Genomic DNA, 288,358 nt, shown 5'->3' on the forward strand with positions numbered 1-288,358 from the left:
TGTCTGCCACCCATCTTAGCAGAAGCACTTATATATGTGTGTGTATTTTGTGTATATTTTTCTTTGGCTTTCTTCACACAACTTTTTTGGTAAGTACTTTGTCTTTTAGAATTTTTACAAAGGAATGTATTTGTGAATGCACTTTTCTCTTCAATCACTGAAATGGACAGAGACCCAAAGCCCATCGGAGTGTCTCTGCTTTTTAGAAATTAGTTCCTTTCCAGGCAGAGTGCATGATGTACTCATTCTGCCAAACATATAAAGCAGCAATAATGCTATGGTGTTAACAGAAAATGGCTTTTCAGTATATACTTGTAGTCACTAATACATGCTTTGCATGAATTGACTTCTCTGTGACATTAGTAGCTTTTAAGATACACTCAGCCACTAGCTTTAATAATAATGTAAGTGCAAATAAGACACCGGCACCATCAACCATGCCTGATGATAGAATGACAACCTGTATTTCAAATTATGACAACATGTATTTAGGGAAACACAGCACATCATAGATCACAAAGAGTTCTTAGCCCTTGGCACTCCTACAGAAGAGTGCTTATGTTGTACTCTCCAACGTACAAAGTTTCCTTACTTTGAATTTTCCCCTCCCTCCCCTCTGGTTTTTTTATCCCTATTTTACACATAAGAGATATAATAGAATAGAATGGAATGGAGCGGAGCAGAGGAGGGTGGAACAGAACAGAATAGAATAGAATGACACAGTTGGAAGGGACCTTGGAGATCTTCTAGTCCAACCCCCTGCCTAGGCAGCAAACCCCACATCACTTCAGACAAATGGATATCCAACATCTTCTTAAAAACTTCCAGTGGTGGAGCATTCTCAACTTCCGGTGGCAAGCTGTTCCACTGATTAATTATTCTGACTGCCAGGAAATTTCTCCTTAGTTCTAGGTTGCTTCTCCCCTTGATTAATTTCCATCCATTGCTGCTGCTTCTTTTTCAAATTTTTTTAAATGTGTTTGAATATTAAATACATGAACAGTGTGGCTTACGGGTATTGGTTTTGATACCCAACAATAATAATAAAATTAACAATTGTAATCACTTACATTAATCATGCTCACGTCTAAACCCATTATATAAAATACAATCATCTTTCAACTTCTTTTCCTTTCATCTACCTGCTGATTTTAACATATTATGTAACAACATTCATCGTAATATTTACCTCAAATTTCTACCATTATAACAGTATACGTATACAATTAAAATGGTTGACCTTATATTTACTTCACCTTGTGCATAATCCCTCATCAGTTGGTTATTCAATATTACTTTATCTTATTCAATGTTAATAGCCAAAATAACCTTAATAATATTATTTGGGGATTTAAAATATACAGATGTCTTTCAGCTTCTGATCCTTCCATTTACATATTAACTTTGAAACATTATATAGAAGTATACATAACAATATTTTCCTTCTTTTTAATTCCTATCTCAAAGGGACACGGTGGCTCAGTGGCTAAGATGCTGAACTTATCAATCAGAAAAGGATTGCTGTTGGTTCAGAGGTGGGTTCCTACCAGTTCGCACCTATTCGGTAGAACCGGTTCATCAAATCTACCGAACCGGTTAGGAGAGGTTCCACCAGTGGACCCGGAAAGCAGGCCACACCTACAGAAGAGGTTCCAAAAATTTTTGAAACCCACCACTGGTCCTTGGATATGATTATTCTACACTATCATGCTCCTATTTATAAAACTCAGTGCCTCTGTGAAAGGTAAGGATGACTACTGCGTTTGTGGTGCAATCAGAACATTGCGTGTGTTGAAGTTGTTTTAACACAAACCAAAGATGCCTTTTAAAAAACAAGTTTACATCATATTCTTATGCATGCCAGTGCTGTGTATGAGGTAATTTAAGGTGGTTCTGACAAGTGTCGTCAGCATCTTCATATCTGGTCACATGGGCGGCAAGCCACTCCCATCTGATCACATGGGCAGCAAGCCACTCCCACAAAGGAGGCCACACCCACAGAGTAGGTTCGAACAATGTTTGAAACCCACCACTGGTACAGTGGTTCATTTGGCCCACCCACCCACCCACCCGCGTTCCATAGCTGTTTATAACGTGACCAGCCAATTACACAGGTGTGCACTGCGTGCAGTGCCTGCATGACCTCCATCGAGCAGCTGGATGCCACAGGGCGGTGCCTAACTAGGACGCCTGGCCCCGTGCGCAGCATACCGATTGTGACGGGATCCGGACCCCACCACTGCACCAGGGGTCCGTCAGGGCCTTCTCCAATCCTAACTGGGTATGCAGTTAGGTTTAAGGAGCAGAGTGGGAGCCCGATGAGTCTTGGAGGAATCGTGTTCCAGAAAGCCAGGAAGAGAAGGCCCATTTCCTGGATACGCCAGATGTCAAAAACCACAATTTAATGTAGTCACATGAGTTTGGGACATGGCAAATGGCTCCATAGGTGGTAATGTACCCCCGGCAAGGGGGAGGGGGCAACAGAACAAGAGTTAAGTATCCCCAGAAAGGTCTCCCATAACTTTGGATGGTTGCTAAGCGACCGATTGTGGGTTGAGGATTACCTGTTGTGTACTTGCCATTGTGCAATTTCTTTCGGAAAAGCCATTCTACAGTAGAAGCAGGCAGGAGAGCACCTAAAGGGTTTTTGCGAGGAAAAAAGCTTTAAAGGAGATGGTTTGAAACATGGAGTACAGTTCGAGAAATAATTCATTGTACAGAAACAGGGCAATGAATTATTTCAGAAAAAGTAACCCCAGTAGGGTGCATCTGATAGCTGAATTCCTAATCCACTATTTTAAAATAATAATTATTCAAAATTTAACGTTATTTTAAAAACAGTCTATAAAGACACTCTCATTTCCATCAGAGATTTACTCCTGAAAGTTACATTTTCTTGCAGATTTTTTTTTTTACCGATTAACAGAGTTGGAAGGGACCTCATAGGTCATCTAGTCCAACCTCCCTCCCAAGCAAGAGACCCTACACCATTTCTGACAAATGGCAGTCCAATCTCTCCTTGAAAGCCTCCAGTGATGAAGCTCCCACAACTTCTGAAGGCAACTCTTGTTCCATCGGTTGATTGCTCTCACTGTCAGAAAACTACGCCTTATTTCTAGGTTGAATCTCTCCTTGATCAGTTTCCATCCACTATTCCTTGTCTAATGGATGCAACTATGTTGTTTTGGCAACCATGCTTTGCCATTGCTTTCTTTCCCTTCCAGCATTTCCTTGTGATATCCAACCAAAGCTGGACTTTGCTTCATTTTCCAAGTGCCGCCCACTTGGGCATAATTTGTAATATTTTGATTCTATCTTACCCTAGGAAATGGGAGGCCGATTGAACAGAATGGTTAAAAGACATCAAATTCATTCCTACAGCAAGTAAGGATTGCTGTTGGTTCAGAGGTGGGTTCCTACCAGTTCACACCTATTCAGTAGAACCGGTTCGTCAAATCTACCAAACCGGTTAGAAGAGGTTCCACCAGTGGACCCGGAAAGCAGGCCACACCTACAGAAAAGGTTCCAAATTTTTTTGAAACCCACCACTGGTCCTTGGATATGATTATTCTACACTATCATGCTCATAGTTATAAAACTCAGTGCCTCTGTGAAAGGGAAGGATGACTACTGCGTTTGTGGTGCAATCGAACATTCCGTGTGTTGAAGTTGTTTTAACGCAAACCAAAGATGCCTTTTAAAAAACAAGTTTACATCATATTCTTATGCATGCCAGTGCTGTGTGTGAGTGAGGTAATTTAAGGTGGTTCTGACAAGTGTCGTCGGCATCTTCATATCCGGTCACATGGGCTGCAAGCCACTCCCATCTGGTCACATGGGCGCCAAGCCACTCCCACAAAAGAGGCCACACCCACAGAGTAGGTTCGAACAATTTTTGAAACCCACCACTGTGTTGGTTCCAATGCTTCCTTTTTAAAGATGGAAGGTCAAACACCCCTTCCTGCTTTCTAGACAGGTGTTAGATGTTTGTGAATGGGTTTGCAGGACAAAAGGCATGAGCGAAAGTCCTGAAGGTTGAATAGAGCCTTCATCTTCAGTGGTTGGAGAGAATGACCGGATGAGGATTACCAAATCTGGATGGTCATTAGATGCACCAAATACACAGTGACTCGGCTGGTCATCCAGATTTTTGGCACGTGGTTCAGTTAACTGTCAGGGTCCCAAGTAATAGATCCATCATAAGCGAAGATTCCTCAAAGAATATCATATTGCCATATATTTGGTGAAAACCAACTCTGAGGAGCTCCTTGGTTTTCACCTAATTAAAAGCAGGAGTTTTCCTCTTAACCCCAAACAATCAGTTACGTGGCCCTATCAAGACAGCGTCCGCTGGTCTGGGGACACCACTCCTCCTTCCGCCGGCCAGATGTGAGAACGATCTTGGTTCCCAAGAGAAAGCATTTTATTTTGACTACACAACCACAGCTATTTCTAACCCCCCCTCCCTATCCCTCGCACCAGTGTGGCACCACTGAACCCTCAATTTGGCTTCGGCCAGATCAGTGTCAGGGTTGACATTAAAACTAATCTCTAAACACAATGATTAAGCCATGGAAAAGAGGGACAGTTATTGTAAGAAATCTCCATCCATACCCATCTCTTTGTGTGAGGTTACCTGTGTGAGCCCCGAGGTTACTTGGGCTCATCCTTCCCCCAGGAGTGGGGAGGGAATGGGGATTTTGCAATATCCTTCCACTGGAGTGGGGAGGGAATGGGGATTTTGCAATATCCTTCCCCTGGAGTGGGGAGGGAATGGAGATTTTGCAGTATCCTTCCCCTGGAGTGGGGAGGGAATGGGGATTTTGCAATATCCTTCCCCTGGAGTGGGGAGGGAATGGAGATTTTGCAATATCCTTCCCCTGGAGTGGGGAGGGAATGGAGATTTTGCAGTATCCTTCCCCTGGAGTGGGGAGGGAATGGAGATTTTGCAGTATCCTTCCCCTGGAGTGGGGAGGGAATGGAGATTTTGCAATATCCTTCCCCTGGAATGGGGAGGGAATGGGGATTTTGCAATATCCTTCCACTGGAGTGGGGAGGGAATGGGGATTTTGCAGTATCCTTCCCCCGGAGTGGGGAGGGAATGGAGATTTTGCAGTATCCTTCCCCTGGAGTGGGGAGGGAATGGGGATTTTGCAGTCTCCTTCCCCTGCCCTGCCCACAGAACTGGTAGTAAAAAAAATTGAATTTCACCACTGCCCATATTCCTCCCTAACCTCCTCAGGGTCTGACTCTGCTGGCAGCTCTGCTGGCTGCTGGCGGGCCACAATACTTATCTGACTGACCCTTGCCTTGGTTGTGCTTCTGTCCTTCAAGGCCATTCCCTCTGCCCTCTACACGTCTTCTTTCAGTCTGTTCCCAGTACTTCCTGAGAGCCTGACACTTATATCTACTGCCTCTGCACTGGCAACTAGATACAGACAATTAATTCTAAATTGCTATCTCTGACATTCTTGTGGGTTTGCTGTGAGAACAAGTACGGCAGTTAATGATGCTGAATTCGGACGTCCTCGGTGACCTTTCTAGAAAAGATCCATCAGAAGATGAGACGGATGCTCTGCTTTGTTCAATGGCCTGGCAGCACCAGATTTTTGCCCTGGTGGGCCTTCGTTTCAGTACTGGCCCTTGTTGGCTCCTATTCACTGCTTCCCTGCCTTTTCATAGAGAGGAAGAAGAATCTGCAGGCCCCCTTTGCTAGTCTTTCTATTGTTCCGCAGCCCATTTGATTTGCTTTTTTAAGACTTGACAATGTTGAAATATGAAAGTAAGCATCCCAAATTGAAAGCACATTTCACTGATTGACAGATTCAGATCTCACTTTGCAGAGGGCACTGAACTGTTTCAGACACGAGGAATGAGATGGCTTTCATCCTGGGTAGCCTGTCTTTCCTGCAGTCCCTCTCCCTCCCCACCACTGATAGATATTTATAAAGCAATTTTTTTACCCTCTCTGGTCCCTCCCCTACTTGTATTTCTCCAGTACCAGATCAGGACTGCAACAACCATAATAACCACCAGTGGGCGCCAAAGTGAAAAACTAATGCATTGCTGCCATCTAGTGGCTGTTCATATTTTGGCACCTCAGAACCAGTACTCCGAGCAGTGAATAATTCTATTATCTTGGGAAAGGGAATTGTGGGTAAAAGCTGGGGCCCAGAAAGCTAAATAACACCCTTTGTGGAGTGTCCAATGGCATGGAATTTTTAAAAGCATTACTTACAAGGTCTTATGCATCTCTAGGACTATAATAAAATGTATGTGATTTACAAGCCCTCTTCCTTCATTTCTCTTCTCTTTCATTCTTCAAAAATGGGTTTGGAGGGAAGAAATAGCACCAATCCTTCAATCCCTTGGACTTTTGTTGAGTGGTCTACCTTTCCATGATCAGGGAATTGCTGCACTCAAATGTCTTAATTTGAAATAAGTCTATATTTGCACACAAGAATGGAGGTGGGTTTGTTAATTCACCACCAGAAGAAACTTAGATGTACCGGAGGATGAAATCTATAAATGGAGATGGAGATACGTGAGCTATTTTGCTGTAGCCCATTGTTTTCCAGCAGAAGACTGATCTGGCATGATTCAAACTGGTATTTTCTTCTAGTCCTGTAGACCTGGCAATGAGATATGCTTCATGACTGCCATCTTATCTTTTTTGTATTGTGGAAACCTATGGAGTATATTGTCTTTTCTTCACAGTTCCTTGTCATGCCACAGAGCAGTGATGGCGAAACTTTTTCTTATGGCGTGCCAAAATTGTCCGCATGTGCCCTATTGTACGTGCATACGTGCCAGTGGTGGGTTTCAAAATTTTTTAGAACCTCTTCTATAGGTGTGGCCTACTTTGTGGGAGTGGCTTGCTGGCCATGTGACCGGGTGGGAGTGGCTTGCCAGCCATGTGACTGGGTGGGCGTGACCAACCTGTAAAATGTGGTGAAACTCACTTAACAACGCTCTTGCTTAGCAACCAAAATGTTGGCTCAGGAACTCTGGCATTTGAAGCACGCAAGTCTTAAAGCTGTCAAGTTACAACACCTTTGCATCCCTAACCCTTTAGAAACAAAAACCCCAGGGGTGTTCGAAATTGACAACTTTAAGACTTTGGACTTCAACTCCCAGAATTCCTCCTCTCGCTCTTCATCTTGATGATGTGTGGGGGGAGGAAGCTGGAACTGGTTCTAAACGGTACTGTAGATTTGTGGAACTTCTTCTATAGAAGAGGTTAGAACTGGCAGAAACTCACCCCTGATGCGTGCCCACACTAATTCAATCCACCCCACCTATCTGCGCATGCACGCGCAACCTGCTCCTCCCGTGCATGTGTGCACAACCCTTCCCCAGGCTCTGGAGGCTTTCCTGAAGCCTGGGGAGGACCAAAACAGCTTCCCTCAGTCCCCCACAGAGGCTCTCTGGAAGCCAGAAATGGATCGTTTCCGAACTTCCACTTGGTCCTCTTTTTCGGCCTCCCCAACCTCCGGAGGTTTTCCTGAAGTCTGGGGAAGGCTAAAATGGCATCCCTGGCCCTTTGGAAGGCCAAGAATCAGCTGGCTGGCATGCACATGCCAGAGCTGATGGCCAGCAAATATGGCTCCAGGTGCCACCTGTGGCACTCGTGCTATAGGTTCGCCATCATGGCAATAGAGGTTCCTTTATGACAGGGGTGTCAAACTCGATTTCATTGAGGGCCACATCAGGGTTCGGTTTGACCTGGGGGAGCCAGGGGGGCATGGTCAACTCAGCATCACTTGTGTCAGGGGCCCAAGCACTCTGCCAGCGAAAACAGACTCCTGAGCTCCCACTTCTGGCTGCGATGGGTTCTTCAACCCTCTGCCAGGGAAAATGGAGCCCAGGATGGCCGCACACATCCCTCATGAACTCTATTTTCGGCTGCGATGGCCTCCTGCAACCCTCTACCAGGGAAAATGGAGCTTGGGAAAGCTGCACGTGGCCCTCATGAGCTCTATTTTCCCTGGCAGAGGCACTGTTAGGTAAGCTCCCCGTTGGGAGAGCGAGTGCGTTCAGAGAAGCGTTGTGAGAGTTGTGTTGGAGAACGCACAAACCAGCATACAGAGACACTGCAGTTTAAATAGGCTTTTACTTTCGTGGAAATAGAGGTATCAGAGTCCATCAAACAGTCCAAGTCATACACAGATAAGACAGTCAGTCATCAACGTCTCTCAGTAAAAGGATAATCCAAATAACATAGTCCAATAACATATAATCAGTTCAGAACTCAAAGTTTGCTAGTAGTTGCAAAACTTACAATAGCTCACGGCACTCAGATCAGCCCAGCATCTAAGGAACAGAGAGAGCTAACAGTCGTTCTGGCTCCCTCTTATGGCCGATTGAGGAAAACAGCAACCAATCACATTTTACAGTATGATTTAAAGAAACAAGTATAACATTGCTATATGATTTATATATTGCCATCCCAACCGTTAGATTATATTCCTAACAGGCACCATGAACCGGTCCTTTGCTGTTTCCTGGGTGGCCCCGAAGCCCAGATTTAAGCACCCCATGGGCCAGATCTGGCCCCCAGGCCTTGAGCTTGACACCCTTGTTTTATGACACCACATATTCAATAGGCACAGCATTCCCTATTTTTCTTGGTTTTTTTTTTCCAAGTATCATCTCAGGGACTTTTGTTTTAGAAGTGTTCAGTGATATTGGGCAACACAGCATGATTGTGAGGTTACTGTAGAATGAGTGTACTGTAGAATGTTTTCTCCTTTCTAAAAGGAGAAAACACCAAGGGCTTCAAATCCTTTGAATGCACAGTGAACAATTATTTTTTTCTGCTGATATTTCATTACCTCATCTTTCTTTGTTCTTGTTTACCATATTTTCCTTTTTAAAACCTTTCTGTCTCATCTTCCCCATTGTCTTTGGTGAAAAGAGTATAGTAAGCAGGAATCAGGTCCTTGTTGATATCAGCCCAAAGCAGAAGATTAGTTAAGTCAGTGAAATTCATTAACCTGTGGATGTCTTGGAAAATCGTGTCTGTGGAATCAAAATGTAGACATTTTCTTGGATGGTAAATAAATCACTTGCCTGGACACCATCTGTTTAAAATTTCTGTTAGATTTATTTTGCAGCCGTCTCGGAAGGTTCTTAGTATTAAATTGTGAGGCACAGGATGATTGAATAATGACATTATCATAACATTCATCCAGCATAACCATGACAATGAGGCATTATTTAAACACCGATTGAGAATATTTATTGGAAATGCATCTGATTTTTTAAAAAGCAGCAATTATTCAGTATTTTATTCAAATAGCGAATGTCACGATTCCTCAAAAAAATGTAGCAATAGGCATGTAATCCTAACTCATATTCTACTAGTTTGGGGCATCCCTTGCTGGCATTTATTAGAATTCCTAAGATGCCACACGCTCTTTGAAATCGCCAGACAATGATGCCAACATCACACAATGATGTCATGACTCAAATGATATTCCTTCCCCTCCTTTGGTCTTCACCTCTCATGGCTTATAGCAACTGCTGTCTTCTAACAAATACACTCAATATGGGCTACATCTCCTATACACAGTAACCATTATTTAATGCCATTGTCATACCAAGGACCATCTATGCCAGTGAGAACTGGAAATCTACAAGAATTGTTCATAAGATCAATGTCTTCCAACAATGTTGGGTCTATCCTGATGACCCAACATTGTTGGAAGACGTTGATCTTATGAACCCATGTTCTTATGAACCCAGGCCCATGTCACAAATGAGGAAATTCTACAAAGAAGTAATTCCCCCAAACTCTCTGAGATAGTGACAGAATGTAGATAGTGACAGAATGTAGAATGTGCTTTGCTGGACATGTATGCACATGAATGAACCAGCAAAGACCACAACCAATTAGATGGCACCAGATGGTCAGAGAAAAAGAATAAGGCCAAAGAAATCCTGGCACCAAACATTTAACAGAATAACAGAGTTGGAAGGGACCTTGGAGGTCTTCTAGTCCAAACTCCTGCTCAGGCAGAAAACCCTACACCATTTCAGGCAAATTGTTGTCCAATCTCTTCTTTAAAACCTCCAGTGTTGGAGCATCTGCAAATTTCTGGAGGTTGTTCCATTGATTGATTTTTCTAATTGTCACGGAATTTCTCTTTAGCTCTAGGTTGCTTCTCTCCTTCATTATTTTCCATCCATTGCTTCTCGTCCTGCCTTTAAGTGCTTTGGAGAATAGCTTGACCCCCTCTTCTTTCTGGCAGCACCTGAAATACTGGAATACTGCTATCATGTCACTCCTAATCCTTTTTTCCCTCTACTCTAGCCATAGCCAATCCCTGCAATCGTTCTTCATGTTTTAGCCTTCAATCCCCCAATCATCTTTGTTGCTCCTCTCTGCACTCTTTCTCCCAGAAGGCCTCCGGAAGAGGCGGTTTTTGCCCACCATGGCCACGCCCACCCAGCAACTGGGCAGAGAACCCGTTGCAGAAATTTTTGAAGCCCACCCCTGGTCACAATCTACCAGTGGTGGTTGCAATATTGTGATTGGAGCCACACACCCTCTTTTCACAACACAGATGTCATACCTGCCATTGTGCCCAACTGGAGTCCCTGCGGGCACTGGTGGTTGGACTTGCCTGGATATTTTATTGCTTCTACCTTTATTAAGTTTTACATGTCCTCCTCCTTACTCTCAAAAACGTTGACTTTTAAATGTCAAGGTGGATGGCTTAGTTTTCATCTCCTCCAAAGGAGGCAGCTGTTGTTTTCTGTCCACAAGCCTCAAAATTACTAGAACCAAAGAGTGTGCTGGAGAGCTGTGTTTGTTTATAGCGGGGGGGGGGGGGCTGCTGGGGGTTCATGAGAGTCTCCAGCTAAGATTCTGTGCTGTTCGGAGACCCACAAATCCTACTCTGGCTGGCCCTGCCCACCCTGCCCCTCCCTCCCTTCTCAGGAGTTCACATACAGCCTGTTTTGGATGCAGGTAAGTGCAGGGAGGCTGAAAACGGGCCTACTGGAAGTTTGGGAAGGGCCTCCGGAGCCTGGGAGACACAGTTTTCGCCCTCCCAGAGGCACAAGGAAAACCTCCAGAGCAGTGGTGGGTTCCTACTGGCTCGAACTGGTTCGGCTGAACCAGTAATGGCTTGGCGGCCTGGATTGCTGGGACCAGCAGCAATTCAGGCCTGCCTCGCCCCCAAACCAGTTGTCCTTGCACCATCATAGGCGCCGGCATCTTGTTTTTTTGCTTCTGCACATGTGCAGAGCAATTTTTATTGTATTATGCATGTGTGCACAGCACGACCACGAGCGAAGCAGCAGTAGTGACTACCAGAACTCACCCCTGCTCCAGAGCTGGGAGAGGGCAAAAATGCTCTGCCATGGTGCAGGAGGTTGATTAGGCCGTGCCCACCATGGCCACACCCACCCAGCAATCTGGCAGACAACCCATTGCTAAAAATTTTGAAGCCCACCTTTGATTTATAATAGCAAAAAAAAAAAAAATCTATAGCATTGAATTCTCCTTCTTCCTTCTCCATAATTAGGATGGTTTACTGATTAAAAACCAAACAGGTGAAGGAGGAGGAGCTAAGAGAAGGAGGAGGGGCCAAAGGAAGGAAGAGAGGCCAAGGGAATGCAATGTATCATAAAACCAGAAACTGCCTGAAGAACATGGGTGGGAGAGAAGCTAGTTGGAAGGTTTGCAGTGGTGAAAACTTTATTCTGATCTGCCCCTCTAAAGCACACATATGTAAGGTACAGGTTCCCCTCATACATATATGCTGGTTGTTCCTGACTCTAGGGGGCGCTGCTCATCTCTGTTTCAAAGCCGAAGAGCCAGCGCTATCCAAAGACATCTCCGTGGTCATGTGGCCGGCATGACTAAACGCCAAAGGCACACGGAACGCTGTTACCTTCTTACCAAAGGTGGTTCCTATTTTTCTACTTGCATTTTTACATGCTTTTGAACTGCTAGGTTGGCAGAAGATGGGACAAGTAACGGGATTCGAACTGCCGAACTGCCGACCTTTCGGATCCACAAGCTCAGCATCTTAGCCGCTGAGGCACCGCATAGGTGCCTGCACCTATTTGCACACACAAAAGAACAGGGGGTTTAAAGAAAAACACATGCCACGCACAAGAGCTGTGTTACTGTTTGAAACGTGCATCAGATGTGAAAAATCATATTCATAATATGCTCCACAACCGTTTTAGCTTTGCCATGCTAGTTTAATGCCAGTTTAGTTGTGTTAATTAGAGGTCTAAATGAGGGGAAAAAAATACAATTGTTTGATAAGTGCTAGGGGGTTAAATAAAGGCTGATAAATCTTGAAAAAAAAGTGTTTTTTTGGAGTATTTCTTCTGATGTCAGATGATCATCTCAAGAAATCAGCATTTGTGTATAGAAGTGCTTGGTCACTGATTAAAATTATTCTCAATCAAATGCTAAGTACTAGATTACTGGCAAAATATTTCAAGTACAGAAAGAAATCGTGCATGGATCAAATCCATATAGCTCACAACTTTGTGAAATCCTTTTTATTCCCTTAAAAAAAAAACCTGAAAGCATTTTAGCTTATCCTTTAAGCCAACTGTGCTCCCCCCCCCTCTTCCAGTATAGCTTATGGAGGTTAACAATAATACTAAGAAAATCCACTTTTGATTCGAGTAGTAGGTCACGATAAAATATAAAATGTCAAAAGTATAATTACTGAATGCCGGCTCTACTGCTAATTAATGTCTTTTGCTCCTCTGTTTTCCTGAGTCTTGATGCTTGGAGAGCTCACCCAGTCACTTTTAATTTATCTATTGTTATTTTATTGCTGCCATTTTCTCCTGGAATAACAATCTTGAAAGTCCTTTAAAAAAAAAAAATATGACTGATGTACAGCATGACAGCTCTTGGCATAGAACGGCAGTGATCTGATCCCACAGAGGTCAGTACGATAGTAGGGAGAAGCCCACCTACTATGAGCAACGAGAAACAGGATTTTCTGAAAATAGCCCAGCTAGAACCAAAGGCGGCTTTTCTAGCGTGTACCTATATTCCTGGAAAACCCATCACAATATTGCTATTTGCCAGCTTTTCAGTTGATTTAGCTGAGTTTTTGGCAAAGACTTTCGGTTTTTTTTTTTGAATCTGTAGAGATTTTACCCCTTGCGTGAAGCACGAATTGGACATTTCGTTTTGTGTTTAGCGAAAGAACCGATAAACCTCACTCCTCAAGAATTTTATGGGTTTTTCTTTTCCCCTTTTAGGTCAGTTTAAAAAGCGAACAGTATTTCTTTTTTTAAAAAAAAGAACATATGGCCAGGGCCGGATTTAGATGAAAAGAGGCCCTAGGCTATTCCACTTATGAGGCCCTTTCACCTCCTATTTTTAAGTTTGTAAATTGCATGAGAGACAATAAAATACATCATTACTGTGATATATATCAATATATATCAATATATATAGCTGGCCTCCCGACGGAGGGCGGCTCTGCTCTGCGGCAAAGGCAACGAGGCCAGCCGCCTCCCCTGCTGCGCTCAGCTGCCCGGCTCGGTCCCCTCGCCCTCACCTGCCTGGCCGCTGGTGGGCTCCGTGTCAACGGGGCAGCTACTGGGAGCGGCTGCGCCTCTTGCCCGACCGCCGGTGCCAGGAACGTGGGCGGGCTCCCCAACTGCCGCGGCGCTGGAACGATCTTAACCAATACATTTTTATGTTTGTTTATTAATCATATGCGTAGAATTTCTCCTTATTTTCGGTTCAGTGTTTTAGTGTTCACTGTTTTTAGAATAGTGTAATTTTAATTTTGCTAACAATTTGAATGTAGGCCCCCCTTGATCTTGAGGCCCTAGGCTGAAGCCTAGTTAGCTTATAGGAAAATCCGGCTCTGCACATGGCTAAGAAAGAGGACAGTTTGGCCAAATTCTGTTGGGAGAATTGAGACCGGGAAATTGAGATTCTCTGCAGACCAGTGGTGGGATTCCAAACCTTTTCCTACCAGTTCTATGAGAGAGGGCTTTGTGCGCATGTGCAGCACTGAAAGACTGCCCTCAGTGTCAGCGCTGGTGAGCTGAGCTGTTTTTTTTAGCTCATCTGAGGTGCGGCAATCCACTTTGTTGCGTGAATCAGCTGAGCTAAAAAAACAAGGAAATATAGGACAGGGAACGATGGGAGGGCGGGGCCAACCAGAGGTGGTATTTGCCGGTTCTCCGAATTATTCAAAATTTCTGCTACCGGTTTGCTCGAACTGGTCCAAACCAGCTGAATACCACCTCTGCTAAAGACCCTTTTCTTTCTTTCTTTTGTAAATAAAGATTTTTATTAACAAACATGTAAAATACACACAAACAAAAGTTAGACGTACAGCACATTTATACAATACAGTACGAACAGGAAGTTCCTGTTTTTTATAATAACAATCATCAATCGATACCGCTCACCTTATATTATTTCCCTTTCTATTGTATTTCATTTGGATTTCACCAATCTTAACCCTCTTATTTTACTCATAACTATTATTTTTGAGTTTTGTTATATTCTTTCATTGATTTTTGTTTCTTTTCTCCATGCACCTATACCATTTATCCCATATCTGGTAAAATTCTGATTCTTCCTTTGCCTGGATTTCTTTAATTAGTTTATCCATTTCGGCACAATCCATAATCTTTCTTATTATTTCATCTTCGCTTGGGATTAATTTGTTTTTCCATTTCTGGGCAAAGACAATCCTTGCCGCCGTAATTATATGTAGTATTAAATACTGGATTTCTTTTTTGTATTTCACAGACATAATTCCTAATAAAAAAACTTCAGGTTTCCATTCTACAGACCCTTTTCAATAACATCAAATGAACATAATTATGGAAAGGTGGCTGCTTAGATTCCAGCTTCCTTAAGAGTGTTTTGCTCTTGTAGTGCAGAAACGTCTGCCAATCTGTTTGTAGCAAAATGCCGGGTTTGGGGCGCACAAATCCAAGACCTTTCACTCCAGCTCTATGCGCACAGCATTGGTGAGTATATATAGGATTCAGGATTCAAACACTTGATCATGCTTGCCTGTTTGCATCAGGGGTGGGATTCACTTACTGCCTTCTGCCCATGCGCAGTGCTCGCACATTATATCAGTGCCAGCTACCGGTTTGTCCGAACAGGAGAGAACTGGCTTAATACCACCTCTAGTTTGCATGTAAATGCTTGGAATTTCCCCTCCCCCCCCATTGGAATTGCCCAAGAAGTATTCATTATATTCTGTTGTTGCAAGAATTGTCCATTCATTTCTGCTTCTGTAATAAGAAATTAGCAACCTATAAAAGGACGATTGCATTAAGCAGGGTGTCGGAGTTCATATTATATCATATCGGCCAGAGCCGAGGTGGCGCAGTGGTTAAATGCAGCACTGCAGGCTACTTCAGCTGACTGCAGTTCAGCAGTTCGGCTGTTCAAATCTCACCGGCTCAGGTTGACTCAGCCTTCCATCCTTCCGAGGTGGGTAAAATGAGGACCCGGATTGTTGGGGGCGATATGCTGACTCTGTAAACCGCTTAGAGAGGGCTGAAAGCCCTATGAAGTGGTATATAAGTCTAACTGCTATTGCTATTGCTATAGGAACAGTCTTTGCAGAATACTTTCTCTTGGTTCCCATAAGGGTCCAGGGTGGTGAAGACAGTCATTTCCAGCATGGCCCAAGAGATTTTCTAAAGCTGTTTCTTGTCGACCTGTTTTTCTCCAAGCTTCGTAATTCATAGTTCGTGTCCCTGGCAGCAAACTGTCCTTATGATTAACAGGTAGGGGGATATTTCTGTGATATTTCGGGTTGGAAATTCATCCCTGTGTTTGATGAGGGGTGAATCATGGTTTTTTCTTGGAGTATACCTTATGATTAAGTGAAATAAACCTGAGGTAGATTCTAAGAAAACACATTTTTATTGTAAAATAAATAACAAACAAACTTACTGGCTAATAACTACATTCTGGTAAAGTTCCTAGCCTACCTCCTCGTGGCAGGCAAAACAGAAACAGAAAAAAGAAAGAAGAACGGACATGCTCAGTAGGGTTACAGAGAAGAGTCAGCCTACCGTATGTCTTAGAATATAAGCACAACTGGCAAAACAAATAAAAACATAGTACAATTTCTGTGAAGCTTTTCATTTTGCTGTGCATGGATAACTCTTGTTTCTTTGCTGGGGTCTGTTGCTGCTATATTGAATGGGCTTCCTAATATTTCTTGAGTTTGTAAGATCCAAGCATATTCTGCCTGACTTCTACAATTTCACTTTTCTCCCACTTTCATAGGGATGGTGGCAGTGGTGGGGGCCTACCAGTTTAACAACTGGTTTGGTGATCGCGTGGGTTTCTGCACACGGATGTGCAGTTTTGAGAAGACTTACCTTCCACATTACTGCTGGAGAGGAAAACAGCTGAGGTGTGGCAATCCACTCAGCCCCGTGACTCAGAGGATATAGGTCAGTAAAATGCAAGGGCGGGTGGGCAGGCCCAGCTGATTGTCGTAGCGAACCGGTTCGCCCAAACCAGTATGAACCGGTAGAATCCCACCGCTGGATGGTGGTGGAATAATTTGAAAAGGCACTTCCAAACTTAATAATAAATTGTGGAAGAGAGGAGATTCATGTCACAGAGGAATCTGCTGAAGAATGGAAGAATATTCTTCATTTTAGGGAAAATGGAGACGATGGAAGTCTGAACTTTGATATTTATATAGAAAACATTTTGATGTATAGTATAGTCTTTAATTTCATCTGGCTGGCTGCCCAGTAATAATCTCATCTTATCCTCCACTTAATTCATTTCTTGCGAAGGCAGAGGGAATACCCCATACTCCTGTTGGAGACATGTTTAGCACTAAGGATGTGCAAACATTTTTATTCCGACACTTTCAACATTGTTGAAAGTGCAAGAGAGCTGTTTTGAATGAAATAGGCTGTTTTAAACATTCTGGAAGGGTTTCAAGGAAAATTACTGAAGCAACCTGCTCAAGTCTTTCAATCTTGCAACACAGGGTGCTCTGAATTCAGAATAGTTTCAAGTTGGAATATTTTGCATATCCTTCTTTGGCCCATACAGGTGATAGGACTGTCTGTTTCTAAAATCTTCCACCAAATGTAGGTCATATGTCAGGAATGCCTGCTGCAAACAAAGTTTTGCAGCTTTGTGATTTTTCTAGGAATTAATAGACTTGTACATATTACAAAAAAATAGAAGAGACGAATCCAGAGATAATCCTGTAAATCGTGTGTATTTTCTTAGGATTATTTAGTATGCATTTAAACCATTCCACATTCTCTCAGTGCTTCCATTTCATATATAAAGTGCTTATTACAAACCAGGTTTTAAAATCTTGGCAGACTAGAATAGAAAGTTCAGACACAATGAGTTCTATTTTTCAGAATTACTCCTTGGAAAAAATCCAACTGTTGTCTGAGATGGAGATGTGTGTCTGTGAACTTAAACACTTTGCTTAAAGAAAGGTTTGTATAATAAGCCCAATTTAGAAGGGCACCACTGGAGGACCGTGTGAAATCAGGCAATTCCTATTTGGTAAAATAAATGATCAAATCTCTGCATTCCTAATAACCACAAATGCTGTTTAACATTTGTGTTGCTCTTATTTATGCAGGAATGTAGCTCAATATTGACATTCTGTTTCTACTCTTCAATATTTTTTCAAGTGAAAATGATTATTTAAAATTTATTTCTGACACCCGAAAACTTTGTTTCTTAAAATCAATGTTCAGGAAAATGAGCTTACATCCTAAGACCGTGATGACAAACCTATGGTACGCGTGCCAGAGGTGGCACACAGAGCCCTCTCTGTGGGAATGAACACCTGGTCTTCTGGTCTTCATATGCGCTGGAGCACCAGAAACCCAAAGACTAGGGCTTCGGTGTGCACAAAGATCAGCTGGACGGCACGCATGGGTGCATTGGAAACTCGTAGAGCAGGTGACCAGCGTGTGCATGTGCACTGACCAGCTAGTCTTCAGGTTTCCGGCACTCTAACACGTGCATGTTCCAGTTTGGGCGCTTGATGCCAAAAAGGTTCGCGATCACTGCCCTATGTCCAGGACTCACCCATAAACAGCTTAAACAATGATAACTCCAACTGTGTTGGGTCATATGTTTGGAGGTCTTAGGACAGTGGTGGGTTGCAGATCCCGTTCCAACCAGTATGGTTGGAATGGGCCCGGTGGTGTCCACATGGACACATGCAGCACGCGCATGCATCTTACCGCCTGCACGAGCCTCCGTGACGCTTCAGCTGCTCAGCGGAGCATCGCACAGGCACTGTACGTGCCATGCGTGTGCATGGAAGCATGGAAGCCTTAAAAGACAGGCAAGGAGCTTGTGTGGGTGGGGGGGGGTGGGCCCCCCTGGAGCACCATACCAGAACGGTATCCAGTGCTCCGGGCAGGCTCTGGTACGCCCGTACCGGGACGTACCGCCTGCCACCCACCATTGTCTTAGGAGTACCCATTTCAAGCTAGGTTAAACCTCTCTCTTATTTTAAAGAACTCCAGAATATGTTATGCATACTAAAAGAGAGTCATCCAAGGAAAAAATAGGCAAAAACACTCTTTTCTTTCCGAAGTTGATTTCAAACTGAAATGTACAGGAAATAAATAATCTGTATCAGCTACATCAGGGGTGTCAAACTCAAGGCCTGGGTGGTACTTAGTAGTACCAGCCTGCGTGATACTTAGTTCTGGCCCATGGGGCCGCCCTGGAAACAGCAAAGGACTGGCCCTTGGAGCCTCTGCCAGCAGAAACGGAGCTCGTGGGGGACACGGGCGGCCCTCCTGAACTCTATTTTTGCTGGCAGAGGGTTGTAGGAGGCCATCACTGGTGAAAATGGAGCTCAGGAGCCTATTTTCACTGGCAGAGCTATCGAGCCACCACAGGTGCCCCTGACATGAGTGAGGTTGATCTGGCCATGCCCCCCCACCTCCCACGGCCCCATGAGGTCAAACACAACCCTGATGAGGCCATCAGTTTGATTCCCCTGAGCTACAGAGTTGGATTTGGGAAAGTATTTGCAGGCCAGGGGAGCTGTGGGACCACAGCTTCACCTCATCTTATTCCAGCTGATGATGGTAGCTTTGTCTCCCAGATTTGTTTGGTTTTTTTGAAGTGGCTGGTTTGGTGTACCAGATGGTCTCATCTTCTGGGATCAGAATTTTTTTTAAAAAAATTGGAGAGATCTTTCTTAAGACAGCCACAAGAAAATAAAAATTAAGAGCTGGAAGAGACACCTACAACAATAGAAAAAGAAAGGAAGAGGAGGAGATGAGAGGAAGAGGAGGGAAGAAGATAGAGGTGAGGAGAGGAAGATGGAAGGGAGAAGGAGGGAAGGAGAGAGGGTAGGAAGGGGAAGAGGAAGAGAGGAGTAGAGAAGAGGTAAGGGAAGAAAGAAGGGAAAGGTGAGAGGAAGGAAGAAAGTAGAGAAGGCAGGGAGGGAGAAAAGAAAGGGAAAAGAAGGTGGTGTCAAAACAGGTGAAGGATTGTAAACAAAGCAACCCAAACGGTGTGTTATAACCCTGTAAATGGAATGACAAATGTATAACTATGTGAATGTATACCTATAATTGTATATAGAGAACAAAAAATAAAAAAACTAAAAAAAAAAAAGACTGCCACAAGAGGTGGCATCGCCGAGCTAGTCCTTGGGGCAAGAATGGAGAAGTCCTACTGAACTCCCAAGGCGTTGCTAGTAGTGGTGGGTTATGACGGGGTGTACCGGTAATTGCCTGGAGCACTGGTTACCATTCCAGTACAGTGCTCCGGAGGGCCCACCTGCCCACCCGCTGTCCTTACCTGTATTTGAGCTCTTCAGGGCTTCCGCGAAAGCAGCGTACGGCGCCTGTGCGATGCTCCGTCGAGCAGCTGGAGCGTTGAGGAGGCATCATGGAGCACCGTGGATGGTAAGTGTTAGGAATATAATTCTAACGGTTGGATTGGCAATATATAAATCATATAACAATGCTGTAACTGTGTCTTTAAATCATACTGTAAAATGTGATTGGTTGCTGTTTTTCCTCAGTCAGCCATAAGAGGGAGCCAGCATGACTGTTAGCTCTCTCTGTTTGTTAGATGCTGGGCTGAACTGATCTGAGCGCCGTGAGCTATTGTAAGTTTTGCAACTGTTAGCAAACCTTGATTGCTGGACTGATTATATGTTACTGGATTGTTATTTGGATTATCCCTTTACTGAGAGACGTTGATGACTGACTGTCTTATCCGTGTATGACTTGGACTGTTTGATGGACTCTGATACCTCTATTTCCACGAAAGTAAAAGCCTATTTAAACTGCAGTGTCTCTGTGTGCTGGTTTGTGTGTTCTCCAACACAACTCTCACAACGCTTCTCTGAACGCACTCGCTCTCCCAACAGGGAACTTACCTAACAGTAAGTATGCACACACGTGCTGAGCATGTTCATGTGGTGGACACTGGGCCCCATTGCACCGTACTGGTTGCAACGGGATGCGGAACCCACCATTGGTTGCTAGCCTCAGAAAACTGGTGCCTCCAATGAGGTAGGTAGAGGAGAGTGCGCCTTGTAAAAGTTTTAAGGACAATTGTTACTTTCCTCTTCATTCCCCGGTACGTGTGCTGCAATGGAACAGCAGAAAATGAGTAATTAAAAAGGTCAATTGCTGTGGCTGTTTAATGATGACTCTGAGATAATTATTTGGTAATGTTAAGACTGGCTTTTTGACATCATTAATTTGCAAACGGGTGGCAATAACCGTTTCCAGCTGAACGCTCTGACTTCCCCAGCTCTTGGTGTCCCCTTCATAATTTATCCCAGTCTTGCACTGGGCCTTCTTAACTTAAAATCAGGGGCTCCTTGGGTTTTCGATCAGGAGGCACAAAGGGAAGGAGAGAGACACTGCTCTTTTATGCTGGTTTCTGTTTTTCAGATCGGAAGTCACCCGTAGCAAAAGAAAGAAGCTTTTCTTCGTTGTGTTTGAAAATGCCTTAATTGTTGTTGTGGCTGCGTGCGCTGTATTTCTTACTCGTGCCAACTTAAGAGAGCCTGCTTTTTGTTTGTCTCCATTTGTGGGTGTGATTCCTCTGCCAAATGCTCCATTTTGTTTGGACTCTGCTAATTCTGTTTTACAGATGCTGTGTTGTTAAACCTTTGGATCTCTGGAAAACATAAAATAGATCTCTTTGGTTTTTATATTCCAGCTTTCTGTGCAAATGGCAATCTCTTTTTACTGGTTATTCCCCCCACCCACCCACCCCTGCTCAAAGTGGGGAAGGGGGCAAGAGCTCACAGACTTCCCAGTTTTATTTATTTTTATTTTATTTATTTTGTCAAGCATGTATAAGATATAAGTCTAAACATGAGTATGAATACAGGAAATAGCATAGCAATAGCAGTTAGACTTATATACTGTTTCATAGGGCTTTCAGCCCTCTCTAAGCGGTTTACAGAGTCAGCATATTGGCCCCCAACAACAATCCGGGTCCTCATTTTACCCACCTCAGAAGGATGGAAGGCTGAGTCAACCTTGAGCCGGTGAGATTTGAACAGCCGAACTGCACAACTGCAGTCAGCTGAAGTAGCCTGCAGTGCTGCATTTAACCACTGCGCCACCTCGGCTCTGAATGGATACGAATAAGTAGGGTCAGTAGGAAAGAGATGGTAGACACGCTGGGGCACTTATGCAGGCCCCTTACAGACCTCTTAGGAATGGGGTGAGGTCGACAATGGACAGTCTTAAGGTTAAAGTTATGGGGCTTTGGGGATGAAACCACAGTGTCGAGTAGCGCATTCCAGGCATTGACCACTCTGTTCCTGAAGTTGTATTTTCTGCAGTCGAGTTTGGAGCGGTTTACCTTAAGTTTGTATCTATTGTGTCCTCATGTATTGTCGCGGTTGAAGCTGAAGTGGTCATTGACAGGTAGGTTCTGCTAGTTTTTTTTAATTATTTGACATTTCTGTTGACCAGGTCTCATCAATGCTATGGATGGAAGCTTATCCAGGTTACACAGGACCTGTTTCTGATCAGCAAATCCTACCCCGCCCCCCACAATCTATACTAGATTAGATTCGTCACTTATAAAGCCCTTCATGGTATTGGACCTGGGTACTTGAGAGACCGCCTGCTGCCAATTACCTCCACTAAACCGATTAGATCCCACAGATTAGGCCTCCTCCGAATTCCATCCGCCGGCCAGTGTCGACTGGCGACTACCCGGAGGAGAGCCTTCTCTGTGGCTGCTCCGACCCTCTGGAACGAACTCCCCGTGGAGATTCGAACCCTCACCACCCTCCAGGCCTCCCGCAAAGCCCTTAAAACCTGGCTGTTCAGACAGGCCTGGGGCTGAAGAACTATTGCCCCCGTCTCGAATTGGTATGACTGTTGTGTATTTTAAATTATGTATTGTTTTTGTGTTGTTTTAATTTTCTGTTTGTATCCCCCTTCCCTGGTTGAGTTGTGAGCCGCCCTGAGTCCCCTTCGGGGGAAAAGGGCAGCATATAAATAAAATCAACATTCAACATTCAACATCTTAATCTAGTATAGAGTACTGCTAAATTGTGCAGCAATTTGTAAAATTTGATGGAAATAGACTGCTGATAGAAGATATATAGATCCAATGAAAGCTACACTTATTTAGCTATACTATGGTGTTTCTATATAATCTGTATTTCTGTTTCATTTTGTTTATGTCTTGTTGTTATTGCCTATTAGCGCAGTATAATGTTTTATTATAGCAATAGCACTTGGATTTATATACCGCTTCACAGTGCTTTACAGCCTTCTCTAAGCAGTTTACAGAGTCAGCCTATTGCCCCCAACAATCTGGGTCCTCATTTTACTGGCCTCAGAAGGATGAAGGCTGCCTCAATGGAGAGAATCAAACTGCTGGCAGTCGGCAGAATTAGCCTGCAATACTTCATTCTAACCACTATGTCACAACAGTTCTATATTATATTTATAAAAAGCTTATTCACCCAATTTTTATATTTATGATAACATGCTTTAGCTTTTTATATATTCATCTATATAGTTTTAATACTGATGTCAATCACATTCGATTTGGTAGCTTTTAAAATAGATTTTAATTTTAAAGGATATTAGAATTTGGTATTATAAATGTAATCTCTTTATTATCTTACTGACCTTTTTCGTATGGAGATGGTAATGTTTGGGAGGATTTCCAGTGCTTGAAATAAAATACAGGTAGTCCTCAGCTTATGACTACAACTGAGCCCATAATTTACATTGCTAAGTGAGAAATTTGTTAAGTGAGTTTTGCCCCATTATGACTTTTCTTGCCACATTTGTTAAGTGAATCACTGCAGTTATTAAATTAGTAAATTAGAATCCATCCAGCTTCGGCATTGATTTTGCTTGTCAGAAGGAACCGTCATAAATGTGACTCAGTTGTCAAACATCTGAATGTAAATCACATGACCATGGGGATGGTGCAATAGTCATAAGTGTAAAAAATGGTCATAAGTCATTTTTTTCAGAGCTGTTGTATTTTCGAACTGTCACTAAGTGAATCGTTGTAAGTCGAGGACTACCTGTAAATCTGAATTTGGGAAACTGCATGGGTTAACATTTTCCCAAATATGTAAAATAAACAAACATCGAAATATCATTTTGAAAGGCACCGTGGGAAGTAACGAAAAATGATAAAATGATATTATTCTCTCATCTCTATCATGGTTTGAGTTTTAGCAGTGTGTGTGTTTGCGTGTGTGTGTGTGTGTGTGTGTGTGTGCATGGGGGGCGGGGGAATTGGGCCAATGTTTCTCAACCTTGGCAGCTTTTAAGATGCATGAAGAATATAGCTCATAAATCATCTCCTGTTTGGGAGCTGGGTAATTGCAGGTGTTAAAGTGAAGTGACTAAAGCTTGCAATGCATTTTAGAAGAGAAGTGCTTCAACACAGTCTGGTGAAAGATTTCAGTTTTGAGAAGTTAATCACGATGCCCATCTATTTACTATTTTAGACAGAGGTGGTATTTAGCCAGTTCTGACAGGTTCTGGAGAACCGGTAGTGGAAATTTTGAGTAGTTTGGAGAACTGGCAAATACCATCTGTGGCTGGCCCCGTCCCCAGTCTATTCACTTCCTCTCGAGTCCTGGCTGGATCGTCTTTTGTTACCCTGCATAGGAGAACGGAGCTGGAAAGCAAGTTGGTGGGCTGGGGGGGGGGGAATGGGGACATTGCAGTATCCTTCCCGCAGGAGTGGAGCGAGGATGGAGATTTTCCAGTATCCTTCCCACAGGAGTGGGGAGGGAATGGGGATTTTGCAGTATCCTTCCCCCAGGAGTGGAGTGAGGATGGAGATTTTGCAGTATCCTTCCCCCAGGAGTGGGGAGGGAATGGGGATTTTGCAGTATCCTTCCCCCAGGAGTGGAGAGGGAATGGGGATTTTGCAGTATCCTTCCCCCAGGAGTGGAGTGAGGATGGAGATTTTGCAGTATCCTTCCCCCAGGAGTGGGGAGGGAATGGGGATTTTGCAGTATCCTTCCCCCAGGAGTGGAGAGGGAATGGGGATTTTGCAGTATCCTTCCCCCAGGAGTGGGGAGGGAATGGAGATTTTGCAATATCCTTCCCCTGGAGTGGGGAGGGAATGGAGATTTTGCAGTATCCTTCCCCCAGGAGTGGGGAGGGAATGGAGATTTTACAGTATCCTTCCCCTGGAGTGGGGAGGGAATGGGGATTTTACAGTATCCGTCCCCCAGGAGTGGGGAAGGAATGGGGATTTTGCAGTATCCCTCCCCTGCCATGCTCACCAAGCCACGCCATGCCCACCAAGCCACGCCCACAGAACCAGTAGTAAATAAAAATTTAATCCCAACACTGATTTTAGAACATATCCTCTTGAAGCTTAATGTTCACCACTGCCCTGCAATTGGAAAACTTCCAACAAATGTATGTAAAAGTCCTTGAACTTTGGAGTCTGATTCTGACCTTCTGGTGGTGCTTTTGATGGCTTGGTTGATGATTATACTTGCCAAAAATAGGACAGCAAATGATGTGGGATGAAAATCCATGTTTGAAATGCAACACTAAACTTAAGGCCAGCTTCCAGCTTATAAAGAGCAAATTAATTTTATTTTATTATCACCATAAGTAAACTGTTCTAATACAGTATGGGTTTTATTAACATATGCAAATATTGTAGGCAATATGAAAAATTTAGACAGTTATTATCTATCAAATATCAATCTATTCCTTGCAGAGAGTCAAAAAACAACAACACATCAGTTACGACATACACAAACTAGAAGCATAAAACTGCTCATTAAAAACACACAATTCCCAAAGGGAAATAAACCCTTACGAAGTACAGTGAGTCATACAAACCATGATCTAATACAAATTCCTTCATAAACACAAGCTTTTCACAAATGTCTCGGACAATGTTCACAATTAAAGTAGATTTGTTGGTTTATTTTAAACCTATAGTTTCTAAAGTGTTAAATCTGGAAGAAAACCCAGTGGATATGTACAGAAAACAACGTGTTTCTATGAACATTTGCTAGATAAGTTTTATTTGCTGAAACTGTTACTTAAGATTGAATTGCAATATTGTATTGCCCCACAGATCTGTCTCTGTAACATGATTAAACGTAACGGTCAGGTCTCTTATTCCTCACACTACAATAAATCAAAATATATTCCAGGCAATTTCAATTCTGTGATTTGCACAATTTAAACAAAACTCTTTCATTGGTTATTATTGTTTTACCCAATTTACGCTGATATTCCTGGTTGTTATGTCTATGACCTACATTCTATGCATTCCTCTAAAACAGGTCTCTTGATGTCATGGGCACCATTGGACATGATATAACTCGTGTCATTTGTGTGATATTGTCATAACATGCCCAGCCCTCGCAATGCCTAGGAGTTGTACTATTTCAGCAGTGGCACTCAAACTACTAATTTCTCACATTCTGAAATTTCTGCCTCCTGCAAAAACTGAAATAGGAGGAAACGTCCTATTTATGCCGCTGAATGGGAGAAAGGAGTTGCAAGATTTGGCACACGGTATTCAGGCAGTTCCCCTTCATAGATCACCGCCTTGTTGCGATGAAGGGGATTGTGCAGCTGAAAGATGTGAGTTAAGTTGTGCAGGCTCACCCAAGGCAGACAAGTCATAGTGGAGAGTTCTTCCCAAACCTTGTCCACTGGAGACTCCAGAATCCCTTACCAAGAAACCCCATGGACAGTAGCAAAAAGGCTAAAAGATGCTGGAAGATGCGTCTCTCAGGTTGGAAGTTATCCAATACGCTAGTGGGGAAGAGTGGAGGGCAGGGGTGAAATCCAGCAGGTTCTGACAGGTTCTGGAGAACCGGTACCCTGTTTCCCTGAAAGTAAGACCTCCCCGGATGATAAGCCCAATTGGGATTTTGACCGCATGTGCTAAAATAAGCCCTCCCCAAAAATATTGCAACACAACAGCAGCCATGAGGGGACTAGGCTCGCTGCCACCTCAAAAAAAATAAGACCTTCCTGAAAATAAGGCCAAGTGCTTATTTCAGGGGTCAAAAGAAAATAAGACCCTGTCTTACTTTCGGGGAAACACGGTAGTGGAAATTTTGAGTAGTTCAGAGAACCAGCAAATGCCACCTTTGGCTGGCCCCAGAGTGGGATGGGAATGGAGATTTTGCAGTATCCTTTTCCTGCCATGCCCACCAAGCCACACCACAGCCACAGAACCGGTAGTTTAAAAAAATGAATTTTACTACTGGTGGAGAGCAATTGCAAATAACTGCAAAAAGAGTGAAGCAGCTGGGCCAACGCCGAAAGGACGTTCATCTGTGGATATGTATGGTGATGAAAGAGAAGTCCGATGCTGTAAAGAACAATATTGTATAGGAACCTGGAACGTAAGATCTATCAATCAAGGTAAGTTGAGTGTGGTTAAACATGAGGTGGCCAAGATTGAACCTCAACAACTTGGGAATCAGTGAACTAAACTGGACAAGAATGGGCACATTTAATTCAGGTGACCATTATATCTACTACTGTGGGCAAGGCACCCTTAGAAGAAATGGGAGCAACTCTCGTAGTAAAAGAGTTGGAAAAGCAGTATTGCAATACAATCTCAACAAAATTGATGGAATGCTTTTGATTCGAATCCAAGGCAAACCATTCAATATCACCGCAATCCAAATCTGTGCCCCAAGCACCGATGCTGAAGAGGTGAAGTTGACCTGTTTTATGATGACCTATACCCTCTAAAATTTACACACACCCATAACCCTAACCCTGACTTCTCTTCAAGGGACACATACTGAAGCTGAAGCTCAAATACTTTGGCCACCAAATGAGAAGAGAGAGCTCACTGTAAAAGATCCTGATGATGGGGAAGGATTGAAGGCCAAAGGAGAAGTGGACAGCGGAGAATGAGATGATTAGATACAGAGATGGGTTTCACATAATTTTACCATTGGTTTGCCGCACACTGAAAATGTGAGCATGCGCATGTGTGCGGCCTTCCGCGCATGTGCTTTGCTTGCACACGGGCTTGCACGCATGTGCGTGGCTTAGAAAACGTGGCTAAATAGGATGGCATAGCATCGAGGCAGGCGGGTGGGCCAACCTGCAGGTTGCCACTACCGATTCACCCAAACCGGTCCAAACCAGTTGAATTCCACCACTGGTTAGATAGTGTCATTGACACCATGAACATGAACTTGGGAAAACTCCAGGAGACGGTGGAGGACAGGGAGGCCTGGCGTGCTGTGGTCCATGGGGTTGTGAAGAGTCAGACATGACTTGGGGACTGAACAACGGCAACAACATTTTAGGCTGTCAACTATGAAGTGCAGGAGTTGGTGGTCTTTGTTCTTATATATCTCAGTTGCTTAACCTTTAACACCAAGTCAAATGATGGGAAATATTTGCAACTCCAAGCAAGTTGCTTAAGGTGATTTGCATCACCTAAATTAATTCAACATGTACAAAGTTCAATCTATTTGAATAATAAAGAAATATTAAGGGATCAATTCTAGTAACACAGTCACACGTGCGGGATCATCAAACTGCACAATCCCTCAACCATATACAAGCTGATGCCATCTCCACTTGTTAGTGGGTCTTCTTCACTTGTCTTTCCTTTTGCAGCAAATCCTTAGTTTCAGGGCATTTCTTGACACTGGTCTGAAAATGTGACCACTGCATTTCTCAGAAAACATTGGCAATCTGGTAAATAAAGCATCCAGTGGCAGAAATCATCCTAGAACCCTACCAAGCCTCCTTGTGGAGAGATGGGATAAGTAGGAACACCTCTCATGCCTCGCTGCTACAAGAGTTAGGAAATACGCAGTGCCTTGAGGACAGAAATAATTCTCATCTAGTTATTTAGGGATGACATGATAGCAGTGTTGCAATATCTCAGGGGCTGCCACAAAGAAGAAGCAGTCAAGCTATTCTCCAAAGCACCTGACGGCAGGACAAGAAGCAATGGGTGGAAATTAACCAAGGAGAGAAGCAACTTAGAACTGAGGAGAAATTTCCTGACAGTTAGAACAATTAATCAGTGGAACAGAAGTTGCCTCCAGAAATTGTGAATGCTCCAACACTGGAAGTTTTTAAGAAGCAGTTGGATAACCATTTGTCTGAAGTGGACTAGAAGACCTCTAAGGTCCCTTTCAATTCTATTATTCAATTCTATTCTATTTTATTCTATTTCAGGATCCTTGCAAGGAATGGAGAAGTAAGATAATCTGAACAGGCTGTTTCAGCAGGAAGGCAGGACTGCTGCCCGACAAGGAGCAGCATTAACATTCTGATGTTCACTTTTTAAGGAGGAATCTTGGAGTGCAAGGCAAGATTGTCTCTGTGAAAATAATTTTACATTCTTTTTACATTCTTTCTTGGAGCTACCCAAAGTATACAATGTATGTATGTGTGTAATTCTAGTTCTGTGTTCCTTTTCCATCAGCTATTCTGTGGAAAAATGGTCAGCGTTTTCAGAAAAAGGCTGATAAGGATGGAAAAAAAATATTTTCAGGGGGAAAAAAAACCCTCGCAATAATCCGCTAAACGGAACGGATTTTCCAAGAGTTGCTAAAATTGCTCTTATAGAAATGGTGGCGCCTAATGGAATTTTGTAACAACTAACCGTCAGCTATGTTCCTTCTTCAGGTGATATTCCTTGTCTTGGTCAAGTTATTTCAGAATGCACAAAGCTTGCCCCCAATCCTGAACCTTAACCAAGGAATCCCCATCGTCCTCTTTACAAGAACATCAGCAGGTTCCTGAGGGATTATTAATAAGTATTAAGATTAGCCAGGAGGCAAAAGGTTAGTTTACATGAACAAATGAGATAATGGCCTGATTGGACAGGTAGCAGCTGTTTTATTGCTTTCGCTTATTACAAGTGTTTCCATTTTTCTTCGATTTTTTTTTTCCTCCAATTGGGGCCCGTGAGAAGAGATGCTCTTCTCCCAATGCCCCATGTACACAGGTAAGAGAGGCCACTTTGGTGTGCTCAGAAACTGAAATGTGAGGTTGCTACTTTTTCACCCATTAAAACGATACTTTCCCATTTCAAATTATAGCTTTTCTCTCCTCTGTCTCCCCAAGGGGGAAAACCATGAGGACAAAGTGATTAAGACAATCCACATCTGGCCTATTGTGACAATATTCACTGGAGAACATTTTGGGAAAAAGTCACATTCTTGTTCTGATCCGTACGAGGTGGCTCAAATGAGATTTCATGAGTGGGGAAGAAAAATAAGTTGGTGTTGTAGTATATTTTCATCCTAGGTTGGATTTCCATGGTTTCCCCTCAAATTCTCTCTTCTTTCAGGACGGATGTCTTGGGCTTCCAAGATATCATTTAAGTAACATGGCCTCACCTTGATTTCTGGATACCTTCACTTGCCATAGGGGAGATTCGAATAACCCATCTCCTTCGACTCATTCTCCTCATCGTTCAACAACTTCCCATTGTGCTTTTCAGATAAAGCTGTTACTTCTGGGCTGTAATGTTACCTCTTCCATCTTGAGGCACGTCAAAATATTCTCTTTTCTGGAAAAAAAAGAAAGAAAAGAAAACACATTGTAAGTAATCGTTTGTGTCCTGGATGCTTAAAATGTCTCATTTTCCCCCTTGACCAGGGGTCAAATGCTACTGGTTTGCCTGAACTGGTAGTAAAAAAAAAGTAAAAAAAGTCCCGACAATTGCGTGGCACGGGTGATTGTCACACAGCTGATCGTCGGAACTTTTTTAAAGCATTTTTTTTTTTACTACCAATTCGCCCGACCCGGTAGTAAAAAAATGCTTTAAAAAGTGAAAAAAAGTTCCAACGATCAGCTGTGTGGCAATCACCTGTGCCGGTGATTTATATTCACTAGAAAGCAGGAAGTCCTGCCTTCTTGCGAATCGAAATCGCGCGGCACAGCTGTTCCCTCCCCTTGCTGTTCTACTTACCTTTGCAGAGTCAGAAAAGGCTTCTTAGCAACTGTGGTGCACATGCACGCAAAGTGCCTGCACAGCAAACCCGTAGCGGACTTCAGAACATTTCACCCCTGCCCTTGATTTGTGATTCCGATTTGCCACCAACAATAACAGTAACTACCGATGTGAATATTCCCTGTTTGCTCATTCCCAATAAAAATACTACAGCTGCATATTTATTTGCTTCCTTTCTTCGCTTGGGAACAAGCCCCGTTGAATTTCAATTTGTCATTCTTCTGAGTAGATTGGATAGGACGGAATTTAAGTTTGAGCTGTTCTTTTTAATCTACCTGAGCCCATTTTATCACTCTCCTAGCTTCCTAACAGTATTAAAACATTGGAAGGGAAGCTAAGAAACACAGCCCCCACCAGCTACTAGGAAGGGCCCATTGATACTCCAGGCCCCAAGGATTGTAATCTGGAAACCTTGAGAGAAAGTCTGGAAGAGATTAGACTGGAAAAATTCATCCATCCATCCATCCAATTTCCATATTATAATTTTCCAAAGCTACATAGATGTATCTTTGAAGTTACCAGAAGTCTTCACTTGATGATTAACCAACTAGTTAACTATTTTATATGTCCATCTATTTTTCTCTGGAAGGCCATCTTCAAGTAAAAATCTGCATACTGCAGAAGGATATATCTAGCCTAATGAACAGAAGGGAGAGGGGTGACAAGATAGCAGTGTTCCGATATTTGAGGAGCTTCCACAAAGAAGAGTGGGGGGGGTCAACTTATTCTCCAAAGCACCTAAAAGCAGGGCAAGAAGCAATGGGTGAAAACTAATACGGAGAGAACCAGCCTACAAATAAGGAGAAATTTCCTGACAGGACAATGGATCAGTGGAAGGGCTTGCATTCAGAAGTTGTAGGTGCTCCATCATTGGAGGTTTTAAAGAAGATATTGCACAACCGTTTGTCTGAAATGATATAAGATCTCCTCTTTGAGCTGGAGGTTGAACTAGAACAGTGTTTCTCAACCTTGGTGACTTTAAGTCCTGTGGACTTCAACTTCCAGAATTCCCCCACAAGGTTGAGAAACACTGAACTAGAAGATCTCCAAGCCCTTCCAACTGTTATTCTTTTAAGTGTCTGTTCAGCGACTAAAATTTAACCATTTTTTTGCCATAGTTGTTAAGCGAATCACTGCATTTGTTAAGTTGTACCATGCAGTCATTAAGCAAATCTCCATTGGTTTTACTTGTTGGAAGTCAGCTGGGAAGGTCGCAAATGGACATCACATGACCCCGGGATGTTGTAATCTGTCACAAATAGATGCCAGTTGCCAAGTGCCCAAATTTTAATCATGTAACTGTGAGGATGCTGTGGCAGTTGTGTGAGTGTTAGTCATAAGTACTTTTTTCAGTCTTTTGTAACCTTGCCTGGTTACTAAATGAATGGTTGTAAGTGATGCTTGTAATACTCCAAGGAATTAGAAATAACTGCTTTCCTTGAGGGCTACTTCATCTGGTAAACATGGTACCAGTGGGAAAAGGCTCTAGGGCAAGAATAGAATAGATTAGAATTCTTTATTGGCCAAGTGTGACACAGAAGGAATTTGTCTTTGGTGCAGATGCTCTCAGTGTACATAAAAGAAAAGATACATTCATCATGAATCATAAGGTACAACATTTAATGATAGTCATAGGCAGTGGTGGGTTGCAGGAGGTACACCCCTGTACGGGCGTACCGGAACCTGCCCGGAGCACCAGGTGCCATTCCGGTGCTCTGGAGGGCCCACCCACCCACACGAGCTCCTTACCTGTGCTTTTAGCCTTTGGCGTTTCTGCGCACATGCCTGGCGCGTACGGCACCTGCGCAACGCTCTGCCGAGTAGCTGGAGCATCGCGGAGGCTTGCGGAAGCGGCACAGGCAAGTACAACAGATACACGGGCTGCATGTGTGTATGCACGCACACCGTGCGCGTCCATGTGGGTGACGCCGGGGCCGTTCCAACCGTACTGGTTGGAACGGAATCCGGAACCCACCACTGGTCATAGGGTACAAATAAGCAATCAAATCATACCAGGAAACAATCAATATAAATCATAAGGCTGCAAGCAACAAAGCTACAGTCATACAGTCATAAGTGGGAGGAGATGGGTGATAGGAACAATGAGAAGATTAATAGTAGTGCAGACTTAGTAAACAGTTTGACAATGTTGAGGGAATTATTTGTTTAACAGAGTGATGGCGTTCAGGAAAAACTGTCCTTGTCTCTAGTTCTGGTGTGCAGTGCCCTATAGTGTTATTTTGAGAGTAGAAGTTGAAACAATTTATGACCAGGCTGTGAGGGGTCTGTAAATATTTTCACAACCCTCTTTTTGACTTATGCAGTATACAGATCCTCAATGGAAGGCAGGTTGGTAGTAATTGTTTTTCTCGGCAGTTCTAATTTGGCTAGACTTTTCCTAAAATGATATTAATCCTGGGTCTTGAATTTGCAGGACAAAATATATGTTCTTCCACAAAAACAGTGATATAGCCCAGAAGTATTTGTTAGATTGAGTTAGACTGAGGCTGTCATCCCTTTATGCCACCAAATTTGGCACTCTGCTTAATTAAAAAGTGCATATTACAAAATGAATAACAACTGACCTCAAATTATCTTCTCATCTGAATGCAGAAAGAAATATTGTTTTAGCATTTTTAGTAACGTTATGCCAAATATGAAGTGCACTCTGCGAAACTAATTAAAGCAGAGCATTTTTGGAAAAAAGAGCAGTGGCTTTAAGACCTAGGTTGTTTTGTGTGAAAAATGGATGGATAAGAAGAGGAGTGCTTATTAATATATCAAACTGAAGCTTAAATGTTAATCAAGAGATTTGCTTTGAAGGGAAGGCTGTGACAATTACTTCATCTATTTCCTTTCCTAACTATATGGAAAGGCAAGGTCTTTTGTGACCTGCAGCTCAATTTATTGGATACGTAGGTAGGTGATGGTGAATCTATGACATGCCATTTTTGCTGAAATGCAGGGTCTCCAAAAATGCAAGAACGCTTGCATGATTTTGGGAAGCTTCAGAGCAGGACTTTCTTACACAACATGCAGAGTATCCAGAGTCTTCTCAGAACTTTCTGAAAGTTGTTCAAGAGAATCGTGCTCTGGAGCCTCAAAAAATTGCACAAAAACACGGGGCATCTTGTGTGACTTCCATAGAATCCCAAGAAGAGAGTCTAGAGATGCCTCTTTTGTCTGATATGTGGTGTTTGTATGTGCGTGCATGTGTATGTATGAGAGAGACCAGTAGAAAAAAAGTAGGCATTTTCTGAACTTTTGACATCCAAAGCCTAGTCTTTTGACTCACCATCACTGGTCTAGATGTTCTCTGCCTATGCAAAGGCAAAGTATTTCCAAATGCATTATTTTATTTATGAGTATTTTCACAGTACTTTCAAATGCAAAGTAGGAGATGCAGGAAACATACGCATGGTCAGCCATAAAGACCTTAAATGCCAATATGATAATAATCAAAGTTTAGGGAACCAACAAGATGAATTCAAAGTATTAGTACCAGGCCAGGGGCTGCCTAGAAGGGAGTGAATCCAGTACTACTGTGTACTGAATTATTATAGGCTACTTCAGTGAAAGGTAAGAGCTCAGCTCAGTTGTGCTGGTAATTCATGTAACACTGGAGATATTGCTTTACTATGCCATTTGTACATTCACAGCCTCCATTCGTCTAGGGGTGATGTGAGGAGCTTAGGGAAGCCTGTGGATGCTCTTAGGCTCTGGGAGATGCCTAAGTTCTTCAGAAAGTTTTGCCAAAATGTCAATACAAATTGGATGCCACATTCAGAAATTATGTGCTTAAGTGCTCCGTGCAATCGATACATGTTTCACAAATATTTTTGCTAGAGTTCATGCAGTCATAATCTTGAGCCAAACCACAAAGTGGGCCTGCTTGGAGACCAGATCCGTAATAACCCAATCCTGGTATTTCCTGAGCTTTCTGGTAATTCCGCAATAAAGATCATGGAGTGGTAGGACTGGGGACAGATTGTACCAGTCCTGTAGTTTTCCCTGGACATCTTTTGGCTGAAGCACAGACTGGGCAGCTGGCCACATATGTTTCAATGTCCTTTTTCATGGGTGGCCATCAAAACTGGCATCTCACCAGGTGGAGAGTTTTAATGAACCCAAAATGCCCCATGGTCTTGGTGTCATGCCTGTGTTGTAGAACTAGGGTCCAATGGTTTACAGGCACATATAATCTATCTCTCATCCATGCCAAATCGTCTCTTAGTGAAAGTTCCTCCTTATGCGGTTGGAACCACTCACCCTTTATCAGAACCCCCTTCAGTGCTTGGACTACTTCACCAGCTATTCACCATCACCATTTAAGGCTTTTTGCTGCCTTGTGAGGGCAGCCGAGGCTATTTGTTTGGAAGGGATGGAGTTGACAATTCCTCTTTGGCACTGCTATACTGGGGCATCTTGGACAGTGCATCTGCCAGGAAATTCTCTCTCCTGGGAGGTAACAAAGGGTGAAGGTGAACCAGCTGAAGTATTGAGCCCATCTGACTAGCTTAGGGGATAACTTTTGGGGTTGTTTTAGTGTTTCCAAATTCTTATAGTTGGTCCAGACTTCAAAGGGGGCTTTGCTGCCTTCTAGGAATTGTTTCCAAGTGAGAAGAGCCCAGCGAACTGCGTATGCTTTCTTCTCCCAGATTGCCCAGCGCCCTTTCGCCTTGGAAACTTTGCACGGGGTGTATGCACAGGGTTGCAGCTTCCCTTGTGAGTTCGTTTGGAGGAGCACTGGCCCCACTGCCACATCATTGGCGTATGCCTGAATGACAAACGGTACGACACCACCAAAAGGGAAAACTGCAGACACATAGTTATAGACAAGGAGCTAGGAGCCTACAGGTTTTTCCTCATCAGCTAATCAGTTGATGTTCCTCAGGTTTTGTGGAGGACTCCCTGTGGAAAGTACAGGGCACCACAATCTGAATTTAGCTGCCTCACTGAGTGCCCCAGCAACTCCAGAATGATAAATCAACAAAAACGGATTTTTCTCCCACTGGTGTCATTCACCACTTATATCTATAGGACTGACTTTGGAAAGCACTTACTTTCACAACTTGAAGCAGTAGGAAACTTGCACCCAAAAGTGTATAAAAAATGACCAGGCTGATTTGCACGCTTCATTTGCACTTATATATTTAAATTAAGGATGGCCATCACTGGCTGCTTCCTCTTTTCATATGTAAAGTGAAAATGAAATTAACCAGTTCGGCTGCCTCTGAAGAATTTTTGAAAGGACCGAAGGACTAATGTTCTCCTTTTGAAATTCAATGGTTGTTGGGTGTCTCTGAAGATGGCTGGGCTGGTTTCCAGGATTACTATCAAATTAAAACAAAACAAAATAGAGCAAAGCAACAGCTTTTAAACAGCTCACAGATTTATTATAATTGAACATCAGATGTCTAGGTTGCCTCAAAAAATATAATGGAAATTGAGGTAACAACTACATGGTGCTGAGAGCACCTTTGAATGCCATGGAAAGGATTCTGCCCATTGGTTTGGCAGAATGGAAGATGATGTTTTAATTAGTCTTCATAAAATTTGTTATTGCCAGAGGCTGTTCCCCCCTCCCCCCCAAATGCACATTTGTGCACCAAATCTGTTGCGCCAGAGGGTTTGCAAAAGGCATTTGCTGCAAAGATAATTTTTAGATGGGAAGCTGCTGGTGTTAAAATGATTCTATTTTTTGGTATGACGGCTTTAGATTTACATGTTTAAATGAAGAGGAGTTTCTCAGTTATACAACCTGAAAACACATTAAAAGTAGTTCAGCTTTACTTCTCCAAAGAAATGCAAAGTGTCTCTAGAACAGTGTTTTTCAACCACTGTGCCGTGGCACACTAGTGTGCCGTGACATAGTGTAAGGTGTGCCGTGGGAAAAACACTTTATATATAGTCAATATAGGCACAGAGTTAAATTTTTTAAACATTTTCTAATGGTGATGTGCCTCGTGATTTTTTTCATGAAAAAAGTGTGCCTTTGCACAAAAAAAGGTTGAAAAACACTGCTCTAGAAGCTCAATTTTCTGTCCACTGCAGTCATTCAATAAAATATACCAACTATCAGTATGTGATCTGAAATGCTCCTTTCCCAACTAAGAAATGTAATTAAAAGGGATTAGCTTTTATTAAAAAGCTGCAAAAACTTATATATATTAGTGCTCTAGATGCCTCATTTTTTTATCACCATAGGTACAACTCTCCTGCAATAATTTTGACAATCTTTTAAACACACACAATCAAAGATATGTGACTTATTTATTAATTTTTTAATGTTGCCCATACAAGATGATTCTGGATTTATCCTATTCAACATCCTGAAACTCTAGTAAGATAGGTTTTTCAAGTAGGTTTCTAATTAATGTCTAATAATCCAAAAACCTCTGGATATAGACATGGTAACTCTAATCTCAGTAACCCCCCAACGTCATCATTATGAATGTTAGTCTTCTCAGATATATTTAGATATATGGGGAAGCCTTTTTAAAGCCATTTTTTGTCCTCCCCAGGCTCCAGAGGCTTTATAGGAGCCTGGGGGGTGGTGGTGGTGAAAAGAGCCCCCCATTCCCCAGAGACCCCCGGAGGCTTCAGGAGCTTCCCTGAAGCGTCAGAGAGCAAAAAACCCAGCCCTATGGACAAACTGGAAGTTTGGGAACGGATTTCCGGTTTGCTTGTAGGATCGGTTTAAGCCCTCCTGAGGTTTCAGGGACCTGAGGCCTAAAAATGACCCTATGAACAAACCGGAAGTTACTTCTGCAGCCTGTGCATCTCTCAAGTGGGTAGAAAGCAAGAAGGAAGGTGGGATTCATGTAGAGGAAGACCTCCCCCTCCCTTCTCGATGTGAACCATGGCTTTAGAGCACTAGAATGGAACCCATCCCCCCCTGATGAATTCATTTTGCAAGGGCATAAATGCTTCCCCTACAAGCAGCTCCTTGATCAAATGAGAGGAAACAGGATTATCGGGTCTGGTGATTGTTCAGCCCACGTTATGCATTCGTAAGTACCACAGGTGTTAACTTAAAAATGCAAAACTCTGCATTGAAGTAGAGCCAATTTCGGAATAGAAATTGAGACCCAAAATGGGAAATCTCAGGTTCAATATCCCATTGATGCAGAAACACTAAGTGTTTGTTCATTTCAAAATCCATAATCCTTTTGGGTGAGGACAAAATAAGTAGTCATTGATATGTTTATGCAGTGATTTTAGCAAGGCTTGGCGTGGTTCTTTTAAACGTGTTTTTCAACCACTCCTCCATAAAATAGGAAACACGATTCTTACGTGGTGAGGAGAAGGGGAAGGCTAGAGTGCTTTTGAGCAATGTCACTAGAGTAAATGAACCTCAAAAATGGATAGGAAAAAAGAATAAATTAAAACGTCTGGAAATTCTGGCAAGTGGACTTTTTTTTTTTTGAAATGTCTCAAGGTTTGTCCAAGTAGTTTCCTCAGCTCATTTCTCACCTAATCTGAATAGGTTCTTTAGATGTCATGCTGTTCTGACCCAGGCGTCCTTAGAAAGCAAGAAGCAAAATCTTGGTCCTGAAAAAGACCCCTTTATTTACATGACTGTGAATTCCTTTCATTCACAGTTAGCAAGCCTTTAGCAATCAGTTTTTCCGAGGAATGTTTATCCACACGCACCTTATCTCATTTGGAGTGCTGCCAGATAACTAGTTTCCAAATACAGGGCAAAGCAAAACTTGGCCCAGAGTCTTTTATAATCATAAACAGAACTTTCCAGACTGATTGAATGAATTGTTTTCTGCAGAAGCCCCTCCCTGTTCATTCCTCTTTTGTTTCTGGTAGGAGGGGCCAATCACCTCCAAGGTGTGGCTTTACTCCTAAGTCGACCCTGCTTTCTTAGTTGTTCTTGTCTTCTGGAAGCTCTGCGCATGCGCACACTGGGAACAGGCTCCAGCTGTTCTTTTGCCTCACTGCTATCTCTCTGCCTCTGACGCAGAACCCTTGTCTGATCTTTCCTCAACCCCCAGGACTGGCCCATGCTCCTCCCCAACTTCATTGTTGTTCGGCGAAGCTCTGCGTGGCTGGTGATGACTCCGGAGCCCATCCAGGAAGATGAGGAACGTGAGGGGGACCCCTCCTCCTGCGCATGGCTCCGGACCAGTGGAGCCTCGTCGTTCTTTTTAACCAGGCGGCTGTCAAGAGAGAAGAGAACAGCACACGCCGTGTGCAGCAGCCGAAGAATAGGAGGCGAGAATTTGGCTGCTGCACAAGCTCAAGGGCACGTGCTGTCCTCTTCTCTCCGACAGTCGCCTGGTTTGCTGAGTCTGGTGCGGCGGCGGGACTCTTGCCTTCATTGAGAGCTTCGCTGGCAGCTGCTTCTTGGCATCACCGCCATGCTGGAAAGAAGCCAGTCTTTGGAAAGAAGCTCCCCCTCCAGAGAGCCTATGCCGAGAGACAAAAGGGGGCCAGGCTGGTTTGAATGCGGATGAGTGGGCGGTTTGGGGCCAGCACCTCCTTCGCTAATGCCCTACATGGCATCGGACCTGGGTACCTGAGAGACCGCCTCCTGCCGATTACCTCTCTCAGACCAATTAGATCGCACAGGTTGGGTCTCCTCCGGATTCCATCTGCCAGCCAATGTCAGCTGGCGACTCCCCGGGGGAGAGCCTTCTCTGTTGCAGCTCCGGCCCTCTGGAACGAGCTCCCTGTTGAGATCCGGATCCTTACTACCCTCCCGGCCTTCCGCAAAGCCACCAAGTCCTGGCTGTTCCAGCAGGCTGGGGGGAGCTGAGAAGCTTCTACCTCCACAGAAATTGTGAATGTTGGTTTTGTTTTTAATATGTTGTCTTTGTCTCGTTCCCCCCTTTCCCTTGTCTTTTGTGAGCCGCCCAGAGTCCTCCGGGAGTGGGCGGCATACAAGACAAATAAATAAATAAATAAATAAATAAATAAATAAATAAATAAATAAATAAATAAATAAATAAATAAATAAATAAATAATTCGGGCAAGCAGAGAAAGAAAGGAGGCTTGTGATAAAGCACCTTCACCCTTGACTATTGAATGCCTCCTTTCTCCACCCACCCAAACTAGCTAAGAAGGCGGACCACTAAACTGCCCGCTTGCCTGCATTCAAATCAGCCCGCCTCCTCTCGGCATGGGCTCTTTGGAGGGGGATGGAAGGTCTCTCCAAAGACCTGCTTCCCTTACCTCGCAGCACAGTTCCGGGACACGTTCGGGCAATGGGGGGGGGATTTCTTGCATGCTTTTGGAGAAAGAAAGAAGGTGTGCACAAAAGCCCCCCCCCACACTGCCCGACCGTTTGAATGAAGGAGGCTGCAGGCTCCTTTGCCCTTGGCTATGCGATTTCCTTTCATTCTCTGCTGTCCGAATGAGTGAATGAGACAGACGGAGAATGAAAGGAGATCACGTCGGGCAGGGGGAATGAGCCAAGCATTCCAACCGGTTCTAAACGGCACGGTAGATTTGTGGAACCTCTTCCACTGAACTGGTTAGAACCAGCAGGAACCCACCCCTGCTCAGGAGCTCTCTAAAAGCTTCCTACAAGCTATGCATGGCCATTTTGGTGAAGGGTGCGGGGCTTCGGGAGGCAAAAAATGCTGTATTCGATGTAGAAGACACACCCAGATTTTCAGCCTCTTTTTTTGAGGGAAAAAGGTGCATTTTATACTCCGAAAAATACGGTAGTTGAGAAATGAAATCACCCTGGAGGATATATTTGTGGGGTCCCCCAACCAACCTGGCTCCGACTGAAGAAGCTACTGGGATAAGGAGTGAAACGTTTCAAACCAAACAGAAAAATCCAGTTGGCATGACTCAACTTCCAGACGACTCTGTCTGGATGACTGAGAATCTTCATTGAAATGAAGCGAAAGATTCCCATCATAGAAAACAGGGATCCATAATCAAAATCACAGAAACGCTTAGCCTAGGGTTAATAACAGGATTTTGTAATAAATTGATGTGCTGTATGGCCTCTCTTGAGCCCAACCTGGATTGTCAAAATGTTTTAGGACAGAGAAAGTCAGCTAGCAGGATGCTTTTTCATTTTCTGTGTCTTTTCAATAAGCAGGTATCCCAGCTGTGAATTCTCTTATGGTGGGAGTACAGCTATAAACGTCTCAGCAGAAAACAGACTGTCCTCTTTCTTCCAGGAATAATACAATCAGTTCCCATGATCCCAGGCTGTAAGGTTCTTTTTTCGATCCTCTGTCCGCACCAATTTTTTTTTCACTTTCCACTCTGCTGTGGCTTGGAAATAAATCACATTTATCTTCACCCACAATAGAGTACAGTCACAAATGTTTGAGCACCCATCTCCTGGATTATAAATGTTTGAAGCGGCTTCACCAGAAGGTTTAATTCACTCAGATTCCTGAAAAAGTTCCTTTCTTGCTAGGCTCCACATCTATATGGCTCAGGTTAGGTTATCCAGTAGGACAACGTTACCTAGTGAGATATAGAGGTGAAAAACTTGGGGACCCCAGTTTAGCCTCCGCTGTGGAGGTTCATTGGGTGACTGAGCCAGTCCCTCTTTCTCTGCCCAACACACATTGTTGTGGACATAAAATGTAGGAGGGGTTCACCGACAACTGTGCGCTAGTCAAATGCGCGCCGACAAAACCGTGATGTCAAAATCGTGCGCCATCAACAAACAACATACTGGGACGCGAAAACAACCTTATAACCCATCCACCCTAACCCTAACCCTAATCGCACTTTTGACGTCGCGGTTTTGTCACCGCGATTTTGTCGGCGCGCATTTGTCGGGTCACGTGTAGGAAGATCCCCATGGGAACCACCTTGAGGTCTAGGAGGAAAGGTAGGCTCAATAAAGGAATAAATAACCATTCGAGCTCTGCCAATCTTTTGAAGAGTGCTCCACTTTGAAGGTCTGAGCAAGCACATGCTCAAAGCTGCTCGCCATCTCATTTCTAAGAACAAAGCAGAGGCATCCTTTTGTTTGGCTCTGCTCCACAGCCCTGAGAACTTCTAGCCAAGCTTTGGCAAATGAGGTCTTAGAAGGTCCTGCTCTCCTCTTCCGGCCAGCCTGCCAAAAGAAGGCTGGAGAGGATGCCCTGCTCACCTTCTTCAACACATGCTTAGCTGAAACTTTGGCAAACTTTGTTTCAGAGAACCAGCTGCTCTGCCTTCTCCAGTGTGACCTTGAAGAAGAAACCTCGGCGCTGAGAGATTGCGGGATCATACAACGAGCTTTTACAAAACCAAGCATGTTCCTCTTTGCTTCAGTAAAAAATTGAGCCAGGGTGGCGCAGTGGTTAGAGTGGAGTACTGCAGGCTACTTCTTCTGGCTGCCTGCAATTTGGCAGTTCAAATCTCACTAGGCTCAAGGTTGACTCAGCCTTCCATCCTTCCGAGGTGGGTAAAATGAAGACCCAGATTGTTGGGGGCAAATTGGCTGACTCTGTAAACCGCTTAGGGCTGTAAAGCACTGTGAAGCGGTATATAAGTCCAAGTGCTATTGCTAACCTTGACATTTGGAAGAGCAAGCAATGAAAATGTGGGCTTGATGACCTTGAGAGTCCAGTAGATCGTAGCTGACTTAATTTTGGACCAGTGTTAAAGATCCGTCGCTTTTTCTTGGCTGTATCTGTATTCTATCACGGTATCAGGAATTGTAGATTTAGAGGGCACGCAAGATGGGTAAAAGCAAAGCGGAAACCTACATCTACGTTAGCAACAATGGAGTGTTGATATTATTCTCTGTCAACATATGGTTTGTTTGTTTTTTTTGAAAGGGGCAAAAAAAGACTTTTGATTAATATGGTGAAAGGTTTTGAATCTGTTATAATTGCAATATAATTTCCAGTTTTCCTGCTTTTCTCCAAGGGGCATCAAGGGTGCAACTCGGTTGGATTTGTTTAAAGATGCTGAATATTTCTCAACAAACTCTTTGTCCATCCTGTGTTCTAGTCCAGATTTGGGTAACCTTCCCCACTTTGGTGGGGAAAAAAGAAGCAAACCAAGCAGTTCTGAATGTTCTTTATTACTAAATAGCAGTCATTCAAGTTATCTTCTCTTCTTTCAGTCAGATCAATACATTCTTTTTGCTACTCTTAGCAAAAAGTCTACGTTCTATTGCTATTAATTCACTGCTATGGCACAACCTATCGGTGTGAGGACACCTCCTGTTACATTTCTTCTCCTTCAAAAGTGGCCAAGACTTTCTGCGGGGTATGGTCAAAAAAGTCAAGACAGTGGACGTGTGGGCTACACATAGCACACATCTAAAACAGAAAACACCATTGTGGCTGGCATCTGTTTTGACCATACCCTGCAAACACCGCTAAAGTCACTTTAGAAATGAAATAAAGGGCATGAAATATTCAACAATATATTGGCCACCTCTCTGTAGTCTAAGTTCTGAAATTGTTGCATCCCTTTGCAAAACCGACTTCAACCTTCAAGCCCTTCTGAAGAGATTATTTCAAGCTGGCCTCTCTACGACCTTAAACTCTTCAAAATTTGATGACGAGCAGATGCAGATGTCAATATCATGTGCTCGGATCGGCGTGTTGGAAAGCGTGAAATGTGAGTAAAGAAAGCCTGGGATGATATGGAAGCTCCTTATGGAAACTGAGGCTGTTAATTAATGAATTAGCCCTGGTTAACCAGCCATGGACTTTCATGATGGCAGCAAAGAAATAAATAAATGATGGATTACATATAGGCCAAGTAACAGAAGATGACAACTGACTGAAACCAAAAGTTTGTTTTATTGGAAAGTTAAAAAAACAGACAAAAAAGTGACATGTTATATAGAAGCAGGGCCATCCAGGCTGTGTATCAGAAAACTCAACATGGTGGCAACCATTACATCAGGGGTGTCAATCTCAAGATCCGGGGGCTGGATTTGGCCCACAGTTTGCTTAGATCTGGTCTGTGGGAGCTGCCCTGGAAACAGAGAAGGACTGGCCCTCCCAAGCTCCGGTTTTGCTGGCAGAGGATTGGAGGAGGCTGTTGCAGTTGAAAATGGAGCTTGCGATGGCTGCGAGCAGCACTCCCAACTCCATTTTCACTGGCAGAGGGTTGCAGGAGACTGTCACAGCCAAACATGGAGCTCGGGAACTGGTTTTTGCTGGAAGAGCGGTCAGGCCACCACAGATGCCCTGACACGAGTGATGTCGAGCTGGCCATGCCCACCCTGGCCACGCCTACTCCCAAGGTCAAACGCAACCCTGATGCAGCCCTTAATGAAATTGAGTTTGATACCCCTGCACTACATGATCAAAGGTCCACTGAAATTACATGCAGTGCATCTTCACTGTCTTAGAACATAAAACAATAGGTTTGGAATGGACCTTGGAGGTCTTCTAGTCCAAGTCCCTACTCATGTAGGAGACCCTTTATCATTCCAGACAAATTGGCTATCCAGTCTTGTCCTGAGACCCTCCAATGATGGAGCAGCTACAACGTTCAGAGGCAGATTTCAATGATTAATTATGTCAGAAAATTTCTCCTTAGTTCTAGGTTGGATCTCTCTAATCAGAGGTGGTATTCAGCAGGTTCTGCCCAGTTCTGGAGAACCGGTAGTGAAAAATTTGAGTAGTTTGGAGAACCAGTAAATACCACCTCTGACTGGCCCCGCCCCATCTATTCTCTGCCTCCTGAGTCCCAGCTGATCGGGAGGAAATAGAGATTTTGCAGTAACCTTCCCTTGGAGTGGGTGGGAATGGAGATTTTACAGTATCCCTCCTTTACCACGCCCACCATGCCCACAGAACCAGTAGTAAACATTTTTGAATCCCACCACTGTCTCTAATGATCTTTCACCTGTTACTTTTGGCCTGCCCTGAGGTCCTTTGGAGAATATGTAGACTGGAACCACATCAGCTCTTTTCCCAGCCCTTGGAGTTCTCTTATGCTCCATGAACTTTGAAAGATTATGTTCAGTGGTTCTGAGATCATGTCTGTCAACTCCTGCAGAACTTTGGGATGTAATCCATCTGGTCCTGGCAATGTGAACTCATCTAGAATGGATGAATGGGTGTTCTTTTACCATTTTCTTGCCTATTTTGGCTTGCATTTCCATTCTGTCTCCTATGGTGCTTCGTGTGTGTAGACAGATTAAATGAATGAAGTAGTTCTATTTTCTCCCTGCTACCCATCATCTCCTTACCATCTTCTCCCATTAACGGACCGATTGCTTCCTTGATATTTTTCTTGTTTCTTATATATTGAAAGAAACATTTAAAATTATTTTTGACATTTGTTGCAAGTCTTAGTTCATTCCGAGCCTTTGATTTCCTGACTTCGCCCTTGTAGTTTTGGGCTATTTGCTGGCATTCCGTTTTGGCTATCTGTCCCTCTTTCTATTTCTTATTTGGAGATTTTTATATGTTCCATTTTAAAATATTTTTTCTTCTCAGTTTGTCAGAGGTTTTTTTAAGCAACCATGCTGGCTTTGTCAGGGGTCCCTTGTTTTTCTTTCTCTGTGGCATTGTGTTAACTTATGCTTTTATAATCTCATTTTTAGAGTTTCCCAAACATCCTGAGTTGTTTTTCCCTTTAGGATTTTCATGCATGTAATCTTTCCTAAAACTTTCTTAGTTTGTTGAAATCAACTCTGTCAAACCTAAGAACCTACTGTTCAATTACAGTAACTTGTGCCTGTATTATGGCAAATTCCAGTGTAACATGGTCATTCTCCTCAAACTTCCCACAACTTCAACCCTTTTTATCATTTCATCTCTGTCAGTAAGAATTCAGCCCAGTGTAGCTGACCCCCTAGTTCCCTCCTCTATCTTTTGTATGACAAAGTTGTCAGCTAGATTCATCAGGAACTTGTTGGCTCTCCCATCTGCTGCAGACTTTGTCTCCCAGTTGATATCAGAATACTTAACCCCCCCTCATTACTACATGTGGTGTGTTCTGGAGATTAGCTAACTCATTAGCAAAAATCAGTTCATCTATTTCCTCTGTTTGGTTGGGTGTCCTGTCGCCTACATCTATGACAATTTCTTTTTTTCCTTTTATATTAATGCATATGCTCCTTGGCTTATGGAGAGGTATAGTAATTTCTTATATATAATGCAGCTTCACCTCAGTGGTGGGTTTCAAAATTTTTTCGAACCTACTCTGTGGGTGTGGCCTCCTTTGTGGGAGTGGCTTGCCGGCCATGTGACCTGGTGGGAGTAGCTTGCTGGCCATGTGTTTTCTCTCTCTCTCTCCCTCCTTCCTTTTGTCTCTCTGTCCCTTTTTCCTTTTTTTCTTTCATTTCTCTCTCACTTTTTCTTTCTTTTTTCTTTGTTTCTTTGTTTCTTTCTTCTTTTCTTTCTCTTTCTCTCTCTGTGTGAGTCTGTGTGTGTGTGTGTGTGTGTGTCAGTGGTGAGTTTCAAAAATTTTTCGAACCTACTCTGTGGGTGTGGCCTCCTTTGTGGGAGTGGCTTGCCGGCCATGTGACCTGGTGGGAGTAGCTTGCCAGCCATGTGTTTTCTTTCTTTCTTTCTCTCTCTCTCTCCTTCCTTTTGTCTCTCTGTCCCTTTTTCCTTTTTTCCTTTCATTTCTCTCTCACTTTTTCTTTCTTTTTTCTTTCTTCCTTCCTTCCTTCCTCTTTCTCTCTGTGTGTGAGTCTGTGTGTGTGTGTGTGTGTGTGTGTGTCAGTGGTGGGTTTCAAAATTTTTTGGAACCTCTTCTGTAGGTGTGGCCTGCTTTCTGGTGGAACCTCTTCTAACTGGTTCAGTAGATTTGACGAACCGGTTCTACCGAACTGGTGCGAACTGGTAGGAACCCACCTCTGCTTTACCTCCTCTTTTATTAGGTCTGGGTTTTTTTTTTTTTTTGAACGGTTATATCCTTCCAGGAGTACATTTCACATGAGTTCCATTCCACCAAGTTTCGGTAATGGGAACTATATCATATCAGTCCTCATATACTGGTATTTGAACTTTGTTCCTCAACTTTGAGCATTAATATATAGGCATCTGAGATCTTTATGGATGACCCTGGCTTTGCTTCCTACATCTCCTAGTTTATTTTTGACACACTCCAAAGGAGTCTCCATAAGGGAGCCCAAACTATTGCGAAAGAATGTTCTTATTCTGGCAAAAATTGTCAGCTGCGGAAAACAGACTCTGGAGGCCCATCCTAAAGGTGTATTTTGTTGATCTGCAATTTAATCGCTCCAAGTTGGCATCTGAGACTCTCTTAAAGTTCATCTTCTACCCCAGTGATTTTATCTGGATTAATGAGGCTTCTCCACAAAAGCCGATTTTCATCTTGCAATCTACAAAGAAAGCAAAAATAACCTTTCACGTGTCTTGACTGGCCAGGAGAATGTGTACAAAGCAGATGGCTACTGTAGAAATCTTTTATTTTATTTTTTTAGTGGTGGTTTTTAACCAGATTGTTTCCCTTACACAATCTATTCCGCTAGAGCTGAGATGAAAGAGGCATAAAAAAAAAATCTTCCTAAAATAGGAGACCTTGTTACCAGCCCACCTTGTCAACACTTCGTCCCCGCGTGGGAATGGACAAGTGAAGCAGTTGGTGAGATCTCCCTCACACGGGCAGAGGGTTTTAAGCCACCTAAAGAGAATATGGCTTGAAAAACCTCTTAGCAAAGAGAAAAGGCAGCCATTACCATTTTTTTCCCCCAAAAAAGAGGGAGAAAATCTGGGTACATCTTATATGAACACAGCATTTTTGGCTTCCCGAAACCCCGCACCTTCACAAAAATGGACATGCAAAGGATTTGGGAGGCCTGCAAAGTGCTCCTGGGGGCTGGGGAAGGCAGAAATGAGTGAAAAATGGCTCATTTTTTGCTCATTTTTGCCACACACACCCCCCCCCCGCATGCCGAGGAGCACTCTATAAGCCTCCTAAAGGCTATGCATGCCCTTCTTTTGGCAAAAAATGGTCCGTTTTTGTGAAAAATGGGCCGTTTTTTGCTTGTTTTTGCCCCCTCACCCCCCAGGAGCATTTTGCAGGCCTCTCAAACTCTCTGCATGCCCCATTTTTTACAAAAAATGAGGTCTGCAGAGGGTTTGGGAGGTCTACAGAGTGCATTTTTTTTTTTTTTTTTTTTAAATTACCTCTTCAGAATCTTGGTGCATTTTGTACACCGGTGCGTCTTATACTCTGAAAAATATGGTAATTCTCTTAATGATAGCCCATATCAGGGGTGGGTTCCGGCATCCACTACTGCTGGTTTGCTCATAGTCATGCAGCATGCATGAGCTTGATGCGCGCTATGTGTGCATGCACAGTACTATAAAAATGCTTCTGCGCAGGCACAGAAGCCAAAAACCAAGATGGCAGCGCGTACAGCGCTGCCGGGAGAACTGGTTTGGGGGTGTGGCAGGCTTAGGTCGCTGCCGGTTCCATTGACCCTGGCCACCAAACACTACCGCTTCCGCGGAACCAGTGTGAACCGGTAGGAACCCGCCCACCACTGGCGCACATATATCAAACACTTGTTGCCTTTGAGAGTCTCCTCATGGGAATCCTTTTTCCAAGAGAAAATTGAGGGCAAAAGTCCCATACAGAGTCCAGCTTTTCTATTACTCTAGTTCTGCCAACTCTAGAAGTTCTTTTCAGTCAATAAATGAGTTTTAAAATATCACTATGTTTTATTTATATTTCATATTTCTAAATTGTCCATTTCCCTCAGAAAGGGACTCTATATGCACCCATGGCATCTGCTAGAAGCCACCTTCCCAAAAAGGAAGGAGCCAGGATGCCCCTCCCTCAAATTAAATTAAAGTCAATTAAACTACATATAAATATTCCATTTATAAATTTAATTGATGCATCTGCCAGCACATACCAGCCATTCTCTTTTACACACATGCTGTTCTTACCAAAGAAACACCTCATGTGCCTAGTAAAAGATGACCATTAAACTCCTGGCCCGTGGGCCAGCTATGTCACGTATTGGCCACGCCCGGTTTAGCAAAGGAGGGGGGGAGTCCCAATACATCATGTGACATAGCCGTGATGACATGAGTTTGACACCCCTGTTCTAAGACGATCCCCAAATTCACAGGAAAAAAAGTAAGGATGGTTGCATTAATGCAGCGACCGTCATAAAGATTTGGCATCTATCAGTTCTGGCCTTCTTTTGTATATTACTGTCAGATCTGGAAGCTCCTGGAGAATTCACATGACATCCAGAGACCAGGCCCAAGACCTATAACAATCCACAAACACCCCCCCTCCACCAAAAAAATTCCCCGCCCCTAAACCACCCAAGCATCCACACAAGAGACCAAGTAGTGCTGTCCAACAGCTCACTGATGGTGGCCCTTTAGTTCATTGTTGAGTGCCATTGATATTTTGTCAGAAGACGCAAGACTTTCTCAACAGAAAGCTGCCCTCAGTTTTTTTCTGCGACAATTCTAGTTCATTGCCTCTCTGCTCTGCTGGTTTATTATCTACAATTGTACAAAGATTGAACTTAACTTTCAGAAACTTGCTCTCTTTATGTTTCAGCCATTGGTGGGACTTGGTGATTTCAAGATTTAGCAGATGCTTAGGAGAAATCGCCATAGAGCAGGGCATGGATGCTTTATTCGGAGACTAGAAGCTAAGTCTATTGAAATTTGATTTTATGTTGTGGAAAGGTACCTAAAAGAATCTGGTTTCAGACCACACGGCTCTCAAACTCCAGAATGGAGAGAAAGAAATGCTGCAATTAGCCTATAACTCTTATTTGCTGCTGGGATTATGCTGCAGCTCCAAAGTCAAAATTATGGTTGTTGAACTTAATTATTCTTTCTTCTTTCTCTGTAAAACTTTAGCACCAAGCAACCAAAAACACATGATACACACCGGCGTCCCCAGCTAGAATAATATTTTGATTATAGATATATTTTCCTGCAAATAAATACAATGGCCTGCTCCACCCCCCCAAAAATTCTAGCAATTCCAGACACCTTTGTTTTTGGAGCTCCTTGGAGAAGAGCAGCCCGTAATGTACTTGCAGATGAAATGAAAGGTGGAAACTATTTGCAAAACATGAATTGCAAAGGACATAGTTTCCACTATGAATCTAAAACCTACATTCACAGAAATTCAATTACATTTAGATATGTTTTTCATCTTCATTGCAATAAATGTTAACAGGCCTAGGCCAAAGGAATCTCAAAGGTAATTTTATATCTGCAAAAATAAACTCAGGCTTGCAAGTATTTAATCTGGAATAAGAAGTAATGTGTGGATAATGTACAAGTACATTATCTTGTGGCCATAGTTGACCCCAACATTTCTGCTGTTATGTGCATTTTGTCCCAAGTTCGGTTCTCCCACCATAGAGTCTCCTCCTAGTGCAGCATCCTTTTTCCTCTACCTGTCCTAACCAAAAGCCCTATCAATTGGGGAGCTGACCAACAACAGGGAGCCACAGCAGAGGAATGAAAGAGCCACATGCGGCCCAGAACCACCGGTTGCTGACCCCTGGTCTACACTAATGAAAAGGACTAGGGGTGACATGATAACAGTGTTACAATATCTAAGGGGATGCCACAAAGAAGAGAGAGTCAACCTATTTTCCAAAACAGCAAAAGTGGAGAGAAGAAACAATGAATGGAAACTAAACAAGGAGAGAAGCAACCTAGAACTAAGGAGAAAATTCCAACGGTGAGAGCAATCAATGAGTGGAATAGCTTGTCTTCAGAAGTTATGGGTGTTCCATCACTGGAGGCTTTCAATAAGAGACTGGACAACCGTTTTTCTGAAATTGTATAGGATCAGCGAGTTGGAGTAGAAGACCTCCAAGGTCCCCACTCTTACTGTATGTTCTATGATTTTTCCCATGCTTATTGTCATAAAAAAATTAGCCAATGTGTTCCAGGTTCAGGAGCATTCAAGATGAAACTAAAAAAAAAGAGCTTAAAATAGAAAAATATTTAGAGTATTGTCAAAAGCAATTTGGGATACTTTTGAAAATATTGAGAGAATGCACACATTTTACAGGCCTGCAAAGCTCATTAAACTTAGACTTCACTTAGGCATGTTTTGAAATCTTTGGGATGCTCATGCTGGCTTAGAATCCTTTTACAGTTTCAAGGCTCTTCTCATCTGGCTCTGGAAAAAGACCATTGCTATGTTGGCCACTGAATCCCCGCCTGGCAGGAAGCAGGCCGCTTGTAGAATTTGCATAGATTAGGACATTTTATTACTGTGGAGAGGAGCTAGAGCAAACGAGAATCAGAAACAACGTTATGTCATCAGAGAGTGCTGCCAATGAAAGTACATTTTACTAGCCTTTGAAATTGAGAGTATAATTTGTTTACTCAAAAAATTGGCAATATCTTGATTGAAATATGCATTTTCTGGGCTTCCAGAACATTTTGTATTTGGTTGCAGTTGGTTATGAGTGACGCATAATTAGAAGACCCCAAAACCAATCTACCTATAGGGACACAGTGTCCCTATGTTCGTAATTAAAGCAACCCCACTTCTTTCAACCTTTTACCAAGTCTGAAAAGAGATCCTGCTACTTTAAGCATTCTTTAAAACAACTTCTCAAGCACTGCTGGCTTTCTTGAGAGCAAAGCCTAGAGAGAGCCTAGAAACCATCAAGGTCACGACTGCAGGTGTTTGAGAAAGAGGTGGATTATTCCCATAACAAAAGGATGTTTCATAATTGGACAATGTGATCACCCAGGGTTGGGGAGAAAGGAAAGCTACTGTTTGACTAGGCAAGCATAGGTGTGGGAAAACCAGAGCTGGTTTTGATTCTTCAGTACCAAAATTGTGTGTTCAATGAAAATTTACTTTTGGGAATTCAAAGCTCCCAAGAGTGTTTACTTATGGTTTCATTAGTCCGACAGTCCGACTTTTCCCTTTTAGGTCTATCAATGGACATTAAAAATATGGGGGGAGGGTTTTCCATGGGCATTGCTACAATATTGATCGGTTTGACCTGAACATGGATACAAATGTTGCTATAATATGTAATATGTAATGTGTAATGTGTAATATATAATATGTAATATGTAATATAATGATTGAGTTGGAAGGGATCTTGTAGGTCATCTAGTCCAATCCTCCACCCAAGCAGGAGACCCTATCCCTGTGTGTGTGTGTGTGTGTGTGTGTGTGTGTGTGTGTGTGTGTAATTCTCGACTTACAACAGTTTATTTAGTGACGGTTCAAAGTTACTGAAAAAAGTGACTTTTGACCATTTTCCACACTTATGACCACTGCAGCATTCTCATGGTCACATGATCAAAATTCAGATGCTTGGCAACTGACTGATATTTATGATGGTTGCAGTGTCCTGGGGTCATGTGATCAGCTTTTGTGACCTTCTGACAAGCAAAGTCAATGCGAATCCAGATTCACTTAAGAACCGTGTTGCTAACTTAACAAATGTCATGTGGCAATACTTAACAACTGTGGCAACAAAAGTCATAAAATGGTGCAAACTCACTTAACAAATGTTTCACTTAGCAACATAAATTTTGGACTCAATTGTGGTCGTAACTCAAGGAATGCCTATATATGTTTGTGCATGTATGTATATGCAGTGGTAGGATTCAGCCGGTTTGCACCGGTAGCTAATTTTTCCTGGAGTTCCGTGAACTGGTTGAATAGCATCTATTTCAATCCTTCCAGCCCATGATGCCTCGAACTGGCCCGCAGGGCCTGGGCATAAGGCGGCAGCCCAGGGTCAAAGCATTGGTGGAGTGCCAAAGGGTTGGGGAGGGTGCTGAAGAGAGTGGGCATCCTGTCTGCAGTGCCCATACCAGCTGTCCTTTTCTGGCCAAAACTGGAATGCCGCTGCATTTAAGTACTGACAGATGCTGGCCTTCCCTCCGGTGGGCCTGGGCAATTGCTGGAGAGGGACGGGCCCATTTCAGGGTGTGGCAGCCAGATGCCCTTACTTCCCCCAAGCATTTCTTTGCCTACCTAATTTTGAGCTTCATCACATTTCTTCATCGTGTTTCTCGACATCATGTGCAGGGAAACAAAAAGTTTGTGGGACTAAATGTTCAACCAATCAATTCCAACTTCTTATGAAAAACCTTCCTCTCTTTCTTTTCCCTGCTCCTCCTCTCCCCTCGTGCCATCCACTCCATTTCCCATTTCTCCATTGAAGTGCAATGCCCAAGATCTACTTTGATAGAGGTATGATAATCAAAGTATAGGGGGGTAATTTAACAACCAGTTTGCCCAGGTCAGGTTAGCCATTGGTGCTGGAGGACGAGGATGGGCCAAACCTTTCACCACAGCCAACCTGACCCTGGTTGTTTAATTATTTGAATTGCACCACTGTATATGTATGTATGTATGTATGTACGTACGTACGTACGTACGTACATACATACATACATACATACATACATATATATATATATATATATATATTTGTATATTTGTGCTGATAAATAAATAAAGGGAGACTAGTATAGATCTATTTCAAGCTATTCATTTATCAGCACAAATGCAACACAAATGTAACAAGGCAACATAAAAAAATGGCTTTCTGCCTGGATGGCTCCCAGAGTGAGCCGATAGACAGAAAAGGGAAGCAGTATGCTCCCTCCCATATTGGGCATACCAGGGGTTGTGACACAATACATACATACATACGTACGTATGTATGTACGTACGTACAGTATGTATATACGTACGTACAGTATGTATGTATGTACTGTATGTATGTATGTATGTATGTAGGTAGGTAGGTAGGTAGGTAGGTAGATAGATGATAGAGAGATAGGTAGGTGTGTGTATATCTATATCTATCTATCTGTCTGTCTGTCTGTCTGTCTATCATCTATAGATAGAGGTAGAGATATAGATATAGATGGGGGGGTGGTTTAAAGGAAATATGCGTATGCAAACGTTTCTTGCACAAAAGAAGAGGAAACCTGGGGAAGGAAACCAGAGGGGTTGAGGGCCCCATCACAGATATAACTGGAAGTATATAATCTGTGTGGGTTATGCTCACCTGATCCTAACATACGTTCCTCGTTTAATGCTTCAGAAAGGAAATTAAAAACAAACAAAAAATAAAGTTAATAACATAATAGTTTGACTCATACATGGCTCTTGACCCTAACCCTAACTCAGACCTGCTGAGTTGCCCTTTTAGGCTAATCCTAACCCCAGTCGATGTCCACAGATAGTTAGTTCCAAGGTAATGCCAGAAACTGAAAAGTACTGTATATACTCAAGTATAAGCCTAGTTTTTCAGCCCACTTTTTGGGCTGAAAAAAGCCGCCTCGGCTTATACTCGAGTCAGTGAAAAATTTGCCCGAAATGGAGGAGAAAAAGGGGCGGGGCCATGCCGCTGGGTGACACTCGTGAATGGCCCGGTGCCCCTGTGAGTTTCCTCTCCCTCTGTGTCAGTTTGCCGCGCAGCGCACACCGCACCATCCCCCCTCCTCACGTTCTAATGTAATGCAGGGCTGTCTTACGATTCCCCTTCCTCCCCCTCCTGCCGCTCTGCAACGATGTCCCACCTCCTCCTTGTTATGGCAAGCAGCCACATAGCGATGTCCCACCTCCTCTGGTACAGTGATCCAATGATAGGAATCACTGTGCTGTGTGTCATAGGAGGCGGGACATCGCTCCCGCGGCTGCATGGGACATCATCATCACAGCGGGACATCAGCATCATGAGGTGAGTGAAGTATTTCATTGAATACACCGCTAGTTTACTGTTTTTCTTTGAAATAAATATTCAAAAACATTATTGGTATCTATTTTTATTTTTGAAATTTACCGGTAGCTGCTGCATTTCCCAACCTAGGCTTATACTCGAGTCAATAACTTTTCCAGTTTTTTGTGGTAAAATTAGGTGCCTCGGCTTATATTCGGGTCGGCCTATACTCGAGTATATACGGTAAACCTATATAGATTTTCTTTGCATTATTTATCTTACTCCATGATAGAAAATGGAAAACTGCATGGACATTCTGGTTTTGGCATCACCTTCTTTGACTGTGTAAAATCAGACTAGTGCGGTATTATAGTATTAAATTAAAATAACTTTCCATACAGCAACCACATTCTTTTTAAAATAATAATTCCTATTAAAGTTTAAAAATACAAAGATACAAAATTAACACAAACTATATGAAAAATATAAAAAATAAAACATGCAAATAGTAAAAAGGTAAGGGAAGGGAAAATATAAGGAAAAAGAAGTATAAAGAAATAATTTCCCTCTTGATCAAGACAACTACAGCAGTTTCAATAATTTATCACCTTATCAAATTTCTACTAAAACCTCTTTATTCCATCTCTCTCTCCTCCAATCTACACATACAGTGCATATATTAAACAAATAAATCAATTTCATATTTCTTTACAACAAAAAATCTCTTCTCCCCATAATTTATATCTATAAAGAAAAGCATCATCATTGAAACTTAATCAAAAAAATCCCTTTTAACAACTACCAGAAACAACATATTAAAAATCTTGATCTTTAATCTCTTCAAATAATGCCCCCTAAGTTGTCATTTTTCCTTCATCTCCTCTCATAAACTCCTTAGCAAATTTAACACTTTCCTTCAATTGTAACACCTTATCTTACCACTTTTTCTAAAAACAGAATAAAAAAATATCTTCCCATACCCTGTCATTATGTTTATTTCTTTGCATGCTTTATTAGGATTTTCTTCATAATATAACTCATCTATTTTGTAAGTCCAAGATAAGAAAGTTGTCCGAGCCACTCTACTAAGTTGAAACCCACATATCCAATTCACTCTTCTAACTTATTCTATTTGTATATACACCTTTGTCCAGGCCAGGGGTCAGCAACCTTAAACACTCAAAGAGCCATTTGGACCCATTTCCCACAGAACAGAAAACACCAGGAGCCACAAAACCCTTCCCATGCCTGACTATTTCCTGAACAGCCATAGAACTAGCATATGAAGTTGAATTAGACCTTCGGTTTTCTTCTGCAACTTTTCTTGGGTTTATCCATGGTTGACCAAAAGGAGGTTGAAAAGCTCAGTAAATCGTTTGCCGGCAGGTATCACACATTGGCCATTGTGACCCATATTTTGAGCGACAGAGAGCCGCAGCAGAGGGATGAAAGAGCCACATGCGGCTCCAGAGCTGGATCCCTATGAACTGGTTCATAGTCAGGTGATTAAAGCCTTTCTTTTTGTGTGTTATGACTGCCATCTTGACCTGTCCTCTTGGCTTTTCTGATTGCCATCTTGGTTTTTTTTCTAACCAGTTCTATATGTTTCCAATATGCATTGATATTTCCTCGTGCAAATATAATTCCCCTTAATCCAGGTGACTCTCTCTGCTCGGTTTCATTGCTCAACCTCTTTCAGATTTTTGCCCCCCTGGGGGATTCACATAACATCAGATTTCAATAGCTCATTACAGCAGCTCCCAATGTGAACTGGGAAAAGGTAACACCTGCTGAGTTGAGTTCAGTTCAACTTGTGGTGATTTCATGGATGCACACAGGTAGTTTTCTTGGAAGAATGGAAGAAATTTGTCATGACCTTCAACTGGGGCTGCTAAAATTGCTGAAGTTGAATCAAACTGTTGTTTGGTTTTGCTAGCTCTGCTGTGTAACTTACATTTTTGATGGCAACAGTATAGAAATATTGAGTGTGATGTGACAGCTAAGGTTGAAAAAAGGAAGAAGACCGGATTCTAGTCTACCTTTTGTCACAGAAGCTCATATGTCACTTAGGGCCTCTCTCTATCTCAGCTGAATCTTCCTCACAGTTAGTTGTGAGGGGAAATGGATCTTCTCCTGCATTTAGAAAGAATTGCACACCAGATAAAAATACTATTTACTACTGTCTTCTTAGCCTAACCATAATTAATCCTAGGTCAGGGGTCATCAAACTGCAGCTCTGGAGCCGCATGTGGCTCTTTTCATCCCTCTGCTGTGGCTCCCTGTCACTGGGTGGCTCCACAATTGATAGGGCTTTCGGTTAGGGCAGTTAGAGGAAAAAGGACACGCTACTAGCAAGAGACTCTATGGTGGAGGAACTGGATTTCCGATCAGCTCCAGAATTGAACGGGGGCTTCCGTTAGGACCCTTGAGTGTTTAAGGTTGCTGACCCCTGCCCTAGGTAAAATCTGGTTTCCCCACATATGTGTTGTGGCTTGCAAGTGGCCAGCGGATCTGGCAGCAGATTCAGACTGAGGAGTTTGGGGAGGAACATGGGCCAATCCTGGAATCTGGGGAAGGCTCTGAGGAGGGCTCTGTGTCAGAGGCAGAGAGGGGGCCAGGGTCGTCTGACAGTTATCAGCTGCCTTTGGAGTTGGATCTCAGTGGGGCAGAAGAACATCTGGAGCCTGTTCCCAGTGTGCACATGCGCAAAGCTGCCAGGAGAAGGAAACAGCTAAGGAACAAGGGTTGACTTGGGAGTAAAGCCACAGGTGGATGGTGAATGGCCCCCTCCCATAGGGAATAAAGAGGAGCGAAAGGGGAGTGGAGTTTGCAGGATACAATTAGTTCAATTCATTAGGGTGGAGATCTGTCCTAACATCTTGCCAAGTAATTGCTGCTACAGAGTGACGTTTGGAAGATATTGGTCTAGCTACTCTCCAAGCCTGATAAAGGTCTGTAGTTGTGAAATCTCAAGAAAGACTGTTTGCCGGGGCTTTGCTGGAGAGGAATTCCCTTTAACCTACATAAAAGAGGTTTTAATGGGACGAGGAGTCTGCTTCATGATCTTGGGAGGCCTAGGCCAGAACAATATGCCTACCAGCTTCTTCTGACCTTATCCCCATGAACCAATCTCTCTCTCTTCACAACTCGGTTTTTCCTCTTCTTCCTCAATCTGCCTTCTTATCACTGTGGTTCTTTCCCCGCCTGCAACCTGATTTTGGATCTGGCAAGCTCCCCTCGGGGGAAAGTTACCATCTCAACCTTTTGCAAATCAACCTTACAGCACAATGAGAATCATACTCATTAGGCATTAATAAGCTCTTTACACACTCCCTAATTTACAAGGAAAGCTGAAGAAATAAACAAGCCTGATTACAAGGATGGAAGAAAAGCAGAGGTGGCATTCAGCCAGTTTGGAAATTGCGGGTGGGCCCAGCTTCACTGCCCCGGCTCTATGCCATCCTATTTAGGCGTGTTTTTGAGGCTGGGCGCATGCACAGAAGGTGCATGTGGAAGCAAAGCACATGTATGCAGCACAGTGGTGGGTTCTGGATCCCTTTCCAGTTGGAACGGGCCCGGCAGTGTCCACATGGATGTGCGCAGTGCGCATGCACTAGCACCTCCATGACCCTCCACAATGCTCCAGCTGCTCAGCAGAGCATTACACAGGTGCTGTACGCGCCATGCACGTGCATAGAAACACCAAAGACTTAAAAGATTGGTAAGGAGCTCGGGCGGGCGGGTGGGTCCTCTGGAGCACTGTACCGGAACGGTATCCAGTGCTCCGGGCAGGCTCCGGTACGCCTGTACCGGGGTGTACCACCTGCAACCCACCACTGGTGCAGGGAACTGGTGGTAACAAAAGGTGAAACCCACCGCTGAAGTAAACATTTTGTGGATCCATTCATCTCCTTTGACAAAGAGGATGCAACCCAGCTAACAGAAACATTTGCCACTTGGCTGAGCCCATTTCATAGGAAAGGACCTTGGGGAGAAGATGCGAGAGTAGCTATGAAAAAGTAATTTTAAAAGAAGGCTGGAAAAATCAGCCGAGACCTCTGCATAACAATGATAAATAATAAGATAAAGACGAACGGAGAAGGTTAAAGAATGAACAGTAATTAAGCAAGAAAGAAGGAAAATATTGTTGCCCCATTACAGAGGTTAGTATATCACATGTAGCAAAACGAAAAAGCATTCCAAAGTGCGGTTATATTAACGGTGGGGATATTTTCAATGAACAAGGTACACAGACAGATGTACTTACCAGGATATATGTAAGGCATATACTGAAATATAAGAAGTGTGCATATATAAGGTAAAGGTTCCCCCGCAGATGCGTACTAGTCGTTTCCAGTTCTAGGGGTGCTCATCTCTGTTTCAAAGCCGAAGAGCCAGCGCTGTCTGAAGACGTATCCGTGGTCATGTGGCCGGCATGACTCATTGCTAAAGACGTACAGAACGCTGTTATCTTCCCACCAAAGGTGGCTCCTATTTTTCTACTTGCATTTTTTACGTGCTTTCGAACTGCTAGGTTGGCAGAAGCTGGGACAAGTAACGGGAGCTCACTGCGTCACGCGGCGCTAGGGATTCAAACTGCCGAACTGCTGATCTTCTGATCGACAAGCCCAGCATCTTAGCTTATATAGAAATGTGCAAATACAGGCTGGAAGGAAATGGAAGGTGGAAGTTTGAAGAGAAACAGAAATAGCTGTGCTGTAGCAGCTATGTATTTTTTTCAATACAATTCGCTAGCATGGGAAAACGCCCCTAGCACACTCACCTAAATATCATCTGTCCTCTATTTAAAAGGAAGCTTGGGAAACTTCAAAACAAGTGCCATTTATAACTTGACACTATGCACAAAATATTTGCAGGTTTTCTCCTGCAAGAATCTAGGGCATTAAGTTCGTAGGGGATGAAAAAGGAGCAGATCTTGTTTAGCTAAAAGCCATCACACACTTTTTTTTTAATCGCTTCTCCCATCACAAGGACTGTGTAGGCTGTGGGGAGACCTGAAGATGCTCCTTTTTCTACATTACCAGAGCAGGCACTTAGAATGTATGGGTCCTTTTTAATCTGGGGAACGGATGGTTGGCTACCCAAGACAAAAAGCTTTTTTCAATTATAGAGGCCGTTCAATGGCACGTGGATTAATTATTTATAAACACTGGATAGAGCGTATTGGTAAAAATGTTTTCTTCTATACCTTTATAGAGGCCAAGCTCAGCTCTTTCTGGGGAAAGCACTTCAGCATTGCAATTTTTAGGAAACTAATCATGTCATTAAGGGACGCAGTGGCTCATTGGCTAATTGAGCTTGTCAATCAGAAAGGTTGGCAGTTCGGCGGTTCGAATCCCTAGTGCCGCATAACGGAGTGAGCTCCCGTTACTTATCCCAGCTTCTGCCAACCTAGCCATTTGAAAGCATGTAAAAAAAATGCAAGTAGAAAAATAGGAGCCACCTTTGGTGGGAAGGTAACAGCGTTCTGTGTGTCTTTGGCATTGAGTCATGCTGGCCACATGACCATGGAAACGTCTTTGGACAGTGCTGGCTCTTGGGCTTTGAAACGGAGATGACCACTGCCCCCTAGAGTCGGGAAAGGCTAGCACATATGTGCGAGGGAAACCTTTACTTTTAATTATATAATCTTTACCATTGCACTTCTGATCAGTAATGGCCCTGCAGAATTCATGATAGAGCTTCAAAAGAAAAAGAAAAGGTTTGGAGCTTTAGCTAATAGTCATGTGGAAAGTAAGAGCACCCTCCCCTCCTCTAGAAGAATGAAATATTCTAGGAAATATTAAAAAGGCAGAATATCATAGCTCCCTGGATGAGAAAAGGAGAAACATGCTCTTGGGAAACAGCCCCCACCTTTGTTAATAGCGGCAGAAAGACTGGGCCATCTTATCAACAAGACAAAAGACTGGGCCATCCTATGTACAAGACAAAAGGCCTTCAGCTCCAGGGTGATGGGATTAGCCCTCACTCAAGATCCAAACCAGGACAAAGCCATTAAGCCACAATTGCCCAACACCCTTTCTGAGCACAAGCCTCTTCATTGCATCACCCAGCAAGATTCAACCAAGCCTGGGATACAGACAGCTTAGAAAGTTAGTGAAGATCCCTGCATAGCCTGCTGGGAGTCCGGCAACCAATAGGATAAATGTCTTACACAGGAACAGGATGCTCTAGGGCAAGGCCCAAAAGAAGATATAAATATATTACCTCCTTGCGACCTATTAGATCACACAGATTAGGCCTCCTCCGAGTTCCATCTGCCAGTCAGTGTCGACTGGCAACTACGCGGAGGAGAGCCTTTTCAGTAGTAGCTCCGACCCTTTGGAACGATCTCCCCGTGGAGATTCGTACCCTCACCACCCTCCAGACCTTCCGCACAGCCCTCAAGATCTGGCTATCCCGTCAGGCCTGGGGTTAAAGATTATAATCCGTCCCCTCCCGAATGATGAATGTTGCTTTCACTTTTAATTACGTACTGTTTTTATATGTCATTGTGTGTACTCCCTTCCCTATACATTGTAAGCCGCCCTGAGTCCCCTCAGGGAAAAGGGTGGCCTATAAATAAATTTATCTAAATCTAAAATCTAAATATATCTCTCTCTCCACTCCATATGTTCAGCTGCATTAGGACCATATGCTTAATGGTTCTGCTCCATTAAACCAGCTTTCCAAGCAGCCTCCATGTTTCCAATATCTTTCTCCCTACTTGGAACTGAACACAGATGGACATTTCTTCCAACTGTCATCACAGCTCTTTCCATTTGTATCTGAGGAGAACCAGTGGGAAATATGGCTCTTCGGGATGCTCTGTGTAGCAGTTTTGCAAAATTAGTTGGGTAGATACTTAACTGCCTCACTGCTATTCAAACAGATTCTGTAAAGGTTAGATTAAACCTGCCCTTGAGTATGTGTGGATATTTCCATCTTCTTGCACATTCATAATGCATGCCCTGAACATTTTTTTCTACCAAATGAAATACACACATTTGCAAGGGAGATTGAATCACTTAGCATACATTTGCTGCTTCTTTGGGATGGATACATAGACAACAGATCAAGTAACTAGAACAGTGTTTCTCAACCTTGGCAACTTGAAGATGTCTGGACCTCAACTCCCAGAATTCCCCAGCCAGCTGGCTGGGGAATTCTGGGAGTTGAAGTCCAGACATCTTCAAGTTGCCAAGGTTGAGAAACACTGAACTAGAATTCCACATTTTTCTGTGTGTCTGTCGTTCCAATGGGCTTAATTATTCATGTATCCCAAATAAAAGCAAAATATAGAGCTACAAACTATTATCTAGATTGCCAGTGCCCACATCAACTGCCCTTTCTGCTTTCTCTAATTGGCCCAAAGAAAATATTTGCATACTCGTGACTTTACACTCAATGCCAAAAATATGAATTTTTGTTTTGAAAAATAGAAAACCAGACACATTCCCATTGCTTTGTAATCTTATTAGTTTCTGAAGTCCCAGCTAGTTATCAGCATCTAGCTGACTTGGCTCTCTGACAAAAGATAATTCCTTGAGGGATGAGAGACCACAAGAAAATCCAGAGTCGTTAGGTTAAAAACCAAAGCAGGCAGTGGCAAAATGACTTCTGCAAGGGCTGCCAAAAGACTTTTACCGCTGCTGCCCGTAGTCACCTGGATTGGAACTCAAAACTAAATCAACTTGTCTCTTCAAACAAAACTGCTCCATTTGTTCACATTGTTCTCTTTGGGCAAGGATGAAAGTGGGGAGGGGGGGAATGCATTGTACCTAGGGGAATTATGCCAGAAATATTTCATGTTTTTAAAACAATGAATTTTTGAGGCTTTTTTCTTCTTCTTTTACACTGGAGAATCTGCTTTTCCAATATTGAGCAAAGCCCAATTTTGATTCCTTTCTTTCTTCTCTCATTCTCTAACTCCCCTCAAGCCCAAATCTCTTCCATCTCCTTTTTTGGTTGCAGCAGGAAAATCGAGGCCTCCAGGGGTGTCCAGAAAATCGACATGGTGGCTATGATGGTGTGAGGGGAGCTCCATTCACTTTTGATGGGCATTGTGGCTGCCATCTTACCTTTCTGAACCCTACTCTTCGGACAGCCCTGGAGGCACCCCAAACCCCAGACCCATGGATTGACCTCTTCTCCATGCAGTGAGCAAGGTTGCCACTTTTTAAAAAAGGAATACAAAGCAAGGACCCCACATTTCCTTGTATTTCTACTGTTTTCTATATAATTTTAAAATGTATCATCACCACTGTCAAGGTGGAGACTGCAAATGTTAAGGAAGTTCTGTCTCCCAAAGAGCTGCTGATACAGTTCTACATCTGTTGTTTCAAAGTTTAAGTCTGTGTATTCCAACATTATCAGCACTTCGAATAAAAAGGGAAGCGACAAAGTCTTTGTCTTTAATTACAGAGGAATTATTGAGTCTGTCATCTGCACCTCCATAACTGTCTGGTTTGGCTCTGCAACCCAACAAGACGAACACGGTCTTCAGAGGATAATTAGGACTGCAGAAAAAACAATTGCTACCAACCTGCCTTCCATTGAGGACCTGTACACTGCACAAGTCAAAAAGAGGGCTGTGAAAATATTTACAGACCCCTCACATCCTGGACATAAATAGTTTCAACTCCTACCCTCAAAATGACGCTATAGAGCACTGTACACCAGAACAACTACTAGACACAAGGATAGTTTTTCCCCGAATGCCATCACTCTGCTAAACAAATAATTCCCACAACACTGTCAAATAATGTACTAAGACTGTATTCTTCTTCTCATCCTTCCTAGTATCTATCTCTTCCCACTTACGATTATAATCATGTTGCTTGTACCTTTCAGTTTCCTAGTATGATTTCATTCCTTATTTAGTAACCTACGACTATCACTAGATATTGTATCTTTTTATTCTTGAGGAATGTTTTCTATTTTATTTTTCTTTATGTAAACTGAGAGTCTATGCACGAAAGACAAATTCCTTGTGTGTCCAATCACACTTGATTATAATCATGTTGCTTGTATCTTTCAATTTATATTGTTTTATTTGTTTCCTAGTATGATTTCATTCCTTATTTAGTAACCTACGACTATCATTAGATATTTTATCTTTTTATTCTTGAGGAATGTTTTCTATTTTATTTTTCTTTATGTACACTGAGAATCTATGCACCAAAGACAAATTCCTTGTGTGTCCAATCACACTTGGCCAATAAAGAATTCTATTCTATTATATTCTATTCTATCCTACCCTACCCTACCCTACCCTATTCAACTGAAGGAACAGAGGTGTAACCTTAGATTTCCATGGCCAGTTTATGGCTCATCCAGTTTAAGCTTCTGAGTATAATCTATGGCTCTCATTTCCCACAATTATGCCTACTAGCTTGATTTTTTTTATATACACATACATCCATTTTAATCCCAAGGACCCCATAGGGTAGAAGGCTTCGATGTCCACAGCTTCACTGATGCTGACTACTGGATGAATGTCCAAGGGCAGAGAATCTTCCTCCCAAAATCACCAGATGTGCCCCATGGGATTTTTTGGGGGGGAGGTGAATGGGGTGGTTTGGTGTCCAACTGATGCATGTCCAGAGCCTGAAGAAGAACTCAAATAAGGACTGCTGGTACTATCCTCAAGTGGCTATCTGGAGATGCTTCTGCCTAAGGATTGTGAGCCCCTTGTACCTGCATTTATCTTCTGACCAAACCATCCTTAAAAAGCAACAGCTCATGTTGGATGGGGACCCCAGAGGTAGCAGGATATTAACCCCTCATGGGCAGAGCCATGTTGGAGTAAAATATGGACTCCCCAATGATTTTGCCTCCTGACCTCTCTGCATTTTCCCTTTGGCCCACACTGACCTCTCTCTACTTTTCCCTTTGGCCCGCGCTGCTTGTTTGCTGAGAGTTTGGGGAGGTGTGGGGGGGGGTTCCCCTGAAACTGTCTCTGGCCTTTTGTCCTTGGAACAATGGTGGAGCTTGTGGGAGCCCTGGAGAGCAGACGTGCAACCCAATTTATTCTCTCATGATTCTTGAAGCCAGGTGGCTTCAAATTTCTATACTTATTCTAGTCAATCTACCAGTTCTTTGTTAAAACCTGCTTTGCTGGTTTTCTTGGAAGAAGCAGAGAACTATTACTTACTGCTTTCTTCTAGAATGTGGTTTGATTTCCCAGTCTGCCTTGCCGTCTTGATATGCCCTGTAGCTGCTCCATCCAAATATGAAGCTTATTTTCTGACACTAAGGAAGTAGGCATCGAACGGGCGTGGTCATCTCTGGAGGCTTCACTTCCAGAGAGACACCAGAACCATTGAAATAAAATCACACTGCTCTGACAAGGCATCTGATAAGAACCATCTATCACAGTGATGGCTAACCTTTTTGTCCTCGCGTGCCGAAAGCGCAAATGTGCGTGTAGCAGCGTGCCCACACCCATAATGCAATGGTTGGGTGACATCCCCATGCATCCCGCCTCCTGCGGATGCATGCGTGGCCCCCTGTGCTTCCCCTGCCCCATGTATGCACACACGAAACCCCCCTCCCCGTGTCCCATTTTGGGACTAGTAGGCCTCCCTAAAGTCTCCTGGGACCAAAAACGGGGCACAGGAGGAGCCCCCTGCACTCTCCCACCCCAATGCATGCATACACCTCTCCTGCATGTGCCCCGCCTCCCCCACATATGTGTGGCAGAGACCTGAAAATCAGCTAGCCAGCGGGAAGTGCCCACACGCATGCACGGTGGAGCTGAGCTGGGGCGACGGTTCGCGTGTCCGCAGAGGGGGCTCCGCGTGCCACCTTTGCCATAAGTTCGCCATCACAGATCTATCAGATATAAGATTGGGGTATGAAAAAAGAGAAGACACCTTGAAAAACTTACCAGGCAGTTGAGCTTGGGAAAGACATCAGTGGTGGAGTTAAAGCTTCTCCTTTTAAGGTGTGGACAGCCTGGGATGGTTGAGAGGCAGGCTGAGAATGCGTCTGAGTCTCTACTTGCCTTGAGTCCTGAGTTGGTTTAATCCACCGGCTTGTTTCCGGTTTCATCCATTTCCCCTGGATTCCCCATCTTGCCATGTAAACTTTGCAAATGTCGTAGTTCATGGAGGAGTAATATAAAAGGTCCAGAACCAGCAAGACAACAATGAAAAACCCATAGACCCAAACTCCTAACAGTGCACTGTAATTGCTGTGGAAAGAGAAGAGAAAGCTGGAGTTAGAAACTGACTGTTAACGCATTGCTTCCTGCTCCTCTAATTAGGCACTTAAAGCTTTGAAATATACAGTTATTATGATCCGTGTTTCTATCTCTGCTTCTGCTTCTTTTCTTCCCCAAAGTGAAGCCAGTGTGCTCAGACTCCTATGCAGCTTCCTGCAACATTGCACACACCTTGCCTAGCTTCAACAAGAGGATGGGACATCTGTCTATGACAGACCGTACATCTTGGTGTACTGTGTGATATGTTGTGGTGGCGCAGTGGTTAGAATGAAGTATTGCAGGCTACTTCTGCTGACTGCCGGCTGCCTGCAATTTGGCAGTTCACCGACTCAAGGTTGACTCAACCTTCTATCCTTCCGAGGTGGGTAAATTGAGGACCCAGATTGTTGGGGGCAATTACAATACTCTGTAAAACCACTGTAAATAGAGGTAATATTCAGCCGGTTTGGACCGGTTTAGGCGAACCCGCGATCCGCCCCCCCCTGCCCAGGCGTAATCTAATCTTATATTGCTATGTTTTTGACATAGCACACATGTGGGCAGATTCCCCCCTCCTTGTTTTCCTCCCCAAAAGCTAGGCTCCCGAGCTCTTATACTCCGAAAAATATGGTAACTCACTGGCATGACTGGGACAGGGGTAATTTGGACTCTGTGACACCTGGAAACCTTTGAAATGGGATGAACTAAACCAGTGTTTCTCAATGTCAGCCAGTTTAAGACTTGTGGACTGCAACCCCTAAAATTCTGCAGCCAGCGTAGGGAATTCTGGAAGTTGAAGTTCAGACATCTTCAAGATGCTGAGGTTGAGAAACACAGGAATAGATGATCTATTCTGGAGGTTTTTCTGACTGCGGCTTCTTTGAAAAGGCAAATAATTGGGAGCAGAGAGCTTCTTTTGCATCACATGGCCTAAAGAATGCAGTTTCGGAAATCCTGTGTCTCCATGCCATCCATTAAAAAGAATAATTTGGTGGGGAAAAGACTAAAGAAATTATTAGGCAAACATTAAAGGAAACTTTCTCCCTTTTCTTTATCCAATTTTCTGTTTTGAGACATTCAAGCTGTGACAGTTCAGCCTGAGAAAAAATAACTCAATATAATTTTGCCAATTGTAGAGTTTGGCCTACGAAAAACACAGGATTGCCAAGTGTCTCCCTATTTTTGCATTCCAATATGTGCTTTTTTTTAAAAAACAAAACAAAACAGAGTTCTGCTTCTAGCAATGCTTTGTAAAATGTATTACATTATGCTACTAATTAGATTCACAGCCTGCTTCATTTCTGTCCTACATTTCTTCTGTATATGCTCTCCAGAAAGTCATTTACAATCGGATAGGGATGATACCGAGGGTGGGACCGAAAGCATTTTTACATACATAGTATTGGTTCAATGAATAGAGAAATGTAGAAGCGAAAAGCTCTTGGATCAAATGGTTTTTTTTAAAAAAAATTGAGCTTTTAAGCATTTTCCTCTTTCAAATTGGATCGATTTTCTTTTCAGAAGCTGCCTTATTGCTAACTTGGTTTTAAAAACCCAACACATTTCTATTTAGAGGAATCTTTTCACTTCCACTGTAGGAGGGCTTTCTGTAAAAGTTTTATGTTGCCCAAGTACAATCAACCAAAGGGAAACATTATCCAGTTGAACTATAGTTAACTCTTCTATTGAGTTCGCCGCATGTCCTTAACGGAGATGGGAAAGCAGGAAATCCCAGTGTGATAATCTGTTATTCTGTTAAAGTACAATATTTAAGGACTGTAATAATTCTTTGTAATATATTATTATTATTACATTCCTATCCTTCAGGAGAATCTAGGGCTGAGTATTATAACAGTGATTCAAAACCACAACAATATAGACTTTGTAGTCTACAATTCATTTTTATCCAGCTCGACTACTCAATGTAAAAATTTAGATTCTGCAAAGTGATTCTTCCTTGACATAAACTACATACTGAATTTTCGGAGTATAAGACGCACCTTTTTCCCTCAAAAAAGAGGCTAAAAATCTGGGTGTGTCTTATACACCGAATACAGCATTTCTGGCCTTCTGAAACCCCACCCCCTTCACCAGAGGCTTTCAGAGTACTCCTGGGGGCTGGGGAGGGCAGAAATGAGCGAAAAACAGGCCTATTTTTGCTCATTTTTGCCCCTCCCATCCCCCAGGAGCACTTTATAAGCCTCCTAAAGGCTATGCATGCCCCCCCTTTTTTTTTTGACAAAAAACGGGCCCGTTTTAGCAAAAAAGGGCCGTTATTGGAAGGTCTGCAGAGTGCAAAACCTTTTTTTTTTAAAAAAAATCTTGGTGCATCTTATTCTCCAGTGTGTCTTATACTCCAAAAATATGGTATTTCTGCATTCAGTTGGGATCCAAGTGATTCATCTTGACTTTTGACTGGCTATTTAGATCTAGTGAAAGAGGAATCTTTGTCTACTGCAGAAGGAAGAGATGTAGCCAGACCATCCAATCCCTTCAAAATATAGGCCCTGCTTCCATGCCATTTTGGTATAGTATTTAAGATGTTGGCCTAGTGACCAGGAGATGGTGAGTTCTAGTCCTCCTTTAGGCATGAAAGCTGGCTGGATGACTTTGAGTCAGTCACTTTCTCTCAGCCCAATCCAACTGAGTAAGTTGTTGTGGGGAAAATAGGAGACAGGAAAATTAGGTGTTTGTGACACACACAAACACAAATAAATAAAATGATTAGATACCAGAAAATAGTACCATGTTTTCCCCAAAATAAGACAGGGTCTTATTTTCTTTTGACCCCAGAAATAAGTGCTTGGCCTTATTTTCAGGGAGGTCTTATTATTTTTGACGTGCAGGAGGTGGCGAGCGTGATTACCTAATGGCTGCTGCTGTGTTGCAATATTTTCAGGGACAGCTTATATTTGGGGGAGGGCTTATTTTAGTGCATGCACTCAAAAACCCAATTGGGCTTATTATCAGATAGATCTTATTTTCAGGGAAACAGGGTAGAAGACAAAGAATTAGAGAAAATGACAACGTGCCAAGATCTAAGAACTGAAATTGAAAGATTATGGCATAAACCAGTCATGGTGATCCCAATCACTATCAGCACATACAAAAAACCTTGGATGACACCTGTGCAAAAGAGCAGGAAAAAAATAACAAAGTTGTAAGGGACCTTAGCAGTCTTCTAGTCCAACCCCCTCCTCAGGCAGGAGACCCTACATTATCTCAGACAAATGGCTGTCCAATCTTGTTTTAAAAAATCTCCAGTGATGGAGCATCATGACTTCGGAAAGGCAAACTATTCCACTGATTAATTGTTCTCACTATCAGGACATTTCTCCTTAGTTATAGGTCGGATCTCTCCTTGATTAATTTCCATCCATTACTTCTTATCCTGCCTTCAGATATTTGGGGAAGAGGTTGACACGCAAAGAACAAGTGTGTGTGTGTGTGTGTGTGTGTGTGTGTGTGTGTGTGTGCGCGCCAATCTATTCTCCAAAGCAACTAAAAGTTTGAAGCAGTGTGAAAGCACTGCTTGAATCTGCACTTATACTACACTTATACATTACAACATCGTACGTTCTTGGGAAGAACTCAATTCACATAAAGACCAAAAGAACTGATAGCTATTTTCTCTAATTTTTTTTGTAAATCATCATCTTCATTACAACTGAGATTTGCATCCATTATTACTTAGTATTATATTTGCAAAAGAAAGCAAAGATAGTACCAATAACAATGGATGCCTTGAATGCAATCCCAAAACATCTGGAGCACTACGTAAACATCATCGGCATTGAAAAAATAAGCAACAGTCAATTGCAAAAGGCTGCTTTTCTTCGAACAGCTGAAATCTTGTGATATCTTTAACACAGGGGTGAAATTCAGCAGGTTTTGACAGGTTCTAAAGAACCTGTAGCAGACATTTTGAGTAGTTTGGAGAACTGGCAAATACCACCTCTGGCTGGCCCCAGTGGGGTGGGAATGGGGATTTTGCAGTATCCTTTCCTTGGAGTAGGGTGGGAATGGAGCTATTGCAATATCCTTCCCCTGAGAGGGGTGGGAATGGGGATTTTGCAGTATCCTTTCCCTGGAGTAGGGTGGGAATGGAGATATTGCAATATCCTTCCCCTGAGAGGGGTGGGAATGGGGATTTTGCAGTATCCTTTCCCTGGAGTAGGGTGGGAATGGAGATATTGCAATATCCTTCCCCTGAGAGGGGTGGGAATGGGGATTTTGCAGTATCCTTTCCCTGGAGTAGGGTGGGAATGGAGATATTGCAATATCCCTCCCCTGAGAGGGGTGGGAATGGGGATTTTGCAGTATCCTTTCGTTGGAGTAGGGTGGGAATGGAGATTTTGCAGTATCCTTCCCCAGGAGTGGGGTGGGAATCGAGATTTTGCAATATCCTTCCCCCAGGAGTGGGGTGGTAATGGGGATTTTGCAGTATCCTTTCCCTGGAGTGGGGTGGGAATGGAGATATTTCAATATCCTTCTCCTGCCACGCCTACCAAGCCATAGCCACAGAACCGGTAGTAAAATTTTTTGAATTTCACCACTGGTTTAACACCATCAAACAACATCTGCCTAACACATTTCCTTTAGAGGGACTTCTTGGTGGATAAAATCCAGTGTAAACATCTGGCTGACTGCACAGCAAACCATAACAACATATAACAAACAACAGCAACTATCATATTTTTAGTAAAAAAGAATGAAACAATATATTTGATCAGTGGTTGCAGCAAAATTTCACAAACTATGAGCCACATCATGAGTGGGTTGCCAGAATTATTCATCAGAAACTATGCTAGAGGTTTGGATCTGAATGTAGTAAAAATTACTGGGACCATCAAATGGAGGAGGTTTGGGAAACTGAGTGAGTTAAGATCTTATGGGACTTAAAGATCCAAACAGACAGGCTTCTTGTTCATAACATGCCAGATATAACAGTTATTAAAAAGAAGAAAGTCTGGTTCATTGATTTTGCTACCCCAGGAGATGCTAGGATTGAGGAAAAACAATTGGGGAAAATTATGAAATACTGGGGCTTGCGGATTGAAGTTGAGCACTTATGAAAAAAAAAATCTATTGTTATAGTGTTCATGACTGGAGCTCTTGGAGAGATACTTAAAGGTGGAATGGGACAACTGGTGGGCCAATTCACCTGTTGTGGCCCACTGGCAGCCAGCGGAGCAAGCAGCAGAGTTGGACAGTGAGGAGGTTGGGGAGGAACATGGGCCAGTCCTGGGGGCTGAGGAAAGCTCAAATGTGATGTCGGAGGCAGAGAGGGAGTTAGACAGCAGCGAGGCAGAAGAACAGCTGGAGCCTGTTCCCAGTGTGTGCATGTGCAGAGGTGCCAGAAGACAAGACCAACTAAGAAAGCAGGATTGACTTAAGACGCCTTGGAGGTGATTGGCCCCTCCCATGGGAAACAAAAGAGGAGCGAGCAGAAAGGGGCTTTTGCAGGAAACAATTCATTCCTTCAGTCATTTCACGGGTGGAAAGTTCTGCTTGTGACTATAAGAGACTCTCTGCCAAGTTTTGCCTTGTCCTATGTTTGGAACTAGTTATTTGGCAGCTCACCAATGGAGATAAGGTTCGTATTTGATAAACAACCCTCTGAAAGACGGCTTGCTAAGCCTTGCGGACTGTGAATGAAAGGAATTCACAGTCGTGTAAATAAAAGGGGTTTTGCCAGGACCAAGACTCCGCTTCATGCTTGGTAAGGAAGCCTGGGTCAGAACATCACCATAGCCAACTTACTACAGGACAACTCAGCATGGCCAAGTCACTGCAGGATAATTCGCCACAGGACAATTCAACAATTCAACTTCATTATTTAAAATGATTAAAAAATATTTTAATTTTTGTCCTTCACATTTCATTTTGTCCCTCTTTTTTATCCTTTTTAAATGATTCCATTCCACCATTTCTTCAATATTAGTGTAACTCTTCTACCACAGCAAGTTGTCCCATGGTGAGTTGGCTGTAGTAGGTTGGCTACAGCAAGTTGACTGTGGTGAGTTGTCCTAGAGCAGAGGTGTCAAATTTAAGGTCCGGGGGCCGGGATCCAGCCCATGAGATGCTTAGATCTGGCCTGCGGGGCCGCTTTGGAAACAGCAAAGGACTGGCCCACAATGCCTCTGGCAATGAAAACAGAGCTCGGGAGGGCTGCCTGTGGGCCTCCTGAGCTCCATTTTTGCTGGGAGAGGGTTGCAGGAGCCTGCCGCAACTGAAAACAGAGCTCGGGAGCCCATTTTCACCGGGAGAGACCTCTGGTCTTCACAGGTGCCCCCGACATGAGTGATATCGAGCTGGCCATACCCACGCTGGACCCCCAAGGTCAAACACAATTGTGATGTGGCCCTCAAGGAAATCGAGTTTGACACCCTGTCCTAGACTCACTTAAAGGATTTCCTCAATACCTGGAAATATTGAATTTATCAGACCTCAGCACCAGAGGTGGGTTCCTACCAGTTCGTACCTATTCGGTAGAACCGGTTCGTCAAATCTACCGAACCGGTTAGAAGAGGTTCCACCAGTGGACCCGGAAAGCAGGCTACACCTACAGAAGAGGTTCCAAAATTTTTTGAAACCCACCACTGGTCCTTGGATATGATTATTCTACACTATCATGCTCATATTTATAAAACTCAGTGCCTCTGTGAAAGGTAAGGATGACTACTGCATTTGTGGTGCAATCAGAACATTGCGTGTGTTGAAGTTGTTTTATCACAAACCAAAGATGCCTTTTAAAAAATCAGTTTACATCATATTCTTATGCATGCCAGTGCTCTGTGTGAAGTAATTTAAGGTGGTTCTGACAAGTGTCGTTGGCATCTTCATATCTGGTCACATGTGTGGCAAGCCCCTCCCATCCGGTCACATGGGCAGCAAGCCACTCCCACAAAGGAGGCCACACCCACAGAGTAGGTTCGAACAATTTTTGAAACCCACCACTGCTCAGCACGCTAATTTAGAAAATACCACTCTGCTTGGAACTGCCTATATTCTCCGGTGCTACCTTAATAATTCTTAGGTCTCTAGTCAGGACATGAATTGTTAAGTTTCCACCAGTCTTAGACTATGAATCCAACTGCAGATTATGTGATACTTTGCATCAAAATTTAGCACAAGCCAAAGCAGTGCAGTTTATGGGTCATACAATCCTGGTAAACATTGGCTGCTCTGAAGATTTAGCACTGGACACAAATATTTGCAAAACTATAGAAACAAAGATGCTTCTCGTGGAAAAAAAAAAGAAAAGAACAAAAGTCGTAAAAACAGTGCTTGCAAATGATGAAACCATTATTTCAGCTCTCTTAGAAAAGCAACTATGGGGTTCCCCCCCCCCCAAAATGAGACAGGAGGATTGTTTGTATGTGCTGTATGTTGGCTTGCAAACAATTCAGAGATGCTACAGTGAAATCTGTGAAGATACCTGACACTTATTGGTTTTCTTTCTAAAACCTTTCATGCACCAGAGAAATGTCGGTAGGTGTAGGCAGAATAGACTTTTCCAAAAGAAAACAGAGGAAAAAAGGGAGCTGCATTTTGTAGGGCTTCCTAGTATTTATTTACTTTAACCCTGGAAAGTAAAATGTCTCATGAGGTAATAAAGAATGCTTCTTCCTTCCTGCTAATTCGCAGCTGAGTCATTGAGATCCCACAGTTTAATATGGTGGGACCTCCAGCTGCTCCTCAACCATAATAATCCCCAATATCTTGTGGAGTAGGGATCTGGTTATTTTTCTTCATCTGATTTGTTCGGTGAGTTGTTCTCAATATCCAATTTTATAGAATCAGGGCAAATTGTCCATCAGTGTCACATTCGTTTTCTTGTCCATATACTCTTCTTACAAAACTTAAATTGCTGGAGATGCTTCCTCTGGAGTCTTTATCTTTAGTGGACCAGCCTGGAGAAATAGAGTCCCTGATCTTCACCTCATTCCATTTTTACTTTTTGGAAAAATAAATACTGCAGAACGGCTGTTAGCTGAATCAAAATACTTTTATATTTTTCAGAGTATAAGATGCACCAAGGTTTTGAAGAGGGAAATTAAAAAAAAAAGTTTTTGCATTCTGCAGACCTCTCAAAAACGGCCTGTTTTTCACAAAAATGGGCCCTTTTTTAAAAAAAAAAATGGCATGCATAGCCTTTAGGCAGCTTATAGAGTGGGGGGAAATTGCTCATTTCTGCCCTCGCCAGCCCCCAGGAGCTCTCTGAAAGCCTCCTAAAAGCTATGCATGGCCATTTTGGTGAAGGGGGCAGGGTTTCGGGAGGCAAAAAATGATGTATTCAGTCTATAAGACGCACCCAGATTTTCAGCCTCTTTTTTGAGGGAAAAGGGCGTGTCTTATACTCCGAAAAATATGGTAATGACAATGGGTCATATACACAAAGAATCTCTTTGGATTTTTACATGGTGGGCAGAAAAAGACTGGGGAAAATGATGAAATGCATGTGTTTGAGCATTTCAGGTGATGGAAAGAGGGCAAATAAACCACAAGAAAAGTTGGGAGTTGTTCATGAAATTACCTGTTTTCGCTTACAAGCTACTATATGACTCTGAAATACACAAAGGAATACAGTTAATCTTTGACTTATGACCATTCATTTAACAGCTGTTCAAAGTTATGACAGCAGAGGGGGGGAAAAAGACATACAAATTTGTCTGTCCATGGGCTAATGATCATCAGTGTCCCTGCAGTCATATGATAAAAATTTTGGTGCCTGGCAATAGCGTGTATTTACAATAGATGCAGTGTCCTGGGTCTCATTTGCAACCTTCTCCGTTGGCTTCCGCCAAATGAAGTCAATGGAAGAAGCCAGATTCAGTTTGTGAGCATGGCAGAATGGTTGTAAAAATGAGGCACAACTTGCTTAATGACCACCTCACTTAGACATGGAAGTTCTGATCCCAACTGGCGTCATAAAGACTACCTGTATTCACTCCTGACGTGTTAGAAGCCACTTGTCAGAACTGAATTGTCTCTGCATGCCACTTGTCCATAAAGTGCTTTCTTTGGTTCATTAAAAATTATGTACTGAAAAGTGAACACTCAATTTTAAAATAGCAATTTGTTCAATGAGGCCATTATGTGGGCTCTCCATCTGTTCCTTAAAAACAACATCTGCTTGGGTAAGTTTAAATGCAAAAATATATTTTATCTGAATTTAAACATGACACATTTTAATTTTTTTTTAAAAAAAGGATTTGATCACAAGACAAAATGCCTGCAGTTTGGATGCTGTTAACTCTTATAACGTCTGCCTTTAAATTTAATCTCTTGAACTAAGCCATTTGTGTGGTCAATATCTTGTTTTATCAGTATTAAATGGGTACTGATAAGGCACCATTCCTGTATGTATCTATCTATGTATGTATGTATTTATGTATGTATGTGTATATGTATGTGTATGTGTATGTATGTATGTATGTGTGTATGTGTGTACATACACACACATATATATACACATACACATACATATACACATACATACATACACATACATATATATATGTACATACATACATACATACATACATATATATATGTGTGTGTGTTGTATTTGTGCTGATAACTGGATAAATGGATTGGGCCGGGGGTTGTGACTCTAAATACATACATACATACATACATACACACACACACACACACACACATATCAACACAGGAGTGTATCGGGTGGGTTGCTGCCAGCATTACTGCTGGTTTGGTGGGTGTGCACTTTGCGCCCTGTGCGCATGCGCAGTTGCGGCAACTGGGGAACTGGTTTGGAGGTGTGGCCAGCCTGGGTCGCTGCCGGTTCTGTGACCCAGGCCAATATCCCACTACCAGTTCGCCCGAACTAGTGTGAACTGGTGCGAACCGGTAGCAACCCACCTCTGGAGTGTATCCTGAGAAGGGGGTACAAAAGAGTCAAGATGGCAGCTGTACCCATGTGATTGAAGCCCTGTGTCTTTTATTATTTTTGTTGCAACCAAGTTTCTTTTTTTAACTCTACCTTAAACAGGTCATTTTAGCTACCTAGTAGATTTCAGCTGCTTTTAAGCCAGGTTTACAAAGAAATGTTCTGGAATCGCTCTGTGGAATATCTGGAGATATTCCACTGACAATCATATATTCTCTTAATATCTGTGTTTCTAATTTGACTACTGTGGTGATTCACTTAACAACTATGGCAAGAAAGATCCTAAAATGGGGCAAAACTCACTGAACAAATGTCTCACTTAACAACAGAAATTTTGGGCTCAATTGTTATTATAAGTTGAGGAACTACCCATACTGAATAGATTATAACAATACATCAGAGTTTTTATTAATAAAACATTCATAATCATTGAACACCTTTGTGTTATGATTCAATATTATTAAATTTCCCTTAATATCATATAATTAAAACCTTATTTAAGAACTGTATAAGGAGAAAGATCTTAACATCCTTTCTGGGAGCAATTGTAACACCAGTTATTTGATAGATTTTTGCAAGTACCATGTATCCTCGAAAATAAGACAGGGTCTTATTTTCTTTTGACCCCCGAAATAAGCGCTTGGCCTTATTTTCGGGCAGGTCTTATTATTTTTGTGGTGCAGGAGGCGGCGAGCGTGGTCACCTCATGGCTGCTGCTGTGTTGCAATATTTTCACGGAGGGCTTATTTTCAGAGGAGGACTTATTTTAGTACATGCACTCAAAAGCCCGATTGGGCTTATTATCTGGGGAGGTCTTATTTTTGGGGAAACAGGGTAGGAGAATGGCTTAAAATATCTTAAATGTTGGCAACTTCATCATGACTCAAGGAATTCCCCCATTTACCCAAGTATACAAACCTTCTTAGGTCTTTAGAGGTTAACTAGCTCTTGCTGTATATATAAAATGTTTGTTGTAATAAAGCAAATTACTTCTGGTCCAGATCACTTTTCCCTCTAGTGTACTTTCACACCATTTAACTCTACTTATAGCATCAAAACAATGAAGTACAATGAAGTAAGAATTGGGAGGATTCTTCCACCCTATCATTAGCTCCTTCACGATCAAGCAATAGCTTAATGCAAGCAAGCTACACAATCAATCTCAGCTCTGGGGTGTGTGTGTGTGTCAATGAGTTGGAAACAGACTCAATCAGGTGAACTTCAGGTCCACTTCAGGTCCAGGAAACTGCTCTCTGGTTTCAGTTCAAACATGAAACTACTATTCCTGGCTTTGCTGATGCCCACAGAGGCGGAGAGCAGAGAAGAGGCAATAGTGGGAAAACCCAACTGCCAGAATAGAAAAAAAGCATCTTGTATTTTCCACACGGTGTGGCTTTCTTGAAGAATTTTGATCCAGATAGACCTAGCCAGAGGTGGTATTCAGCTGGTTCGGTCTGGTTTGGGCTGGTTCTTGTGTGGTTTTTTTTGGATCTCCAAACTTCTCCAAGCCATCATCTTCTTTTAATGACCCCATAATCCTTTACGGGTGGAGTCTGGGCAGCTGAATGGAGCTGAGTGTTTATTGGCTGGATGCCCTTCTTGTCACCAACGTGGAAATATTCAGCAGATACATTCTCATCGGGCCCAGAGAGAGAAATATCTGCCTCTGTCTAGGATCGAACCCACAGCCTCATGATTGATTGAGGCAAGAGCTTCACCTCTAGGCCACCGCACCACTCATCCAAGCTTCCCCAAGTAACCGAAAAAAACAAAAACGTGTGCCTGGTGCTGATGAGGAAGCTTGGGGGAAGCTACATCACATTTTATCAGCTTCAGGTCTTTAAAACCAATTTCTTTTTCTCTCCACACAGACACAGATAGAAAAAAACCCCAGGATGAATGTACAGTATTTTTCAGAGTATAAGATGCACCAGAGTATAAGACGCACCAAGGTATGGAAGAGGCAAATTAAAAAAATAGCAATAGCAATAGCAATAGCAGTTAGATTTATATACTGCTTCATAGGGCTTTCAGCCCTCTCTAAGCGGTTTACAGAGTCAGCATATTGCCCACAGTCTGGGTCCTCATTTCACCCACCTCAGAAGGATGGAAGGCTGAGTCAACCTTGAAAAAAAGTAAGTAGGTAGATAGAGGGAGAGAGAGAGAAATACAGTAGGGAGAGAGAGAGTAGGTAGGTAGCTAGGTAGGTAGATAGAGGGAGAGAGAGAGAGAAATTCAGTAGGTAGGGAGAGAGAGAGAGAATAGGTAGGTAGATGTTTCCAGGTGTATTTATCCATGTGTTGGGTTGTTTGCTCATTTGTGCCGTCCCCAGCCCCTAGGAGCTCTCTGAAAGCCTCCATAAGAGTATGCCCGGCCATTTTAGTGAAGGGGTGGGGCTTCTGGAGGCAAAAAATGCTGTATTCGATGTATAAGACGCACCCAGATTTTCAGCCTCTTTTTTGAGGGAAAAAGGTGCGTCTTATACTCCGAAAAATATAGTATGTGGATGCCCTGCTGCTTTGATGGCCAACATTGTAATAGATCATCTTTACTTATAATTGCATTAATTTCCAGTCTTGGCTACTAAACCAAGTAGGACAAAGGAGACTTGGGATGGAGACAGAGAATGGCGTCCTTTGGTTGGATTCACATGACTAACACAGACACCCAGTTAGAAGTGCTTTAAAGCACAGTGAGTCTGATGGGCACGCATGCGCACACACTCATACCCATCTTAGTGACAGGGAGGGAAGACCCGAGGGTCCAACTTTCTCTGTTTAGATCTCAGCAATTGGTAGGAGGCAAGTTGCAACAGCAATTAGTTTGATAATTAACTGCTCTGGTGCATTTAAATCACCCACCTACCAAGTGGGCACCTGCTGCTTCTCTGCCCCTCCGCGTGAGCTTACAATGGTGGGGAGCATTTTGCTAGGAGCGATTAGATTATTTACATTCTTAAATAAGACAGAGACTGGAAGAAAGCAATTCTCTGGATGTCTGTATGATTTAGGATTCTAACTTCTTTCTTGCTGGAAGTCATGCTCAGAATGGTAACTCACTCGGAGGTTTCCTAACGTGTGGATTTTAACTTTTCCTGCATAATTCTAGCAGGAGGCACAGGAGATGGCTGAATGGATAGCAGTAAATCAATTCAGAAGACTTATTTTTGCTACAATGATAAACTTGGGTACCCAAAGTAAGTACCCAAATTAACATTGTACTGCTAACTGGGGCTCACAAAACCTTTGCCAGACCAATTCTCGAATACAGCTCGTCTGCCTGGAATTCACACTGTATATCGGACATTAATACAATTGAGCGGGTGCAGAAGAATTTCACAAGAAGAGTCCTCCACTCCTCTACTCGTAATAGAATCCCTTATGCCACCAGGCTCTACATTTTGGGCTTGGACAACCTGGAACTACACCGCCTATGGTCTGACCTAAGCATAGTACATAAACTTGTCTACTACAACATCCTACTTATCAGCAACTACTTCTGGTTCAACCTCAATAATACTCGGGCAAACAATAGATACAAACTCAAGGGAAACCGCTCCAAACTTGATTGCAGAAAATACTACTTCAGCAACAGAGTGGTCAATGCCTGGAATGCTCTACCCGACTCTGTTGTTACATCCCCAAACCCCCACAGCTTCAATCTTAAATTGTCTACTGTTGGCCTCACCCGACTCCTAAGAGGTCCTTAAGGGGGCATGCATAAGTGCACCAGTGTCCTTACCGTCCCTGTCCTACTGTCCCCATTTAATTGTACTCATTTCCCTTGTTCATGTCCATGTTTATACTTATACCTGTTATCTTGTACATATTTGACAAACTAAATAAAATAAAAATAAATAAATAAAAATGACCCCAAATGAAGTGAACCATATAAAATTTCCTGCCAGCAGTTTTGTTATCTTAAGCATGCTGAGTTTTAACTTGCACTTTTGAATGTATTGTTTATTTTGCTTCTGGCTTCAAACGTTTGACTAGTGGCTGAATGCTGATTTATTTCATCTCTGTGCTGGACTCTAATTGCTTTTTCTTTTTGCTTCTTTTTGATATATGTTGTTCTGGATAACGTCTCCTTTTCCAATATAAAAGCACAGTTGGCATTGGGGTGGGGAGGTGAAGAGTCTTTTTTTTTTTTAGACTGGCACCACTGGATTTCTGTACTTTTTGAATTTGCAAAACATTTGGAGTTTATTTCTACTTCTATAGAATTTTTTTATATAACTTTGGATTGAAATATAGAAGAAAAAATATCTTCTTTGTTCTCTAATTATATTTCACGAAATAAAATGGCTGAACAGTGGTTGAAATCTAAGAAGGGGAACATGCAGCTTCTAGCTGAATATCTTTTTAGAAAGCTTGATGAGACAATACTAATTTTGCAAAAAAAAAAAAAATTGAGAATATATACAAAAGGATTCTTACCCAGATCAAAGAGATACTGTCATGGCTGAAGGATTACAGATGAGATTTCATCTGTTGTTCCAAAGTTTAAGTCTGTGTATTCCAACATTATCAGCACTTCGAATAAAAAGGGAAGCGACAAAGTCTTTGTCTTTAATTACAGAGGAATTATTGAGTCTGTCATCTGCACCTCTCTAACTATCTGGTTTAGTTCTGCAACCTAACAAGGCAGACACAGACTTCAGAGGATAATTAGAACTGCAGAAAAAACAATTGCTACCAACCTGCCTTCCATTGAGGACCTGTACACTGCACGAGTCAAAAAGAGGGCTGTGAAAATATCTATAGACCCCTCGCATCCTGGACATAAATTGTTTCAACTTCTACCCTCAAAATGACACTATAGGGCACTGCACACCAGAACAATTAGACAAAAGGATAGTTCTTTCCCGAATGCCATCACTCTGCTTAACAACTATTTCCCACAACACTGTCAAATTATTTATTAAGACTATATTACTATTATTCTTCTCTTCCTTGCTAGTATCTATCTCTTTCCACTTATCACTATAACCATGTTGCTTGTATCTTTAAAATTTATATTGTTTTATTTGTTTCCTAGTAGAATTTGATTGCTTATTAGTAACCTTCACTATACCCAAGTGTTATATCTTATGATTCTTGATGAATGTATTCTATTTTATTTTTTCTTTATGTACACTGAGAGCATAAGCACCAAAGACAAAATCCTTGTGTGTCCAATCACATTTGGCCAATAAAGAATTCTATTCTATTCTATTCTTAATCGAAGTGCTGATAATGTTGGAATATGCAGACTTAAACTTTGGAACATTATTTCTATTTCGACTTTGATCAAAATATGGGCTTATTCTGGAGATTGAATTTATTACATTTAATTAAGGAAGAAACGTGGATTATTTGATCCAGGACAAATTCTATATACTTTTTGAGATGACTTGAGACACGTAAGAGGCCGTGATATACTTTCTAGGAGTGGATTACAATAAGAGATTGTTAACAGAGAGTTTTGAAACTTTAATTTGGTTGTATTTTAGTGTTATTATTTTCCTTATATAAGATATGCAACAAGCAACAAGTTGCGAAGAGAAGTCCATACAAATCTTATTAAGGAAACAACCAGAAGACTAATCCCACAAATGGCAAAAGACATACAACTGCACTATTACTGGAAAGACACAGGTTGATATATGAAAGCTTATAATAAAAAATTAGTCAAATTCAGTCAAATTTAGAGCATTATGTATAAAATGAAGTGATAATGGATATAGTTAGATAAATAATTGATAATGATAATAATGTATCCATATGCATTGGTTTGATAAGAGGAAATATGATATAAATTGCAAATGGTGACTACGAAAGGAAGTTTAGAAATTCTGTTATGTATGAAAGTTTATAATAAAAAATTAAGTCAAATTTAGTTAAAAATAATGTATATATACAGTATGTACTGGTTTGATAAAAGGAAATTGGATATAAATTGTAAACAGTGATTAAGAAAAGAGATCTAGAAACTTTGTTATTAAATACAAGCAATTTTTTATTTAGAACATGTCATAAAGATGTAATGTTACCGGATGATAATGGAAACAGTTAACGGAATGCCATTATGTGGTTTTTCTTTAAATTTTGGAATATTTTATATAAAAGTACGTAAAAACAATTATAGTCAAATGAAGGTTGAGGTATGATGATAGTAATATATATATATATATATATATATATATATATATATATATATATATATATATATATATATATATATATATATATATATATATATGATTTAAAATATATAACTTGATATGAATTGTAGGTGATGACTGTGGAAGGGATGCACAAAAGGGTTTTGTAACCAATTGACACACTTTCTACAATTTGTAATGGAAGATGGTTTTCTGGTGTTTTTTGTGTTTTGCTTGTCTGTGTTTATTCAAAAATAAAAAAATTCTTATATAAAAAAATATTCTCTCTGTAGTCCAGATAAACCAACATCACATTGTCATATTTGATCCTAAACAGCAATTCAACCCAAAATAATCCAATTATCAGTGCAAATAAAAGAAATGACCCTTGTTTGAAAGAGGAAATGGAAGCATCCAATAAGTGTCTCCAGGGAAGAGGGTCGAAAAAGTCAAGATGGCATCCATATAGACACAATTGAAACTCCATGTATAAGGCTCTGCTAATAAGACACTGATGGGGAAGTTCCCATTATCCAACTATGAATTATCAAGATATTCTCCAAAGCAATTGAGGGCAGGACAAGAAGCAATGGGTGGAAACTACCGTATTTTTTGGAGTATAAGACACACAGGAATATAAGACGCACCAAGATTTTGAAGAGGAAATTTAAAAAAAGTTTTTGCACTCTGCAGACCTCCCAAAAATAACACATTTTTTTGTGAAAACGGGCCTGTTTTTTTGTCAAAAAAAAAGGGGGGCATGCATAGCCTTTAGGAGGCTTATAGAATACTCCTGGGGGCTGGGGGGGGAAATGAGCAAAAAATGGCCTGCTTCTTTGCTCGTTTTTGCCTGCTCCAGCCTCCAGGGGAATTTGACAAGCCTCCCAAAGCCTATGCATGTCCATTTTTGCAAAGGGGGCGGAGTTTCAGGAGGCGAAAAATGCTGTATTCAGTGTATAAGATGCACCCAGATTTTCACCCTCTTTTTTGAGGGAATAAGGTGCATTTTATACTCCGAGAAATATCAAGGAGAGAAGCAACTCAGAACTAAGGAGAAATTTCCTGGCAGTTAGAACAATTAATCAATGGAACAGCTTGCCTCCAGAAGTTGCAATGCTCCAACACTGATAGTTTTTAAGAAGAGATTGGACAACCATTTGTCTGAAGTGGTATAGGGTTTCCGGCCTAAGCAGGGGGTTGGACTAGAAGACCTTCAAGGTCCCTTCCAACTCTGTTATTCTATTCTATTCTATTCTATTCTATTCTATTCTATTCTAACTAGACTCTACTTTGCTGTTTCTACTATAGGCACTAAGAACCAAATTCGGAGTTTAGGCTGTGGTGAAAACTGCTTCATATACAAACCTGCTGTGAAATTCAATTGCTTTCTTCATCGGCTTTCAATCAGAGTTTTTAAAAGGGATTTCCAAAAATAAAAGGTAATATAAGGAAGGAGGGAAGCAATAAAAATAAAGCCCACGGGCATTTAAAAGAAAAGTATAGAAAGAAAATTTACGAAGAGGCTACGCTCCAGGGATTGTACAATCAAGTGCACCTCACTGTTTAAGCGCAAATGATTAGAAGTAATTAATATGCAAAGCCTGTACAGGTTTAAAATAGCAATTAGCCAAGTATAACACTCCTGCTCTGCAGAAAAATGGCAATTCCCTCTCCTCCTCGTTTTCCAGCGTTATTTACTTCTTTTATTTTTAGCTGCACATGCAATTAAACATATTTCTGCTATCTGCTTTTATGACTCAGTAAAACTTTGAATACGGAGGAAAAAAGTCGAAATTTGATTACAGAAGAAGAAAAAGAGGTAACTTCAGTGGATGGCATTTACTTACTTATGCATGTATCCATCCGCGCTGCCCGTTAGGTTCATCTGCATAACAGTCTGAAACTCTGTTTCATTACAGCAATATTTAAAGACGGTGTTGTTGTGGTGACAGCAAAAGATGTACGATTTGTTGTCCGACAGTCGGGGACAATGGAATCCAAAGTGGGAACGGCCTTTGTAATCGGTATATGGCTCACAGACTCGAAAATGTGCAGAGAAAGCTGTAAGGCAAGGTGTAAATCTCTCTGTAACTCATTGGCAACAGAAAAGGAGAATAATTAGCTTTTGTGCAGCACTGCCAAGCATTTCTATAAGAGTGTATATCTCATGACCTTGGGGGATGAGGGGAAGCCATCAGTGGTGGGTTTTCAAATTGCTTACTACCAGTGTTTGCTGTCTTTCTCTCTCGCGCGTGATGCTACTGCGCATACACAGAAATGTCCGGGCAGGTGGGCGGAGCCGGTTCTCCTGATTCGGGCCAAACTGGGAGCGACCCACCTCTGGAAGCCATGCTCACTAGGAAAGTACAGGTAGTCCTCAACTTGCAACAGTCCATTTCATGACCGTTCAAAGTGACAATAGCACTGGAAAAAGTGACTTCCAACCATTTTTCACACTCATGGAGGCACCTGCATGGTCACGGGATTTATAGTTGGATGCTTGACAACTGACTCACAGTTATGACCGTTGCAGTGTCCAGGATCCCCTTTTGCTACCTTCCAACAAGCAAAGTCAGTGAGGAAAATCAGATTCACTCAACAACGGTGTTACCGATTCAAGAACTGCAATGATTCGCTTAGAAATGTTGGCGAGAGAAGTCGAAAAACAGGGCAAAGCCCACTTAAGAAATGTCTCACTTGGCATCATAAATTTGGGGCTGAATTGTGGCCGTAAGTTGAAGACTACCTGCATTAGACAAAGCAGCAGGAGTTCCCAGGGTCTTTAACAGTCAGGGAAAGAAACTTTAGGGAATTTGCAGGATGGATGCCAGGGCTCCCAGGTAAACCAGACGGGAAACGCAACTAGATGAATTAATTCTACTGAATTGAATTGAACTGAACTGAACTTGGCCAAGGAATCTGTCTCCGGTACAGATGCACTCAGTGTACATGGAAATAAACAGAATAATAATAATTGTAAGATGACATTAACTGAATCTAGCAAATCTGCCAAGTATAAACTTCCCGTCACTTACTTGATCCATTATGGTGTCTGCTTCCTACGTTTTTTTCTCTGACCATTAAAAGTGATTGGGGGGGGGGGGACTTGGGTGTGTGTGTGTGTTCCTGCTGCTCTTGTCTGATGGTTCTCCAAGCAGCATCTTTTCCCCTCATTCTCCAAGATCTATTCCCTTCATCATATGCACATGGTTCACCGACAAATGTGCGATAGACATATGCGCACTGACAAAACCGCGACGGACAAATGAGCGCCGTCAAAATCGCTAATTGATTTTCGACAATAGGGTGACGACAAATGCGCGACGACAAAATCGCATCATCAACAAACTATAGACAGCCCAGTGAGTGCGCTGGGCCTTTAACATAGTGGGATGCGTATACGTACATTATAACCCTAACCCTAACCCTAACCCTAAATTTTATTTTATTTTATTGTGCTTGTCATCGCGCTTTTGTCGTTGCGATTTTATCGTCGCGAATTTGTCGGCGAGATTTTGACGTCGCGTTTTAATTGCTGCTATTTTGTCAGCGCGCATATGTCTATCATGCAATTGTCGGGTCACGTATGCACATACCCCTCTGTAATCTCAGGTAGATCTTAGGCTTTCTTAATGCCACAGCTACAGTGGTGCAATTTAGCCACTTCTACCTGGTTCGGGAGAATCAGTAGGGGTAGCAGTGGTAGACTCCGCCCGGACATCATCATGCCCTGTTTTTGACGCTCTGCGCATGCTAGGAAGGTCCTGCGCATGCACAGAGGGGGGCTCACATTTGTGAACCAGTAGCTAAGGTGATTTCACCCCAGCACAGCTATGAATTGGGGGGGGGAGATTCCCCAAACTGTTGCAATAGGATTATAGCTTAGATTAGTTTCTGTCAAAGAGTTGCCGTGTTTTTCCTTCTCATAGGAAATTTATATTGACTTATATTAACACTTTATAGCAGTGGTGTCAAACTCAAGGCCTGGGGCCCAGATTCAACCTGCGGGTGCTTAGATCTGGCCCATGGTGCCACCCTTGAAACAGCGAAGGATTACCCGTGGTGCCTCTGCCGTGGGCTGGCCCTCCCGAGCTCCATTTTCACTGGCAGAGGGTTGCAGGAGGCTATCGCAGCTGAAAATGGAGCTCGGGAGCCTGTTTTCACTGGCAGAGTGCTCAGGCCACCACAGGTGCCCCTGACATGACTGACATCAAGCTGCCCACATCCATCCTGACCACACCCACTCTAGCCCCCCCCCCCCAAGGTCAAACACAACCCTGATGCGGCCCTCGAGTCTGACACTTATAGTGCTTTACAGTATAATCCAGTGCTTTTCAACCGTGGCCACTTTAAGATGTGTGGACTTCAGTTCCCAGAATTCCCTGTCAGTAGGTTGAGTTCTATTCCACCCACTATGCTGACTGCCTACTGGGAATATTGCCGGCTAGGGAATTCCGGAGGCTGGAAAATCCACACAACTTAAAGGGACCAAGGTTGAAAAACACTGGTGGAATCCTATATCTCCCATCAGCTGGAAGCATCTTCATTTCAGGGGTCTTCAGGCTTAACGTTTTTGTTCCAACCAAAGATATGGTTTCATTCTCCCCCCACGCCCCCCAAAAAAGCTCCAGCCTTACATGTGAAATGAGATTCTCCATTTCACGGACTGATTAGGCTCTAATGGTTAAGTCCCATTGATTTTTCCGGTAAACAAAGCCCTCTAATTTCCCTGTTGAAATCAATACAACAAAGAAGTTGTCTGAGACCAAGTACCCTGCGGACTGTCTGTGGCTAATGATGCATCAAATTCATACAAAGGTGTCTGTGACATTCAAGAGAACAAAAAGATTAAAAAAAAACCCCAAACATCTATTGCAATTTGCCCTCGATCAATACAGCCTTGTGAGACACTGTTGTGGTCCGTCAGTGGCCTGAGGAGCTGGCAGCAGAGTCGGACAGTGAGGAGGTTGAGGAGGAACATGGGCCAGTCCTGGAGTCTGGGGAAGGCTTGGATGAGGGCTCTGCATCGGAGGCAGAGAGGAGGCCAGGGCCATCTGGTAGTTATGTGCTGCCTCTGGAGCCTGCCATCAGTGAAGCAGAGAAACAGGGGGAGCCTGTTCACAGTGCGCGCATGTGCAGAGCTGCCAGAGGGCAAGAACAGTTAAGATAAAAGGGACAACTTGGGAGTAAGGCTTGGAGATGATTGGCTCCTCCCACAAGAAATAAAAAAGGAGCAAATGGAGGTGAGCTTTTGCAACATTAGTTCCTTCTGGTCGGTTTAAACTCTGAAGCTCTGTGTGACTCTGTGCTCCATTTGGCCTTGCAAAACTAATTGGCAATTAGGTCTCTGGCAGCATTTCAAGGGAGATCAAGATAGCAATAGCAATAGCAGTTAGACTTATATACCGCTTCATAGGGCTTTCAGCCCTCTCTAAGCGGTTTACAGAGTCAGCATATTGCCCCCAACAATCTGGGTCCTCATTTTACCCACCTCGGAAGGATGGAAGGCTGAGTCAACCCTGAGCCGGTGAGATTTGAACAGCCGAACTGCCGAACTAGCAGTCAGCTGAAGTAGCCTGCAGTACTGCACTCTAACCACTGCGCCACCTCGGCTCTAGGTGGGTGCCTATCAGCCTTACCCTGAAAGACTGTGGCAGACTTCTGTCAGACTCTTCAAAGACTGGTTGTGAATCATTACGGGCTGTGAATGAATATAATTCACAGCCGTTTAAATTAAAAACGGGGACTAAGTGTGTGATTTTTACGGTCTCAGGAAGCCCAGGTTAAAAATGGCAGCTTCTTTTAGCTAGGGTGAGAGACACATCTAGACAATTAATAGATTATGCCTTTTTCAGAAACGGGGGAATCAGTCATTATATCCTGATGTGTCCCAACTGTAGTGTCCTTCAGAAGGAGAAACGAAATAATGGCCACATAATCCTATAGTCAAAACCCCACCTGATTTTTTTACATGTGGTAGACCAGGGGTGTCAAACTTGATCCCGTCGCGGCCTTGTCGGGATTTTTTTGCTCTTGGGGGGCCAGGGTGGATGTGGTCTGGTTGTCGCAGCTGACTTGATGGGCATGGCCAGTCCAGGGGCAGCAGGGGCCCGTCCCTCGCCATCTCCAGGATGGCCCACAGGCGAACTCCACGGCTTAGTATCAACCCACGGGTGGCATGTTTGACACCCCTGGGTTAAACAATTGCTTTCTGACCCCCCTCCCCACTGGTCCCTTAGTCCTAGTATAATCACAAGGTCCATGTCAACCTGGAAATGCCATTGTTCTTCTACACCATATTATCTGAGTTGCAGATCAATCCCTTCATAAAAACTCTTATCACTCTTTTCCTCCTGCTCTTTAAAGGTCTTCCTATTGAAGGTATACAGTGGTCTTGAAAAACCTGCCTATAGGTTATTTTTACTAAGGTAAAAGGAAAGGTTCCCCTTGCACATATGTGCTAGTCGTTCCTGACTCTAGGGGGCAGTGCTCATTTCCGTTACAAAGCTGAATAGCCAGCACTGTCCAAAGACGTCTCCATGGTAATGTGGCCGGCATGGCTAAATGCCGAAGGCACAAGGAACGCTGTTACCTTCCCACCAAAGGTGGTTCCTATTTTTCTACTTGCATTTTTTTACATGCTTTCGAACTGCTAGGTTGGCAGAAGCTGGGACAAGTAACAGGAGCTCACTCTGTTATGGGGCGCTAGGGATTCGAACTGCTGAACTGTCGACTTTTCTGATCAACAAGCTCGGTGTCTTAGCCACTGAGCCACAACGTCCCTTATTTTTATAGTGTTGCTCTATTAAACCAACGAGAAGCAGGAAATGATATGCACATACTATATGGTTGACTTGCCTTTCCCAAGACATATCAGCTCTATTGTTGATTAGAAACCAACAGCAACAAAACAACCAGATGGTGAAAGGAGCTTTTGTAAGAAAAAACAAATGTCACCTTCTTAATCTATTGTCTTTTATTAACTCTGTGCTGACCCGTGAAAAGCTCATACAAAAAAGATGTCATTTTAGTTTTCCTTAGCGATTAGAGCTCAAGCACAGCAAATATTTCAGGGATTTGAAATCAAAATAAAAGCCACCGATAAATTAAAAAGTCAGACTTACCTGCCGACCAGAGCGAACAGAATACAATAATCAGTGTATGTAAGGATTGCCGACCACAACTTGTCATTGTTTTCTTTTCATTGATCTGTTTGAGAATTACCTAATGAACCAGACAAAATTGTGAAGTTAGAAGAGGGGGAATATATTTGCACTTACAGTACACATACATTGATACAACCCAGGATGGTATTCACTTACCTTCCCTACCAGTTTGAAAATGTGATCGGGCACATGCGCTTTTGATGAAAAAAGGGCCTAAATGGGATGCCGTAGAACTGGGGAGGGTGGGTGGGGCCATCTGCAATTTTCGCTACTGGCTTGGACAAACTGGTGTGAACCAGTGTGCCAGGCAGGAGACTGGCAAAAACGCATCCACGAACACCAACTAGCCATTACGATGGTTCCACCACAAAACTGCGTTCGACTAAAGCGCGCTCGACGAAACTGCGTACCTGACGTCATCACAGCGCGACGAAAACAGCACGCTGTGAGCGCTAAACCTAAAATTAACCCCTAAACCTAAACCTAACTCCCTGAAACCTAACCCTAAACCTAACCCTAAACCTAACCCTTAACCTAACCCTAAACCTAACCCTAAACCTAACCCTTAACCTAACCCTAAACCTAACCCTTAACCTAACCCTAAACCTAACGCTAACCCTTAACCTAACCCTAAACCTAAACCTAACCCTAGCCCTAGCCCTAACCCTTAACCTAACCCTAACCCTAACCCTTACCTTAACGTGAATCGGCTTGCTTTCAAAGCGCTTTTTAAAGCGCCCTTTTTTCTCCGCGGTCGCTGTTGTCGCGCTGCTGATGACGTCAGCGACACGCTTTAATCGGGCGCGCTTTAGTGGACCGCGGTTTTGTCGTGCCACAGTTACTACATAATAGACAGATTTAGCCATAGTTTCAATTGGGAAAATGTGACCATCCTAGACCAAGCCAAGTCCTAAAACACCTGAGAGTCTGTTTCCTGCCTAAAAACAAGTTTCCCCATTTCTTATCTAGGGAAATATAATATTCTGCCTTTTCAATATTTCCCAGGATATTTCATTTTTCTAGGAGAGGGATGGGCGCTAACTCCCTACACCAGAAAGCATTAAAACAGAAGCAGTCATGTTCAAAGGCCTCTGGCTGCTATTAAGCCCAACAGGTTTTTTAAGCATTTAAGAAAATATCAAAGGGAACTTTTGACCATCTCACAAAGCTCCTAATGTAAGGCCTAACCTCATTCAGTCACCCCTAAGTCTGATCTAGTAGCTTCATTTTCTATAAACATCGAACAAGAAGTTGGTTGTCTTGGGAATTTATCCTGGAAAGCTTACTGGAAAACAGAGCTGATTCTCCTTTTCTACATACTCAGATTTTAAAATTATGGAGTAATTGCTTTCCTAATAATCCATAAAATGCACTCATACTTATGTATTTATACAAATAGAAAATAAATATAGTACTAAGCATCTATTTCTAACAATAGAAATAAGCACCCATCGTTAGCTCAATAACCCTTGCAGTGGTGCCCCATCTACAATTGCCATCCTAGTGCCAACAAAATTGGAAATCAAGCCTCTCCGAGATTACATCTTCAAACTGATGATATCTCAGTATACAATCCAACAAATAATCAAGTGCCACCTTGGTGAAGCTGTTACTTTTTGGCAGAGCTACGTGGGCAGAGGAAGATTCACAGCTCAGTCAGCCATGAAAATTCACGGGGAACTTTCAGTCAGTCCATCCTCCCCTTCGCTAGTCTCCATCATTGGAAGATTAGGAGAATAAAAGAATTATGAAAGAGACAATTGTGCAGAACCTCTTGAAAACAAGAAGCAAGAGTAGAATACAAATATAATCAGTATCACCTTGTGATTATTAGGCTGCTTAACATAGGCTGCTTAATATAAACAACCACAGTAGAAAGGACAATTTCTATATTACAGAAAATACCCCTTTCCCCTCTGTTCGCCAGCTCTATGTGCTGGCTGGGGAATTCATACATATATATGAATATATATACCCACCACCACCACCCATATATATACCCACCACCCAGGCCGTTACAACACAAAACCTCAACGGACACACAGCCAGCACCAATCAGCAATCTACCACTCATGATACAACCACACAGCCAATCAATCCACTTACTGAAACAAAGCCAGCACTCCACACACTCACCCACCAAGATTTATAGAAAGACGGCAGCCCCGACCACGCTTTACTCACACAAACATGAAGCTGAAAGGTCTTGGCGTATTCAGGTCTTTTCCCGTGTAAGATTGAGAGTATCTTGGTGACGTTTTGACTAGGTCCCACTCGCCATCTTCAGGCTGGTGCCTTCGGCTTCGTGTTTGTGCTGAAGATGGCGAGTGAGACCTCGTTGAAACGTCGTCCAGATACTTTCAATCTTACATGGGAAAAGACCCGAATACGCCAAGACCTGCATACCTGTACCCGTGAAAATCTATGAAAACACACACACACACACACACACACACACACACACACACACACAGAGTACATATAAATCTAAATACAAAAAAGAAAAAAAGAAAAAGGAAAAAACAAATATTACAGTGAGTGCACCCCTCTTTATATTTCTTCATCTACAACAGCTAAAAGATGTACGATATATTCCAATTGTGCCCTTAATCCCTCCAAAGCAACATATATTGTTGAGTAGGTTTATTCCCTTTACCTCCCTTCAAAACACCGATTTTTAAAAATTCCCCCGCCATATTTCATTAAAATTATTTGCTTTGATCACCTCTTTTTAAAATTTAATTTCCACTGTTAATTTATCATTTGTTGCCATACTCCAAATTTCATTATATCACTCATTTCTTTGACTATCCCAATTTCGTCCTCAATATTTAGCCATCACTAATCTAGCTGCCTGGCTGGGGAATTCTTTGGCATTGAAGTCCAAACTTCTTAAAAGTTGTCGAGGTTGAGATACTTTCATCTGGATACTCATCTGGATACTTTCATGCTTTTAAAGTGTGAAATACTACTGAAGTACTCCTTCCAAAGTTGGAATCTCACAATGAGAAATCAGTCTTTTGATTTGTCAGCCCTGTCAAGATTCCTTCTTCTTGCTTTGGGAAAGGACACATGTTTGGGGTTTGGGTTTCACCCTCTTTCTTTAACTCCATCTAATTCCTAATAGAGCCACAAGCCACAACTCCGAGACTTTAATTTTTTTGGAAGTTCTGAATTGACCTGCAGAATGTAGTAAACAAACAAAAAAAAGTGAAGATGCTCCAATGAGACAATCAAAGCTTTGCTTGGTTTTTGCGCACACAGATTTCGATCATGATCCAAGACCTTGAGAATGTCTATTACACTAGATTTGCAAATGGATGTCCTGCATTATTCCCTTAAGAGGTTGGCTTGCCAAGAAGAAAGAAACCAGGCCAGGCTTGGCTGCCAAGAAAGGAAATGATCAAAGGGATGAAGACTAGACATTTGTATTTAAAGATCTTGATTTTGAAAACCCTGGGAGTTACAAGATGCAAGAAGTTGCTACTTGGCAGACTTCTGAATCTTCCCCCAAAGAGGAATGATTGTCAACAAGACTAGAAAATCAAGGGCTCAGAAAGTAATGGTCCCTTTGATCTTTAAACAGAGCTCACTTTTTAACCACTGTTTAAAGAGGGTTTATTTTTAAGTGGGATAAGACACTTTTTTCAAAGGTTCAGCAAAACCTCTCTGAAGTACCTCTACTGTAAAATAGGGAGCCTGCTGAGTTGTGTTGTGCTCACCCCTGCTAGTTCTGCCTTAAAAGAAGTCCAATGGGATTTTTCAAAAAAAATTCTTGCAGTGAATCTTTCCAGGTTTGAGCTGAGAATTTGCAGCCTTATTCTCCTAACTGCATCCCATTCTGAGCACAACAGTAAAGTAACTGCAGACGTTTTAGCAGCATGACTATTGTTATGAGATACACCCACACAGAACCTTTAGACAATTAACAGTGGTTTATATATACATATATACAGACATATAATACATAGAGATAAATCCCTTACCATTCAGCTACTGATACAAGGAGAGAAATGAGATAGGAGATGAGAGGGAGAGAAACATCCCACCCACCACCCAGGCCGTTACAACACAAAACAACAATGGATCCACAGCCAGCACCAATCAGCACCAATCTACCAATCATGATACAGCCACACATCAAATCAATCCACTTACTGAAACAAAGTTAGCACCCCCACCAAGATTTATAGAAAGACGGCAGCTCCGGCCAAGCTTTAAGCCAAAAACACAAGCCTGAGGATGGTGAGTGAGACCTTGCCGAAACGTTGCCAAGACAATCTCAATCTTACATGGGAAAAGACACGAATACAACAAGACCAGCATACCTACATCCATGAAAATCTACGAACATATGTGTGTGTGTGTGTGTCTGTGTTGAAACAAGGATTCAATCTTGTTGCTTAATTGCCACTTTCAAACCCAGAACCCCTGCCTTTCAGTTGCAGATCTCACATTCAAATTGGTTGTTTTTTTTAAAGATTTTTTTTAAAAAAGTAAGGAAATATTCATATAAGAATTTCAAAACCTTATTTCCCGTCAGTCTGACTGATTTACCCATTTAAAGGCTTTCTAAAACCTTCAATCACAATTTTACTGCTTATTTCCAAATGAAACGTTTTCTTTTAAGTTTTAAACTTACGTAAAACCTCTGCACTGTGGATTGGATGAAAATCATCCAGAATAATAAAACTTGTCCTTCTGAAGGTTCTTAATATCCAAAAAGCAATTTACAAGCCATTTCCAGTAAAAGTAATTAAGAAAGGAAGTGGATCAACCCAGTGTGCCATGGTTTTGGCAAAGCTAACTCTCCTCTCTTCCAAAGCTCTGAAACTCGGCGAAAATTGCTGTTTTGCAATCTTGTCATGGGGAACATCTGTATGAAGCCCTGTGGATGATCCCAAGTCCTCTCCTTCGCCCAGAGAGAAATTGAGGTACTGATTCATTTTCTACCCTCTTTGCAGGGGTGGGCTTCAAAAATTTCAGCAACGGGTTCTCTGCCCGGTTGCTGGGTGGGCATGGCCATGGTGGGTGTGACCTGATTGGCCTCCTGCACCACTGGGGGGGGGGGCATTTTCACCTTCCTCAGGCTTTGGAGGCTTTCCCCAAGCCTCTGAGAGGGCAGAAACTGCCTTCCCTGGGCTCTGGAGGCCAGAAACGGGCTTGTTTCCTGACTTCTGGAACTTCTGGGAGACCCGTTTCCCCCCCCCCCCTCTTCGAGTCTCCGCACAGGCCCTGCACTTACCTCACATCAAAAATGGGCCGCGTGGAGACTCCTGGGAGGGGAGGGGCAGGATGGGGTGGGCGGGGCCAGCCAGAAATGGAATTTGGAGGTTCTCTGAACCAGTCATAACATTAGCTACAGGGTCTCCCGAACCCAGGCAAATCTGTAGCAGCCTCTTTGCCACAGTCAATAGCTCACCATCTCATGGAATTATCTTTCGTTCACCACTGCTCCCTTGGAAGTCGAGAAACACTGCTTTAAAGTCCTCCATGGTTAACAGTAGGTCAGATTCAGAACTGGAATCAGCCCAGGTTACATGATCTTTCCAGGGAATACTGGTTGTGACAAGGGCTAGGGTTTTTTTTTTTTTGGAACTGCTGTAATTCAGTTGGCTTTCTCCCTGTCTTCCACAAACAGCTTAAAACTGTTTGAGGTTTTGGTACTGTTTATTGTTATCTTATAATTCTATTCTTACATTTTCCATTTTTTTTTTTTGAAAAAAATATATGCTGTGGACGTTTACATTGCCATGTAACCGCTGAGAGTCCTTAATTGAATTACAGCAGGATATAAATGTAATAAGCAAATAATAAACCTCGAAGGATGAACCCACGGAATGACCAGATGTTGAGTTGTTTCAACCTTTAAAAAAAGCCAAAAACCCATATGGTTTATCCTTGGGGGGCAACCATGAGAAATGCATCAAAAAACTAAACCTAATTTGGATTTAACCTTCAAGCAGTTGTGTTTCAGTTGACATCCACCCCTGCAACTTGATTTAAATTAAACCTGTCTTGCAAATGACGGGGCCTTGATGTCCTTGGGGTATAAACTGCTATCATAATAGTTTTTGACAGAAAATAAATCGGGGTGGGGTGGGGTACAGAAATACTTGAGCTTCCCTTTTGGCTAAAGCTTTCCTGCCTGGATGGCTGCAGGCTGTGTCCATGGGAGCTGGAGCTATTGTTAAGTTACAGCCAAGAAGAAGAAAAAAAAAAAAAACAAATGTTTTAGTCTTGAAAACTGTGTAATCCTGATCTGAACATTTGAATGGGAGCGTTTCATGTTCAATACTGAACTTCCCATCATAAAATGTGCCCCATAAAGCCCAGATAAAGAGAAGCTGAGAGGCACTGAAATGGAACAACAAACTAATAAATTGCAAATGTCATGGGGAGAATCACCCTTGAACTGACAACAGCAGTTTATGTTGCAAAAAAAGGAAAAACATTCTTTAGCAATAAAGACCTTTCCCCCCCACCTCTTTATATCCTGAATCCTATTACATCCCCCCTATATTGATCTCAGATGACAGTAAGCATCTTAGGACTTGCAAATGGGAGCATGGAATGAATCACCCATCGCTCATAAAGTAAATATGACCCAGGCATGCATCTTATTCTCTTCAATTATTGTACACTGTGAATTGCTGCTTCAAAGAGAAAGAAAGCCTACTGATGGGTATATCTTTATTTTATTTTTGGGGTGCTTTCGAGTCGGTGTTGACTCATAGCAACACCGACTGTCTTGGGCAAGTCCCGACAGTTTTCGTAGCCAGATTTTTTTAGAAGTGGTCTGCCACTTTCCTCCTTTCCAAAGCTAAGAGAAAGTAACTGGCCCAAGGCCATCCAGCTGGCTTCACGCGGGACTAGAACTCACTGTCTCCCGGTTTCTATCCTGATGCCATTACACCAGGGGTGTCAAACTCAAGGCCTATGGGCCGGATGCGACCTGCGGAGTGTTTAGATCTGCAGGACCACCCTGGAAATAGTGAAGGAATGGCCATGGTGCCTCTGCCAGCGAAAACAGAGCACGAGGAGGTCGCACGCGATCCCCGAGCTTCAATGTCAGGGTTTCAAGTAATGCCCCCAACGAATGAAAACTCCAAGGCCAGCAGTTCCTAAAAGTTCCATTTTATTAGAGATGTCATATTGGCACATCTGGGAACACCCAAATTTGAAAGCTCCCAGGTTTTCCCCACCCAAAGGAAAGTATAAGTCCCTTCCCCTGCACCTAAGTCCCTTCCCCTGCACCAACAGGTCCAATCAATCCACTGTCCCAACTGGAGATGCCTCCCAGTCATGCCACTCCAGGTGCAGGCTGAACGTCCTTGACTCTCAGAGAAAAGAATGTTGTTGTGGCTAAATATTTCCACCAACTCCCTGCAACCCCGCTCCCTTCCCAGTTTCCCACCTAGTAAGTGTGGCAGCCCTGAAGATCCAAAAGGAAAGATGGCCTCCAGTTTTCACTGACAGAGGGCTGCAGGAGGCTGTCGCAGTCTAAAACAGAGCTCGGGAGCCTGTTGTCGCTGGCAGAGCACTCGGGCCACCACAGGTGCCTCCAACACAAGTTGCCTCAAGCTGGCCATGCCCACCCTGGCTATGTTTTTCCCCACCCCCCGCTGAGGTCAAACACAACCCTGATGCATCCTTCAATGAAATCGAGTTTGACACCCCTGGTGTATTGGGTGAAATGGTAATAAAAGAAAGGACATTGTGCATCAGCTTTCATATTTTCAGAAATGTAAGAGGAGACCACCAAGACTTGATTACTGTAATGCGCTCTACATGGGGCTGCCAGAATGCAGCCGTGCGAGTGATACTGGGTGTACCAAGGTACACCCACACTACACCTATCCTCCGCGAGCTGCACTGGCTTCCTATTGGTCTCCGAGCTCAATTCAAGGTGCTGGTTATTACCTTTAAAGCCCTACATGGCCTAGGACCCGGATATCTGCGAGACCGTCTTCTGCCGCACACCTCCCAATGACCAATGAGATAGCACAGGGTGGGCCTTCTCCAGGTGCCATCAGCCAGACAATGTCGGCTGGCGGCTCCCCGGGGGAGGGCCTTCTCTGTAGCTGCTCCGACCCTATGGAATGAACTACCCCCAGAGATCCGGACCCTACCCATTCTCATGGCCTTCCGAAAGGCTATCAAAACCTAGCTATTCCGGCAGGCCTGGGGCTGTTGACCTCTTGACCGAGGTCCAGCCCCGATTAGACTGGGTGCATGATGTGTTTCTTTTAATCTGTTTTTCCTGTGTTTGTTTTAACTCTTCTTTTTAAAATCTATTTTCTGTAAGCCGCCCAGAGTCCTTCGGGATTGGGCAGCCTATAAATTTAATAAATCCAATCCAATCCAAGTTTTCTATAAAGGCCTCTCTTCTCTTGTATTTTGCCAGAAATATTGAAAAAACAAACATAGCATAATGGTCAAAGTGCTGGAAAAGTATCCAATTGACTTCCAGAGTTCTCTATTTAACTTCCAGAACTTTAGGTCAGTTATACGCGCTCCCTTGCAGGATTGTTATGAGTAGAGGCATTCATACGTAATACCGTTTTTCTGAGTGTAGCAAAATATCAGTTTGGTAAATTACATTTTAAGAAGTAGCCTTGCGGAGGAAACACCCCCCCCTTTAATCTCATTAAGCTTTTAACTTCAAGCACAAATGAATTATAAAAGGCTGGGATGTTTTAGGGGGACTGAAGACGTGAGGATTAGAGAATCATTTTCTAGCCTATTTGCATCTATAGTGTGATTTATTTATACCACAAACACACCTTTGAGCAGTGAATTAGCCAGCAAAAGGTATGGCTCTTCAGTGTTGCTTTTTGTTTATCCAAATAAATTACCCTCCTCCTGGGGCATCACAGTAATGGACCCCAGACCCACATATTACACTAAAATTACCTAAAGGTTGTGAAATAAACACCCATCTCTGCAAACCAGCATAGGGTTGTTTTCTCCAGCAATGCCACTGTTTGCCACTGTCTCCTCAGCTTTCAAAAAAATCTCATTTTCCTTTCCTTTGAAAGGCAACCCTGGAATCATTATTTATACTACCCCACGTATTCTATGCTCCATCAGCCTGAGGGATATTGCCACTGTCTAGGACAGTGTTTCTCAACCTTGGCAACTTGAAGATGCTGGCTGGGGAATTCTGGGAATTGAAGTCCGGACATCTTCAAGTTACCAAGGTTGAGAAACACTGGTCTAGGAGAACCACAGCTCATATTTCCATTTAAAGGTCCATCACTCTGGAATGGTAACCCTGTGTGAATGCTTCCACCTGTGTTGATCTCCTGATGTTGCACTTGGGAAGTATACCATCTATGCCAGGGGTGTCAAACTCAAGGCCCAGGGGCCGGATCTGGCTTGTGGGGTACATAGATGTGGTGCGCGGGGCTGCCCTGAAACAGCGAAGCACTGGCCTGCGGTGCTTCTGCCAGCGAAAACAGGGTCCTGAGCTCCGTTGTCAGTTGCCATGGCCTCCTGAAACCCTCTGCCAGTGAAAATGGAGCACAGGTAAAAATGGAGCTTGCGAGTCTGTTTTCACTGGCAGAGTGCTCGGGGCGCCACAGGCGCTCCCAACAGGAGTGATGTCGAGCTGGCCACACCCACCATGGCCACACCCACCTTGGCCCACCAAAGTCAAACACAACCCTGATGCGGCCCTCAATGAAATCGAGTTTGACACCCCTGAGCTATACAAAAGAAAAGCTCAAGAAATAAAATACACAGATAAGTAAGCATTTGCCATGAAAGTTAGTTAGTTCGTTAGTTAATTCTATTTTATTTTGGTTAGAATGCAGTTTTGCAGGCTAATTCAGCTCACTGTCAGGAGTTTGATTCTCACCTGTTTGATGTTAACTCAGCCTTCCATCCTTCCGAGGTTGGTAAAATGGGGATCCAGATTGTTGGGGGCAATAAGATGACTCTGTAAACTGCTTAGAAAGGGCTGTAAAACATTGTGAAGCTATTGCCATTGCTATTATGACTGTTATGGAGGCTGGTCTTAAAGTGGATCACCCCTGTGACTGATCTGATTTTATCTTTTTTGCAGAAGTTGTTAAGGGAACACATCAATTATTAAGCAAACTCATTGTTCCTTATGGATTGTTTGTGCCAAAAACCAGAATGCCATCAAAAGAAATTTATTTTTGGGATATTCAGTCTTTAAATCTAGTGAGTTGCATTTCTGTGCCTCAATTTTTTTAAAAAAAATCATCTGTGTGAACATGGCGCAGAGCATGATATAAAAATCCCCAAAGTATTACTAAGGAGGAAACAGGATCAGTAGGGCAGGCCTTTGAAAAGCTACACCGGGGAAAAGTTATTGTTGTTGTTAGTTGCAAAGTCATGTCCGACTCATCACGACCCCATGGAGAACGTTCCTCCAGGCCTTCCTGTCCTCTACCATCCTCTGGAGTCCATTTAAGCTCACGCCTACTGCTTTGGTGACTCCATCTAGCCACCTCATTCTCTCTCGTCCCGTTCTTCTTTTGCCCTCAATCTTTCCCAGCATTAGGCTCTTCTCCATTGAGTCCTTCCTTCTCATTAGGTGACCAAAGCACTTGAGTTTCCTCTTCAGGATCTGGCCTTCTAAAGAGCAGTCAGGGTTGATCTCCTCTAGGACTGACCGGTTGGATCACCTTGCAGTCCAAGGGACTCGGAGTCCTTCTCCAGCACCATAGTTCAAAGGCCTCCATTCTTTGGCGCTCAGCCTTTCTTATGGTCCAACTTTCACAGTCATCCATTGCAACTGGGAAAACCATAGCCTTGACTAGATGCACTTTTGTTGGCAGGGTGATGCCTCTACTTTTTAGTATGCTTCTATAGATTTGTTATAGCTTTTCTCCCCAGCAGAAAGTTATGCCTTGAGTTAAATCTGCACTTTCCAATCTGGCTTATTCCCCCCCTCCCTTTCTGACTTCAGAACCAAAAGGGGAAAAAACCCCTAATTACTGCATGCCATTGGAAAAGCAGATACCATGAATTGAAACTGGTGTTTCACTGTCAAACAAGACAACCCAAAACTTCTGTATAATGACAGATGAGAAGTTTGTAAATGAACCTAAAACTATAGGTGGGGGGGGGAGGAGCATAAGTAAGAAAGAAAAAAGAAAAAAGAACATTCTGTCAAGAAGACAGGATTACTGTAGCATCACAAAGCACTGGCAAGGGATTTACAGAAAATGGAATGAGTCTTCATGAGGAGCTATCTGGGACCAGTCTCAAAATCTACAAAATGGTAGGGACAGCATTGTAAACTATCATGCCACGATCCAAAACAAAAAACCAGGATTTCTCAACCTCATCAACTTTTAAGATGTGTGGACTTCAAGCCCCAGAATTCCCCAGCCAGCATGACAATGAATCATGCCCTTCATGGATCATGAAGTTGACAGATTCTACATCAATTTAACTGATTTATTGCTAAAAAGCCTATGCGCAGGAATATTTTCAACTAAGCGCAAGGTTGAATTTGATTTAAATCAAGAGGTTTTGGGTTCAATTGTGGTCGTAAGTCGAGAACTACTTGTGGTTCTCTTCAAAAATCTGCAGGGCTGTTATGTAGAAGATAGAGCAGAATTTTTAGAGGTGTCCTAGACAACACATCAAAAAACAATGATGGCAAACCCGTGGCACACGGAGCCATATTTGCTGGCATGGCAGACCTTGGCAGCCCTCAGCTCCAGTGTGCATGTTCGCACCTGCCAGTTGATTTTTCAGACTTCAGGAAAGCCGGGGGCAGAGGGGGGTTCCTACCAGTTCGCACCTATTCGGTAGAACCGGTTCGTCAAATCTACCGAACCGGTTAGAAGAGGTTCCACCAGTGGACCCGGAAAGCAGGCCACACCTGCAGAAGAGGTTCCAAAACTTTTTGAAACCCACCACTGGTCCTTGTATATGATTATTCTACACTATCATGCTCCTATTTATAAAACTCAGTGGTGAAAGGTAAGGATGACTGCTGCAATCAGAACATTGTGTGTGTTGAAGTTGTTTTAACGCAAACCAAAGATGCCTTTTAAAAAACAAGTTTACATCATATTCTTATGCATGCCAGTGCTGTGTGTGAGGTAATTTAAGGTGGTTTTGACAAGTGTCGTCGGCATCTTAATATCCGGTCACATGGGCGGCAAGCCACTCCCATCTGATCACATGGGCGGCAAGCCACTCCCACAAAGGAGGCCACACCCACAGAGTAGGTTCAAACAATTTTTGAAACCCACCACTGGCCGGGGGAGGCCATTTTCGCCCTCCCCAAGCTTCAGGAAAGCCTCCGGAGCCTAGAGAGGGCGAAAAACAGGCCCAATGGGCCAACCGGAAGTTCGTTGCCAAACTTCCGGTTGGCCCGTTGGGCCTGTTTTTCACCCATCCAAGACTCCGGAGACTTTCCTGAAGCTTGGGGAGGGCGAAACCGGCCTCCCCTTGTCCCCCAGAAGCCACTATTTTCACCCTCCCAGGCTTCAGGAAAGCCTCCGGAGGGTGAAAATTCCCTCCCTCCCCGGTGCGGGGATCACTTGCATATGTGCTGTGGGGGAATCACTTGCGCATGCGCAGGTGGGTGGGCATGCACACATGCACGCACACGCACTGTTTTGGCACACCTTTAGAAAAAGGTTAGCCATCTCTGAGTTAGAAGAAAGCTTTACTTCTACACCTTTTACTTCCCAACATCCTCTGCAGGGTTTTAGCAATGCATTCCCTGTGTGAAAAGATGGCTTTCATATCTTATTATTTGAGGAATGCACTAAGGAGTTGTACCAAAAAAAAAAAAATCTAAGCCGTATGATTTACTTGAACATTCAACAAGCTACAATTTTAAATAAGCGTTGAATACAGTTTTGAACTAAAGTACATTTTAAAATAAAGTACATTTTAAGTGACAAAAACATATAAAGAAGATTGCCAGCAGCTCGAAGCACATATTTGACAGTGCTTGGGCTCGGCTGCGTTTCCTTGACCTTTTTAAAAGGTTACTTTCTTATTGGCAAGATTCTACAAGACAAAATGCATCTGACCAAAGAAATCTTCCTTTTGTAGTAAACAGAATTTACTAGCTTTGTAGGAAAAAGGCTTTTGCCTTATAAAATGGCTCTCTAACAGAAACAAGGACAGCTAACCTGGAGCTAAAACCAGTATAGAACATCATGTTATTAGAAATCCATGCTTACAATTAAAAGCATTTACCGTATTTTTCAGACTATAAGACACACCTTTTTCCCTTAAAAAGAGGGTGAAAATCTGGCTGCGTCTTATATACTGAATACAGCATTTTTGGCCTCCCAAAACTCTGCCCCCTTGGCAAAAATGGCCGTGCATCAGTGGTAGGATTCAGCCAGTTCACACCTATTTGGGAGAACCGGTTGGTAACTTTCTAAGCAGTTCGGAGAACTGATGGTTGGAAGAAATCTCAATTTATTTCCCCCCACTTTCCAGGGCTAATTCTGTGAGGAAGGCAGGAAGGAAACATTCCGGTGTTGTTTCTAGCCTGATCTTTGTTGCCCTGCTTAAAGAAACTGCCTCTAATGACATTGTAACAGCTAAGGCGAAGCGTCCATCGACATGACTGACATTGAGTTGGCCATGCCCACCCAGTCACATGACCACCAAGCCCACCTACCCAGCTGGTCATTAGGGCAGAGAACCGGTTGTTAAATTATTTGAATCCCACCACTGCCGTGCATAGAATTAGGAGGCTTCCAGAGTGCTGCTGGGGGCTGGGGGGGGGGCAGAAATGAGTGAAAAATGAGCTGTTTTTTGCTCATTTCCCCCCCCCCCCAAAAAAATCCCAGGAGCACTCTATAAGCCTTCTAAAGGCTATGCATGCCCTTTTTTTTTGGACAAAAAACAGGCTGCCTTTGGGAGGGCTGCAGAGTGCAAAAAACTTGTTTTTTTAAATTTGCCTCTTCAAAATCTTGGCGCGTCTTATACTCCAGTGCGTCTTATACTCCGAAAAACACAGTAGTTAAATTTAAGATATCAAAATTACTGAGACAGAATTGCAAGCCATTCTTCTAAAATACTTCGGAAATAAACAACTCCCAGTAAATAGTGTTTTTCTGCAATAGCCAAGACATATAATGGGATTAGACACAACATTGTGTTTCTTACAGAATTTAAGCTAAACAACAACATGAACACATCATATCACTATCCATAATATAGCAAATGAAGGCATGAAAATACATGCAAATTTGGAGACTTTTCCACCACAAAATTTGGATTAATGAGGAGTCTGAAAAAAGAAGCAATAGCTTGTATGCCATTATCTCTGCTGGACTCCACAAAAATAGTCTATTATGAACACAAACAGAGCAAATTATGGAATCTCCATCTCTTACATATTCTCTTACAAAAGAATCTCTAAGCAAAACTTGGTCTCATAGCCTGTTTATGGTTCATTAAATGCAACTGATGAGCTACTGCCTGTCTTTTTCAAGAAACTACCTGTATTTCAAGACTGAAATACAAGTAGTCCTTGATTTATGACCGGTTGCTTAGAGACCATTCCAAGTCACCTCCCAGAAAGATACTTAAATTTGGATTCGAAGTTCTGACAGATATCCCCCCACCAATTACTGCAGTTGATAATTGGTCTATGCTTACAGTCATTTTCAGCATCCCACAGTCATGTGACTGCGATTTATGATGGGTTTTTTTGCCGGAAACTGGTGTTTTTCCGGTTTCTGGCAAAAAAAATATATGTTATAGACAATGGGTTCACTTAACAAGTACAGCACTCACTTAACGACCATGGTGATTTATTTACCAACCACTGCAATAGAACCGTCATACAATTAGATCAGTTGTATGACCTGCTTAATAATCGGCATGACTCATAACTTATAACACCTTGGATAAAAACTGAAAACTTGGAACAACCTAATTAAAAAAAATGGCAGGAACAGGCTGGGGAGCACAAGCAAAAAACGTTGTGTATGGTGGCACAATCATTAGCATACTCTGTTGTTGAATACTTTGCACCTGTATGGGGAAGAAGTGATCATACCAGCAAGATTGACGTTCACCTTAATGGTTCCACCACAAAACCGTGCTCGACTAAACTGCGCTCGACTAAACTGCGTAGCTGATGTCATCAACAGGGCGAAAACAGCGCGGAGACAGAAGCACACTGTAAACGCTAAACCTAAAATTAACCCCTAAACCTAAACCTAACCCCCCTAAACCTAATCCTAAACCTAATCCTAAACCTAACCCTTAACCTAACCCTAACCCTAACCCTTAACCTAACCCTAAACCTAACCCTAACCCTTAACCTAACCCTAAACCTTAATCTAATCCTAAACCTAACTCTAAAGCTAACCCTAAACCTAACCCTTACCTTAAGTTGAATCGGCTTGCTTACAAAGCGCTATTTAAAGCGCCCTTCTTTCTCCGCGCTGGCTGTTGTCGCCCTGTTGATGACGTCAGCAACACGGTTTAATCGGGCGCGGCTTAGTTGAGCATGGTTTTGACGGGTCACGCACCTTAATGACACAATGATAATAGTATCTGGAATCTTAAATGCACACTGCTCTCATGATTTCATGTTCTTTCTAACATTGCCCTTCCTGATCTCAGGTGACAACAACCGACAGTCCAAAATATGCCATCAACTTCCAGAGATCTTTCAATACATAAATTCTCTCACCAGATTTAAGTCTAAGAAACGTAAATGAAATGGGATGAAATAGCTCTAACATGTAGACTTATGTACTTGCTTCATAGCATTTGTCAGACTTCTCTAAGCGGTTTACGGAGTCAGCCTATTGCCCGTAACAATCTGGGTCCTCATTTTACCCACCTCGGAAGGATGGAAGGCTGAGTCAACCTTGAGTCGGTCACGATCGAACTGCTGACAGTTGGCAATACTGCATTCTAACCCACTGCGACAGACCTTATGATTTAGATGAAGAATGGCAATTAAAATGGGCAACTTTTAATAACCACAGCCAAACCGATCAGGCAGATCCAACAAAGCCACTTCCAGGGATGCAGTTGCCCTGAAAAAAATATGGATTTTGAACCTGAATAAAATCAGGACAAGGCATGCCAGAACTAAGGCAAAGCTCTTTAAGCAGGGAATGGCTGAGAGTCCACAATGTGACTGTGGTGCTCCGGAACCAAACTATAACATATATAATTCAAAAATGTCTAAAGAAATTTCAAGGCACCTGGGATGATCTAAGCTTCTTTAGATATTGAGTTATAACATCTATCCCATTGCAGTTCTATGGCTTGATATTATCGTGATTATATTATGGTTTCACCTATAATGTAGATGGATGGATGGATGAATAAATATAGGTAGGTAGGCAGATGGGTAGGTGGGTGGATGGATGGATGAATAGATGGATGAATAGATGGATGGATGGATGGTGGATGGATAGATGGATGGATGAATAGATGGATCAATGGATGGATGGATGAATAGATGGATGGATGGATGAATAGGTGGATGAATGGATGGATGGATGGATGGATGATGGATGATGGATGGATGAATAGATGGATGGATGAATAGATGGATGGATGGATAGATGGATCGATGGATAGATAGAAAAAGAAAGATGATAGATAGATAGATAGATAGATAGATAGATAGATAGATAGATAGATAGATAGATAGATCTAACATCAGTGATTGCATAACCTCTGTAGATGAACTATAATTTCAGGTTCAATTATAGTTATAAATTGAGGGCTCTCTTTACTGATTGAAATAGTGCCTATGCACCCATGTGCGCATATAGGCAGAGTGGCTGGGTGATGAGAAGTACCAAATACTTCTCCAATATGGGAATAAAACTTATTTGCCATAGATCTACTGCACATTGTGTTACAAATCTTTTTTTTTGGGGGGGGGGGTGTACTGGAATGTAGATGATAGAGAACCAGAGAAATTATGGAGTGACCTTAAAGGGGTCATTAAAGATAAATATGAAAAGAAAGAGAATCCATTGACCATTGTAACTGTATGTCATGTTCCAGATTCCCAGGCATAGCTTGGTTGGAACCTTGACTGATTTTTATTTTGTTGCGTGTCACACTTCTGTGGGCGTTCCATCAGTCCCTGTAGCCTGCCAGCTTGACGATGACCTCAATACTGATGAAACCTCATTGTCTACTCCTAGAGACTTTTATAAGTAAAAAAATATCTTCTAAAGGTATCTTGGATGTTGACATCTCTACTGTATAGTATTTCAATATACTCCTTCCATCTTCCTTAGATCTCTTTTGAATTTTTATAATTGCCCATTGACGTCCTTTGACATGAACATTCAAGGTTGGAACCTCATTTTGAGTTTAGAGATCTTTTGAAAGAATTCCCATGTTTTTTCATGTCTGTTTCCATCCTTGATTTCTTTACAGACGTTGTAGTACTGCTTCTTGTCTCTTCTAACAGTTCTCTGTTAGTTCTCTGTTAAGTTCTTTTCTGAGATTTTTGTCTTTAGTCCCTTTGGCTTCTTTTAAGTTCTTGGCAATGTCCAGTGACATCCACTTTGTTTTCTTCCCTTTCTTCATTTTTGGCAGTTCCTTTCCATATTTATCCTTTTATGACCTCTTTAAGTTCATTCCACAATTTCGTTGGTTCTCTATCAGTAGGGTTTGAACAGTGGTGGGTTTCAAAAATTGTTTGAACTTACTCTGTGGGTGTGGCCTCCTTTGTGGGAGTGGCTTGCCATACATGTGACCGGATGGGAGTGGCTTGCCGCCCATGTGACCGGATATGAAGATGCCGATGTCAGAACCACCTTAAGTTACCTCACACACAGCACTGGCATGCATAAGAATATGATGTAAACATGTTTTTTACAAGGCATCTTTGGTTTGCGTTAAAACAACTTCAACACACGCAATGTTCTGATTGCACCACAAACACAGTAGTCATCCTTACCTTTCATAGAGGCACTGAGTTTCATAAATATGAGCCTGATAGTGTAGAATAATCATATCCAAGGACCAGTGGTGGGTTTCAAAAAAGTTTGGGACCTCTTCTGTAGGTGTGGCCTGCTTTCCGGGTCCACTGGTGGAACCTCTTCTAACAGGTTCCGTAGATTTGATGAACAGGTTCTACCGAATAGGTGTGAACTGGTAGGAACCCACCTCTGGGTTTGAAGCTCTCCTTAAAACAACTATGTGTTCAAGATCATAGCTGTCTGGCTTTCTTCTTCTTCTTTTGCTTAATTTGGAACTTGGATGTGAGCAGTTTTTGATCTGCTCCACAATCAGCACCATGTCTTTGATGCTGTAATTGATCCCCCCCCCATTTCATTTTAGCAATACCAATAATCCATCTGGTCATGTTCATCTGTGCAGGCAGGCTTTGGTTGTATAAGGACTGTGTTAGCTATGAAGAAATCATTGGAGTGGCAGAAACAAATCCGTCTACTGTGTCATTTTGGTTTTTTTAAGCCAGACAATCCAATTCATTTTTCTCTTTAACGTTTCTAATGGTGGCTACTGCAGCCTTCAAACACAAGCAGTACTTCGGGGACTTCTGGTTGACGTTGCGGCAAGAATGGCTGGAAAATAGCGGGCTCTGCCAAGCCCCACGAAATTCAGCCAGGAACCGCTGTCAGGAGACCCTATGGGGTCATAGCCACCTTTTAGGGGTGGTGAGGAAAGGAGAGGTGCTTTGCTGACCACAAGGAACCCACAAATTCCTCATTAGGTCCAAAGCAAGCTCTTCCAAATGGCAGCAGGGATGATGACCATTTTTGGCAACCAGGACCACAAGATTTGTGCTGGAGCAGCGCATGGACAGAGCATTGAAACTGGGTGAGATAATTACCAACTTTTACTCTAAAGAACTGATGTAAATATAAGAATTTTAAAAGAGAACTCCTAAGTCTAAAATAACGGCGACTTAACACACGGAGAGAAATAAAAAACCCAAAACTTAAGAGGTTTGCATATTCTGTCGATTTCTAATTGAAACTGATCTTCTTTTACATTAGTAGTTGCTTCTTATGTTCCTTGCTCCTACTGTAATTCTGTCTTTGCATTTTCTTTCCTGTAGGATAAACCATTCCTGTGTTTTGTTTTTATTTTTGCCAAGAAAATTCCTGGTTCTACCTTTGTACCTCATGGAATGAAATGGACACATGGACTGACAATATAGTGGTGGATGATGGGCTATTGGGGAAGAACTGAGGAGCTTTTGGAGTTCTAATGGTCTTTATGCTGTGGGTAGAATAAAGCCTTGGGGACATCAAATTGCTGATCTTGCCATACAGGCTAAGAATAGGGACTCCATAAATCCATTTCCTAAATGGGAGCACAACGATCCACAAACCATTAAAACCATACAGGTTACTTATTCACATGCTTCATTACTTGCTATCACAATGATTTATTCCTGTAATTTGGTCAGTTTGCTGAAATAAATGCTACTGGTTTTGCAAGCTAGATCGAATTCCACTTTCTGATTATCTGACCACAGCAAAATAAATAAGTCTTACCATCTATTAGTCATAAGCTTCAGACAACCTACAATATTTATCTACCATTTCTAGTCCTACAGAATCTTTTGGCTACGAATCCCTTCAGGAGGAAAATTATTTCTTTTTCATCCATAGACAGCTATGAACTAACAGTTCTTACAAATTAATTCAAATGACAAAATATATATTTTTTTTGCTGTGAATTATTTGGTTCAGGAAAGGGTATCCAAAGGATGGCATTAGCAAGTAGACATAACCTTGACTGGACTTGGAAATCTATTAAAGTCATGCCTGGCCAAAATTTGGAAGGGAGACTAGGAAATCCCATCATGGTAAGCATGGGAAACATGATAAAAGGCAGTGGTAAACTGCTTTCTAATGCAGTCAAGAAAAGTACTATATGTGTTCAATCTCATATAGTCTTGTAATAAAACTTGCAGGGGACACTGTAGAAAAATTAGTTTTAGTTTTCTCTTTATTTGTATGCCGCCCTTTTCCCTGGGGGGACTCAGGGCGGCTCACAGTTCAAAAAGGGGGGGGGGAGGACAAACAATTTTCCAACATGAAGACAATACAACATATTAAAAAGAAAACACAACAGTCACACAATTCGGGTGGGGTTAGAATCTTAACCCCAGGCCAGCCGGGACAGCCAGATCTTTAAAGCAGCGCGGAAGGACTGGAGGGTGGTGAGGGTCCGAATCTCCACGGGGAGTTCGTTCCAGAGGGTCGGAGCAGCCACCGAGAAGGCTCTCCTCCGAGTAGTTGCCAGTCTGCACTGGCTGGATGATGGAATTCGGAGGAGGCCTAATCGATGCGATCGTATCGGTCTAGTGGAGGTAATTGGCAGTAGGCGGTCTCTCAAGTACCCAGGTCCTTGAAACTTTAGAGTTAGTCTCACCTATCCTGGACAGTGACTTCAACTCCCAGAAATCCCTACCTCATGTAGCCACTGCTGAGAATTCTGGGAGTTTAAATGGACACAGCTTGGAGGGATTGAGTTGAGGAGGGCTGCTGTGAATCCACAAAAATGTTTTAAAAAGAGAAGTTGAAGATTGCTCCAGTCAGCTCAGACACTTAACAAGCATCGTGCCCTTTATTCTCTTGCAATTTTTCCCCCCATAATTCTTTTGCTTGATGGCTTCTTTCACTCTCCTTGGATATTTCAAATCTCAAATCAGTATTTTATTTTTAAATGACGGAAAAGACTTGTCAGTTTCAGCCTTTGCAGAAAAACAGCTCCACATGCAATTTGTGCATGCGGTGTGTTATTCCTTAATTATCAACCTCAGCTTCCCCACCACTGCACTATCAGAACATCATCTGACACAAAATCATTTCAGAAATATCAGCACACACTTGAAAAAACACAGAATCTCTAGAGGCTGGCTGATATTATTTTTTTTAACAAAAGAAAAAAGAACAAAGAACCCTGGAGGGTTGTTTTTTTTAAAAAAAAAATAAGACAAAAGGAAACGGTATTGTTGCGGGAAATGAACTACTTGTAGACATGAAAATTTGGGCAATTTGAATCAGATTAAAAAGGGTAGGATGTCTGATGGCGTAAGGATGAGTAGATTCAAGTGAGCCTGAAATAGAGACCAGTATCCTAGCAGTTTTAAAATTGCCGTTTGCAATCAGGGAATATTGCTGGATGAAAGAGAGATGATTTTGATTCAGAAGTTTAAAAATCTGGAGGGATGACGATCCTTCAAAACAGTCCCGTTGCGTTGTTTGACATGACACAGGTAGTCCTTGACTTACAACAGTTCACTTCGTGACCATTTGAAGTTGCAACAGCACTGAAAAAAGTAACTCATGACCATTTTTCATACTTATAACCATTACGGCATCCCCAGTGATTTATATTCAGATGCTCAACAACTGACTCATATTTATGACGGTTGCCATGTCCCGGGGTCATGGGATCACTTTTTGTGACATTCTGACAAGCAAAGTCAATGGGGAAACTAGATTCACTTAACAGCCATGTTATTAATTTAACAACTGCGGCGATTCACTTAACAAACATGGCAAGGAAAGCTGTAAAATGGGGCAAAGCTCACGTAACAAATTTCCCACTTAGCCACATAAATTTTGGGCTCAATTGTGGCTGTGTGTTTAGGATTACCTGTATGCTATTATGAAGTGACACAAGAATGATGCAGGCAGCAAATACCACACCTTTGATTTCAGGATCATTCTGATATTTTTATTCCCCTGCCAATGTTCCTGACTGCAGATCCTGACTGACCAAAGGTTCTAGTTTTGTTAGCCTGCAGATTTGATGTTTAAGCCATTCAGCATATGAATGGAATCTTTCTGGACAAGTTCTCTAGTTCAGGGGTTTCCAACCTTGGCAACTTAAGACTTGTGGACTTCAACCAGTGGTGGGTTTCAAAAATTGTTCGAACCTACTCTGTGGGTGTGGCCTCCTTTGTGGGAGTGGCTTTCTGCCCATGTGACCGGATGGGAGGGGCTTGCTGCCCATGTGACCGGATATGAAGATGCTGACGACACTTGTCAGAACCACCTTAAGATACCTCACACACAGCACTGGCATGCATAAGAATATGATGTAAACTTGTTTTTTAAAAGGCATCTTTGGTTTGCGTTAAAACAACTTCAACACACACAATGTTCTAATTGTACCACAAACGCAGTAGTCATCCTTACCTTTCACAGAGGCACTGAGTTTTATAAATATGAGCATGATAGTGTAGAATAATCATATCCAAGGACCAGTGGTGGGTTTCAAAATTTTTTGGAACTTCTTCTGTAGGTGTGGCCTGCTTTCCGGGTCCACTGATGGAACCTCTTCTAACCGGTTCGGTAGATTTGACGAACCGGTTCTACCGAATAGGTGTGAACTGGTAGGAACCCACCTCTGACTTCAACTCCCAGAAGCTTTGCTGGCTGATGCATTCTGGGAGTTGAAGTCCACAAGTCTTAAAGTTGCCAAGGTTAGAGACCCCTGCTCTAGTTGACATGTGTTTGAATATTAGTAGTCCAGGTTGGTAGTTAAACTATTGGTTCAAGCTCCGAGTTTGACAATTTGACTACATTTCATCACCATTCACGGAGACATCATCAGTGCATTTTGAGTTGTGCTTGTCGGTCAGAACACACGTCTTTTAAATACCTTTTTATGAAATGCAAATTAGACTGAATGCTGTTTGTTCAGATATTTCTGAGTCATGGTCTGATTTTGGACTGTTTGATTGGCTGGCTGTTGTGGCCAGGCTATAGTTAAGTATCATCTATGTGATGCAGGTTAGGATGAGAATTGAATCTGAGTGCTTCTGAATCATGGTCCTTGTTTGATAGTTTGAATGGCTGGCTGCTGTTACTGAGAAGGGTGCCTGTTTGTTCTTTTTAAATGCTACCTTGGGGATCTTGATGATATAGTTCTTTCATTCTAAGCAATTGATGGACTGGGTCAATATCAATGTCTCTGTTTATTGACTTATTGGTGGAAAACAAGTTGTCTAGTAACAGGATTTTCCAACCTCCTTAAACATGAACATGCTGGATTACAGCTCCCAGAATTCTAAGCCAGCAAGTGGGGAATAAAAGCAAAAGAATGGGAAGGAAAGAGAATGTCCCATTTGCTTGGCTGTCATAGCTGAGACCTGCTCTCTGAAACTGGAATTAATTCAAGTTAACTCTTAAATATTTTTATTTGTATCTCCCCAAAATTCTGAAGTGGTCATAAAGAAAACTGGAAATAGTACATCCATGAGTGTTGGGGGTTGGAGGTCTATACATATATTTCTCCTAAATATAACAAAATAACAGAGTTGGAAGGTACCTTGGAGGTCTTCTAGTCCAACCTTCCTCTCAGGCAGAAAACCCTATACTATTTCAGACAAATGGTTGTCCAATCTCTTCTTAAAAACCTCCAATGTTGGAGCATCTACAACTTCTGGAGGCAAGTTGTTCCACTGATTAATTGTCCTAACTGTCAGGAAATTTCTTCTTAATTCTAAGTTGCTTCTCTCCTTGTTTAGTTTCCATCCATTGCTTCTCGTCCTGCCTTCAGGTGCTTTTGAGAATAGCTTGACCCCCTCTTCTTTCTGGCAGCCCCTCAAATACTGGAGCACTGCTATCATGTCACCCTTAATCCATTTTTTCTCTATGCTAGCCATAGCCAATTCCTGCAAATAGTTCTTCACATGTTTTAGCCTTCAGTCCCCCAATCATCTTTGTTGCTCCTCTCTGAACTCTTTCAACATTTTTTTACATCGTGGCAACCAAAGCTGGATGCAATACTCCGAGTGTGATCTTATCAAGGCATTATAAACGATACTAACACTTCATGTGATATTGATTCCATCCCTCTATTGATGCAGCCTAGGACCGTGTTGATTTTTGGGTGGCTGCAGCACACTGCTCACTCGTATTTAAGTGATTGTCCACTAGGACTACAAGATCCCTCTTCCAGTTACTAGTGTTGAGACAGGTACAACCATTTTCACTGATCTCCAACAGGGTTGCTGGATAGGAAATGCAAAGTCCTGTAATTAAACCCTGTATTTGCTATTATGACCATAAGCAGCATGACGTTTTATGTTAAAACTTCCATATTTTACACTGTACAGTAGAAATCGTACATACATACACAGATAACTTCAATGAGTTTGCTTTCATTCTAATAGCTAACCTAAATCTCCATTAACACAGCTCTTCTTTCATACAATAGAATCCAAATGAAAGAGTCGCTAGAGAAATTAAGTCATTGAATTGAGAGGTCCTTGGTGCTCTCTAAGTGCAGTGCCTTCTTGCAGTGACTAGCATTGATGATGTTCCCTGGTTTACATAAGGAAACATCCACAAGAAAACAACCAGGTTCAGAGAGCAACAAGGAACACTCATTTCAACCCTGAGCTACAAATATTCTCCTTTTTTTGGCACTACATACTGCATGGGCTTCAAATTGAGGACTGTTTTTTTTATATTTACCGTATATACTCGAGTATAAGCCGAGTTTTTCAGCCCACTTTTTGGGCTGAAAAAAGCCGCCTCGGCTTATACTCGAGTCTACAACTGGATCCGGCAGTGCTGTTGCCTGTTGGAGGAGGAGGAGGCGAACCAGCCTGCCATCGCCAGCCACCGCTAGCCCTGCCGCTCTTCCCACCCCCTTCCAAGCCCCACAGTCCAGCGGATGGAGCAGCGAAGCCCTGGGGCTTCGCTGCTGCTCCCCGCATTTTCTGCACGGGGATCCCTTGGAGAGGGGATTCCAGCCTGCCATCGCCAGCCACCGCCACTGTTCCCTCTAAGGTGCGCGCGTGCGCGGACGCGCACATGGAAAGAAATCCCCGCGCAGAAGTTTCTAACTGCCGCGCAGAGATTTCTACCAAAGCAAACGTGGGAAGTCCTTTGCAGGCGGCTGGAACTGGCCTCCCGCAAAGGACCTCCCCAGAGGAATCTCATGTCCTGCAGCCCAAACTTTCTCCTCCCAGCAACTTGGCCTGTTGGATACAGTTGTGGCGGGGGAAGAATGGGCTGGGTGGGCTGGCTGGCTGGGGAGGAGGGAGCCCTTTAAAGCCCTGCTGCCGCGTCTTCCCAGCAAGACTTCCTTTCGGCTCGCGGTTTCCCTTGCCTGCCTTAACCAAAGCTTGGCGCCCCGCCTCTGCTTTTGCTCTCCCTCCCTCAGCTGTGCAGCAGCAGCAGCTCTCAGCCTAGGGCGTCACGCAGGCTGTGGAAGGAGGGGGAGGAGGAGGGAACCAAAGAGAGGATTTTAGGGGCCTGCGCCCCACAGCCAGGACCGTCCTTGCGCCTCAAGCCGCGTTTCTTCGTGCAAAGCCCTTCGGGCGTCAGGCGGAGCTCTCGGGTTGCCCAAACCAGTTCCTCCCAGGTTCAAAACTACGGAGGGAGGAACTGGATTGGGCAACTCGCGCTCACACACACACACATACACACATACACACAGAGAGAGATTCGGCTGCGTCCGGCTCATTTGCAAAAAGCCCAGAAAAGGAAGTCGGTCGGGGGCAGAGGAGGGGGGGGGAGACCCGTCGGAGAAACCGACGGTCCCGAGGCCGAAGGAGGGGGGTTCTTCCCCAGACAGGGCTCCCCAGGAGAGGGCGAGGCACCCCTCCCCCATCTCCCTACTGTCAATGTCGCACAGGAGGGCTGTTTCTATCTCGGTGCTTTCATGGAGAGTCAGCGAGAGATCCAAGCCATCCAGCGAAGGCAGACTGCTGTTTAGTAAGAATGTTTTAAATATTGCATTTCAGCTTATTTGTCATGGATTGGTGATCAACCTACTTGCAAATACAAATTCTTTTTCATATGGCGTGCTGGTGCTCTGCAGATTTTATTTGATTTTAGAAAAAGAAAATAAAGGCTTCTTGGTCCACCTGGACCGGAAAGTCAAAATCCAGAAAATTAACCTTGTTTAGGAAAGTTTTGCACTGATGGAAAAATAGTGTTTTCCAGTGAAAGTTTTTTCCCTACTTTTCCTTGTTTGCTTTTTTGGCCTCTATTCCTTCTCTACTCTCCTCTTTTCTTTCTTCCTTTTTTCTTCCTTTTTTCTTTCCTTCCTTCCTTCCTTCCTTCCTTCTTTCTTCCTTTCCTCTTTCTCTCTCTTTCTTTTTTCTGCCTCTTTTTCTTATCCTCCCACCCTCCTCTCCCCTTTCTTTTTCTCTTTCTCCTCTTTCCTTTTTTGTCTCTCCCTCTGTCTCTGTTTCTCTCTCCCTCTCCCTTCTTTCCTTCCTCCCTCCCTTCCTCTCCCCTCTTTGTTTGCTTCTTTAAGTGCTCCAATTGCTAATCTACATCAGTTGGTAATTTATTCATAACTTGCTAAATCACTGCAGACTATTGGATAGTAAGGGGGAAAGTATAGTCCTCAACTTACAACAGTTCACTTAATGACTAAAGCTACATCAGCACTGAAAAAAGTGAATTACAGCTGTTCTTCACACATGATCATTGCAGCATCCCCATGGTCATAGGATCAAAATTTGGATCTTTGGCAACTGCCTCATATTTATGACGGTTGCAGTGTCCTGGGGTCACCTTTTGCAACCATCTGCCAAGGAAAATCAGTAGGAAAGTCAGACTGACTTAACAACCAGGTTACTGATTCAACCGCAGTGATTCACTTAACTGTAGCAAGAAAGGTTGTAAAATGGGGCAAAACTCACTTAACAAATGTCTCATTTAGCAATAGAAACTTTGTGCTCAATTATGGTTGTAGATTGAGGATTACCTGTATAGGGAGATTTTTTTACTTAATGGATATTTACATGGTAGAATTGAGTTTCAAATAACACTAATTTCGTTGTCTTGGGTGACATCTATGAAAAAAATCCAGGTGCTCAGGTATGAAAATGTGCTGCTCAAACACTATACTTTTCCGCTCACACTGAAAAAAAATTAGAGGGAACATTGGCCACCGCTAGCCCTGCCGCTCTTCCCACCCCCTTCCAAGCCCACTGGGGCTTGGAAGGGGGTGGGAAGAGCGGCAGGGCTAGCGGTGGCTGGCGATGGCAGGCTGGAATCCCCTCTCCAAGGGATCCCCGTGCAGAAAATGTGGGGAGCAGTAGCGAAGCCCCGGGGCTTCGCTGCTCCATCCGCTGGACTGTGGGGCTTGGAAGGGGGTGGGAAGAGCGGCGGGGCTGGCAGTGGCCGGCGATGGCAGGCTGGTTCGCCTCCTCCTCCTCCAACAGCACTGCCGGATATCCGCCCAACGCCGCGGGGGCGCCAGCGGGAGCTTTGGCGGCTTCACCTCAGCCGCAGCGCTGGGCAGCAAATGTGCTGGTGCTGTTGGAGGAGGAGGAGGCGGCGGCAGCAATAGCACCTGAGGACAGGACAAGAAGCAATGGAAACTTGTCAGAAGGAGACTCAAGCTGGAAATAACGAGAAATCTGACAGTAAGAACAATTAAAATCCTAGGAAAATGTCCTTTCATGAAAAATTACTTTTTCAGTTAACTCTGCCTGACATTAGTTGGGTGAACAGAAATATTAGTTGGCCAATTCTAAAAGGGAGCACCAGAAAGAACTTAAAATATTTTTTAAGAGAGCTGGGTTTTTCATTTATATTATATGTATGAACAGAATTAACACAAATTGCAGATACCAATCAAACATAAAGAAAAAAAGGATGAAATAATGCTCATTTTAAAAAACTCAGTGAAAATAAAAACAATATACCAAGAAGGTGGCATACTGGTTGTGATTTGATCTCTTCGGGGGATCCCGGGGATCCCCTATACAAGTATTTTAATATTGCAGACTTGCAGTATTATAAGTCATACTGATATTATAGAACACTTTAATTAAGCGGGTCCCTTGAATAAACATAACTTTGAGTTTCAAATAACACTGATTTTTTATTTTTGAAATTTACCGTAGCTGCTGCATTTCCCACCCTAGGCTTATACTCGAGTCAATAACTTTTCCAGCTTTTGGGGGTAAAATTAGGTGCCTCGGCTTATATTCGGGTCGGCTTATACTCGAGTATATACGGTACCTGTTCTTATCAAGATGGTTGAACCTTTTGATTCATGGTACATGGAAAACCCACAATGCAACTTACAAACCTGTTCTGTCCCCCCTTCTCGGCTCGTTAACAAACAGCAGGCAGACAAACTTAAAAGGAACTCTCTTTATCAGTTCTCAGCTCAGACTGGCTGTGAGCCCAAAAATAACATAATTACAGTCTCTGCCTGAAGATAACGGAATAAAAAACAAATCTTTCTTACGGCAACACAAGTTGAACAAAATGAAAGCAAAGCACTTCTTCCAAATTCTCTACGAATCAGGGTTACAGAAAAACAAAGCACTTATCCAAGTGTATCTTACATAAACCACGACCGATGATCAAACCATGTTGAACGAACCAAGGAACGTTGACTCCTGCAACCAGGACATGGCACCATCCATCCTTTTATCCCCAGAACACGCCACTCCCAAGCCCCAGCTGCAGTGTTAATCTTGCATCCTGAAAAGACTCACAGAAGACATCTGCTGAGTCACAACACAAACCAAACAAAGCCAACTTTGCAAGATGGGAAACTCCTTTCTTCTTGGAGGAAGGCAATCCACATCTGGGCAATTCCTGCCAATGAATATATGTAGAATCATGGATGGCACCAGTGGTGGGTTCTGGATCCCATGCGAACCGGTACAGTTAGAATGGGCCTGGCGGCGTCCACAGCAGAGCATCGTGCAGGTGCTGTAAGTGCCGTGCGCATGCGCAGAAGTGCCGAAGACTTAAAAGACTGGTAAGGAGCTCGGGTCGATGGGTCCTCCGGAGCACCGTACCGGAACGGTATCTGGTACTCCAGGCAGGCTCTGGTATGCCCGTACCGAGGCGTACCACCTACAACCCACCACTGGATGGCGCAGTGGTTAGACTGCAGTCCTGCAGGCTACTTCTGCTGACTGCCGGCTGACTGCAATTTGGCAGATTGAATCTCACAAGGCTCAAGGTTGACTCAGCCTTCCATCCTTCCAAGGTCAGTAAAATGAAGACCCAAATTCATTTGGGGGGAAATAGGCTGTCTCTGTAAACTGCTTAGAGAGGGCTATAAAACACTGTGAAGCAGTATCTAAGTGCTGTTGCTATTACTTCTCTCTGCAGGGAGCAAGGAAAGCATAGGGACACCCTGGTGGCTGGAAGAGCTGAGCAACACCTGAGAAATAAATATGTGGGTCCTTTTTCTTCTGTTCTCCAGATCCCAGTTTTGTCTCAGACACCTTCTTCAAAACTAGACTTTGGATGATGTAAAAATCACATACACATATATCTCAAGTGGTCCAGAAATCTGCAACAGTTTTTGCCTAACGTTTGGGTAAAAACTTAGGCATGAGGAATTTCATTAAGACAGAACACCAGAAAAGCAAGACATGGTTCACAGACCCCCAATAACAGCTCTTGTCAAAGTCATTTAAATAAAGATAATTACTCTTCAGTGAGGAGAGTTTTCAACTTCCAAATGCACTGAGCACAGCTGGATTCACTTCTCAATAAATACACATAGGTTCATCTTGCAAGAAAATGTTGTACATGCCGTAGAATTGGCATAGAGCAGGGTTTCTCAACAACTCAGCAATTGTAAGATGTGTGGGCTTCAACTTCTAAAATTTCCCAGCCATTTTGGATTACAATATGTACATGTTCATAATATTATTTATTATTTAATTATTTAAGGAGGCTTGTCCTTGTTTCATTGATTATAGCAAGGCGTTTGTGTAGATCAGAGGTGTCAAACTGGATTGCTTCGAGGGCCAGATCAGCATCGTAGTTCTCCTTCGCTGGCTGCCAGGGTGGCGGGGTGTGGTGGCGGCAGTGGTAGACAGGAGGGCTGCCTCCTGTAACACCTTGCCAGCCAAAATGTTTTTGGCTGGCAGAGTGCTGCAGGAGGCCATGGAGGGTGAAAACGAGGTGTGGGTGTGGGTGTGCACACAGCCCGTTTTAGCCACCAGAGACACTGTGGGTCGGTCCTTTGATATTTCCAGGACGGCCCTGTGGGCCGTATTTAAGTCCCCCGCAGGCCTCATCCGTCCTGTAGGTCTTGAGTTTGACACCCTGGTCAGTGACGGATTAAGGCTCACTGGTGCCTTAAGCACTGACAAATCTTGGTGCCCCCCCCCATCCTTCGTACATACTGTACAAATCTTCATTGGGTGTTTTTTCTTTCTCATCTTTGTGGTGCCCTCTTGGGCCTGGTGCCCTAAGCACATGCTTAGTCTGCTTAATGGTTAATACACCACTGCCCCTGGTGTAGATCATGCTTCAATACGGCATATATTACGACTAACATTCATCCAGATCCAGCTATCATTCTTCTGGGGAATCTTTAGTATAAAACAGGTACCCCAAGAATGGAATTGGAAAAAGAGAATAAAAGAACGAGGGAGACAGGCACATGGGTGCCAGTGGTGGGAAACGACTGGTATGCCCTGGTATGGGGGTACCGGTGCTTGCTGTACAGTGCTCCGGAGGGCCCACCCACCCACCCGTCCTCCTTACCAGTATTTGAGCCAATTGAGGGTTCCGCGCACACATTGTACGGCACCTGTGCGACGCTCCGCTGAGCAGCTGGAGGGTCGCAGGCAGTAAATATGCATAAGCGCGCTGCCCGTGTGCTGCGCATGTGCATGTGGTGGACGCCCGGCCCCGTTGCACTATACCAGTTGCAACGGGATCCGGAACCCACCACTGATGGGTGCCGACTGGAAACCACAACAACATGATGTCATCATCGTAGCCCATTATATGCGGCAAATGCTGCGTTTATGGAATCTGCATAATGTTGTGATTTTACAATATCACTTGCTTCCCTCAGTCCAGAGATGCCCAAGCATGGATCTTTTTTTCCATGTTAATTTATAGCTATTGTATTGTCAGGTTTGAGGAGATGACAATGGGAACCAGAACTGGAGTTCAAAACAATTTATTTCATTATCTGAAAGTAATTCAGAATAGAAGATTTAGAAGATCTCATTATAAAAATAAAAAATGGAAAGCAAAAAAAACCCCCAGGATTAATGTTAGAAGGCAAAGGTGATGCCAATCGGCATGCTTAGTGAATTTGCAGCTGACAATGAATAAGTGGAAATAATGTTATTTTCTGGGGCTCAAGAATACATGCAGATAAAGAGCACAAGGGAGATTAATTCTAAGGAGGGAAGTACTGACAAAATGAGACCAGATCATAAGGGATAATTTTTTTTTCTGACAAAAGGATCAGGCCAGATAAAAGTAAGATTGCTTTCTAGCAATAATCTATGACAAAAAGAAGATGGGTGTACTGAAATGATGGAGTAGCACCATAAATTCAAAGAAGAAGTGATCAATCAATCCATAAGGCGCCACGAAGACTAGAAGCTCCCTGGTGGAGGTGATCAGGAAGCAGAAATGCTCATATTTCCAATAAAATGGCCTGAGATGTGATCAAATGACTCTAAATTATTCAGGATTAAGGTGAAAAGAAACCATCGGCAGGTGAAAACCTGAAAGCTTTCCCCAAAAGCAGAACCTCTTGTTTATTTCTGTTGTTCACCTTCCTCTTTAACAGTTAATTTTACCTACAGGTTGGGAGAGGCAGGAAAAAGGAAGGTAAGTTGTCAAAGGAGTTAAAAAAAAAACCCAGAAATAAACAGCTGAGCTGTCTCCAGGGAAACTTTCAAAATTCTCAATAACTCACAGTGGAGGCTCGGGATTTTCCATGCTTACAGGAGGCTAATGAGCACCAAAGGCCTAATGCCTCCAGCGCAGACAGTATCCTGTTGATCAAATGCTTAGAAGAACTAAAAGTCAGACCGGAAATTTCACCAGCTGATTGTACGGAGGTGTTTAAAAGGGAAGAGTCAAAAGGCTGATTGCAATCACACAATCACAGCCTTGGCCCTTTTTGTGATATGCACAGAACAGGGTTTGTTTGCGATTGTGGCTACCATCTTGACACTTTTTGATTCCCTGCAGGTCCTCTGTCCCTGTGTATTCACAGAGAAGGGTCAGAGGGGACAAATCTCTTTTGCAATATAGAAAAAGAAGTGTGTCTCCCAGGGCAGATGTGCTTTTCCTCCAGACACCACTGGGCAAGTCACTTCTGTTTGATTACCCTCCAAAAACCCCGCAGATGTGTCTACAGTCAAACTTAACAAATAATAATAACAAAAACAAATGTGTTATTTTACATTGCGTTGCGTTGCTATCTTAGGTTAGGTTAATGTTAGGTTAGGTCAGTGGTGGGTTTCAAAATCTTTTAAAACCTCTTCTGTAGGTGTAGCCTGCTTTGTGGGAGTGGCTTGGCAGTCATGTGGCTGAGTGGGTGTGGCCAACTTGTAAAATGTGGTGAAACTCACTTAACAACGCTCTTGCTTAGCAACCAAAATGTTGGCTCAGAAACTCTAGCATTTGAAGCACACAAGTCTTAAAGCTGTCAAGTTATAAGACCCTTGCCCCCCTAACTCTTTAGAAAAAAACCCTGGGATGTTTAAACTTGACAGCTTTAAGACTTTAAGGTTTAAATAGGACTCTTAGAGGCGGGCAGGGCAATTGGTGAGCCAGCCAATCAGTGAGCGGGGGGTGGGGCGAGTATAGTGCGGACGGGCGGGGGGAGGGAGCTGGAATCAGTTCTAAATGGCACGGTAGATTTGTGGAACCTCTTCTATAGAAGAGTTTAGAACTGGCAGGAACCCACCCCTGGGTTAGGTTAGGTTAATGGTTAGGTTAGGTCCATGATGGTGAACCTATAGCCTGTGTGCCACAGGTGGCACACAGTGCCATATCTGAGGGCACACGAGGTGTTGTCCTATGTCACCTCCAGTGGCCAGCTGATTTTCATCTTCCGGAGGGTTGGGTGAGGCTGTTTTAACCCTCCCCAGGATTCAGGAAAGCCTTCAGGAAAGTGAAGTCTGCGTGCATGTGGGGGGGAGCGCGGGGGGTTGTGTGTGCATGCGCCAGGGGAGGGCATTGCATTATGGGTGTGAGTGTGGGCTATCGCATGCACGCCCTTTTGACACCCGAGCAGAAAAACGTTCACCATCACTGGGTTAGGTTACATAAGATAGGCTAGATAGTTGGTGTGGCAGTGCTTGGAGACAGCAGAATAGACGAGAAAGAACTGGAGAAGATAACAAAATACAAAGGCCTACAAATAGAAATAGAATGACTGCGGCAAAGGCAAGCAAGGGTAGTACCAATAGTAATAGGTGCTGGAAATACTATTATTTGAGGGTGAAGGCTCATTCTCCGAGCTTGTGGGGTTGGTGTCCGAATGTTTCGTTACTAAGCTTCATAACATCTTCAGCTGAAAAAAAAATGCTGAAAAAACCAACCCACAAGCTTGGAGAACAAATCTTTACCGTCATCCTACAGATATTTGTCACTATTGCAATTGCTATCATTTACTTGGCCGAAACCTCTGAAAATCCTGGATGAGGTCAATCGATTCGAGATTTCTTTCGAAAGAATGGGAAATGCTTGTGAGAGACAGCAAAATGGCCCTGAGGCATTTTCAAGTACATTCTGTAATGTATTCTATTTGTTGCATTGGCAGTTCTGGTTCATCTGGAACAAATGGGACTATTTTTCAAAACCAACCCTGTTGGCTGTTTTCACAGCAAGATCTCAAGGTTAAAGAACACCCATCGTGAGATTTACACGTACAGTAACAGGGCATTGGAAAGTATGGCGTGTTTCATTTTTGAACTCAGTCAAAGCCTAACAATGCTCTTCCGCAACTGACACAAAGCATTGATATTGTCTGTGTGAGTATCTTTCCAACTATTTTGATGAAAAATACCAATAAATATTTGCTTGATGGGTCTCAACTCTTCTGTGTCAGTTCTAATCTGTGAACAGAAATCAGTGAAGCTGAATTTAACTTTTCTTTCGGAACTTTCAGTTCTGGAATCTGTTATCGAATATCTCTCTCTTCATAATAAATAAGTCAGACCTTTTATTTCATGGTAAGCAGAGATGGGTTTCTACTGGTTCGCACTGGTTCGAGCGAACCGGTAGTGGTAATTTGGCCTGGGTTGCAGAACTGGCAGCCACCCAGGCTGGCCACGCCCCTGAACAGGTTCCCCAGCATCCGCTGCCATCATGGTTTTTATTAGATTTTCATGGTCTTTGTGCATGCGCAGAACAATTTACAGTGAACTGTGCATGTGCGAGAAATGCACATCTAACGCGCGCATGAAATGAACCAGTACCAACGCCGGTAGGAACCCACCCCTGATTGTAAGATATAATTGTTTCTTCCCAGCACTAATTCAAAAAGTCTCTGATAGCTGGATTTTGTGACTTTGAAATGTAATTTTAAAAGGTGGTTAAATAATTATTTACTTCATTGCCTACACTAATCTGCCCATGAAGTTCAAGGAGTTACAATAAAATGAATTACTGAGGCACATTATTCATGCGACTTTCTTATTAGAAATGGCCTTGGAAGAATTAAATTTGCCTTGCTAATGGGACGATTTCCAAAAAAATGTCACCAGGGAAACATAAAATGTCACATCCCTTTAAATAACTGCATCACAAAGAGCTTTGATAAGTACCCCCTGCTCATTTACATTAAGAATTAGGGAGCATTTTATCAATAGGTTACAAGGATGACACAACTAAATATATTTGTGAAGCAAGGGCATCTGCAGAGGGTGCCTTCAGAGGGTGGCTGTCCCAGTGCAATTGTATGTGTACTATAGGAGGGTGACACACTCACACACAAGTAAATTGGAGCTTTGATTACACCTTCTTGATTTTCTTCAATATTTTTTAAACACATCCTGCAGAAACTCCTGTGAAGTATACCCTTTAAATGGAAAACCTCCCCTCCTTAGGTAAAGATAAAGGTTCCCCTCGCACATATGTGCTAGTTGTTCCCGACTTTAGGGGGCAGTGCTCATCTCTGTTTTAAAGCCAAAAAGCCAGCGCTGTCCAAAGACGTCTCCGTGGCATGACTAAATGTCAAAGTTGCATGGAACACTGTTACCTTCCCATCAAAGGTGGTTCCTATTTTTCTACTTGCATTTTTTATGTGCTTTCGAACTGCTAGGTTGGCAGAAGCTGGGACAAGTAATGGGAACTCACTCCGTTACGCGGTGCTAGGGATTCGAATTGCCAAACTGCCGATCTTTCTGTTCGACAAGCTCAGCATCTTAGCCACTGAGCCACTGCGTCCCTTCCTTAGTAATCAATATTTATTATACCATGATTCTCAGGCAATTAGGGATTGTCTGCATTCAAATGATCAGATTAGCAAAATGCACACGCTGCAGTATAAAGGCTGCAATCTTCTTGTTGCTTTTTCATTCCCTCCAGGATGCAAGCAGCCATGCAACTATGGAGACCATGATGACTAGGCCCTTGCTGGAAACCAGCTACTATAAACAAGATCCCAAGAACCTCTTTATCTTAGCTTCTATAGAGTTGCATATAAGGAGATGCTATGTTTAATTATGGTTTCTTGAAATCTTCACCCTTTCATACAAGACACTAGAGGTGTTTAACCGGAGTCTTGGAACACAACTTCCTGCACAGCCTAAAATGGAATCCCCATCACATTGAAGCGACGAACCAGTATTTTTCGTTCAAGTTGTCTGCATCTCTACATGCCCTAAGCCAGTGATGGCTAAACATTTTTGGCTCCCATGCCAAAAGCGAAGGGAGTGCAGGGGGGTCGTGCACGGGCATGTCACACACATAATGCTATGTGCACTCCCCCCCAGCGTGCATGCCTGCGCCGCCCCCCATGTGCATGCCAGTGCTCCCAGCGCTCCCCCCGCCACTTTTGGTGCACTTTTTTCGCCCTCCCCAAGCTCCAGAGGCTTTCTAGGAGCCTGGGGAGGATGAAAACCCCCACGCGGTTCTGCTTCATCATTAAACCATCTTTCCAATCAGCCTCCAGCCTCCATTTTGTCTCCAGTGCCTTTCTCCCAACTTGGAACTGAACCAGATGGCTATTTCTTCCAACACCTTCTCGGAGCTGGGGTGGGCATTGCCTGCGCATGACGCATCCAGCCCACAGGTTGTCAGTTTGACACCCCTGCTGTGTGCCCTTCATCAAGGGTAGTTAAATATGAATAAACCCACACAGTGAAGAAATCTAAGCAACATAGTAACCTTGCATCAGTGGTGGGTTTCAAAATTTTTTGGAACCTCTTCTGTAGGTGGTGGCCTGCTTTCCGAATCCAATGGTGGAATCTCTTCTAACCGGTTCGGTAGATTTGACGAATCGGTTCTACCGAATAGGTGCAAACTGGTAGGAACCCAACTCTGCCTTGTATGTGCTCTACCCAGATGTAATTCCTACCATGTCCAATGGAATCTGCTCCTAACTGCGCATGAAATTGTTCTTGAAATAACAGAAATGGAATTTGAGAAGGAGGGCTAGGAAACGATAAGCCACATGGTCAATGTGGGCTTTGTGTTATGGATGTTATGAGAGTACAGGATTGAGATTTTAGTCACCTCAAAAACAGGGCCCTCTAATTTGCTTCCTGTGCAATTAGATAAAAGCACTGTTGAACATTGAAACCCGGGGTGTCCAAACTTGGCTGGGGAATTCTGGGAGTTGAAGTCCACAAGTCTTAAAGTTCCCAGGTTTGGACACCCATGGTTGTCTTAAAGTCTTAAACATCCCCGTTTTAAACCATTTGTATGGAAGTTAGCTGCAGGAAGTTAGCACCCACCCCACTCCTAGAAAAATTAAATGTTTTAGGAAATATTAAAAGGACAGAATATTTCCCCTAAAAAGGGGGCATAAACTCAGCCCCCCCGCTTTGCCAATGGGCCATTAAGGCCTAGGCCAGTCTATTCTACATCTATCTCCTTCAGGCAGAGCCATAGGAGGAATTGCCCAAAGTCCCTTCATTACATAATCACCCAGCAAGAGTCAACCAAGCTTGGGACTCAGGACAGCCTACAGAGCTGCCCCTGCATGGCCCCATGGGAGCCTGACAACCAATCAGAATGCAAGCTCAAATTCAAAAGCCCAGAGAGAGCATAAAACCCGGGCACTCTCAGCATCTCTTCCCTTTTTGCACAGGACCTCAAACCATGTGATCCTGTCCACCATTAAACCATCTTTCCAAGCAGCCTCCATGTTTCCAGTGTCTTTCTTCCCACTTGGAACTAAACCCAGATGGACACTTCTTGCAAAACAGCTTTTTAAAAAAGCTGATTGTAAAGAAATCTTTCCACCATGACAATCTCTCTTCCTAGGAGAAAGCTGGGTTAGATGTTCCTTAGATTCCAAGAGGTGGTTTATTAGCCAGCACTCAAGACTTTTCTGCATTGAGGAGACATGCTATTTAATGAGCTAATGAAATCTCCCGGCCAGCTGACCACAGCACAGCTGGGATTGAACGCTGGTCAGGTTAGACTGGGTACAAATGAGCTTAGGTTCTGAAGGAAAGCAGTGAGAGTGGTAAGGAAGTGCAAACTGATTTTCTAAAACGCTTTTTTTTTATCTAGTCAAAAGATCCTCTCCTTGTATCTGAAAGGCAATAATCTTTTGTAATGCAAATTAACACTTTAATTGGTTTTATGTCTGAATGCAGCCATGTTCTAAAAAGTAGTTCTTTGCAAACTCATCTAATGAATTCATTAGCAAAATTTGTTCTGTTCAGAAATCTGGAATATATTCTTTCTTTAACACTGTTAGAAGTTGATGCTGGAATAACACCTCAGGATTGACTTAATTTTGACTGTTTGGGAACTGTTTGCAAGATGTCAACTAATCAGACACTGTAAGCATTGCATTTGCAGCAAAGGGGCTGTCTAAAAACATTTCTACAGAACCTCTGTAATACATGCATAAAATTTCATGAATGTTACATGATGAATAAAAAAAACTAAAGATAAACTTCTTTTCAAATTATTCATTGTAGCTGGTACAGAGCTTCAATCAGACTTGTAAATAGCTATTCAGAGCTTTTATAGATTGGGAGACAAGATGAGAAGATGCTTCAGGCCCATGATAAATCATAAAAGAAATACATGTGGGGTGAAGCTGTGAAGATGGTTACCAGCATTTGCAAATGTTGGTATTTGGCTTTACACGGACATCTGCCTTCCAATTACTTCAACTATAGGGACACAGCTAAATGCCAAAGCAGTTCTAAAATATTAGTTAATTAGCATACACTATGCAAATTATTCCGTATGCAAATAACTTCCATTTGGACAGTATATAATGGCACAGTCAATTTAGATAATCAAGACTTGCTGGTTCAATCTGTAAATTTTTTTGCTAAGATAATTTTTTTTGCTAATTTTGCAAAGCTTCTCCGGTAACATTGTAGTGCTAACTAGGGCATACAAAACCTTTGCCAGACCAATTCTCGAATACACTGTTTATTTGATATTAATTCAATTGAGCAGAGTCCAGAGGTATTTCACGAGAAGAGTCCTCCACTCCTCTACTCACAATAGAATCCCTTATGCCGCCAGGCTTGAAATTTTGGGCTTGGACAATCTGAAACTACACTGCCTATGGTCTGAACTAAGCATAGGACACAAAATTGTCTGCTACAACGTCCTACCTGTCAACTACTTCTTCGGCTTCAACCGCAATAATACACAGGAAAACAATAGATACAAACTCAAGGTAAATCTCTCCAAACTCAAATGTAGAAAATACGACTTCAGTAACAGAGTGGTCAATGCCTGGAATGCTCTGTTGTTATATCCTCAAACCCTCACAGTCTCAACCTTAAACTGTCTACCATGGACCTCACCCCATTCCTAAGAGGTCTGTAAAGGGGGCGTGCATAAGCCCACCAGCGTGCCTACTGTCCCTGTCCTACTATCCCCATTTATTTGTATTCATTTCCTTTGTTCATGTCAATGTTTAGACTTATACCTGCTATCTTGTACACGTTTGACAAACTAATAAATAAAATAAAATAAATAAAATTGAATTGTTGCATCAACCCATGTTGCTACTACTCAGCTAAGGTACAGCATGCCAATCAACAAACTGAATTGCTACTTAATAATATCGTCACCGACATTTTGATTCTTAAAATGCAAGATGAGTCTGCAACAGATACATTTTCCTCCCTGAGGTCAAAAACAAATTAGAGCTTTCCTGACAAAGAGCTGGGATGGCAAACAAAACACACACACACACACCGCTGCTGTTTAGCACCTTTTAAAATCCCAGCCACAAAAAAATTACAATGAAAAGATAAGCAGAATTTCTGCCTCCTTCAACATTTACTTGCCAAAGTGACTGATCATATTCCATAGAGTGAGGAAAAGATTATGGAGGCTAATTCTATCACAATCACAATCAGCTAAATGAATCTCCGTTCCCGGAGATTGTTGCTCTCAAACAAAGTGTATGTTTGTGTGTGTGAATGAAATATACTACTCTCACTCTTCATGCCTTACTAATAACATTCCAGATCTATCTTGCTGACTATTGAAGCGAGTCAACCTTGAACACTAAGCCTCTGCTGGACCATTAAGAACATATAATATGTAAGGTTTTTTTAATTGCTTGGGGGCTCATCCTAACAAGCACACGACAGTTTGTTATCACAGAGAAAAGGTATTTAGCCTTAGAAGCAAGTTCATAGAGAATAAAAACAGAGTTCAAAATGTTCTCCCAACCTTGAAAAAGCTAAAAGGGGTCTGACCCAAATGGGAGACCACCAGATACAGTATCTCACCCTTTCCTATAGTAGGAAGTTAAAAATAAAAATAAAAGCCCTGGTAGAAGGCAGTGACAAGCCAATTCAGTTCTGTTGCCAAGAAAACTGCACGAATGGCTCCTTTCCAACCACTAGGATAGGTGGTTGACTCAAGGGAGGACAGCTTTTGATAAGCCTTTGTCCCTCTGGTGTGGATTAATACCATCTACAAGTTTTGTTTTGCCCACTTTTATTGTCCTCTTTCCCAGTTAAAGCAGAAGCTGCTTCTTTATCATGTAGGAAGTCAGCGCACATACACACACACACATGCCTTCCTAGAAGAATGAAATATTCTGGGAAATATTAAAAAGGCAGGATATTATACTTCCCTGGATGAGAAAAGGAGAAACATGTTTTTAAAGACAAAGCAGCTTCCTACAGCTCCCTGCCTATGTCCCCCTTCAGCTCCAGGGTGATGGGATAAAGACATGGCCCCCAGGACATACAAGGATTAGCTCTCTACCCATCTCACCACATGACACCCAGCAAAGTTCAACCAAGCCTGGGACGCAGCCTACAAAGTTAGCTAAGACCCCCGCCCCCTGGGAGTCTGACAGCCAATGGGATACATTTCTTATACAGAAACAGGAAACTCTAAGGGAGAGCCCAAGAGAGTGTATATACCTATCTCTACCTCTCTCACCATGTGCTTTTTTGCCCAGGACCTCAAACCATGTGGTCCTGTCCACCATTAAACCATATTTCCAAACAACCATTCCTGTATCTTTCTCCCCACTTGGAACTGAACTGAGATGGACATTTCTTCCAACAATGAGCTAGGGCTGTGGAGTCACCTGCATTTGAAAGGCCAAATATAATGGACCACTATTGAGAACATCCTAAGGGAATGAATAACTGTTCCTGGGACCAGGTTCACCAGCTACAGGAGCCAGAAAAAGATACTGCAACTCCAAGGTTTTCCAACAGATGTTAGATGCCCCTTCAAATCCACGTGTCTGTTCAGTTTTGTTACTCTGCCTTCATCCTACAACTTCCTTTTTTGTTACTGCTCAACAGCTGCATTTGGATGTGAGGACCAACCTGCCCTGCTCACTGCAAATTGACAGAGAATCTACAAGGCAACAAAAAAGCAGGAAAAATTAAAAATCAAGTCAAGGAATGCAATTGGTGGCATTATTCTTCCGAAGCCTTTTACTAAAGCACAAGAAACCTGAACTTCCATTTTAAGCCACTCTTTCTGCACACTCATTCAACAGTTTAAAACTTGCTAGAAGTAGATTCAAAATTAAATTTCCTCTTCACAAAATGCAAAGCAATGAGAAATGAGTGAGGGACAGCACGTCAGTCCAGAGTGACACTTTGCTTCTAGTTCCATGCCTGGTTTGTATCGTACAACACAAAGCAGATGGAATGACAGAACTATATCTTGATGAAAGATCCAATTAAATACATCACATAAATTAACTTTCCCCAACATCTGTCATCCAGATGTGATCAACCCCATAACTCCCATCCTGAAAAAGCATTTACAAAAAGTTGAAATATGATTGCATATATGCTAACTATTAAGGCAGGTAACTAGTTCCTAAAAAAAATATTTTCCCCCTATTTTGTTTAACATCCAACTAAAGAAAGAGTTCTTAGAAATGTAGACAGATATTATATATAATTTAAAGCAATTACGGTAGCTATCCCTGAAAGTACACTGCCTTAAGATACTCTGAGTAAATGTACAGACTAAATTTAAATGACTTAAAACAAATATTCAGCCATGAAGTTCAAAATCACTCCAGTTCCTGTTGGAATTCTCCCTGGCTGGCATATCAATCTACCAAAAATAAAAATACAGACAGTGGTAAGCCTTGGTAAGTGTTAAGATGTATAGACTTCAATTGCCAGAAATTCCCCAGAGAGCAGAAGAAACACTAATGTAGACAATGATGAGTGGCAGATTTTTCTCGCTTTTCCATATCAGATACTGTAAAGAAATCAGAGCAAGGGAGGAAGCAAGTGCTCTTCAGCTAGATAATCATGGCACCCCCATTCATTGGTGTGACTATAAATATCAAGCCCAGACAGAATGATAACCAGAACAATCTTAGGGTCACATTGTCATGGAAACACTAATGAGCTCTCCAAGACACCAATGATTAAGAATGGCAAACATTGAGTCATAAGTCAATTGTACAGCAGAGCAGGCAAGAAGACAGGTTTCGAGGTAGCAAATAATTTTGCTAACCTTGCCTTCTGGAAGGTAGAAAATAACAGACGTAGGCTGGCTCGCTGCCATCCTTTTTCAGTTTCTGGAGCTACCTATTTTCATCTTCTTCAAGTCTGCTTGGAAGATTTTCTTAGCAGCCCAGAATCATTTCATGCGTGATGGGTGGCCGTATAAATTTACCAAATTAAAAAGAGCTCTTTAGGCTCTCGTTAAAGCTTTTTAAGATCAGGAGAAGGGAATAAAACCTTCACTAATTTCTTTCCCCGTCTTTTCCTCTTTCCACTAGAGAACAAGCTCCGCATTGCCCAATCTCTTTGTCGGAAGAACTGACCCTACGCAGGAGGTCTTTAAATGACATCTTCCAATGTTCTTTTTCTAAGACTACTTCAAAGGAAAAGGCTGGAGGTGGCTCTTGATATAACACTGGTTAGCAACACAGTTGTCAGCTGTACCTTTTCCTACAATTGCACAGATGGTTCTGCAGCTGTGGTCTAACCCTGAAGAAAGATGGGCTTGGCATCAGGAGTTGCCGACATGTTATAGGTGCATGGATTTCTCTTGACTCAAGAGCTATGATGCCTCTAAGTTTGCAGTGCGACACTGCCCTGGAGAAAGAGGAGTCAACAGTATGCTTTTCTCGTAACACAAGTCCTGAAAGCAGGGATGTGTGTGGTTTTAGGATGGGGTACTTGTAGCAAATGAAATGTTCAGAGGCTTCCTCGCATGTGATTTCGAAGATCTGCTTCAGTAGGCAAGCTCTTCTTGGCTGTCCAATGGCTACTTCTAGCTCAGGGGTCAGCAACCTGTGGCTCTGGAGCTGCATGTGGCTCTTTCATCCCTCTGCTGCAGCTCCCTGTCACCAGTCGGCACCACAATTTTGAGAGGAGCTTCCGGTTTGGGCGGGGGGAAGCAGGGCACGCCAGGAGGAGATTCTATGGCAAGGGGCAGGTTTTCCAGTCAGCTCCACAATTGATAGGGCTTTCGGTTAGAATAGGTAGAGGAAAAAGGATGCCGCACTAGGAGGAGACTCTATGGTGGGGAAACCAGACTTCTGGTCAGCTCTAGAACTGAACAGGGAGCTTCCGGTTAGGACCTTTGTGGCTCTTTGAGTGTTTAAGGTTGCCGACCCCTGTTCTAGTTGCTACTGAATCTGGGGCTTGAGCTGGACTCCTTAGTTACCAGTTTCTCATGGGAAAACTTCTGGGAGCTGCCCTCCTCTGACTGGCTTCCCTCCTCAGCTCCCTCTGAGCCTGAGTTTCAGAAAATGCGGGTTCATAAACAGCCCGTCCAAGAGGCCACACAGGAACAGGGAGATAGCCCAGGGGCCCTGTCAGCATGGGCTACTTAGAATGGCTAAGCTTGCCTTTCTAAGCATTCGGCTAAACTTGGCTTAAGGAGAGGGACTGGTATTTATTTTTGCCATGGGGAGGCAATAATTCGGTGGGAATGGAAACCATTCCCATAGCCCCCTCTCCTGCTTAAATGTTGGTGCTCCTCACAATGGCTCTAAGACGCCCTACTGGGAGGAGCAAATATTTGTGTTGGCTTGGAGCTACCAAATTCAAATCCATCTGCTTAGCTGCAGAGGTTATTGGATGCTCCATCCTTTTCCCGTTTATCTGGAAGCTCATGCAAAAGAATTCCTCTCCTAATACATGCATTTTGGAAAACAGCCTGGGTGGTCCAGATTGGCCAGACTTCTGAATTCTTAGGCTGGAGATGGATGGACTCTGATTGCAGCAACTCTCCTTCTCTCTCACTTTGAGAAAGGGCAAAACAACAACTGCAAAGACATTCCAGTAATCCACCCTCTTAACCCCACACAAGAACTGTTCTCTTCCCAAAGGGGGAGGTGGAGAATTTATATATTTGTTATGAGCCACAGTGGTGCAGTGGTTAGAATGCAGTACTGCAGGCTACTTCTGCTGCCAGCTGGCTGCCTGCAGTTTGGCAGTTCGATTCTCACTGGCTCAAGTTGGACTCAGCCTTCCATCCTTCCGAGGTGGGTAAAATGAGAACCCAGATTGTTGGGGGGCAATAGGTCGACTCTGTAAACTGCTTAGAGAGGGGCTGTAAAGCACAGTATAAGTGCTATTGCTACTTAGTGCAGGACAGTTGGAAGGGACCTTGGAGGTCTTCTAGTCCAACCCCCTGTTCAAGCAGGAGACGCATACCATTCCGGACAAACAGCTGTCTAATCTCTTCTCAAAAACCTCTATTGATGGAGAACCCACAACTTCTGAAAGCAACCCATTCCCTTGATTAATTGTCCTCACTGGTAGGAAATTTCTCATTATTTCTAGGTTGGATCTCTCCTTGATAGTTTCCATCTACCATGTTTCGCTGAAAATAAGACCAGGTCTTATATTATTTTTTGCTCCAAAAGATGTATTTTTGGGGAAATACGGGACTAATTGCATCCGTCTGCTTGATGATCTTAACTGGGGCTTATTTTGGGGGTAGGGCTTATATTACGAGCATCCTGAAAAATCACGCTAGGTTTTATTTTCCGGTTGGGTCTTATTTTCAGGGAAACGGGATATTACTTCTTGTCCTACTGAAGGTTGCTTCTCCACTTTGACAACATTGATAGGTGAACTTCAACTCCCAGAATTCCCCAGCCACATTTTGAGAGTTGAAGTCCACCAGTGGAAGTAGTCCATCTTTGAGAAAAGTGCAAGTAGTCCATCTTTGAGATAAGCATATATTAAGGAGTTGAAAACTAACTCTCCTTTGGTCAATTTGGTTTCCAAGGTTGAGGAAAGAATGATTTAAAAGAGCAATGATTTAAATAATAAATGATCCAGGGCAACTGAATAAAATGGACCCCCTAATTTCATTGAGGGCAGACTTATAGAGGTCTCCCCTATTTCTGCATCTTGCTTATGGCAAATCAAATCCAGCAACTCATGTTCTTGGCAATAGTTACACTTTTCTACTTGATTTCCCCCCTTCCCCCCAATCTTCCTACCTAGCCCAGATTTCATCTCTTAGCAAGCATGATCTTATATGGTCAAAAAAGTCAAGATGATGGCAATGCTATAGTCAAAATTCTGCCTAATGTATATAAAAAAACAGAGAGCTTCAGCTGTATAGTTATGGCCATCACGACTTTTCTCATCATACCCTGTGGATATCCATGAACCTTGCAATTTCCTAATTCAGATACTAATAAGATATGGTACCCTTTACATGCTGAGCCTAAAAATCATCAATCATTTGCTGCCTCCTCATTACTTCTCCTTTCTCCCCCAGCTCTCATCTTTCTTATATCTTTCCAACGAAAAGAACATTCCCACAGAATTATTGCTCGGGTTTTTAAATTGTATTCTCAAGACTTTTTAGATTTGTGACTAGTGAAGTAGTAAACTGAAACCCTCAGCCTGGCTGTCAGTTTACTACAGTCCTGCTGGGAAAATTTATCCTTGTTGACTCCACGGATGTTCTGGGGACACACAAGAGGGACTAAAGAAAAGTTCAAAGTAGTCCATCTTTGAGATAAACATATATTAAGGAGTTCAGAACTAACTCTCCTTTGGTCAATAAGATGGGGCCAAATTTGGTACAGGAAAGAGGTACCAAATGAATCAAGATCAAACGCAGGCTAGATCTGGCCAGGACCGCAAAGAAAAACAACTCCAGAAAAATGTAACACAAGGTTTATGCAGAATCACAAGACTTCTGCAAAATCCATTACAGTACTAGGCTGTAAGGGGCTGTAAGAAAAATAAAGGAACCAGACTCTGCATGCTTGCACTAATTTAATAGAAGTAACAGAACGACAGAATTGGAAGGGACCCTGGAGGACCTCTAGTCCTCCTGCTTGAAACTTCAGTCATCCCAGATGTAGAACAGCATGCAAACTTGTCAACCTCCAGAAAAAACCTGCTGTGTCTGTCTGTCTGTCTATCTATCTGTCTCTCTCCCCCCCTCTCTCAACACAAACACACACAAATATAGAGGGTGCTAGTTACAACTTCTCTTCCCCATTCCTGGCTGGGGAATTCTGGGAGTTTAAGTCTACCCATCTTCAAGTTGCCGCGGTTGAGAAAAGTTGGCCAGGGCGAGAAGTTAAGGGATGGAAACTTATTAAGGAAAGATCCAATCTAGAAGTAAGGAAAAATTTCCTGACTGTGATAATTAATCAGTTGGAACGTCTTGCTTCTAGAAGTTGTGAGTACTCCATCATTGGAGGTTTTCGAAAAAGAGATTGGACAGCCATTTGTCCTGAATAGGACAGGCCACCTACTTGAGCTGGAGGTTGGAGTAGAAGACCTCCAAAGTCCCTTCCAACTCTGTTATTTGGCTATAATGTTATTTCCGCGTTGACAACTTTCTAAAGGTACCTGTTGTAGAAATGCTGTATTGTGTACCGGAATCTCAGGCCATCTGGTCACACCTTTTCAGACTAAACCGCGTGAGTTTAAGTGAACTACAGGTAGCCCTTGACTTACAACACTTCATTCAGTGACCATTCGGTTACTGAAAAAAGGGAGTTATGACTGTTTTTCGCACTTGTGACCATTGCAACATCCCTATAGTCACATGATCAAAATTCAGATGCTTGGCAAGTGGTTCATATTGATGATTGTTGCAATGTCCTGGGGTCACCTAATCCTCTTCTGAAACCTTGAAAGTCAATTGAGGAATCCAGTCCCACTTAACAGCCATATTACTAATTTAATAAATGATTCACTTAACAACTGGGGCAAGAAAAGTTGTAAAAACGGAAAAACTCATTTAACGAATGTTTTACTTAGCAACATAAGTTTCAGGCTCCACTGTGGCCATATAAGCCAAGGACTACCTGTACCAAAGTCCTAATTATTTTAAGTCACCTGGAGCCACTAACTGGCCATGACATAGGTGTTTTCAACACAAACACCCATTGAAGGACAGGCAGTCCTCACCTTAAAACCACAATTGAGCCCAAAATTTATGTTAAAGCGAGAACTCTGTGAAGTGAGTTTGCTCCGTTTTACGACTTTTCTTGCCACATCCGGTACATGAATCACTGCCGTTCTTAAATTAGTAATGCGGTGGTTAAGCAAATTTGGCTCCCCCATGGACTTTGCTTGTCAGAAGGTTGCAATAGGGGATCGCATGACTCCGAGACACCGCAACCATCATAAATGCAAGTCACTTGTCAAGCATCTGAATCGGGGTGAAATTCAGCAGGTTCTGGAGAACCGGTAGCGGAAATTTTGAGTAGTTTGGAGAACGGGCAAATACCACCTCTGGCTGGCCCCAGAATGGGGATTTTGCAGCATCCTTCCCCCAGGAGTGGGGAGGGAATGGATATTTTGCAGTATCCTTTCCCAGGAGTGGGGAGGGAATGGGGATTTTGCAGCATCCTTTCCCCAGGAGTGGGGAGGGAATGGATATTTTGCAGTATCCTTTCCCAGGAGTGGGGAGGGAATGGGGATTTTGCAGCATCCTTCCCCCAGGAGTGGGAAGAGAATGGGGATTTTGCAGCATCCTTTCCCAGGAGTGGGGAGGGAATGGGGATTTTGCAGCATCCTTCCCCCAGGAGTGGGGAGAGAATGGGGATTTTGCAGCATCCTTTCCCAGGAGTGGGGAGAGAATGGGGATTTTGCAGTATCCTTCCCCTGCCACGCCCAACAAGCCACGCCCACAGAACCGGTAGTAAAAAAAATTGAATGTCACCACTGATCCAAATGGAAATCACGTGACCAGGGGGATGCTGCAACCGGTCTTGTACCAAACATGGTCCCAAGTCACTTTTTCTCAGTGCCGTTGTAACTTTGAACGGTCACTGAACGAACTGCTGTAAGTCGAGGACTACCTGTAACGACAGGGGTCGAAGCTAAGCGGCACCTATCGCCCGATTCACCTTCTAACCAGCCTCTAGTCTACTCTGGGGGGGGGGGAGATTTCCACCCCAACTTTCCCCGCAGGCAACGGGAGAGCCAGGGGAGGCTCCGCGAAACTACTTCCAACTCCTCTGTCTCTTGAGGCGCGGGGCTCCGGTTTCCACGGCGAGGTTTTGGGGGGGGGGGGAGAAGTTTCCATGCAGGCTCCGCAGCCGCCTGCCCGGGGAGCCTCTTCCCAACTGGGCGCGAGCCGCGGAATCGGGGCGGGGCAGAAGAAAAAGCAGACAGCGCCTGGGAGCCCTTGAAGAAAATCCCCCCCCCCCGTCTTCGCCTTTCCCCTCGCCCGGCGCTACCCCTCCCTCCCTAGCAGCCCCGTCCCGCCGACTCCCGAGGCGTCTGCGGGCAGCGCGAGACCTCCTCAGGTGGTGGGGGGGAAGCGCCTCTCGAGAGGGAAGAGACCAAAAAAAAGGGGGGGGGTTTCCAAGAGCGGGGAAAGAGTCCGAAGCGCAAAACCGAGGCGTTTGAAACATCCCGGCTCCTCCCTGGGGCAAATGTTGAGGGACGGTTCCAAGCGGAGACTTCGGAAGATGTTGCTCTGTTCGCGGAGGAAAGGCGCTCCTTGAGGTGTTTTGTTTTTTTTTAACCATAAGGGTTCTCTCGGGAGGGACTCCATCCCCCTCTCGCGGCGTGATTTCCCTCCCCCCTCCCTCCCTCATATACATACACGTACGCACAACACCCCTGCGAGGTAGACTGAGCCGAGAAGGGATTTAAAAAAATCAGAGAGAGAGAGAGAGAGAGAGAGAGGGAGAGGATGGCTCAGGGAAGCCGCCCTTTCCCCGCTGGTCTTTCTTCGCTCGACGGAGCGGCGGGATGTAGAGGCCCGTCTTTCCCCACCCTCGAAAGCAAGCAGCCCCAAACCACGAGATGGCGGGAGGTGGTGGGGGGCGTCCTCCCTAACAGCGCGCGCCAGAAGCCCCGCCCGGCGGAGGGAGGGAGGGAGGGAGGGGAGGAGGAAGGGGCAGCTGAGAGGCGGCGGGGAGAAGGGAGGTGGGGGGGGGAGGACCCGCGGAGGCGGCTCACCCACCTGAACGGCAACCTGGTCCCCCGGCGGGAAGCGCTGGAGCCAGCGAGCCGCGACATCCCCGCCGGCGAAGGAAGCGCGACTGACTTCGCCCGCGCCCGCCTGCTTTTTTTCAGCCCAGCTCTTTGCCGAGGGCGGATCGGGGGCGCCTCCCCGCGCGGGCAGAGCGACACCCCCTGCCCCTCCCTTCGCGCCCGAGCGAGCCGGAGGGGGTGGAGAGAAAGAGGAGGAGGAGGAGGAGCGGCGCGGCAGCCGGAGGAAGCGTGCCGCCGCCTCGAAAGCGGTTAAGCCGGCGGCGGAGAGGGGCGCTCGGTCCAGCCCCCCCTTCCTCCCCCCCCCGCCCCTCTTGCGAAGAGGACAATGGATGCAAAGTGATCAAGTGGCAGATTCAGCCTAGAAAATGAGGAGAAATTTTCCGACCTCGACCCAATGGAACGGCTTGCCTTCAGAAGTTGTGGGTGCCCCATCACCCCCTCTCCCCGAGGCTTCCCAGAAGACCCTTGGACGCCCACTTGTCAGAAATGGTGTAGGCATGAGCAGGGGGTTGGGCTAGATGACCTCTAAGGTCCCTCCCGACTCTTGTTATTCCCCTCCCGTCAGCTCTGGGGAATCGGACCTCAGCGGGACTTACTTTCCGAAGCGGCGGGCTGCGCCGGAGAGGGAAACCTTCTTGAACTCCCGAGTGGGTTGGCGGTTAGCCGGCGGGAAAGCCCTACCCGGCTTCCTCTGGGTGCCAGATGCGGTGCCAGATGTGCTCGCTCCGAAGCAAAGTGCCGCCGGCCTCTCTCTCCCCCCCCCCCCCCCCGCTGGCTCCAGGCGCGGGGGATGGATCCGCTTTAGTCTGAACGGCAGAGCAGCCCGGTCAATCCTGCGGTCGAAAAGAGACGGTTCAACGCAATGCTGGCTCCAGTCTCCGCTCCGTAGGAGGCCATGCGATTTTGCAGGGAACTCTTAATCCCCGGGATTGTGGTCTCGACTGCGGTTTTGAAAACCCACGGCATGCTTCAGACTCGGGTGCCCGGTCGGTGGCCCGTCCGAGTTTAGTTAGCGACAGTTTTGTGCAAGCTCTGTTGCAAGCTTGAGATCCGTAGGAGGGGAACATTTGGTGAGGATTAAAGGATTGGGAAAAGCCCTTGAACTCCCAATTTGCCTTTTTCTATCAGCGCGTTTCTTTTCAAGGGCTTTTAGGCTGCACCGGATTCTTCTAAATTGGTTCCACAAGTATATATACACCTGCCTGCTCTCACACAGCCCATCCAAACCTATTCTTTGCATCTATCTATCTATCTATCTATCTATCTATCTATCTATCTATCTATCTATCTATCTATCTATCTATCTATCTATCTATGCCAAATACCGTCACAAAATCTCCAGAACTGTAAAGTCTACAAACTTGAAAATTCTGCACATCTGTTTCTCTTGCCTTCTAGGTGCTCGCTAAGAAAGGATTTGTCGAAATGACCATCAGATCATTAGTAATTCTTATACAGTAATTAACACGCTATGATGCTAAGAAGTTAGACATTCTACTCCCCCTCCCCACCTGAAAAGAACTCTGTTCCAACTGCCAGTTGCCCAACATTCCATTTACCTCAGTTCAAAGTGGCAGACATTCCACTCCTTCACTCAGGAGCAGTCTGGGGCTCCTTACAGTACTACAAGTATTACAGTACATTTTGGTACCTACTTGAAGTAACTAACAGAGTTGGAAGAGACCTTGTAGGTCATCTAGTCCAACCCCCTACCCAAGCAGGAGACCCTACATCTGCCTCTACCTAGGATCGAACTCCACCTCCCGATTGTGAGACAAGAGCTCCACCTTTAGGCCACCGCAGCTGCCTCACCAAAATGTCTACGCCTTCCACCTATGGAACTGTTTCTGGACTCAAGGCGTGGGAGCGATATTCCCTTATGTGTTTCAATCACCGGCCACCACTGAGCCAAGGGATTGTGAACCAAATTTGTCCTGCATAACCCGATCACATAGTTTCATTGCGAAGCACGGGTATCCAGCTAGTATATATTAAATGCCATATTGGAGTGTGTAAAAGTATCAGTGATTACATTATGATAACATTTGACCAAGAAACAACAGCATGATACCTGCCAAAACTGGCTGGCAGCTCAAATTCTTTGATGTAAAATATTAACTTCTAAATGTAATAATAATTAAAAATAGTCGTGAGAGAGTAATTATTGTCTTCCTCCTTTGCCTTCTAAATGGTCACTGCTTGTTTTTTTCTTTTTTTAACAATTACTCTTTGGAGAATTCTAACCAGCATTCCAGCTTGACTTCCACTGGAGATCTTTAAGAAGCAATGATGCCTTATAAAAGCAAATCCCATGGAGAAATTCTTACTTGAATATCTTTCTAAACACCCAGTTCGCTGCTTTTCTTTCCATTCACTTATTACACCATGTAAGGCTCAAGGCAACCTAGAACCCTAATTGTATTTCCACAACAAACCTTTGGCTGTGTTTGTACTAAGCTGAAATCCTTAGAATTGGCCCTGTAGGTCAGTCCTCACCCTTCGGGGCAGGAAATTAAAGAATCCCCCAAAGATGTTTGTTTTTCCTTTTTGAAACGGTGGCACACTGGCACTGTGCTTACTCAGCCTGTACACTCCTTTTTACACTGGGTGTTTCTGGAGGCGGCACTGTCAAAATCTGCAAGATGGCGCATAGAGCACTGCAGTCAAAACCCCACCCCCTTTATACCTGCACATAGAGGTGGATAAGGGACGGCGGCTCAGTGGCTAAGATGCTGAGCTTGTCAATCAGAAAGGTAGGCAGTTCGGTGGTTCGAATCCCTAGTAGTGGAGTGAGCTCCCGTTACTTGTCCCAGCTTCTGCCAACCTAGCAGTTCGAAAGCATGTAAAAAATGCAAGTAGAAAAATAGGAACCATATTTGGTGGGAAGGTAACAGTGTTCCTTGTGCCTTCGGTGTTTAGTCATGCCAACCACATGACCACGGAGATTCTTCGGACAATGCTGGCTCTTCGGCTTTGAAACGGAGATGAGCACTGCCCCCTAGATTTGGGAACGACTAGCACATATGTGCGAGGGGAACCTTTACCTTTTACCTAAAGATGGATCTTTGGTCCCAACACCAAAATCCCCATCCTGCAGATTTCAACTAGAAATCCCTATCCCTGTCTTTAACAGTTCTGTGTGGAACATCTGCCATTTGCGGATCCCTACTCCAGAAATCGTAAACTGTGAAGAGTCTATCCATATTCATACATACATGGAGACATGGAGACTCTTTGACACTTAGAAGAAAAGACGAGACTTGGAGCTTATTAAAACTCTGATCCTGGTAGTAGTTACACAGCAGTGTTTACATTTCTCAAATCCCACAGCCAGCTATAGCTGATTAGACTGAAAGGATGCCAAGCTATTGATTGTCTAGTAGTGCTTGTATACTAAGGTGACCAGATTTTCAGATTGGAAAAGAGGGACGCCCTTGACCGGGGGGGGGGGGGGGTATTAAAAAATTTTTTTTTTGTCAAAAGGTCACCCCAGGACACAGAAACCAGCATAAATACGAATCTGTTGCCAAACAAAATTTTGATCACGTGACCATGAGGATGCTGCAACGGTCGCTAAGTGTGAAAAATGGTTGCAACGGTCGCTAAGTGTGAAAAATGGTCATCAGTCACTTTTTTCAATGCCATTGTATCTTCCTGATTATTAAAAGTGCAAATTCACTCAGTGTCAATCATGACTCCTGAGTCCATTTCAAAGTATTGTGCATAGAAATTTTAAAAATGGCTTGTTTCAATTTATTTTGGATAGAATCTTTTTTTAAATAGTCTAAGACAATTTAAAAAAAGAATCAACACAGAATACCACTATTTTAAAAAATCATATGCACAATAAATAACATATTATTTTAAAATACATTAAAAAAATAAAAGAAAAAACCCGGCTCACTTACCAGCAGGCAGGCAGAGTCAGCAGATCTTCGTAGCAATGGATGGAAGCACACAGGGAGCCTATATATACGCAACTGCAGTAACAATGACAATGATGAAGGATTGGATTGAGTTAAAGAATAAAAGAATTCTGATCTTAGAAGGCCATGACCTGCAGGCAGGCTGGCATAATTTCTTATGGAATGAATGACAAACATAAAACGCACAAATACTTTCAAAATCATTTAATTAGAACTTTACTGCAACAATGGCTCAAAATCAAAAACCACTATGTGAAAACCCCAAATTGGCTATCACCAACAGAAAGAACGACACACCCAATTTTTACAGATTGGAACAAAATTCTAAGATACAGAGATCTAATTGACAGACAGGGAAATTTAAAAACAATTGAAGAATTGGCAGATCAGAATATGAAAGGTGATTGGCTAACCTACCTCCAAATTAAAACTAAATACAATAAAGACACTAAAATATATGGTATTGAAACAGAACCACACGAATTGAATAAAATTATTCAAAGTCTGGACAGAAAGATGATAGGGAAAATATACAAATTCCTCTTGAAGTATCAAATGGAAGAGGAAATTGGAACTGTAAAAGAACCAATGATAAAATGGGCACAGAACTTTGGCTATAACATTGAACTAGACAAATGGGAAAAATTTTGGGGAATAAATTTAAGAATGACACTATCAATCCCATACAATGAAAACCTTGTTCTTTCAATCCTTCCAATATTTTTTCCTTCATTCCCTTGTCTGTTTCAATATTAAGTACATTTCTTCCTTTCTTCCTATAATTTTTTCCATTTTCTTCCTTATATTCTTTTCCATTTCAACATTGTCTTCCTTTTTTCCTTCCTTCCTTCCTATACGTCTTTCCATTTTCTTCCTTATATTATCTTTTCTGTTTCAACAGTCTTTGTTTCTTCCTTCCTTCCCTCCTTCCTTCCTTCCCTTCCTTCCTATACTTCTTTTTCAGTCATTATATTTTCTTTTCCATTTCAATATTAAGTGTAATTCTTTGTTCCTCCTTCCTTCTTTCAATCCTTCCAATACTTTTTCCTTCATTCTCTTTTCCTTCAATATTAAGTGCAATTCCTTCCTTCCTTCCTTCCTTCCTTCCTTCCTTCCTTCCTTCCTAAGTTATTTCCATTTTCTTCCTTATATAATATTTTCTGTTTCAACATAAAGTGCCTTCCTTCCTTCCCTCCCTCCCATCCCTTTCTTTATGTTTTCTTCATGCTTTCTTTTCTTTTTCCTCTGCTCTTTTTAAATCCCCCCCCCTTCTTCTCCTCCTCTACATTTAGGTTGGATTAGTTTGTACAACGGTCATCAAACTTCTGAAGTAAAAATAAATAAATAAATCATATTTAAGAAGAAGAAAAAGGAAGACGTTTTTAGTTAAGTCAAACGTTTTAATAAAAGTTTCATCTTTTAAGATTCGTCCAACACATCCAATTGTAACCTTAACAGTAAAGAATATCACCCCAGCTGCTAAAGGTTCAACCAGTCTGAGAACCATTGAAAAGACAACAGTGCAGCAAAATCCAAAAGACACAACTTCCTCACGACCTCACCACCATTGCTTTGGTACCAAATCTTTGAGGAAGGGGCTCCAGAAAGGAGGAGGAGGAGGAGGAGGAGGAGGAGAAGGGAACCAAAGAGACGCTCTCGGAGGCGGCGATCCCATTCACGAAAAGGCAGGAGGAGAGGTGGGGGCGCTGCACGAACGGACTCCTCGCGGCCGCTCCCATGCTCTCGGAGGCGGCGATCCCATTCACGAAGAGGCAGGAGGAGAGGTGGGGGCGCTGCACGAACGGACTCCTCGCGGCCGCTCCCACGCTCTCAGAGGCGGCGATCCCATTCACGAAGAGGCAGGAGGAGAGGTGGGTGCACTGGCAGCCGCCCCGCAGACAACTTCCAGGCGCTTCAGGGGCTTCTGCCGAGCGGCGGGAGCCCCGGAAGCGCGTGGAAGTTGTCTGCGGGCAGCTGCCGCTGCGCCCACGCTCTCGGAGGCGGCGATCCCATTCACGAAGAGGCAGGAGGAGAGGTGGGGGTGCTGCACGAACGGACTCCTCGCGGCCGCTCCCATGCTCTCGGAGGCGGCGATCCCATTCACGAAGAGGCAGGAGGAGAGGTGGGTGCACTGGCAGCCGCCCCGCAGACAACTTCCAGGCGCTTCAGGGGCTTCTGCCGAGCGGCGGGAGCCCCGGAAGCGCGTGGAAGTTGTCTGCAGGCAGCTGCCGCTGCGCCCACGCTCTCGGAGGCGGCGATCCCATTCACGAAGAAGCAGGAGGAGAGGTGGGGGCGCTGCACGAACGGACTCCTCGTGGCCGCTCCCACGCTCTCGGAGGCGGCGATCCCATTCACGAAGAGGCAGGAGGAGAGGTGGGTGCACTGGCAGCCGCCCCGCAGACAACTTCCAGGCGCTTCAGGGGCTTCTGCCGAGCGGCGGGAGCCCCGGAAGCGCATGGAAGTTGTCTGCGGGCAGCTGCTGCTGCGCCCACGCTCTCGGAGGCGGCGATCCCATTCACGAAGAGGCAGGAGGAGAGGTGGGGGCGCTGCACGAATGGACTCCTCGCGGCCGCTCCCACGCTCTCGGAGGCGGCGATCCCATTCACGAAGAGGCAGGAGGAGAGGTGGGGGCGCTGGCAGCTGCCCGCAGACAACTTCCACGCGCTTTAGGGGCTTCTGCCAGGCGGCGGGAGCCCCTGAACCGCGTGGAAGTTGTCTGCGGGCGGCAGCCCCTCCTCCTCCCTCTCCTCCTGCCACGGCGATCCCAATTCACTCAGCCGGGGCGGGCAAATTCTGCACGAACGGAGTCCTCGTGGCCGCAGGCAGGAGGAGAGGGAGGAGGAGGGGCAGCCGCCCGCAGACAACTTCCACGCGCTTCAGGGGCTTCTGCCGGGCGGTGGGACCCCCGGAAGCGAGAGGAAGCCCCGGAAGCGAGAGGCTGCCCCGGCGATCGATCCCAATCACGAACGGACGCCGTCCGCAGATAACCTCCACGCGCTTCAGGGGCTTCTGCCGGGCGGCGGGAGCCCCTGAACCGCGTGGAACTTCTCTGCCGCGGGCGGCTGCAGCTGCCCCCACCCTCTTCTCCTGCTGTGGCGAGCGGAAAATTAGATTAGAATTAGATTACTCACCAGTCAGCGCAGCTGCAACCTCTTTCATCTTTTGTTGAAAGGAAATGGAGACTCGCGCAAGCGTGCTGAAAATTTCCCATCCCAGCCAGCTCACTGATTGGCTGGAGTCCAGGCCAATCCAATCAGTGAGCGGCAGGCTGGGCTGGCTTAAATTTGTAGGTAGTAGGTAAAAGGCTAAAAGCACGCTTTTTTTGGCGCTCGCAGCTCCCGCCCATCAGCTGCTAGCTTGCTGGGCTGGCTCATCTGGTAGGATAGAGAACAGAACGATGAGCCAGCCCAGCAAGCTAGCAGCTGATGGGCGGGAGCTGCGAGCGCCAAAAAAAGCGTGCTTTTTAAAAAAGCGGGCGGGACGCGGGAAAATGCATTGGAAAGCGGGTGTGTCCCGCCAAAAGCGGGACGTCTGGTCACCTTATTGTATACCCAAGACAAACAGAATTACAAACCAGTCAACCCCACTTGAGCTTAATATTTTAGACAAATTCAGTTTGTAAATCTGATGTGAAATGAGGATGCTGCAAAGTGATATGATGGACAGTCCCAGTCTGTTGATTCAAACTCTTCTTGCTTTAGTGAAAGCATTGAAAGTACAATCAATCAATCAGAATAGAGTTGGAAGGGGGCTTGGAGCCCATCGCCCTGCTCAAGCAGGAGATCCTACATCATTTCAGACAAGTGGCTATCCAGTCTTTTCTTACAAACTTTTAGCGATGAAGCACCCACAACTTCTGAAGGCAACTTCTGTTCCACTGGTTAATTGTCCTCACTGTTAGAAAGTTTGTCCTTAATTCCAGGTTGCTGCTCTCCTTGATTAGTTTCCATGCATTGTTTCTTGTCCTGCCTTCTGGTGCTTTGGAAAATAGGCTGACCCCTTATTCTTTGTGGCAGCTCCTCAAATACTAGAATAGTGCTATCATATCATCATCCCTAGTCCTTTTCTCTAGACTACTCATACCCAATTCCTGCAACCATTTTTCATATGTTTTTGACTCCAGGCCTTTAATCATCTTAGTTGCTCTTCTCTGCACTCTTTCCAGAGTCTCAACATATTTTTTGTAACGTGGTAAACAAAACTGTACTCAGTATTCCAAGTGTAGTCCTACCATAGTTTTTATAAAGTGGTACTAACACTTCACACAATCCCAACTCTATGCCTCTACAAACCAAGTATTAGCTTTTTTTTGACTGCTGCCACACATTGCTGACTCATGTTTAAGTGATCTTCTACTAGGACGCCAAAGGTCCCTCTCTGTTTTTAAGTCAGGTTTCACCTAATCTGTACTTGTACCTTTAGTTTTTCCTGCCTAGGTATAAAACCCTGTTTTTCCTCCACATTGGATTTCATGTTGTTGGATCTATATAGTAAATTCAATAGGCTGCTTCCCATGGCTGTCTGTACATGTAAAGAAATAACTGTAGGATTCATTATGGATATAAATTGACAGTTTAATATAATGAAGAGTGCAGAAAACCCACAACTTTTGAAAGTTGTATGCACACCCTGAGGTGAGAAGAATGGGAGAAATATATAGACAGGTAGAGAAGACATCTGGAGTATTTTTAATTACTGAGTATGGAGCTTGTCCTGTGTGTTGTGGTTCTTTCATAAACCCCTGGAAAATTGGGATTTCTCAATCAAAAGGGAACACATGCATGCATGCTTCTTCTCCACTGGATTTTGATCAATTACAGGAAAAAAAGGCAGTGAGATTAGCTATTTTTTTAATTAAAGTTTTGTTATTTTTTCATTTTTATAACAAATAACCACATGTATACTGTTACATGACCAACATTTTTTGTAATATTATTAAATATTTACATCAATTCATCTTACCATCAACCCCCCAAAACAATTATTGGCTCTTCTGCTCTCCATACACCATATTTATACCCTAACCATCACTTTCTTCTCCCACCCTCTCTCCTCCTCATCCCTACCTCCTTTTTTCCCTCTGTCATCTTTCTCTTCTCTACTTCCCCTTCCCCTCTCCTTCTCTTCTCTCCCCTTTCTACTCCTTCTTTCTCTCCTTCTCTTACCTGCCCTCTCTCCTATCCCCCTCTTCTTCCCTTACCTCTCTCCTCTACTTGATGCTCTTCATCTCATTTACTTGGTGTATTTCAGCTTCTGAGCAAGCTCCATTTTATGTTGATAGTATTTATAATTTCTTTAGTTTTAACATATATCGTCCTCCTTTTTTTGAAAGAAAAAAAGTATACATATATAGCAATTGTATTAGCTATTTAGATTAGCTATTTTTAAAGTGCTATAAGTAAACCTGAAGATTTGAGTTAGCAATAGCAATAGCACTTAGACTTATATACCACTTCCCACTGCTTTTGCAGAACCAGCATTTTGACCCCAACAATCTGGGTCCTCATTTTACCCACCTCGGAAGGATGGAAGTCTGAGTCAACCTTGAGCCAGTCAGAATCAAATTGCTGAACTGCTAGTAGCTGGCAGTCAGCAGAAGTTGCCTGCAGTACTGCATTCTAACCACTGCACCATCACGGCTCATGCTAGATAGATAGCAATAGCAATAATAATAGCACTTAGACTTATAGACCGCTTCCCAGTGCTTTACAGCCCTCTCTGTGGTTTACAGAATCAGGTTATTGCCCCCTCAATAATCTGGCTCCTCATTTTACCCACCTTGGAAGGATGGAAGGCTGAGTCAACCTTGAGCCGGTGAGATTCGATCTGCCAAACTGCTGGCAGCTGATGATCAGCAGAAGTAGCCTGCAGTACTGCACTCCAACCACTGCGCCGCCGCGACAAATGTCTTCTGTTACTGTACTTTGGGTATCTTTTTAATTGTAACTTTTGGTTTAGTTTTATGTTGGTTTTTATAATATGTTTTCTGGTGTGTGTCGTTTGTAAGCCTCCCGTGTTACTTGTTTCAGATGGTAGTCATATAGATTTTCTAAACCAAGAAATTAATACGGCGCAGAGCTCGTTCAGGCAGAAAGTAATGCAAAATGGGGGAATGGAGACCACACAGCAATCACACAACTATCGGTAGAATGCTTTTAAGTCTTCACATTTAAATTGTGCTTTTGACAATACAGGTAGTCCTTGACAGGTAGTAGATTGCCAGATGGAGAAGCGCGATTCGTCACTCCAGAGAACGTATCTCCACTGCTCTAAAGTCCAGTGGTGGCGTGCTTTGCACCACTGCATCCGATGCCTTGCTTTCTCCTTGGTGATGTATGGTGTGGATGCAGCTGCTCGGCCATGGAAATCCACTCCATGAAGCTCTCTGCACACTGTTCTTGAGCTAATCTGAAGGCCTCATGGCGTTTGGAGGTCTGTAGCGATTGACTCTGCAGAAAGTTGGCGACCTCTTCGCACTATGTGCCTCAGCATCCGCAGACCCCGCTCCATCAGTTTACGTGGCCTACCATTTCGTGGCTGAGTTGCTGTCGTTCCCAAACACTTCCACGTTCTTATAATACAGCTGACAGTTGACTGTGGAATATTTAGGAGCGAGGAAATGTCACGACTGGATTTGTTGCACAGGTGGCATCCTATCACAGTTCCACGCTGGAATTCACTGAGCTCCTGAGGGCAACCCATTCTTTCACAAATGTTTGTAAAAACAGTCTGCATGCCTAGGTACTTGATTTTATAGACCTGTGGCCATGGAAGTGATTGGAACACCTGATTCTGATTATTTGGATGGGTGAGCGAACACTTTTGGCAATATAGCGTTTGTGATCCCCTCTTGCGAGGGGGAAACCAGATTCACTTAAGAATCATATTATGAATTTAGCAACTGCAGTGACTCACTTAACAAATGTGGCAAGAAAAGTCGTAAAGTGGGGTAAAACTCAGTTAACAAATTTCTCACTTAACAAAATTAATTTTGGCCTCAATTGTGGTCGCAAGTTGAGGACTACCTGTACTGTGGATTATAATTGATGCCTCTGTTATCTGCCACTGAATCGACAATGTTGCAGAGGACAATTAATGCCCAAGTAGTTAATTGGGATTTTAGTTTTACCTTTAGTTTAGCTTATGGCAAGGGTCAATAGACTGGGATAGTCTATTGAGCCTCGTCATAGGTTAAAGGTAAAGGTTCCCCTTGCACATATGTGCTAGTCGTTCCTGACTCTAGGGGGCAGTGCTCATCTCCGTTTCAAAGCCAAAGAGCCAGCACTGTCTGAAGACATCTCCGTGGTCATGTGGCTGGCATGACTAAACGCCGAAGGGTCACGGAACGCTGTTACCTTCCCACCAAAAGTGGTCCCTATTTTTCTACTTGCATTTTTACGTGGTTTTGAACTGCTAGGTTGGCAGAAGCTGGGACAAGTAAAAAGAGCTTACTCCGTTATGCGGTGCTAAGGTGGCGCAGTGGTTAAATGCAGCACTGCAGGCTACTGCTAGATCAGCAGTTCAGCGGTTCAAATCCCACCGGCTCAGGGTTGACTCAGCCTTCCATCCTTCCGAGGTGGGTAAAATGAGGACCCAGATTGTTGGGGGCAATATGCTGACTCTCTGTAAACCGCTTAGAGAGGGCTGAAAGCCCTATGAAGCGGTATATAAGTCTACTGCTATTGCTATTGCTATTGCTAGGGATTCGAACCGCTGAACTGCCAACCTTTCTGATCGACAAGCTCAGCATTTTAGCCCCTGATCCACTGCATCCCTGAGTCTCGCCATAAACAGCAGAAATAGAGAATATGCTGTATCCAGGGTTGTTTGCATTTGGATTAGAAATGGCAGGATGGGAAATCAGGCTCTTGAAAAGCTTTTGTTACTCAACTCAGTAACGGCTTCTGAAAGATTGTTAGCCTTCCTTTTAGAAGTTAGAAAAAGAACAGTTTTAATGGTAAGGGGGAACACTTTACATCAGCAACAGCATGCCTCGGCTTGTCTAAAAAAAATATCCATTTCTGATTTTTTTTTTTTTTTGTGTTACTGTATATTCAAACAGGCCTCAATTAGTGTTCTAGGCAAACCTAGCAAAGCGCAAATACAATTTGTGCTGAAAATATGTTAAAGACACTTCCTCGGAATAGCATCTCCTAGGAAAAGAATGACGCAAGCAGTTGTTTGCCGGTATCAGCACTGCCAAACAGCACCCTTGGCTTAGAAAGAGGTTAATCTAAAATGAAATGGAAGGAAATTGCAGAAAGCTTCTCTCAGGCATTGGGGATGGGTAGGGTGGGTGAGAATAGCTTTATTCTGGGGAGAGAGAGAGGGGGGAGGGAGGGAGAGGGAGAGGGAGATGGGGAGGGGCGGAGAGACAGAGATAGAGACAGAGAGAGGGGAGGGGGAGAAAGGGAGAGGGAGAGAGAGGGGTGGGAAAGAGAGAGACTGTTGTTCCATTTTAAGACAGAAAGCTATAGGGCAGATGGCAATAAATGCCAACCTTGTTTACAACTTTGGTTTGCAACGATACAAAGAGTATTTTGGAAGTAGTAAACATTCCACAGCATTATGTGGAGCTGCCACAGGTCCTGTATTCGCTGAGCTTGTCGATCAGAAAGGTCGGGGATTCGGCAGTTCAAAACCCATGTAACGGAGTGAGCTCCCGTTACTTGTCCCAGCTTCTGCCAATCTAGCAGTTCGAAAGCATGTAAAAATGCAAGTAGAAAAATAGGAATTTACTTCCCAGTTCATTTCAAGATGCTACCCTGTTTCCCTGAAAATAAGCCCTCTCCGGATAATAAGCCCAATCAGGCTTTTGAGTGCATGCGCTAAAATAAGCCCTCCCCTGTAAATATTGCAACACAGCAGTATCCATGAGGTGACCACACTTGCTGCCTCCTGCACCTTAAATATAATAAGACCGTCCTGAAAATAAGGCCAGGGGCTTATTTTGGGGATCAAAAGAAAATAAGACCGTGTCTTATTTTGGGGAAAACGTTGTCCCCTTTAAAGTCTTTCATGGCTTGGGAGCAGGTAATCTGAAGGACTGTCTCTTGTCAGTCACATCTATCCAGGGGTGGGTTTCAACCGGTCCGCGGCGGGCTGCGCGCTCCATACCGGTCTTTGAAGGCTTCTGCGCTTCCATGCAGGGGCATGGCACATGCAGGGGCATGGCACATACAGCGCCTGCGCGATTCTCCCCGAGCAGCTGGAGCATCACGCAGGCGCTAAGACGCATGCGTGAACTGCGTGCGTGCACGAGGACGCCACCAGCTCTGTTCCGTACCGTACCGGTTGGAACAGGATGAATAACCCACCACTGCATCTATCCGACCCATTAGAGCGAGGAGGCAAGGAGTGTTGCAAGTCCCATTCCTTAAGAAGTTACATCTGGCGGGACCCTGAAGAAGGGCCTTCTACACGGTGGCTCCTTCCCTGCAGAAATTAGCCTGGCCCCCACTTAGACTGGCCCTGAAGTTCTGGTTTTGTCAGCAGGCCTGGGGAACCCAGAGTGGGATGGGGCCCATTCAATGGCTGATTGGAGTGTGCATTGTCGCTGAGGGGTAGGGATGGATTATTATTTAAATATTATTTTACTATTATTTTTTATGATTTTTATTTCTTTTAAAAAAAATATTTTATCAATTTCATATATACATTCACAATTATATGATCTCATAACTGTTATTAATAATATGTATTTATAACAATTTTTCCCTACAGTTGACAATATACTTGAAGATTGCTTTCTTAACATCCCATAGCTCCATCTTATCTTACAACGGTCCTACTTCTTCTTCCTTCCCTCCCTCTTTCCTTCCATCGTTTCTTCTCTCCTACTCCCCTTCCTTCCCTCCTTCCTTTCCTCCCTCCTTCCCCTTCCCTCCTTCTCTCCTTCCCTCCTTCCTACCCTCCTTCCTTCCTTCCCTCCTTCCTTTTCTCCTTCTCTCCTTCCTTTCCCCCTTCCTTTCCTCCTTCCTTCCCCCCTTCCTTCCCTCCTACATTCCCTCCTTTCTTCTCTCCTTTCTTCTCTCCTTCTCTCCTTCCTTCCCTCCTTTCTTCTCTCCTTCTCTCCTTCCTTCCTTCCCTCCTTCCTTCCCTCCTTGCTTCCCTCCTTCCTTCCCTCCTTGCTTCCCTCCCTCCTTCCTACCCCCTTTCTTCTCTTTCTTCTCTCCTTCCTTCTTTTTATTTCTTCTATATTGTGTTTTTATTTTCTGCCATGATTGACTCAGTACGCAGTCCTGCTCTCAATCAGCAATGGGAGAGGGGAGGGAGAGCATTGGAACATAAAAAAAGGTTTGGGAGGGAACTTTGGAATGCAAGGATGCCACCTAGAAGCGCGAGAGAGACCCAAATCCCAAGGTCACAAACTGGGAACATCCAAGGCAGGAAAAGTTTTCCTATAGTGTTTGCACGTGAAAATGTCAGAACTGTTTTTTCTACTTCTGTACCCATATGGCTTTTCAGTAAAGTTATATTCTTCTTGTTTACTGCACTGGGACGGTTGACAGCTGCCTAGAGTCACCATGAGTGAGTAGGCAGCTATATAAATATTGCAAAATAAATAAATAGATTGTGAAATCCAGTTGCATTATAGTGATGGCAGTTCTATTTTCAGTTGCTTTCCTAATTGTGTGGACATTGCCTTTTCCATAGCTGCAGTTGATACAATGGGTTTTAGCCTCCAAAAGCTTCTGCCAAAAGAAGCTACTGGTTCATGTCCATTCATTGGTTTGAGTGTGTTATGGTAGCAAAAGCCCAGATTGATACTCTAGGATGCAGTATATAGCGCAGTATAATTCTTGTAATTTTCTGTGCTGAAATAAGTAAAACTAAACTAAAACTTTTAGTTACATGCCAGTGAACAGGAGAAGGCAGGACCATGAGTGATTTGCATGGGACTTTGTGAAGTACCTGTGGTTCGCTCATGAGGCCAATGTTGAGAAAAGACACGGACACGAGCCTTCTTGGGATGAGGCGACCCAGATTGGGGGTCTGGGAGCCCCTTTTATTGAGATAGGACAAAGGCAGGAGGAGCAGTCAGCATGTGATTTAAGACAGCCTGTCAAACTACAATTGCTAATCTACTGCTCAGGGAAGTTCTGTCTATATATGGTCAAATCCTGGGCGTTGTTGGGTAAGGCACATCTAGAGTGAACTATCAGGATGTTATGTTCTTTTAGGAGTTTGTTTTTTCCTGTGTGGTTCAGCGTGGCTGTGCATGCCCTGTTATGCACTGGGCCATGGGTGACCGCCACACCTACACAAGGAGTTATATGACAACAGGACTTCTCTGAAATAATAATTAGTAGACTTGCTCTACATCATGGGTGTCAAACTCGATGTCATTGAGGGCTACATCGGGGTTATGTTTAACCTTGAAGGGCCTGGGTGGGCATGGCCAGCTTGATGTCACTTGTGTGAGGGGTGCCTGTGGCGGCCGAGCATTTTTCCAGTGAAAATGGGCTATCAAGCTCCGTTTTAGGCTGTGACAGCCTCCTGCAAGTTTCATTTTCTGTTGCGACAGCCTCCTGCAACCCTCAGCCAGAGGAAACAAGCTCCATTGTCACTGGCAGAGGCACTGTCAGCCAGTCCTTCACTGTTTCCAGGGTAGCCCCGTGGGCCGGATCTAAACACCCCCGTGAGCCGGATGCGGCCCCTGAGCGTTGAATTTGACACCCGTGCTCCACATGCTGTAAATTTTGAATGCTGCAGTTTAAGCAATTACTCTGAATTTGGCAGAAGAGCTTGTCCCATCCCAGAGTAATAGGAATAAATGATCTCAGTGAGGGAATTGAAGGGGAACTCATCAAATTTGCAGACGACACTAAGGTGGCGGGGAAGAGCCAACACCCCTGAAGACAAGCTTAAGATCTTGACAGAGTTGAACGTTGGGCCCTATCTAACAAAATGAAATTCAGCATAGATAAAAGTAAAGTTTTACACTTAGGAAAGAAATGCCAACTGTGTTAGGTGAAATTTGGCTTAATGCCAGTAACTACGAGAGGGTTCTTGGAGTCCTAGTGGACAATCACTTAAATATGAGCCAATGGTGTGTGACAGCAGTTTAAAAAGCCAATGCAATCCTGAGCTGCATTAACAGGGACAGAATCAAGATCATGCACAGTTTTCGTACTGCTTTACAAAGCCTTAGGAAAACCACATTTGGAGTATTGCACCCAGTTCTGGTCACCACAATACAAAAAAAAGGTGGCGGGAAGAGCCAAAACTCCAGAAGATGTTGAGACTCTGGAAAGAGTGCAGAGAAGAGCAAGAAAAATGATTGGGTGGCTGGAGGCTAAAACATACAGAGAACGGTTACAGGAATTGGGTATGTCTAATCCAGGGATCAGCAACCTTAAACACTCCAAGAGCCATTTGGACCCATTTCCCACAGAAAAGAAAACACCAAGAGCCCCAAAACCCTTCCCGCGCCTGACTATTTCCTGAGTGGCTACAAAACTAGTATATGTAGTTGAATTAAATATTATGGTTTCTTTTGAAACTTTTCTTTTCTTGAATTTATCCATGGTTGGCCTACCGGGGGGGGGGGGGGGGTCAAAAAGCTCAATAAATCACATGTTGCACCTTGGCGGTTGTGACGCATATTTTGAATGACCGGGAGCCGCAGCAGAAGGATGAAAGAGCCACATGCAGCTCCAGAGCCATGGTTTGCTAACCCCTGGTCTAGCCTAATGAAAAGAAGGACTAGGAGGAGATATGATAGTACTGTTCCAATATTTGAGGGCTCCTACAAAGACAGGGTCAAACTATTTTCCAAATCACCAATAGGCAAGAAAAGAAACAGTGGATGGAAACTAAACAAGGAGAGGAGCAACCTAGAACAAAGGAGAAAATTCCTAACGGTGAGAAGAATTAACCAATGGAATAGCTTGTCTTTAGAAGTTGTGGGTGCTCCATCACTGGAAACTTTCAAAAAGAGACTGGGCAACCATTGGTCTGAAATGGTATAGGGTCTCCTGCTCAAGCAGGGGTTTGGACTAGAAGATCTCTGAGGTTCCAACTCTATTATTCTACATTCTGTCTTCTAATAGTGTGACTCACCATGCAGGCTCTCAGAATGTTTATAGGGTTCTTTTTTTTGCTACAAAATAAAACTAAACAAATAAGTCTAGGTGTTAATGATCATTTGTTAAAGATGTTGCTAATATGTAATAAGAGGTTTGATAAAAAAAAGAACCTGGAGTAAATTCAAGTGCCAAGTGAGATATTCTTGTCTGACATCGCTGTGGATTATTAACGATTATAAGGATGTGCGTGTTTAATCAGATTAATGTCCTATCACGATTCTTAACATTTAATCTGTAATAATTATTCATTGATTGGACTATTCCCCCCCAAAAAGCGATTCATGTCATAATAACCTTATGAGAATTTTTTGAATAGATGATATATTTGGATATAGTATGGAAGCTTCAAGTGGTATCAAGTTTCGTAAACCAATTATTATTGGCAAGAATAAAAAAAACTGCAATCATCTTATCAGTCCTAAAACAATTTCCTTGGTTAACAGCTGGTTTCCAAATTCTATTCATCTTCCTGATTTTAACAACTCCCCTGAGCTGGAATAGCTACTGCCAGCAGGACTCTTGATATCTATACCGAACAATCTTGTATATTTGCAGAGAATTGTGTTAACATCTTTAGGAAGAAAATTACTATCCACAAAGAAGTCTCTTTAAAGACTAGCCAATTTTATTACTACTATTTTTGCTGCAAGGACGCGGTGGCTCAGTGGCTAAGATGCTGAGCTTGTCGATCAGAAAGGTCGGCAGTTCGGCAGTTCGAATCCCTAGTGCCGTGTAATGGAGTGAGCTCCTGTTACTTGTCCCAGCTTCTACCAACCTAGCAGTTCGAAAGCATGTAAAAATGCAAGTAGAAAAATAGGAACCACCTTTGGTAGGAAGGTAACAGCATTCCATGTGCCTTCAGCACAGTGATAGGATTCAGCCAGTTCGCACCTATTCAGGAGAACGGGTTGGTAACTTTCTAAGCAGTTCGGAGAACCGGTTGTTGGAAGAAATCACATTTTGTTTTCTCCCCACTTTACAGGCTAATCCTGTAAGGAAAGCAGGAAGGAAATATTCTGGGTTGTTTCTAGCCTAATCTTTATTGCCCTGCTTACAGAAACTGCCTCTTTGATTAACCTTTATTATATTGTAACAACTAAGGTGAAGCACCCATTGATCTGAGTGACATTGAGTTGGCCACACCCACCTAGTCACAAGACCACCAAGCCATGCCTACCCAGCTGGTCATCAGGGAAGAGGACTGGTTGTTAAATTATTTGAATCCCACCACTGCTTCAGCATTTAGTCATACCAGCTACATGACCATGGAGACGTCTTCAGACAGCGCTGGCTCTTCAGCTTTGAAATGGAGATGAGCACTGCCCCCTAGAGTCAGGAACGACTAGCACATATGTGGAAGGGGAACCTTTATCTTTACCTTATTTTTGCTTCCCAACTTTGTATGGATCTCAGTTTGCAGTCGTGGGGGAAACACAGCGTGCGAGGGCTGTAGAGACAGCTGGTTTGGCCAGCCATGCTTAGAAAAAAATATTAGACTAAGATGGGCCTTGGTCTCATTAAAGTGTCACTGTGTTATACACAAACATGTATATTGCATCTTCGGTTGAAAAAGACTGGAGAGAAAGTTGACTGTCAAGTATTCAAATTTTACACCCAGGGTTTCAATTGTGCAATTCTTGACTTTTTTTTACCTGATCCTGCTTTCAAAACATATATTTCCAATTAAGCAAGACATACAATAGCAATAGCAGTTAGACTTATATACGACTTCATAGGGCTTTCAGCCCTCTCTAAGCGGTTTACAGAATCAGCATATTGCCCCCAACAACAATCCGGGTCCTCATTTTACCCACCTCAGAAGGATGGAAGGCTGAGTCAACCTTGAGCCGGTGAGATTTGAACAGCTGAACTGCAGCTGAAGTAGCCTGCAGTGCTGCATTTAACCACTGCGCCACCTCAGATGGCATGTTATATTATAATTTTATTATAATCACAGTCAACGGTTTTGAAGGCGGAAGAGGGCTCTATGCCCCAACGGCAGATAAAGCATCAGATCCGATTTCTAGGAGAAGGGAAACTCTGAATACAAACCTCCACTGCCTTGTGGCTACATCCACTACTGGAAAAGGCTTCAGGGGTCAACCTCGAGGCAAAATCTGGAGCTGGAGTCCCGGAAGCAGTTCGTGACTGTGTACAACCATGTTCTGGTAACTCCTGCGACACAGCTGGAACCAATCGTATCGGCTCTGCTGTTCCATTGGACTATTTCAGCGACGTGGAGAGGGGGGATCCACTGCTTGGGTAACAGTCTATCCTCCATATTAATCTACCCAGGCCTCATGCTGGAGAGGACACTCCAGTTTTATCTCTTTCCAGAGCACGATACCAGCGTCTTTTGAGACTGAAGGATGCCAATGATTATAATCACCGTCTGCACTGAATTAAGGAGCAAATGGCTGACTTTGTCTGACAGGAAGTCCAGAGACGTAGGTGAAGGTCTTCCAGAAAATTAACCAGATTTCCCAATGTCCAGGAAATGACTCCAAGACGCAGCCTTGTCCTGGGAAAACCAGACTACACAGATTGTTTTCAAAAAGAAACAGCTGCTTTTGCTAGATAAATATCTGAACATGGCCATTGACCCAGTCACGTTAGCAGCATCCACCGCTGCAGACCTTAGGCAAAACTGTGACTTCTGAAAAATAGGAGTTACTCGAAGCCACGGGTGGTGGTAGTGCTGGGGAGCTAAGGAAGGGGGGTTGCAGCAGAGCTCGAGCAAAGATATATTTCAGCACAGTGAAATCGGAGGAGTGAAAAGCTGGAGCTTTTTTTTTGGGTACGCAAAGTGTTCAGGTCAGCTGTTCTTAAGGAAACCTGCTCCATTTCTATAAGCTTTTCTCTGCTGGGAAAGACATGCATTGTTCGAAAGACAAAACAATGGTGTTTTGTTTTGTTTTAAGAGATCATGGTGCAGTAATCTGTGTTCAGTGGTGGGATTCAGCCAGTTCAGGCTGGTTCAAACGAACCAGTTGGGAAAATTCTATGGGTACACACTAGTGGTGGGTTGCAGGTGGTATGCCCCGGTACGGGCGTACCGGAGCCTGCCCAGAGCACTGGGTACCGTTCTGGTGCTCCGAAGGGCCCACCCACCCACCCAAGTTCCTTACCTGTCCTTTAAGACTTTGGCATTTCTGCGCATGCGCATGGCACGTACGGCGCCGGCGCAATGCTCCACCGAGCAGCTGGAGCATCACGGAGGCTTGTGGAGGCGTCGCAGGCAGGTATGTGTGAGCAACGCCAGACCAGAACCCACCACTGGTACACACAGACTGTGGGAGCCCCCCACCCCATCCCAGAAGAATGAAATATTTTGGATAGTATCAAAAAGGCAGAATAATATATTTGCTCAAAGGGAGAAATGGAGAGACATGTTTTAGAGGCAGAAAGCAGGACCCAAGTCTTTCTTAATAGCCCACAATATATGCCAGCACTTAAGAGATAAAGAGCTTATTGAAAGAGGAAGACAAGGCCATTTTTGCCTTCTCCAAGCTCCGGAGGCTTTCTTTGAGCCTTTGGGAGGGCGAAAACTGCCCCCTGCAAACTCCAGAGGCTGGAAACGGGCCTGGAACTTCTGGGAAGCCCATTTTTCCCCCTCTGTGCAGGCCCTGCACTTACCTCATAGCCAAAATGGGCTGTGTGGTGACTCCTGGCAGGGAAGGGGAGTGGTGGGTGGGGTCAGCCAGGGGTGGAATTTGGAGGTTCTCCTAACTGACCATAGTGCTAGCTATGGGTTCTCCCAAACCCGGGTAAACCTGTAGCAGCCTACCCCTGGTTATTGCACGAATGGTGCCAAATATGCATTTTTCACCATTAGTAGAGCATCATTATGTTCATGAAATTACTTTAGCTTCAATTCCTGTTGATGAACCTGGAACTGATGAAGTCACATTGAGCAGAATTCTAGTCTCCAGGTCAGAAAATGATCTTCTGGATATTCGACACGAATACAAGTATCGGGATTGTTCTATTCATAAACAAAGCAAATACTGCAGGCAGAAATCCATTCAAGACAGGATATTTCGAAACTCCTTGCTGTGAAGTTTGACAGTGAACAAAGGCAAGTCGGTAGGATTAGAAAGCAGCCCCCTCACCCAAGATCCAACACAGGACGAAAGCCATTAGCCACAATAGGAATTGCCCAGCACCCTTTCAGGACACAAGTCCCTTCATTGCAAGACCCCCCAGAACAGTTCAAACTCCAAAGTCATAGAAACCTATAAAGATCCACCCACTCTAAACTCCATTGGGTCAGCTGCCCCGGAACCACAAACCCTAGTGGTTCTGTTTACCAATAAATGGACTTTCTTTTCAATCAGCCTCCAGCCTTCATTTTACCTCCAGCATCTTTCTCCCGACTTGGAACTGAACCAGATGGATTTTCCTTCCAACAAAACTCACACCCACACAGTCCCCCGCAGTTGCATATTATGAAAAGCAAAGGTGTAGATGACTTTCCTTTGAGTTCAGTCCCACTCCTGGTGCCTACCTGGATATGTCAATGTTGGGGTTTTTGGAAGGGGTATGCCATGGGCCTTTTTCCAAGATATATTTTTCCCCAATTTCCCAATCTAGCCTATAATCCTTCTAGTCTCCTGTAAAAGTGCTAATCTGATTACATTCTGTTTAGCTGTAGGAAATCAGCCAAGATCCATTAGGTTACCCCTTTACCGTATTTTTCGGAGTATAAGATGCACCCTTTTCCTTCAAAAAAGAGGCTGAAAATTTGGGTGCATCTTATACACTGAACGCAGCATTTTTTGCCTCCTGAAACCCCGCCCCCTTCACCAAAATGGCCGTGCATAGCCTTTAGGAGGTTTCCAGAGTGCTCCTGGGGGCTGGGGAGGGCAGAAATGAGCAAAAAATGACCCTTTTTTGTTCAATTTTGCCCCCCACCCTACCCCAGGAGCACTCTGCAAGCCTCCTAAAGGCTATTCATGCTGTTTTTTGGGGGTGGGGAATGGGCCCGTTTTTGTGAAAAACGGGCCGTTTTGGGGAGATTTGCAGAGTGCAAAACCTTTTTTTTTATTTTGCCTCTTCAAAACCTTGGTGCATCTTATACTCCAAAAATAGAGTATGTCAGGTTGAGCTCAACCTTTGATTACATGAGTAAATCTGTTATTTTCCTGGCAATGATGGTGGGTGGGGGATTCCAACAAGCAAATCAATGGGGAGGTCAGATTCACTTAAGAACCACATTATACTAAATTAACAGCTGCATTGATTCATTTAACCAATGTGACAAGAAAAGTCGTAAAGTGGGGCAAAGCTCACTTAACAAATTTGCCACTTAGCAAAATAAATTCTGGGCTCAGTTACGGTCATAAATCAAGGACCACCTGCATACTGGAACTTTTAGCATTCAAGATGAGGGGAGGATTTTGTGACATTGATTTCACTGCCCACTGCATTTTTTTTTAACAAGTTGCCTTCTGGTGTGTTTACCAGATTAGAAAAAGAGGGGAGAAATCAAATCACTTGGGGAAATCAATCATTTGGGGAAACGCCCCCAACAATAACCTTAGTGTAGAAAAAGGGCAACACTTAGATTTCACAACATACTATGACATCCAGAAAATGACAGGAAAGAGAACCCAAAAGACACTGATTTACATTAAATTTTGCAGGTGCTAAAGTTACGTATACACAGGATCTGTATAGTTGCAATCTGGAAAATGCTGAATACCGTTAGAAAGAAGGAAAAACACTTCTCCAAATCTGAATGGGCAACTTCACATTCCTGTCATTGTTTAATGCTAAATTAGATATAAATTGAAGAGCCCTTTTCAAAGAAAGGCTTCAAAAGAGAAGACTCTCCCTCTTTGAAGTCGCATTTCCATCCTTTTGTGTGAGGGAGGATGAAGTGGATGAACATTAGAACAAGGCATCCACCTTAGAGGAACATCTGTGTGTGTGTGTGTGTGTGTGTGTGTGTGTGTGTGTGTGTATGTGTGAAAAAGTCAGGATGGTGGCTGCAAATACATGATCTCTTTTTGACATGACTTGTGATTTGACACCACCTTTGTTTCACCTTTTAGAAGACAAGGCAATTCTTATTTTGCAACATGGCTTCACAAGTGATCTTGCCTTCAACTTAAAGGTTCCCAGGAAATTTCAATGCCAATCTGACTGTTGTGGCCTTCCAGCAGATTCGGACAGTGAGGACAGTGAGTCGGGGAGGAACCTGGGCCAGTCCTGGGGTCTGGGGAGGACTCTGATGAGGGCTCTGTGTCAGAGGCAGAGAAAAGGCCAGGACTGTATGCCAGTTATCAGCTGCCTTCAGAGTCAGACATTAGTGAGGCAGACAAACAGCTGGAGCCTGTTCCCAGTGTACACATGTGCAGAGTTGCCAGACGAAGGAAATAGCTAAAGAACAGGGGTTGACTTGGAAGTAAGGCTACAGGTGGACGATGAATGGCCCCCTCAGAGGGAGGGAGGCAGAGAATAGATGGGGCGGGGCCAGTCAGAGGTGGTATTTACCGGTTCTCCGAACTACAATATTTTTCAGAGTATAAGACACACCGGACTAAAAGACACACCAAGGTTTTGTAGAGGCAATTAAAAAAAATGTTTTTGCACTCTGCAAACCTACCTAAAACTGCCCGTTTTTCACAAAAATAGGACTGTTTTTTTTTTCAAAAAAAGGGCATGAATAGCCTTTAGGAGGCTTGCAGAGTGCTCGGGGGGGGGCAAAAATGAGCAAAAAACGGCCCAATTTGGCAAAAACTGGCCTGTTTTTGTCAAAAAAAGGGCATGGATAGCTTTTAGGAGGCTTATAGAATGCTCTTGGGGGCTGGGGGGAGAAATTGAGTAAACTTTCTGCCCTCCCCAGCCCTAGGAGCTGTCTGAAAGCATCGTAAAAGCTATGTATGGCCATTTTGGTGAAGGGGGCGGGGTTTCAGGAGGCAAAAATGCTGTATTCAGTGTATAAGACTCACCCAGATTTTCAGCCTCTTTTTTGAGGGGAAAAAGGTCCGTTTTATACTCTGAAAAATACGGTAATCAAAATTTCCACTACCAGTTCTCCAGATCTGGTCAGAACCTGCTGAATACCACCTTTGAAAGGCAGATATAGAAGGCATGGCTGATGCGGAACTGCTAGAGTCCACAACGAGTGTGCATGTTTGTCAAAAAAACCAAACTACAATATGGGGGATGAAATAAAAGAGATTGATTCCCCAACCCCAACAGATGCCTTTGTGCGGAACCAAGCACCAGCTTCATTATTTTTTTTTTAAAAAGAAACATGTGGCTCTCTTCTTAATCACAAGTTTTATTTTAATGCTACTGCAAACGAGATCTTTCTTAATCCGGTGTGTAATTCATTCAAATAATCTCTTCAGATATCACTCTAATCCCTTTTATTGAGGTTGGCTGGGGGTATGTGAGGAGATGAAAGGGAAATGAGGAAGAGATGAAAGGAGAGAGTTTGAACAAATCAAAATTCTCATCCAGTTAAAATGCCACAATATTTTCCTCTGTAGATGGCTTCCTTCTAATAAAGTGAAATGTTTCTTTTCCCCTTAAAAGTTAATTGGAAGGATTCTTTGCAGCTGATGCCAGAGAAAAAAACAGCTTTTTATAGAAGAAATATGCAAAAAGAAAAGAAAAAAAAGAAGAAAACTGTCACTGAAATATTTTTCTGTGGTGGAGCAGTAAACTTTGCTAAGCCAGGTCAAATGCTTTTTGAACCATAGTTTCCAGCAAGATCAGTTGTTTCTCATCTTATTTCTGTTTCTATGAATCTCATCTACCCAAAGGAGGAGGAGGAAGAGCCAAATAAAGAGATTTCCCACAAATGTTTCATCCCCAGAGAATTTAATAGGATGTTATGCACAATAATCAAATAATGAATGTATGAGACTAATGAAACTCCCTTGTGAACACAAAAACATAAAAAAGATGGATCAGATCAGAGGCCTATCTATTTCCACCATTGTTCCCAAGAGGTCCAAGGGAAACCCACAACGAGAATATGAGTGCAAAATACTTTCCACTCACATTCCTCCTTCATGATGAGTCTTTACAGTGGAAGACATGAGTAGCCACCAAGATTCATAAGCTTTGGAAGGTATTATCTTCTATAACACTTCTTTCTCAACCTTGGCAACATTAAGATGTGTGGACTTCAATTGTCCAACTGCCCAAAACAAGGAAATACTCCCTGGAGAATTGAATCCCCTAAAGTAAAACTTTATGGGAAACACCATGTTGGTATTGAAGAAACAAAACCCTATGGAGTAAGACCATTAAACTTACAATATCTACAGCATTCAAAGAAAACATATACAAGATGGTTTATAGGTGGCACTTCCCCGCAACGAGGTTAGCCAAGATGTTCCCTGGGTTATCTCCATTGTGTTGGAAATGTGGAAGAAAGGATGGCACATTCTACCATATTTGGTGGTCCTGTGCTGAGGCCACAAAATACTGGAAAAGGATTAAAAAATGGCTAAAAGAGGTTACCGGGGCAAACATGGAATGGAGACCCGAGAACCTTCTACTAAGCATTAAACCAGAAAACATGAGCAATAGCAGTAGACTTATATACCGCTTCATAGGGCTTTCAGCCCTCTCTAAGCGGTTTACAGAGAGTCAGCATATTGCCCCCAACAATCCGGGTCCTCATTTTACCCACCTCGGAAGGATGGAAGGCTGAGTCAACCCTGAGCCGGTGAGATTTGAACCGCTGAACTGCTGATCTAGCAGTAGCCTGCAGTGCTGCATTTAACCACTGCGCCACCTCGGCTCTTTTCAGTTCAATATGGCATTTGAGCCTACATATAATTGTGGCCGCAAGAATAACTTATGCACAATTTTGGAAATCCACTACCATACCGTCGGAAGATGCTATAATTAAAAAGATCTATGAATGTGCAGAAATGGACAGAATGACGGGTTGGCTGAGGGACAAAGGAGAAATGGAACATTACCTTAGCTGGAACTTATGGTATATGTGGGCGACAAGGAGAACAGCAGGGACTTAAAATGGGGAAAGTTAAAAGTGAACATGGGTATTGTAATAGATCCCTGAACTTTGTAATGAGAAGATGTGGCTTAGAGACCTAACAATGAGGAAGGAAAGAAAAAAGTTGGGCTGTGAATGACTGTCACCGCGCGGGGGAGGGGAGGGGGGTTGTATGTTTAAAATTGTATTTGTATTTGTATGTTTTACTCTTTAAAAAATGTATAACTAATAAAGATTACTTAAAAAAAAAGAAGAAGAAACAAAACCAGCTCTGGTTTTCCTGAGCAATTGCTAGCCCAGTTAAACAATATTTTCTCCTTCTCCCCATCCCTGGATGATCACATTGTCCAATTATGAGGCATTCTTTTGTTATGGGAACAGTCCATGTCTTTCTCAAGCACCTGCAGCGGTGACCTTGATGGCTTCCATGCTCTCATAAATTCTGCATACATTCTCCATATTCCATTTCCTCTTTCCCTCTGCCCACTCCCCCACCCCCGGTTCATTGGCATGCTTGGAAAGCATTAAGGTTTGAAAGTAGCCAAGCGATTCAATCTTGACATTAAGTCTCATAATTCCTCAGCCAGCATACTGTCCACACATTTTAATGTTACAAAGGTTGAGAAACACTATTCTGTAGGTTCGCTGAATGTCCTACCCAAAGTGGCAATTCATACAGAGCTGTTAGAAGGAAGGCCATAGTTGAACAATCTGCTATATTAAGTCATATTTCCTTGGCTATTTAGCACTATTTACCTGCATTGGTTGGGCCTGGATACAAGAAATATGAGAGGCATTTTTTCCCCCAAAAGTTTTTTATTTTATTTTGGTTACATAATAAAAAAAAAATCTTTTGTGAACGAAGTGTTGTCTGGATTTCCCCTTTAACATTTCCACAAACACATAAACTACATTATATTTTCCGGTTTTGGCCATATTACTTTTCTTCTAATATTTTCCAAGTTTTCATTTTTTATTACATATATAAACAATATCATTTCCACCTTTACTTTAAAAATAAATCAAAGTTGTCATTTCTTTTCCATCTATGTTCTATAAGCAACCTGTATCTTTTATATAACAATTATATAATTATTTTATATAATATAATAAGCATTTAACATAATTATTTTGCACATTTAGCTCACACACATCCTAATGTAATACATATTATTACCCTGTTTACAATATTTCATTTCATTCTACTAGTTCATATCATTCTATTAGTCTCCTCTTTCTAAATTTTCTTTTCTCTTTTTCTTCTTTTTGTATGTCTTATATCTTTTCTTCTGAGTTTTTTCTATCATTTTTCTCGATAAGATTGTTTGGATATCTCTCCCCCAAATTTCTCTTTTCCATCTCACATTATTTCTCTCTATTTTTGGCTCATTTCTTTTTTCGGATACCAGAAATATGAGAGGCTTTTTGATGTGTCCTTTATCATGCAAGCATCCCATTTCAGCCACTGAGTTTATATTTGTTTGCAAAAAGCCATTAAGCTGGAGTGGGGGTGAGGGGAGACAAATACCAGTATATATTTTTTTTCAATAGATACTGTAAACCAAAAGAGTGATGGAGAATATGAGTGAAGGGGCTTCGGAAAGTACCAAGCTGCAAAAGGAAATAGCTAGTGATAAAAGAAATGTCCTTCTGGGTTCGGCTCCAAGTGGGGGAAAAAACACTGGAGACATGGAGGCTGCTTGGAAAGATGGTTTATTGTTGGACAGGGCCACATGGCTTGAGCCCTGAACAGAAAAGGTGATCACATGCTTCAATGTTGGTGGAGAAGAAGAGAAGGGTTGAAGGAGGGGCTTGCTAGGCTTTTTATAACCTGTTTAGTCCCACCTCTCCGTTTCCTGCTCCTGTGTAAGAAATGTATTCTGATCGGCATCAGACTCCCATAGGGCCATGCAGGGGCAACTCTCTGGGCTGTGTTTTGAATCCAGGTATGGATGAGCTCTCAGATGCCATGTGGTCAGCTGAGTTAAGGGCCAATATTATCATGCTTTCCTGCTGTAGCTGCTGGTGAAGTCTTTATTATGTAAAAGGGACTAGCTTGGCCTTCTTAATGGCCCATTAACAGTGGGGATGGGCATATATGTCATGTACCACTCCTGGAGAAATCCACAGACAACTATTCTGTCTTTTAAAACATGTTTCTTTCTTTTCATATCCAGAGAAATATTCTGCCTTTTCAATATTTCCTAGGATATTTCATTTTTCTGGGAGAGGGCTGGATGATAACTTCCCATACTAGCTTAACTGCAGAAGTAAATAATTAGAGTAAGAGGAAAGTACCCACAACTCCAAGGACCCATAGCATAACCACCCGAAGAGGCTTCAGTGTGAGGAATGGAAAGAGTTAAGCTGCAAAATAGCTGCAAGAGGAAATAGTTAGCCTAGCCCAATAAGGGCAAATCTATGGCACGTGTGCCACAAGTGACACCGAGAGCCACCTCTCCCGGCACACGAGCCAATGATTAAGATTAAGATTTAATTTATTTGTATGCCGCCCTTCTCCGGGAGGGACTCAGGGTGGTGAACAACTCAAAAGGGGAAAGGGGATACAAACACAATACACGTAATTAAAATACACAAGAGTCATACAGCCATACAAGTCGAGAGGGGAGGGGAACTCATCAACCCCAGGCCTGCCGGCACAGCCAGGTTTTGATGGCTTTCCGGAAGGCCTGGAGAGAGGTGAGGGTCCGAATCTCCGTGGGGAGTTCATTCCAAAGGGCCGGAGCTGCAACAGAGAAGGCCCTCCCCCGGGTGGTAGCCAGATGGCATTGGCTGGTAGACGGAACCCGGAGGAGGCCGACCCTGTACGATCTAACGGGTCTGTGGGAGGTAATTGGCAGCAGGCGGTCTCTCAAGTACCCAGGTCCAATACCATGAAGGGCTTTATAAGTTACGACTAGCACTTTGAAGTGTATCTGGAGACCAATCAGTAGCCAGTGCAGCTCGCGGAGGATAGGTGTAACGTGGGTGTACCGAGGTGCACCCACAATCGCTCGCACGGCTGCATTCTGGACGAGTTGTTCTGGTGTGCCAGCCAGCTGGTCTTCACGCACACGGGGACTCTGGAAACCGGAAGAGCAGCCGCCCGGTGCATATGTGCACACTGGGAAGATGATCTTCCAGTTTATGACACACACATGTGTTGTAGCCAGCTGTTCATCGTGCATGCCAGAAACCAGAAAACCAGGTGGCTGGTGCACATGTGTACACTGAAAACCAGAAGATCATTTTCCCGGCATGCGTATGCGTATTGGGCAGCTCCTCTCCTGGTTTCCGGCATGCACGCACGCGCTCCCGTTTCAGCACTTGGTGCCAAAAAGGTTCGCCAACACTAGCCTAGCCATTAAAAAGGGAAATATGAATTGTGAAAAAGCCCCTGATATTCAGAAGTAAGAGAGTCACAACAGTGAGCAAAGGGCATGCTTAATAGAATATTACATGTTAATTGACACCTCCCCTAGAGTTGGGAATGACTAGCACATATGTGCAAGGAGAACCTTTACCTTTACCTTCTCAACCGTGGCAATTTAAAGATGGGAACTTCAACTCCCAGAATTCCTGATGCTGGATGAGGAATTGTGGGAGTTGAAATCCATAAGTCTTAAAGTTACCAAGGTTGAGAAACATTGCTTTAGCTGGGGTGTGGAATCCAACTGGTTTTCTGAATTGATTCCAACAGCCCAAATCAAATGAAATCGGTTATCCAGATGGGATCATCTTAGAGAGAGTAAACTGCACACTGCGGGGATCCCCCCCCCCTTTTTTACACAATTGTGCAATTTTCGTATCTTTCCCATTTCGAAGACTTTGCAATTTGCTTCAGGTGGAAGATGAATGTTCAGAGCAACATTCTCCCAGAGTCTTTTAAAATAAAATTTACTATATGAAAATGCTAAGTTACAAGAACTTCAGCAAAGGGACAGTTTCCAATTTGTCTTCTGGTGTACAGAGATTATTTAGTTTGTTTTAATGGCTTCCCCATGAGACAGTGAAGAGACTGATTTTGGTGGATACTTTTGCAAGTAGCTGTTTAGGAAACTGCCTTTTTTGTTCTGATTACCATTAAATACCCTTTGAACTGGCTGAGGCGATAGGGCAGATAATCACACAGAGCAAAAAAATACATTTTCTTTTCAATAAACAATTATAGACGTGCACTTAAACTATTTAATTTAATTGACTTTTTAAAGAATACACTTGCACTCCAAAGCTGCTTTGGTTTATTAAGAATGAAAGGAAAATAAAGCAACACTCATAAAACCTGTCTATTCCAATGACTTCATCCACTCCTGCAATGAATCACAGCTCAAACATGATCAAGGTCTGGAGGCTAAATTGTGTGAAGATCAGCTAAGGGAACTAGGTATGTTTAGCTTAACAAAGAGAAGGTTTGTGGGGAGACGTGATAACTGTCTTCCAAATACTTGAAGAGCTGCCCCAGGGAAGAAGGCATCAATTTATTCCCACAGCACCTGAGCAATGGGTGGAAGCAATGGGTAGAAACTTGTCAAAGGGAGATCCAACTTGGAAATAAGGAGGAATTTCCTGAAAAAGAGAACTGTTAAGCAATGGGACCATTTGCTTCCTGGATTGTGGGTGTTCCATCACTTGAGGTTTTCAAGAAAAGAATGGACATCTGTTTGTCTGAGATAGTACCGTAGGAGGTGTCCTACTTTGGATAGGGGCCTAGCCTCCAAGATCCTTCTAATCCACTGATTTTATGAGTCATGTTTAGCTCTAGAGGTCATCCTCAACTTATCACCATAAGTCATAAGTCCTCACCTTATGACTGTAAATCATACATCCTTGCCTTATGATCAGATGTCTAGCAAACACTCAAACTTACAATAGACCTACCTGGAGGCTACTTACAACCTGGATTGGAAGTTCTGATGATCACAAACCCCTTTTCCCATGGCCAGGTATCCTATCTCAGATGTTTGGCCACTGCACTGTATTTATGTCTGATTGTGGCATCTTGCAGTCACATTACCATGTTTTATGATCGTTTTGCCCAAACCCAGCATTGGATTTTTAGCAAAAAAAATACACCCCTAGCAAACCGTTGCCTTGCTTAATGATTGCAGCTGTCAGACCTGCAAGCCATTTTTTCTTTTGGGCTCCAGGCCTGCCACACTTTCTATTATTCTACCATCCACTTTCTATTGTGGGAAAATGGGAGGGGGGATTATACAGAGTTGGGTGATATGTAGCCAGAACAAAATTCTTTCTAGAAAGCCAAGGTCATCCTTTGTCTCTGCACCTGACTGGAAATGGATGGGCGGAAGCTGCCAGCATGGCAGTGGAAGATTGGACCGTGTGATGGACTTGTGAGTGTGAGGGCAGGATCTTGAACTTTCAACTGGGTGGGAAAACCTGGAAGTTTTCAGATTCCGGTTTTCCCAGATGTGCCAACATGGCTCTCTTAATAAATTGGAACTTTGAGGAATCTAATCAAGGAGAGAAGCAACTTAGAATGGAGGAGCCCCAAAACGGTCAAAAACAGGTATGCATGTGCCAATCAGCTGGTCTTTGGGTTTCCAGCACTCCTGCGCATGCGCATACACACTCATACCAGTTTGGGCCCTCAGTGCCGAAAAGGTTCACCATCACTGGGTCATAGAATATTATTTTGTTGTTGGAAAACAGGGACATCATACGATCTTTACGACCATAATGGGCAGACTCCATCCAGTGGTGGGATTCAAATAATTTAACAACTGGTTCTCTGCCTTAATGACCAGCTGGGTAGGTGGGCTTGGTGGTCATGTGACTGGATGGGCGTGGGCAACTCAATGTCAGTCATGTCGATGGGTGCTTCACCTTAGTTGTTGCAATGTCATAAGGGTTAATGGGAGAGGCAGTTTCTGTAAGCAGGACAACAAAGATCAGGCTAGAAACAACACCAGGATGTTTCCTTCCTGCCTTCCTTACAGGATTAGCCCTGGAAAGTGGTGAAAAATAAATTGGGATTTCTTCCAACAACCGATTCTCTGAACTGCTTAGAAAGGTAACAACTGGTTCTCCCGAATAGGTGCAAACTGGCTGAATCCCACCACTGACTCCATCCCAGTACAAGCCACGTGTACTACTGCTTAAAAAGTGATGTACAGCATTAAAGTGATTTATCTTGCCTGAACTACAGCTTCATGGGCACTGACCCATTGCACTGGGAGTCAAAGATGAGATAAGAATTTGGAGGAGCTAACTGTTGAGCTGAAAAGTTCAGGAAGAGTTAAGTTAATAATCAGGATGTCCACCCCACAGGTAAAAAAGCAGGCAAAACTTTGATTCCAGGCATCTTGACTTTTTTCCTTTTTTATTATATATTTTTCTTAATAAATGTAAAAAAAACCCCTCAATATCTTTATGAACAGAGTGTTATCCGAGTAAAGTTAGTTTTGAACAACAAAAAGACAATAGGTATAAGGTAATCATAGTATGCATATCATTGATAATAATACATAATAATTGGCTTATCCATACTAGAAAGCTTTCCTTACATAATTAATCATTCTCTTAATCTCTTTAATTTCTAACCTCTGTTTCTGTTAAATAACCATTGGTAAAACAGGTCCCATGTTAAAAAGTATTCAGGTTCTTCCTTCTTTCTTTTTAGTGTTAATCTCTCCATCTCTGTATATTGTAAGTTTTTTTTAATAACACTTTCATCTAAAGGGATCTCTTCATTTTTCCACTGTTGTGCAAAGAGTGACTTTTGACTTTTGACCATGTATCTGACAATATGCATGCATGTTTTCTTGCATTTGTTTAAATGATGTAAAAAAGATGTTGAGACTCTAGAAAAAGTGCAGAGAAGAGCAACAAAGATGATTAGGGGTTGGAAGCTAAAACATATGAAGAACGGTTGCAGGAACTGGGTATGTCTAGTCTGATGAAAAGAAGGACTAGGGGAGACATGATAGCAGTGTTCCAATATCTCAGGGGTTGCCACAAAGAAGAGGAAGTCAGGCTATTCTCCAAAGCACCTGAGGGTAGAACAAGAAGCAATGGGTGGAAACTAATCAAGGAGAGAAGCAACTTAGAACTGAGGATAAATTTCCTGACAGTTAGAACAATTAATCAGTGGAACAACTTCCCTCCAGAAGCTGTGAATGCTCCAACACATTTTAAAGAAGATGTTGGGTAACCATTTGTCTGAAGTGATGTAGGGTTACCTTCCTAAGCAGGGTTGGACTAGAAGACCTTCAAGGTCCCTTCCAACTCTGTTATTCTAAACTTTACTTTATGATCCAGCAGTTTTTCAGAAACAAAAATAAACAACGGTTCGCTGACTGCAAAAAGACTTCCAATCGGCGTAGAATTAGAAAGTAGAATATATGGAACGAATAAAATGGCCATAAAAATGGACAGAACTCAATATTTTGTATATTTAAAAGAACATACAAAAATGGCCAGCAAAGCACACAGCCTTCCCTTCCCTACAATGAGCATCAATGTACCTTGAAACTGTAAATTTATCAACATAAGCCAGGCCATTAAAACCATCCGATGTTAATTGTGAAATTAGAAACTGATTGAGCCTCACTGGCTAAGAAGCCTTTAATGGAGAATTGGCTTAATTTAAGGAGAATAGTTACATCCATCACTATTAAAGGTTTAAAATATTTATGAAATGAGAAGGCGGCATGGAATGTTTGAACAAGAAGGGCTGTATTTCTACATAACATCTGTTGGGAAGCAACAGGAAGGCTGACTCTTTTCTTCCATGAACTCTTTCCTTAGAAGCCTCTAAGTGGGCACTGCCAAAAAGCAGAATAACGGGGCTCAATGTAATTCTTTTATCTTCTTAATAGACAATGTTTACATTTTGATCTGCATCCAATTCTGCCTTTGTTTGTGACAGCACATTCGTTTGAAAGAAATTGATATGTCACCATTTGCATTTAAACTCTGATGAGGATCTAATTGGGAGTGACAGCCCCCTTTCCTTCCCTCCCCTCCACTTCCCTGTTGTAGTAGCGCTTTGGGCTTCTAATATCTGATGGGTGACATGCAGTGGTGGGTTTCAAAAATTGTTCGAACCTACTCTGTGGGTGTGGCCTCCTTTGTGGGAGTGGCTTGCCATCCATGTGACCGGATATGAAGATGCCGATGACACTTGTCAGAAGAACCACCTTAAATTACCTCACACACAGCACTGGCATGCATAAGAATATGATGTAAACTTGTTTTTTAAAAGGCATCTTTGGTTTGCGTTAAAACAACTTCCATACGCGCAATGTTCTGATTGCACCACAAACGCAGTAGTCATCCTTACCTTTCACAGAGGCACTGAGTTTTATAAATACGAGCATGATAGTGTAGAATAATCATATCCAAGGACTAGTGGTGGGTTTCAAAAAATTTTGGAACCTCTTCTGTAGGTGTGGCCTGCTTTCCGGGTCCACTGGTGGAACCTCTTCTAACCGGTTTGGTAGATTTGATGAACCAGTTCTACCGAATAGGTGCGAACTGGTAGGAACCCACCTCTGGTGACATGGTGTTGAAGCCTTGTGGACAGCTACAACTAGATTAGTTTATTGTCACGTTTGAGCACCTTCTGAAATGGGCCATCTAGACCAACGGTTCCCAAACTTTTTTTGGACACCTAAGCATGTCTAAAATCCTGATGTCCCCCCCCCCCCGTGACATATAATTCTTACTTTACTCAAACAGTGAACTCTACTCACATGGAGGAAGCCTAAAAGGACTATTAGGAATATAATTCTAACAGTTAGGTTGGCAATATATAAATCATGTAACAATGCTGTACTTGTTTCTTTAAACCATACTGTAAAATGTGATTGGTTGCTGTTTTCCTCAATCGGCCATAAGAGGGAGCCAGAAGGACTGTTAGCTCTCTGTTCGTTAGATGCTGGGCTGATCTGAGTGCCGTGAGCTATTGTAAGTTTTGCAACTGTTAGCAAACTTTGTGTCCCAGACTGATTATATGTTACTGGACTATGTTATTTGGATTATCCCTTAACTGAAAGACATTGATGACTTTACACATCTTAACCGTGTATGACTTGGACTGTTTGATGGACTCTGATACCTCTATTTCCATGAAAGTAAAAGCCTATTTAAACTGCAGTGTCTCTGTATGCTGGTTTGTGTGTTCTCCAACACAACTCTCACAACGCTTCTCTGAACGCACTCGCTCTCCCAACGGGGAACTTACATAACAAGGACATTAACTTAGTTTAAACAAAGTTCAAATTGCCCCCATTAAAAATTAAATTGCCCTCCTGTGGGGTATGGGCTAGTGGTGGGTTGCCAATTGTTTTACTACTGGTTTGGGCGTGCGGGTGCATGACACTTCTGCATCTGGGTGGGTGGGTAGAGCCTCCCACTGTCGCTACTACCAGTTTGCCCGATCTGGGCTGAACCGTGAGTCACCCACTTCTGGCATGGGCCCCATGTTGGGAACCACTGATCTAGACGATGCGCCAAGCATTCTACATTTCTGATGTTTATCCTATTTATTTCCACTGTCTCTATTGATGATACTAACTAAGGTGATGATGGTAATTAGAGAAAACAGAGAAAGGGAGAGCGATTCTGCCAGCTCTGATCTTTGTTATTTTTGCTATCTGCTTAGCTTTCATGAAGGAAAAAAAGGAAGTATGCCCCCCCACCCCCGGTGATTCTTTTCCCCATCATTTGCACAGTAAGGTGTTTGGGTTGTGGTGAATTGTCCCATTCTGAAGGTGTTCAGTTAATTCAAGAGCATAGTATTACTGTGTCAGACACAGAATCTTCGACATTCCTTAGAAGGTCCTTTCAGAGTTTGTAGCAGTAACCAGACACAATGGTTCTTGGCTTCTTTGTTGCTTGTATCCTTACAATTGATATTGATATTGATTACTTCCTGATTGCTTATTTGTACCCTATAGCAATAGCAATAGCAATAGCAGTTAGACATATACCGCTTCATAGGGCTTTCAGCCCTCTCTAAGCGGTTTACAGAGTCAGCATATTGCCCCCAACAATCCGGGTCTTCATGATTATCATTAAGTGCTGTACCTTATGATTTTTGACTAATGTATCTTGTCTTTTATGTACACTGAGAGTATATGCACCAAAGACAAATTCTTTGTGTGTTCAATCACATTTGGCCAATAAAGAATTCTATTCTATTCTATTCTATTCTATTCTATTCTATTCTATTCTATTCTATTCTACTCTATTCTATTCTATCCTCTTTTCTGATAAAATAAATGCAAAGAATCTGTTGCTTATGACCCATTTTGACCATCTTTCAGAACCGGAAGTGCGATGTCAGAAATAATAAATGCATTGGTTCGGAAATATTTAAGCAATGTGTTATTATGACAAACGTTGGAGAAAGCTGAGAGGCTTCGATTGCCTGTTAAGGGTTTCCTCAGCTGGTTCCATCATCCTCTGACTGCTTCTTACATTGGAGCCAACATGTTAAAGCAGTGTCTTTCAAACTTGGCAATATGAAGATGAGTGGACTTCAATTCCCAGAATTCCCCAGCAAGTGTTGGCTAGGGAATTCTGACAGTAGAAGCAGGTTTGGGATAGTTCACTCGAACCAGTAGTAAAAAATGCTAAAAAGAGTAAAAAGAAGCTGATGGTCGCACAGCTGATCCTCGGAACTTTTAAAAGCATTTTTAATTACTGGTTCAGAAGCATGTTATACTTTGTCTTTCCATGCTTCTCTTCTTCATTTGGTCTTTCTTTTGGAGAGTTTGGTCTCTCCAATACTCAGTAGGCCTCACAAGTATACAGGTAACCCTTGGCTTACGACCAAGATTGAGCCCAAATTTTCCGTTGTTGTTTGTTAGGTGTGTTTTGTCCCATTTTATGACCTTTGTTGCCACAGTTGATAAGTGAATCACTGCAGTTGATAAGTTAGTAACCTGGTTGTTAAGTGAATCTGGCTTCCCCATTGACGTTGCTTGTCAGAAGGTCAGAAAAAGATGATAACATGACCTTGAGACACAGCAACGGTCATAAAAATGAGTCGGTTGCCAAGCATCTGAATTTTGACTGCATTATCATAGGCATGCTGCAAAGGTCATAACTCTGAAAAATGGTCATAAATCACATTTCCAGTGCCATTGTACCTTTGGTCACGAAATGAACTGTTGTAAGTCGAGGACTACCCTGTTTCCCTGAAAATTACAACTCCTCGGATAATAAGCCCAATTGAGCTTTTGAGCGCATGAGCTTAAAATAAGCCCTCCCCAAATATATTGCAATACAGCAGTAGCCATGAAGTGATCATGCTCGCCGCCTTCCTGCACCTCAAAAATAACAAGACCTCCCCAAAAATAAGGCCAAGCGCTTATTTCGGGGGTCAAAAGAAAACAAGACCCCGTAGTAGCTTCGGTACATCGTCTTCACTATCCTTCAGATATTCTTCCAATGCCCTTTTTTCTTCTTCAACCATCTGACATACGTGTAATATTCCACATCCATCAATTTTCTGTGGTAAGTAGAGTCTGCCAGGTTCAATGTGTGAATGAATGGCATGATTCACTGGCATAATTTTTCTGGTCTTCCTATCCAGGGCTTTTAGTTCTGCTTGAGTCCAATCAACTCTGCCAGTGGTGTATCTAATGACTAGAACTGCCCAGGTGTTAATTGCCTGGAAGATATTGCTTCCTCTGAGTTTGGAATTTAAGATTCTCTTAATGTAATTTCTAACCTTTTTCTTGACTTCAGTCTGCTTGATGCTGTCAGTTTGAAGGATGCCCGGGTATTTGTGATGATTGTCTTCATCAAGACTTTTAATGTTATTTTTATAGGGCATCTTGATTTCTTCAGTTTTCACTATTTTTCTCTCTTTGATGGTGAGCTCGGCATATTTGTCCAGCCCAACTCCATTGCAATATCATGGCTGTACAGAATATATGGACAGGTACAACGTGATAACAGCTATAGTCAAATAAATGATTAATAATGATAACAAAGCATTTATATATACTACAGTGGTGGGTTTCAAAATTTTTTCGAACCTACTCCGTGGGACCGTTGCTTCATCTCTCTCACTTTTTCTTTCTTTTTTCTTTTTTCTTTCTTTCTTTCTTCCTTTCTTTCTCTTTCTCTCTCTGGGTGAGTCTGTCTGTCTGTCTATCTGTCTGTCTGTCTGTGTCAGTGGTGGGTTTCCAAATTTTTTGGAACCTCTTCTGTAGGTGTGGCCTGCTTTCTGGGTCCACTGGTGGAACCTCTTCTAACCGGTTCGGTAGATTTGACGAACCGGTTCTACCGAACTGGTGCAAACTGGTAGGAACCCACCTCTGATATACTAGATTGATAATATGAAATCTTATACAAACTATAAGTGAGGATCATGGAGATGATGTTGAAAAGCCTTTTTATAAAAGATAAACAATTCTATATGGAATAGATTATAAAGATGTAATATCATTGGATGATTTCAGGATAATGTAATAAAATGTTATAATATGAATTTACTTCAAATTTAATATGCCTTATGTTGAAAAGATGTAATAATAGCTGGGCTTAATGGATGTGTAATAATTATAACAATTTGTATACATGTATATTAGATTGATGATAGTAATAATGGGAAAAAACCATGGAATTGGAAACTTAGAGAATGTTATCAGTGCTAAAACAATTGAATGACTTAGAATAGGAGGAAGCATAATAACAATGTATACAAAGATATCTTGATTGTCATTATGTGAATTTTGATAAAATTCAAGCGATGACTATGGAAAGGACACAGAAAGACCTTGTAACCAATCGACACACTGTATGTAGTTGAAGAGGTCATATGTGTTGTGTGTTTGTGTTTGTCTGAAAAGAAAAATTTTATTAAACAAAAAGAATATATAGACAGGGTTGAGCAGTGATTCCATTTCAGATGGTGTTTTTCCATACAGCTTCAGATTGTCCATGTAAAGGAATTTTAATCTTGTTTTTCAGTACTGCGCATGCGCAGAACAATTTTAATTGCATTGTGCATGCGTGCCCAGTGTGCATCAAGCATGCAAGCAGGCAAAACGGTAGTAGTGCCTGCCGGAATGCACCCCTGACACACACACATACACACACAAAAATAGGCTAGTTGTATCTTTCTTTCCAGCCTACTAATTAGGAAAACACATAGTAGTTTTTTTTATATGACACATAAATGCTTATATTAAACATTTTCTTTCCAATTTGTGATTACAAAGGCGACATTTGGTGGTAACATGTTGAATTTTTGCCTTCATGCAGTTTGTGGCTAAGGCTTGTTCTTGAGCTGCCAAAATAAAGCCTTGTTTCTTTTTTCAGTGCTCCTGATCTTAACCAGTTCCAAGTTAGTTTTTGGTCAGCTTTGCCTTCAATACTTTTCAAGTATTGGCTATGCATAGCTTTGTTTTTCCAATTTTCAGCTCGCTTCTCAATTACTTCTTTTTTATATTCAGCTTTTGACTGTTGTCTTTAAAAGGCCTCCTTTATTTACTTCCTTAATCATTGGTTCTTCACTTTTCTGGATGTAATCATTCAAGCTGTGTTTTTCTTCTTCCACAGTCTGTTTTACTTGTAGGAGTCAACCACCCTTTGCTCTTGGTAGAGATAATCAGTCAACATCACTTTTAGGGTGCAAAGTATGATTCATTGTTATACGCTTCCTTGTTTTTCTGTCCAAATTGTCCCACTCCATTTGGGTCCAGTCAATTATTCCTGCAGAGTATCGGATCACAGGTATAGCCCAGGTATTTATGGCTTTTATGATGTTTCCTCCATTCAATTTGGACTTTAATATCTTGCGAATTCATCGAATGTATTTGGCTTGACTTAATTCCTTGACTTTATTATGCATTAAGTCAGAGGTCTCTAAAATCCCCAAGTACTTGTAGCCTTCTTCTGGTTTTACTGCCTTTATCATTTCTTTATTCTCAAGTTCTATTCCATCATCTTCTATGACCTTCCCTGCTTTGATTGCCATTGTTGCACATTTGTCCAAACTGCATACCAATGTCTTGGCTAAATTCTTTTATGCTTTCAATTAATAAATTCAGTTCAGCTTTTGTTTTACCAAACAGCTTCAAATCATCCATGTACACCAAGTGCGAAATTTTCAGTCCTTTCTTTGCAAGTTCGTATCCATAGTTCATCTTCTTGAAAATGATTGTCAATGGTAGCATTGAGAGTATAAAAAATAGGGGTGAAAGGGAACTGCCCCTGAAAATGCCTCATTTAATTTCAACTTCACCAGTGTTTCTTCATTAGCTATAAGCTTCATTTTCCAGAGGCTCATTGAAGTTTCCATGAATTTTTGTATGTTGCTCCTGATGCCAAAGATTTTCAGGCATTTCTTGATCCAGCTATGGGGGACTGAATCAAATGCTTTCTTATAGTCTATTCAAGACATGAACAGGTTGGTTCGTCTTTTCTTTGAATTCTTTAGGATTAGCTTGTCAATCAGCAGTTGGTCCTTTGTTCCTCTTGAATTTTTGCAGCATCCTTTCTGTTCTACAGGAAGCAAGTTATTTCTTTCCAAGTATCCATAAATTTGGTTTGCAATGATACCAGTAAGGAGCTTGTATGCTGTTGGCAAACAGGTGATTGGCCTATAGTTTCCAGGGTCCTTTTCTTTTTCTTTCTCTTTTTGGATCAAAAATGTCCTTCCAGTTGTCATCCATTCATCATTTTCAGGTGTTTTTAAGATCTGGTTCATTTGGGCTGCCAATCTTTTGTGCACACTTGTAAGTGCCTTTAACCAGAAGCCATGTAACTCATCTGGTCCAGGTGCACTCCAGTTCTTCACTTTTCTTGACTGTCTTTGCACCATTTCTTTTGTTATTTTCACATCTTCCCTTTTATGTACTTTAATAGAATCCTCAATCTGTTTGATCCATTTTGCATTTCTGTTGTGGTTCTTGTTGTTTTCCCACAAATTCTTCCAGAATTTCAGAGCTTTCTCTTTATCAGGCTTTTCATTTGTTGTTACTCCATCTCCACTTTCTAAGCTTTTATATTATTATTATTATTATACAATTGTATCACAGTGGCCAGTTGTTTTGCCGGATTTGGCATTGGTTACTAGTCGGGCCTCACCCAGGGGCCTAGGACGTTGTAACGTATTTTCGTAATATGCATGCAGATCCAAGCAGTGCGGCTTTTTGCATTTGACTGATGGTGATTTTGTCAATTTTTAACTGTTTTAAATGTAATTCCAGTGCTTTTGGAATAGCACCCAGTGTGCCAATTACCACTGGAATTACCACTGCTGGTTTGTGCCATTATTATTATTATTATTATACAATTGTATCACAGCGGCCAGTTGTTTCGCTGGATTTGGCATTGGTTACTAGTCGGGCCCCACCCAGGGGCCTAGGACGTCATAACGTATTTTCGTAATATGCGTGCAGATCCAAGCAGTGCGGCTTTTTGCATTTGACTGATGGTGATTTTGTCAATTTTTAACTGTTTTAAATGTAATTCCAGTGCTTTTGGAATAGCACCCAGTGTGCCAATTACCACTGGAATTACCACTGCTGGTTTGTGCCATTATTATTATTATTATTATACAATTGTATCACAGCGGCCAGTTGTTTCGCTGGATTTGGCATTGGTTACTAGTCGGGCCCCACCCAGGGGCCTAGGACGTCATAACGTATTTTCGTAATATGCGTGCAGATCCAAGCAGTGCGGCTTTTTGCATTTGACTGATGGTGATTTTGTCAATTTTTAACTGTTTTAAATGTAATTCTAGTGCTTTTGGAATAGCACCCAGTGTGCCAATTACCACTGGAATTACCACTGCTGGTTTGTGCCATAGTCATTGAATTTCAATTTTTAAGTCCTGGTATTTTGCGATTTTTTCATGTTCCTTCTCGGCGACCCTGCTATCACCTGGTATTGCGATGTCTATGATTATGACCTTATTTTTCTCAACCAGTGTGATGTCTGGTGTATTATGCGCCAGTATTTTGTATGCGAAAATCCCACAAGATCTTGACCATCTGATTTTTGGTGACTTTTTCAGGCTGATGTTCCCACCAGTTTGTTGCTGTTTTAATATTATAATTTTTGCACAAATTCCAATGGATCATTTGTGCTACTGAATTGTGCCGCAATTTATAATCAGTCTGCATGATTTTTTTACAGCAGCTGAGTATGTGATCAACAGTTTCATCAGCTTCTTTGCAAAGTCTGCATTTGGCATCATCAGAGGATTTTTCGATTTTGGCCTTAATGGCCAAATAGCCATTAATGGCCTTAATGGCCGGATAGCTATTAGATATATAGATATTAATGGCCTTAATGGCCGGATAGCTTGTTCTTGCGCACCCAGGATTAGTGACTCTGTTTCTTTCTTTAATGTACCTGTTGTTAACCATAACCAAGTTTGTTCACTGTCCACTTTATCTTTTATTTTTTTCAGAAATTGGCCATGCAGTGCTTTGTTCTGCCAATTCTCCATTCTTGATTTTATCACATCTTTTCTGTATTCTTGTTTCGTCTGTTGGGCCTTCAGTAGATTTTTGTTCTTTACTTCGATTAATAGATGTTCTTGACTTTCTTTTAAATAATCAGCCAGTGCATGTTTTTCTTCTTCAACTGTTTGCTTCACTTGTAATAATCCTCTGCCACCTGATTTTTGGGGCAGGTAAACTGTAGTGCATTGTCATTAGTTTCCTGGTTTTTCGGTCCAAAATGTCCAAATCAGCTTGTGTCCAGTTAACTATGCCAGCTGTGTATCTTATAACTGGTATTGCCCAGGTATTTATGGCCTTGATTGTATTTCCACCATTCAATTTAGATTTCAAAATTTTCCTAACTCTGTTGGTGTACTCTCGCCTGAGAATAGTTTTTACTTCTCCATGCTTGATATTATCCAACTGCAGAATGCCTAAGTATTTGTAGGCTTCATTTTCATTGCATTTAATTAGTTGGCCATTGGGCATTTCAATTCCCTCACATGCAGTGATTTTGCCTCTTTTTATGGATACAGTGGCACATTTTTCCATGCTAAACTGCATTGAAATATTGGTGCTGAATACTCGTACTGTATTTGTCAATGATTGGATTTCTATTTCTGACTTTCCATAGAGTTTCAAATCATCCATATATAGTAAATGCGAAATTTTTTCAGTTTCTTTGGCTGTTTGGTAGCCTAATTTCATTTTTTTTAAGATTACTGATAGTGGGATCATTGCGATGATGAAGAGAAGAGGTGAAAGTGAATCACCCTGGAAAATTCCTTGCTTGATATTAACCATTCCGTAGATCTCATTCCCTACTGCCAACTCAGTTCTCCATTGTTTCATTGCCTTTTCAGTAAAGGATGTAATATTTTTGCTAATGCCAGTTGTTTCTAAGCATTTTATGATCCAACTATGTGGCAGTGAATCAAATGCCTTTTTGTAATCAATCCAGACCATATTCAAGTTCGTTTTTCTGTTCTTACAATTTTCTAATATCATTTTATCAATTAGGAGCTGATCTTTTGTGCCTCTGCTCCTTCTTTTGTTGCCTTTTTGCTCTACTGGCAAGATGTTGTTTGTTTCCAAATAATACATCATGTTATCTGCAATAATGCCTGTGAGTAATTTGAAGGTTGTTGGCAAGCATGTTATTGGTCTGTAGTTTTCAGGTGTTGTTCCTTTAGTTGCATCTTTCTGAATCAAGTATGTTTTCCAATTGTCAACCATTCATCAATTTGGCCCTTTTGTAAAATTTCATTCAGTTGCCTGGCCAATATTGCATGTAAACTGGTCAGATATTTGAGCCAGAAACCATGTAATTGGTCCTTTCCAGGTGATGTCCAATTCTTTACCTTTTTTACTCGATTTTTGACCATCTCAGTTGTTATTTCTAATACTTGCATTTGTTTGTTGCCAATGCTGTTCTTAAAGTCATGTATCCACTTTGCTTCCTTGTTGTAGTCCTTTGCATTTTCCCACAATTCTTTCCAGAATTCAACTGTGGCCTGCTTTTCTGGTTTTTCACTTTTGGTGTCACCATTCACATTAAGACTTTGATAAAAACGCCATTGGTCTGATCGAAATTGCTGATTTTGTTTATATTGGATGATTCGTGCCTCATATCCTTCAATTTTTCTAGCTGTTGCTGTTATCCGCTGTTTTACAATCTCTATAGCTTCACTGATGTTTCTTGTATCCAATCTATATCTTCTGATTAGCTGATCTATGGTTTTGTTGTTTTTAAGCCGTTGCTCATGCATGTTCTTTAAGTTACTAGCATCTGCCCTTAATTTTTTGACTTTTTGTTCTAATTGGATTTTCCACTTTGGCTTTGATGCTTTTTCTGTTGTGTGACTAGGTACTTTGATTTTAATGCCTAGTTCATTAGTGACTATTACAACTGCGCTGTACATTAACTGGTTCGTTTCCAAGATGGATCCCGATTCAATTGTTGAAAACACTGCATTAACCATTTTCATGATAGGGGCCAAAATTTTCTTAGGCACAGTTTTTAGTGATGGTAAACGTTGCCTTTCCTCATTAAGCAGAAAATGCTCCATGATCTTATCCTTCAATTCTTTTTGTTTTTGACTTAGTTCATCAGTTGGTTCAGTGATAACTGGTTCTAGTGGTGATGGTGTTATTTCCTCCCCAAGAGCTTCTTCTGGGAGTTCTATTATAATGTCTTTAGTTGTGTCTTGAATATCAGTTATTTCTGCTTGTGATATTGTTTTTTTGGTTTTGCAATTTGCCTGAATTTCCTCAAGTTCAACTTCACTAAACACTTTATTCTGTATAATAAATCGCCTTTGATCTGCTAGTCGTTGTTCACTAACATTTGAATCTGGATATTGTTCTTTCCATAATTCATACATTCGCTTTAAATAACCTCTTTTTTCTGGCTCTGAGTTGTAGTAACAGGCCATTATGGCACGGTTTTCATCTGCACTATATTTTTGTCGTTTTGTTGGCTGGTCCACTTGTAGCCCACTTGTCGATGGATGTCCAGGGACCCCAACATCCGCCGCGGCCCTTGTTAACCCACGTGATGACCGATGCGGTATAAAATTTTTATTCGTTTCTTTCACCATATTGTATGGGTTGGCGGGGTTTTTTTATGGGGCCAGTTGCCCACCTGACCCCAACCCTCCTCCTTTCTCATCCAGGCTTGGGACCGGCAATGGCGGAGTATTCTTCTTCTTCTTCTTCTTCTTCTTCTTCTTATTATTATTATTATTATTATTATTATTATTCAGCTCCTTTAACCAAACTATGTTCTTGTTATATTTTTTTGAGTTATCTCCTATCTGTCCAGCCACCACGTTCTTTGAGGGCCTGGTTTTCTTTTACTACTAATGCTTCCAAACATCATTTTTTTTCTCCAGTGAATTCCCTCACGTGATATGGACAGTGAGATGCAGTTTTGTGATTTTTTTGCCTTTGAGGGATATTTCTGGGGATATCATAATCTGCTTTCTTGATTAAATCTTGACGTGTCTTGTGTGGGATGCCTTGTCCGGGGAATCTCTCAAAAGAGATTTGCTAAATTAGCTGAGCGTATGACAAATCATTAATGCATGTTGGATGCATGAGGAGGTGTGTAAATGATAGATACAGGAGAGTCATTCATACCCAGCCAGGCAGTAGAAAATAAATCTGCCATCTGTAAATGCTGTGCAATGTTTGTGGATTGTAACGCCTTCAGACTGACAACCAATTTCATAATATCCTAAGGGGGGGGGGGAGAGGTTTTGATGGTTGTATGGATACAGAACAAAATGAGATACCCCAACCTTTCATTAGTCATCTAATGATACCTCTGAGAAAAGTGTGAGACAACTTTAGAATAATCACAGGATTCTTTTTCTGATACGATACTGAATTCTTTTCATTCTGAATGCCTTCAGAAATAGAGATGGAGAAGGAATGAGACTTGGGAGAATGTAGAAGGGAAGACTTGGGCTTTTTCGAACCCCTGAGTCCAAAAAGGCCCATTACCATTGAGACTATTTAGTATTCTTTCTTTCTCTTTTGCTATAGATTTGTAAAGGTTCCCCTCGCACATATGTGTTAGTCCTTCCCAACTCTAGGGGGCGGTGCTCATCTCTGTTTCAAAGCTGAAGACCCAGCGCTGTATGAAGATGTCTCCGTATCATGTGGCCGGCATGACTAAACGCCAAAGCTCGTGGAACGCTGTTATCTTTCCACTAAAGGTGGCTCCTATTTTTCTACTTGCATTTTTACATGCTTTCAAACTGCTAGGTTGGCAGAAGCTGGGACAAGTAACGGGAGCTCACTCCGTTATGTGGCACTGGAGATTCGAACTGCTGAACTGCCGACCTTTCTGATCGACAAGCTTAGCCTCTTAGCCACTAAGCCACCTTTTCTTTTGCTATAAATTTAGCATATTAGGCATAACAAAGGAATTGTCATTGTTCATATGACAGCAGATTTTTTTTTTCTCCTTCTTTTTCTTTTGTTTGAAAAACCCTAATGATCTCTTGCAGGTAGTCGTCAGCTGACAACAATTCACTTAGTGACCATTCAAAATTACGACATGGTGAAAAAAAGGGACTTAGGACTATTTTTCACACTTATGACCATTGCAGCACCCCACAGTGGTCATGAGATTGAAATTCAGACGCTTGGCAATTGGTTGATATTTAGGATGGTTGCAGCATCCCAGGGTCACATGGTCTCTTTTTGTGACCTTCTGTCAAGCAAAGTCAATGGGGAAACCAGAATTCACTTAACAACAGGGTTACTAACTTAACAACTGCAGTGGTTCACTTCACAATTGTGGCAATAAAGGTCGTAAAATGAAGCAAAGTTAACAAATGTTTCACTCAGCATCAGAAATTCTGGGCTCAATTGTGGACGGAAGACTACCTGTACTGACTGCTTCTTAATATATAACCATGTCGTTGTACGGATCAGGGGCTGACAGCTACCATCTTAACTATCGGTCAAAGGCTCCCTATATGTATAAGAAGTGGTTAAAACACACACACACACACATACACACACACACACACACACACCGGTAGTGGTTTGGAGCCTCCAAATTGGAGGCCTGGGTCGCTGGAACCAACAGCGACACAGGCCTGCCACACCTCTGAACTGGTTCCCCACGCAGCGCCATAGGCGCTGCCATCTTGTTTTTTAGTTTTGCGCATGCGCAGAACAATTTTAATTGCAGTGCACACCAAGTGCACACATGAGCGAACCGGCAGTAATGCCTGCCGGAAGACACCCCTGACACACACACACACACACACACACACACACACACACACACACACACACTGGATTATATCTTTCTTTCCAGCATACTAATTCGGAAAATACATAGTAGTTTTTTTTAATACGGCACATAAATGCTTATATTAAACATTTCCTTTCCAATTTGTGATCTGAATTGATACAATCCAGGTGCCAATTAATGTGCCATATGGAACTAATGGGATGCCAATTCTTCACCATCTATGAGCAGAAGGCACCTCTGCAAAAACAACCCGGTAATGGGGTTAAATGGGAAGCGTGTCATCTATTCCAGTCATTTGTAAATCAGTCATTTGGGGAAAAAAAATATTTTTCTGTCTTACAATCTTCCTTGCATGCCTCCACTCAGAAATGAGTCTGGTTGAATCTCCTTAATGGTTGCAACCCATTCCTGGATCCCATAAAGACTTCAGGACAGTTTACAATACATTAAAGGCAGCGGTGAGTTTCACTTATTTCTACCACTGGTTCGCCCCATGCGCGCATGCTTGCTTCACATGCACATTTGTCTTCCGTGTATACGCCTGGCCTCAAAGACATGACTAAATAGGACCGCATAGAGCTGGGATGGCCCCACCCACAATCTCCGCTACTGGTTCTCCTGAACCCGTCCGAACCAGCTGAATACCACCTCTGATTCAACGGCTTTGTGAAAATAAACCCACAATAAAATGCAACAGATTGAAGAATACTTCATTTGTTAGTTTTTTTAGATTATGAAGCCACCTGCCTTTAAAAAAGAATTTGAGCTGCTTTACAATTGGTAAAAGAGTTCACGATTTAAAAAGAAAAAGGAACACGATTGCCCTTAACAAAACCACATAAATGACATCCAGGGAAAAAAAATAACCATGAGCTCCACCAACATTCCAATTCCATTCCTAGGGAGAGAGCAAGGCCTTTAAGAAACACTTGAAGGGTATTTTTGGAATCCATACAGAAATGCCTGTTTTCTTTTTTTGTTTTGGTTCAAGTTCTCAATTTAGCCTGCAGACCTAAGCTTTCTTCTGATTGCCTTTCATCCAGATTTGATCCTACTGATTTTCTATCCAGCTACTGCAGGGGTGGGCTTCAAAAATTGCAGCAACGGGTTTGCTGCCCCATTGCTGGGTGGGCGTGGCCATGGTGGGCATGGCCTAGTCAGATTCCTGCACCATGGCGGGGGGAATGACAATGTACAGGATATTTTTTGCCCTCCCCAGGCTCCAGAGGCTTTCCTCGAGCCTTCAGGAGGGCAAAAACTGCTCCCTCTGGGCTCCAGAGGCCCTCAGGACGCGGGAAACATGTCCCTTACTTCCAGAACCTCCAGTAGGCCTGTTTTCCCAGCTCCCTGACCCTCTGCATTGTCCCTGCACTTACCTGGCATGATGAACTGGCCACATGGAGACTCCTGCAAGGGGTGGGGCAGGGTGGGCATGGCCAGCCAGGGGTGGCATTTGGGGATTCACCAAACTGGGCATAATCCTAGCTAGAGGATCACCCGAACCCCCAATAGCCCACCCCTGAGCTGCTGCTAATTCAAGATTATCAGGTAAGGAAGGTCTCAGCCCGCCATAAATCAGCCAGATAGATATTCAGAGTTTAGGAATTCTACAGCGAAGGAGCCATCACTGAGAAGGCTCTGCTTCTTCTTGCTGACTTGTCTTGAAGAAATCTCCCAGGTTTCATGCTACCTTTCACATATTATGGATACCGATCCCCATATTTAAAAAGCAAGTCTATAAAAATAAGCCGTGGCATTCATATACAAATCCTTGCCTCTTAGGTGGGTAGAGGAATATTCAAAATCCTATGTAGCTGCCTAATTCCCTGCTGAGGATCTGCTCACAGTCATCAAAAGCAGCTTCTAGTCAACTTCTCATTTCTTTTTCTACTTGAAGAGCTAAGAGAGAGAATATTAAAGCGGAACAATACTTTTAATACTAGATCTGCTTCAAACCATCTTTCCTTTTATGTATTAAGCATAGCATTCTCAAAACACCACCTCGGGGGGAATCTAGTTTTAACCTACTGGTTAAAAATTTCAGGGCTGAGTCAAAACAGTTTCATTTGTGCACTGAGCTTATTTTCTTTCTGATATAACTCTCATACAAAATTTTGAAAGACCAGCTGATCTCTCAGCTAACATTAACACTGCTATTTAGTATAATAATAAATCAAGTAATACAACTATAAATAAAAAGCAGAGCATAATTGCAGACAGACAGCCTCATTCATAAAGGGTAGCTTTGCAAAGCTGTTTGGGATTTTAAAATATGAAAGTGTTTTTGCAACTGAGACAACAGAACATTAATAATGTTTCAAGAAAAGGAGACACCCTCAGATACAGCAGAATTAGTGCTTTCTCGTAGATTGTTGATTGTTCTTTAATACTATCTCTTAAAAAATATTTGACAGCATTGTCAATGCTACTTTTAGAATATTGATCTGGTTCAGTGTGGGTCCTACTAGAAACTGCAATGCACAATCTCCATAAAGTATGCAAGCTGGGGGGAAAAATATTGTTGCTATGGAATTGTGTTGCTTTATTTGGTGACCATTTCTGTGACTTTTGCGAATCTGATATAAGTTTAAAAGAGTGGATTTCTCCAGATGCAGCAGTGTCTCATGCATACATTGTTGTGCCCTGCCAGCAGCCAGTGGAGCTGGCAGCAGATTCGGACAGTGAGGAGGTTGGGGAGGAACATGGGCCAGTCCTGGAGTCTTAAGAAGACTCTGATGAGGGCTCTGTGTTGGAGGCAGGGAGGGGGACAGAGCCATATGCCAGTTATCAGCTGCCTTCAGAGTCAGACATCAGTGAGGCAGAGGAACAGCTGGAGCCTGTTCCCAGTGTGCGCATGCACAGAAGGGAACAGCTAAAGAACAGGGGTCGACTTGGGAGTAAGGCCACAGGTGGACGATGAATGGCCCCTCCCAGAGGAAATAAAAGAGGAGCGAAAGGGGAGTGGAGCTTGCAGGAGACCATTAGTTCTCTTAATTGGTTCGTGACTCTCCGAAACTCCTTGCCAAGTTTGGCAGATATGAGTTCGGCAGCTCTTCAAGCCAGATAAGGTCTGTGTCTGTAAATCCTCCCTTGAAAGACTTTGTTGGATGTGAATGAGCAGACCTCACTGTAAATTACTAAAAGAGGTTTTGTTGGGACAAGGAGTTTGCTTCTCCCTGGCCTTGGGCAAGCAGGAAAGAGGGCCCTTTTCCCCATTACAAATTCTCTTTAATGCAACTGGGGAATCCACTATAAGAGAAGATAATTTGTGTGGTCACTTTCAACACCCATGAATAGTCCAAGATGGCAGCCATGATGATGCAATCAAAACGCTGCCTGAATTTTATATGCCTCACACACATCGATTCAGCTGCCATCTTGACTTTCTTACACATCCTCTGAAGACTCTGAGTAGATGGCCATAGTTCCAGATTCACTTACATAGTTCCTTGACTTACGACCATTTTTCACACTTGTGACCATTGTGGTCAGCTGATCAGAATTCAGACACTTGGCAACCGATTCATATTTATGATGGTTGTAGTGTCCTGTGATCATCTCTTGTGACCTTCTGACCAACAAAATCAATATGGAAGCCAGATTCACTTAACAGCGGCGTTACTAATTTAACAACGGCACTGATTCACTTAACAAATGGGGCAAGAAAAGTCGTACAATGGGGCAAAACTCACATAACAAATTTCTCACTTAGCAACTGGGTTCAATTGTGGTCATAAGTCGAGGGCTACCTGTATCCCCATCTTCTCCCTCTTTAAGCAGTTCCAAGAGAATGGGGAAGCAACATTGGTTTTCAGTATTCCTTTACAATAATAAAATAATACGATAGCAGAGTTGGAAGGGACCTTGGAGGTCTTCTCGTCCAACCCTGCCTAGGCAGGAAACCCTATACTGTTTCAGACAAATGGCTATCCAACATCTTCTTAAAGACTTCCGGTGTTGGGGCATTCACAACTTCTGGAGGCAAATTCTGTTCCACTAATTAATTGTTCTAACTGCCAGGAAATTTATCCTCAGTTCTAAGTTGCTTCTCTCCTTGATTAGTTTCCACCCATTGCTTCTTGTTCTGCCCTCAGGTGCCTTGGAGAATAGTTTGACTCCCTCTTCTTTGTGGCAGCCCCTGAGATATTGGAACACTGCTATCATGTCTCCCCTTGTCCTTCTTTTCATTAAACTAGACATACCCAGTTCCTGCAACCGTTCTTCATATGTTTTAGTCTCCAGTCCCCTAATCATCTTTGTTGCTCTTCTCTGCACTCTTTCTAAAGTCTCCACATCTTTGCTACATCGTGGCGACCAAAACTGAATGCAGTCTTCCAAGTATGGCCTTACTAAGGCCTTATAAAGTGGTATTAACACTTCACATGATCTTGATTCTGTCCCTCTGTTTATGTAGCCTAGAACTATGTTGGCTTTTTTGGCAGCTGCTGCACACGGCTGGCTCATATTTAAATGGTTTTCCACTAGGACTCCAAGATCCCTCTTACTACTATTGAGCAAGGTACCACCTATACTGTACCTGTGCATTTTGTTTTTCTTGCCTAAATGTAGAACCTTCCTCTTTTCACCATTGAATTTCATTTTATTAGATCGTGCCCAATGTTCAAGTTTGTCAAGATCCTTCTGTATCTTTAGCCTATCTTCTGGAATGTTGGCTATTCCTGCCAGTTTGGTGTCATCTGCAAATTTGATGAGTTCCCCATTTATTCCCTCATCCAAATCATTGATGAAGATGTTGAAGAGTACTGGGCCTAAAACAGAGCCTTGAGGGAGTCCACTGCCTACTTGCAGTTGGTTAGCCAGTTACAAATCCATCTGGTGGTGATGCTGTCTAACCCACATTCTTCTACTTTATTTAGTAGTAGGTTATGGTCTACTTTGGCCTCCTTTTTCCCAGCATTGTGACAGCCAAGCATCATGGTGCAGGTAAACATAATGGGAAGCTATTACCAGGTGAGCAATTATGCTTAGATAGTACCAGGGGGTGAGTAGGTGGCATAGCAATGGTGGTTGTGGCAAGAGTCCTGATTCATTTGAATGTTCAGATTCACTTTTTCTGGCTGTCACCAGGTTCCTTCTGCAGTTGTCACAACATGCCATTCCCCATCAGTAAATAAACAATAATAAGCCTGTGCGGGAGGCACATGTCTGCTTGTGACAGTAGCGGGGAAAGAGAGAGACAAATGAATATCTCTTTTTAAAAAAAATCTGTGCCCCAACTCGGTTGGAAGATTGTCAGCGAGCAACTGCAATTGATGGGAAACAGTCCTTTCATTAAAGTGGCCACAGCCTGCAAAGATATTGCCATTTCTGAAGCAGGATGTTCCACTGATGGATCTCCCCGAATTGTTTTTTAAAAAAAATAAACCCAAAATATATGAGACGCTCATAAAAACTAGTTCATCGATTCAACCAAAATTATTTGCTTAATTGATTCACAATTCTGGCTAATTCTGCTAGCTAACTCTGTCCACAGTCTGGAGTTCAATCCTGACAGTGATCCAGGTTGACTCAGCCTTCCATCCTTCCAAGGTCGGTAAAATAAGCCTCCAGGCTGTTGAGGGAAATATGCTGACTTTGTAAACTGCTCAGAGTGCTGTGAAGTGTGGTATATAAGTGCTGTTGCTACTTCTGAACAGCAAAAACATTGCCAACCAATTTCCAAAATTAAAAAGCCCTTCGAAAATTTGCACAATCTAATATATACCTGTGTGCAGACAGGTATGATGACATGCTATACATAGTCTGCATTCCTTAATAGCTGGAAATTTTGTGCCTCCACATTGCCTTCTTAAGTTTCAATTCATGAAGCGAGACTGTCACACCAAAGAGTATTTCCCCAAGAATGGGAGTGGTTTGGATTAAAGTTATCGCTTCTCTTCTTGTTGTTAGTTGCGAAGTCGTGTCCAATCCATCACAACCTCATGGACAATGTTCCTCCAGGTCTTCCTGTCCTCTACCATCCGTCAGAGTCCTTTTAAGCTCATGCCGACTGCTTCAGTGACTCCATCCAGCCACCTCATTCTCCGCCGTCCCCTTCTTCTTTCGCCCGCAATCTTTCCCAGCATTAGGCTCTTCTCCAGTGAGTCCTTCCTTCTCTTCTAGAGGTTTCCCATTAATAAATGGATAACAAGTGCTTTGCAATACAAGTCAAGGATTACTGAATACAGAATAACAAGGTTGGTAGGGACCTTGAAGGTTTTCTAGTGCAACCCTCTGCTCAAGGAGGAGACCTTATAGCATTCCAGACAAATCGCTGCTGGATCTCTTCTTGATTAGTTTCCATCCATTGCTTCTTATTCTGCCTTGGTGCTTTGGAGAATAGGCTGACCCCCTTTTCTTTGTGGCAGCCCCTCAAATATCAGAACACTGTCATCATGTCACCCCAGTCCTTCTTTTCATTAGACTAGACATAACCAATTACTGCAACTGTTCTTCATATGCTTTAGTCTCCTATCTCCTAATCCGTAGTGAAAATCACATTTTTTTAATTAACAGTTCTGTAGGCATGGCTTGGTGAGTGTGGTAAGGGGAAGGATACTGCAAAATCCCCATTCCCTCCCGATGAGCTGGGATGGGGCAGGGCAAGCTAGATGTGGTATTTGCCAATTCTCCAAACTACTCAAAAGTTCCACTACCTCTTCTCCAGAACCTGTCAGAACCAACTGAATTTCACCCCTGCTCCTAATCATCTTTGTTGCTCTTCTCTATACTCTTTCTAGAGCCTCAATATCTTTTTTATATTGTGGTGTTCGAAAGTGGATGCAATATTCTAAGTGTAATCTTCCCAAGGCATTATAAAGCAGGGTTCACCGACAAAAGGGCGAACGACAAAACCGCGCTCGACTAAAACAGGGTGACAAAACCCCGTGTTCTAAAGCACTCTGATGAATGAGTGCTGAATCACACCGACAACAGCGTGGCGACAGAAGCGTGCTGTAAAACTAAACCTAACCCTTAACCCTTAACCCTAAACGTAACACTAAACCTAACGCTAAACCTAACCCTAAATCTAACCCTAACCCTAAACGTAACGCTAAACGTAACCCTAAACCTAACCCTAAACCTAACCCTAAACCTAAACCTAACCCTTACCTTAAGTTAAATCGGCTTTCTCTCTCCGCACTGTTGTAAAGTGCCCTTCTATCTCCACGCTGTTGTCGCCGCACTGTTGTCGCCGCGTTGATGACGTCACGGTTTTAGCAATGCGGTTTAGTCAGGCACGGTTTTGTCGTTCGCCCTTTTGTCGGGTCACGTAAAGCAGTGCTAACACTTCATGTGATCTTGATGCTTTTCCTCAGTTGATGCAGCCTAGGACTCTCTTGGCTTTTTTTTTGCAGCTGCAGTGTCTCATACTGAATTGGCTGTACTCTATGACTCCTAGATCCCTCTCAATGTTATTGCTGTTGAGCCAGGTACCACCTATTCTATACTTGTGCATTCTATGCATTTGGTTTTTCTTGCTTAGGATTACATTTGGTTAAAAACATCTTCATGGTAGGCATGAAGATATAATTGTTGTCACTGCTGTAAAAGGAACACTAAACATTCAGATGGAAAGCAGCTGCCTCACTTTGTTCTATTTGTATGGAGATTTTTTTTGGAACCAGATAGGGATGATTGGTTTGACATTCCACATTTTTCTGTTTTGCAGGCTTAATTTGTGTAGAAAGAATCGCTTTGAAAATAATGCAAGCTACGGTTATATGCCGTACATTGTTAGTGATGAGTTTGAGTTTACATCTCCTTGAGTTATTTCAACATTGGCTCAAAGAGATTCCACAGATAAGCTTTTGGGGTAACTGGGAAAGACCCCACGTTCTTCCTTCGTATTGCCATCAGAGGTGGGTTATGTGAAACCATCATCTTCTGCGCTCTTTTATGATTCTTTTATATTATTTCATCCTCTTATTGAGGTAGGGAGATTTGCAAAGATTAGAAGTTTGTGTGTATCTATATGTCTATCTATATCAATGGTGGGATTCAAAATTTTTTAATACCAGTTCTGTGGGCATGGCTTTGTGGGCATGGCTTGGCTTTGTGAGCATGGCTTGGTGGGTGTGACAGGGGAAGGATACTGTAAACTCTCCATTCCCTCCCCACTCCAGGGGAAGGTTACTGCAAAATCCCCATTTCCTCCTGATCAGCTGGGACTCAGGAGGCAGAGAATAGATGGGGGCGGGGCCAGCCAGAGTGATATTTGCCAGTTCTCTGAACTACTCAGAATTTCCACTACCGGTTCTCCAGAACTGGTCAGAACCTGCTGAATACCACCTCTGGTCTATCTCCATCTCCATCTCCATCAACATCTGTATCTGCATCCATATCCATATCCATATCTATAGCACTTATATATCACTTCAAAATGCTTTGCAGCAGTCACTGAGTAGTTTACACAGTCATCATATTACTTCCCCATTTTACCAACCTCGGAGGGATGGAAAGCTGAGCCAACCTTGAGCCAGTGAGAATCGAACTGCTGACAGTGGATAGAGTTAGTCTGCAATACTGCATTCTAACCATTGTGCCACCATGACTTAATAAATGGACGAAAATCAAGGCCAAAAATCATCTGGCCATTGCATGCATGCGCACTGGAGCCAACAGGGCAACGCCTTGCATGCCCTCAGAAATGGCTCTGTGTGCCACCTGTGGCACAAGTGCCATAGGTTCACCATCATGGATATATAATATCAAGACTGACACACATGGAGGAGAATTGATGTCAATGTTCATCAGTGCCCACATAATAGCATGAAAAGTGGGAAAGTTGTACTTGACCCACATATTACCTCCTGCAAAATCCAAACTCTACAAAGGCACATTTTTCTGCTCAATAAAAGCACTCGTCCTTGTGAAACTCCACGATCAGGAGCTCTTCAGAAAAGCATCTGACCCTTTCTGATGGCTTTCAAACAAGGATGCTCATTTGTAATGCTGTTTCACTATAGTCAATGTTATTTAAAAAGACGTTCAGTAAGATTTTCATGGGAAGAAGAACATTAGCCCTAGTATAATATAAAGGTAAAGGTTCCCCTCGCACATATGTGCTAGCCGTTCCTGACTCTAGGGGGTGGTGCTCATCTCCGTGTCAAAGCTGAAGAGCCAGCACTGTCCGAAGACGTATCCATGGTCAGTGGCTGGCAAGACAAAACACCAAAGGTGCACGGAACGCTGTTACCTTCCCACCAAAGGTGATCCCTATTTTTCTACTTGCATTTTTACATGCTTTTGAACTGGTAGATTGAGAGAAGCTGGGACAAGTAACGGGAGCTCACTCCGTTACACAGTGTTAGGGATTCTCACCACTGAACTACCGACCTTTCTGATAGACAAGCTCAGTGCCTTAGCCACTGATCCACCTCGCCCCCTGTATAGTATAGTATATAAAGACTTAAATGGCTATTTTAACAATCAGCTTTCTGAAACATAGTCTGTATAGAACTCTGACGTCTGTTAGCGGGTGCTTGAACGAAATAGAACTGCTCAGCGTAGCCAACAAAGTACAGGACCCAAACAATGTAAAGGGACAATTTGTTTAGATTGACAATAATGAATGAATATCAATATTTTTCTTTGTTCCGTCTGCCATGTAAAGTATTTAGCTTTGGACCTCAATTTGAGGTAAGGGAGGGAGTCAATCTTATTAGATGGCACTAATTAAAACTAGCAAAGGTAGATTTCCATAGAACTCCACCCACACATTTCTTCAGCAGAGCTGTTAAGGTGGCAGGATTTCATCAGCAGAATAAATCACCATTGGTTGTAAAGGTTCCAGAGGGCAGTTCACTGTTGCTTAGCAACTCCCTGGTGCTGATTTTTTACTATTAACCCTATCATGGCTTCCCATAACCCGTTTGCTCACTCAGGATGAAAGGAGTGTGGATTAACTGCCCTGTTTCCTTGGGAGATGATTAAGCAAGATGGCTTGCTTTACCTTCTTTATCAGAGCAAATTATTTATTTGCATTACAGTATATGATGGATACTTGGTTTTAATGAACCTTGGTGGCGCAGTGGTTAGAATGCAGTATTGCAAGCGAATTCTGCTGATTGCCAATTACCAGCAGTTTGAATCTCACAAGGGCTCAAGGTTGACTCAGCCTTCTATCTTTCCGAGGTCAGCAAAATGAGGACTCATATTGTTGGGGGCAATAGGCTGACTCTGTAAACCACTTAGAGAGGGCTGTAAAGCACTGTGAAGTGGCATATGTCTAAGTGTTATTGCTAATCCTTCCTTCCTTCCTTCCTTCCTTCCTTCCTTCCTTCCTTCCTTCCATCCATCCATCCATCCATCCATCCATCCATCCATCCATCCACCCGTCCTATCTTACTTCCGAGAGTCAAGGTGGCACAGTGGTTAAATGCAGCACTGCAGGCTACTTCAGCTGACTGCAGTTCTGCAGTTCGGCTGTTCAAATCTCACCGGCTCAGGGTTGACTCAGCCTTCCATCCTTCCGAGGTGGGTAAAATGAGGACCCGGATTGTTGTTGGGGCAATATGCTGACTCTGTAAAACTGCTTAGAGAGGGCTGAAAGCCCTATGAAGCGGTATATAAGTCTAACTGCTATTGCTATTGCTTCCTTCTGCGGTGGCAGAGTAGTTAGAATTCAGGATTACAGGCTGATTCTGCTCATTGCCAGCAGTTCGATCCTGTCCGGCTCAAGGTTGACTCAGCCTTCCATCCTTCCGAGGTGGGTTAAAATGAGAACCCAGATTGTTGGGGGCAATAGGCTGACTCTGTAAACCGCTTAGAGAGGGCTCTAAAGCACTGTGAAGCAGTATATAAGTCTATGACTGTCTATGAATCTATGACTCATTCTTGGTCTATTGTTGGTGTGTAGAAAGTCAGTTTCTGGAACTGGGATTCAACTTGTGCTAGAATGGGCTTCATTTTTCTGGACGGATCACGTTCACTGCCTTGAGGTTCTCGCAATCTTTTGCTATCAGTGGACTTCTAGGCGATTGTGACAAGTAGCACATTTTCAGCATTGTGTCTGATGCACCCTTCCTGATATGGTAAAATCCAACATCATTGTATCAAATCCTGACTGATGCATTTCTGTGAGGCTTCCCTTAAAAATGTCTGGAAATGTCACCTGGTGAAAAATACAGCAGGTCAACTAACAATTCTACAGTTCTCTGGTCGTATTTCAGCTACATCAGTTGCAGATTGTTTTTCAATTCAAAATCTCAGTTCTTGAAAACTCTGTGTTGCTTAGGTTCAAGAGCCTCAAGCCACAAAGCCAGAGTCCAAAAGCAAACAATTCATCCTGAAACAAAATGAAATTCATTTTGGTGTGTGTGTGTGTGTGTGTGTGCTGTGGTTGTGTTCTAATCCAGATTCATATGATATAGTATTCTTTAGAAACCAGATCCAAGAACAAGATGATATAGCTTGGGTGGGCATAGCCGGATGGGCATGGCTAGAGGGTATGACAGGCAGCACTTGGCCTCCCGCACCCTCCTGGGAGCAAAAACAGGCCATGGGGAGGGGGGATGTGCTGTCCTGTGCCCTGTTTTGAGCCTAGGAGGCAGAGATGGGATCCAAAAATATTTAGAACCTCTTCTGTAGGTTTGGCCTGCTTTGTGGGAGTGGTTTGCCAGCCATGTGACTGGGTGGGAGTGGCCTGGCAGCCATGTGACTGAGTGGGAGTGGCTTGGCAGTCATGTGACTGGGTGGGTGTGGCCAACTTGTAAAATGTGGTGAAATTCACTTAACAACGCTCTTGCTTAGCAACCAAAATGTTGGCTCAGAAACTCTGGCATTTGAAGCACGCAAGGTCTTAAAGCTGTCAAGTTACAAGACCCTTGCACCCCTAACCCTTTAGGAAAAAACCCCAGGGATGTTCAAACTTGACAGCTTTAAGACTTTAAGGTTTAGATAGGACTCTTAGAGGCAGGTGGGGTGGTTGGTGAGCTAGCCAATCAGTGAGCAGTGGGCAGGGCAAGCATGGTGCGGACAGGCAGGGGGAGGGAGCTGGAACCGGTTCTAAACAGCACTGTAGATTTGTGGAACCTCTTCTATAGAAGAGGTTAGAACTGGCAGGAACCCATCCCTTCTAGGAGGCCTCCCTACAGCCTCCTGGGAGCAAATACAGGCTGCTAGGGGCCCCCTGTCACTCACACCCCTGTGCCCCATTTTGAGCCTAGTAGACCTCCATGCACTTACCTGGGAGCCAAAATGGAGTGTGTGGGAACTCCTGGAAAGGGCAGGGCATGGAGGGGAGGAGCCAGGCAGCAATTTAACTACTGGTTGGCTAAACTGGCTCGAACCGGCTGAATCCCACTACTGGTTATAGCTATGCCATAGGGAAGAATTAAAATTGGCTGAACAAGTTATATTCCAGTTAGTAATTACACTTGGATCTACAAAGCGAGAGACTCCAAAGAGTTGACTAGCTAGGCAATTTCTCATGTGGATTTGACTTCAGACAACTGAAGCAATCAGCAGATTTGGTGTTTTATTAATTTACTCTCAACATTTAGAACGTTGGAAATTTTCCTCCCCTAGAGATAAACAAAAGCAAAGAGGACTTTCAAAACCCAAAGAATTATTGCTGTATATAAATAGCTGTGGAATAAAGAGGATTTGCGGGATCTGTCTTGAGCAACTGGATATATCAGATGCAACTGGACTTTCTGGTTTTCTTTGAAGAAGTTTCGCTTCTCATCCAAGATGTTTCTTCAGCTTCTTCAGAGCTGAAGAAGCTTCATGGATGAGAAGCGAAACATCTTCAAAGAAAACCAGAAAGTCCAGTTGCCTCTTGAAAAAGCACCTTTGGGACAACCATGACCTGGATGACTGAGAAACTCCATAGGTAAAGGTAAAGGGACCCCTTGCACATATGTGCTAGTTGTTCCTGACTCCAGGGGGTGATGCTCATCTCTGTTTCAAAGCCAAAGAGCCAGCGCTATCCCAAGACATCTCCGTGATCATGTGGCCGGCCTGACTAAATGCTGAAGGCGCACTGAACGCTGTTACCTTCCCACCAAAGGTGGTTCCTATTTTTCTACTTGCATTTTTTTACATGCTTTCGAACTGCTAGGTTGGCAGAAGCTGGAACAAGTAACAGGAGCTCACTCCGTTACGCAGCAGTAGGGATTCAAACTGTCAAACTGCCGACTTTTCCGATCAACAAGCTCAGTGTCTTAGCCACTGAACCACCACGTCCCTTGACATGGATATCTCAGATCTTCCCATCAACCTGCATTTCATCTGGATAGCTTAAAAGTAGGACTTGGTGAATGTGTGTGGATAATGAATTCAATACTTAATAAATCAAACTGATCACTTCAAGTTTGTGACTCTGTGACAGACCATCATAGATTTGGGGGAGGTTTAAGTCCAAATTATGGCAAAGGCTGTTAGAATGGTCTCTTCCAGTCAGTGACTGAGGTTTTTCAACGGGACTTCAAGTCTGAAGGCACAAACTTCCTGCCACCAGTTTTAACCATCTGATCAATTAGGGTGATTAAGAAATTCTTAAATTTCTTCCTCTGTTGTCCATTGATAACCCCCCCCATGTTTCCTAGGTAGCATCTCTTCTCCTCTTACCCCAAAGTCATTCATACATTCCATTATAGGCAGAGGTGGTATTCAGCAGGTTCTGACCAGTTCTGGAGAACCGGTAGCGGAAAGTTTGAGTAGTTCAGAGAACCAGTAAATACCACCTGTGACTGGGCATGCCCCCATCTATTTGCCCCCTCCTGAGTCCCAGATATTTGGGAGGGAATGGGGATTTTGCAGTATCCTTCCCCTGCCACGCCCACCAAGCCATGCCATGCCCACCAAGCCATGCCCACAGAACCGATAGTACAAATTTTTGAATCCCACCACTGATTACAGGTTAGTTCTTAATCCCAGATTCTCTCTCAGCAATCAACTCTCTGATTCAGAGCCAGGCTACTCAAAACACTAATCCATTACTAGGAGATTAGCAAAGAATCAGGAACTGTTTTGTATCTGTTGTAGGAAATAACACCCACTCCTCGCCTAGAAAAATGAAATATTCTAGGAAATATTAAAAAGGCAGAATATTATATTTCCCTGGATGAGAAATGGAGAAACGTGTTTCTAAGTAGGAAACAGAACTCACTCTTAATAGCCCCGACCATCCTCAATAGCCTACGGCAGATGTCCACACGTAAGACATAAAGAGATAGCTGTGTCTATTCATAGGCAAATGCCCTCACCCAAGATCCAACAAAGATAGGATTAGCCCTCTACCCATCTCACCACATGGCACCTGGGAAGATTACATCACCCAGTGAACCTCAACCAAGCCTGCTCCTCAAGCTTTGCTCCTGCATGGACACAGATTTGCTCCTGCATGGCCCCTTGGGAGTCTGACAACCAATCAGAATACAAGCTCAAATTCAAAAGCCCACAGAGGGTATAAAAACTCAGGCACTTTTAGCATCTCTTCTGTTCTTTTTCTTCACCCAACATGTTCAAGGCATGTGATCCTGTCCACCATTAAAACCATCTTTCCAAACAGCCACCATGTTTCCAGTGTCCCTACTTGGAACTGAACCAAGAAGGACATTTTTTTCAACACTGTAAAAGCATCAGGAGTCCTTGAGCTTTTGGTTGTACCGACGTAATTCTGGACTAAATTGAATATTTCCCTATTCTCAGAAGGGCTGTAGATTTTTCATCCAGCTGCTATTCACCAAACTTTTTAATAATAATTAAAGCAGCTGAATATCCTTCCTTTCTTATGGAAAACCCAGAAATTATTCAACTTGTTCATATATTATACATAATTTTTATTAAAGATTTTAAAAAGAAAGATAAAAACCTAATGCCATCTTCCTTTAAAAAAACCTATTGAATGAAATTATATATAATAAAACAGCTGCTTCTACATAGAATGAGAAAGAGAATGAAAGAAAGAAAAATTAATTCTGTGTCTCTCAAATATAAAAAGAATACTGCTCTTTAAAATTTTTAAAAACAATAATTTCTTTCCTTCTATTGCTTTCATTACTTTATCAGTGTTTCTTAATTTTAAGTCAGGTATGCTGGCTGGGGAATTCTGGGAGTTGGGCCACACATCTTAAAAGTTGCTAAGGTTGAGAAACATTGTTTATTTAGATGATACATAATAATGTGATGCGGTGTAATATAATAATTCTATATTATTTAGATGATATATAATAATAAGGGACGCGGTGGCTCAATGGCTAAGATGCTGAGCTTGTCGATCAGAAAAGTCAGCCGTTTGGCGGTTCGAATCCCTAAGGCGTGAGTTCCTGTTACTTGTCCCAGCTTCTCTCAATCTACCAGTTCAAAAGCATGTAAAAATGCAAGTAGAAAAATAGGAACCGCCTTTGGTGGGAAGATAACAGCATTCCATGCGCCTTTGGCATTTAGTCATGCTGGCCACATGACCATGGAGACATCTTCGGACAGCGCTGGCTCTTCAGCTTTGAAATGGAGATGAGCACCGCCCCCTAGAGTTGGGAACGACTAGCACATATGTGCGAGAACCTTTAACTTTAATAACCTGACAATGGTAAGTTGCAAACCTTTTTTAGGGAGAGAACTTAATAAATCCATCATTTTTAAGTAGGATTGTGGGAATGGACAAGTTTTCATGAGTACAGTAATGGCACAGTTCTGATAGGAAGAACCTGAGCTAAGCATACTGAGATGTCCATATTCTCTTTTGGACTAAGCAGCTTTATATACAGAGCAGAAAAGAATTAGTAAGCCAAAGACGTTAAATACATACTTCTTTTTTCTTTCTAGCTTTATGCTTACTAAATTATTGAAAATCCAGGAACAATGTCAAATAGATTAGTAAGATTTAAAGAGATTCCAGGCAAGATTGATTGAAGATAGCATTTGCTATTTTCCTACTCCTGGCTGGAAGTTAGGGCAGCTATATTCAGGAGTAAACTCCTTGCTCTTGAAAAAATATACTACCTCCTTTCCAGAGGTGGGTTCCTACCAGTTCGCACCTATTCAGTAGAATCAGTTTGTCAAATCTACCAAACCGGTTAGAAGAGGTTCCACCAGTGGACCCGGAAAGCAGGCCACACCTACAGAAGAGGTTCCAAATTTTTTTGAAACCCACCACTGGTCCTTGGATATGATTATTCTACACTATCATGCTCATATTTATAAAACTCAGTGCCTCTGTGAAAGGTAAGGATGACTACTGCGTTTGTGGTGCAATCAGAACATTGTGTTGTTGAAGTTGTTTTAACGCAAACCAAAGATGCCTTTTAAAAAACAAGTTTACATCATATTCTTATGCATGCCAGTGCTGTATGTGAGGTAATTTAAGGTGGTTCTGACAAGTGTCGTCGGCATCTTCATATCCGGTCACATAGATGGCAAGCCACTCCCACAAAGGAGGCCACACCCACAGAGTAGGTTCGAACAATTTTTGAAACCCACCACTGCTCCTTTCCATGAAGCATGTTTGATGTCCTTTGTTGAAATGCCCAGCAGAGGTCCAGACTCCAAATTCTCTTGACATGCTTTTCATCAGATCATAGAGTGACTAGACTGAGATTGTTAGCCATCCCAACTTGGTCAGTTAGAAAAGAAAGGCTCTCAAATTCATTGTTAGAGAAAGCACACTTTACTAAAGCCAAGTGGTTACAGACTAGCAAAGCCGGATCTGAAGTTTCCCGCCCAAAGCATCTGATTAACTTTTCCCTTCTCCCCACCTTTTCCCTGGTTATCTCCAATTACATTCAAACAAATTGTTTTGGTAACAGTCCCTGGCTTGGTGGGCTGGATGGTGCTACATTCCATTCCATGACCTTGGAATGGCCAGTGGCTCTCACAGGATGGCACAAAGAGTAGTTTTGATTCTCCTTATCCCAGCCTCTCCTTTAAATCCCCGCAGCTCCGTTCCCCCATTGCCTATGGCAGACTGGCATCTGGCGAAGCACAGCTGTTGTAGCAGGGTAGCAGTCCTGACAGAGATAGGATATAATTTTAGTGAAGTGGTCACATGGCCCCAGGACACTGCAAATAGCAATAGCAATAGCAGTTAGACTTATATACCGCTTCATAGGGCTTTCAGCCCTCTCTAAGCGGTTTACAGAGTCAGCATATTGCCCCCAACAACAATCCGCGTCCTCATTTTACCCACCTCGGAAGGATGGAAGGTTGAGTCAACCCTGAGCCGGTGAGATTTGAACAGCCGAACTGCAGAACTGCAGTCAGCTGAAGTAGCCTGCAGTGCTGCATTTAACCACTGCGCCACCTCGGCTCATCATAAATGTCATAAATGTGAGTCAGTTATCGAACATCTGAATGTAAAGCATATGACCTTAGGAATGCAGGAAAGGTTATAAGTGTGAAAAATGGTAATGTCAATTTTTAAGTGCTATAGTAACTTCAAATGGTCACTAAGAAAACTATTGTAAGTTGAGGACTACCTGTATAGTACAAAGAAGTTACCTGAACCATCAAAGAGAGTGCAACATTTTTATTCTTCTAAATCCAACTTAGAGCAGAGAGAGTTCCATTTGTTTTGTTAACATTAGGACACATACCATATTTTTTGGAGTATAAGACCATCTTTTTTTCCTCAAAAAAGAGGGTGAAAATCTGGGTGCGTCTTATACACTGAATACAGCATTTTTGGCCTCCAGAAACCCCACCCTCTTTGCAAAAATGGCAATGCATAGTTTTTAGGAGGCTTCCAGAGTGCTCCTGGGGGCTGGGGAGGGCAAAATGAGCAAAAAATGGCCTGTTGTTTGCTCATTTTTGCCCCCCCCCAGCCTTTAGGAGCACTCTATAAACCTTCTAAAGGCTATGCATGTCCTTTTTTTTTTTGACAAAATATGGGCCCATTTTCACAAAAAACGGGCTGTTTTGGGGAGGTCTGCAGAGTGAATACCATCTCTGATCCCGGGCTTTAAATAAATATGAGACAACAAATTTTGGTGGCTAAGTCATATTTCTAGCTGTTAAAAGACCAGGCTTCAATTTCCTTGTTGGCATAGCTGGGTGGGTGGCTGGGGGAATTCCAATTATCCCACAGAACAGAAATTGACCAAGAAAAAGATCTTTATCTTTTCTGTACATCATGAAATTCAGTTTTTTCTTGAGAGAGCATTAGGAGTTTTACTTATTTTTCCTTTTTGGCATGGCCAATTTGGCCCAGACGTCTTCTTAAGATGTCTCAGTTATTTATTCTCCATGAATCAATCTGGATTCTTTATGATCAATCCAAAGCTTAGTCAAGATGACAGATTCTGAATGGAATTTGATCTCACTGGATTTCAGCAATATCAAAACTCTGTAATCCTCCCCAGCCTTAGCTTAACTGGGTTTCAGTTTGATTTCCTTGTCCCATTTCCCTCAAAATTTCTTTGAAAATATTATTCTAAATCAAACTGAAATTAGCCCAGATGTTCATTTTGTATGTAGGAGTGAGAGCTATTTCTTTGATTGCCCCTTTGTGAGAAAAGGAATGGAAAGGGAAGGTAGGAATCCCTTAACAGAAGCCTTTTATGGATACACTTCAAATATGTATTTCCAGTTTCTTGCCTGGCTGATAGAAAACAAGAGGGCAATCAATTCCCAAATAATAATGATATTTAAGAATTCATTGACTAATTCTCTCTCTCTCTCTCTCTCTCTCTCTCTCTCTCTCTCTCTATCTCTCTCTCTCTATATATATATACATACCAGGGGTGGGTTTCTCGCCCCATTCCAACCGGTTTGGTTGGAGCGGGGCCAGCGGCGTCCTCGTGCACGCGCGCAGTGCACGCATGTGTACTAGTGCCTGTGCGATGCTCCAGCTGCTCCTGGAGGATCGCGCAGGCGCTGTATGCGTTCTGCGCATGCGTGGAAGCGCAGAACTCGTCAAAACTGGGTAAGAAACGCGGGCAGGTGGGCGGATCCTTCAGCGTTCCCGGAAGTTACTTACTTCTGGGTTCGCCGACCAACCGGTTCGCAGGGACCGCCGCGAACCGCCTGAAACCCACCTCTGATACATACACACATACATACACACACACACACACACACACATGCACACACACACACACACACACACGCACACACACACACACAGAGCTGTCTTCAACACTGACCAAAAAATATCCAACATCTTAAGAAACCTCAAAGACAAAATCCAGCTAGAAAACCAGGGAGTCTACGAAATACCATGCAAAATCTGCCCTGCAACATGAATAGGACAAACAAACAGGAGAATAAATGCACGCATTGCAGAACAAAAGAACGCAGTAAGAAAAAAAGAAAAAACTTCCTCCCTTTTCCAGCACCTTAAAGCTACAGGACATGAAATTAATTTTGAAGGAACCAGGTTAATCTCCAAAGCAGAACACTTCAACAAGAGAATAATTATGGAAGCCATCGATATAGAGAAACACTCCCACAACATGAATAAACATGACAATGCCTCCACCTACCAGACATCTGGAAGCCAGCCCTAGCCATCAAACGAGCCCCACCCACCACCCAGGCCGTTACAACACGAAACAACAATAGACACACAGCCAGCACCAATCAGCACCAATCTACCAATCATGATACAACCACACAACCAATCATTTCACTTATTGAAACAAAGCCAGCACTCCACACCCCCCGAGTGTTTGATTGCTGAATGAAAGTTGTGTTTTATTATTTTTTCTTTGTGCACATATTGTTCTGTTTCTGACCTTGCACCCCCCTCCCCTGTGGTTGTAAGCCGCCCTGAGTCCCCTCAGGGAAAAGGGCGGCATATAAATCCCAATAAACCTATAAACCTATAAACCCCCACCAAGATTTCTAGAAAGGCGGCAGCTCTGATCACACTTTAAGCCCAGAACCCAGGCTGAAGATGGTGAGTGAGACCTCATTGAAACAATTGGGCTCCATCTGGTAAAGGGGAAAATCCAACATTAGAAATTATGTTTAGTCCAGACATTTCCCCCCTATAAATAAATACCCAGGCAACGCCGAGTTATCGGCTAAATTATGATAAAACACAGCTTTAGGTTAACAAGCTGGACCAAATATCATTCTTTATTTTTTGTAGGGAACAATGAAGAATAACATGAGTGGGAATACTCAAAGCCATTAATCTTTACAAAATTCTTTATGATAGCTCGTGTAAGCCTAAAACAGAAGAAGTTGCGATGAAGAGGCTGTCAAGATTATGGAACAAATCTAAAGAGAAGTCTACTTCAAGTGAACTCAATTCTTGGTGACTTTATGGACACATCCATGATTTTTCCTTGGAATAGCATTGAAGTGGTTTTGAACCTATTGAAGAATTTAGAGAATACTGCGGCAAAAATCAACACTAGGAACAACATACTCCAGAAATTACCGTATTTTTCAGAGTATAAGAAACACCTTTTTCCCTCAAAAAAGAGGCTGAAAATCTGGGTGCGTCTTATACATTTTGCCCCTTCACCAAAATGGCAATGCATAGCTTTTAGGAGGCTTTCAGAGAGCTCTTGGGGGTTTTTTTTTGCTCAATTTTGCCACCTCCAGCCCCCAGGAGTACTCTATAAGCCTCCTAAAGGCTATGCATGCTCTTTTTGTTTTTTGACAAAAAACAGGCCATTTTTGGCTCGTTTTTGCCCCACATGAGCACTCTACAAGACTCTTAAAGGCTATTCATGCCCTTTTTTTAAAAAAAAAACTAGGCTGGTTTTCGCAAAAAAACAGGGCATTTTTGGAAGGTTTGCAGAGTGTAAAAACTTTTTTTTTTTAAATTTGCCTCTTCAAAATCTTGGTGCGTCTTGACTTCCTGGGGGCGTGGCCTGTTGCCGAGGAGGGCTCCACCGAGCTCCTCAGAGATCTGGTCTGTATATCTAAATAAGATCATAGATAGCACCCCTTTTTGGCTAAAAAAGGGGCAGGGAGTAGCTCTATAGGCTAGGGTCTATTCGTAAGCCACAGCCTTTTTCTTTTTTTTGGCTGTGGATAGAGATTAGATCCAGCCGGAGCAGAGCTTTTATCTCCAGCCAGTTCTTCTCAGCTGCCTTTTTTTTTGGCAGCCCCAGACAGGCTAGCCCCCCCCAGGACAAAACAAAGTTTTTTTCAAGCTAGAATTGATATGGGCGGGTCCCACCCCTGTGAGATTTATGCTTTTATTACTATCTTAAATACCAGCCCCATTTGTCTTAGAGACTTCTTTGTCTAAATGGACTTCAAAATGGCGATTTCTCTCCGTGGATGATTGATAGTGGATGTACTTAGCCGGTTTTACCTTCCTGCAGACCGCTCCTTAACAAAATAAACTCTTCTTCTTTGGAAATAGAGGGGAGCAAAGCGCTGCTTACTTGTTTATTTATTATGGCACCCAGGTCAAAGAAGCGTCTTGCTACAAATGTGTCTAAAGAATTTAAAGAATTTTTACTGGAACCACAGCCTTTGTCTCCTATGCCCTCTACTGGAGAATTTTTAACACAGGAATATTTCTTTAAAATGTTTAATGCCTTTAAACAAGAAATTAAGGAATTTGTATTGGAACTATATGATGATTTAAAGTCTAAAGTTAATCAAATGAAGGCGAATACGTTTGCAGCCGTGTCTGCCCTGTCAGATTACTCTGCTGAAATAGAGAACAAATTGGAAAGTTTGGAGAAGGCTAATTTTAATTTGACTACCAATATTCAAATTTTACAACAAAAAATTAGAGACAATGAAGAACAGCTCATGATGATAAATTTTAATAGGAAGGCATTTGCAATAAGAGTCAGAGGATTCCGTGAAAAGGAGCAAGAGAATCTGAAACAGACCTTTGCTGAAGCCTTCAGCCATGCGGTGGGAAGCCCGGGACTTAACTTTGATTGGCAGATTCGGAAAATCTATCGCCAGAACTCATTGATAGCGGAACAGCGACAGCTCCGGAGGGACATAATTATACATTTCTCTACAAAAGAATCTAGAAATTCGATTGTGCAAAAGTTTCATAATAACAGTCTCCGAGTTGATGACCAGGACCTGATTGTCTTCAAAGATATTCCTTTCCAGATGCTGAAAGCAAGAAGGGATTACACCTTTTTAACTAAGGAGCTTAGGAGTCAACAGATTCGATACAGATGGGAGGCCCCTGCCGGCATCACGGTTACATTTGAGAATCAAAGATTTCGTCTTAACTCTGTTTCGGAGGCTCAAGATTTCTATTGCAGGATTCTGAAGGCGGGACTTCCTGACTCGCTTGGAAGAGAGGAGAGACAAGCGGAAGGAGAAGGCAAACGGCAGGCCATGTGGTTGCAAGATGGAGGGGGTAGCCCTTCCTCCCTCGGAGAAGCAGAAAAACGGAGATCGAGAATTTAGACATTTCAAAATATTCGCCAAAGTTGAGGACTGAATGGGGGTTTGAGACCTCTCTCCGGTAGAAAAAGCGGACTAATTCTTATTAGAAGGGAAAGCTGGGTGAAACTACTTTGAGCTAGATTTTAAATTAACGTTAGCATAAATTTGATAGTGGTAAACATTAGACAAGCAAGGGATGAGGGTAAAATATATGTGGAATGATTTACGTTGTTTAAGGCTTATTAGAACAGAAAGCCGGTTGGGATTATCTTAAGTTAAGTGTAAAAAGAATGCGGAATGATTTATGTTGTTTAAACTTTGTTAGAAGGGATTACTTTAAAACAGAAGGTTAACCGACTCTTGCTGAAAGTATTATTTGAATATGTGGAATGATCCATGCTATTTAACTTTTATTAGAAGGGAAAGTTGGTTGAAATTGCTTTGAGTTAGATTTTAAACAAATGCTAGTATAAATTTGATAGTGGTAAATATCAGACAAGTAAGGGATGAGGGTAAAATGCATGTGGAATGAACTACGTTATTTAAATCCTATCAGAAGAGAAAGTCGGTTGGAATTATCTTAAGATAGAAATTGATTTCTGTGTAAAGTAATATTTGATCTACGCTGCTTAATTTTACTAAGAAGGGGAAGCTTGGCTAGATTATTTTGAATTACTGTTTGAAAAGGAGGTTAAGAAAGATCATTTACGCTGTTTAAATTTTACTAGAAGGGAAAGTTTGATTACTCTTCTGTAAAGTCATATTTGAATATGTGGCATGAACCACGTTGCTTAAATCTTATCGGAAGGGATCATGAGGTTTAGGAAGAGGAACGGGAGAGTCTACAGAAGGTTGGGGTAAATAGCAAAGAAGTAAGAGACGAGAATAAAATATAGATAGAATGATTTATACTATTTAAGCATAGATAAAGATGGGGGGTTGAGATCAACACAAAGAGTGGTTTCCTTTTTTTTTCTTTTTTTTTTCTTTTCTCTTTTCTTTTCTCTCTTCTTTTTTTTTCTGTTTTTCTTTCTTTTGACATATTACTTTTATTTTTTAATCCATATGTATACAAGATATTTTAGACAGAAGGTAGTGCCAGGTGTGGGCCCTGGGAAGTCGGGAGGATTGGGGATGGGGATTTGTGGGGGTGGGGGTGGGGGGGTGTTAACATAGTCCTAATAAGAACAAGAATGTATTTATATACGGTGGTTCTTTTTTTATTTTATTATTTTTTTTTTCCCTTGGTTCATTTTACTTTTATCAGATCAAACAACACTCGAATAAAGGCATACACCAAGGAGGGAGGTAGAGGGAAAGAAGAGGGAGGAGTAAGGAAGGAGTAAGGGGAATGTAAGGAAGGTGTCTGGGGAGTAAGGGGAGAAGGAAGGTTTGAGGGGAAAGGGAAGTAGGAGGGGAGTGTTAGAGGGAGAAAGGAAAGTTGGAGGGGGTAGATGGGGTGTATGGAGGATGGAAGGGTTAGGTGGGGTTGTGAATGATGAGTTGTGTTTCCTTTTTATTTCTTTGTTTTATTCCCTTTTTCTTTTTTTCTTTTCGTATAGTAAATACCCTGTATATAAGTGATTGCAAATGGAATGTGAAAAATGAATAAAATATATTAAAAAAAAAAAAATCTTGGTGCGTCTTATACTCCGGTGTGTCTTATACTCCAAAAAATACGGTAGGTGGAACTAAATGGGGAGTTTCAATTGTCACCCTCAGATCATCAGCACTAGAGTTGGTCTATTCCACAACAGAATACTGTGCCCCTGTATGGCTTAACAGCTGCCATACTAGTAAGTTACATGCCAGAGTCAAGGACACCATAAACATGATAAAAGGATGTATTAAAATCACTTCAGCTTGCTGGCTTCCGCTTCTGAGCCATATGGCACTGCCAGCTTTATGAAGGCAAGATGCACTGAGAGAATATAGAAAACTTATGAACAACTCACTCCTACCGGTGCATGCCAACTTTCCTCATTTATCAGCAGGAAGACTCAGATCCAGGAAGCCCCCACTGGCATTGGACAACATCTGCCCATCAACTTTAACACCGATTCCCAATGGAAAGCCAAATGGGTTGCTGAATGCCCAGACACAGGAAAACATATAAATGACCCCACAGAAAAGGTGCCAGGATGTGAATTACCATGGACAAGCCTGAATATGCTTTGCACCTCACATATAGTCTGCTGGGACTCAATATAAATTGGGTTTAATATTTTTCCCTCGGTGTGACTGCAGAGTTCCAGGTCAAATTGTAGATCGCATCATGACCGCCTGTAAGTTGCGGGCATATACCGGTCCTGTATCTGATTTTTAAAAAAATATAACCAATGCTGCATTTCAAAGGTTACATGGCTTAGACATTGATATTTGAACATAGATCTTTTTAACATTTATATTTTATTAGGTTCTACTAATCTGGTTGAAATGTTAATATATGCTGCTAGTCCATGTAGGATATGCCATACGCTAAATAAATATATGAAGAATGTCTGATCAAAGAAGAATTGATGTCTTTGAACTGTAGTGTTGGTCAAGGGTGGGTTGCTACTGGCATTACTGCCGGTTCACTTCATGCATTTGCCTGTCACACATTGCTTGCACATGCACAGTTGTCTGTAAATTGTTCTGTACCTGCGCAAAATATTATAAAATGACCAAAAAGCATGCTGGCTTTAGCATGGGTGACTGGGGAACACCCAGTCGGGGGTGGGGTGGGGGGTGGCCAGGCTGCTGTCCCTACCGATTCAGCGACCCAGTCCCAATTGACACTACTGGTTCACCCAAACCGGTGTGAACTGGTAACAACCCACCTCTGGTGTTGGTGTAAATTATATCATGGACAGTCAAAACAACTGATGGAGAGGTATTGAATCATATAAAACCAGAAACATCACTAGAAGCCAAAATCACAGGACTATGTCTGATTTACTTTGGCCATGTCATGCATACAAATTCATTGGAGAAATCAACGATGCTAGGAATGGTCAATGGATCAAGAAGAAGGGGCAAGCAAAGAACTCACTGGCTTGATACCATCAAAGCTGATTCAAAGATGGGCATCCAACCACTGACAGAAGCTGTGCTTGTCAGGGTGGAATGGAGAGCACTTAGCTATAAAGTCACCAAGAGTCAGACATGACTGAAGAGTTAAAACTACCGGTATGAGCTGCTAAGCTCATATTCAATATATTCAAGGTCACAGAATCACATCAGAGGTGGTATTCATCCAATTCTGACCAGTTCTGGTGAACCGGTAGCAGAAATTTTGAGTAGTTCGGAGAAGTGGCAAATACCACCTCTGGCTGGCCCTGCCCCCATCTATTTGCTGCTTCCCTAGTCCCAGCTGATCGGCGTCGCAGCTGATCTGGGTCTTCTTCTGTTGCCCTGCACAGAAGAACAGAATGGAAAAGCAGGTTAGTGGGGTGGGAGAGGAGTGGGGATTTTACAGTATCCTTCCCCTGCCACATCCACTAAGACACGCCCACCAAACCACGCCCACAGAACCAGTAGTAAAAAAGTTTAAATCCCACCACTGAATCACACATTCAATATATTCAAGGTTATAGAATCACCAAAAGTGGCTTCCACAAAGATCCAACATGCTGTCTCCTTGCACCATGAATGAATGCAGCTATGAAAGTGGTTTCTAACCAGAAAATAACGTCAGGATGGAACGTTGTTTTGACCCATCGGTTGGAACTGTTGCTTGAACCTTCCAAAATGAAAGAGAAGTCTGATTTAAGGGGCCTGCTAGGAACGAACAACCATAGCAAAGTCTGGAGGTACTAATGAAAACCCTCTTCCCATAAAGCCACATAACAATGGCTCAAGGAGATTTCACATCTTCCTGGTTGGCATTAAAAAGTCACCTAACATGGGTTTATCTACTGAATAGTCCAAAGCAAATTAGCTGTACATATTGTTGGACTATTACATTACATTTTGTGGTGAAACTCATACGTTCTACTCATTCGTAATTTGAGTTCTCTTGTTATTGCTGATTATTCAGTGCTTTGCATCTGCTAAAATTTAATCACACCTTCTTCTCAAGAGTTCTTGTCAAGCAGAATAGGCACTGGGGCATTAGATATATTTCATACCTGCATGCGTGCACATACACACACAGACTGACAGACCACCTTGACATAACACCTGATGTTAACAATGACTTTTTTGATTGTTTTCTGCAAATGGAAGAAACGTGAAAGATTCTGCTGCCATACCAGGCTGACTGAAGATGGAATCAAAACCTGTCCAATTAAACCAGTGAAAGTCACCTTTCCTTGAGGAAAGGCATCAGATGACTGAGAATTGCCAACTAGAAGTTCTACTACACAAGCTGTCTCGGATGGCATTGATCTGAGTTGACTTTGGTGTGGGAAGGACTCTGACAAGTCAGCACTATACGGGCAACATGATTTTGCTCACCAAATGAGAAGATACTGTGGGACATCACTAACATGGATATGTCTGGAGGAAGGGAAACTCACTTCACAATACTATGAAGATCAACACAGTGTTGAAGAGCAAGAGGATGGGGACACTGTGTACAGACATATACACGCACCCTAGGTAAGGTAAAGATAAAGGTTCCCCTCGCACATATGTGCTAGTCATTCCTGACTCTAGGGGGCGGTGCTCATCTCCGTTTCAAAACCGAAGAGCCAGCACTGTCCGAAGATGTCTCTGGGGTCATGTGGGGCCATGACTAAATGCTGACGATGCATGGAACACTGTTTCCCACCAAGGTGGTTCCTATTTTTCTACTTGCATTTTTACATGCTTTCAAACTGCTAGGTTGGCAGAAGCTGGGACAAATAACGGGAGCTCACTCCATTACATGGCACTAGGGATTCAAACCACTGAACTGTCGACCTTTCTGATTGATAAGCTCAGTGTCTTAGCCACTGAGCCACCATGTCCCACATGTACCCTATGTTCTATTTATTTCAGTGAATACAGTTTGAGAATTAAGAAAAACAAAGGAATGATTAGCACTATTTGTTGACTTTTGCAACTAGCACATTGGAGATAGCTGCCATCCTTGAAGGAGTTTGGTTACTAAGAATGATCGCATGCACATATGCATACATAATGCATTTGCAATTCAGTTATAGGACTGAATTATGTGTGGGAGTGAGTATTAAAATTGTCTGGAAACTTCAGTTGGTTCAGTTTGTAACATGATTTTTTTCAAGTCAGACAAGTATGGTGCCTTACAACATAGAGATTAATTACAGAATATTTCTATGTAGTAGTTGGCCAATTTATTTCTGAGTGCCTATATATCAACTTCCATCCATTTGGGCTAGAGAAGCATATTCTGGGTGTCGGCTGTGGTGTATCATGATTGATAGGAATAAGAAAAAAATATTTTCTCTGTAGCTGGTGGTTTGGTGGATCCCTAGTTTCATGAATCAAATATATCTTAGGAATCAAATATTTTGACATCAATCCCAGGAAAAATCCTAAAAAAGATAATCAAGCAGCAGGCTTGCAAATATTTAGAAATGAACAAGAAGATTACCAGAAGGCAGAGTGTTTTCATTACAAATAGGTTGTGCCAAACAATTCTTATTCCTTTCGTTGGGAATGTGGCTAGATTAGTGGACCAAAGGTATGCTGTGAATCTAATATACTTCAGTAAGGCATTTGATAAAGTAGGGCATAACCACCTTCTTGAGATCCTTGCACAATGTGGGATTGATCACTACCAGATGTATTTGCAGTTGGCTGAACAACAGTAGCATGGTGTGGTCCTTGATGGATAAATATCCACATGGAAGGGGGTTCCGAATGGAGTATTACAAGGTTCATTACTGAGCTTCATCATAGGTGAGGAGTAGAGTAGAGTAGAGTAGAGTAGAGTAGAGTAGAGTAGAGTGTTGGCCCGTACCAAGTGAAGCCAACTCTTACCTCACTTAATTCACGTGTTGGCTCTGACCCTGTTTCCCCCTCCCCCCAAGGTGTGTTATCCATCACATTCCCCAACAAAGCAATTTTGCGGGTTGTAGTCACTCTCTCTGGGCACTGTGGATTGGAGATGGCCTTGACATTTGCCAGCTTGAATGTGATTTGTTTTGACTGAGATGCAAACTCCTGGATACAGCTGTGAGGCTCAATTCCCCATCCTGAGAGCAGGTCAGGAAGACTTCATGACTTGACAGAATAGAAGAGAACAGAACAGAATAGCAGAGTTGGAAGGGACCTTGGAGGTCTTCTAGTTCAACCCCCTGCTTAGGCAGGAAACCCTACACCACTTCAGACAAATGATCATCCAACATCTTCTTAAAAATTCCCTGTGTTGGAACATTCACAACTTCTGGAGGCAAGTTGTTCCACTGATTAATTGTTCTAACTGTCAGGAAATTTCTCCTTAGTTCTAGGTTGTTTCTCTCCTTGATTAGTTTCCACCCATTAAATTTTGCGAATGAAACAAAAGTGGGGGATTGTAACATTTCAGATGACTTGCTGAAGATGCAAAAGGATCTTTGGAACATTGAGCTCTTTCCAGTGAAACATTCTTCAACGGTGAGAAATGTAAGGTGCTAAACGTAGGCAGAAAAAAAAAGACCCCCAGATGCACAGGTACAAAACAGATGGTCTCTAGCTTGGAAGCAGAGCTTATAGGATGGATTCGGAGTCCTGGTTGACCACAGTTGACACATGAGTGTTTTGCAGCTTCCAAAAGGACCAATAAAGTTTTGGTTTCCATCAACAGAAGCATAAGTGTCAAGATCACAAGAAGTAATAGCACCACTTTCTGCTGCACTGGTCAGACCACAGCTGGAATACTGTGTCTAGTTGCAGTCACCACAATTCAAGAACAATGCTGAGGAACTGGAAGTTGTCCAGGGATGGGATTCAGCCGGTTCTCACTTATTTGGGTGAACTGGTTGGCTCAGATGATCAGATGGGCCCGCCCCCTCGCCCCTGTGCTTTACTTACCTATATCCTCTCAGCTGATTCACGTGGCAGAGTGGATTGCTGTGCCCCAGCTGTGTTACTCCCCAGAAGTAACATGGAAGATACGTTTTGTTAAAACTGTGCACGCACGGGAAGCACACTATCACCAAACCAGTTGTTAAACCAAAAGGCTCCCACCACTGAAATTGTCCACAAAAGAGTAACAAAAATTATAGGGGACTTAAAGTTTAAACTCTGAAGGAACTAGTGATGTTTGCCCCAAGAAGAAAAGGCTGGAGGGAAAGAATGATAACAATTTCCCAATACACATTATAGAATAGAAACAAAATATTTCTGATGGAAGAGGATAAGGGTTGCCTGCACTTTGCATAATCTCAGCATTTTTGTGGAGAGTGAAATTCTTTGCTTACAATACATATAATACTGGGCGAAATTTAAAATTCATGGCTTTATGCTTTTGGCTCAGTTTTTAACTAGATGTCAGGCGAACGTTCCCGCCTTATTAAAACCACCATAATTTAGAAGAATTCAAAACCATCCTTCTCCACTCTCTTTACAAGCTTTGTTATTTGTTAAGCTATTAAATATGAGACATCATCTTTCACATTTTGCTAACAGAATCCTTAGAGTAGCATTTTCCCCCCTTGTTTGGAAAGCAAGAAAATATAAGACGAAAATAGGAAGTTACAGTAAATCTTTTGGTGCAATAGAAAATACACCTTGTTTTTTTCTTTTCTAGTAGTAATAATAAAAAGAATAATAAGGAAAATTCACTGCTGCTGGGCTAGCTGGAAGCCCTTGACAATTTTAAGAGCAAAGCAGTCTGCCTGAAATTATAATGTAAATCAAACTTTGCTTCTCTGACTTCCTATGAATGTAAGCATCTTCAGCTTGGTTTTTATTTTTTAACTGGAGTGATAAATCTATATCTGAGTTGCATCATATTGGATTACAGATCAGGCACTTGTTTTTTAATGCTCTTTTCCCCCCAAAACCAAAACCAAACTTCTTCCACAGGGAAAAGTTACATGCAGAGGGAACTTCTCATACGGTTTTAAGAGACCTCCAAAAGTTGTTATAAATTGGAAATTTTAATATGATAGATCATAATTATGTGCCATCAAGTCATTTCTGACTCCTGGGGATTACACAGATAGATTTTTCTCTATGAAATGTAACAGAAGAGGATAAGAATTAAATATCTAGCAGGAGAGCTCTCATGGTAACTGTGTTTGATTTTAATTATATTTAAATATAATTCAAGTGTTCCTTTGGTTCTCACACCCTTTATTCGATTTTGTAGTTTTCCCTCTGGAAGAGATGGCAATAATTTTGTGTGTGCACGCAGCAGTGGTGGGTTTCAAAAATTTTTAGAACCTCTTCTCTAAGTGTGGCCAGCTTTGTGGGAGTGGCTTGCCGGCCATGTGACTGGGTGGGAGTGGCTTGCTGGCCATGTGACTGGGTGGGAGTGGCTTGCCAGCCATGTGACTGGGTGGGCGTGGCCAACTTATATAATGTGGTGAAACTCACTTAACAACGCCCTTGCTTAGCAACCAAAATGTTGGCTCAGAAACTCTGGCATTTGAGGCACGCAAGTCTTAAAGCTGTCAAGTTACAAGACCCGTGCACCCCTAACCCTTTAGAAAAAAATACCCAGGGGTGTTCAAACTTGTCAGCTTTAAGACTTGTGGACTTCAACTCCCAGAATTCCTCCTCCAGTCATGTTGGCTCAGGAACTCTGGCATTGAAGTGTGCAAGTCTTAAAGCTGTCAAGTTACAAGACCCTTGCACCCCCTAACCCTTTAGAAAATAAAATCTCAGGGATGTTCAAACTTGACAGCTTTAAAACTTGTGGACTTCAACTCCCAGAATTCTTCCTCTCACTCTTCTTCTTGATGATGTGCCAGTGACGTGCAGTGAGGGATACCGTTGGTGAGGCAAGAGCGCGGCAGCGACAAGAAGCAACGTCCCCGCCGCTGTGTCCGACAGGCGTCTCTCGTTTATGATGGACATAAACGCGAGATGCCTGTCGGACACAGCGGCGGGGGTGTTGCTTCTCACCGCTGCCGCGCTCTGCTGCCTCACCCCCCGCCTCCTCCGTCCCCGCTGACATTCTTGGGAGCAGGTCGGGTGGCTGGCTGGCTGGGAGGAGAAGAGCGGTGAGTCTTTGTGCTGGCTGGCTGGCCGGCCAAGCAGGAAGCAGGTTGGGTGGGGGTGAGTGGCTGGCTGGCTGGGAGAAGAGCGGTGAGTCCCTCCCCAGCCAGCCACAAGGGCTCACCGCTCTTCTCCTCCTCGTCCTCCCCGCTCGGTGCTGGGCTGGCTGCAGAAGAAATGGCGGCTGGTGAAAGAAAAACCTCTCCAGAATCACCCTTGCACTTGCGCAGTCGCTCAAGTGCAAGACATGATTCGCTGCTCCCAGATCAGGAGGCGGGAGAATCAGTGCCTCTTTTGCATATTAAATCTTTTGCTTTTTAACTCTGCCTTAACTTTTAAAAGGCGAAAAATTCCTTAAGCAAAAGAGGCCACAAGTTCTCTGGCCTCCTCCTAGTTAACACTGAGAGCAGACACCAAGCCACTGTGACTTGAAATCTGGTAGCAACTATTCTGGCTTTAATTCATTAAAAAAAATATTTAAAACTCTTTCCTTTCTCTCGGGAGACTGGGGAGGCTCCGCCTCCCTTGCCTCTAGTGACTGCACGTCCCTGTGATGTGCGGATGGGTGGGGGGAGGGAGCTGGAACCGGTTCTAAATTGCACTGTAGATTTGTGGAACCTCTTTTATAGAAGAGGTTAGAACTGGCAGGAACCCACACCTGGTGCGCCCCTTTCATTCTTCCTGATACTATATAAAGACCCTGCATCTATCTTCTTCTGCTCTGGGGACAATAAAAAGAACGCTTCCCTTTCTGAAACTTTCATCTTTCTACAATTATTCATGTTGTAGGAATGGAATCAGGGGTTTTCAACCCATTGGCTAATCAACATCTCTCTTGTTTCAGCAGTTAACAAAATCCACATGAAAACTCCCTACGGCAGCTAACCTTTTCAGGATTGAATGCCCAAAGTGCATGCACAAAATCCACATGAAAACTCCCTAGGGCAGCTAACCTTTTCAGGATTGAATGCCCAAAGTGCATATGCACATGCACATGTGAATGCGCATATGTGCCTGAACCACCAAGATGCAATGTGTGGTGCAGCACCTGTGCATGTGCCCTGCCCTCCGTGCATGCATGTGCACCCCACGAATGCTCCCACTCCCTGTGCATGCATGTATAGCCACACGCATTTGCATGTGTTCCCCTGCCCCCACCCGCCTATGCATGCATGTGTGCATGTCTCCTGCATGCACCCTTCCCCCTGCACACACCCCACCCCCATGAATGCACAGTGGACCCGAAGACCAGCTGGCTGGTGGGAGGCATGCATGCATGCATGGCAAAGCTGAACTGGGGCGATGACTTCCATGCCATTAGAGAGGGCGCTGCGTGTCACCTCTGGCACGCGTGCCATAGGTTTGCCATCACGGCCCTAGGGGAAAAGTCTGATTTGTTCTAGTTGGGCTTCAGAATACAAGATTAATAACTGGTAAACCCAGTATTAAAATAGCCCCTCAACATGCATACACACTCTGTTGTAACTTCTTCTGCTCCACCATCTCCCATTACGATGTCTGTTCTGCTATGAATATTCTACTTTCATCTGTTTCCTTTGAGAGAACTGGCCTGGGTCTCTGAAACCAGCCAAGGTTGTCACAGCAAAACTTGATAATGTATCAGCTATAAAAAGCTTTTGATGATTGGAGACCCTTAAGGAAACATTCCAAGGAAGGAAACAACTGTGCTCCCTGCTCAGAGGCAGAACATTTGGCATTGTTCCCAGGCAGTGGTGGGATTCAATTTTTTTTTTACTATGGGTTCGATGGGTATGGCTTGGTGTGTGTGGCATGGCTTGGTGGGATTGGAAGGGAAGGATACTGTAAAATCTCCATTCCCTCCCGATCAGCTGGGATTCGGGAGGCAGAGAATAGATGGGGGCAGGGCCAGCCAGAGGTGGTATTTGCCAGTTCTCTGAACTACTCAAAATTTCCTCTACTGGTACTCCGGAACTGGTCAGAACCAGCTGGGTTCATGTGGTAGAATCAACAAAAACCTGTGCTTGTATATGCACCAAAGGCTGGAGAATCAGTGGTGGGATTCAAATAATTTAAAAACCGGCTCTCTGTCCTAATGATTTCTTTTAACAACCAGTTCACCAAACTGCTCAGAAAGCTACTGGTCAGAACCTGCTGAATACCACCTCTGTTCCCAGGGAAGGAAGCAAATGAATCAAACATGGCTTCCCAGTTTGGCCAACCTGGCTATTCCCATCATATTCTCCCAGGTCCTGTTCAGAAGTTCTGGAGTCTGAAATGCCTGGAAATGCTCTTCAGTCAGGGCTGGTCAGCTTGACCATGCCTCAACCATAGGCTTTAAAAGCTCTGTCATGCTTGACTGCTATCAAGCTAAGAAGGTCAAACTTTGGCTTACGTATGAAACTTTACAGGGTCCAGAGAAGAAAAATCCCAGGATGAAAGGCCAAAGCCCACCAGGTAGGTTAATGTAGTGGGTCCAAAGAAAGGTATGTCAAAAAGTCAAAATAATGGATTTGTTCCTTCATGGAGAAAAATAATAACCTTGGAAACCCAAAGTTGGCAAAAACTGTCCTAATGCCTGTTGTACCAGCCTGTTCATGTCAATCCAAATGTTGATTGACTGAAGGGAGTATTTGAGGAACAGAGTGTGGTGTGAAGATGATGCAGTTGGAAATGTTCTTCTTGTTGTATCTTTATATCAGAGTTAGATGTTTGCATGTTTAGCTACCACCCTTGTAAACCAAGAAGCAGAAGCATTGTTAAAAAGTTAGTGACTGCTTTGTTTCCATTCGACAGAGTTCTCATTTCATTCTGAGCCTGGAGGCGGGATTCAGAATTGATTCTGAACTCACTTCTATATAGAATCATTTGTTTCGATCCTTGTCCACATCAGCAGGAGGAGGGGTACAAACAGGCATTTTGATGTAAAATAGGGGTGTCAAACCAGTGGTGGGTTCCTCTCCCCATCGCTAGCAGTATGCTCTGCATGGGGCTGGGTGTCCTGGTCGTGCACGTATGCTGCGCTTGCTCGTGCACTCCGCCGCCCCTGCGACACCCAGCTGCTTGTCGGAGGTTGCACAGGTGCCGCATACTGTGTGTGCATGCGCAATTGGCTGGTAGCTTGAAAAACAGGTATGAAACGCGGGTGGGTGGGCCAAACAAGCCACTGTACTGGTACGGTGGCCGTTGTTCCTGGCTACTACCGGTGCAACCATACCAGTCTGTACCAGCTGGAACCCACCACTGTGTCAAACGCCTTCATTGATGGACATATCAGGGTTGTGTTTGACCTCAGGGGGTCAGGATGGGCATGGCCAGGATGGGCATGGCCAGGATGGGCATGGCCAGCTTGATGTCACTTGTGTTGGGAGTGTCTGTAGTGGCCTGAGTGCTCTGCCAGCAAAAATGGGCCAGCAAAAACAGGCTCATGAACTCCTTAAATCACACCCACCCACCCCACTATCAAAGTGGATCCTGGGCACTGTGCTGCAATGGAGAAATGGGCAATGCACTGGCTTCCCATTGGTCTCTGGACACGCTTCAAGGTGCTAGTCGTTACTTTTAAAGCCCTACATGGTATCGGACCTGGTTACCTGAGAGACCGCCTCCTGCCAGTCACCTCCCAAAGACCTATTAGATCCCACAGACTAGGCCTCCTCCGGATTCCATCTGCCGGCCAATGTCGGCTGGCGACCCCCTGGGGGAGGGCCTTCTCTGTGGCTGCTCCGGCCCTATGGAACAATCTCCCTGTTGAGATCCGGACCCTTACTACCCTTCCGGACTTCCGCAAAGCAATTAAGACCTGGCTGTTCCGGCAGGCCTGGGGCTGTTGAATTATCCAGCCCCATCCAATGTTATGTCTGTCGCTGAATTTTTAATTGTTGTTTTTATTTTTGTACCCCCCTTCCCTTCTTATTGTTAGCCGCCCTGAGTCTTCCGGGAGTAGGGCAGCATACAAGCTAAATAAACTGAACTGAACTGAATGAACCTGCTGGTGCAAGGGAAGGAGAAGTCTGCTTTCCTTCTTTTTTCTCCTTGCTCCTCTGGCTGCTCCGTTTCCCATTGCTCCATTGCAGCACAGTACCCAGGATCCACTTTAATAGCAGGTGTGTGTGTGTAATTTAACAACCAGTTCTCCCAGGGTCAGGTGGCCATTGCAGGAGGCTCATTGAGCATGTGCGGTGGAGCTGGAGGATGGGGATGCGCCATGCCTCCCACGATGGCCAGCCTGAATCGGTTGTTAAATTATTTGAATGCCACCACCGATTGTATGCCAAGCAGGCAGATGTATAACTCAAACTAAGAAAATTTCTGGGGGAAAGAAGGTGTGAATCTCAACCCTGTCATTGTTTCATTCTTTATTATTCATTCATCTCAATTTATGTTTGCTAACACAAGCAAAAAAGAAAAAAAAAGATCCATCTCTGTTTTTAATGCATTTTGCATGCCTAAAAAACGCCACTATTTCATATGGAACGCTCCTTATGTATGGTTTTAATATATGCTTTCTTATGTGCCCTGTTTCCCTGAAAATAAGACCTCCCTGGATAATAAGTCCAATCAGGCTTTTGAGTGCATGCACTAAAGTAAGCCATCCCCCCAAAATAAGCCCTCCACAAAAATATTGCAACACAGCAGCAGCCATGAGGTGACCACGCTCACTGCCTTCTGCACCTCAAAAATAATAAGACCTCCCCGAAAATAAGGCCAAGTGCTTATTTCAAGGGTCAAAAGAAAATAAGATCCTATCTTATTTTTGGGGAATCACGTTACTTCGGAATAAATAGATTAATGACAAATAGAGCCAGTGTCAGGCCTGCAGTCATATTCCTTTTAGGATCTTTGGCCAGCCACACTCTCTATTATTTTACTATGCTGTTTCATTAGTGGGGTAATTGGGACGAGAATAGTAAGGAGTAGAATGTGTTGTTGTCAAAATAAAAGATTCCTTTCTAGAAGCTTTGTCTCTGCACCTGACCGGAAGTGGATGGATGGAAATGCCAGCATGGCAGTGGAAGATTGGCCCATGTGATGGACTTGTGGGTGTGGGGGCAAGATCATGAATTTTCAACGGGGTAGGGAAACCCTAGGAACCTTTCAGATTCAGGTTTCCACAGATGTGCCAACATGTCCCTCTTAATAAATTGGAAGTTTGAGGAAATGCCTGCCTTGGACTCTGATTTAATTTTGGATGATATTTGGAATGCTGACAGCCAGCACATTTGTAACTGAGAAGACCTGAGCTATCTCTGTGGGAACAAAATCCATACTGGTGGATCTTGTGTCAATCTCTCCAAAAAGAGACTGGGATGAATTTCTTTGCCTCGCACATATGCAGTTCATTGGCCGCAGAAGGTGTTGCTATTTTTGGAGAAAGAAGCCTTATCAGTCTAGACATGCCTTCCCAGCATTGTTCAATGAAACCCACTTAGCATTTCCCAAATGTGATCACGCTGCCTTTACCTCTTTTTTCACCCGCACATCTTATGCTCATCATTTCTTGGACTGGTGGGGTGCAAATTAAAAAAAAAAAGAGTGGGACGTGTCCTGCCATGTGGCAGGCAGGGTGGCTCTTAAATTAGGGAACCTGCTGACAGTCACAGTGGAACGGCCAAAAAAAGATGCTCACCGATCAAGACTTGCCAGCAGACAAGTTGTCTAAAGAGCTAATCCACCATCCGTATTCATTCTCAACAGTTCAGGTGTCAGATCTGCAATTATATTCCTTTTAGAATTTTGGCGTGCCACACTTTCTCTTATTTCATTATGCTGTTTCATTAATATAGTCAATGGGAGGGGGGAATAGACAGGAGTAGGATTGTGGAATGTATTGTTATCATTCTTTTCTAGAAGCCAAGGTCATCTTTGGTCTCCGCACTTTTACACCTGACCGGAAGCAGCTGGGTGGAGATGCCAGTGTGGAAGAAGATTGGACCATGTGATGGATTGTGGGTGTGAGGACATGATCATGAACTTTTAACTGGGTGGGATTCTGATGTCATTTCCAGAATTGGGATTAACACAGATGTGCTAAGATGTCTGCTTTATTAAATTGGAACTTTAAGGATCGTTTTGCCTTGGACTCTGATTTAATTCTACATGATACTTGGAACGCTGACATCAGGATTGAAAGATAGCCCTGTTCTAGCAACAGGTCATTTGAACATTGATTTGGTGGTGAGAATGGGGGATGAGTGAAGCTGTATCAATGATAATATTCTGAACTTTGTGGGATATCACCAGAGGTGGGCTGCACTTACGTTCATAAGCGATTCGCTGGTTGTGAGCGTGTACACCAGAGGTCACTTCCTACCTATTCAGCCCGGTTCAGCTGAATAGGTAGCAACTCCAGTGGACTCATGACCATACTGGTTCAATTCTCAGTGGCGCCATCTTGATTTTCTGTTCTGCACATGTGCAGAACAATCTTCCTTCAAAAAATGTAATTTTTATTCCTTTTTTCAAGTTGCGCACATGCGCAGATTGTTTTAAGTGCAAATGCACACGTGCACAGACAGAGCACGCATCTGGTGTACTAAGCAAGCAAGTGCACACCCAATTTTTTGGGCGCCGAACCGGTAGTAACGGCAGCTGGAACCCACCCCTGGTGCACACGCCTCTTTGGGAGTGAAATGGAGCTTTATTTTATTTTTTTATAGTATTTATTGAATTTTCCGACATTTAGAAGACAAAATACAAAACACAAATTACACTTATAACAGCTTTTCCATTTCAGTATCAATATCTTTCGTAACAATCCTATTTACGAAAATTCTATCTCCATTTCACTATCCTAAATTATATTCTTATGTTTAGGTTACAATAGCATCAATATCACACGCCCCTTTGGGAGTGAAATAGAGCTTTAAAGAAGCAGGTAATCAAGTCAGGCAGCTTCAGTGATTAAAGCAGGGGCAGCACGAAACTCAGCTGGGCAGCGAGGGTGGAGAGAACAAGCCAGGAAGTTAGTTATAAATGGATAGCCGGTGGGCCCAGCCAGCGATCAAAGCTAAGAGGCAGTGGTGGGTTTCAAAATTTTTTAGAACCTCTTCTGTGGGTGTGGCCTGCTTTGTGGGAGTGGCTTGTTGGCCATGTGACTGGGTGGGAGTGGCTTACCAGGCATGTGACCAGGTGGGAGTGGCTTGGCAGTCATGTGACTGAGTGGGCGTGGTCAACTTGCAAAATGTGGTGAAACTCACCTAATAACACTCTTGCTTAGCAACCAAAATGTTGGCTCAAAAACTGGCATTTGAAGCACGCCATTCTTAAAACTGTCAAGTTACAAGACCCTTGCACCCCTAACCCTTTAGGGGAAAAAACCCCAGGGGCGTTCAAACTTGACAGCTTTAAGACTTGTGGACTTCAACTCCCAGAATTCCTCCTCTCGCTCTTCATCTTGATGATGTGCAGATGGGCGGGGGGGGGGGGAGCTGGAACCGGTTCTAAACGGCACTGTAGATTTGTGGAACCTCTTCTATAGAAGAGGTTAGAATTGGCAGGAATCCTCACCTGAACCTGTGCGACCATGCAGCCCACCACTGGATATCTCTGATGCATTTATCATCTTGAGGTAATAATAGTTCTCTCTCTCAAAAGAGAATGTTTTTGGTTTGTTTATTTGTTTTGCAATAACTCATATCTCACCTGCTCAACAAAGTCTAGGAGGCTCACATAATAATTATATACTGTCTCAAAACCATTAATCAGTCCTATAATCACAATATTGAAAAGCACTTTAAAATGGCCTTGAAACCAGAGCCCTCCAACTGCAAGTGTTGATCAAACATATGGGGTTTCTCTAAAATGTCAATTAAGTGGTGGCCGGTTTAATCTCACGGGGTCAGTGGACTCTGTGTGCGGAACCAGAAAGAGCTGCCTATCTCGCAAGTCAGTCCTTCAAAATAGATTAGATTAGGAAACCAAAGTTAGGAATCATTCCTTAACTGGCGTTCTCTCCTTCATCCACCCCAGCCACAGGTACTTAAGGACCAGGGGTGGGGTTCAAAATTTTTAGCAAGGGGTTCTCTGCCCAGTTGCTGGGTGGGTATGGCCATGGTGGGTGTGGCCTAGTTGGCCTCCTGCACCACAGTGGTGGGGGGGCATTTTTGCCCTACCTGGGCTCCAGAGGTTTTTTTCGAGCCTCCGGGAGGGCAAAAACAGCCTCCCCAGGCTCCAGAGGCCCTCTGCAGTCCAGAAACAGGCCTGTTTACAACCGTCCCAAACTTCTGGTAAGTCCATTTTTCGCCCTTCCCATGCCTCCACATGCACCCTGCACTTACTTGCATCCAAAATAGACTGTGTGGGGACTCCTGGGAGGGGCGGGGCCAGGCAGGAGTGGGATTTAGTGGTTCTCCGAACTGCACAGAATCTTAGCTAGAGGTTCTCCTGAACCCCTGCGAACCCCCAGCAACCCACCCCTGTAGTATAGTCCATTGCATGCAGCTTTCCTACATAATGGGGGTGGGGGGGACAACCCAGACCATTGTCAGAAAACCAAACCATTTCTGCATGAATAAGGATCTCATTTGGTGAGAGTCGACTTCGACTGGGTTTGCCCCATTGAGTCCCTTCCTACCTCCAGTCATGAAACAAGGACATCCACCACATCTTCCTAGGTTAGAAATACCCTGATGCCTTTTGACTCTGAAGCAGCAGATGACTTCCCCAATGGTGACAAAGCATGGAGGAAAAGAAGGCTCAGATGCCGTTCCCCTTCCTAGTGACCAGAAAGCCCCGCTCGGAAGGACTGGAACCACTGCAATAGACTGTCCCCAACACTCATCCCCTGTAGTCCAAATGGATGCTGTGGTTGATAGTATCAAATGCCACTGAGTGTGAGAGATTATACTGGAACTGGCGAGATGGATTACAGTCAGTGGTGGGATTCATTTTTTTTTTTACTGCCAGTTCTGTGGGCATGGCTTGGTGGGCATCGTGTGGCTTGGTGGGCGGGCTTGGTGGGCATAGCAGGGGAAGGTTACTGCAAAATCCCCATTCCCTCCCAATCAGCTGGGATCAGGAGGCAGCGAATAGATGGGGCGGGGCCAGCCAGAGGTTGTATTTACTGGTTCTCTGAACTACTCAAAATTTCCACTGCCGGTTCTCCAGAACTGGTCAGAACCTGCTGAATACCACCTCTGATTACAGTGAAGCAACAGATTCTGGAGCACGTTCCTGGTGGCACAATGCTTAAAGTGTGATATTGCAGATAAATTTAACCCACAGGCTGGAGTTCAATGCTGATAGGGGTCAAGATTGACTCAGCCTTCCCTCCTTCCAAAGTCGGTAAAATGAAGACCCAGATTGTTGGGGTCAATATGCCAATAATGATCTGACATTGCAAAGTGCCCGGAGAGTACTGTAAATAGTTATGGGACAGTACATAAACCTACATACTGCTGGTATTGCTATTCCAGAAACAGGGCAAGAGAAGAGGCAGCCCGGCCTAGTGATAGAGGAAGACAGAGGAAGAGAGAAGGATAGTCACTCCCAAGAAATCTCCCAGGGTATGTCACTGGGAGCATTAGGGGTTTAGCCTGGCAAGATTCGGTCTATTGTGAGTAAGCAAATAAAGAACTGAACTCTGCCCATATTATGTTGCTCCTGGGCTTAGACTGACACTGATATGCCTAATAAAATATGCATCAGTTCAGCCTCCATAATCTTTAGCATCCCAATCCCCCCCTATATAGTATTGATATATTCCCCCTATATATATTGAAACAAAGGTATCTGTCATATCGCCAGTCACGTGAAACAGGGCCATTGATTTCTTCTTCTGTCAATGATTCAGTGGGTTGAAACAGGGCCATGGCTTCTGGTTTTTACAGCAGCTATGCAGAAGTTGTCAGAGTCACCTCAATCACGTTGCTTGCAATTTATGCTTTTGCTCCCACTTCTGTCCCAGGAACTAAAATGCATGATTGGGACAATTCCATGATGCTGTTTTTATATTGAGTATTCAAATGGCTAAAACTGTCCTTGTTAAAGCGTGATACACCCTTTTGCTCAACAACCCTAATGTTATGCACTCTTAAGCTAGTAGGGTAGCATCCTTTCAGGATTTTCAGCAAATTCTTCCACATCATTGACTCCTCAATCTTTTTTTCAGCAGGAATCGGGAGCTTAACCTGAGATCTGTTTTGTGCAAAGCATTGATTGCTGAATAACTATCATATTACTAGATTGTTTGGAAAGCTGAATGTACTCTATAATTTTTAAAAAATCTTCTCCTATGAAACAGGAGTCATTTTTTTTTATTCTGGTGGTGCACAAATGTAACAGGTGACAGAGAAAGATGGAGTTGCAGTTAAGAGACACTCTCAATCCTCCTAAAAAAAACCACACACAAACACACACATTCCTGGACTTGTAATTCAAGATTATTCATGTCAAGATGATCTGAACCTTGGAATGCTTCTCCATATCTGTTTCATCCATAGAATGCCCATCTTCCTTTAAGTTGCCACTGCGATCTTCCCTACTATGAAGGAATAAGATCCCCTTAGCCTTATTTTCTTATGGAATATTCACCCACATTCTGTATGGCCTCTATCAGCCCTGCCCCAGCTGACTCTCTGGGAATGAAAAAATGCTTGACTCCATCTGAAGGTTACAATGATATTTTTTCCTAGAGACAACTGGATGCAGCAAAAGCAAAGCCAGATCTGAAGAAAACCCACACAAATTGATACATATTTCTTGCTAATACAGATCCTTTCATTCTTCCTTAGGTAAGTCAAATCATTAATGAGAATAATATAAATTCTGGAAAGGTCAAACTAGCCTTCCAGTTTTTGTGTGATTCTTTTTTTTTTTAACAAGCATACTTTTGTCCTTCTCATTTAGTACATTTGGTTATTTACATATATTTACTGACAATTAAAGTCATAATAGAAGGCACCTTCATTTTGGGAAGGAATGACAATAAGTACTGAAAACTGAATATAAAATATATAATATTGGTGAAATCCTACGAGGCTCACACGTCCCTTCTGGATTTTGGCAACTTGGTAAGTCCATTTTATTCCCAGAGGAAAAGTGAAGTAAAACATGGCCATTTCATTCTTAATTAGGAATTCTGCTGTCAAATAAATTCTCCTCAAGGAACGTGCATTTGCGGCTGTGGGAATCTTCAGACCAAAATGCCACTGCAATTGGCAGTAGGTGAAATATAATAAAACCAAGAAATAATGGCACCTGGACCAATGCCCGGCACTTCTGATAACATACTCTGAAATTGCTAGTTCGCATCAAAAAAGTCAGATGGCTAGTTATCTAACTGGAGGAATTGAAAGGTCTTCTGGAGAGAATCATATCCAAGGGTAACTTTCTCTGCTAATGATCTTTACCTTAAAATGATCTGGGTCCATCAATGCTTTGGCTACACTTTGCTTATCAAACTATGCAGCGTTCTTGGAGGGGGGGGTGTTGTGTGAGGGAGAAATAAAATGATAGAAAGGTGGTGTTGAAAGAAATGTCCTTCTGGGTTCGGCTCCAAGTGGGGGGAAAAGACACTTGAGACATGGAGGCTGCTTCGGAAGATGGTTTTAATGGTGGACAGGACCACATGGCTTGAGTCCTGAACAGAAAAGGTGATCACATACTTCAATGTTTAGTGGAGAAGCAGAGGAGGAGGGCTGAGAGGCTGAAAGTCCCTGGTTTTATGCCCTCTCTGGCCTTTGATCTTGAGCTTGTCTTCTGGTTGGTTGTCAGACTCCCATGGGGCCATGCAGGGGCAATTCTCTAGGCTGTGTTTTGAATCCAGGTTTGGTTGAGTTCTCAGATGCCATGTGGTGAGTGAGTAAAGGCTAATCATGCTTTAATCCCATCCCCCTAGAGTTGAAGGGGATAACTATTATGTAAAAGGACTGGCTTGGGCATCTTAATGGCCCATTGACAAAGCACGATGGGCAGGAAGCTGCAGGGAGCTACTCTGTCTTTAAAATATGTTTCTTCCTTTTCATATTCAGGGAACTGTAATATTCTGCCTTTCCAATATTTCCTAGGATATTTTATTTTGGGAGAGGACTGGGTGATAACTTCCTACAGTGGGAGGAGACCAAAATCAGCAATGAACTGGTGAATTGAGTGATGCACCCTCTTTCCCTTTTGAAAACTCCAAGAGGCATGAACGTAGATCAATGTGTTTATTGTCCAATAGTAGCAAGGAACTCCTTTGCTCATTTCAAGGACTCTGCTTTCCCCAGGAGCTGACACTTCCATGGGCTCTATTGCAGGAATCCTCCTTCACACAAAGGACATCTCAATCCAGGTTGCCTCTTGCTAACTGCTCTCTGAAGCATTTTGCTGCATCCGGTAACCAATTGGACTGGATGTACAATCTGTGATGTCATCATGCACTGGTGGCTCCTCCCAGCTATTGACGAATGTTGGACTGTGGACTGATGTGAGAATTGTGAGAAAAAGACAAGAATGCATTCTCTCTCCTCCTGCACATAGCCTTGGGCAGGACCATTGCAGGGTGGGGCTGGCTGCTATCTCCACCGCACAGAGAACAATCATCTCAGGTAAGAACCAACACCCATTCTCCTGTGTTGGTGGACATAGCAGCCAGACTGGGACATACCAAAGAAGGGGCTGTCCTAAAGGGAGGGGAGATGTCCTGGTCAATGTCTGCTATGTCACATGCACCTGTTGCAGCACCCTCTAGCCAAATGCTGCATCAGCCGACGCGTACCTGTCCAATTTGTAGTGCTGGATGAATGGAGAAGGTGACGTCCATGTGGCAGCCCGATAAATTTCTTCGATGGATGCTAGCATCGCCAGGCTGCCGTGGTGGCTGCATTCCTGGTGGAGTGGGCCGTAATGTGTTGTGGGACTTTCAATGACTGAACTTCATAAGCCAGCTTGATACAGGCTCTAATCCAGTGACCGAGGCTTGACGGTGTGGCCTTGGCCTCCAAAGATACTTGCTGGAAAGACACAAAGAGGGCCTCAGATCATCAGAGACAAGCAGTTCAGAAGGAGGAGGAGGAGGAGGAGGAGGAGGAGGAAGAAGAAGAACAAAGAAGAAGAGGAACGAAGGAGGAGGAGGAAGAAGAAGAAGAAGAAGGTGGAGGAGGAGGAGGAAGAAGAAGAAGAGGAAGAAGAGGAACAAAGAAGAAGGAGGAGGAGGAAGAAGAAGAAGAAGAAGGTGGAGGAGGAGGAAGAAGAAGAGGAACGAAGAAGGAGGAGGAGAAAGAGGAAGAAGAAGAGGAACAAAGAAGAAGGAGGAGGAGGAGGAGGAGGAAGAAGAAGGTGGAGGAGAAAGAAGAAGAAGAGGAACAAAGGTGGAGGAGGAGGAGGAGGAGGAGGAGGAGGAGGAGGAGGAGGAGGAGGAGGAAGAAGAAGAAGAAGAAGAAGAAGAAGAAGAAGAAGAAGAAGAAGAAGAAGAAGAAGAAGAACAACAACAACAACAACAACAACAACAACAACAACAAATCCATCTCTAGGTTGTTATCTGGAGGCAAATCCCATAAAAATAGACTTTCACTTTATCATTAAATAAGGAATGTGTTAGAAATCAGCTTTGCAAGGTAGGCCAGAACAGGAAACCAACTCCAGAAAACTATACTTTACCGAGCTAGGCTATAATATAATTTTTAATGCCTGTCTCTTCCCTTCTTCCCTCTGATAATCTAATGCAGTAAGTCTCAACTTTTTTTTGAATCTGCAGCACAATATTGAAGATGGCATTAGTTCTGTGCCACACCAGAAAATTATTATTATTTTATTTTATTTTTATCTTTAATATAAATAGAAAGAGCAACATATTCAATATCCATATAGACAGTGTGTTGTCTGGTTACAATTCCTTTCAACAATACTCAACATCATAATAGTGGTGATGTTCTCTAGCAGTAATCTTATAGTAACAGTGCTTTCCCCTCATAATATATCATAACATATCAATTATTAATACTAATTAGAATTAGTAATAGCTTACCGTTATCAACCATAATGATAAAATTAATCTTTCTCTTGTAGTTTTAAAAGTTCTAACTTCTGTTTCTCTTATTTAATCATCGATAGAACAAATCCCATATCTCAAAATATTCTTCCTTTTCTTAATTGTACGTATGTGCATGTGTGTGTGTGTGTGTGTGTGTGTGGATTTGGAATGCAAGGGTGAGGGGAATATTCTCCAAGCATCATTGGTTCCCGGGAGATATTGCTCCCCCCTCAAGGACACCCAGAACAGATGCCACGGTGTGATCGGCTGGTTCCCATAGCAAAATCAACAGAAGTGATTGGTAGATGTAATGGACTGTGGTGGCAGATGGGGAAAGGGGGAATGAAATATGCGTGCTTTTGTGCGGGAAGCCCAGAGCTGTTTTTGCTTCTTCTGTGTCAATGTGGATTTATTTAGTAAAGTTTACAATCTTGGTCCCAGGAGTTTCTTTTTTTTTATGGATTAGCCAACTGCATAGTTGACATTAAGCTACAGCAAGATAATAATCAGTGTGCAATAACCAGGAAGGAATTGACTGGTAGGGCATATACAGAAGTTTTCTGTTGGATGTTCGTGAAAGTCACCTTGTCTTCTTGACTTCCCCATGGACACCCCTCTCTCCTCCTCACTCTCTAACTGCTACCTCCAACCCGTCAAAGAGATTGAATTAGCTTCAAAGTGAGTTTGCAAGGAAGTTGAGGGACCTCCAGCCAATCTAATCCAAGAGAGAGAAATTGCTAAGAACTGAGAATTTGACTCTTGATGTAGAGGTGTGGGAAGATTCCTGCAGGGTGTTAAATATCTGACTCATCGTATCTGAGCAGCATGCCTTTCTTTCCCTAGGCCAGGCTAAGTGTCGCTTGAGTAGAAGCCAAGCCTGATTTTCCATTTGTGCTGAAAAGAAGACCCAGTTGTAATACTGCCTACACACCACTGCCTCCGAAGAGCCAGCTTAGGAGCCAGACGCCACAGCTGTGCAAGCCTTCCCTTCTGCTGTCGGCACCAGGCAGTCAAGTTGTCACTTGGGGGAGAAAAGGGGCCGATGAAGTGCACCGCTTGGAAAAAGAGGGCCCACAAAAATGCCAGGCCTTAATTAACACTGCAGCCAGTTAAGCTTCACTTAGTCAACTTGCTGTACATCGAGGAGGGGGGGAAACAATTAAGTCTTCACACTTGGCCAAGCAATCTTTCTACTCATGGTGCTGCTAATTAAAACACCAAGGTTCTTTTGGAAGCAATATCATTATTAGACGAAATACAATTATTGGGTTCACAGCAATTCAGGCAGTGGTAAAATTCAACTTTTTTTTTTACTTCCGGTTCTGTGGGCGTGACTTGGTGGGCATGGCAGGGGAAGGATACTGCAAAATCCCCATTCCCTCCCAACTCCTGTGGGAAGGATACTGCAAAATCCCCATTCCCTCCCAACCTCTGGGGGAAGGATACTGCAAATCTCCATTCCCTCCCAACTTCTGGGGGAAGGATACTGCAAAATCACATTCCCTCCCAACTCCTGGGGGAAGGATATTGCAAAATCTCTATTCCCACCCCACTCTGGAGCCAGCCAGAGATGGTATTTGCCGATTCTCCGAACTACTCAAAATTTCCACTACTGGTTCTCCCATCTAAGCACTAAACACACATGAAGCTACTTAGCTTTTTCCCTCTAAAACCAGCCAAGGTCAACTATAAAATGAAAAAGGCATCTTTAATTCTCTATATAAATATATTTTATTGTTATAAATAATGCAAGCATTACTGACAACCAGTCCTGGTGAAACAGAATCCTTTGAGGAACAAAGACCCAGGAACAATTGAAGAACTCAAGAAAATATAAACCCCAATCCGTACTTATTATATATTAATTTTGAAGAGAGATTAATGCATAATACACATAAAAGGAAAATGACCTGGCATTCTGTTATGTTAATAAATATTTTACAGATGGTATTTGAATTGAGGCGAACAGTACAGACAACACTTATTTATCATTTTATGTAACTACAGTACAAATATTTTATTTATTCTGCTGTATTATCTTCCGTTGTATTCAAGATTTGCAATGTGAACTGCATTAAAAGTTTTAGGAAAAGGCAAATTTTAAGGGATAATTGTGTTCCAGTCTGTCTAATAGTGTTGAAAGAGTGAATTAAATATTTTTTTTAAATAAAAACAAATATTGCAGGCCAAATTAGGTTTTTTCCCATAGCCCTCACAATTTGGAAACCATTGATAAAAACCTAAACTTTTCCCCACGTAGAAATTCTTAGTGGATGTCCCTAGTTCTTTCAGTGATAATTTCTAACCATTTTAACCATGCTCTTTCCCTGTAGAATAGAATAACAGAGTTGGAAGGGACCTTGGAGGTGTTCTAGTTCAACCCCCTGCTTAGGCAGGAAACCCTACACCACTTTAGACAAATGGTTAGCCAACATCTTCTCAAAAACTTCCAGTGTTGGAGCATTCACAACTTCTGGAGGCAAAGTGTTCCACTGATTAATTGTTCTAACTGTGAGGAAATTTCTCCTTCGTTCTAAGTTGCTTCTCTCCTTGATTAGTTTCCACCCATTGCTTCTTGTCCTGGTTTGGAGAATAGGCCTGCCCCCTCTTGTTTGTGGCAACTCCTGAGATATTGAAACACTGCTATCATGTCTCCCCTAGTCCTTCTTTTCATTAAATTAGACATACCCAGTTCCTGCAACCGTTCTCCATATATTTTAGCCTCCAGTCCCCTAATCATCTTTGTTGTTCTTCTCTGCACTCTTTCTAGAGTCTCCACATCTTTTCTATATCGTGGCAACCAAAACTGAATGCAGTATTCCAGGTGTGGCCTTACCAAGGTCTTATAAAGAGGTATTAATGTAAGGTGACCAGATTTTAACATTGGTAAAGTGGGACACCATTGATGGGGGGGGGGCGTGTTTCTTGATTAAAATTTTTTTAAAAAAATCAGGACTTTTTAAAAACACCGCGGGACACGGGACAAATTGTTAAAAATCGGGACTGTCCCACCAAAAGCAGGACGTCTGGTCACCTTATATTAATGCCTTGGTAAGGGGTCCCCACTCACAGTCCATGGACTGACACTGGGCCATGCAAACACTGGGACATGGCATGCCAGAAACCGGGCCGTATAAACAAGTCCCATCTGTGGGATGCAGGCAGCACACGAAACCATGTCCCCTCCAATCCATGGAAAAAAAAACTCTTTCCATGGAACTATTTCCTTGGTCCCCAAAATGCTGGGGGCCACTGCTGTAGAGCACCCCAGATTGCCTGTTGCTTTCCATTGCTTTAGATTCCAGAATAGAAAACTGGTACAAAAACTGTGATCCAAAGGAATTTTTGGATTCTCACTAACAAATATAAACTAACTAAAAAAAAATCTCACTATCAATATAAACTAACTATTAAAACAGATGCCAGATAATGTCTACATAATTCATTCTATCAAAACACAGAACCCATTTACAAGAAAGAAAGAAAAAAAGAAAGGATCTTTTAATCTTTTTGAGTCTTCAGAAAATGAATATTGTATATTCATTATCGAGATCTGGTGGTAATAAAACACTTGCAGTTTATAATGCATAACTTCATGCTGGTTTCACTTTAAATTATAATGGAAATATAAATGTAAATTGTATTTACATTTGCCATCATCTATTTCAAACTCATTTCTCTTTTCAAACACATCCTTTACTATTCTACTCTTTTTCTTGTTGTTGTAAGCATAGTTTCAGCGTTCCAAATATCGTCCAAAATTAAATCAGAGTCCAAGGCAAAGTATTCCTCAAGGTTCCAATTTATTAATAGAGACATTTTGGCACATCTGTGGAAACCCGAATCTGAAAGCTTCCCAGGGTTTTCCTACCCAGTTGAAAGTTCAAGATCTTGCCCCCACACCCATAAGTCCATCACATGGTCCAATCTTCCACTGCCACACTGGCAGTTCCATCCATCCAGTTTCGGTCAGGCTCAGAGGTGTAGAGAACAAAAGGTGACCTTGGTTTCTAGAAAGGATCTTTTTTATTTTGACAACAACACATTCTACTCCTTACTATTCCCCTCCCAATTCCCCACTAATGAAATGCATAGTAGAAAGGAATATTAGTGTGGCAGGCCAAAGATCCTAAAAGGAAACGACTGCAGGCTTGACACGTAGATTTTAAGAATCAACTCTACAGACGCATTAAAACCTGTTAATATAATATCCATCCATATTACGATACCTCATCGTATCCTACGATACCGCAGGATAATGGTAAGATGGCTTCATCGGCTTGCCTTTCCTTTTTGGGGGGATGTTTATGTATTTATTCACATTTTATCCACCTTTTTCATTTTTTAAAATTATTTATTTAGTATTAAACATTATTTATTATAACACCCAATCTCACCAAAGGTGACTGTATTATTTTATAAATCACTCAAGGGGGCAAACATAGTAGTACCTCCTCCTATTTTTCCCACAACCACAATCTGTGGGGTGAGTTGGGCTGAAAGGGTGACTGGCCCAAAGTTGGCTGTCGTGCCTAAGACGGGATTTGAACTCACAGTCTTGCAGGTTCTAGATTAGATTAAGTCAATGTAATAGGGACACCCCAGACAAAATGAACTTCCAGGGCTCATTTGTCCTTCACTTAGATGCACGAAGGGAAAGTCCACCCAGTCTTCAAGCCCTAGAGCAGGGGTTGGCAACCTTAAACACTCAAAGAGCAACAAAGGTCCTCACCGAAAGCCCCCCCTTCAATTCTGGAGCCCACCACATGTCCTCCCACCATAGAGTCTCCTCCTAGCATGGCATCCTTTTTCCTCTACCTGTCCTAACCGAAAGCCCTATCAATTGTGAGGCAAACCAGAGACAGGGAGCCACAGCAGAGGAATGAAAGAACCACATGCGGCTCCAGAGCCGCGAGTTGCTGACCCCTGTCCTAGATGATATGAAGGTGAAGAATTGAGGGCGTTTCTGAAGTCAAGCACAAATCGCCATCAACATTCAGATCGAATTTCTAACTGGCTTGGGTATAGGCATAATGAATCCCCCAGCAAAGAGACTACTGTATTTTTCGGAATATAAGACACACCTTTTTCCCTCAAAAAAAAAAAAGGCTGAAAATCTGGGTGCATCTTATACACTGAATTCAGCATTTTTGGGCCTCCTGAAACCCCTCCCTCTTCACCAAAATAGCCGTGCATAGCCTTTAGGAGGCTTTCAGAGTGCTCCTGGGGGTTGGGGAGGGCAGAAATGAGTGAAAAACAGGCCGTTTTTTGCTCAATTTTGCCCCCCAGCCCCAAGGAGCACTCTATAAGCCTCATGAGGGCTATGCATGCTCTTTTTTGACAAAAAATGGGATGGTTTTTCTGAAAAATGGGCAGTTTTGGGGAGGTTTGCAGAGTGCAAAAACCTTTTTTTAAATTTGCCTCTTCAAAATCTTGGTGCGTCTTATACTCCGGTGCATCTTATACTCTGAAAAATACAGTAGTTGGCATAGAGAAGTTGTGTTTCAATTGTTGCTAGGACAGGGGTGTTCCCCTGGGGTGTGCTCCCCCCAAAAATCGAGATGGTGACAGCAACATGACAGAAGCTCTGCCCATTTTTACGTGGATTGCAATGCCATGTAACCTGTTTCTTTTAATCACGTCCTGCTGGCACCCTGTGTAGGCACCTCATTAACATATGTGCCACCTGCAGAGATAAAAACATCAAGGGATCTCTTTGTGCTTGCAATCAATTTATATCCGGTGTCAGTTCTTTGAAAATTTGGAAGGATTGTGCCGTTCCCCTCTTATGTGAAAAGGAATTCATTGATCTGACTCCTTGAAAGTCAGGTCATTAGCAGTGCATGAAAATCTTTCTTAGATACACCCATATACTGCAGAATAATTAGATTAAGGAAAGTAGATTAAAGTACTTTGGAAAATGATAGCAATATATGGTAATGATGGAGTTTTCAAATTGAGCCAAAGTTGGCTGTCTTCTTCATAAATTATATTACAGGCATTGAGGATGAGGTGGGTTGAGTGGAGAACACCTGCCCTCTTTCTCTAAACCCAGCATTATTCATTTAATATTAACTCTCAAATCTAGCAAGGGAGATTTATCTTCCTTTGTCAATATTGTCCTTTTGTTATCTTTACAGGGTGTTCTAGAATGGCCCCACTTCATACATCATCCTTTCCAGAAACAGCATTTGCACAGCCACTGTGTGCATCAAACAGAGTGTGACCTTTTTCAGGGTTTCATTGTTGTAATCTAGCTCCACAAATCTGTTGAATTGTTCCTTCTGTTGACATAATCCTGCATTCTGAACTACCAACTGAAAAAGATTGTATTACTGTGGATACCATCTTGACTTTCTTTTACATCAAATGTTGGAGTGTTCTTTGCAAAGGTGAAACTCTAATTACTGGGATCTTACTGGGAAGCAGCTAAAAGGTAAAGGTAAAGGTTCCCCTCAAACATATGTGCTAGTTGTTCCAGACTCTAGAGGGCGGTGCTCATCTCCGTTTCAAAACTGAAGAGCCAGCGCTGCCTGAAGACGTCTCCGTGGTCATGTGGCTGGCATGACTCAACGCCGAAGGTGCACAGAACGCTGTTACCTTCCCACCAAAGGTGTTTCCTATTTTTCTACTTGCATTTTTATATGCTTTCGAACTTCTAGGTTGGCAGCAGCTGGGACAATTAACAGGAGCTCACTCCGTTATGTGGCGCTAGGGATTTGAACCGCCGAACTGCTGACCATTCTGATCAACAAGCTCAGCGTCATAACCACTGAGCCACCGCGTCGCTGGGAAGCAGCCACCTCGCCTCAAATTCTTGCCTTATTACACTGGGGAATAATTTTTTTAAAGCTTTTTTCCTGAAAATCTTGTAGTGATTATGATAGACCCCTTTGAACCGAACACGGATAACTACAGTGAAGAATATAGCAAGTTACTTCTTTACATCATTTTTCCTTCCTTTTCTATTTTTCTTCAACTTTTTTCTTTTCTTGTAATTTTCCTCTTTCTTTGATCACATTCCATTCCTTTTTTCTTCCTCATTAGTGTTAGTTTTTTTTATCTTCTTGTTTAAAAGTTTTAATAAAAATTAAATTCATAAAAAGAAAAAGATTAACATATTTTGGTAGGTAGTTTCATAAAATCTACCAGATGGCCATTTTTTAAAAAAGTTTTACTAAGGGATATTTACTAAAGTCTTTTGCTGCCTATGCATCAGAGGTGGGTTCTGTCACGTTCTGAGCATGCTCAATAAAAGTTGTTTTAAGCGGGAATTACTCGACAGCTGATTGGCTGGTCGTTTGACAGCTCCAGTATAAAAAGGGAGCTGTCCAAACGAGCAGCGCGCTTTCCTGTCTGAAGCCGGTTCTTTTACTGTTAGCCTGTATTGTCAGGGAATAAACTTGTTAGCCTCTTTATTCCCATCTCCGCCTCAGTTCTTCTGGCTCTACCCAAGGTCCTGGTACACAATAGATTCCTACTGGTTCGGACCGGTTCGGACAAGTAGGTAGTAACTCGGCTGCTCACGCACCCGAACCGGTTCTATTGTCAGTGGTGCCATCTTTATTTTTGCTTCTGCGCATGCGCAGAACATGCTCCATTGCAGAAATGTAATTTTCCCCCTTTTCTTACATTCTGTGCATGTGCAAACCTTTGGAGCACACGTTTGGTGTGCATGCAAGTGAAGTGAGTGTGCATAGGCAAAACAATTTTGCGCACTGAACCTGCAGGAATGCCGGTAGCAACACCCCCCCCCCCCCCTGCTATGCATGCTTTCCCAAAACTGAATTGTTCTAATTTTGGCAAAGTTGAGATTGCAAAATATCCTGACAAAAACAGTATCAAAAAACAAACAGGCCACAATGCTGAGAGACCTGTCTGCCAGGCGGGAGTTTAAAAAGTTATTACGGTGTCTACAACCATGTGATCAAAGCCTCAGGTGTTATGTATTGAATATAGTTGTCAGCTGAAGCTCTCAGTCTGGTCCTCTGTTGGAGCGGGAAAATACTCTCTCCTGATTGGTTGTGGGCTGATCAGCTTCCCTATAAAAGGAGCTGTGTCAGCCAGGGAGAAATAGTTGCCTCACAGGCATTGTTGAATAAAGAGCTATTAGACGTCCCTCAGGCTGGGGCTCCATTCTTCACCCAGAACATCAACTTTTAAAGTATCTCACATAGATGGGATTTTGCAGACACCATCTTGACTCTTTTGATCTCCATGAATACCATATATATATATATATATATATATATATATATATATATATATATATATATATATATATATATATATATATATTTCTCTGCTTCGTCATTTGAGTCACAGAATTTTTAGCTTGTTATCATGTTAGGGATCAGATTATTAAAAGGGGATTATTAAAGGTCACCAGTGTGATAATTTACCATATTTTCCAGAGTATAAGATGCACTGGAGTATAAGACGCACCAAGGTTTTGAAGAGGCAAATTTAAAAAAAAGGTTTTTGCACTCTGCAGACCTCCTAAAAACGGCCCGTTTTTCATGGAAACCCCCCCTTTTTTTCAAAAAAAGAGCATGAATAGCCTTTAGGAGGCTTATAGGGTGCTCCTAGGGGTGGGGCGGGGGCTAAATGGAGCAAATGATGGCCTATGTTTTGTTCATTTACACCCTCCCCAGCCCCCAGGAGCACTCTGAAAGCCTCCTAAAAGCTATGCACGGCCATTTTGATGAAGGGAGCAGGGTTTCAGGAGGCAAAAAATGCTCTATTCAGTGTATAAGATGTACCCATATTGTCAGCCTCTCTTTTGAGGGAAAAAGGTGCATCTTATATTCCAAAAAAATACAGTAGTTCAAAATTTTGATTATCTTTTTCCAGTAGGGTCAAGGGAGTGTTTGATGTTTAGTGACATGGGCAATAAGTTTCAGTCTGGATGCAGTTGGCAGATCTATCTTGCTAGAAAAATCTTATTGGACTGATGTTTTTGTGTAGAGAAGAATAGAGTCAGGCCAATGGTTGCTATGCAACCAAAGGACATCAGGATTGGTCATTCTGAATCCTACCAAGAAAACTAATTGGTCCAGTTGTTTTCTCATCCGTCATCATGTTGGCAAGTTAAACGTAATTTTCAAGAACCACCTCTCTCCCTATGCCTGAGGAGAAAAGTTTTTGAACAGTGTGTGCTATCTGTTCTAACATATGCTGGCGAAACATGGAGACTAACCTCACAATTGATTAAAAAAACTACGAGTGGCGCAAAGAGGCATGGAAAGATACATGCTTGGCATCACAAGACAAGATAGAAAGACCTGCACATGGATTAGAAAACAAACAAAAATATACGATGCCAGCAAGAGCGTGGAAGAATTGAAATAGAAATGGGCTGATCACAGAGCAAGAAGAACTGATGGCAAGTGGACTAAGGCAGTCATAGAATGGATGCCACTTGATAAAAAAACTTACATGAAAGAGACCTAAAACAAGATGGATTGATGACATCAGCAAGTATTGGAGGCCCAATTCAGTGGTGGGATTCAATTTTTTTTTACTACCTGTTCTGTAGGCATGGCTTTGTGGGCATGGTGTGGCTTTGTGGGCGTGGCCAGGGAAAGATACTGCAAAATCCCCATTCCCTCCCCACCCCACTAACCTGCTTTCCAGCTCAAGTCTCCTCTGCAGGGCAACAAAAGGAGATCAGCTGGGAGGCAGCGGGGGTAGGGCCAGCCTATTTGCCGGTTCTCCGAACTACTCAAACTTTCCACTAGTGGTTCTCCAGAACCTGTCAGAACTGGCTGAATGCCACCTTTGGCCCAATTGGCAAAAGAAAACTCAGAACCACATTGGTTGGGGGTTGGACTAGAAGACCTCCACGATCCTGCCCAACTCTGTTATTCTGTTCTGTTTTGTTCTGCTCTGCTCTGCTCTATTCTGCCCTACTCTGCCCGGTCCTATCCTGTCTTGTCCTATCCTATCCTATCCTATCCTATTCTATTTTCACTCTCGACAGAATAATCCACTGGACCACAGATCTCTCTAGAATAGGTTTGATCTCACTATTCTAAAATGTCACATCACTTCGTAGATCTGGACTGGTTCTGCTGTTCCATCTGAGATGACAAAGGCGACAATAAAAATGGAAAAATGCTTCTTAACTGGTCCAATCTCTAGTCTGCCTGCTCTCTTAGCACATCTGCAGTGTATTAACTATAAACCCCAAAGCAAATTGTTTCTAAAATATTACAAGGCAACAACACATTATAAAGTAGCGGATTTTAAGTAGGGAGGAAACATCTGGTTTTAATGTTTTCATGCACTGCCAGTTATTATTTACATGACCTTTTTCTGTCTGGTTCACTTTATATTATGAAACACTCTTAACTTGATATGTTCTTTCCCAAACCTGGAAACTTTAAGATACGTGGAGGTGAACTCTCAGAATTCTCCAGATAAGCCAACACTCTAGTCCTTGAAACATTACCAACCTTCTGTTGTGGCCTGTCAGCAGCTTGCCCCTCAAGCAGCCGAATCAGAGGAGGCGGCGGCGTGGGAGCCAGGGTCAGCCTCAAGGCAACCTGAGAGCTCCGAGGAAGAAGAGGGAATGGAGCTGGCAAAGATAGATACAGAGGTGGAGCCTGGGCCATCCTTCAGCCCTCAGATGGAGAGTCAACAACCCCCAGGTCTGCAGGTGGCTGATGAGGAAGAGGAGGAACAACTGGATCCAGTGCCTGACGACCGGATGTGCAAAAGGCAGAGGAGAGGAGAGCAGTAGAAATCTATGGGCTGATCCTAGGGAATGAAGAGCCACCGCAGCTAACGAAGCCCCACCTTGGCTCTGGGGATAAAAGGCAGGGAGCAGAGATTAATAGATGTGCAGACAACTATTCATCTTCTGGCTGGATGGCCTTGTTAGCCTGCCTTGAGAGATCAACTTTTTGCCGGAGCTGCCGGCACTTCTAATTAAAGAAATCTTTGAGTTCATTTCAGAGGGTTTGCTGTGTTTGGGGAGCTGGGTCAGAACACCTTCCCAGTCTCTAAGTAACATTCTTGATGCTAGAATTTACAATACTTTCTCTTATGCCGCTGTACATTTCTCAGGGAGGGAGCCAAATGATTGTCATTTCATAAAAAAGTTTCGCTAAATTCAAGGTACATTTCCGTTATTCCTTGTAAATATTATGCTTAAAGAGCTGCTCTGGAATAGCTCCTGGATTAAACATTCCAATGGAATTTTTTTTCCCTGTGGCCGATTCATTTTCCTTTATTGCTTACTATGAAAGAAATCTGTAACTCATTTGCAATGGAAACAAATCCAATTCAAGTTATCTGATATGGGGACTCATGATCTTTATCCTTATTAATATTATTGTAATGCTAGACGAGCTAGTGCAATGAACTTTTAGAATGCTATTGTGAAGTTTCCAAAAGCTGACTTAATTAATTTACGAGCCTCGAGACAAAGTTAAAAAAGAAATCCAGTCATTTATTAGGATCAACATTCTGGCATGTTCTTCTGTGGAGCCGAAACTGATATCTGGTTAATAGTCTTTGCACTCCTAACTCTCCCCTCCCTCAGTCTGTGTCATAAATCATATCCACCAACGAGGTTGTAGAAATATGAGATCCGACTCTGGACGAAGGCATGCATGGAATCCTCCCTCCAATGTCAACTTGATAATAGTCATGGTAACTCTTTACAAGTTGACAGCTATAGTATTTCTTAAGGTTGTGGTGGTAGCAATGGTTGTTTCTCCTGAATTTTCTGGGGAAGAAAGGACAGGACAAAATACATTCCTTCTGAGAATGAGGGAGGGATTCCTTTCCAAGAACAAGCCAATGGTTATTATTTTCACAACTTATTTCATAAGCTTTGTTGGAGAATGTGGCAGGGCCTCAGATCATCAGGGCACCACTCATAGGGCAATTTGACTTGTTCAGTCCTTTTCAAGATCAAAATTTAGAATAGAATAGAATTGAATAGCAGAGTTGGAAGGGACCTTGGAGGTCTTCTAGTCCAACCCCCTGCTTAGGCAGGAAATGCTATGCCCATGATGGCGAACCTGTGGCACATGTGCCACAGGTGGCACGCAGAGCCCTCTCTGCAGGGACGACAGCTGTTGCCCCAGCCCAGCTCTACCATACATTTACATGCGCCTCCCACTGGCCAGTTGGTCTTTAAGTCTCTGCCATGCAAGCACAGGGAGCAGGGCTCATGCGGGAGACATGCATGCACATGTGCAGAGGCCGGGGCGCATGCATGGGGGGGCACTCATTTTGCATTTTGGGGCCTTGTGCAGCACCCCTGTGCTTCATTTTGGCTTCCTGGTTGGTGCAGAAGGCATTCCAAGCCCAAAATGGAGCGCAGGGGTGCCACACAAGCCCAAGCCCCCCCCCCCCGCCCTGTTTTGGTCCTGTAAAGCTTCCTGCACCAACCAGGAAGCCAAAAATAGATGAAGGGGTGGCGGGGAACAGGGCACAGGGGGGGGGTTGCACGTGCATTACATTATAGATGCTGGCACGTGCAGGTGCTTTCGGCACACGACAACAAAAAGGTGAGCCATCACTGCCCTATGCCATTCCAGACAAAGGGTTATCCAATCTCTTCTTTAAAACTTCCAGCGTTGGAGCATCCACAACTTCTGGAGACAAGACAAGAAATATTCCATTCAACCTTATTCTGAACTCTCAGGTCTAATAACTTTGAGGCTAAGAAATTAGCCAAGAGCCGAGGTGGCGCAATGGTTAGGGTGCAGTATTGCAGGCCACTTCAGCTGACTGTTATCTGCAGTTCAGCAGTTTTAATCTCACCGGCTCAAAGGTTGACTCAGCCTTCCATCCTTCTGAGGTGGGTGAAATGAGGACCCAGACTGTGGGGGCGATATGCTGACTCTGTAAACCGCTTAGAGAGGGCTGAAAGCCCTATGAAGCGGTATATAAGTCTAACTGCTATTGCTATTGCTATACGATTCTAGGATCTGTCATAGGGATATGAGTTCTCAATCTAGAAACATGAGTTTTTAATTTTATTTTTGTGTGTATCCCAACTTTCCTCTAAGACAGTGATGGTGTAACCTTTTTGGCACCGAAGACCCAAACCGGAATGTGCCTGCTTGAATGCCGGAAACCTGAAGCCATGCTGGCTGGCGTACGCATGCCTGTTTTTTTGGCTATTTTTCAGGCCATTTTTGGCCCGAACATTGGCTCGCAAATGGCCAGGAAAATGGACTGTTTTGGGGCCATTTTCAGGCCATTTTTGGGGCCTTTTCAGGCCATTTTGTGGCCATTTTCAGGCTGTTTTTTTTTTGGGTTGTTTTTGAGCTGTTTTTCTGGGCTGTTTTCAGGCCATTTTTGAGCATTTTCCGGTGCCTGCAAAGACAAGCTGGCAGCCGCATTGAAAACCAGAAGTGTAGCTGGAACAGTGTGTGTGCCCACAGAGAGGGCTTTGCATGCCACCTCTGGCACGTGTACCATAGGTTCACCATCACGGCTCTAAGAGTTCAAGTCCCCGTGATATGAAACCTTGTAAAATAGGCTGGGCTGAAAGGGCTGACCAAGGACACCCATGGGTTTCAATGTCTGAGGATGGACTTTGACCTCAACCCTCTCCCTATCCTGATTTTCAAATCCTTGCGATTAATAGCTACTCTTGATGCAAATACCCCAGAGAGCTGAACACGGACACCAAAGCAGTGCTGTAATAGAATACAAGACCCCTATCTTTTACCATTGATGCCAAAAATGAATATTTAAGGCAAACCTGGACATTCCCATTAGATGAAACATCAGTGGAAGCTTAGAAATGATTCTCAAGCTTCTTAATGTTTGGTGTCCGGTTCTTCTCCAGATCCCCAGACAGAATGGCAAACCTTTTGGCCACCTAAAAATACAAGGCTTCAGGGCCAAAATCATATATTCAATTTATCACCTACCACCGTCGTGCAAGGATTTGAATAAAGAATTATCTTAGCAAGTGCTTTAATTTCTTCCTGGATGAACAAATACATAAATCAAGAGCAGATCTGTTTTAAAATGGTTGCATGAGTCAGAAACTTCATCAACACACAGTGGGATCATATTAATTTGAGCCTTTCTTTCACCCACAACATGCATGAACTTTCCAATTAAGAAAAATCTTATTCTTGCCAGGGCTACTGGGGAAAATCATCCTAGGGTTTTCTGCTCTTTTGGCTACTAACCTCGTGAATTGGGTTTATCCCAGGAGAGACAGGGGGGGAGAGAGAGGAAGGGAGGGAGGGAGGGAGGGAGGGAGGGAGGGAGGGAGCGGCTGTTAATGGCATTTTGTGTCTCGTCCATCCACAAGAGTGCTTTAAGGTCAGTTGACCCAAGGGATAGGAGCTGACTTGAGGGATCCCAGCAACAAGAGGTTTGCCACCTTGAATTGGAACCACATCTCACTTGGCACCTTCAGATGGCAGTAGAGTAGAATCCGTTTGAAGGCACAACAGGCTGTATCTTAACAGAAACCCCCCCCCCCGAGGGGCATTAGGGGTGTCTTACCCCCCACAGTATTTTTCTCCAGACAGTAAATCATCTGTGTACCAAGTTTGGTTGAATTTGGAAAAATACAAATCATGAAATATGCAAGTATGCAGATATTGGAAGGGATTAAAAATAGATGGTTACCTCTGAATGGTGGAACTAGCAGACAGCCACAAAAGGAAGTTTCTTATAACGCAAAGGAATGCTCAGACTTCTCTGTTTTCACCAAATGTTTTCTTTTTCTAGAGCAGACAGTAAAAGGGTATTTGAGATACTTTTAGATAGTTCTAGTAGCCAAAACATAGCTAGCTAGAGACACCTAATTGACCTTCTTTCATCTTGCAGGACAGAACCAGATTAGTGCTGGGATTGGTGATCTGGAGTAGATTTGGCTATGATGAGGGGTGGCATTCACTTACTCTTCCTACTGGTTCGCAAAACCGGCATCCATCAGAATCAGAGAGTACCGTATTTTTCAGAGTATAAGATGCACCGGAGTATAAGGCGCACCAAGATTGTAAAGAAGCAAATTTTTTAAAAAAGTTTTTGCACTCTGCAGATCTCCCCAAAACTGGTGTTCTCCCCCCCCAAAAGGGCATTCATAGCCTTTAGGAGGCTTACGGAGTGCTCTTGGGGTGGGGGTGGGGGCAAAATTGAGCAAAAAACGCCCTGTTTTTCACTCATTTCTGCCCCCCCAGCCCCCAGGAGCACTCTGGAAGCCTCCTAAAGGCTATGCACAGCCATTTTGGTGACAAGGTCAGGGTTTCGGGAGGCCAAAAAATGCTGTATTCAGTGTATAGGATGTACCCAGATTTTCAGCCTCTTTTTTGAGGGAAAAATACTCTGAAAAATACAGTAGATGTAAATGAGGTGCCAAGCTAACCTGCCACCATGTCAGCCCAGGAAGTATTAATGTGGATCTCCTCCACGATTGGACTTCCAGGTCTCAGACACTTTTGCTTGAGGTTAAGTTGACCTCATTGCTTTGTAGGTTTTGCTGCAGGGAGATGGATTCATTTACAGACACAAAAAAAGGTTGATTAGTGTACATGTACAGTAAATGCTCTCATTTAAACTCTGAAAGCAAATCTGCTCATTGGAATGAACTTTATGTATCGCAACTAATTTTAGATAATGGCTTTATGGAGATGAAGCGTCTTGCAGGGTTCCTTTTGTCGGCTATTATATGCATATTTGCCTCTCAGATTTTTCAAGTGGAAAGTATTTAAACCTTTTGGAACACAGAGTTGTATTCTTGCCTTGTGCTAATCACGATCTTGATAGTGGACACTGCAGAATGCAGTTTGCTGAGCCACCATTTATGAAGTCGAACACACGAGGCACCTGACTAATTATCATTATTTATTTAAATTTATTGGCTGGCCAATTCCAGTGGACATTGGACAGTATACAAAACTAGAGAAAACATAAAAAGAGCTAAAAAGAGGCTAGGTCAGTGTCACTGACTTGGTCAACTAGATAAAGTATTCCCAACTTCTTGACACGTGCGCGGCCGCGCAGCCGCGCAGCTTAGAGAGAACAGTGGTCAGTGATGGCGAAACTTTTCGGCACTGAGTGCTGGAAAGGGAGCACGCATGCGCTTTGCGTCTGATCATCTGGAAAGCGACCCAGAAGAGGAGCTGCCCAATGGGCATGCGCGGGCCGGAAAATGAATTTTTGGTTTCCAACACATGCTTGCATGCCCACCAGCTAGTCTTCCGGTTAATGGCATATATGCATGCGCGATGATCAGCTGGCCGGAATGCATGCTCACACCAGAAAATGGAAGATCAGCTCTTCCAGTTTCTGGCACTGCTGTACGCACAAAGGCTGGCTGATCATCATGCACACAGGTGCACCAGAAACCCAGAAGAGGAACGGATGATGCTGCATTTGCCATGCGACATGGCTCTGTGTGCCACTTCAGATTCACCCTTTGAGCAGAAGCTGTGAGTCCAGTTGTTGGTGCACCATCTTGCATTGGGAGGTGCAATCTTATCCAAGACCAAGTACAGTAAGATCCCCAATTGGGATGTTCTAGCTACACTCACTCTATCTTGATAGGATTGAGCCAAAGTCTGTTCTATCCCATTCAGACCTGAGCAATCTCCAGGCATTGGATGAGTACATGGACAGCTTCATGAAGCATCCTTCAGTAGTTCAGGAAACCTTAGCATTGAGAGCGACAGTGATCTGAACAATTAAGAGATTACCTTCTCTCCCATCCTTGGAAAAAAAATAGGATAAGGACATATCAGCCTTGGCAACAATTGATTATATTAATTGGATTTAGAAAGCCTCATTTGTCTTATTATCTCAGTGTCTACCTTGCTCAAAATTCAATTTAAATGCCAAAAGAAATAAATTATTTTTGTTCCATACTATAATTTCTCAACATGTAATTTGGCACAGATTGTTTTGCATGCACAGTTGGACATCAATAGACAGAAATGAAGTCAGGACAAGCCCAGTTGTCGAGAATCTCCTCTCACTTACTCACCACTGATGCTTTCATTCCTGTAATGGGTTTTTCATAATAGTTGCTGCAATTCTTGCTGGGGATGTATAATTTTACTTGGACTGAACATTACCTTTTGCTGAACATTATGAAATCCACACTGAAAGTGGGTCTATGACAGCTCACCATGGTCAATTCACCATGGCCAACTCATCGCAGCCAACTTTCTGCAGCCAATTGGCCATGGCCAACTTGCCGCAGGACAAGAGTTACATTAGTATCAAAGAAATAATGGAACGGAATCATGAAAGAAAGGAAGCCAAAGGAGGGGGGGAAATGAAATGTGAATGACAAAAGTTAAAATGATATTTTCATTGTTTTAAATAATTGAATTGAATTGTTGAATTGTCCTGCAGCATGTTGTCCTGTGAAGAATTGGCCATGGCGAGTTGTCCCGTTGTGAGTTGGCTGTGGTGAGTTTTCCCATGCCGCTGATAGCAAAGCCCTCTTTATTTGTAAATCAACTTTTCCTATAGTACTTCCTTTTGTTGTAGCCCGCCAGTGGCTAGAGGAGCTGGCAGCAGATTCGGACAGTGAGGAGGTTGGGGAGAAACATGGGCCAGTCCTGGAATCTGGGGAAGGCTCTGATGAGAGCTATGTTGGAGGCAGAGAGGGGGCCAGAGCTGTATGCCAGTTATCAGCTGCCTTCAGAGTCAAACATCAATGAGGCAGATGAACAGCTGGAGCCTGTTCCCATTGTGAGCATGTGCGGAGTTGCCAGACGAAGGCAACAGCTAAAGAACAGGGGTCAACTTGGGAGTAAGGCCACAGGTGGACGATGAATGGCCCTTCCCAGAGGAAATAAAAGAGGAGCGAAAGGGGAGTGGAGTTTGCAGGAGACAATTAATTCACTTGATTGGTTTGTGACTCTCTGAGACACCTTGCCAAGTTTTGTAGATATCAGCCTGGCAGCTCTCCAAGCCAGATAAGATCTGTGACTGTAAATCCTCCCTCGAAAGACTTTGCTGGATGTGAATGAGCAGAATTCACAGTAAATTAATAAAAGGGTTTTTTGTTGGGACAAGGAGTTCGCTTCATGCTCTTGGAAAGCCTAGGTCAGAATACCTTAGCCTTCCCCAATGTGATGGGTCCTCCCAATCAGGAAGACTAATAGTACCTAATAGGAAGAGCAGAGGTTTGCTACTCCTACCCACTAACCAAACCAGACCAGACCAAATCAAATAGTTCTAGACTGGATTTCTAACCATAGGTTCCTTGGGACAAAGGCTGGTTTTTAGAATGGTTCTTGAATAAAATGCCTTTCTATCTACTTGTATTGTTTCAATAAAATAATGGCTCTGCTGTATGTCCTACAGTGGTATGTCGTAGAACATGGTATCGCACTCGTGGCCCACAGGCCAGATGCATCATGCCCTGGCCACGCCCACCCCCATTTTAGCAAAGGGGGAAAGTTGCTATATGTCACATGATGACGTGTCATTGCGGGTTTGACACCCCTGCCTTAGAAGCTGCATTATACCAAAAGCGGCTGAATTCCAGCAATAAGTCTGTCTTAATTAGCTGATAAAGCTGCATTAATGCTTCCTGAGAAGTATTAAAGTTTCACAAAGAGGCTAAAACATGCCACTCACTCAAATTTCCTTTTGTTGGCTAAAGCTTTTGTTTTTTTTAAAAAAAGACTAGAAGAAGGAAATCAACAAAAAAAGTATTTTTTTATTTTTTTCCTCCCGTCATGTAAGCCGTGGTATCTTTTTAATGCTTAAAAAGAATAGAAACCGACATAGCAATGTTGTAAATATAATTCTTATCTAAACTGCTAATTTTGTTCCAAGAAATAAAATGCTCTGAATTTGTGCATTTGTTTTATCTCTGTAATCCCTCGTTTTATTCCCATATAAGCTCTCTTAACATTTTCAAAACTCTTGTGCAATGTTGTATCTTCTGTTTTTCTTTTCTCTTTTAACTCTTGATTATTGACTGGGTTTTTTTTAATGTTTTCTTCTGTGTTTCCATGATTCTCTTTCCAACTGTTCTGGCTGCCCATAAAGTGTTTATTTTGCACGTTGGAGGAATAGCACTAGTTGAGTTTAGCTGATCTGAAAAATTAAGCAGAATATGGGCTGGTTTATGCTTGAAAAGGACACTGGCAATAAACCAGAGATCTGGATGGTAAAATCAAAAAACATCAGGGAACAAGGAAAGGACAGGCAACTTTTGGTCAAAATGATGTCTTTTCTATTAAGTCACCAAGAATTGTGGAATGTTCTGGAAGGTGCTGAAGACCTGGTTCTCCTCAGCGGGCCTGACGAACGCAGAGTGAGATGGAGCCCATTAAATGGCTCATATGATGTGTTGTCGCTGGGGCCAGGGGTGGGGGGTTATTTTATTATATTATATATGACTCTCTCTTTTATTGGTTTTATTGTTTTACACGCTGTTTTTATATTCTTGTAAGCCAACTTGAGTTGCCATGTGTGAATAGGTCGCAATGTAAATCTCCTAAATAAATCCAACCTGCGGGCTGGGAGTTTGGAGAGGATCAATGGGGCCAGCCTGAGGGAGAGAAGGGGATAGGATAGGAGAGCCTTCTGCAGGGCAAGCCTGAGGGAGAGAAGGGGAGAGGAGAGCCTTCTGCGGGGCAAGCCTGAGGGAGAGAAGAGGAGAGGAGAGCCTTCTGTGGGGCAAGTCTGAAGGAGAGAAGGGGAGAGGAGAGCCTTCTGCGGGGCAAGTCTGAAGGAGAGAAGGGGATAGGAGAGCCTTCTGCGGGGCAAGTCTGAAGGAGAGAAGGGGATAGGAGAGCCTTCTGCGGGGCACACCTGAGGGAGAGAAGGGGAGAGGAGAGCCTTCTGTGGGGCAAGCCTGAGGGAGAGAAGAGGAGGGCCACACCTGAGGGAGAGAAGGGGAGAGGAGAGCCTTCTGCAGGACACACCTGAGGGAGAGAAGGGGAGAGGAAAGCCTTCTGCGGGACACACCTGAGGGAGAGAAGGGAAGAGGAGAGCCTTCTGTGGGGCAAGCCTGAGGGAGAGAAGAGGAGAGGAGAGCCTTTGGCGGGCCACACCTGAGGGAGAGAAGGGGAGAGGAGAGCCTTCTGCGGGGCAAGTCTGAGGGAGAGAAGTTGAGAGGAGAGGCCGATTGTAACTACTCATTAATGTTCAAGCTTTAACTGTCAATTTATCAAGCCCGATCACACAGTTCCATAGTGAAGCACAGCTATCCAACCGACTAGTAGAGTAAATAAACTTGAGTTCAATCCAAAGGAGATTTGACCATTTAGTACTGAAAAAGTACAATGCTGTATTTTTTGTTTTTCCAAAGAATAAGTGACATTGCGAGGTATACTAAAAGTTTATGAAGGAAGAAATCAGTTCAACGGTTTTAAAGCTATGCTCCTTTCCCTTTTTTAAAATGTTAAATTCATTTTTGGACAGAATCTAACAGTATCTGCAGTAATAGTAGACCCTTTTTTTAGGGAACATCCATGTCAAATATCAGACGAATGAAGACACTGCCAAGAGAAAGACTGGGTAACAGTCTGGTATGTGGTTCTACCCTGAATGCTAAAAAGTAGAAATATTGCATGTTTTTTAAAAAGTTTGTATTATATTTGAATATAAACAATCCATCTTGGGTACACGTATTTTGTGCAAATAATTAAAATTTACAATCATATTCATTATTTAATCCATTCTTAGCTTAATACCAATACCTAAAGGGTCTAGTGCTATAACAATCCTTTTCATATTTCTTTAGTTCTATTAACTATTGTTACATTTTCTGTATTTTACACAACTCCTTTTACTACTAGTTCTTATATTTATTCTCTAACCATCGATAAAATGATTCCCATATAATATAATAATCAGTTTGCTCTTTCTCTTTAATTCCCAGTGTTAGTCTGTTCATTTCTGCACATTCTAATATTTTTCTAATCACATTCTCCTCTGTAGGAACCTCTTCACAAAAATACTTGGAAGACCTTGAATTTTTGCATGTTGCGGCTGAAGGAGAAACTTAGTGGTTATTCTTTTGTCTATTATCAACTCACAGATGAATGTTGTACTGTTAAAATGATGGATGGTGTCTGCAGAGTATCTGAGTTAGATATCGGCAGAGTAAAGAATAAAAATCAATCACCAAGGTAGGTCAACTTCCCAACAGAGTACGGTTCAGAAAGATTAATTACTGTGGCAGCTCACACTTTGAAAATCATTTAGGGGAAGGGCTTCAGATCTCACACCAGCCCAGTCTTTCTCTTCTCATTAAGCCACCTCATTTTCCCAGACCTCTGGTGAACATATGCTGGGTTGTAAAAATTGCATTGATTTTAATGACATGCCTTCATGAAGCAGCCATGCCTCTTGCTTTGGCTAAGAGGGGAGCTTAAACAACTGTTAGCCTTAAGAGTCTTATTTTGCTTGACTCTGCCTCAAATTAAGATACTATAGTGTTGTAAAAAGAACAAAAAAGTTGGGAATACAGTTGACCAAGATGCCAACAAATGGTCCAGCTAGGACTAGGTAGTAAAGAGCTTCAGCACGCTGGTGAGCTGAGTGAGAAGATGGCAACAAGTACATTTCTCTAAGAGTGTCTCTAAGAGTGTTAAAGTATTCATGACTGGGAGAGACATTGGAACAAGGTCAGCCAATGAAGAGGCATAGCAACTAAGTCAGCCAATGGGGTCTTAAACAGATCTGAGTCTGTGCAGAGAATTGAAACAGAAACTTAAGCAGTCTGCTGCTCTGAGAAGTAAACAAGCAGTCTGCCTGGGCTTGTCTGCTGATATGAAACTAACTGCTTGTGTTTGCCTGTAACTCTCCTGCCTTGTGTTTACTTGGAAGAACCACCTGTTGGTATTGTACATTTATTCATCTATTCGTATGTATAGAAAGAAGTTAATGAATCCAGCTGAATCAGTTCTCTGTGTGTGCTTTCTGGATTTGATTTTTCTGCAACAAACTCTGACAAAGAGGATGCTGAACGGGCAAATATCCTGTGACATGGAAGCTGCATAGATCCACCTGATGTCATTCCAGCAGGAAAGAGCCCCAGGGCAAGGATCCTTCAGCTGGTATTACTATACACCTGCAGAAGATGGGAAAATACCAAAATATCTGACTGCAACTTGATAGATACCCCTCCATTTCTTTTTTTCTGTAGGGCCCCAGAAAAACTGATTCCCATGCTGTAGACTCTTCATACCTCAACAGGATGAGAAGGATATAAACTTTTAAGCTCCTGTCCTTTCCTAACCTGGCATCAATAATTCAAACTCTAATAGCTCTCTTATTAGATTGTGACAATGAGCTGTTCCTGAGACGAATGATTGAAGATGTTTTGGAAACTTGATTGTCGGCATTGAGGCTGAAAAATGACTACCTAGGACTGACTAACAGTATATTGTCAACTACATTAGATAATGATTCCTTTCCTGTTCAAAGTCTTGAATCTGATCTTGAAAAGCTGGAATTGCCTTGGGGATAAAAAGCACATGCCTGCCTGGGTATTCTGCAGAAGTTGGCAAGTAAAATTAGGAGAGGAACTGAAACGAGATCATTGTAGTTGTGGGGCCACTTGGGGTAATTATGCTCAAGGAGGCATCCTTGGTACCTTTTAATGCTGAGCTAATTATTTTCCCCCTGGACATTTTTCATGTTTGCACGATGGATTTGTCCTCTTATACCTTAGCAAAAAAGATCTAGTGATTGGGGGTTTAATAATATTATAAATGGAAAACAACTTCCTCCCATAGGCCCATGGTATTCACTAGAAGATTTCCCAACAGCTGACAACTTGGATGGCTTTAAAAGAGGATTTGATAAATTCACGGGAAATAAAGCTATATGTCAGAAAGAGCTATCTTTACAGTACTTAGAAGTCACAAAGGAAGGTGGGGTTTCTAAGGAAAATCTTTATAAAAATTTGTATAGGTGGCATTTGCCACGGGCCAGATTGGCAAAAATGTTTAGTAATATGTCTGCCAAATGCTGGAAATGTAATCAGACCCCAGCTACTTATTATCATATGTGGTGGATTTATATGAAAGCAAGAAAATATTGGAAGAAAATACATACTTGGTTGGAAAAGATGATTAAGCAACATATAGATCTGAAACCAGAAATATTTTTGTTGGGCAAAATGCCAAAGGGTTATGATAAAGGGATTGTATATTTAGTTTTGCATGCACTGACAGCAGCAAGGATTGTATTTGCACAATATTGGAAAAACGTGAACACTCCATCAGATGACGATGTAATTCACAAAATATTAGAATGTGCAGAGATTGATAGATTGACTTTAAAAGTAAAAGACAAAGAAGACACAGAATATTACTTGACATGGAAAAGATTTTATGAGTGGTTAGAGATAAGAGGTAGAAATTAGATGAAGAAAGATTAGTGCTATGTATGAATTAAATATAAAGATGGTTTATAATTATAAATATGCCAATATAATTAAGCTAGTATAAAGAGAAAGTGAGCCAAAACTATTCTGTTATATCATTACTATTGTTACCATTATATGTGTTAATATTTCGTTTGGTTCTCTCTTTGTTTTTCTTTTGTAAATGACATACCCTGACAATACACTGTATTCAAAATGTTTATCAATTTTTTAAAAAAGGAAGGTGAGTTTTTTTTCATTTAAATTCAATAGGTATGGATCTCAGAGGCGTTTTTGTTTGACTGATTCTGGAACAGAAGATGTAACCTGATAGGCTGTTAATATACTCTTCTATTCATCTCTCTCATCCCCCTCTGCAGGAGGCTAAGGTTTCTGTTATGTGAGACAATATAAATATTCCTCTTTTCCACAGCCAGTAGATTTGTGAAATAGACAGCATGTTTTTTATGCTGAGAGAGTATTCTGTTATAAATTCAAAAAGTCATTCCTGTAGACTGGAAAAAGCAATGGCTTGAGTCCGGATAATCAGAATTGTTGGCTAGAATTGGCTTTTTCTTGTTGTTGTTGAAATGTTTGCCTTTTTCTTTCTTTATGTGCACTGTTTTTTATCAGAAGAAGAGCTGGTTGGAAGAATCTGGCTTTACATTTCCAAAGTCTCAGATGGATAGTTTTATAAAGATGGAAAATTGAAGATTTTATAAACTACTAGCTGATAACCCAACGTTGTCCAGGTATTTATAGACGTCGAAGCATTTGTCTGACAGGGAGCCATTGAGAGGGGCCTTTCAGATTAACGGGGTTGGAAGGGACCTTGCAGGTCATCTAATCCAACCCCCTGCCCAAGCAGGAGACCCTACATCTGCCTCTACCTAGGATTGAACTCACAACCTCCAGATTGTGAGGCAAGAGCTCCACCTTTCGGCTTTCCCCCTACTCCCGTGCGCATCATCCCTGCCCTCTCCCCTTCCCTTCCCATGCACTCCTCTTTCCTGCCTTGTCTACAATCCTGGCACTTTGCCCCAAATCTATCAGGCACTTTCCCATTGGTCCACTGGAGGCAAATATTACGGCTGGCTTTCTAGAGGAAGCTGCAAAGAAACTGACATCACAAACAATTGCTGCTCTAGGATGCCGCACTCACTCTCCTTAACGGCCCAGGCTCTCCCTTCTCCCTCCCATGACATCACAAACAATTGCTGCTCTAGGAAGCTGCACTTCTTAATGGGCCAGGCATTCCAGAGTTATGCTGGAACACACACACACACACAGACATGACACACACACCAGGGGTCATGTTCAAAGAAGTCCAATTTCTAGCAGACCAATACAATATGACTGCTATGCAACTTATGCATGGAAGAGTCCATCAGAATCGTTCCAAATAGGAATTGAGAACAAGGGCCGTACAGTATTAACCAGACAAATCTACTTTATCCTACTTTTCATTAACCACTCTGAAAGTGTGCATTACTTATCATATGTATATTGATTTTTCTGCCAAGAGATATGGATTGGGAACAGTAGGAACTGTCAAAGAACAGTTTATCTGCTATTATTCTCCCTTTTCTCCTTCCACATTTTAAACAGGAATATAAACCACGAAGAATAAACAATGTGAATGGAATAGAAAAGCAAAATACAATCACTTTTTCAACCTTTCATTAGTTGCTAATCAAGTCTTGAAATGTGTTAGAGCAAACGACAAACGAAAAATCGCTATTCAGCTCCAAACAGCTAATTAACACAATATAAATCACTTAAAATTACAATGTTGGTTAAAATGAATTAGATCCAAATCTGCTGTCATTTGCTTGTCAGCCTGGCTTCTTAAACATGCTCTTAGCACATTGAAGGGCAGGGAACAGCAGCTGAAAAGCAAGTTGTAGGTGAAAAAAAAATCACAATATGGTTGGAAAATTCAAAATAGCTATGAGAGACATTTGATTAAGGGAATTTTTTTTTGTCAAGTGACCTTTACTCTGTAAAGTTCCAGCAGTTCCCCCGAGCCATTGAAATGCCAAAGAAAGAGAGACTCGAGAGAGGCTTGCAAAACAAAAAATCAGCTTTTATTTATGGCCATAGCAAACGCTGGGTGACAAAACTATATCCGGAACATACAAACAGATGCACGTAAGGAATAGCCACACCCTGGAAGAGGGGCTCAGAGTATTATATACATTTTAGGCAGATACAAACAAAGTTCATTTCATTTCATTTTCATTTATTAAATTTATAGGCCGCCCAATCCCGGAGGAGTCCGGGCGGCTTACAATGAAAGAAGAAAAAAAGAAAAGCAAAATAAATAAAAAATAGTTTAAAATTCACAACACACATACGTTCTAATCGGGGCTGGACCTTAACACTAAGGCCAACAGCCCCAGGCCTGCCGGAATAGCCAGGTTTTAATGGCTTTCCTGAAGGCCATGAGAGTGGGTAAGGTCCAGATCTCTGGGGGTAGCTGATTCCACAGGATCAGAGCAGCCACAGAGAAGGCTCTCCTCCGGGGGCCCGCCAGCCGACACTGTCCGGCTGACGGTATCCGAAGGAGGCCCACCCTGTGGGATCTTATCGGCTGTTGGGAGGTGTATGGCAGTAGGCGGTCTCGCAGATTGGCTGGTCCTAAGCCATGTAGGGCTTTAAAGGTAATAACCAACACCTTGAATTGTGTCTGGAGACCAATTGGCAGCCAGTGCAGCTCGCGGAGGACAAGTGTAATATGGGTGTATCTCGGTACACCCAATATTGCTCGTGCGGCTGCATTCTGGACTAGCTGTAGTCTCCGAACGCTTTTCAAGGGTAGCCCCTTGTAGTTCAGAGACAATCAGAGACAAAGATTTGTTACCAATGTGATCTTTACAGCATTCTTTTGTTCAAACTCCTGTCTCTGTCTACCTCTTCTATGGAGAATTCCTATAGCCTTGTGTAGTGGGTGGCAGCCCCCCTTTGCCAAGTTGTTTTTCGGCAGAATGCTTTAAGGATTTATGAGCCAGGAAAACTTCCTAGTTTGGTTCCTTTATCTATCGGGCCTGATATTCCCGTGTAACAATTTCATCTATGCTTTCAAGAATGTGCCTAGCTTTGAAGCCAAGAATAGAAGGGAGACTCAGCAGTGAGATCACATTTGCAGTAATGCCATCCAGTATTAAGGTTGCAATTTGCTAGGCTAGAAAACAACTAATTTCTGACAGTATGCAGTAATATGAGCAGAAGCCAATAACAAAGCTTAATTCTTAATAAACGATTTCTAGCAGTATATCATATCAGGAGCAAACAGCAAACATTGGTTTAACCAGTAACAATTATATAGTAACATAAGCAGTTCATAATAAAAGCAAACAGCCAATATTGATTCATATTGATTCATATACTGCATCAGTTGAAATATTCAGACAGAAATCATAGAGATTTTAGGCTCCTCTGAAACAAATAAGTTCAGGTTACATATATTTTAAGCAGAACAGGGCCATATTTTCACCAACAGAAGAAAAGTACCATTAAACTAACATCTAGACTGCTGTGTGCTCAACAGTTCCTGTCCTTGTCCTGGGCAAATGTTGTTCCAAATGGATTTGCTCAGGATCCTAAACAAATTAAACCCTTGCAAGTGTTATAGAAAAGACGGGACACGCAAGCCAGCTCTTCAGGGAAGGAAATGTTTATTGCACAGGTTCAGAATGAATGGCCTGAACAATGAGTGACAGTCAGGAAATTCTTTATATAGTTTATCGCTTTCAGCTAAAGCCATCTGTTAGTTTTGGAAACACCACTCAAGATTTGCCCTTGAGTTACAGCAATATTATGTTTACAGGACAAGTCAGCCAACGGACAGACATAGCATGTATTTTGAGGACTTAACAATATGTGTCTACCAAACAGATTTACAGCCAAGCCAGCAAATAGGTTGAAATAGATGTTTTGCCTCAGCATATTTCATGTACAGATTTCCTTCTAACCCGTGTCTAACCGCACCATGTCCTAAAAGCAAACCTTGCAATTTCTATATGAACAGTTAAAGGTCAATATCATGAAACTCTAGTTTGGTTCAGGCTTGAGGCCTACTTTGGTTCAACCTGCCACCTTTCAACTAGCTGACAAATATCTCTCTGTCCAAGCAGGAATGAACTAAAGAAGCTTTGCTTTTCAGAAATGAACATCTCAGCAAACAAATCTGCTATTTTCCAAAGTTACATCAGCACAAAATGTTGGGGTTTTTTGCTTTTGTTTATGAGAATCAAGGATTATAGGAGGCAAAAGAGTTAAGCTTATTTGTTTGTCAGTATGTCTTGGAACTTGCTGTGAGGAAAATTCTTGCAATGATTTGGTAAATCAGTTCTGATAAATCCAAAAATAGAAGCTTGATGTAGTCCAGATTAATCGAGAAGATGAGTCATTATTCTTTATAGAAAGTTCTGTTCTGGGAATAGATTTTCTCTAAGATTAATACATATTTATTTCTGCCTGGTGGACAAAGTTCCCACTATATCGTTCTGGAATGAACTTGGTTTATGACTGCCATCAATTCTGTTGATGGGGCTAAAGACTTCAACCCCACTCGAATAGTATGACTGTTGTGCTTTTTAATGATGTATTGTCTTCATGTCTGTAACTTGTTTGTCCTTCCCTCCTGACTTGTGAGCCGCCCTGAGTCCCCTTAGGGAAAAGGGCGGCATACAAATAAAGTAAATTGAAATTGAAATTGAAATTGTTATTTGTGTCAGGCCTGGAAGCCATCTTTTGCATTGGGCCTTCAGACCTGCCACATTCAATGCTGTGGGAAAATGGAAGGGGGGATTATATAGAGTATGGGAGATATATACAATACAATAGCAGAGTTGGCGATCTTCTAGTCCAACCCCCTGCCTAGGCAGGAAACCCTATACCATTTCAGACAAATGGCTATCCAACATCTTCTTAAAGACTTCCAGTGTTGGGGCTTTCACAACTTCTGGAGGCAACTTCTGTTCCACTGATTAATTGTTCTCACTATCAGGAAATTTCTCCTCAGTTTAAGTTGCTTCTCTCCATGATTAGTTTCCACCCATTGCTTCTTTTTCTGCCCTCAGGTGCTTTGGAGAATAGTTTGACTCTCTCTTCTTTGTGGCAACCCCTGAGATATTGGAAGACTGCTATCATGTCTCCCCTAGTCCTTTTCATTAAACTAGACATAACCAGTTCCTGTAACTGTTCCTCATATGTTTTAGCCTCCAGTCTCCTAATCATTTTTGTTGCTCTTCTCTGCACTCTTTCTAGAGTCTCCATATCTGTTTTACATCGTGGCAACCAAAACTGAATGCAGTATTCCAAGTGTGGCCTTACCAAGGCATTATAAAGTGGTATTAACCTTGAGCTGGTAAGAATCGAACTGCTGGCAGTTGGCAGAATTAGCCTGCCATATTACATTCTAGCCACTGCGCCACCCCGGCTCTTTTACATAGTAAATATTACAATTATAATAATAAACAATAGATGACATAATGAGAAGTCTTCTCTCAATTCGCAGGTATCTGAAGTGGATCGATGAAGCACGTCATGCTCTGATTTGACTCTGCTCACCCAGTTCAAACCCATCAGCCTAACCCACCAAATTTACATGTGAAGCCTAGCATTCATTTGCAAAAGAAAATTGGAAAAGTGGATGCCTAAATTGTCTTAAAGTTGGATCACATTGATCTAAGTGCTTTGTTGAAGCAAACTGACAACAAAAGAGTAAGGAAAAGTAATACGGCTAACTTTGACAATCCTCCTAAAGCGGGGTGGGCTCCCTTTAATTCTTCCCCCTTTACTACGCACTATTCACGTAAATTGCAAAAAGTATCTAGAGACAACGCCTATGATCCAAAAGGACAGATACAATATATTAAGCAAATTATAAATGCTCCAGTGAAATGCTTTTGAGCTTCTTGTCCTGGTGATGGGGGTGGAGGGAGCAAAAGAATGAAGAAAATATCAATTATGTAACCGGGTGGTGGGCTCAGTTTCACTGCAGGTGTTCAAGCAGGGGCGAGAGAACAATTTCTCAAGTGCACTTTAATTTGGATTCTGCATTGGCACCTTCTAACTCTAATATGTTATGATCCCGTTAGAAGCAGACAGAAGAAGGGGATGTAAGAGTATCAGCTTTCAATCAGTAGACAGCAGAGAGAGGCCGGAAGACAGTGATGGTCCATAGGGCATAGCAATAGCAATAGCAGTTAGACTTATATACCGCTTCATAGGGCTTTCAGCCCTCTCTAAGCAGTTTAACAAAGTCAGCATATCACTCCCACAGTCTGGGTCCTCATTTTACCTACCCCTGAGCCGGTGAGATTTGAACCGCCGAACTGCAGATAACAGTCAGCTGAAGTGGCTGCAGTACAGCACTCTAACCACTGCACTACCTCGTCTCTTGCATGTGCAGGTCAGGGTCAAACAAGCAAGGTGACAAAAGCAATGGGCTTCCACCGATTTGCCAGCTCAGCTCCCTCCTGCAGATACGATTTAGCAGAAAAATAGGGAGGAAGTCTTCGATCAAAATAATAAAAGAGTTGACACTGGTGGAAGTGCATTTCCAATGTTTTGTTGTGGTCCACCAGACTCGGATGATGAGGAGGTTGGGGAGGAAATTGGCCAGCTCTGGAATCTGGGGAAAGCTCTGATGGATGCTGTGCATTGGATGCAGAGACAGAGCTGACATTTCCCAGCCACCTGAGAGGCAGCTGCTTTGGAGGCTGATATGAGTGAGGAGGAAGAACAGCTGGGGTCCGTTCCAGATGCACGTTCGTGCAGAGCAGTTAGGAGAGGTGAACAACGGAGGACAAGGAGTCGACTCAGGAAGCAAAGCACATGTGGACACTGAATGGCCCCTCCCTGGCTGGGGAATAAATAGAAGGAAAGGGGATTGGTTGTCGTAGGAGACAACAGTTCGTATTTCTGATGATTTTGCTCATTGTGTTTCGTACCATAAAGACTGCTTCCCAGAACTTAATTTGCAATCTTTCGGCTGGGAGCTCACAGCCTTGCAATTATCGCAAGGAACTGATAAGGTCTGTTAATGCAGTTAACTCCTTGAAGGACTATTTCCTGGACTTTTCAGTGGGTGAATGCAATTAATTCACAACAGGTAAATAAAGAGGGGTTTTTCATGACAAGGAGTCTGTTTCTTGCTTCTGCTAAGTCTAGGTCAGAACACATTTTTTTTTGGTTTTTAAAGAAGTGGATGCACATATCTTTTTTTGTGCTTAAATCTAAGCATTATTTTTTTACTCTGGAAAATGTCCAGATTCAAAACTACTTCCACTGAAAATCAGATAAATCTATTTCTAGTCTAGTCTAGTGAAGAGATGGACCAGGGGAGACATGTTAGCAGTGTTCCAATATTTAAGGGGCTGCCACAGAGAGGAAGGAGTCAAGCTATTTTCCAAGGCACCTGAAGGCCAGACAAGGAATAATGGATGGAAACTGATCAAGGAGAGATTCAACTTGGAAATGAGGAGAAATTTTCTGTTAGTGAGAACAATCAACCAATGGAACAGAGGTTGTCTTCAGAAGTTGTAGAAGCTTCATCACTGGAGGCTTTCAAGAAGAGATTGGACTGCCATTTGTCAGAAATGGTGTAGGGCAGTGATGGCGAACCTATGACACGCGTGTCAGTGCTGACACGCGTAGCCATTTGGGGTGACACGCACAGGATTTCATGCGATTCATCCTCGGCTCCTGCACGGCCGCCGAGGATGAAAGAATCTGTGCTGGAGGAACGGGGGGGCGGGACGTGTGATCTCCCCCGCCCACACTCACTTACTGTATCGCCGCCGCCCCTTTCTGAGCGCAGGGGCTGCTGGTAAGGCGTGCGTGCCGTGCGCACACACGTCATCAGCGCGGCGAGGGACGACCCGCAGGAGAGGAGCGCGGGAACAGTGCGCGCCTCTCTCCAGTCAGGCCGGCACAGAGAGTCTACTCCTGGGACTGTCGGTTACGACCGCACCACAGCAGGGAACAGCGGAGTGCCAACGGGAACTGTGAGCGCCATTAGCAGCAACTATAAATTGCGCAAAATTATGTTTTTGTCGAAGTGACACACAACGCGAGTTATGCTCGATTTTTTGCCGATTTTTGACACACCACGCCAAAAAGGTTGCCCATCACTGGTGTAGGGTCTCCTACTTGGGTGGAGGGTTGGACTAGATGACCCACAAGGTCCCATCCAACTCTGTTAATCTAATCTATTTATTTAGCATGATTTTTTTTGTAGGAGGATATAATTTCTAGCTTAAATTTATAGCACACATTCTACCAATACCTTCTATATGCCTGTTAATTTGAGAAGCAACAAGCCACAAATTTATAAACAAGATATTATAAATTTCTACAGGAAGACAATTCTAAGCAATTTTTGGAAGGCTCCCGGGGTGAGGCATTATGTTCATCCTTGCATTGATGCAATTGTTCAACTGCTACTTATATTTAGCATTAAAAATAACTCTTGTTATCACAAAATGTCAATTGGTCTTACCTGAACTGCATGTCTCGAAGGATGGCGTGGGAGCAGTCCCTGCTGGGTATTGTCACGGCCCATCTGCCCGGAGACTGAGGTAAATCTTGAGGCCACACCTCTACCTCTCCTCTGACTCTCCAGATTAACCGATGATCCAGTCAAGGCGTCTCTAGAAGGAAGGGAACAGGGTAACCCTCCCCCCCTCACTCCTCTCCTGGTCCCTGACTGATCGGTAACACTCTACTCAGGTCCACCCTGTGCGGGGCACACTATGGGCGGGAAGTGACTGCTCCTACACCATCCTTCGAGACATGCAGTTCAGGTAAGACCAACTGACAGTCTCCGAAGTGGGGCATGGGAGGACTCACAGCTGGGACCTACCAAAGCTAGGTGTCCCTGGGAAGGTCCATGGGGCCTGAGTCCCCCTGAGTATCCAGCACTTTCTGTAGTACTCTCCTCCCAAAGGACGCCACAGCGGAGGCGAAGGCGTCCAGTCTATAGTGTCTGACGAACGGAGAGGGCAAAGCCCATGCTGCCGCCCTGCAAATGTCCTCGATGGGGGCCTGGGTGGCCCAGGCCGCCGAAGTAGCTGCACTCCTGGTGGAGTGCGTGGTAATGCCCTCAGGCACCTGAAGTCCCCGTGCCTCGTAGGCCTTGGAGATGGCTAGCCTGATGCATCTACTGATGGTGGCTGGGGAGACCTTCGCTCCCCTGGTTCCTGGGTGGTAGGAGACGAAAAGGGCCTCCAACCACCTGATGGGTGACGTGCGCTTCAGATAGATGTGCGGCATCCTCCTGACATCCAGGTGATACCAGGACCTCAACCTTCCGTTGGAGGGAAGTGGGCAAAAATTCGGGAGAATGATCTCCTGAGCCCTATGAAAGGGAGAATTATTTTTTCCTTCTAGAGATGCCTTGACTGGATCATCGGTTAATCTGGAGAGTCAGAGGAGAGGTAGAGGTGTGGCCTCAAGATTTACCTCAGTCTCCGGGCCCGTGACAATACCCAGCTGTGATTCCTCCCAAGCCCCACTTTGGAGACTAACAACATTGCCCCTAGGAATATCATAGATGTTTCATTTCTTGAAATAGCTCATGCAGATGTCCTTCATAAATCTTATTTTGTCCAAGCTAGGACAAGATTTCTCGTGCTAGTTTAGATAATGGTACTTTTAATTTTTTTGCAACCAAAGATTGCATTCCTGCCCTGACATGCGATAAAATTACAGCTATCATATTGAAATTATTCTGCATCAGTCAGAACAAAGTAGAAACACTGCAGAGGGGCATATTATCTGGGTCATAAAATCTGCTTAGCACTCTGGGTAAACCAGTTGTATGGCCTGCTCTTGGCTTTAGAGGTTTCTTGTGTGAGATATGAAAATGTCATTTTGTGTTTTCAATTTTTGTTGTTGTTAGTTGCGAAGTCATGTCCAGCCCATCGCAACCCCATGGACAACATTTCTCCAGGCCTTCCTCTCCTCTACCATCCTCTTAAATCCATTAAACTCACGCCTGCTGCTTTGGTGACTCCATCCAGCCACCTCCTTCTCTGTTGTTCCCTTCTTCTTTTGCCCTCAGTCTTTCCCAGCATGAGGCTCTTCTCCAGTCCTTCCTTCTCATTAGGTGGCCAAAATATTTGAGTTTCATCTTCAGGATCTGGCCTTCTAAAGAGCAGTCAGGGTTGATCTCCTCTAGGACTGACCGGTTTGATCGCCTTTCAGTCCAAGGGACTCGCAGGAGTCTTCTCCAGCACCAGAGTTCAAAAGTCTCAATTCTTTGGCGCTCAGCCTTTCTTATGGTCCAACTTTCACAATTTTCCAATTTCAGTTAACTATATATTTAAAAACTCTTTAAAAACAGTTTTCTATAGTCCTGGCATTGAATCCAGTGGAAAACTCTTCATGAGAGAGAGAGAGAAAGTGATGAATCAACAGCATGAAATCTAATACAGCCAGTTCTCAACTGATGACTTACATGACTTATGACCGTTTTTCACAGTTACGACCTTTGCAGCATCCCCATGATCATGTGACCGCCTTTTGTGACCCTCTGACAAGCAAAGTCAGTGAGGAAACCCGTTTCACTTAATACCTGGGTTACCAACTTACAACTGCAGTGATTCACTCAGCAACTGGCAAGTGATTCACTTAGCAACTGGCAGGGGTGGGTTCTGACAGACACTATTGCCAGTTTGCTCGTGTGTGCGCTGCACATGCTTGATGCGCGCTGTCCAGGCATACACAATGCAATTAAAATTGTTCTGCCCATGCGCAGAACTGGAAAACTGGAAAACTGGTTTGGGGGCATGGCCGGCCTGGGTCGTTGCTGGTTCCAGAGACCCAGGCCGCCAAACCACTACCAGTTTGGTTGAACCGGTCTGAACCAGTAGGAACCCACCACTGAACTGTGGCAAGAAAAGTTGTAAAATGAGGCTTAACTCACTTAACAAATGCCCTACACCAGGGGTCGGCAATCTTAAACATTCAAAGAGCCATTTGGACCAGTTTCCCACAGAACAGAAAACACCAGGAGCCCCAAAACCCTTCCTGTGCCTGACTATTTCCTGAGCAGCTACAAAACTAGCATATGTAATTGAATTAAACGTTCTGTTTTCTTCTGAAACTTTTCTTTTCTTGGATTTATCCATGGTTGGCCTACCATGGTCAAAGAGCTCAACAAATCACGTTCTGGCATGTGTCGTACATTGGCAGTTGTGATGCATATTTTGAACGACAGGGAGCTGCAGCAGTGGGATGAAAGAGCCACATGCGGCTCCAGAGCCACAGTTTGCTCACCCCTGCCCCACAGCAACAGAAATTTTGGGCTCAATTGTGGTCATAAGTCAAGGACTACCTGTATAATCTGATTATAGGTTGTAGGGGGGGGGGCAGGATTTCACTCCATCCTTAAAGATGCTGCCCCTCTTTACAGCCAGCTCACTTTATAAAAACAAATAAGAATATTTCTCCCTAGCCATTGTCATCATCAGGACATCCGCTGTGCCCATTTTCTCAAGTACCAAGTCATTGTAAATCATATACCTTGATCTATGTTCATCCTTCTTTATTTTCATTTCATTTCCAATGTTACATTTAACATTGAAGAAAATGTCCAATGATCATTGTACCTGTAACATCAGTATCCAAAACTGTAATGAACATTGATAAAATATCTGCTTGTTCTTATTCTCATGGGATCAGTGGTTCTTTTCTCCACCATGAAATCACCCTTTAAATATCTTTTGTGGATGTGAACCAGTGGTGGGTTGCAGGCGGTATGCCCCGGTATGGCGTACTGGAGCATGCCTGTAGCAAAGGGTACCGTTCCAGTATGATGCTCCGGAGGGCCCACCCACCCGCCTGAGCTCCTTACCTGACCTTTAAGTCTTTGGCGCTTCCGCACAAGTGCATGGCATGTATGGCGCCTGCATGACGCTCCGCCAAGCAGCTGGAGCGTTATGGAGGCTTTGCAGAAGAACCCACCACTGATGTGGACCTTGGCCACGGACCACCAAAATATAACTCAAGATTTAATTCTTAACATTTCTTCAAGCCTTTGTGGGCCTCCTGCGATGACATCATGGACCACTAAGGATTCGTGGGCTACAGGTTGAGAACCACCATTATAGATAGCCCTTGACTTGGGACCATTCATTTAACAACAGTCCCAAATTACAATAACTTCAGTAAGAAGGCATTGTAAGAACAGGTTCAAACCACCCCATGGTCACCTCACGCAATTCAGGCATTTAGCAATCAGCTCCCATTTATGGGACATAGTGGCTCAGTGGCTAAGACACTGAGCTTGTCTATCAGAAAAGTCAGCAGTTCAAATCCCTAGTGGTGTGTAATGGAGTGAGCTCCCGTGATTTGTCCCAGCTTCTGCCAACCTAGCAGTTCGAAAGCACGTAAAAATGCAAGTAGAAAAATAGGCACTACCTTTGGTGGGAAGGTAACAGCATTCCATGTGCCTTCAGCGTTTAGGTATGCCGGCCACATGACCATGGAGATGTCTTCGGACAGCGCTGGCTCTTCGGCTTTGAAACGGAGATGAGCACCGCCGCCTAGAATCGGGAATGACTAGCATATATGTGCGAGAGGAACTTTTACCTTTACCCATTTATGACTGGTTGTAACATCCTGAAGTCTCGTGATTGCAAATTGTGAAATATATGGCCAAATTCCAGCAAAAAATATTCCCTATTGAGGAAACTGAATTCCCCTAAGGATTATATAATTCACTTAACAATCATGGTGATGGGTGGAAACTAACCAAGGAGAGAAGCAACTTAGAACTGAGGAGAAATTTCCCGATCTTTAGAACAATTAATCAGTGGAACAGCTTGCCTCCAGAAGTTGTGAATGCCCCAACACTGGAAGTCTTTAAGAAGATGTTGGATAGCCATCTGTCTGAAACGGTATAGGGTTTCCTGCCTAGGCAGGGGATTGGACTAGAAGACCTCCAAGGTCCCTTCCAACTCAGCAATTGTATTGATTCACTTAATGATAGCTATAAAAATGGTTGGAAAATTGGATCTGACTCAACATGACCTCAACAATTTGCAATGGAAATTCCAGTCTCCGTTTTGATTGTAAGTCAATATTTGGATATTCATCTATTAAGAAATTATATTATATAAATATCACTGTAATGAAATAACATACTGTGTCAAAACTGAGAGGGTGGAATCTAGCCAAGATGATCTACATGACTACATTCAGTAATACGTTAAACTATTCACCTAGTTCTATATTCACATTTTACAGGTATATTTTTAGCCTCTTCAAATGTCACTCACGGAAGGTGGTACAACTCTCCTCATCCAGATGCTTCATAGTTCTTTTTAGAGAGTCGACATTGGAAAATGTACATCAATTTCTTCCACTTTCAAGGACTTCCTGATGGGGGCCTTCCATGCATGGAGATTGAACCAAACAAAGGCAAAGGAAAGAGAAGGAGAGAAAGGGAAAGAGAAAAAGAAAAAGAAAGAAAGGGAAAGGGAGAGGCAGAAGGAGAGCGAAAGAGAAGAAATGACACATACAAAAGACCTGTGGAAGAGAAAATAGATGTAATTTGAAAGTCATGTAAAACCCACATGTTCATCATGGGTGTCTCCAAGCAGGAGCAAATAGGTGGAAGTGTGACAAAATGAGCTCCAGGATCACCGCAGATGGGGACTGCAGCCAAAAAATTAAAATCGCTTACTCCTGGGGAGGAAAGCTATGGCAAATCTAGGCAGCATATTAAAAAGCAGAGACATCACCCTGCCAACAAAAGGGCATATAGTCAAGGCCATGGTTTTCCCAGTTGCAATGTATGGCTGTGAAAGTTGGACCATAAGAAAGGCTGAGCACCAAAGAATGGAGGCCTTTGAACTATGGTGGTGGAGAAGACTCCTATGAGTCCCTTGGACTACAAGGCGATCAAACCAGTCAGTCCTTGAGGAGATCAATCCTGACTGCTCTTTAGAAGGCCAGATACTGAAGAGGAGACTCCAATAGTTTGGCCACCTAATGAGAAGGAAAGACTCACTGGAGAAGAGCCTAAGGCTGGAAAAGATTGAGGGCAAGAGAAGAAAGGGACAGCAGAGAAAGAGGTGGCTGGATGGAGTCATCGAAGCAGCAGGCGTGAGCTTAAATGGACTCCAGAGGATGGTAGAGGACAGGAAGGCCTGGAGGAACATTGTCCATGGGGTCGCGATGGGTTGGATATGACTTAGCAACTGACAACAACAACAACATGGCAAAATGAAGCTTAAACTGTGATTTCTGGGTTTTGCCCAGTCTCAAATTCCAGCTAAATGCCTTATAGGACATATACAGACCTATAGATAACCAACACCTCTTTAAATTCCCTGTTCAGGTCAAGGCTATTGAATTATTCAACAGCTCTGCAAATTATTAAAGACTTCTACTTCACTTTCTCCTATTTGGAGAGGAGGCTCATTTTTGGAGGCAGCTGCTTTCGACTTGTCTAAATCTATAGTTTTATAGGGTAATTACACACTTAAGAGATTTCCTCCCCGTTTTATGACAGGCAGACATTAACACAGCCCAAATTCGAGAGCACTCTCATTTTATTTCTGTTCGTTTTGGGATATGGAAATTGCATTTATGCCAAATAGAGGAAGCTGACCTTGAAAGGTTACTTCCTACAGAGATCTAAACTCTGAATCATCCTCCATGAAGTTTGAGGCAGTAATAAAAAAAAAAATAGGCAGAAAATGAGAATAGTAAGTCGTCTTGTCAGAGGTTCCTCTGAATTAATTCAATTTTAATGTTAATACAGTGGAATAAGGTGCTCTGCATTGAAAAGTAAAGGTCACTTTTACTGCATTTTAAAACTTAAATGGAGAAGTATTCAGCTGTCAAAGAAAAAGCCAGCTAATGAAGCAGCAAAAATAAAACATGGAACATGGATGAGCTCCATGGTTTCAGATTTTCTTCTAAGTAATGGTTTCTCAGAGGTAGTTGTACAAATATAATTTATTCTGTTAAAAGGTTAAAGTTGCGTTCAAACACTTCACCATTAAATACAGTACAGGGCAAAAATGTCAGCATGACATATGAAGAACGGTTGCAGGAACTGGGTATGTCTAGTTTAATGAAAAGAAGGTCTAGGGGAGACATGATGATAGCATACCTTATGGACTCCCACAAAGAAGAGGGAGTCCTCTGTCCTCACCACTTTCTATAGAGGGATGTCTCCACCTGTCATATTATCGTGTCACCTTTGGAAGCCTTACTTCTTCGGACATGAAGGCAGTGCAGAGGGTGGTGAGGACAGCAGAAATGATCCTTGGTAGTTCACTCCCTTCTATCCAGGACAGAGCACATAAGCAATGCTTGCCCAGGGTCCATAAGATGGTCTGGGACACCACGCATCCTCTTTATGACCTGTTTTCCTTGTTGCCTCCTGGGAGGGGGCTTCGTAGTATCCAAGGCAGAACATCCAGATGCCGTCACAGTTTTGTCCCATAGAGTATCAATTTCAGGAACTCTTTCATCTTTCTGATATGTATTCAAGATGGACAGTGATCAATATATACATATGTATGTATATGTATATGTATACATACACACACACACACACACATACACAACATATACACACATATACAAATGCATATGCATATGCACATCAGTAGTGGGTTTTGGCTCCTGTTGGAACTGGTACGCTGCAACGGAAGCATGGCGTGCACCATGGGTACATGCACTGTGCATGCATGCGCACCCACTGCCTGCAATGCTCCAGCTGCTCGGCGGAGCATCGCGCAGGCACTGTACGCTGCGCATGTGTGCACAGATAGCCCGTTTCCTTCAAATACAGGTAAGGAACGAGGGTGGGTGGGCCCTCCAAAGCACTATTCCAGAGCTGGCTTCCGGCAGGCACCGGTATGCACGTACGGGGGCGTACTGCCTCCAACCCACCATTGATGCACATGCGCACACACACACACACACACACCAGAAGTGGGTTGCTAATTTTTTTACTGCCGGTTTAAGCACACTCCTGCGTATGCTCCTGCCCGTGCGATGCTTCTGTGCATGCACAGAAGCGTCCAGACGGGTGGGTGGAGCCTCCCGCCGCTGCTACTACAGGTTCAGCTGATCTGTGTCGAACAGCAGCAATCCACATCGGACACACACACAAAGTATATGTGTAACAGAATTTCGTTTTCAATATGTGCCAGTGTGCCCACAGTAAAAAGTGATTATCTATTATCTATCTACCTGCAACTCTCTGAAAGAAAGAAAAAAAACTTTGTGTTTTCATCTGGAGATTTCAACGGCCATCTCTACCAATTAAAGAAGAAAGCGTCTATCTTTAGCAGCATTCCCAATTTTTTTAAAAGCTGGGATCCCAACCACAAAAGAAGAAGGACAATGCCTGCTCCCATCCTTTTGAAAGGGGGACTATTCTGCTTACTCTTCTTTGGTTGTACAGAAGCAGGCAGGGAGACACCCCAGCTGCTGCTCTCTCCCCTCCGCTGGTGCAGTAACAGGACATCAGGGCTTTCTAATCGCCAGGGACATTAGCTTTGCTCTAATTAATTCTTCCGTTCTTGCAGATCCAGAGGTAAGAGCCTCTGATGAGTAATTGCAAATTATGGAATCCGGAGCTGAGCTAAAACCTGTTCTTAACTGGGGAAACGGAACCCCTCCATCCCCCGCGTCCCCAGCTATGATTTGAGATTTGGAATTAGTTTCTCTTAATTTGGTTCTGTCAAACCTCTTCCTCCCATCTCCCCCTTTACACTCTCTACAGTCAGGAATGACTGGCGCTTCTGTGCAGATCTATAAAAGGCCCCTGCTGCTGTGGTCCATGCTGAAGACAAAGGCTTTTTCAAGCTGAGCTCCAATCTCAGTACAGGGAGGGGCTGGAAGCTGTATAAAAGTAGTTTGCCATTGGCTTCTCCTTTTTTTACCCCCTTTAAAAAAAGAGCTTCCTAGCCTAGCTCAGAGTCTTGAATCTCTTAGTCATCTCTCATCTAAAATATTAATTCGGTCCAGTCCAGTGGTGGGTTTCAAAAATTGTTCGAACCTACTCTGTGGGTGTGCCCTCCTTTGTGGGAGTGGCTTGCCACCCATGTGACCGGATAGGAGTGGCTTGCCGCCCATGTGACCGGATATGAAGATGCCAACGACACTTGTCAGAACCACCTTAAATTACCTCACACACGGCACTGGCCTGCATAAGAATATGATGTAAACTTGTTTTTTAAAAGGCATCTTTGGTTTGCGTTAAAACAACTTCAACACACGCAATGTTCTGATTGCACCACAAATGCAGTAGTCATCCTTCCCTTTCACAGAGGCGCTGAGTTTTATAAATATGAGCATGATAGTGTACAATAATCATATCCAAGGACCAGTGGTGGGTTTCAAAAATTTTTGGAACCTCTTCTGTAGGTGTGGCCTGCTTTCCGGGTCCACTGGTGGAACCTCTTCTAACCGGTTCAGTAGATTTGACGAATCAGTTTTACCGAATAGGTGTGAACTGGTAGGAACCCACTTCTGGTCCGGTCCTAATCAGGATCAGCCAAGACTGGTGGTGGGATATACCTGTTAAAGCTGTGTCAGGATAACTACAAGATACCAACATGTTCATTTCCCTTCATTCTGGTTCCATTTTCCTGCTGGAACTTTCCCATAAAAACAGGATGCCATTTGTTAATTAGGACAGACTGATATACAAAAGGTGGATCAATGGCTAAGATGCTGAACTTGTTGATCAGAAAGGTCGGCAGTTTGGCGGTTCAAATCCCTAGCACCATGTAATAGAGTGAGATCCCGTTACCTGTCCCAGCTTCTGCCAACCTAGCAGTTCGAAAGCATGTAAAAATGCAAGTAGAAAAAATAGGAACCACCTTTGGTGGGAAGGTAACAGCGTTCTGTGCGCCTTCAGCATTTAGTCATGCCGGCCACATGGCCACGGAGACGTCTTCAGACAGCGCTGGCTCTTCAGCTTTGTAATGGAGATGAGCACCGCCCCCTAGAGTTGAGAACGCCTAGTACATATGTGCAAGGGGAACCTTTACCTTTCCCTTAATATACACAGTGGTGGGATTCAACCGGTGCAACAACCGGTTCACTGAATGCACACTTCACACTTCGCTCTGCAAGTGTGCAGTGGGTTTAAAAAGAGCTCAAAAACTTACCTTAAACTGCAGCCCCAGTGAGTAAAGTAACTGAGGTGTGACAATCCTCTCTGCCATGCCTATTAGCTGAGCTTCAAACAAAGGCAATATAGGTCAGTATAGCACAGGGGTGGGCGGACGGGTGGGCCCACCTAATCATTGGAGTGAACTGGTTCACTCTCAGCTGATTGTCGGAGCTACCGGTTCGCCCAAACCAGTCACAACTGACTGAATCCCACCCTGAATATACACCTTCTAAAGACCAAAGGGAAGCTTATTTTATTTTAGTGGGTTTCTCAAAAAGATGATTAGTAAAGAATACTCAAAAAGTGGGGAAAAAAGTGCTAAAGACAAAACTGAAGGGTAGAAACACTTTCAAAGTAATCAATGCCTGGGCCATAACTGTAATTCAGATCTATAATACAATACACTGCTGGTATTTTACTAAAAGGACATATGCTGAACTGAACTTCAGTTTAGACTGAAAAACAAGGAAACGCATGACTATTCATTGTGCATTCACATCCCCTTAGTGATATTGATAGTTCATATTTGCCTCGTAGAAATGGAAGCAGAGGCTTCCTTCAAGTCAATCAAAGTGTTGAAGAAGAAAAGCGTGCATTGACTACATAAAAGGAAGCCAAGAACAAACACCGATGCAGTTTTAAAAGGGGATGTGCAGAAATCAAAACGTGGATATCAAAATAATGTAACAAAACCTGAATGTAATGCTGGTAAGAAAAGGCATTACATGGTCTGTTTTTACCAAAGATTGAGGGGAAATGGATAAAGATATAGCCAAGCAACTGGAATATTTAAAAAAGAACCAAAAGTTTGCTTTTGGCTGCACAAGAGCAAGTTATTCAAAATAAGTGCAATCAAGGCATAAGAAGCTGTGACTCTTGAGATCCCATCAGATAGCTTGATCTAGAGCTACCATATTTCCCTGAAAATAAGACAGGGTCTTATTTTCTTTTGACCCCTGAAATAAGCACTTGGCCTTATTTTGGGGCAGGTCTTATTATTTTTGAGGTGCAGGAGGCGGGGAGTGTGGTCACCTCATGGCTGCTGCTGTGTTGCAATATTTTGGGGGGGGGAACGTATTTTCCAGGAAGGGCTTATTTTAGTGCATGAGCTCAAAAGCCCAATTGGGCTTATTATCCAGATAGGTCTTATTTTCGAGGAAACAGGGTAGATGAAGTTTTTTTGATTGATAAAGTTGGAGGGAGCTTATCTTGCAAATATCCAACTCCAGAAGCCCCCTGGGAGTCATTACAACTTGTGGCACAGTGGTGTTTCCTACCTAGTGAAGTAGAATTGCACTTCCTGGAAATCATTTGCTTGTTCTGAAAATGCAAATCTGTTGGCAGAAAGTTTAGCAGTAAGCGAGGCTTTAAAATTTCAGATTCTCTGGTTGAGATGAAGAGAACCACACTCATTAGGAAGTGTTAAAGGTGACATTAGAGAAATGGTACGTGCAGAAAAACAAATAAGAGGAAATGCACAATTACCCGCTTAGTGTTGCCTCAGCCAGCAGACATGAAGGTTGGCGGGATTACACCAACTCCGTGTTTGGATTTGAACACAAGGGGTTTGTTTCCATTTTAAAATATGTTTGCAAAACCTGAATCCAATTAAAACATAAAGAGGATAAACTGTGTTGGAGCAGATGTCAGCAGGTTATATTAATGAGAAGGGTTTTTTTGCCTCCCCCCTCCCCATTTAAATATAAATAAGGTTAGGTCAATGAAGGAAGAGCTTCTATTCCCAAGAGGTGAAATGTTTTGGAAGCAATGACCAAACATTTTAGGCAGTTCACATTGAAGAACGATATGTCCAGCATATTACGCCATAAGGCAGAATTTGGGCAGAATCTGGTATGTGCGTGGATGTGTCTTGCCCAAACCTGTGATCATCAAACATGCCTTTTATTATATGCATTTTTAAAACCTTCCTTGCAGATTGAATACCATGGCCTTTATCCTTGTAAGAGTCACCCCTATGCTTGACCCTCTGTCTCCATCTAGAAGGGTGGAGGAGTCCATCCCAAAGCCTGCAGTGGAAGTTTCCTAAAAACTGCAACATTTCAAAGGTTTGATTGATGGTTGTCTTCAAGTTGTTGTCAACTCTTAGTGACCACATAAATAGTGTCAGGGTTCTGACTGCCCTAATTAACTCATGAGCCTCGAGCTAAGTTTCAAAAGAAAGCTTCAAATTGGGGGTCAGGAAGTGACTGTTTTGAAAGCGATACCACCTCAAATGCTAAGATCTAGGAAAGACTACGCTTTTTTAGTCGAAGAGTAAAGTAATGGGAGCTTACTCCATTATATTGCAATAGGATTCAAACCACTGAACTGCCAACCTTCTGATCGACAAGCTCAGCGTCTTACCCACTGAGCCACCACATCCCTTTTCACTAAACTAAACATACCCAATTCCTGCAACCGTTCTTCATATGTTTGATCCGCCTAATCATCTTTGTTGCTCTTCTCTGCACTCTTTCCAGAATCTCAACATCTTTTTTTATTATCATGATGAACAAATCCGGGTAGAACTGTTAGAATAATTATCAATTTGATTGGCAATGACATTCCTCACTTCATTACCAAATGTTCTCCTTCCAAATACAGAGGAGCCCGGATTCCTGGGTACCCCATCTCTTCCCCTTATCAGTTGTAAAAGTTGCTATGATCAAGGTAGACATATTCTCATCTTCAGGCTTTGCAATCCAGTATAATGACTTGGATGAAATAGAATTTGTCCCTACTTGCTTTGTGATGGCAAGAGAATAGTGACTCACTGTAATTTGTTAACTTTAAAAAAAAAACAATTGCTGGATCTTCCCCAATTATTGGAATATTTTTAGGTGAGGTTTTCCACCACCCTGCCCCACAGAACTGAAAATAAGAGAAACTATCACCAGCAGTGGTGGGTTTCAAAAATTGTTCGAACCTACTTTGTGGGTGTGGCCTCCTTTGTGGGAGTGGCTTGCCGCCCATGTGACCGGATGGGAGTGGCTTCCTGCCCATGTGACCGGATATGAAGATGCCAATGACACTTGTCAGAACCCCCTTAAATTACCTCACACACAGCACTGGCATGCATAAGAATAGGATGTAAACTTGTTTTTTAAAAGGCATCTTTGGTTTGCGTTAAAACAACTTCAACACACACAATGTTCTGATTGCACCACAAACGCAGTAGTCATCCTTACCTTTCACAGAGGCACTGAGTTTTATAAATATGAGCATGATAGTGTAGAATAATCATATCCAAGGACCAGTGGTAGGTTTCAAAAAATTTTGGAACCTCTTCTGTAGGTGTGGCCTGCTTTCCAGGTCCACTGGTGGAACCTCTTCTAACCGGTTTGGTAGATTTGACGAACCAGTTCTACCAAATAGGTGCGAACTGGTAGGAACCCACCTCTGATCACCAGTATATGACCATATTAAAAGGTAGCAAGGATTATAGAAAATAGAGGCATAAATGACCAATGTTCTCCAAATCCCGGCTTTTAAAAGAAAGATGGTTTTTCTTCAGCCGAGTATCTCAGCCAACAGAATTTCTCACAAAGACTTGGGGAGAAGGTAAGGAAGAATTTCAGGGGTGGGCTTCAAAAATTTCAGCAATGCATTCTCTGCTTGGTTGCTGAGTGGGCATGACCATGGTGGCCATGGCCTAGTTGGCCTATGGCACCACGACTGGGTGGGGGGCATTTTTGCCTTCCCCAGGCTCCGGAAGCTTTCCTTGAGCCTCTGGGAAGGTGAAAACTGCCTCCCTGGGCTCCGGAGGCCTTCCAGGAGGCCCGTTTTCTCCCTTCCTAAGCTTCCATGTGGGCCCTGCAGTTACTTTGCATCCAAAATGGGCCGCGTGGAGACTCCTGGGAGGGGTGGGGTGGGGTGACGGGGGGGCATGGTGGGCAGGGCCAGCCAAGGGTGCAGGTTCGCCAAACCCGGGCGAACCTGTAGCAGCCCACCTTTGAATACTTTATATATACTACTTTATTCTTTTGGCTTGGGCTTATTCATCAGGGGCAGTCCTAGTAAATATGTGGAAAAGAGACCACCAGGAAATTCTGGGGAAAGAGCAATAACCAATGCAGCTGTTGTCTATCAGTGGTTCTCAACCTGTGGTCTGTAGGGGTGTACAAAGGCTTGAATAAATGTTATGATTTAACTCTTGAGTTACCTTCTAGATCAGGGCTCCAAGCCCAGGGCCCAGATGCCTCACGTGCTGGCCATGCCCGGTTTAGCAAAGCGGGGGGGAGTCCCAATACATCACGGAACACTGCCGTGATGATGTGAGTTTGACACCCCTGTTGTAGATACCCAGAATTCAAGTCTCAAATTCTCTGGTCAAATTCCGAGACTTCCATATCTAGCAGATGTTTTGTTTGGAGGAAGGGTCTCCGTGTTCCTATATTGGATGAACATGTCAGTCAGTAATTCTTCTCTTGGAGAATAAAATTTTCCAAGGCAGATCTTTGAATTAGAGTCAGCGTGGGCTATTATATTTCATTGTGCTAACATGTGCATGAATATTCAATCTTCCTTTAAGCAAAGTTACAGAAAGAGGCTTGGAGCTGATATAATTATGAGACTGAATTTACAAGACTGTGGTTGGTTAATAGCATTTACAGCGCCTCACCGAGTGGCACATGCAGAGAAGAACAACAAAAGCCATAGATCTTACTTGCACATTTATATAAAGTTGTCTGTTCACAAACAACACAGTATAATTTATGCCTGAACAAGAACCTGCCCTGAATGTTTAAAGATCTATGTTTTTGTTGCCTTGATGAAATAGCTATATTTAGGGTACCACTTCTGGTGAAATCTTGAGCAAGGAAGAAAATGTTTCAGATCTGACCAAAAGAAGGATCAGGTTATTATGGATGTACCTGTTGTGGTCTCCAGTGGCCTGTGGAGCTGGCAGCAGAGTCGGACAGTGAGGAGGTTGGGGACGAACATGGGCAGTGGTGGGAATCAGCCGGTTCGCACCTATTCAGGAGAACCAGTTATTAACTTTTTAAGCAGTTCGGAGAACCGGTTGTTGAAAGAACTCTCCTTTTGTTTTTTCCCACTTTACAAGGCTAATCCTGTAAGGAAGGCAGGAAGGAAATATTCTGGTGTTGTTTTTAGCCTAATCTTGATTGCCCTGCTTACAGAAACTGCCTCTCTGGTTAACCCTCATTGCATCGTAACAGCTAAGGTGAAGCGCCCATCAACCTGAGTGCACTTGAGTTGGCCACGCCCACCTGGTCACGTGACCACCAAGCCCCACCTACCCAGCTGATCATTAGGGCAGAGAACTGGTTGTTGAATTATTTGAATTCCACCACTGAACATGGGCCAGTCCTGGAGTCTGGGGAAGGCTCGGACAAGGGCTCTGTGTCGGAGGCAGAGAGGGGGCCAGGGCCATCTGGGAGTTATGTGCTGCATCCGGAGCCTCCAGAGTTGGACATAAGTGAGGCAGAGGAACAGGGTGAGCCTGTTTCTAGTGCGTCCATGCGCAGAGCTGCCAGAAGGCAAGAACAGTTAAGACAAAAGGGACGACTCCAGGGTAAGACTTGGAGGTGATTGGCTCCTCCCATACGACATAAAGGAGGAGCAAAGGCCCATGAGACTTTGCAGGAAGGGGGACTGATTGGGGTAGATTGTAAGGGTGACACCGAAATATAATTTTATGTCATTTTATTCCATTTTACATAGTTCTGCGTTAAATTATATTGTATCTTATCCTATAACTATTGTATTTTGCCCTACTATTATTTTAAATTGTTTGTGTAGGATTTTATTGCTGATATGTGTTTGAACCTTGTGCTTTGATAAGGCCCATAGGCTAATTAATAGCTAATAATCATATAAAGGGAATGATTGGTGATAAATGAAACTATAAGGCTAAGGCTTGTTACAGGGAATGCAGTTGGAAGCATCATTTAAAAAGAAAATCAAGCATCACGAGCAGGGGTGGGTTTCAACCGGTTTGCGGCAGTCCCCGCGAACTGGTTGGTCAGCGAACCCGGAAGTAAGTAACTTCCGGGAACGGCGAAGGGCCCACCCCCCGCCCGCGCTCCTTACCAGTCTTTGAAGGCTTCTGCGCTTCCACGCAGGCGCATGGCACATACAGCACCTGCGCGATTCTCTGCGAGTAGCTGGATGGCACATACAGCGCCTGCGCGAGTCTCTGCGAGCAGCTGGAGCATCACGCAGGCGCTAAGACGCATGCGTGAACTGTGCGCGTGCACGAGGACGCCGCCGGCCCCGTTCCAATCGAACCGGTTGGAACGGGATTAGCTACCCACCCCTGATCAGGAGAACCAAACTGGCCAGAAAGAATGCAACCCAACTTCTACAAAGATATATCTTCTTCTCATTAACTTTCTAGACCACAATTTTAATTAAACCTCCCATGAAGCCTTCAATAAGACAATAAATTATTTTAAGCTTCCGAGGGTGGAATGAATGAAGATTTTTAGGGATCAAGCCAAAAGTGCCTGATTCAAAGATCATTTGGAATAGTTTGGCATAATTCTCAAACATGGTCACTTGAACTCTGGATGATGCATAGTATATACAATTTAAAAGCTACTGTATTTTTCGGAGTATAAGACGCACCTTTTTCCCTCAGAAAAGAGGGTGAAAATCTGGGTGCGTCTTATACACTGAATACAGCATTTTTGGCCTCCCAAAACCCCGCCCCCTTTGCAAAAATATGCATAGCCTTTAGGAGGCTTCCAGAGTGCTCCTGAGGGCTGGGAAGGGCAAAAATGAGTGAAAAACAGGCTGTTTTTTGCTCATTTTTGCCCTGCCCCCAGGAGCAGTCTATAACCCCCCCTAAAAGCTATGCATGCCCCCTTTTTTTTTTTGACAAAAACGGACCCATTTTTGTGAAAAATGGGCTGTTTTGGGGAGTTCTGCAGAGTGCAAAAACTTTTTTAAAAAATTGCCTCTTCAAAATCTTGGTGTGTTTTATACTCCGGTGCATCTTAAACTCTGAAAAACATGTTATTTCTCCTCAGCTGATCTTTGGGAGACACCACTTTGCATGTATAACCAGTTTTTTTGTGGGGGAAGTGGGGTTGAACCGGTTGCCAAGCCATCAGAACAATTGTACTCTCATCCCAGCTGAATTTGGTGATGCTTTTTCTGAGATGTTTCCTCATATTTTCTTGATCCGGGCTCAAGCTCCTCTTATCTGACCATTGCCTTGGTAGCAATTCCTTCCTTCCTTCCTTCCTTCCTTCCTTCCTTCCTTCCTGCCTGCCTGCCTGCCTGCCTGCCTGCCTGCCTGCCTGCCTGCCTGCCTGCCAATGGGGTAGGACTCTAAAGAGACTGGGGCATTGAAAGAGCAAATAGGCAGTATTTCATGATCTTAGTTTCTTTCCAGGAACCTTCTTTCTTTTGTTTTTGCAGATCTCTGCTTACCTCCATGATCTTCTCCCAGCTTATTCCTTGGCCTTCTAAATGTTTTATGGCTAAACTGACAGTTTCGTTTCTTTGAAGACGGGAACAGTTGGATCCATATGTTTATAACTAATATAATTAATCATATCATTTATATAACCAAGCTAATGCTTTGCTTCTCCAGGGAGATATCTTTGGATCAGGAGCTTTTGGCTTGATCCCTAAAAATCTTCGTTCATTCCTCGCTTATTTTGGGGGTCAAAAGAAACCCTGTCTTATTTTTGGGGAAACACAGTAGTTAATACTGGGATAGGAGATCACCACGAAACCCGAGATATAAAATAGATTGGGAAAACTCATAAGCCAGTAGAAGGAAGTGGCCAATGATTTCTCTATTGTCAAGAAGCAGCTGACCTTGCCTCAAGGGACAATTTGATATTTCATTTTCTGAGAAGGTAATTCCTGACTCTAAAAACAAACACGGAGCCTTGTTTAAGAGACGGAGAATTTGATTGAAATGCAAGAATACCTGACTCATACAGCATGTCACCATTATTCCGTATCTCTTGCCAAAACCCTGGAGGCTTGCATGCTTGTCCCTGGGGTGATTGGTATTCTGGTCCTGCATTCCGCAGTTGTTAGCAAATGCCAATTTCTCATGGAAAACCATCCACAACTTAGCTTCCCATGGAATCAGTGAACTGGGAAAGAGAATCGGTTTAGTTTCCCCATTGCGTTGCTTCTATCAAGTTGTCAAGATTTATTTTATTTTATTTATTTGGTTTGTCAAGCATGTACAAGATAACAGGTATAAGTATAAACATGGACATGAACAAAGGAAATGAGTACAAATAAATGGGGACAGTAGGACAGAGATGGTAGGTACGCTGGTTCGCTTATGCATACCCTCTTTACGGACTTCTTAGGAATGGGGTGAGGTCCAGTGGTGGGTTTCTGCCAGTTCGCACTGGCTTGGGAGAATGGGTTGGTGAAATTTACCAATCTGGTGAGAGGAGGTTCGACCCGTGGACCCGGAAGTAACTTCCAGAACGCCTGCCCTGGCCCTGTAGCTCACTCGTCCTGGCTGTCCCGTCGCAGCTCGCTCGCTCCCCTGCCCATCAGCACTAAACTAGCCCAGCCCACCACTCACTGATTGGCTGGAGTCCAGCAAATCAGTGAGTGGGCTGGAGGTGACCCGTTTAAAAGCATGGAGCCAGAGTCTTTCTTGTTCCCGAGCAGCTGTCGCATTGCGCTTGCTGATCAGTCCTCCCTTCACTTCACTTCGCCTTCCAGCAGCTTGCTGCTTCCCTCAGGTAAGCAACTAAGTGCGAGGGGGCGGCGGCGGGAGGCTAGCTTACACCAGCTCATGGCTTTCATGAGGGAAGGTCTTCTAGGCCTTTCCTCGCTAAAGCCATGAGTTGGCATACACCGTGTGGCTAAAAATGGGTGGGCTGCGGCAGCCGCGGTGGCGGCATGCTACTTGCGAGCTGGCGTATGCTATGTGGCCAAAAGTGGGTGAGTGGTGGCGGCAGCAGGCTAGCTTTCATGAGGGAAAGGCCTTTGGGCCTTCCGTCGTGAAAGCCACGAGCTGGCATACGCCATGCAGCCAAAAGCCCCCCGCCCCCCTCTCCATCCTCACCTGGCTGGCTAAGCTTGCCAGGCGCCGTGCCTAGCTAACCAACAACCCTTGTCCGAGCCGGTAAGTTTACCTCTCTTGCTGCCTCATTGCCTGCCTGCTCCCTGTTGCATCCATCGCATCGGAGAGCTGCTGATTCTGCCTGCTGGTAAGTGACCCAGGTTTTTTTCTTTTATTCTTTTAATGTATAAATTATTGTGTGCGGAATACTTAACAATGGTTTTTTAAGGATTTTTTTATTTATAGAATATCTTTTTTTTAAATTATTTTTAGGGAATTTTTATTTTTTAATTGTTTATAAAATATATTTACTACAAGAAATGTTATTCCTTTTTGCAAATGTTTTCTTTGTGATGCAATATGTTGCTTTTATGTCTTCAGTCCAAGTTTATGTGTCTCAAAGTGGCTGCTTTTTTATGGGCAGGCCAGGTTGGTGCAAGGCAGCTTTGCCAGATTTAGTGTGTTTCACCCTCGTTGTTTAGGTAATTCTGAGGTGGTTGCTGGTTCTGTGAGCTTCCTGGCACTGTCCTTTATAATTTCCCACAATGCCTTGATGGTTTTTATTCCAGTGACTTTGTCTTTCCTGTCCTTAGGGTTAGGGGAAAAAAACTGGTTTCATTTGCAGTCTTTTTTTGGGGGGGGGATTCTTATTTTTGGGTGTTTTCCTGACACTGTCATAGTTTGTGTGGGTATGTAATATCCCACAGTTATCTACACATTAATAATGATAAAGAACTAATAATATTTCCTTATACATTTTAGTGACCTTTCCTTACATAATTGGTGTTTTCATATTTTTGGATTTCTAATTTCTGTTTCTGTTAGTTAGCAATTGCTAAAACAAATCCCACATGAAAACGTATTCAAAGCCTTCTTGATTTTAATTGTCAATTTATTTATTCCTGCACATTGTAATATTTATTCATTTTCATATCTCGCTTTTTCCACTGTTGTGCAAACGCAATTCCAGCAGCCGCTAACATGTGTAAAATTAAATATATATTGTACTCCCTTTCAAATAGCCAACAAAATATTTCTGATTTTAATTCCATTGCTTTACCATTGCTTCTAACCACTAACTTCTGAATAGCTACTTGGACCGATCTAAGTACTGAACCTAATTTATATATTCCTGTTTTTTGGAACTGGGAACTTAATTTCCGAAAAAGGAAATCTGTATTACTCTGGGAATCTACCTATGACATTCATTCTTGAACTAACTTCTTGGATGAAAGACTTTATCTTTTCTGTTTGTTTATATCTTTCCTGTTTCTCATCCTTCCTGAAAAGATTGTATATTGTTGGTTGAAAGCAGTGGTCCCTTCTGTTACCTGTAGTCCTCAGCTTACAACCACTATTGAGTCCAATATTGTTTTATTTCTTTTGCAGTTAGTATTATTTATTTTTGTACTTATTTTAATCTTATTGTAGTTCATCCATTGGGTCAAAGAATTCAGTGACATCGTCTTGGCCACTCCCACCCAGTCACATGGCGGGCAAGCCACTCCCACCCAGTCACATGGCTGGCAAGCCACTCCCACCCAGTCACATGGCTGGCAAGCCACTCCCACCCAGTCACATGGCCGGCAAGCCACTCCCACAAAGCAAGCCACACCCACAGAGTAGGTTCCAAAAATTTTGGAACCCACCATTGGTCACACATCTGACTACCAGTTTGCTTGAACCAGTAGCATTTTTTTTACTACTGGTTCGGACGAACCAACCCAAACCGGTAGCATTTCATCCCTGCTTCCTCCTATTTTTCCTTTCTGTTGCAACATACGGTTCAGTCTTACTTGCTGGTTTAATTGATATAATTTATTTATGAGGTATGATTCCTTTTAACAAGTTAAATGGCAAATGGTGCCGAGGGGGAAAATGGGAAAAATGGGAAAAACAGGGCGAATATTTCTGCAGCAACGTGTTTTGCTGGGTTGGACTGCTATACTTTTTGAAAATCATTTTAGAATTAATGAACACATAATTTGCCTGTAATCCATTAGGAGATGTTCTGGGGCTTCTCTGTAATCATGTTGCACAAACAGAAATAATCCTAGAATCCCTAAACGCTTTAGTCAACTGATCTCCCTTTTCAGAGGGGAATTTGGGATCAAAACTAATCTGCTTGCTTGAGAAAAAAAAATCACTTTTAAAGCTTAGATTAAGAATCCATTAAGAATCCAGACAGTAAATAATCTTGAGGTCATTAAAGCAGAAATCTCTCCCCTCCATGCACACATCTACCTTAAACACAAACATTCTTTTTTTTAGAATATATTAATCCACTCTTAATATAAGATTATTTTACCCATCGGTTTCGGCTCCTCTTTTTTTCAATAGGTTATTCTGACCAAGGCTTCCCAAGAGCATGAAGCAAACTCCTTGTCCTGACAAAAAATCCTTTTATTAATTTACTGTGAATTCTGCTCATTCACATCCAACAAAGTCTTTCAAGGGAGGATTTACAGTCACAGACCTTATCTGGCTTGGAGAGCTGACAGGCCGATATCTGCAAAACTTGGCAAGGAGTCTCAGAGAGTAATGAACCAATTAAGCGAACTAATTGTCTCCTGCAAACTCCACTCCCCTTTTGCTCCTCTTTTATTTCCTCTGGGAGGGGCCATCCATCGTCCACCTGTGGCTTTACTCCCAAGTCGACCCCTATTCTTTAACTGTTCCCTTCGTCTGGCTGTGCGTGCGTACACTGGGAACAACTTCAGCTGTTCATCTGCCTCTCTGATGACTGACTCTGAAGGCAGCTGATAACTGGCATACGGCTCTGGCCCCATCTCTGCCTCCAACACAGAGCCCTCATCAGAGCCTTCCCCAGACTCCAGGACTGGCCCATGTTCCTCCCCAACCTCCTCACTGTCTGAATCTGCTGCCAGCTCTGCTGGCTACTGCTATGCTGGCCACAACAATAGGAAAAGGAGAAACTTTGCAAGACCAGCCCTAATATTGGATATATTGAAACATATCAGGTGGGGCAATTGACTTCTTAATGGTATAAAGAGAGGCATAGAATCAAAATCACATGAAGTATTAGTACTGCTTTATAAATCCTTAGTAAGGCCACAGCTGGAATACTACATCCAAATTTGGTCACCATATTACAAAAATAAAAGATGTTTAGAGTCTGGAAAAAGTTCATAGAAGAGCAACTAAGATGATTAAAGGCCTGGAGACAAAAACATATGAAGAACGGTTATAAGAATTGGCTATAGCTAGTCTAGCAAAAAGAAGGATTGGGGGGACCTGATAGCTATAATATAATTTTTTTGATTAAAGCTTTTTATTTTTCCATTTTCATAACATATAATCACATGTATACTATTACATAACCAACATCATATTGCATTATTAAATGTTTACATCAATTCATCTTACCAACAACTCCCAAAAACCAATTATTGGCTCTTCTGCTCTCCATAAATATTTGTGCTTTATCCATCACTTTCTTCTCCCTCTCTCCTCCCCCTTCCTCCCTCCTTTCTTCCCTCTGTCCTTCTCTTCTCTATTTCCCCTTCCTCTCTCCTTCTCCTCCCTCCCCTTACCACTCCTCATTTCTCTCCTCCTCTTCCCCCTCCCCCTTTGCTCTCTCTCCTATCCCTCTCTTCTTCCCTCTTTCTCCTCTACTCCCCACTGTTCATCTCATTTACTTGGTGTATTTCAGCTTCTGAGCAAGCTTCCTTTTAGGTTGATGGTATTTGTAATTCTGTAATATAATATTTGAGGGGTTGTCACTAAGAAGAGAGGGTCAACTTATTTTCCAAAGCATCAGAGGGCAGGACAAGGAACAATGGATGGAAACTAATCGAGGAGAGCAGCAACCCAGAATTAAGGGGAAACTTCTTAGTGAGAACATTTAACCAGTGGAAGAGCTTGCCTTCAGAAGTTAGCAATAGCAATAGCAGTTAGACTTATATACCGCTTCATAGGGCTTTCAGCCCTCTCTAAGCGGTTTACAGAGTCAGCATATCGCCCCCGCAGTCTGGGTCCTCATTTCACCTACCTCGGAAGGATGGAAGGCTGAGTCAACCTTGAGCCAGTGAGATTAGAACCGCTGAACTGCAGATAACAGTCAGCTGAAGTGGCCTTCAGTACTGCACCCTAACCACTGCGCCACCTCGACTCAAGTTGTAGGTGCTTCATTACGGAAAGTTTTTAGGAGAAGACTGGACAGTCCACCTGTCTGAAATGGAATAGGGCCTCCTGCTTGAGCTGGATTAGAAGTCCTCTAAAGTCCCTTCCAGCTCTATTCTGATTGATTGATTTTTTAGAATCCTTATTTGAAACAAGAATGAAGCCAAATGAAAAAGTTGATTGACCACAGCCACTGTAAATCTGTTGCCCTTTTTCCTTGTCCCTCTCATAAAATTGAATAACTCTTTCAATACTACTAGCAGTCTTAAAGCTGGTTATTTACATAATTCTCATCACTGTTTTAGAATTTTCATCTTTTTCCCCCTACAAGGAATAAGGAATATAATATGGATTAGGAACCCAGCAAAAGGCTGGAGTTCTCAGCACTCCTCCAGATTGGGGTCTCTAGTCCTGAAATAGATATTGACAGAAGGCGGTTTGCTTCAGTAGGATGGTTAATTAATTGAAACAACATTACACACAAACACACAAACACACACCAGATATTCACACAGATGGACACCGTTAGAAAACCTGTTTGCACTTTTATGTTGTTGAGATAGAAATGTATTCCTTTGTTCCATAAATAGTGTAAGAACAAATAAGGGAAGTGTAAGAATACAGAACAGGCATGCGGTGGCTCAGTGGCTAAGACGCTGAGCTTTAACGATCAGAAAGGTCAGCAGTTTGGTGGTTCGAATCGCTAGCGCTGCGTAATGGAGTGACCTCCCGTTACTTGTACCAGCTTCTGCCACCCTAACAGTTCAAAAGCACGTAAAAATGCAAGTAGAAAGATAGGAACCACCTCTGTTGGGAAGGTAACAGCATTCCATGCACCTTCGGCATTTAGTCATGCTGGCCACATGACCACAGAGACATCTTTGGACAGCGCTGGCTCTTCAGCTTTGAAACAGAGATGAGCACTGCCCCCACATTCTGGAACAACTAGCACATACTGTGTATGTGAGGGGAATCTTTACTTTTACCTTTACCCAGTGGTGGGTTTCAAATTTTTTTAGAACCTCTTCTGTAGGTGTGACCTGCTTTGTGGGAGTGGCTTGACAGCCATGTGACCAGGTGGGAGTGACTTGCCAGCCATGTGACTGGGTGGGCATTGCCAACTTGTAAAATGTGGTGAAACTCACTTAACAATGCTCTTGCTTAGCAACCAAAATGTTGGCTCAGGAACTTTGGCATTGAAGTGTGCAAGTTTTAAAGTTGTCAAGTTACAAGACCCTTGCACCCCTAACCCTTTAGAACAAAAACCCCAGGGGTGTTCAAACTTGACAGCTTTAAGACTTGTGGACTTCAACTCCCAGAATTCCTCCTCTCGCTCTTCATCTTGGGCGGAGGGAGGGAGCTGGAACCGGTTCTAAACGGCACTGTAGATTTGTGGAACCTCTTCTATAGAAGAGGTTAGAATTGGCAGGAACCCACCCCTGCCTTTACCTTTAAGAATACAGAAACAACCTATTTCTCTTTTGTCCTTTATCTTTATGTCTTATTTGCAATCACCTTTTTCCATTGTATAGAGACAGGAAAGTTCAACATCTAATTCACTCACAGTAAAAAATACTTGTCTCTGTGAATTTTTCTCTCACAATTACAGTCAGGATATTCACCTGAGTCTTTTCTCTGGTCACCATTTTGTCTTAGACATCTGTCATTTTCTTCAGTCACATCTGTGATCCAGCCTATAAAATATTTGAGTACCTCACAATTGAGGGAACAGCTGAAGCACAAAGCTAAGGGGATTTTTTCCTACTTCGCAGTGAAGTGAAGCAGTCGATAAGTGGTTTTTATTCCGGGTGGTTGTTATTTTGAATAAAAGCAATTGGTTATTCAGGATTTTCTTGTAAGAGTGTTCCCATGTGTAGGTTCCAAAATTAATAAGAGTTGTTTCGCAGTTATGGAAACAGTCATAAATTTATCATGTTTTGAAATAGAATTTCAAATGCATGTGTGTTTATATGTGTGAACCATTAACGGCTTGAAGAGAATTAACTGAAACTTCAACAGCCCTCCAACAAATTAAAATACTTTTGATCATTCTGAATAATGTATGGATTGTTGAGAAATTGGTAACTGACCACAAGATTCTGAATACAGAATATCAAAGAGGTGTGGCTTTGATCGCCCAGGCATGACTCTTACCTTGATAGTTTTAGCCCAGTGGTGGGATTCAAATTTTTTTACTGCCAGTTCTGTGGGTGTGGCTTGGTGGCTGTGATGTGGCTTGGTAGGCGTGGTGGGCATGGCAGAGGAAGGTTTCTGCAAAATCCGCATTCCCTCCCCACTCCAGGGGAAGGTTACTGCAAAATCCCAGTTCCCTCCAGATCAGCTGGGACTCGGGAGGCAGAAAATAGATGGGGGCGAGGCCAGCCAGAGGTGGTATTTGCCAGTTCTCCAAATTACTCAAGTTTTCTTCTACCGGTTTGCCAGAATTGGTCAGAACTGGCTGAATACCACCTCTATTTTAGCCCCTCTGTGGACACCCCTGTGGTCTTTCTTATACTAATTCAGGAAAGCTATTACAAAGAAGTGAGAATCTTATCAACTCTTTGAAAGGAGCTTGAACCTCAATGGGAAGATGGAAGAAATGAGGAGATGCCACCCTTATCAGTGAACACCTACCGTGTTTCCCCGAAAATACGACAGGGTCTTATTTTCTTTTTACCTACAAAATATGGCTTGGGATTTATTATGGGGGGAGGGTTTATTGTTTTGGGGTTGCCGGGTGGCTGCTCTCTTGCGAGTGGGCTCCCAAAGAACTGGGCACAACCTCATGGGCAAATGGCTGTGTTGCACTGTCGCAGCAGCGCAACACAACAGCCATGAAGCATCACACTCACGAGCAGCCACCCGGCAAACCCCCTTTGCAGCCGGGCACAGTGCCATTCACTGACCTAGGGACCTAAGAGCCGAGGTGGCGCAGTGGTTAGGGTGCAGTACTGCAGGCCACTTTAGCTGACTGTGATCTACAGTTCAGCGGTTCAAATCTCACCGGCTCAAGGTCGACTCAGCCTTCCATCCTTCCGAGGTGGGTGAAATGAGGACCCGGACTGTGGGGGCAAGTTGCTGACTCAATTTGCTAAAAAATTTGTAAACCACTTAGAGAGGGCTGATAGCCCTATGAAGCGGCATATAAGTCAAACAAATAAATAAATAAATAAATAAATAAATAAATAAATAAATAAATAAATAAATAAATAAATAAATAAATAAATAAAATATCGCCAAGCTGTATGAGCGCCTGTTCACCGCCGCCTGGCTCCCGCGGCTTGGCGCCTTCCAAATGCCAGTGAATGGTGCTATGCACGGCTGGAGAGGGGGGTTGCGCGAGCTGCTCTTCCGCTCTCGCTTGCCCACCTCCCAGCTCACAATGCATGGCCCATCTCTCATTATGGAGCCATGGCACCTCCGCTGCCACCGCTGCCGCCACTGCCACCACCATTCCAGCCTGGCTTTTTCCACGCCTTCCAACCCGAGTCTTTCGGCAGTGGTCACTCTGGGTGCACGCTCTATGGTTGTATGCTCTGCAGGCAGCTGGCCCACAACCATAGAGCATGCACACAGAGCAGCCACTGCCGAAAGACTCGGGTTGGAAGCGGCGGAAAAAGCCAAGCTGGGATGGTGGCGGAGGTGCCGTGGCTCTGTAATTTGAGCTGGGTCATGCATCGTGAGCTGGGAGGTGGGTGAGTGAGAGCAGAACAGCTGCTCATGCAACCCCCCTCTCCAGCTGTGCAGAGCACCATTCACTGGCATTTGGAAGGCGCCAAGCTGCGGGAGCCAGGCGGCGGCAAACAGGCACCTTCGGGATACTGGTGAGTTGTTGAGCGGCACTCTGCCTGGCCGGATGTGGGGGTTGTCCACCGGGCTTATATGTGGGGGGGGGGGCTTATATTTTTGCCCACCAGAAAAATGTGGCATGGCTGTATTGTGAGTTCTTGTCGTATTTTCAGGGAAACACGGT

At 43.1% G+C, this 288,358-nt stretch overlaps 1 protein-coding gene across 2 annotated transcripts; it reads right to left on the minus strand.

The window, feature by feature from the left end:
- Positions 1 to 29,370: 29,370 nt before the first annotated feature.
- SHISAL1 (shisa like 1) lies at positions 29,371 to 137,330 on the minus strand. Of its 2 annotated transcripts, none has more exons than XM_032220645.1 (5): positions 137,195 to 137,330; positions 88,422 to 88,521; positions 83,145 to 83,358; positions 64,922 to 65,227; positions 29,371 to 30,013 (listed from the first exon to the last, which is right to left on the minus strand). In XM_032220645.1, coding segments are annotated over exons 2-5 (588 nt in total). In that variant the 5' UTR covers positions 88,489 to 88,521; positions 137,195 to 137,330; the 3' UTR covers positions 29,371 to 30,012. The 2 variants fall into 2 exon arrangements, with proteins under 2 accessions (XP_032076536.1, XP_032076535.1); XM_032220644.1 differs by lacking the exon at positions 29,371 to 30,013 and adding an exon at positions 46,209 to 46,701.
- Positions 137,331 to 288,358: the final 151,028 nt, after the last annotated feature.

Source organism: Thamnophis elegans, chromosome 7 (assembly GCF_009769535.1).
Source record: "Thamnophis elegans isolate rThaEle1 chromosome 7, rThaEle1.pri, whole genome shotgun sequence".
Lineage (NCBI taxonomy): Eukaryota > Metazoa > Chordata > Lepidosauria > Squamata > Colubridae > Thamnophis > Thamnophis elegans.

Excerpts from the sequence above, each read along its gene's own strand:
- SHISAL1 (XM_032220645.1), bottom strand. The coding sequence starts at position 88,488 with ATGACAAGTTGTGGTCGGCAATCCTTACATACACTGATTATTGTATTC. Across the intron at positions 83,359-88,421 it reads CTGTTCGCTCTGGTCGGCAG|CTTTCTCTGCACATTTTCGA; the intron begins GTAAGTCTGACT and ends CTTGCCTTACAG. Across the intron at positions 65,228-83,144 it reads GCGGATGGATACATGCATAA|CAATTACAGTGCACTGTTAG; the intron begins GTAAGTAAATGC and ends CTCTTTCCACAG.